This window comes from Microchirus variegatus (assembly GCF_963457635.1).
Source record: "Microchirus variegatus genome assembly, chromosome: 8".
NCBI lineage: Eukaryota > Metazoa > Chordata > Actinopteri > Pleuronectiformes > Soleidae > Microchirus > Microchirus variegatus.
The window spans coordinates 11,980,719-12,269,076 of record NC_139809.1 but is presented as its reverse complement, the minus strand read 5'-3'; the positions used below and the strand labels follow the sequence as shown (position 1 = coordinate 12,269,076).

The 288,358-nt window shown below is 40.4% G+C and overlaps 9 protein-coding genes and 1 long non-coding RNA gene across 11 annotated transcripts; 6 read left to right on the top strand and 4 right to left on the bottom strand.

The window, feature by feature from the left end:
• Positions 1 to 9,227: 9,227 nt before the first annotated feature.
• Positions 9,228 to 51,671, bottom strand: LOC310931021 (solute carrier family 23 member 2; the record flags this gene model as incomplete). Its single annotated transcript, XM_083894095.1, has 12 exons — positions 9,228 to 9,406; positions 9,497 to 9,592; positions 13,978 to 14,086; positions 17,696 to 17,860; positions 20,290 to 20,543; positions 23,848 to 24,004; positions 28,655 to 28,772; positions 32,218 to 32,399; positions 34,047 to 34,230; positions 35,694 to 35,851; positions 42,066 to 42,218; positions 51,600 to 51,671. The coding sequence occupies 12 exons, from the start codon at positions 51,669 to 51,671 to the stop codon at positions 9,228 to 9,230; spliced, it is 1,827 nt and encodes a 608-aa protein (XP_083750221.1).
• Positions 51,672 to 88,548: 36,877 nt separating this feature from the next.
• LOC310930796 (paired box protein Pax-6-like) lies at positions 88,549 to 99,634 on the top strand (the record flags this gene model as incomplete). Its single annotated transcript, XM_083893842.1, has 10 exons — positions 88,549 to 88,585; positions 93,669 to 93,799; positions 95,432 to 95,647; positions 96,008 to 96,199; positions 97,458 to 97,608; positions 97,728 to 97,810; positions 97,940 to 98,093; positions 98,532 to 98,641; positions 99,319 to 99,460; positions 99,552 to 99,634. The coding sequence occupies exons 1-10, from the start codon at positions 88,573 to 88,575 to the stop codon at positions 99,632 to 99,634; spliced, it is 1,275 nt and encodes a 424-aa protein (XP_083749968.1). The 5' UTR covers positions 88,549 to 88,572.
• Positions 99,635 to 118,490: 18,856 nt separating this feature from the next.
• Positions 118,491 to 122,395, bottom strand: dnajc24 (DnaJ (Hsp40) homolog, subfamily C, member 24). Its single transcript, XM_083893637.1, has 4 exons — positions 122,060 to 122,395; positions 121,000 to 121,135; positions 119,120 to 119,188; positions 118,491 to 118,807 (listed from the first exon to the last, which is right to left on the bottom strand). Exons 1-4 carry the CDS (start codon positions 122,159 to 122,161, stop codon positions 118,608 to 118,610), a joined length of 507 nt encoding a protein of 168 aa, XP_083749763.1. The 5' UTR covers positions 122,162 to 122,395; the 3' UTR covers positions 118,491 to 118,607.
• Positions 122,396 to 156,197: 33,802 nt separating this feature from the next.
• On the top strand, positions 156,198 to 178,468 carry ripor1 (RHO family interacting cell polarization regulator 1; the record flags this gene model as incomplete). The annotated part of the gene is made up of 25 exons (XM_083893767.1): positions 156,198 to 156,360; positions 165,630 to 165,753; positions 165,833 to 165,985; positions 166,703 to 166,781; positions 167,264 to 167,287; positions 168,056 to 168,109; positions 168,210 to 168,359; positions 168,470 to 168,533; positions 168,750 to 168,793; positions 169,162 to 169,287; positions 169,837 to 169,985; positions 170,072 to 170,204; positions 170,759 to 170,875; positions 171,157 to 171,282; positions 171,385 to 171,566; positions 172,346 to 172,973; positions 173,656 to 173,792; positions 175,201 to 175,321; positions 175,730 to 175,865; positions 176,055 to 176,216; positions 176,460 to 176,621; positions 176,710 to 176,906; positions 177,442 to 177,525; positions 177,834 to 177,924; positions 178,371 to 178,468. Exons 1-25 carry the CDS (start codon positions 156,342 to 156,344, stop codon positions 178,466 to 178,468), a joined length of 3,360 nt encoding a protein of 1,119 aa, XP_083749893.1. The 5' UTR covers positions 156,198 to 156,341.
• A 5,458-nt stretch (positions 178,469 to 183,926) lies between these two features.
• On the top strand, positions 183,927 to 192,386 carry ctcf (CCCTC-binding factor (zinc finger protein)). The gene is made up of 16 exons (XM_083893592.1): positions 183,927 to 184,060; positions 186,010 to 186,181; positions 186,314 to 186,438; positions 186,541 to 186,627; positions 186,758 to 186,937; positions 187,278 to 187,490; positions 187,608 to 187,770; positions 187,986 to 188,156; positions 188,261 to 188,394; positions 188,507 to 188,627; positions 188,767 to 188,916; positions 189,006 to 189,166; positions 189,309 to 189,491; positions 189,599 to 189,731; positions 189,887 to 190,135; positions 190,317 to 192,386. The coding sequence occupies exons 2-16, from the start codon at positions 186,022 to 186,024 to the stop codon at positions 190,574 to 190,576; spliced, it is 2,490 nt and encodes an 829-aa protein (XP_083749718.1). The 5' UTR covers positions 183,927 to 184,060; positions 186,010 to 186,021; the 3' UTR covers positions 190,577 to 192,386.
• A 1,496-nt stretch (positions 192,387 to 193,882) lies between these two features.
• On the top strand, positions 193,883 to 229,608 carry carmil2 (capping protein regulator and myosin 1 linker 2; the record flags this gene model as incomplete). The annotated part of the gene is made up of 41 exons (XM_083893766.1): positions 193,883 to 193,910; positions 195,410 to 195,510; positions 195,969 to 196,019; positions 196,182 to 196,241; positions 196,353 to 196,474; positions 196,551 to 196,648; positions 196,746 to 196,816; positions 197,959 to 198,032; positions 198,122 to 198,197; positions 198,316 to 198,404; positions 199,321 to 199,415; positions 199,695 to 199,781; positions 199,984 to 200,093; positions 201,340 to 201,417; positions 202,029 to 202,105; positions 202,938 to 203,042; positions 203,256 to 203,325; positions 203,467 to 203,548; positions 203,689 to 203,785; positions 203,920 to 203,974; positions 204,078 to 204,250; positions 205,354 to 205,422; positions 205,694 to 205,787; positions 206,312 to 206,398; positions 206,879 to 207,007; positions 208,231 to 208,347; positions 209,363 to 209,538; positions 210,709 to 210,796; positions 211,266 to 211,346; positions 211,453 to 211,519; positions 214,342 to 214,883; positions 217,529 to 217,632; positions 221,241 to 222,114; positions 223,493 to 223,588; positions 223,763 to 223,799; positions 225,427 to 225,495; positions 225,590 to 225,852; positions 227,455 to 227,590; positions 228,647 to 228,736; positions 228,865 to 228,978; positions 229,112 to 229,608. 41 exons carry the CDS (start codon positions 193,883 to 193,885, stop codon positions 229,606 to 229,608), a joined length of 5,529 nt encoding a protein of 1,842 aa, XP_083749892.1.
• Positions 229,609 to 233,469: 3,861 nt separating this feature from the next.
• On the bottom strand, positions 233,470 to 245,210 carry ric8a (RIC8 guanine nucleotide exchange factor A; the record flags this gene model as incomplete). The annotated part of the gene is made up of 14 exons (XM_083894396.1): positions 233,470 to 233,602; positions 234,249 to 234,368; positions 234,675 to 234,819; positions 235,866 to 236,010; positions 236,133 to 236,228; positions 237,071 to 237,221; positions 237,332 to 237,426; positions 238,164 to 238,351; positions 239,668 to 239,767; positions 239,906 to 239,986; positions 240,074 to 240,219; positions 241,944 to 242,172; positions 242,408 to 242,455; positions 245,115 to 245,210. The coding sequence occupies 14 exons, from the start codon at positions 245,208 to 245,210 to the stop codon at positions 233,470 to 233,472; spliced, it is 1,773 nt and encodes a 590-aa protein (XP_083750522.1).
• A 2,630-nt stretch (positions 245,211 to 247,840) lies between these two features.
• On the top strand, positions 247,841 to 268,613 carry ppp6r3 (protein phosphatase 6, regulatory subunit 3). 2 transcript variants are annotated; one of them, XR_014592905.1, is made up of 25 exons: positions 247,841 to 248,026; positions 250,878 to 251,042; positions 251,121 to 251,354; positions 252,223 to 252,409; positions 252,617 to 252,754; positions 253,265 to 253,330; positions 253,507 to 253,619; positions 253,804 to 253,917; positions 254,469 to 254,595; positions 254,802 to 254,954; positions 255,080 to 255,229; positions 255,666 to 255,730; positions 255,817 to 255,932; positions 256,124 to 256,209; positions 257,092 to 257,178; positions 258,352 to 258,449; positions 260,174 to 260,228; positions 260,564 to 260,694; positions 260,899 to 261,014; positions 261,460 to 261,691; positions 261,786 to 261,883; positions 262,094 to 262,289; positions 265,191 to 265,460; positions 265,573 to 265,644; positions 266,394 to 266,425. XR_014592905.1 is itself a non-coding variant. In XM_083894100.1 (25 exons), the coding sequence occupies exons 3-25, from the start codon at positions 251,128 to 251,130 to the stop codon at positions 266,443 to 266,445; spliced, it is 2,787 nt and encodes a 928-aa protein (XP_083750226.1). In that variant the 5' UTR covers positions 247,841 to 248,026; positions 250,878 to 251,042; positions 251,121 to 251,127; the 3' UTR covers positions 266,446 to 268,613. The 2 variants fall into 2 exon arrangements, 1 of the variants encoding a protein (XP_083750226.1); XM_083894100.1 differs by having other exon boundaries at positions 265,191 to 265,298; positions 266,394 to 268,613.
• Positions 268,614 to 269,827: 1,214 nt separating this feature from the next.
• On the top strand, positions 269,828 to 271,239 carry tmem170a (transmembrane protein 170A; the record flags this gene model as incomplete). The annotated part of the gene is made up of 3 exons (XM_083894094.1): positions 269,828 to 269,942; positions 270,788 to 270,958; positions 271,109 to 271,239. The coding sequence occupies 3 exons, from the start codon at positions 269,828 to 269,830 to the stop codon at positions 271,237 to 271,239; spliced, it is 417 nt and encodes a 138-aa protein (XP_083750220.1).
• A 2,665-nt stretch (positions 271,240 to 273,904) lies between these two features.
• Positions 273,905 to 278,225, bottom strand: LOC310930824. The gene is made up of 2 exons (XR_014592902.1): positions 277,926 to 278,225; positions 273,905 to 274,198 (listed from the first exon to the last, which is right to left on the bottom strand). It is a non-coding gene; the product is annotated as an uncharacterized lncRNA (long non-coding RNA).
• Positions 278,226 to 288,358: the final 10,133 nt, after the last annotated feature.

The following is a 288,358-nucleotide window of genomic DNA, read 5'->3' as shown; positions in this document are numbered from 1 at the left end:
CACCATAATCAAGCCTCAGAAGCCCAGATAGACGAGCAAGAGTAAAAGAGTAAAAACAAAAATATAAAGGACCCTGCACCCTGACGCCCAACCCCACTGATGAGAAACATGGACTAACATAAACGCACCTTTAATGACAGCCGCGATGGTGTCTCCTTCCTGTTTCATTATTTTGAAACTGTCTGTCTCTGCATTTTAGCCGACACCAAACACACCAACTATACAAACTCCAGTGACAGATTTCCATTCAGCTATTTTATTGTATGCAAATAAATTCCACATTCTACAAGTTTCTTACGAGTTCCACATACATAAATGTAGAAACTTCATTCAGATCAGTCAGCATTGCAATAATCTGTACTTTTGATTGGTTTGTTTATCCCACATCGTCGCTCTTTTTGCCTTTTTATGGGGCTCCATATCACTTTATCTGCTGTCCCTGATTGCAGCCAAACAATGTATAAATCATTTTGCACTTCTCCCGTCTTACTCTCGAAACACCGTCTACTGTATGTGACACACACTGACTGTGCGTTCGTATCTCAAAGACCCAAACTGTCAAGTCAATTTTATTTATATAGCCCAACATCACATACACAGATTTCCCCCGAAACTATATATCAGGTGACGCCCCTCACATTAGAACATGTAGAAAAATGGGAGAAACCTCAGGAAGAGCCACAGAGGAGGGATCCCTCTCTCCCAGGACAGACGGACGTGCAGTATAGGCGTCACCTGTACAGAACAAGTTTGGCAGATTACAAACAAAACGTCACATTTACAAAGGATAGAAAGGTCTGACTCACACAATGTAGAATATATTATATGATATAATATATTATTATGATATTATATGATATTATTGAAGATGGCTGAAAAATACTGACCTCTGTTAAGGTCTGGAAGAAGAAAGACCTTCACTTCAAAGCTTCACTTGTGCAGCCCGCGAAATGCAATGCAGCTGATACTTCCCCTCTGTCCTGTCAAACCTCGACCATGAACACTCACTGACTGACTTACCCCGGATTTCCACTGGACACGTTAGGTTCTGCCTCGACCTCTGCCTGGCGTCAATCCCCACCAGCGATGCAGTGCCTTTGGAGCCAGCGGTATTCACGAACGGACGCGAGTTCGCGAGATCCCGCGATAGACTGTGTGTGTATAAAGGAAACAGCAACAACACAGCTTCTTTTCATTCTCCGACGTGGAAGAACTGTTGATCTGGTGTCATAAATTATTTTATGTTTCTCCACTTCAACAATCAGTCTCTCGTTGTACGTTATGACTCTCCGAGACGCTCTGATTAATTGACTGTTGACCTGGCAGCACCGGTCACGACGTAATGTTGATGTGAAGTTGTGACAGGCTATATGACCTGCGTATTGTGTTTTATTTTGAAAGGGGGGCGCAAATGTTTTACTTTGATTCTGTGTCGGACTTCCTGTCTGGTGCGATCTGCTCTGTTGAGCTTGACGCGACTCAGCAGCGGCAACGGCAAAAATAGAACTGCTAACCTATCAATATCGATGCGGCACGCCGAGCTGCTTCTGGGACGCTGCTGAGACGTTCCGCAGCGCGTCTGGTGGATATGCTCACATTGATTAGAATGGAAGCGATTTGCAACGGCGACCGCACCGCTGACGTGCCGCGGCTGTAACGCGTCCAGTGGAAATCCAGGGTTAGAGGCAAGTCTCGGATCAGTCCAGAGCATGGAGGCAGCAACAGGAACAAACCCGGCTTTTACAGCCTTAAGTGGGGGCAGAAGGAAGATGTGAGGATGACCCGAGTGACCTCGATGGCAGGATATATAACCAAGAGATCGGTAACTGATAGTGGATGTATGAAATACATTTAAAGTGGGACCACACGGCGGAGTAGTGGCTAGCACTGTTGTCTTGCAGAGGTCAATTGGAGACTCTAAAGTGACCCTAGGTGTGACGGTGAGAGTGAATGGTTGTTGGTGTGTGTGTGTATGTATATTCCCTAAGCCCACCTTTCGCCCCATGCCTGCCGGGATTGCCTCCACCACAGCCATCACAACGCTCACCCAAGTGCACTTGGGAGGTTGTGACAGGATGAAAAGGGAGAAACTACAGGTTCAGTGGATGTACTAGTAAAGTAGGCTGTCTTGTGTCTTAACCTTTTAAAGGGAGGCTGTTTCTTCTCTGAGACGTTTGCTCAAACTGCTTTTGACACAGTTCAGGGTTGGTGCGGGACAATAATTCAGGCTGTGAATTTAACTCTTAACTCAAACTCTAAAACTCAGACCGGACCACTTAATATGCACACAGTGCAATATAAGCAGTGACACTGTTTTCCTTTTATCAAAGGGATCATTATCATAAAGCCTACCTAGAGGACTGTGTACGTAACAGTGCACAGATGTGCTTCTCAAACTGTTCACACATGCATACATAAAAAGAAAAGGTCTTGAGGACACTGATTTGAAGATTAGCTGAGTTAAAATTGTATAAAATTTGTTGAAAACAGATTACCCTTGCCATGTTTTCTTCAGTCTCTCTCTGATCTCGTCCACTTGTGAACATTACTTCATCCTCATTGCAAATCCACTGCTAGTACACACTTCTTGATATGTGTGTGTGTGGGAGCCCCACACATAGACGTTACATGTTACTGGGCCTATAAACTGTATAAATTTATTTTCCAGAAATCGAGACTCCAGGAACGATGAGCACTCTCGATTTCTGGAAAATGTTTACTCCTGCCAAACATAATATCACGCTGTTTGACAGTCGTTGTGACATGCCTGGTGGTTATAGCAGGTTATGGGCTGCTGCACAGCTGAGTGCATTTTGGAATTCAATTTTCGCGCTGATAAGCGGATTCGTTTCTCCAGTAAAAACATGCTGCAGCAACCCTGACTGGAGATATCTCCATTTCCTCGTAGTGTCGAGGTCTTGACACTTCTCATTACAATGTTCCCTGAGTATCCATGAAGAGTGTCAGTCAAACATCCAGAGTATGCAACAGAAACTTTAGTGGAGAGACATGAGAGAAACGTGGGATGGAAAACGTACCACCAAAGATTGTTAGTGTGATATACTAACGGGATATGAATTTGTACAATTTCCTCAGACCAAAATGATACGACCCCAGGCAGACTGGATCAATAGAAATGTAATTAGGGGGTGGCTCAAGGCAAGCCTGGGCTAGCCCCTCCTATAGGCTTCAGCAACGATGAAAGTGAATGTTTTAAAAATCTATTAAGCTTTGAAAGGGTGCAAATGTCAAGAAGCTGTCATGGGAGAAATATCTGGCCTCCTTTTACTGTAAGTACACGCTTGATTGAGTTCTTGAGCCATTGCAGTCATCCGGTCTGGAAGTAACAAATGCATGGACTCCTTTTCAGCAGGCAGGATGTTTTTGATTCTGACGTTTCCCCCAAGTTGTTGACCCAGGTTGGCAAAGGAATTTGGGTATTTTAACTACCTACCATTGTGATGTTTAGATGAAATAATCTTAAACATGTTTTTTTAAAGCTTCCATGAGTAATGTGGCCTTTTGGACATTTGCTGATACTAGCACTCCCATCCCTCATGAATGTATTTAATGTTTTAATGTGGCTTATTAGTCAGGTCAGAGTCCATGAAAACGCCAAGATTTCTTCCTTGTTTGTTGGGTTTTAGTCAGAGTGACTGAAGGTAAGCCTCAACTTTGACTCTTTCCTGCTTAGCTCCACAAATGTGTTTAGCTGAAGAGAATTCTGCCACATCCACACAGATGAACAGCCTTACCTTACAAGAGAGTGAACCACCTCTTTGCGGAGTTTTAATTGGATAAAGTGTTGTACGATGCTAGTTTCTCCTAGATTTACTGTCTGATCACTGAGATTGAGAGATCCCCATCCCTGACCAAGCACACACCAGATCAGTGATAGAATATAGAACCTGTCTATCTTCAAGAGACTCTTGAAAAACCCAGCTCTTCCAAGAGCATCTTCTGTCCTAAAGCACTTACCTTTAACCCCCCTCCCCTGCACGATCTCCTTCTGCACTTGGATCCACCTCTGCACTCTCACCTGACAGTCCACTGCTCCTATCTAGTGGATTTCTTTCTGAGACTTCTTCCATGTAGCTTATTCCTCTTTATTAAGTCGCTTTGGTTAAAAGCATCTGCTAAATGTTAAATATAGAGTTATTTGATGACAATTTTAATGAAACGTAATCAACAATTGCAGGTTTAACAATGGATAGTTGATAAAGATGAAATTGTTTCCAAAAGATGTGGAGATGGGACCGCTATATGAACGTAAATAGCATCTACCTGTTTAAATATTGCTTTCCGCCTATAAGATCAGGCTGATCAGCATGCAACCTTAGGGACAGGTGGCTTGGAACAGATGATCCCTTGTTGGACACTTTCCAACACTGGGGCAATGAGTTCACTTCACGGTGATCTAATCCCAGCATGTACCTTTTCCCCTTGTGCAGTTTCAGACGTTCAGGAGTAGCAGTGTTCTACACTGTGGCTAACCAGTAATTCTCACCATCAAAATCTGTTTAGAGTATTAGATTTCTTAATGTAACCTTTTTCACTAGGTCACAATATGGTGAAATCATCAAACCTGTGTGTGTTCTCTCGTTTAGGTATCTTTGTGAGGACCAAAGAAAATCACTCAAGAAGTGAGGACATTCTGCGAAAGTGAGGACATCTTGGCTGGTTTTAGGGTTAGAATTGGGTTAATGTTGAGGATGAGGGTTAGGGTTAGGCACTTAGTTGTGATGCGTGTGTGTGTGTGTGTGTGTGTGTGTGTGTGTGTGTGTGTGTGTGTGTGTGTGTGTGTGTGTGTGTGTGTGTGTGTGTGTGTGTGTGTGCCCTGAGAAAGCGAGAGGTAGAGGACTTGGCCACAAGTGAGGAGGCAGGTGTTTGAAAATATGTGTCAGTCGCTCGATTCAAGCTGTTGGCTGTAGAGACAATGTAACTAACACAATCGTCTGTAGTATTAGCCCCGAGAAAGTCATCACTATTTGTGTTTACTTCCATTATTTGCTCGAATACCACAAAAGCACTTTGTCAAGAGTCAATAAATGCAGTAAACTTTACACTTTATGGCTTACATGGTAACTAATGGTTGCCTACTTGCATATGCATCATCACTTCCTTGAGAAACAAACTTTGCTGTTTATTTAGCCTAAATTGTTGTTATGAAAACAGAATCGAATGCAGTTATGTTTAAGGTCCAGAAACTAACAAAGTGAGCACTGTATTGAAAATGATGTTTGTTTGTCGATTATGCTGGACTATAACATGACAAGATATCGTGTAACTGTCGGCCAGCGGTGGGATGAAATGATTTCTCGTTATATATAACTATATACATACAGTTTAGAGAATAAACTGTTAATGACTTACACATGAATAGGTAAATAAACTATATGCAAAAATAAACATGAGTCACTGTGGTTGGTTAGTCATAGTCCAATGTGGCCCTGTCCATGGTCCTGTACTGACTGTGTGTTAGTGTGGAGACAATGTTATTAAAAAACTGACAAAGAGAAAACCCATAAAACTTATTAAACCATAAAATATAACCCTACAAATGGTGGGTTCATACTGGATGCAACGCATATTTTTCACATAATGACCATGTGAAAATGTAACCTGGCAACGTCTAAAATTATGTTCTCTTGAATACTTGAACACTGGAGTGAATACTTTTGTGGGAGGTGCAATGACATGTTCATAAATGTAAGTAAGGGAAAAGAACACACTCCATCATGACCCAGTTGACTGATACATAATAGCCTCCAGCCTTCTGGGCCTGGCAGACTAATTCAATATGGTGTACCTTGGAGTAAAGCTGCATAAAGTAGCTTAAGCATGAGGAAACAAACATGTACCATCTTTTGCTGTAATCCCCGATCTGTGGGTCTCGGTTAAATATGGCAGTGAATTTCATTTAACAGTGGTACGCATCAACAATTATTCACGATTCTCGTGACTAAAAAATCAGCAGGTAACGGCCCTGAAAGACTTTTCGAGGCCAAAGGTGTCTCTGAACTTGATGAGCAGGCGCATCTGTCCATCCATTTCAATCCTGATTAGGATTTAGTGATCAAGTTAGATGTCTGCCAACCAAGTTGGAAGTCTAGACGACTATCTTATTTTTATATATATGTATATATATGTGTGTGTGTGTGTGTGTGTGTGTGTGTGTGTGTGTGTGTGTATATATGTCTATATATACATATATATATGCACTTTTCTATGTGTGTTGTCATTATTGTGTGTTAGATGTGAGCATATACCAAAGCACATTCCCATCAACTGTATTATTATTTATACTGTCGAAATGGCTTTAATAAACTTGAACTTGAACTTGGTTTTTACTATAAAGATTACATTGAAAATAGCCTAGACACATTCATGTGAGTATGATATCAAAAAAAATGGAACTAGTAAGTTCATCTGGAGATATCAGTGTTTTGCATAGTCTTTGCATCTGAAGTGTGTCTTCATTTCATGAAAAGGTATGCGCAGATAGACAGCGAATACCCCTGGGGATTAAATGTCTGAGCTTCGTTGCGAGATGATCAGATGAAGAGATCAGTGGAGACCATTTGATCTCCTAGATCTTTCTTTTAGAGATCAAATAACTGTCTGATAAAAAAGGCTAATATACTACCAGATATGCCATAGTATAGATAGAAGGAGAAGGAACGTGGTAACGCGAGCATGATCTTATATGGAAACTCCAATAAGAGCATGCTCGATTAAACTCACTAACCCTGAACACCTTCCTCATGTCAGGGCGGGCCTAGGCTGGCACACCTCGGCATCTCATCAGCCCCAGGAGCTAATTCACATACAAACCTACACAGTTACATGCCTGTTTATTGCCACACCTGGGTGGAATCGTTTCCTCTGCAGTTCCTTAACCTCACTTTAACCCTTAACCATTAGCAGTCTAGTCTTAGCATTTGCTAAGTTAACCCAATTAACTTCCTGCTCAGCCGTTATGTGAACAGTTCAGCGGGCTAAGAGGAGGATGCTTATACTCAAAATTCACGTGTCACGTGAGCATATAGGCGCAACGACACATGAGCATACAAAACCTATGATAACTATCCAATGCTTATTTAAGACAAAACAAAACAATAGAAAATGTGTAGCTACTTCAAATTTTGAATATTTGTACGAGAAATTCTGGAAGATAATCGCATTAACTCTAAATGTCTACGAAATGTTGCATTAAAAATGTGCGGACATTACCTTGTAGAGCTGGTCCCCCATGTAAGTGGGACAAGGAAACACTGGAGCAGTAGCAGCAGCAAGACAACTTTCACCTATTGGACCTTTTGCAGTCCCTTTTCATAGATTAAATAATACGTATAGTCAAGTAAAAACAATTATACTGATGAGATAAAACGTGTATACAGTATATTAACACCCCATGTACAAATGAGAGAGAAAGTCTTTATTAAGTTCAAAATTACTTAACAACAACTGTTGTTACCACTCTGTAGCACTGATTCAAAGTTATAGTAAAAAAAAAAAGATTATACATTATTAAATGTAAATTCATCAGTAAAATAGACACAAAAACTAAAGGTACAAAGCAGTAGTGTTAATAAAAACAGCTCCAGGAAATAAGTCTTTTTTACAAACATTGTGTTTATGTAGTCAGTGTTGCTGCTGAGGTAGTAATGAGACAACTGGGACAAACAAACAAAAACAAACATCTTGTTAGTTTCAACACTTTTGTAACACCTCAACAGTGGCTTAACTTCATGACACTTAAATACATTTCTCACTCTGGTTCTGTGCCACTGAATTATACTTAATTATACTTAATGTATTGGTATACACACATGACCGTGTGTACAGTATGTTTTTGGGGCACTGGTGAGAATTAGTTCCTCACAGGACACAAATCATTCCATAACTATACCAACCAATATTGTGTTTTATAAAAATGTGTTTTTCTCATTTCTCATCATGGCTTAAGTGCATTGGACAACGTATTTCAATCTGAGAAGCCATATACAATGGTAATATACAGTGTACAGTTTAAACTGTCTCACAAGAGTCTGAAAAAGGTAACGGCATGTTGACTTCATTAAAACGATTCATGCATTAAAAGACAGGACATACTGTAGATTGGTGAATAGCACATTATAGCTTTTACTCTATAGGCGCAGCTTACATTAACTGCATCGTACTCAGGTCAGGTTTGCACAAAAACACTCCTTCTGTGTGGGTTTGGGTGTAGGAAATGATATTGAAATAGAATACTGTAAGTACGTGGACCCTGATAGTGCGAAATGGAACCACAGATTTGCGGTTGTGTGCGTATGTATCTATCATTTACAAGTTCACTCACTCACTCTCACTCATCTTCTACCACTTTATCCTCCAAATGAGGGCGTTGCTGGTGCCAATCCCAGCCGACATAGGGCTAAAGGCGGGGTACACTCTGGACATAACAGGGGCCACATAGAGACAAACAACCGTCCACTCTCACACTCACAACTACGGTCAATTTAGAGTGTCAGATTGCGCCAAATCTGCACGTATTTACGAGTTCATTAAAAGTCAAATTATCATGAACGCAATTTTAGCCTCTTATTTAGGGACCAGTGTGTAATGAATTCCTTTCGCTAAAACTCTCCCTATCCAAATGTATATAAGAGACCAGAGCACAAAAACATGCAAAAAGCTCCCCCTGCTAGAGTCTGGTATGTCCATTATGGGCTACTGTACAAATATGGAGGTACAACATGGCAGGCTCCATGGAAGAGGACCTGCTCCCCATGTAATTCAATGGTATTGTTCTTAGGTGAGGACAACGCAACAGTTCTTCATTTTCTGGAGCTAATACGTCAATGCAGAGAGTTATAAATATTGTTATTGTTTGTGTTGACAGAAACCTCAACATTTTACACACTGGACCTTTCTCAGTGTAGCATACTGCTTGTGGCTATTTTAGTCATTAAATATGTCTTATAGTACAGTAATAAAGAGAGTCAGACATCAGCTCAGCCTGAATTGCTGAATTTTAAATATATGTATTTTTTAGATTTACACTTTTATTTTTCCATTTGGGAAACTTTTTAAATTGTGAGGAAAAAACTGGATCAATAAATTGTCAAAAAGGCTCAGTGATAAAAAAAATCTATGGCCCCACACTGACATTTTTGTATACCTGAATATAAAATGTGAAGAAAGGTTCCAGCATCAATCATTCACTCTAAGTTTGCACCTGGTTATTTGGACTGCTGGGTGGTCTTGTAAGAAGGGAGGAAAGGCAGGTACTGGAAACATCTGAACCTTTTAAAAATCCCATTACAGAAAGGAATATCATAGCACGACAGGTCACAAGCCATTTTGCCATCATCTTGCACCTTTTCCTGCCAACTGTTGATGCCCCTCTCCTTCTCGGTACCTGGAGAAAGATAGAAAAAAGAAACCTTACTGATTAGACTGATAAGCGATTAATAGCCTGTCTAATAATTGTATTCTGCACGACACCGACCTGGAATAGTGTTGTCCAGAACAAACCCGAAGAATCCTCCGATGAACATGTGTGTTGTAAAGAGCACGACGATCACTTGGTCCAGTTCTTTTATTCCTGCAAATGAAATGAAACGAAATCGAGTCAACGTCGCGTGTTACCTTTCATTTACCAGCGACATCTACAAATCTGTCATCTCTTTGCTCTTGCCTCCTCCACATGAAGACGAGAGGTTTTAGTTCAGCCAATTACAACGGTAAAGAAATACAGTCTCCCTCAAATTAAAACCAACAGCCACTGAGGCCTAAGATGTAGGATCGAATAACAGCTAATTCATACCAAGTCCGGCTCCAATCTGTCTGTTGGATGGGTCTCACACATGCTTTCTGGATTTCTTGGCCAGATAACAAAATGTTTCTGTCTGCATCCCTGAGCCATGTAATTAAAACATGTCTAACAAGTCCTCAACATGAACATGTCATGTAGACACAGGAATGTCTTACGTCTCGGATATTTCTTGAAAATATGCACTCTGGAGAATGCGCAGACAATAGATGTGTAAGGACAATAAAAGACAAACAATGGAATATTAAAAGCAGACACTGACAGCAGTTTTTCAGCCTTTGCAATTACTTGATTTTATAACTGTTTGCAGCACTGCTGTCCCGCCAACACTCTCTCTTTTTGTCACACACTCTCTCTCTCTTCTCTCACTTTCTTTTACCCAAACACATTAGCCCATCTGTCACAGTTGAGCTGGCCATCAGGGGCGCCGGTATAAATCTCACTGCTCCACTGGTCTGCTGGAGATTTTACCATCAGGCAGGGAGAATACGGCATGTAACCCTTTTCATTTGGGTGCATGTGTTCTACTTAAGAATGACAGTGATGATGATGAAGATTTATATACTTATACTACGGTTCAAAAGTTTGGGGTCACCTATACAATTTTTTGGTGTTTTCCATTAAAAGTCACACTTTTATTCATCAATTCATTATGAAAAATGAATAGAAAATAAAGTCAAGACATTGACAAGATTAGAAATAATGGTTTTGCCCTTCAAACGTTGCTTTTGTCAAAGAACCAGGGAAACTGTTTTCAAGGGTTTTCTAATCATCCAATAGCCTTCTAACGCGATATGCGATCACAATGTACCATTAGAACACTGGAGAGATGTTTGCTGGAAATGGGCCTCTATACACCTATGTACATATTCCATTAAAAACCAGACGTTTGCAGCTAGGATAGTCGTTTACCAAATTAACAATGTATAGAGTGTATTTCTGATTTTTCCTTAAAAAAATACGGACATTTCTAAGTGACCCCAAACTTTTGAACCCTAGTGTGATTGCATGCGAGTGCAGCTTGAAAGCAATGTTGAACCAAGTCCCCAATCGTACGGAGTCTGGCGGTACTTTTAGGTGTGAAAACGACCTTAAACTTCACATCATATTAAGGACTTGCAGCTCAGTGTGGTGTATATATCGCTTTGCTTTTCAAAGTGAACAAGGGTAGATAAGGATAACATTTAACATGAGCCAAACTGGCAGTTTTGATTGATCTCCCCTAAAGGTCAAATGTCAGGCCTGGCAGTGTTCACCCGATCAGATAATGGAAGACATTAAGCCGCGGGCTTCAAAGGAGAGTCCCGATATTTGGACTTATGAGAAAATGCTTAGTGGCTGAGGAGCTGCCTCGGTAATCACTGGACCACTGTGGCACTTCAGTCTCCAACATTCAGAGTTGGCCTTTCATGTGGCATGTGTTGCCACCAGCACATGGGTGGTGAAAACAGAGCGCCATTGAATTTGTGAACGCTTGTGTGCCCTGCTTTCATAATGCCCTCCTAGGTAATAAACTGCCTAATGAAGTTGAATCGAATTGAATCAAGAATCGCAAACAGCGCTGACGTAGTTTGTCCCTGAACACACACCCTTGTTCAAGGAATTCATCTCGATTCTCGCACAGACCCATGCATTAATGCACGTATACACACAAACACACACACACACACACGTTTTCTGCCAAAATAGGTGGCAGTCAAAAGTTCAGGGCACCTGCTGGGCTGAGTCTAAATCTCACAATCTGTACATCTAAAGACGTCTGGACGAGCAGCAGTTTGTTTACAAAGAGCACTGACAGGCTTCCTCTTCAGTGTCGCTATGAGTCGCTATGAACTGTTGAGACTCGTGGGCAACAGTGTTTTATCTCAGCCAGGCCAGATTACAGCCACTGACTTGGGTTGCAGCCAAGAGGATTGGGAGGTAAGCAGCCTAGACCCAAGAGAACCAGACAAGCCCTGATGCCAGTGTTGAACTTTGGATTAGCACTTTCCTAAGACACACTTGCATCACATGACTCATGGGGATCAAGGTCTAATGTCTGCAGAGATGAGATGTTTAATCTTTAGGATTGCTCTTTTGATGGGGCTTCACAGGAAGTGGCCAAGACAATCAGTGTGTCATCAAAAGCAGGGAATCATTAGCTGAGAGCCTGTGATTGATCGTGGAGCTGTTTCTCAGATTTCTCTGATTGGTCAGACTTTCTTTGTCAAAGTTCACTTGGTCTAACTTAATCTGCTCGACTTTTATAGCTGGATTAGCATTATCAGTTCTATTATTGGTGCACTTATATACGTGTGTGTTTATATTATTATCACGTAAAAAGGGATCATTTCCGGTATTGTTTAGTCTCATTTACGTTTCTTGACCACTTTTTCCCTCCTTCGACCAAATCAGCCGGGAGAGACACTAATGAGGTGAAAAACACATAATCCAGCAGCTTTTTAACCGCAGCCACTTAGTTCAGAGGAACACAGTCCAGCCTTCAGGATTAAACGTGGGTGGTCATGCATGAACTTTGACCGCTGTCAACTGAGCGCCCCTGTTTCCTCTCTTGAGGTTTTTTTGAACTTGTTTTTGTTTGTTTTTCACCCATAGTTTTACCACATTCCAGCTTTTTCAACCAGAACCAAGGTCAGATTAAATGAGTCAGTGTAATCTGTTAGCAATGGTACAGACAAGTCAAAAAATTTAATAATAAAAAAAAAATTCCATGGATTTCCATTGGATTCATTATTATATTATTAACTCTACACTGTCTTGTGTGTCTGTGAAGATAAGTAAGTCCGTAAAAGCCTCACTGAGTATTCTCTAAAGACCGAACAGCCTATTGAACCCATGTGACCTATAGGTCTGGCCACATGACTAAGAAATGACTCACATTTCTATTCCGCAAACACCTAAAAATCATTATGAGGACTCAGGCTCAGGTAAGACAATTAAAAATGCTCTCCTTACCACTTTCAAATCTAGGCTAAAGACTAAAGGCAACCAAATGTTTGCCATATGGGCCTGTGGGATTTGGGAACACATTGACCTGAGGAGCTTAGGCTGGCAGAAGCACTGCAATCTTTTCAAGTGTAATCTGTAAGTGGAGCAGTGGGAGCACAACCTGCCTGCCACTGTCAGAGGGCCATGTTGTTCCACTGAAAAAAGGATTAACAATCTGGATGTCCGCATCTCTTTTCCAGCACTGTCTGTGGATTATATCTTTGTTTTATCAATAACAGAGATGACAAACGTGCACTCGATTGTACGACCTTGTCTGGCATAAAACGCTGAGACCAAAACCTGGTCCTAATATGACAAATTTCTGAGGAACTGCTTCAGTTTAGTGCTAACATGAACATTTGAATTGTGGTTCCATTCCAAGGTTAGGGTTAGGAATTAACTGGTTAGGGTTAGGGTTAGGCATAAGACCTTGGGGTTAGGGTTAGGGTTTGGGTTAGTCTTTAAATGGATAAAAATATGAGACTATGTGCGTGAATCATTTAGATCATACTCTTGATCTATACTGAAAAGGCACCTTTATGTGATTTTGTGTCTGTACCTTCAAAAGCCTTCCCTTTTAAGACGAGTGAACCCACATCATCACTGTGAAAAACGTGTGTGTGTGTGTGTCTGGTGTTGCTCACATAAAGTATGGAAAAGGAACAATCGTATAAAAGCCCAAAGAGATAGAACAGCATGGTTTCAAGCCCACCTGAAATGTCCCTTCCCTCCAAATATTATTGTCTCAAAAAAGATTCTCAAAGAATGTCCTCTGTGTCTTTCTCACGCAACATTAATTAGAAGGGCAAACGGTTTTTGGTACGAGGACATATCCGATGTTGCCACGAGTCTCCAGTCTGTTGTTCCGCACTAATTCGATCCTTCCTGATCATTAACAACGGATCAGCTTCACTGAACGTTGATGCTCAGTCTGTGAAATAGCCAGTGTTGTATTTATAGTTCAAAGGCCACGCTGTGTATAAAACGTCTTGAATCAAAATGAAATGCTTCGACGGTGACGCCTCCAGCCTCCCTCCTGCCAATGGCAAGATCTCACACGCACTAACATGCATTAAGAGGAAGGAGAGACTTTCTTGGTAAGCAGAAAAGCTCGGATCACAACGTACGACGCACACGTCGTATGACACGATTGTCTGTGTAAAAATCACCTGTATCAATGACGCCAGGATTGGAGTGAAACCAGGTAGGCAAGACGAGTCCACTGAAGGTAGAGAAGCCAAGGATGAGAAGGTTACGTGATGAATTCAGGTCCACATACTGGAGAAAAAAAGGGAACAGAGGGGAGGGTGGAAAGAGTTGTTATATAATTCATCCAAATTGGTTAACTGACTCTCGGTTGCTAACCATTATTTTGTTGGTCCGTGATTTGAAATGTGATTATAAATAATCTTGCACTCCAAAAGGACTGGGAATTTATTTTTGGTGGAGAATTTGCGTGCATTTGGTCATGATGGGATAACACAGGGCAGAAGGAGGACAACTACGTCAATGAATATGTTTTGACCATTTGTTGATTCGGATGGAGAAGTCCTGCAAAACTGAGGGGGGGGGGGTTATTATTAAGTCGGTTTGTGGCAAAATACTGTACCTATATATATATATGTATATATATATATATATATATATGTATATATATATATATATATATATATATATATATATATATATGTATATATATATATATATATATATATATATATATATATATATGTATATATATATATATATATGTATATATATATATATATATATATATATATATATATATATGTATATGTATATGTATATATATATATATATATGTATATGTATATATATATATATATATATATATATATATATATATGTATATATATATATATATATATATATGTATATATATATATATATATATATATATATATACATATATATATATATATATATATATATGTATAGTCATAGTGTGCATTCCCTGTGATGAAAAGCTGTTGGGAGTGGGAAGGTGCAGTGATAGCACGGTTGCAACAGGAACAGCAAAAACAGATTTAATGACATCACAAAAGACTCATCTGATGTGAAAACCATTGCCAGCTTAAGTGTCTGCTATGTTAATAATACGTTTGCCGCTTTATCTCGCCGTTAGACAGCATCTTAAAACAGAAAGCCGAAGTTTGTTCTTCTCTACATCGAAACATTTAACTCTCCTGCACCAGAGTCCAATGACAAAAGCCTCTATCGGTAACTTTGTGTTAGACCTGGGCCACATTGGTTGTTCCTTTGCATCTTGTCTTAACCCTCAATCTCAAAAATGAGAAAAAAGTGCTGTCCCGATTCTCAGAAAAATTAAGTTGAGGGGCAAGTTTAAGGGCTGTATCGCCCTCAATAGTGAGATTTTCCGAGACCACCATTGGGAGCAAGGGCTACCCAGAATGCATTGCATGTTTTCACATAACAAAGATGGCGCCAAATGCAGCGAAACGAGTACGCTACAAATTAAGTATTTTCGTTGTTAATAGAGATATAAAAATGATGAAAACCATTGTATTATCTTAGTTTAGGCCCATATTATGGATTACTGACGTCATTGTTGCGTAACATTTATTTTTATTTTACGATCTTTTGTCAATAGCCGGCCGGTGCACACACGCATCATTTGCTATCGTTTACTCTTCAATAAGCCGTGGTCTGTGGTAACTGTCAGCTGAATATGTCTGTGGTTGTGGTATTTGTATGAGTATCATCTTATAACTAACTGACAACCCTAATAACTTAATCATAACCTAATCCAACAAACGGATCGTAATAAATAATCGTGATGTAAATGTGTTCTTCTTCTTCTTTTTTGGAGTTGACAGACTGGACGCAGCTTTCGCGTTATTCTGCCCCCTACAGTCTGAAGACGTATCTGCATTTAAGGGGTGTCCCATTTCTAAGTGACAAAATAACCCTCAACACTTGGTTTTGAGGGCCAGTTAAGATTAAGGGTTGAGCTTGAGGGTTAAAATTGAGGGTTAAGATAGGAATTGGAATTGGCCCTTAAAATAATGTACCTGTACTCAACTAAATGCCAGGAATCTAGGCTTTTATTGCAAGGCTTTTATTGTGAAATATCCTTGTTGGGGAAAAGGTATGGATTGAGGGAACCCAATAGGTACGGAAATATTGAGCTGTGAGCAGCATTCGGCTTGTGGATAAGGTGAGAGCCGTGTTCTCAGTGTGTGGCAGTGAATCTTCTCTAATCTGACAACGTGCCTAAATGAAAAGTAAGACATTTGGTGGCACAGTTAAGCTGCTCATGCATCCTCTGTGGCTCAACCTTCCTCAGGTTAATCTGAAGTCATTATTTCACACAGACAAATCTCAGTTTCCAGTTGCAAAAATAAAGATCAACACAGCAAGCACCATACATATTCTTCAGATAGCTGAATTTATTTCAGTTAACCTTATTTTTTTAACGTAATTCAAATCTGTCCTTAGGGACTTGCGTACATAAACCCACTTCAAAGCTTCATAAGCATCAACGCAGACATGGAGGCCCACTTTGTTCTGCATGTCGCAACTGATACTGACATTTCCCGTCTGAAGTGACAGTTACTTTATTATGTAAAAAAAACTGCACCTCCCTCCAGGTTTTGACACCAGTGACTTGGACTCGGCAGAGCTGAAGTTATTCAGTACAAACACAATAGTTATTAGAAAATGGATAAAAAAGCCCGCTATCGTGTTTCATTTTTTTATACAGGCACAGTTGAAAGAAACCTGTTACAAAACACTGGGTGAAACTTTGGCTTTGAGTCACTGTTGCGCGTATATTTATCTTGGATGTACCTTTCCAGCTATTATAGACGTCAAAGTACCTGCTGTGTGGCTTTTGTTTGTTTGGATTTACACGCTCATTAAAAAAACAGTTCAGTACATTTTTGCAGTCTGAAGCCAAAACTGAATCAGAACAATCGAACCCTGTGTGATTTCTGATAAGCTGTATAATTTCCCAAGGTTTATTGAGGGTAATACTGCATATACATACTGCTTACTTTTAAAAGTCACTTTCCGTCTTTCAAAGCTGTGGTAGAGGTTTTTTTTCCATCTGGTATTTTCTGGTGTTTCAATTTCTGGTATGGTTTTATTGGGAAATTTGGCGTAACGCACTTCCTGCTTTAATCTTACAGAAATATAATGTGTTAAAATACTGAATAGAGCTTTTTTTTCTATACTTCCCCCCCCCCCTCAACTCTAATCTGTGTATCCTCACCCTTGGGAGACATCCAAGTAAGCATCAAAGAGTCAGCCTCCTGAGGGACAGTAACTGGACCTTTAAGCAATGGTATGGTATTCGATAGCTGACGTACAGCCATAGATGCCATGAAAAGAATAAAAAAAGTGCGGGTTTTTTGAAGTGTGCTTGTAAAAAGGCACCGACAGCACTGAATTTGCCAAGCATGTGTCAGTGGTGACACAGGGAAAACTGTCATTTAGCCACTGGAAACAGGAGTTAGTAAACCGCCGATTGTCCCCGTAGAGAAGTAGCTTGCGGGGACACTTCTTGATTCTTGAGTCTATTGCTGGATTTCAACCACTCGTGGAGACAATTAGTCCATAAGTCCCTGTGTTTCATAAAAAAACGGTGTATTTCTCTATGGACTTTGGTGCGTTGAATGAAATGAAAGCAGCACAAAAAGGGCTATCGACTGGAAAGATAAAACAGTTTTGTAAGATATTGTAGACTTAGGCGTGCATCGATTTTATTAGGTGAACCTTTTGCTTAGTGGCTACAGTCTTTTTTCATTGTGTCAGCATCTTATACACGTCAAACAAAATCCACCAAAGACAAAAAGTTATGTTGCATTATACAATCATATTGTTGAAATATTTCAATGATCCTACCTGAAGATTTGAAATTCCCACTGCTGCGATCATTCCGAACATAACAAGGAACATGCCCCCAATGACTGGGTCAGGGATGGTGATAAAAACTGCTCCAAACTTCCCAAAGATTCCCAGTAAGATCATGAGAACGCCAGTTGTCTGGAGGACCAGTCTGCTGCCAACCTGGCAAAGAAAAAAAACACAAAACCCAGCAGAGTGGCATATTCATTAATTTTTATCGTTTTTTAGAAGCCAGCTTTATTTTTCACCAGAATGGTGCGTGAGATACAATTAGGAGAGTGATGATCACGATGAATCAAAGGTGACAGTATAAAGGCAAAATGGCTGACGAAGGAAAAGAATAAAACATTCTTGGAATCAGGCTACAGAGTGCGTAGATTGCTGAGCAGCAGCATAGGCTTTGATGTGAGGCGCAATCTGACAGGCCGTTATTTACACAAGTTTGATGATTGAGCTGACACACCTTGGCACAGCGATGTATAATTTTGAAATGCCATTCTTGTGAAACAGCCTACTAAAAACAGAAATACATATACCCATAAAGTATAGGAACATTATCACCCTGGCTTGGCGTGCAGCTCTGCAGTGAGACTGTTCTACACTCTTAGTAATAAAAGTGCTAAGTAGAACCTGAAAGGTTCTTCGGCTTGTCGTCATAGGAGAACCCTTTTTGGCTTCAGTTAGAACCTTTTTATGAAGGTTCCACCTGGAACCCTTTTGGAGGGTTCCACCAAGAACCCTTGTAAAACCCTTTATTCAGGAAAGGGGTTTTAAAGGGTTCTCTGGATCAAAATGGTTCTTTCTGGAACCATTAGTGTTACCAAGAACCCTTGAAAAAAGCAAAAGATTCTACCTCAGAAGCAAAAGATTCCAGGTAGAACCTCAGCCCTTGTAGAGGACCCTTTTGGAACCCTTATCTCTAAGCGTGTAGCATTATTTCCATCTCTATGGTATGTGATGTTTTTTTTTCTCCTCACTATTGCCAAGTGAATGAATGAATGAATGAATAGTTTTATTTCGGTTATGATATAAAATACTTAAATTATTTGCAATTAATCGGCAAATATCACCACAGACTTACAGTCAACATTTTCTCGCAACAAAATCATAAAGAAACTCTGTGACCGAAAAAGGAATGCTTGCTCATTGTGTTCCAAATGGGTTTCTCTCTAATAATCATAAGGTTATTGATAATTGACGTTATGAATCGGGTCCATACAAATAAAATGTAATTGGATCGGACATGGATGACAAAAACACGCAGCCCAAGAATGGACCTTTGAGGAACCTCACATGTGACGTTTGTTAGCTCATAATTGAAACACAACGTAGTCGCTGTCTTGTAAATATGATTTTGACTCATTTAGCAGGGTCAAAATGTGAAGTATTGTGGTTTAATCCACCTTAAAATTAAATCGGAACTTCTGCCGTGTCACCACTTAGGTTGTTTTTGTATCTTATCACAGAAATAATGAATTGCTTAGACTCGTTTACTCTTGTTTTGTATGTTTTGTATCAATGAATGTGGGACAAATTTGACCTAAAGAGGCTGAATATACCTCACACTAGCTCTAGGCCCCTTAAGGTTCAGGTCATAAAAGTCCATTTCACTTCCCATGTTGGAGCACCAGCAGTAAAAAAGTTCCTTTGGGAATTCTTTCAGTGGGAGTTGCTGAGGTGAAGTTAACCCTGAGTTTGCTCTGACCTTTAAAGTCAGGACTGAGGCATGAAGAGGCATGTGAATAAAAATACGATAAACTAACCCAACTTTCAAAAGAACCAAACAGACAACAGATCTGTGCCTCAGTGAACAGGCGACCGACCGCTGCTTTAAGACAAAATAAGTTGAGTGAAGCGATGTTCTTGTGTTTATATTTCAGATTGGAGAAAAAGATGATCTGTAAAGATTACCCTCTTGCTTGTAATGCAACCCAGTCAAATTTTTAAAACTCTGGCAAACTAAGGTCAGCCAATATAGTTGAGTCAGTATTTGGACAAAAGTCAATCCCTGACACATTGATCCACCACAACCTGCTTTGTTTTCTATTCTCTACTTGATTTGTTAAAGCCTCTCTGGCAGAAAACCTTCACAAATCAAAAGACAGCCCTTGGCAAAAAAAAAGACTTGCCAGTAATGTTCTATAAACCAATACATAATGCACCTGAAAGAAGACTCTGCGTCCCATACAAGCTAGCCTCTTGTGGCCAAAATGAAAACTATAAAATCTGTCTGTACCTTGTTCTATCAACAACTTTGCTTGCATCAAAGAACCAGCAAAACTGTTTCAACTGCTGTGCCATCATCATTGCACATGGGTTTTCAAGGGTTTTCTTACCATCCAATAGCCTTCTGAAGCGATTAGCAAACACAATGTACCATTAGAACACTGGAGAGATGGTTGCTGGAAATGGGCCTCTATACACCTATGTACATATTCCATTAAAAACCAGGCGATTGCAGCTAGAATAGTCGTTTACCACATTAACAATGTATAGAGTGTATTTCTGATTCATTTAATGTTATATTCCTTATAAAATAAGGACATTCCTAAGTGACCCCAAACTTTTGAACGGAAGTACATGTGTCATACCTTGGTAATGCCCAGTGCAGCAATGTTCTGGCTATAGGAGGTGGTGCCGTTGCCAGTTCCCCACAGTGCAGCGATGATGCAGCCGATGCCCTCGACGGCGATCCCCCTGTTAATGGCGTGAGTCGGTGGCGGAGGGGCGCCGGACAAACGAGCACAAGCGTAGTAGTCACCGATCGATTCCATGGTCGATGCCAAGACGCCTGCCATCATACCCAGCACCGAAGAAACACTCAGTGTGGGCATGCCCCACTGACCTGTGGGCACAGAGTCGGCATTAATAAAGGGTTCCATATACAACCAAACGAAAAAGATTGAAAGAATATATGTACCAATATTTATTCTAATATTCTTTAAATTATTAAAGTGAATATTTCAGCTGTAGTATTGTTATTTTTTATTCAGAGAAAAGACAGGAAGAGACTCTCTCATACATTCACAAACTAAGATTTATCCCTTAATATTATCTCCCTAATTGTTGGCTTGTTGGATTTCTTAGCACATGCAACTTACCCTTTTTTTTACCCTTACCCAAAATTTGGCACATCATTTTTTGCCAGATTGTTTTGTGATACATATTCATTAGTACAGTATGTGCAATGGAAAATAGAAAAATACATGATATAGAAGTGGCATTAGTATTACATGTACATTTTGCTTAGTGACGTTGTGGGCATTATATAATACTGTTTCATCATCGTCTTCATCATACTCATCTTCAGGTCTCTTAAGACCACTCTCAAATTACGTAACAGTCTCTAAATTGTACTGGAAGTAAATATGATATGAACTTTAGCAGCTTGTATGCCTATGGATAATAGTCCCATCACACATTATGCCTCCATTTATACTTCCAAGTCTTTTGTTTGACTTCAGATGCAACCACTGAGCCCATCTGTGTGGTACATTTTTGACATGTGGTGAAAGGTATATCGTATGGATCATCAACTGGCGGGTCCGAATCTGGCCCCCAAAGCTCCCAATCCAGCCTGTGACTGAATTCCAATAAAGACAAAAGACAAATCTTGTGGTGTGAGGTCGGGCAATTGAGCGAATTTGGTGGAGATCGGTGATTGGATGTGTTGGGGTCTATAAGCAGACAGAAAGCCTGAACTCCACATGGAGAGTTTTAAATCGAAGAGAATCCGCCTTTTCAAAACGGACTGTTTCAAGGACCCCTTTTCTAACATTCCTTGTCTCTGTTTTACAATGGTCCCCCCCACTTGCCGAGTCTATAAAACTATAAGGTTAACTCTTCTTGCTCCTCTTTTTTCCCTTTCCTCTGTCTTCACCTCTTCTTCGCCGCTGCACCTCATGTTAGCAGGAGCTGATGCTGAGGAACAATGGAGACACTTTAATACATCTTCCCATGCGGCCGCGACTGCCACGATACGGTATGACCCTTTTCGCTCTTCCCTGCGCCGCATTGGGAGAGATACACCTTTCCGAAGCAGTCGTGCCAGTTTCACACTCACTGGTTGAGTGAGAAACTTGTTTTTGCATCTGGACCCGACCTGGAAGCTTGGCAGCTGCCAACTTCCATCCCCCAGCCCTCGGGATCCACACCTGGATCCACCGCACTCCAGGACTCCAGACACCTCCTTGGAGGTGGAGGATCAACAGCTGTTTCGCTAAAGAGCGACACAACAGCCCATCAAAAGTCCGCAACTCCACAGATCTGGACCGGACCGAAAGATGGACTGAATACTTCAGTATCGGCATAGTGTTCTGGGCAGAGTTAGTTTAAAGTTCTGTGTTTTGTTATGTTCTCGCGTGTTGAACTTGTTTGTATTGCACACCCACACGTTCCTGTTAAGTTTTTATCTTTGGTAACAGTTTCTATTTCGTGTCGTGTGCGTTTATTCTTTCCCTTATCGCGCCGCTGCTCTCGGCAAGAATGCAATCACGTTGTGAGATAGAAGATTTCCAGCAAAATGACCAGATGAACTCTGTGATCAGAGGGAAGATCCCAATCAAACTATCTGTTTTCTCGGATTACAAAGTACTTAGATACAGATACTTAGTACCTGTATCTGTGTGTGATCACGTGTTGAGAAGATGGCGGCATAAAAGAAATTGCAGACTGCGTCAGTCTGTTGTGGCTTTAGCTGCCATCAACTCAAGTTGCACGTGGTCCTTTGTTTCCTTCATAGAACGCACTGTGCTTTCAAAGACCCGCCATTCAGTCTTGCGCTCGCTCTCACGCACACTTAAAGGAACACTCTGTGTCTTTTATACACTGATTGTAAAGGTGTGGCTTGAATGTCTTTTCCCCTGTTTTTCAGGGTGGTGCCCCTATCTGTTAAAATTAATATTTAATTATTATTTAAAAGAGGAAATTCTATGATTAAAAGACGAACACGACTCCGTTGAGGTCTTTCAGTTCAGCCTCGTTCTTGTCATCACATGTCATCATTCATCATCATCTTGGGTAATGATGCTGACTGCTGATGCTCCCACTACTCTTGATGTCAAGCATTAACTATATTATAATTATTATTATTGTCATTATGACAACTGTACATTATATAGCTTCACTGTTTGATACACAAACCAATGTCTCTATTAGCTAACCAACGCTCAATCTTGCAGTCTGGTAGCCAGAGATCACTCAACATCAAAGCAGCAAGGGAAACAAAAACAAAAACAAAAAAAGTAATGCTAATCCTGTTTCACCTGTGAAGGTGCCAGTTTTAATGTTGAGTTACCTTTGCCAAGGTGGTTGTGATTTTATCTGCATTTCAAGCCATGTCAAGCCAAAGTTGTGTCACTTTATTTGTACCTGTTTGTACATGCAGTTAGTTTTACAGCTCTAAGACAGAGACATCAATACCCTGAAAAACTAACATACCGTATATAAATCAACCGATAAATAAATACTTTTCAAATGCCTTGCGCAATAGTTCCTAGAACAAAGCTCTCGCTGACTAACACTCACTCTGACGAGTGTGCGAATTACAGATGTTGATGATGACATTTTCTGTGACTTTGGACCTAAAGATTATTTTTATGGAGACGGAACCTTTCTCGAGTTTGTTTGTCTGTGTTGTTTTTGTCAGTCCCCACACACTGAGTAATACACAGTCTGTCAAAAAAAAAGGTTCTGCGCATTATTCTCTTTAGTTAATGACTGCGGCGTTTCTGCTGTTACATAATTAGTTTTGGTACATCAGACATTTTTTTATGGGCATTGGTTCCTGTTATCGCTGTGCACTCGACACATGTAGTTTGTGTAGGATCAGGATGAATGTGCCATCTGTGAACAGTAAGCGCCATGTGCAAATCATCAAAAAGCCACAAAACTGACTTAGCTCTTCACAACTCCACAATTGACATCAAACAGACCATCAAAACGAGCATCTCTGAACTCCACATGTCCATATATTACCCTTCTAATGATGAAAACGCTAAATTGAAAAAGTGGTCACTGTTGTTAGTTGAGCATATTCGTCCAAAAGCTGAAGGAAACTACTTATTGTACACACATTCTACTTCCTGAACCATTATCTTAAAGTTTGTGGTTGAAACAGGATTAAGAGACTATAATATTGCTGCACTTACCTGGGTAAGGCACATTGATCCACGGAGAATTGGTCACAGCATCCAGGCTGATGTCAGTCCGGGCCGAGTAGCCGTACTCGGTGGACTTGGAAGGCAAGACGTCAAAGACGGTGAGCAGAAAGCAGACCAGCCATCCTCCACACATCCCAAACAAAGCCTGGAATTATGTGATCACATACAGACAACCACACAGTTACAGTGGACCTCAGCCAACACGCCGCACATGCACGTACGTTTTCGACTGAGCAAGAACGTCTGGTCGTCGTTCGCCGTGGCCCACATGTCGTGACAGAAAACTGCTCTTTGATATGGCTTAGCACAAAGCAAACGCCTGTTTGTAATACTGGGGAAATGTGCGGCACACAAGCAAGTCAACATAAAAAGGAGCTGCATGCTAAGAGGTCTGAGTGAGGCCATTCAACATGTTTCAGTATTACAGTATTATGTTATATATATATGAGGTAATAATACATATTACCTCATGTCATTTAATTTGCACCACTCTTTCGACACTTTATTTTGACACTTAGGGTGAATTCCAATTCCTTGCTTAACCCTCAATCTTAACCCTCAACCTCAAAAATGCGCGCTCCCTCTGGTGCAAGTGCAAAATTAAGTTGAGGGCCAAGTTTAAGGGCTGTATCGCTCTCAATTTTGGGATTTTCCGAGACCACCCTTGGTAGCAAGGGATACCCAGAATGCATTGTGTGTTTTGACATAACAAAGATGGCGCAAACGGACAAACGGATCGTAATAAATAATCGTGACGTAAATGTGTTCTTCTTCTTCTAATTTTTTGGAGTTGACAGACTGGACGCAGCTTTCGCGTTATTCTGCCCCCTACAGTCTGAAGACGTATCTGCATTTAAGGGGTGTCCCATTTCTAAGTGACAAAATAACCCTCAACACTTGGTTTTGAGGGCCAGTTAAGATTAAGGGTTGAGCTTGAGGGTTAAGATTGAGGGTTAAGATAGGAATTGGAATTGGTCCTTATTTTATATTTCACTTTTGATGTTCTTTTTATGATTTTATCTTATACTGTTATTGTTATTTTGTTATTACTGTCATTTTTGCAATTTTGGAGGAACCTGGAACAATAATTTCCTTCGGGATTAATAAATCTTATTTTATCTTATCACAAACACACAGTGACACATGTTGCTCACAAAGTGACACTGTTACTAAACAAACAAGTTCATCACAGCTGGAGACACTGTCTCTGTTCTGTGGAGTTCTGGCTCCTGATTTAATAAAGATATTGAAAATGTACTTTGAGACTGAGAGACAGTATCACTCAGCGAACACCAACAGCAGCTTGAATTATTGCGAGGATCAGTGGCGTCTGGCGTAAATTATTTCCTTTACTGCATCACTTATTTTAATAATAATAATGCGATGATTATATGTTATTATAATGTAATGCCTGAGTTTTAGTCTAGACTACTTTAATTTGCGATTAACTCTCCATACAACATGTTCTGTCGAACATTGTGCAAGTTATAAATACACATGAACTCATGATATTGTGCATTTTATTGCGATGATAAGTTAAGTGAATTATTCTGTTTTGACTTGAGGTGAGTCATGTTCTGCTAAAAATGTGTGTCATTCATGAAGCATTTTTTCTTGAAGACTGAACCCTGAAGCCACAGTGACTCAGAGCTGCTGAAGAGGGCCTGTGCCTTCTGTTCGGGTTTTCTGACCTTTTTGTCATACTTTTATCAATGGAGCCGACATTTCATGAGTCATCACGTAAGGATTAACAGATTTCATCAAAACCACACACTGTATTTATGTTGGCTGCCGTTAAAGAGAAACGAAGCATGTGCTCTGCTTATTGATGGGACAATGTAATCTGCATCGATCGTCAATCCACGGAAAATATTCAGTGTGCTTGTTTGGATCTTGACAGAACAGCAAGAACTGTGTGCGTGTACTCTCACACACTCACACTGACCAAGCATGTGACAGCATGACTGTGCAGCAGGGAGCGAAAGTGTGTGTGTGTGTGTTTGTACTTAACTTAAACCCATCTGCAGTTACACAGAGGTTAAAAAAAAAAAGCACTCTCTGTGTTGAGCCATCGCCTCAACCAATCTCTACCTGAACGTTTGTAACTGTAATCATAAGACTCCTGCGGTTAAGGGATTAGAAGCAAAGCTGGTGTTCTCAGTTTCTTTTTCAAAGTAAGTCGGTAAGAAGGACACACTTTAGGTCGGGGGTTGGGGCATGCTCCCGCAATCCTTTAGCCATTGCCCAGACATTACTAAGATTGGCATTTCATTTTTTTTATTCAACTGACACAGAGTCAGCATTGACTGTGCCCCCGTTTGCTGGAAACCAGTTTGAGACATGGTCACACACTGTCATTGATACTTTGACTGTCACTGGGGACACAAGGAAAAAACAAATTTAGCCACTTAAAGGAGACATATTATACCCTATTTCTACAAGGAAAACCTAGTTCCCTGGTGTTCTTATGAACATGCTTTGCTCAAAATACCTTAAGGATGAAGCACCACAGCAGTTCAATCACTCTGCCAAACGAGCTCTGTTCAGAACGCTCTGTTTTGAGTGCCTGTCTCTTTAAATGCAAACGAGACACAGGAAAGCGGAGCTCAGTGAGACAACAATTCCAGGAATGTCTCATTGTGACGTAAAAATGAGTGTGGAAGTCAACATCGTGTGTTTTATCTCCTCTCCAGAGTCCCAAATATAAGTATCAAAATGATTATAAAGTTGATTTTGCATTATATGTCTCCTTTAACAAAAGGCTGACCTCATAAAAACCATGCAGCAATATCTTGAGAACCGGTTTTCAGGTATTCTTTTCGTTGGACAGCCTTTTCTGACAGGGAACTTAAACCTGTCAATCGACCACACCAAAGTCCATAGAGAACATAGGCATTTTAAGCTCATGGGGAACACAGGAGCTGCTACACTTACTGTCATCTTGTTTGGCAAGTTTGTGTCATGTAGGGAAATACAGGTTTTCAGACACTGATGTTGTAAAATAATACACTTACTGAAGGACTTTGTTGCCAGGAGTCAAATGAAACACATGTCAATCATGTGTCAGCTAAGATATCGTAAGATAACCTAAGGCAGGTCTTCTCCCCTTAGAGGTTGCCTCCATCAGTGTTCATGTGTTACAACTACTTATTACTTCTAAACCCTTCAACCTGATCTGTCCCTCAAATGTGTTAATTTCTAAACCTGTCCATGCTGGTCACATCACCTGCCTGCATTCTCATTTTCACCTGTCTTGTGCACTGTCCATTGCTTTGGTTGGTTGACCCCAGGTATTTAAAGGTGCATTATGTAATAAATCTAAAGCAACTGGCCATAAAATCCTCCTAATATGTCACAGAGACTCCGGGAATAATGTTCATATAACAAAATGAACTCACCAACAACAACAACAGTACAGCCAAAATATTTGCATTAAAAAAATATATTTTGCAGACTGTTTTGAAATCATGATGTTTTGAAAATCATGTTTTTGCATGTGGCGCCACCTACCGCCGTCTACCAATCCTTGCAGTCAGTAGACTCTCAGCTGCCGAGCAACCACGGGTTGCCTGTTACGTCAGAAAACGAAACCTAAAAGACCTCGGTATTTTGAATTTGAATATAGTAACTGTTTCTGGCCACATTCTTACATATGGCACCTTTAAACTCACCCACTTCCGCCACCTCTAGTCCTTGCATATTCACCATACCACCCGTCTCTCTGTCATTCACACACACACAATCATTCTGTCTCGCTCTTACTAACCTTCATTCCTCTTCTCACAAAGTGAATACCTCCACCTCCCCAGACTGTCTTCTACCTTTCCCCAACTCTCACGGTCTCACGATGCAAAGAAGACCTCTGCCTGACCTCACCTGTCAGCCGATCCTTGAGCTAATCCCACCTTCACCTGCTTGAACCCATCCGTCACTCCGACCGCAAACCTCACCACTGTCCTCATACACGTCCTGCGCCACCCGCACATACTTCTCTGCCGCGAGAGACTTAAGCCGGTACACATTTCAGTAAATGAGCCTTTTGTTTAGCGGATACAAATCAGTTTTTCCTTGTGCGTACCACACACGACCACATTTTGTAAAACCTGAAATGTGTGAAGGTACATTCTGGGTCAGGGGGTAGGGCGTGTTCTTCACCTATATCAGATGTAATTATAGAGACTTATCCCAACAACCATTTAGACATAAAATAGTAGCTTTACACAGGTGTTATTATGCACCTCAGTGAAGAGTATGTTCTATTTTGGTAAAGAGCCTGAAGGGATGGGATTTATAACACATTTTTACTGTTTCATGTCAAAAGCTCTGCTGTAAAAAGGTCTGTAAACACCATTTATCATCAAACTGAATTCCTACCCCCCCCGACCCCCCAACATGAGGACACAGCGCATTTTCTTGTCTCTTCTTTTTTTTTTTTTTTTCTAGTTGTTCGGTCCCTCCTGAGCCTGTGGGTCGATTGTGGTTGAACATTGTATTTTTATAGTACAGTGTAAAGAAAGAGGGAAGAATCATCTCCTGCACTGCGGCTTCAGGAACAGATGTACAAGCACTTCTTTGCAAAAAATCTATGTCGAGATAGAAAGAAAAAAGTATATTTCTGGTTTTGGTCATTTTTTACTACTACTAAGTACTTTTTTACCTTGATACTGGATTCATTTTGCAATGTGTTTTTCATTCAACTTTATAGTTTTGCGGGGGGTTATAAACAGGTTTTATAGTCCTAAAGTTATGATTTAATGTTTTAGGGTGTATTTTTTTTTTTCATTTGATGACTTACAGAGAAGAGCTTGAAGAGCGGATACTGGAAAACCTTCCACTTCTTGTCCTTGTACGCAATCATTGGAACGTTCACTTTGCTGAGATACTGGGAGAAGAGGAGGATCAGGCACACCGTCCTGTGGGAGAGAAAATGTGTCATTCACAGTTCAATTCAGTTTTAGTCAATTTGTTTTATTAATCCAGAGGGTAATTAATGTGTCCTGCTTGTACACTCTTAGAAATAAAAGTGCTAAGTAGAACCATATAAGGTTCTTCGGCTCATAGGAGAACACTTTTTGGCTCCAGGTAGAACCTTTATATAAAGGTTGCACCTGGAACCCTTTTGGAGGGTTCCACCAAGAACCCTTTTAAAACCCTTTCTTCAGGAAAGGGGTTTTAAAGGGTTCTCTGGATCAAAAGGGTTCTTACTGGAACCATTAGTGTTACCAAGAAAGGATTTTTCAGAAGCAAATGGTTCCAGGTAGAACCTCAGCTGTTGTAGAGTGTACCATACACATTCTTTTTGATACCATATAGTCAGTTAGACAGCCTGACTTTCCTGATTTGAAGTGTGAAAACTGCTTATTCTCCCCCACCAAAGTCCATAGAGAATATCACATATTTTACACCGTGGCACACAGGACTTGTTGATCCACTGCCGCCTCCATCAGTGACTTCAAATGTATTTGTTTTGTGACTGAACTGTTTAAATGTCTTCATTCAAATTGACTTTAATGACTCAAACGTACCAAACAAGGCAGCATCAGATCATTAGTGGGGGGGAAATAGAGCGGTTTTCAAACTCGTTTCCGATCAGCGAAGAGAAGACTTAACAGTGGGAGAACGCTTTCGTATCTGCAGGCTGCTTCTTGGCAGAGGGGCCATGCATCCATGTCATCAATACCTTATACAACTCACACTTCAAAAAAAACCTGAAGCATCACTTAACTACCTGATTACAACGACGGGTGGCTAACTGTATATGTGTGGACAGTTAACAGTGTATAGCCCTTGGTGTAAGTTGTATTATGACGCCTAAAGAAAACCCCAAGCCCAAAATGTCTCACATTTTTTTTCAGGCAGCATCTTCAAGTAGTTAAAGCAGTTTAAGTTAAAGTCAGTGTGCACTGTAGCAGACCAAGAAAGTGGAGAAGCTTCTGTTGACATTGTCTGTTTATCCAGAACTGTACATGGCCTTATTGTGCTTTTGTTTTCGTTGTCAAACTATCAAAACCCATGCTCTGTTCTTTTTTTTATAAAAAAATAAATAATAAAAAATATGCAGTGGGATGGGACGCCCTCCAGCATCCTGCCAGCACTTCTTTCCAGAGGAAAAACAATGTGTGCAGTGCACACACGTGCCCGCACAGCTTCCAGCCATTGAATGGGATTCCGCGCTGTCTACGTGAGCTCTTTACGAGAAGACACACAATCAGCAAGTCATTCAAATCCAATTCAAACACTTTGCCGGAAAACAACTTTCCCCGGTCAAACTTATGACCACAAAATCATTCAAAACATCTGCTTTGGACATTACGACAAGACAGACAGATGAAAATACAATATCTAATTCCGCGGAATTTTTAAAATCGATGATCTATGACGGATGAGGGCAGAAACATCTGTGATGACAGCGTGGAGGGACAAAATGATATCACGGAAAAGCAGCGTGTGACTCGATTCTTGGGTTTGTCGTTCCTTTGTGACTTCCTTTGCTGTGAGAATCTGGAATTCCAAGACCTCTGCGATGTCCCACAGTGTTTTCAACAAAAAAAGAGTCAGTCCTATGTTATTTATACTTTGACGTCATGTACGGTAATATTATACACTGAGAATTAAAGCTGTGAATCCATAAATCCAATGCTGTGTGTACATTTTTGACATGGGGCCAGTGTGCTTATGAATGATGAACATGGTGGCCAAGTCTTTATGAGCATCACTTGTTCCGTGTCTGTGTCGCCACCGCCAGTGGGTGGCAGCATTTCTAAGTCTACTTCAAATACAAGCAGTTTATTTCTTGACATTCCAGGCCACTGAGAAGATTTGTTCGACCACTTCCCTAGGTCTTTATTGTTTGCAGTGGGCTACGAGGTGTCGGATTAAGATGACAAGATCTGCGTCTCTTCTCCAGTAAGCTGCCGGATTGCTGGGGTCGAGCGGTGGGAGCACCGGGGGCTTATACGGATGTGACTGATTACCACCAAGAGGTGGATGGGCTGAACCTTTTAAAACCCACTCGAATCACTCTGCGTAATGACTTTAGCCTGCATTATCTGGAGACAGGGGGCGGTGGGGAAATGATGACACATTTCATTGACCTGCGCTGGGGCAAAGGTAAATGAATGGAGAGATGATGGAGTGCGCCGAGTTACAGTAACGGCAGGTGAATGTAGATCGTGGACAGCTCGGCCTTGATAATGAAACAAAAGGAAAAGACATCCATTTTCTTGGGTGGAAAGACTGTATATAGATACAGAATTATACATATGAATTGACTTTACATATTGTGTACTGTTTGTTTTCTTAGGGATATGAAATGCGCGTGAAACCCCGCTTTAATGCCGATGAAGCTACTTGGAAACAAAAGAGATAAATACTGGATTATTGAAGGTTTATTGCGGATGAGCGGAGAGCGTTTGACCTGTGAGTTGCACATATACTATTCATTATTGATTGAAGGAGACTAATTAACCAAACCCTGAACAAATGACTTGCTTCAGGTCAGAGGGTCACAGAGGGGTTTCATGTCTGCTACAAAGCCCTGATCAGATTAATGAGATTGATGATGATGATGATGCTGTTTGTCTGTCCAGTTTTGTGAATCTCAACATTTTTGTGTTTGTTTTGTTGAGACCACATCCTACAACCAACATTAAACATGTAATATATTCAAAACTGAGATCATCTGTTAACCCGAATTCCCAAAGAGGGCGATCGAGCCATTGCCATAAGAGCACCAACACTTTGGAACGCTCGTCCTCGTGACCTCATGTACATGTAAATTACATCTCTACCCTTACTTAAAGCGGACCTAGACCGGAAGTTCCAATTATAAAAGGGACTGCGACTGGGAGTCGTGACGAAACTATTTTTAAACATTGTTAAAACAATGTTTTGATAATGAGTAGCAGTGCATCCACCGTTCCAGAGGGGGGAGCTGCGCTTCTGAGAGCGGGTGTGCTGAATATGTCACTTCGAGGTACTGGCCAATCACAACACAGTCTGTCTTCTGGGGGTGAGAGTTGAGCCTGAAATATCGCGGCTGGGGAACAGTGTCAGAAAAGAGGATTTCTATTGGCTCGTTTACAGCAACTAGGAGGTTTTTGACCATAAAAACAAGTTAATGTATGTAAGTAGACCTCCATAACTAACATATATGTGCAACAGGACCACTCTATGTGAGCTTTAAACATCTTCTCATTCTCTGGCAGATGTGTGAGCAAAGTAACAAAACCACAATGCAGTTCAGCAATGGGTGATTCCCCCCCCACCCCATTGAAAGTAAACAAGTATAGCGTTTTTTGTTTGAAGCCTCCATTGTGTTACAAAATACATCACAGTGCAAGCATCTTCTATACTCACAGAGCAGCTATGCCCCAGTGACCTCCAGACTTCTTTCCAGCTTCAATAAAGAGCGACAGGCCAATCAGGTTGATGGTGGGAGCGATAGCCAGGGGTCCGATGTATTTTAGAACAAAGCCCACAAGCCCGGAAAAGCCAAGGACGAGCTGGATCAGCGACGACATGAGTATGGCCCCCTGGATCTGAAGATGGCAAAGGCTTACAGTTTGAGCGTAGAAGAAAAAGCTAAATTGAATCATACAATACAGTACATGTATTTGGAGAGGCTCACAGATGTCTCATCTTGTCAAACTGATTTGTGTTTGACAGTGCATGTCAAAGCAGTAAAACATAATATATACATAATATGTATGGTCCTGTACCAAAAGCTTTGGCAAACATGTGGAAAATGTATGACAAGACCTCTAAAGCCGACATCTGAGACTGACACACAGTAAGTGTTGCCACGGTGAAAGATGATCCTGTGACGAGGACGAGATATCTGAGGGAGCATGATAACTGAAGCGCGAAACTTAGATTACATGCTGAGTCAGAGTGATTCATATATTATCTGCTGATACCATCATGGGGATACTCTTGGTTCAAAATCCCATTGTATTATTGTACTATTGTATTGAGACTTGTGACTCATTAGTGCAATGAGGTCTGTTTCTTTTCCACTTGCAATTTCATGTTATGGCTTTGACCTAGAACTTCCATTTTACACTTTGTTAGGTATTTCATTGTTCTTTAGAACATGATAACACAGTTGTTGGGTCTTACTTGACCTAAGTGTAATAGACTTAGGTCAAGTAAGACCCAAATATACTTCTCATCAAACAAAATCTAAGATGAACCATGGGACAGTGTTTCGCCCAAGTTTAAGGATAAGACATTTGAGAAATGTCCACCCTGTGAGGTTTTTACTTACATTAAAAGTTGGAAAATAACTAGGTCTATAAACTGTATATATATATATATATATATATATATATATATATATATATATATATATATATATGAGGGTAATGGCTCATTGGGGTGACACTTAAGTGCCCCAAGAAACCCAGAGATCCAGATTTTCACCCCAGAATTTGATATTTAATCCTCATTCTAGTTTGTGATCCAAAAACCTTATAATAATGTCTCAAAGATTATTTGTGGCAGGTATGTATCACCTGCATTGGCACTAGGCTGTTTGCATTGGGTTAGTTTTTGTTTCTAGTATATTAAAAGTCAGTGTGCTTGTATAAAATGTAATACCACACGCTACTATACCTGGGCTGGAGACATCATCAACAAATACATATTAAAACGTAATAAACAATACTGTTTATCTGTGGTAGAGAACCCAAGAGCAAATTCGACATTGTGTTACTTTAAGTTCAGTGTGTGGTGTGATTCTACTGGAGGAACAATATGACCCACCCTCTTAGAAATAAAAGTGCTAAGTAGAACCATATAAGGTTCTTCGGCTTGTCCTCATAGGAGAACTCTTTTTGGCTCCAGTAGAACCATATAAGGTTCTTCGGCTTGTCCTCATAGTAGAACTCTTTTTGGCTCCAGGTAGAACCTTTTTATAAAGGTTCCACGTTTTACCACCTTTATTCAGGAAAGGGGTTTTAAAGGGTTCTCTGGATCAAAAGGGTTCTTACTGGAACCATTAGTGTTACCAAGAACCCTTGAAAAACCGTTTCTTTTGGAAAGGGTTTTTCAGAAGCAAATGGTTCCAGGTAGAACCTCAGCCCCTTTAGAAGGACTCTTTTGGAACCCTTATTTCTAAGAGTGCATAAATTAGTCCCGCCAATGGTAAGAATCACTCTCTGAATCAAGTGAATAATCTTACGTACCTCTCGCAATCGTGACATCCAGACTTCGTCAGAGTTCTCCATGAGCTGTGCTCGGGTGGCGTTTTGCAAATGCACAGAGAGCATCACGGGTGCCTTTGGGTCTGGACATTGCCACTTGGGCAGAGCTAGAATGGCCAGGGTCGGAGTGATGAAGCTGAAGGTCCCTCCCTGGAGGATCGGTAACCTTCAGGTCAAAAAGGAGTCAACATTCAGTCAGAATTTAGACAGTGTGCCAACTACATTCAGTCTCTGTTCAGTTCTCTCGCTACTAAGCAACTGTGAGCACTGTCGATTAGTTCACAAACTTTGCCTCGTGAGTGCGAACAAGCGTGAACACACTTGAAAGTTAAGGCCTCGAGCCAATTGTTATGATCAAGCTCTTTTGCCACAGTTGCCATCGGAGTTCCTCATCAAAGGTTTCAGGATTGCCACCACAAACGAGTGAAAATACATGTTATTTTTCTTCATATTCAAATGAGATAAACTTATTTATTGTTGCCTATACTTGATATAATTGTGCCCCACCCCATCCTATTGATATGTTAGACACAAAGGTCAGACAATACCTCAGTCCCTGTTTCAACTTAAATTCAACTTGGGACTACCATGACCCTGCATTAAGTCATGTGGCTCGTGCATGTGGGAATCACTTTCTTTTCTTTGTATGTGTTTGTGGTGTTTCTATGGCTCTATTCCTTTTGAGGGTTTTTATCCTCCTATTATCTTGTCTTACAAAGCACCTCATACCACGGCTCTGAAAGGCTCGACAAAGGCAGTTATTGACTTGGTTATTATGCAGTGTCAAAGTATTTGCAGGGATCCCATTTTTGTTCCTTTAAGCTTTTGCCAAACTGCGTAGGAGGAAAACTCAAACAAAAGCACTCGCTATTTGCTCAGGCATAGTGATACAGTGGTGCGTAGGGGCAGGGAAGTAGGTGTGGAGCACTGTATTGTGCTGTTATATATGTGTGGGAGGCAGCTGCACTGGAGCACAGCACAGAGGTGGTTATAGCATGGTTTTTCTAATAGGATTTCGAAACGTCATTATAGAAGGAGAATCAAGACATAAAGCATAGTAGTAAAAACTGGTTAGAACTGAAATTAGCCTTGGACTCAAGTGATGTCTCCACTTATGCTGAAGGGTAAATCTAATTTTCACTTTTAGTGGTACATATACCTTGGCTTCAGAATGACCCATAGTCCTCTACTCTATATGTGAATGTCCACATGGGTCCCCAGGAGTTCAGCTGTGACTTTAGTTGCAAACACAGCACAATGCCGTTTTGTTTTTGTGCATTTAATGGATGGAATTAAGGGATATTGTAGTTGGGTTTTGGAGTTTTGAGGTGGGGTTGCATGAGTAACTCAATTTTGGTTTTATTCACATTACCAGCCACATCGTTCAATTCGGATTCAATCTGAAATGTAAAATCTCCAGACAGTTTTTCCTCACTGTCGATTATGTTTTTACTGACAGAATGTCATGCTTGGGCACCCTTAGTGTAGTCAGTGCCTCATAAAACCACACTACAGAAAGCTGTGAAAGTTTTACAGTGGTAAAGTTCTATGTATGTGGTTGTTTTCTTAATCATGGAGGGGTTTTTACCTCATTATGGCATGTATCTGTGCATATAAAACATACTTTACCTGACACCGACAGCTGTCTGCAGCAGTGTGCATAACCCCGAGACAAAGAATATGGTTGAAATGAGCTGGCTCTTGGCAGCATTGTTGTCCTTAATGCAGAGGGGCTCGGCCAGGATGAGAGGGATAGCAATGATGCCACCAAAAGCAAGGATGTAATGCTGTGGAGGAGAATAAAAGATACATTGTTATTTGGTTTTCTTGTTTTGGCATGCAGTAGACAGGATTGTTTTGGGCTATTAATCATTTGATTTTAACCTTAGCATCTATGCACCGCCTCAAGCAGCAGCAAGAACCGTGTACGCTGCAAAGAAACCTCAGAAAATGACTCTATAAAGAGATAACACCATTGAGTTGAACTAGTATTTTTTGAATAACTTGTGAATAACAGCTATTTATTTGTCACGTCAACTGTTAGCAAAGGAGAGTTAAGTAGAAATAAATGAATGAAAAAACTTTAGTTCAAGTTTTACTTTATGTGCCTGTAATTATTCTGTTTCTCTTTATTTGTAGGGCACTTTTCATACAACGCAGTGCAACTCAAGGTGCTTCACAACATACAAACCCCGATACCCAACAACCGTTTCTATTAGTATTGTGTATTAAAAAGAAGAAGTAAGGAATCGAATGAAGTGATGAAGTGAGGAAAACACTCCCATCAGCCAATGAAATACAAAAAGAATGAAATGGACAACCACAGCAGTAGCTAATAGCACAAGACTCGTGGCCAGCAAAGGTAGTGACATATTCTGAGGGATATAAAATGCATGATTTGTCACATTGGTTGAATTATTAGTCAACTTATCTGACTTTAAACCAGCTTGTTGCTGACCTGGTCAGGAGCTGGCTTTGGCGAGGACAGACCCTTTCACCATTTTCTTCTCGGTAGTCTTACAGTTTGCTCCTCACCCTGGCCCATTAAAATTAAGACAGATGTTGATAGGCCTCACAAGAGTTATGGGAGTACTTTTAAACCTACAACTCTCATAACTCAGCGGGGGATGCCTCATGTCAGTTTCATGACAGAGGAAAGCGGGGAGGATTCCTTCAGGATGAAGGCCTAGTTTGAGAGAACTCTCTTTGCAAATCAGACTGACGGGAGCTCCATGAGCTGTGCAAACTGCAGTAAAAACCCTGTTGTGTTTACATGTAAGTGAAACCCTTATTTTCAAAATAATGTCCCTCACATGGTGGCCAAGTGGAAAACATAATGTTCAACTCAACTGTTGAGGTTATGTTATCTCTTCTGATTAGCGTACATATTGTTATTTTGCCTTATGATCGATGTTTTACGTCACTATTTGTAAAAAAAAATGTTTTCAACTTTTTTCATTACTATCTCTGTTAATGATGTAATGGCGTAAGAAAGCGGAGAAATAATGATAACCACCGGCTCGCTGTTGTTGCATGTCAAAGTTTAGAGTGATTTATGAAGTGAATGGCAACCGCTGGAGTCGAGAGAGCAGTGAACAGTATAGGTCGGGGTGTGAGATAATGTAGCTGTGACCAGATGCTTGAACCGCTTAACCCTTGAAATAAATCTTGATGTACAGTCGCATCAAAAGAAAGACGGAATTTCAACGTTTGTGTGAAAGCTTTAGCAAGTGGTTAAATTAAATAAAATAAAATATGAAGCTTTTCTACAACAGATATCATAAATTTAGATGCATCCATTGTTTAGCTAGGGTGCCACACCACCTGTCCCAAACTGGTCCTACCTAGAAGAACAATCACAGACTTTTTATTGATTTAAAAAACACTAAACTCATTAATTGTCGACCACTTTATCCTCCACAGGGTAGCGGAGGGAGAGCTGGAGCCAATCCTAGCAGACTTAGGGGTCACGCCCTGGACAGATCGATATCCCCAAACCACGTAGATTTTCTTAGGGTTACATAACCCTAACCCTAACACCCTCAAAAATGTGATTTATTTGTTGGGTGGAAGAAGAAGAAGAACTCCTTGAGTTTCAATAAGGTTCAAGCACCAAGGAGCGTAGAACCCTATTTTTTACCACAAATTGCAGTTGACGTTTTTATTTCAGCGTTGTTGTACTCAATTACTATATCTTATCTCACCATTCGAGAGCCACAAACTGAAGTTTGCAAACTGCTCACTCACCTGCACCAAAGTCCAAAGTGGAAAACACTCTCTCTTATCACATCTTACCCCAAGTTATACTGTGAATTGAGGTCTTTATCTCTATCTTTCTTTTGCAATTATATTTGCTATTCAGTTTACTGTTGGCGGCTTGTTCAGTCTTGACAAATATCGGCGTAACGTTCCCTGCCTGCTGAAAACAAATGAGGAGACAACGTGCTGCTGCTGAAATGCTTGACAGGGTAATTGAAAGTGCGAGTCCCTGGAGTCAGAAAACAGAGCAGTGTTGCACTGCTTTCATCGCGCTGACATCGAGACACGACTCCAAATGAAAAATCGTGTTGCACCTCTCACCGTGTTGCACCCATCACCTTATTGGAAGCCATCCAGAAGAAAAAAAGGAAACATGAATGCAGATCGATATAGGGCTCGGTTTTACCGATTGTCCAATTAACCCCTGCAAGTTCTGTGGGAGGAAACCGGAATACCTGGAGACAACTTTATTTAGACTCTGGTCATTATCCTTTTCCTCTTTTTAAAAAAAAGACAGTCTTTCAAGATGCCAATAAAACATACCACCCAGCAAGTTAATAAGTGTAACCTTTTTAAGCACACCGTAAACTGGTAAATGCTAACATGTATCTGGGTTACAGTTGGATATTATGTCTATTTTTTTTGTGTACTGTGGCCAATCATCATGTCTATGTGGATAGTTTTCAGTAAATGGGATCCAAATATATGAATCACTGAAGCATCATTATTAAAATGGCAAGGCAACCCCAGTGATATACGTTTGTATAATCAAATAATATCATCCGTGTTAGTGTAAAAATCAAAAAAGATTCAGTTTTAATGAAACAAGACCCAGAGTGTTTTCCTGAAAATGACCCAAAGACTGATATTTTCCTCCATGGCCAAATGAAACAAGATAAACAACATAATCAGTCAAAGGAACCAAAAACCGCAGCTGGGTGCTACATGACCCTTATTCTCAGAAGTCATGACACTGATACATGGAAAACGGATGCAGTTTATGCTCATATAAAAATAGTGAGGTGACACAAGGAGGTGTGAGCATCCCTATGGAAAAAAAAGAGTTGTTACAGTTGTAAAAGTAATGGGATCCAACTGGTGAAGAAGAAACAAAGATTATTTTCTTTATACACCGTCCTCTTCCCTCCTCCTTCTTATAGTTTTATGAGAAGGATAAATAAATCTTATATTTTTATGATTTCTACTTCAAGACCTGTGCATGCTTCTGAATAATTTAAAAGCAAACTATTCCGTGATCCTGTGTCGACACATCGCTGCATGTCAAACATCACACAACAAACCCATAAAACAAATACTGCTCAGGAAAAAAAACAAAAAACACACAATGGCAACCGTGGACTGACGCGGGAACAGAACCTTCAGCACTGCAAAAAAACACACTTCTCTTCATGATTTAAAGGTGCTGTTCTCACCTCTGGTGCGTTCCACAATGTCTGGTTGACTTCAAAGAAATGCACATAAATGATAATAAGACACTGGAGAAAACAAGAAATTAAGCAGCTATAATTATAAGTATGGCAGAGGTCTCTCCACAGACATATGTCTTGTTTCATCGTCCCAGCTGGAAGGGATTAACTGTGCTTTAAAATATGTGAGAAGTACTATACAATGTGCACTTCAAACACATTCTGGGTTTTTTGTTTTTTTTCTTTGTCTTTTTTAACCAAGGGCCTTAAATGTACAAAATGGTAAATAATACATTAAAAATAATTGTTGATTTATGAACTAAAGTGTTTCGGGCTTCTTTGGAGCTATTTACTGCCTGGCTGTGTGGCTGCTCGGTTCTGAAGTCAAAACTCATGACCCTTCTGATGTTCTAATGTATGCACAAGCACCAGAGTGTGGGACCTTTTTATAATGACTTTTTCCCCTACTGTAAGTCTGTGATTTGTCTGTGTAGAACACCTTCTCTCAACTAAGGTGTCCAATTGTAACATAAACGAGTTGGCGTGCAATCCAAAATGGCGGCCTTCCTGCAGGATTCACAAGAACATCGTCTCGACTTTTTTGACCGTCCCAACCTAATCAAAGTGTGTACCAACTTTCGTTCATGTGCGTTAAACCCGACATCAGATGACCTACGACTATACATGTGGATTTATTAGCCGTGTACATCTGACTCCGCCTCCGTAGGTGGCACTGTGTCTCTCTACGAGCTAGCGCATATTGAATCAGTTCCCTTTTGACATTTACGTCGAAGGAAAACAAACAAAGCGAAAGGTGAGACGGACGGTGATGTTGTCACCTGTTTTTGGTGTATGCGCAGTAACGACAAGTCCGACTCCAGTCCGACTGAGAGTATGCAGGAGTAATCGGTCTATAAATCGCATTATCCAGGTATGTTAGTCCGACTAAGACTAGCTGGATTTTAGTCGAACTAACGTGTTTACATTACATTAAGAAAAAACTTCTATGAATTATTGTCTTAGTCCGGCTAAAGTTGGACTTTTGACATGTATCTAAACGCACTGCATGTGCTTTTTGCTCAGTCTTTAGCCACACCCACTTCCAATTTTTCATGTGCATTATCCCCAAACTGCGTAGATTTTCTTAGGGTTACATAACCCTAACCCTAACCCCCTCAAAAATGTGATTTATTTGTTGGGTGGAAGAAGAAGAAGAACTCCTTGAGTTTCAATAAGGTTCAAGGTTCACCAAGGAGCGTAGAACCCTATTTTTTACCACAAATTGCAGTTGACGTTTTTATTTCAGCGTTGTTGTACTCAATTACTATATCTTATCTCACCATTCGACAGCCACAAACTGAAGTTTGCAAACTGCTCACTCACCTGCACCAAAGTCCAAAGTGGAAAACACTCTCTCTTATCACATCTTACCCCAAGTTATACTGTGAATTGAGGTCTTTATCTCTATCTTTCTTTTGCAATTATATTTGCTATTCAGTTTACTGTTGGCGGCTTGTTCAGTCTTGACAAATATCGGCGTAATGTTCCCTGCCTGCTGAAGACAAATGAAGAGACAACGTGTTGCTGCTGAAATGCTTGACAGGGTAATTGAAAGTGCGAGTCCCTGGAGTCAGAAAACAGAGCGGTGTTGCACTGCTTTCATCGCGCTGACATCGAGACACGACTCCAAATGAAAAATCGTGTTGCACCTCTCACCATATTGCACCCATCACCTTATTGGAAGCCATCCAGAAGAAAAAAAAAGGAAACATGAATGCAGTAGTAAAATAATAAGTATTTAGTGTCATCTACTGAAAAATAGTACATCACTCACTCTCTTAAACTCTCTTAAAGTGGAACCCTAATTAATGTTCGTCCTACTGTTTCATGTCGATTCAGTGAAAACTGATCCAACAGTTGAGTTGACATAGGGTGAAAGGCAGCAGGGCGGGTCACGGGAGGGGGGTCTTGACAGGTCACAGGCAAACATATAGAGATTAACAACCATTTTGCTCTCACATTCAAACATACAGTCTATAATGAGTATCCAATTAACCTCTGCAAGTTTTCGAGAACCGGGAGAAATCCTATGCACAAAGGCCCCAAAAAGGAACCGATGACCTTCTTGCTGTGAGGCAATAGCGCGTAGACATGATGTACGAGTTAAACGCATTGGCAGCTTTCTGAAGTTTGGGGTCACCAATACAATTGTTTTGTGTTTTCCATTAAAAGTCAGACTTTTATTCGTCAAAAGAGTTGCAAAATGAATATAAAATATAGTCAAGACATTGACAAGATGAGGAAATATTGATTTTTATTACAAATAATAATTGTGCCCTTTCGTCAAAGAACCAGCAAAACTGTTTTCAGGTGTGCTGACATCATTGCACACCTGAAAAGAAGGGTTTTCTAATCATCCAATAGCCTTCTAATGGGATTAGCAAACACAATGTACCATTAGAACTCTGGAGAGATGGTTGCTGGAAATGGGCCTCTATACACCTATGTACATATTCCATTAAAAACCAGCTAGAATAGTCGTTTAGCTCATTAACAATGTATAGAGTGTATTTCTGATTCATTCAAAGTTGTATTCATTGAAAAAAAATAGTTTTTCCTTAAAAAATAAGGAGATTTCTAAGTGACCCCAACCTTTTAAATGGTAGTCTAAATGATGACTTGATTAGATGGATCAGAGGCGTTTGCCCAGTCCTGAGGTGGAGTCCAGTTGGAGGCCATGATGCAACAAATTCAATGACTGTGGACCAAAAAAAAAAACATTCACCTAAAACCTTCAAAGATACGTAAATATTACCTGGAAGCCGAGCAGGATGCAGAGGTACCATGGCGGCCTGTCATTGAGGGAGTAAACCAAATCTGCTTCCTTGTCCTCATTCTCCTCGGCAGTCTCTGTGTGTGGCACCTCAACGTCCACCGTCAGCTGTGGCTGTTCATCACTCTCTTTGCCCTTTGGGGAGAAGCACGGCAAAAAGCAAACAAGACATTCAGTTCAGCAATGTCGGATCAAATAAGAGAAAACAATATTCCCTGATTTAATTCTGTGTTTTGACACCAACTCCCAGACTTACATTCTCTGTCAGCACACCTCTAATCAGTCACTGGATGTTTCCACAAGCATACCAGAGATTCTCATAGAGCTAAAGGTTTCTAAATGTTTTTTTGTTTTTTTCTACCTGGGCCTTTGAAGCGCTCCATTTCCAGTGTATTCCAAAGCTGATGATTTAGATCAGTTCAGATAAGAGACAGAAAGATTAAGTGTACAGAGTGGAATTAGAGAGTTATAGAGTGTAGACATGTGTGTGTGATAAAATGCCGTGGTGGTTCTGTTCAGGTCCTCCCACACATGTCATGTTTGTTTGTGAGGAGAGAATGTTAGTCATGCTGGACGATGATGATGTTATTCCTCTTTTCAGTCACTTCCAGTGTTTGTTGGAGGCAATGCTTAGCATCCACTGGGAGTTTAGGCAGCACATGCATATGAAACACCATGAACTTTGCATTTTTATGATGCTGGATTTAAATAAGGACTAAAATATGCTTCATGTTGTACGGGGAGATGAAAGGTGGATTTATATCTACATAATGTTTAACACATGCTTAGTTTGGTATGTGTATGTGCAGACATGCATGTGCCGTATAGTTTCTTAGGGTCAATTATGTCCCCTGGTTTGACTGAGGCCTTTCTGTGTGCTTGCATATTTTTCACCCACAGGGAGACCGGGATTAACTTGTTAACTTGAGACTAGATTGACTGTGTGTGATTGTTTCTCACTGTATCATGGACCTGTAATTGGCTGGTGAGGTTCCCAGTTTGGACCCTGCCCACTACTCAGTGTCAACTGGGATTAACGCCACCTGCACAATCTCGCCTCAGAATAGACGTTTCCATCCATAAGTTCATATCTGTCAACACAGCCGACGTGTGTTAATTGGCTTATCTTGCGTAACACCACAAAATTGAAAATCCGAACACCCACAAACATCTGGGTTTTGTCTGCGATCCAATCAGCATTCACTCCCAGGTCAAATCACTTTGCAACAGATGACAGATTTTTAGTGTTTTTTAACACTCTGGTGAATGAAGTGATGTCATTATCACCTCAGTATGATGGCAGTCTCTATCTGCCCTTGACCCGTCCTGGAATTTGAACCGACGACCGACAGGGTTACAAGCCCCATTCCTTTATTCTTGGCCATGGGCTGCCCACATTGCACTTTTTTAGATTATAGCCATAGGCTAATTAGGGTTTAGGGTTAAGGTTAGGGTTGGGGTTAGGGTTAGGGTACATTTGTAGTCCTTATAAGTGGCAAATTTATGGAACAAGATAACCACGTACAAAAAAGGAAAGGAAACATAACGGAAAAAAAAGATATAAACGTGACTCTCCATCAGTACGTTTACATGCACAATCAAGCTAACGCCGTAGTCCGACTAAGTCAGCCAATCGGACAACTTGCCCGAGTATGACTATACATGTGGATTTATTAGCCGTGTACGTCTGACTCCGCCTCTGTAGGTGGCGCTGTGCAAAGCGAAAGGTGAGATGGACAGTGATGTTGTCTCCTGTTTTTGGTGTATGCGCAGTAACGACAAGTCCTACTCCAGTCCGACTAAGCGTATGCAGGAGTAATCGGACTATGAATCGCATTATCCAGGTATGTTAGTCCGACTAAGACTGGCTGGATTTTAGTCGAACTAACATGTTTACATCACATTAAGAAAACTGAATCATTGTCTTAGTCTGACTAAAGTTGGACTTTTAACATGCATGGAAACGCACTGCATGTGCTACTTCTGCTGTACCACTTTGGTTAACTGCACATGTGATTTCAAACACACGTCACCAGAGGAAGAAAACACAAAAAGACAAACCCCTTTCTGGGTTAGGGTAGCATTTCCTGGCAAGTTTTCCAGTGTTTAAACTATTAACATATATCCACTATTTGGGGTAAAATCGGTTAAAGACAACAACCTACATTGATGGTATTTTAATGCTACTTAACAAGACTGACTCCTGTGTTATATTCGCAATATTAAGAAACTATTCAGCCTCATTTTAGATTGTGTACTTAGCTGTTCTGGCCTTATGTATGTGAAATCGTCACAGTGTAGGAACAGCGGTTATATAACCTTGGGAACCCGCCACAACTTGCACGCACACACAGGTGTTCTGCAGTGTGTGAACAAATAGTTCTGGACCTCTAGTGTGTCATCCCTGGGATGGACAGGCAGCTGTCTGTGCTTTTTCTTCCAAGAGCATCCTTTGGGGAAACAAGTGATAGCTGTCGATGGCAGATGTGAGTGTGACTTGAACTGGTGACTATGAAGACCAGGTAATCCTCAAGGGTCACCTGATACCTGAGACCCAAGAGGTCAGCTCGCTTTTAAAGCAGGCCACATCGGACAGATCAGTTTTCGTTGAGGTCTGTATAAAGCCTTTTGATGTGCCTGTAAATATACCGACTTTTGCGGTGGCATGTGTTAACACTGTGATATTTAAGAGTAAGACATTTGGTAACCCTATTTTCTGTCTTGTTTCAAGGCTTATACATTTACATGATAGATTTGCATATGAAGTGTATTGTGGATTTTTTTTTTTCTGTGAGTTGTCTTTGAACGCAAACAGGCCATTTCCCACTTAACACAGTCCACATGGGACAGATCAGTTTCCAACGTACTTGTACAAGCCATGTTGGGGTGTGAGTCAGGAGGACAACACCAGTGTTTGAAACGTGATGGAGGTATACACTGGGAGTGTTGTGAGGGTTACATTTGAATGTTTTTCACCATGTTAAATGTCATTTGTAAAGTATTAATTAGAGTACTCAAGATAAGTAGTAAAATAATAAAGGTCTAGCTTTCTTATTGGACAGAAATATAGCACACATACATACGCATGTTATACTTTATATAAGCTGGTCTCCATATGTTGTGGTTACGTAGAACTGCTGAAATAGTTAAATGTCAAATTAGTGGAAACTACATTGTTGTTTCAAACACAGATTTCCCCCCAATTTCCACCCTGATTTGAATGCGACGTTACACCGCACAACTGGATTTTCACTTTGGTGACTTTCTTTGTATGCTTGCAATGTTATTGTGTTGCATTTCAGTTGATTGCAGCAGTCATCATTGTCCTGTAGAAGGAGCTGAATGAAAACTTCATAGACCATCAACACATATGATACTAAAGGAGCTTCCTCTGTAAGTACAGTATATAGGCTCAACCCAGCCTTTGCACAACCTGGCGAAACTTGGATTGAGCTGCACCGTAGAAGACTGTAGAAATGATAGAGGATTACATAGGATGCTTCCTAGGTGCAGGTTTAGATGTCCTCCAAGCACATTGAACAACCATTTTTTATGAATCTCCTGGGACCCTGTCTGCATGCTTTGCTTGAGAACGCTGCTATCTAGTCCGCCGAAGAGCACAGGGGGAGCAGCGAACTGAGACGGATGTTGAAATGTAGTATTTTAAGTTATGGCCGTGGTCCTGTTATATTCTCATATAGCATATGAGAAAATGTAGACATCCCTCATTAGGCAAGTATTTCTGGAAGAGTCTGACCGGCATTTAACTCGTATGTGCGCAGTGATCACACACAGAAACTGGCCCCTTTTTTTTTTTTTTTGCAAAACCAGTTGTAAAGCGGGAATGTTGCACTTGGGTTGTGCTTAGCCGCTCAGTACACACACGGAATATGAAGACGTTTTAGTTGCACCTTTCGACCAGCAGCTCTAAAGTCAAAGAACTGAGTTAATGTCCCTCTGACCAGTGAATTTAACCATTAACTTGTTTTTGGGTGGTAAGGAAGGCCATCTTTTACTAGAAGGTCCTCTACTGTCAGACCGAGGAACCATAATGGCATAACAGGGCTGTTAGGACGATTCTTAGGGCCCAGCACTGAAATTGAGGTTCCAAAGAGAGCATTTTTTGTTGCAAATATGAACAAAAAAAAAGATGGAAACCTGATAATTGAGAGGAAAATGCCAGGACAGAAAAATGAAATGTGCAAGAGAAAAACCCTGTGTGGCCCTCCTAAATTACTAGCGGGGCCCCCAACTGCTTTAAGACACGCACTGAAGTTCAGACATTCTTCAAAGACTGCGAAGAATGTCACCAATGTCTGCAAAAGTTGCTCCGAACATCTGCCAGAAATTCCCCTTCGCTATACCGCCCTATTTAAGTCTAATTTTTAAAAGTGAGTTCACGTGAGAAGTCAGCAGGAGAGAGAGTCCAGATAATCCACAGTGATTAATGGGCAAGTGTCCTGTCTTCTTCATCCACAAGCCAGGCAACCGGCCTTGTTTTGATCCTCTGGGGATTATGATCACATCTCACTTTGACACTCTACCATGCGTGAAATCAGCAAACTGCAGACAATGTCCAGACCCAGTTCTCTACAAAAGCACGCAGCACTTAGAGTGATAACGAAGACGAGCAAAGAACTACGTGAAAACCCCACGGCTCTGACCTCTCTCTGCCACAGCTGCCCCAGTGCTTTGACTCATAAATGTTACTCAACTAATTCACTCCTGAACCATGTGTCTCCAGGGTGCTGCATCGTATCACAAATACGTAACAGCGGATTGACGACTGCACCATCTTTCTCTCTGGATGCCTGACATATTACACATTAGATTACATCCAGACTTCATTTTAAAGATGTCACATCAAAGTCCCATGTGACAAGGAGTGTGTGTGGGAGGGGGGGGGGGGGAGATGCCACATGCTGCATCCTTCGCTCCGGAACCTGCTGTGTCTCACAGGGTGAGTGGAGCATTCAAGTCAGCACTTCAAAGGAAAACACCTTGTTGTTTTGCATCGGTTTCACCAGAGTCGCACGACAGAGACAGACGCTGCAGATGTGGGCACATCTGCACCACATTTCCTCTGTCTTCGATTCGCTCTCACGTTACCAAGTCCTCGGCTGGTAGAGAGCGCGCGGACGTTGGTCCCGTGGATCACATGACAATTTGCTTCCATCTAGTGGTCACGTAGCTGCACTCCACTCAATACAGGAGGACGAGTGTCACCACCAATCTCCTTAGTCAGAGGTGTCAAACTGGTGCCCCCCCCCCCCCCTCCTACTCGAATACATGTGGCCCACCACTTAATATCTTGTTATAATGAAAACATGGTCTACAACCTCCTCTAATTTCTTTAAACACACTTGGTTTTTTTTGTATTTTTATAATAGTAATAATAAAACATTCGGTTGTAATTGTCACATCATTAAATGTGTTACATCCCACGTCAAATCACAGTTGTCCACAGTATTATTTACTTAGTTTTTGATTTTATTCATCATAAATATGTCATTAACGTCGTTCCACATCAAAACAAGCACTTTTAATTTGAAAATCAGTGAAATATCGTCTTGAATAGCTTTATTTTGATATCATTTTAAGGTCATGTAGCCCACTTTTTTTCTCTAGAACCACTGCTAGTATTTGATTCATACAGTTAAACAATAAATAAAGAAATAATACACAAAATCTTTTAACTGGCAGTGGATTTACAAAGGTAAGACCATTTGAATTCAAACAGGTAAATAAACTACTAATTCAAATAATATGCAGTCACCTCCTCCATTCACCTATGCAATGCTCCTACCAGATTATTATCTGGTAGAAGGATTAGCCATTTATTCCCATGATAATCATCTTGGGAGGAGGCTTTGACCTGGGGGGGGGGGGGGGGGGGCTCCTCTCATGGCTGCCACCAGGTCTTTATTCTTTATTAGTGGGGTATGCAGTCGTGTGGCCCCAGGCATTTGAGTCCTGACATGCAAGATGCCTAACATTGCTGGAAATTCCCCATGCCCCCAAGTCATGTTGGGAAATATTTATCTGCTGCCACTGTAAGGCACCCACCACACCTGGGACAGGACAGCCCCCCACCCCCCCACCCAAAAAAAAAAAGACATTTCTGAGATGGGTGTGTCAGTAGCGCAGCCATAAGAGATACTACCAAGTAATCCTTCCTTTCTTCTCATCCGTTACTATACTGATCTTCTAGTTCCACATACAGGTCTGATTGCTTCATTATGCCATTAAGTCATCAATGAGTATCAACTTTAATCTTGATAAGCCAACGTTCTAATCTCCAAAGTAGTGGACGACAGACAAACAGTACAGTAACAGGCAGGTTTCACTGTTTGGTGGTTAACGTGTGGCTAATTGCCACTGAATGTGGCCACGGCAAATTACCAGTGTATGTAGCACAGGGTGTCATGTGCTAAAGAAAAATGCGTTACTTCCGTGTCACGACTGCGATGACACAGATAAATAAGTTCAAGCGTGAGAACGCCACATTGGTTTGCTTTATGCACAGTCAAATGAGGAAAAACAAAAGAGTTGTTTCAGCGATGTCGGGGTGTTAAAAGAACACGGCCTCATTCCAATGTCCTCCTGAAACCTATGCACCCTGAATTAAGGAACGGCTTTTTGCGTCATATTATGTCACCTATGTTGTGGCAAAAACTGTTCTTGATGAGGGATTATGACAATTTACTTTTTAGGCAAGAAAGTCATCATATTACTCTGATTCTGACCTCACTCTTGTTATGGGTCGACCTTTACCTTAGACTTTTTTTACATTGCCAGGGTAGATCGTTTATTGGTTTGTTGTCCCCACTCTATGAACTGTGCAGGAAAAGTCTGTATAAACGCAAATGTATGGAAACGGATGGCTAAAAAATGGCTGAAAGGAAGAGCTTACACACACACACCTGGACTGTGGGATATCCCTTCTTTTGTTTTACTCGTGGTAACCGCCATACTGATTTTGGTGTGGAAAAATCAGTATGTGTGTGGTGTGTGTGGAAAAAATAATGTGATTTCCAGTGCCTGTACTTATTTTGTTGTCGGATCTAGATAATAGATAATCTCACACAATACACATAAATTATGCTGAAAGTCCAACTTAAAGTGATTAAGGTTTTTATGAAAAAAATCATATGCATCACTTTATTGTTTCATTTTTTTTTAACATGTTATCCAGCATTAATATGCTTATTATCTGTTAAAGTGCTGTTTTTGTTTCTTCTAGTCACACTTTCATTCATTTCCTGTTTTATTTTGGTGTCCATTTTTGTCTCCTCATTCCAGGTCTTTACTTCCTGTGACCTGATTGCTAACACCGCCCTTATTGTTTGCACCTGTTGCTTATTATCCCCAGCCCTGTTCTCCTACATATATACCCCATCTGCTTCATTTGATCCCTGACAGTTTGTCAGTTCCCTTGATATTGTCCAGTGTTTTGCTCTTAAGTGTTTCTAGTGTACGATCTTTGTGCCTTTTTTGGGGGGGGTTTGGCCTCTTGTTTTGCGGATTGGGATTTACTTTGTACTGACTTTGGGATTTCACCTAGCATCCTGTTTGATATTGACATTGACATAAAATCCTCCTAATATGTCACAGAGACTCAGGAATAATGTTCACATAACAAACTGAACTCACCAACAACAACAGTACAGACTAAATATTTGCATAAAAAAAAAATATTTTGCAGACTGCAAATCATGTTTATGTTTTGAAATCATGTTTTGGCATGTGGCGCCACCTACCGCCGTCTACCAATCATTGCAGTTAGTAGAGTCTCAGCTGTCGAGCACGAAAAAAAACGAAACCTAAAAGACCTCGGTATTTTGAATTTGAATGTAGTAACCGTTTTTTGGCCTCATTCTTACATATGGCACCTTTAATTATCATATACACTAAGTAATGAGTCACAACCACTGAGGAGCTCAAGGGTCTGAGTACATTGTGCCATGACAAGTCTCCTAGGACCAGAATAATCAAATTTTCACCACATTTACATTTTATTTTTTTTTTTAGTTCCATCCTGTTATTTGAAACCCTGAGAGTACCGGAACTACCTGACTTCCCTCCTGACAAAAGCCCTTCTTGTCCCAAGTTACAAGAAAAAATGCAATAAGTGCTTTCCAGTTCAATGGCTGTACACCGGTAATCTCCGGACATGGCTTATTGTGGCAAAGATATAGCCTTGTATCATGTTTACCACATTGAAATGTGTCCAGTGTCCCATTTACAAAATGTAATCCAGGCTTCTACATGCAGGAGAGGTACAATGTGAGCTATGTGTTTCTTAAAAAATCGTTGAAACAACAAAATAAAAATAAGTAGTAAAAATCTTTACAAGAAAAACAGACTGAAATTGTGACATTAAACAATAAACTGCACTTTATTAAGGGGAAGCCTTTTAAGTGTAGTGGATGTTAAGTAAAATAATCTGGCAATGCAACGATGACTCGACACTAACTTGTGTTAAATGCAACCTCATTGTTATGAGACACGTTAAAGGGATAGTTCTGGCTTTTCAAAGTGTGGTCACGGTGGGATACTGATACAGCCAGAGAAAAATTCTCATTTCTCTTTTGTCATTTGTTTGGTCAGTGGTGGAAACCCTGAACAACAACAGTACAACACTGAATTATTGAACGATCTACTCGACAACTCCACTAAACATGCTCTGCATCCCTGTGGAGTCCAGGTGTCTTTGTGACATCATCGTCCAAACAGACCAGGCAACCCTAAGAGATTTACTCTCAGAGGCCTCTTAAGGAGTTGTTCACATCAAAGCCTAAACATGAATTATGAAAACTTAATCTGGATTCTTGTGAGTTCCAACTGATTGATGAAGTACATAAACCCTAACCCAACACATTTTGGTTTCATACAATATCGGACTCGATGGGTCATAATAAATGACGCTGTGAGCCCATTGTGTTGACACGCTGACACGTTCACACATCTGTCAAGTCCACGCTGTGCTGTTTGTTTGGCTTTCCCCATTTCTTCCAAATCCTTCCATTAATTGGAATGTGGAGGAAAACGTCAACCTCGGATTCAGCTGTGCACACACACACGTGAAAAAACACACGTGCCTGCATTTTGAGTAGTCTTTATTCAGTTTTTCGATCAAAGATTTTGGAACCATCTGGACCACACTCAAGACTGAATTTTACACACAGCGTTTGCAATCGATTGGACTCAAATAGCTTGTTTTTCAAAGAAATCATGCACACGTTGGTTGTTTCACATTCCACAGTGGCTTACATTCACAATAGCTCTTAGTGCTGAGACTTAAAACTACTGTACTTAACTTTCTTTTGGTTGTTTAACTAAAGATAAAAATGAAGCAAAAATAATAATAATTATAACAACAAAAACTCTTCCTTATCAAAAGATTTTCATGTGACTGTTTCATCTCTCAGTACAAACACAGCCATCATTTGAAACTTGGATGTTTGTCCGTGTCACAAATGTCCAACGGAACTGAAATTATTATTCTTCACTTACCACAAATGCAGGATTGTCTGATCCCTCCTGCTTGAGTCCAAGCTCTATTTTCTCCTCTGTCGTGAGCTGCATCCTGGAGAAGATGGCAAGGTGTGTTGTTGTTTCTGAAGAACTCTACACGAGCATACAAACACACACACACACACACACACACACACAGTGCGAGTGAAAGTCTAACTGACCTAAGGGGGACGATACGAGTGATCACCTCACGTCACCAAGTATCACACTCGAGAAAGGCTCAGTTAGTTTGTAATCTCCTCTCTGACTCTCAAGTGTGTCTGGTCTGCTGCTGAGTGAACGTAGGCTTTAGTTACCCTGACTTACAGTCATGTGCCTGTTGTTGTGTGACGACTGGATTCTATGAGAGTAGACGAGCACGCTGGTCACGTGAACTACTTTTGTCATACATAATAAGACGGCCTCCTCTTATCACATCCTACTCTGATATTTTGGGAATGAGTCGAATTTGAGAATGGTGACGGTGGCTCTTTGACTCTGCTTTGGGTTTGTGTGTGTGGGTCTTCGTCTTGTCACCTGAACTGGACACGGGATGATGACACCATTGGTAGTTAGCATCAATGCTAACAATGCTAGCAATTTTAATTTTGTAATACATATAGTTTATCTTTTTTTTTCTTGTTATTGTTTTTAATTATCTAAAACAATGTGATACTGAAGACCATATTCTACCATACTGTAATAACTTTTACAGCAATAAATTGTTTATGGAGATTACAGTATGATCTATGTAACCCCTAACCCTAACATCTATCTATCTATCTATCTATCTATCTATCTATCTATCTATCTATCTATCTATCTATCTATCTATCTATCTATCTATCTATCTATCTGCTAGCTAGCTAGCTAGCCAGCTATCTATCGACAACTAGTTAGCTACCTAGCTAGATATCTATCTAGCTATTTCTCTATCTGAAATATTTCCTATACGACCCCCACACACCCACCAGTCAGTGGTGAATACCCTGAACAACATTGTCATCAATATTAATGCTTTAGCTTTTAAAGTTAGCTATTTAAATATGAACATTCTGCCATTTAATTCAAATATGATTTGTTTGACATCTATCTATCTGCTAGCTAGCTAGCTATCCAGCCAGCTATCTATCGACAACTAGTTAGCTAGCTAGCTCGACATCTATCTAGCTATTTCTCAAATATTTCCGATACGACCCCCACACACCCACCAAAAACATCACATCATTGTGTCATTTTCATTAATTCTGAGAAAAGATATTTCACTTAATGACGACTGGCTTCTGAACCAGATTACCAAAAATGTGTGCAGTCACAGGGTGGATTTGATATACTGTGGGTATAATACCATGTGGTCTGCCACAAAACACAAGGGACAGACAATGTACGAAAAAAAAATCAGTATTAAAAAGACGAGTTGAATGAAACACATTCCTTGTCAGTGATATGCCCCCGTCACAGCCAGCGAGGAGACCATTTACACCAAGCATGAAACCAAGGTTCATCATGTGACTTTAAAGGTAAATTAAAAGACTCACATCATCAGTGATTATAACAGTCATCTGAATAATCTCTGCTTGTGAGAGGGGAAATGTCATAATCCTGTCTAATCACAACCATTTCCTCTACAAATGAGAAAGTCTGACGATTGAGTGCGACTTATGTGGACGTAGCTGGCAAAACCAACTCCTGTTGTGCCTCGAGCATTGAGATCTGTGATTTAACTGGTGCACCTGCAATCGCACACCTTTTGGACAACTAACCCTAACGTTAACCCAATATAGACTGCAGTGGTGAGTGTAATGTGAAAAACATTACAACCGAAAACCCTCAGTGCACTTTATCAGCAGTTTATCGTTCCACTCGTGAGTAAATGCACCATCTCCTACACTTGTCTTAGCTTAGCTTAGCGACTTGTGTAATTATTCAAATTTGGCACGGTGGTTAAAGGTGAAGTAAGTAGTTTATAGTGCCATCTAGAGGAGAGGCTGAAATTTACAACAAAGAACTGCTCCTCTGCTCACCCCCTCCCTTCCCTGAGCGCTACGGTATCCGCAGCTGGTCAAATGTCGTCCTCGTCGTCTTTCTCCGTTTCAGCAGATGAGGTTCGTGAGGCGAGGGAGAGGGCGAGCTAGCAGACGAAGCGGAGAGAGAGGAGGCGGGACTTCCGCTACAAGTAAAGAGACGCTTGATTTGTTCTCTCGCGTTTGTCCTTACAGGCTCCGGTAGAAACATGGCGTCTCGCTGCTAACAGTGGCTATGCAACCGCGGCCCGCGACCATGTTATTTTACATGACTTTTTGAAACACTACGAAAATGAAACAAAAATTATTATACAGCGACTAGACAATGCAGGAGCACATAATATGTATAAAAAAGTGGATTTTGGGTTATGTAAACCCATAAATACTACATATTGTCCCTTTAATAACACATTTTTGTGTGCGATGTCAAAGTCAGAAGAGACATTTCTTATCGCTTTCACTCCTCAAGAAAATTGGCTGACATTACAAAACAAGGGAGAATGAGGCAAATGTTCCCATAGACTTCCATTCAAACTTCAACTAGCAGAGTCGCCCCCTAATGGCCAACTTCTCTCCCACATCCTTTGATTCACTTTTTCAAGGGGAAGACTACGTACGTTGTTATATAAATTCCATTATGCCACTTTCTGTTAATGACCTATTGATTAACGATACTGCTGGTGGAGTGCTGTAAAACTTGATCAAGCCCTTGGGTCCATAAAACTTTTTTAGGTATAAACCTTATTGCATTTAGAAGAATTCCACTGGTAAAGCCACTATCTGAAATCCTAAAAAAAAAAACAAGTTGAAGGTGTCAAAGTCTTAAGAAGTTAAGTTTCCTCCTCCCCTCTCCATGCATACTTAGCAATTGGAGATGCTTTTGGAACACGAATACTATGTTAAACATCAATGTGCCTCATGCTGAATCCATTTTCCTGCTGAGTGACGGACAAATCAATTCACTGCAGCGTTGCGGCGTCTGAAGGGGGAAACTTGTCATGAGAGCCACGGTGACTGAGAAAAGGTTCTATCGGGCTACAGAGCAGCTGAGCGCTGCATGATTCCTTTCTCAACTTGATGTGGACCTTTATATCGGCTCACATGCTTCATGTGACCTTAAGCAAAGAATCTGATCATGAATGTGAGGATAATTTTGAGTGTAAAAGTGAAATTATTGTGCAGCACTAGATTTGAGGAAAGGAGAGAGCCAAAAACAATATTAGTTATTAGTTAATAACTATTAGTTATATAGTTATATACACATTAAGACTGTACCTTTAATTTCTCCGCCTTAAAATTTCCACTTGGAGTGCCCTCAACGGGAAATCCCCCTCATTGAGGGAAGTGGCTTTACTATGGAATTGGGACACCACTATATTCAAATTAGCCTAGTGAACGTAACAAACCTGCTAATTCTACGTTGGCTGTGTTTGTTTTTCTGCACTCAACGATGAACAGAAAGGGAACGTGAAGAACGGAAGAAGTATTCGCTGTTTTCTTTCCCTTGCAGACTTTTCTCAGGAAAGTTGATTTGTTAAAATATTTTGTTCACCTCAGTAGTTGGCGAGTTGAGGCTCAGTAGTTGGAGCTAGCTAAATTAGAACTAGCTATCTGTTGTTGGTGTCGGTAAAATATCAGAGCTCACTACATTTTGAGGGTTGGTTATAAGGGCAAAATCGCACTCCCCCATGCTCCCCACTACACGAGAATGCACAAAACATAGGGTTAGGGCAAAAATGTAGGCTTAGGGGAGGTGTTGGGATGGGGCCTTAATGTCTCAAAGCTGTTAATGTGAAATTAAATGTGTAATATTAAGACATGAATGAGAAAATTCTGGCTCGACAACAAAACAGAGCAGTTAGCTGCTTTATCAGGGTCTCTGCAGATATAAGTCAAATTTAAGACTTTTTAAGACTTTTTTAAGACCATAATGAATACAATTTAAGACCCATTTCAAATCCATACTGCCAAAAAAGTACAAAAGACATGAAGGAAAATTGGTGCCACAAATCGTTGAACTTGCACTTACCCACCTTATGCAAGCAATTCGGCTTAGCTGTGGGCTTTCGTTAAGTTTTCTCCGCTGCTATGCTAAGCGGTAACACACCGCGGCGCGCGCACAGCACGCTAGCTAGTGCTCAATAAATTCTCACCGGGCAGCACAGGTGGCCTACTTTAGTTCCGTGTTGTAGTTATGTTATCGGCATCCTCAAAAATCTAAACATTTCAAAGCGAGACTGAAGTTTATGCACGTTTTAAATAAAAGTAACGTTAATAGATTTTTAAGAACATTCTAAATTGTGTTTAAGACCTTTTATGAGATTTTAGGAGAATTTTCGACATTTCAAGGCCTTAAATTTAAATGATTGGATTTTAGACTTTTTAAGAATTTTTAAGACCCCGCGGACACCCTATTAAAGTTGAAAATACTGAACGAAAAAATCCTGGTACCCCTGTCAAAAACGTCTCAACCAGAGAGAAGAAAAGACAAACAGACATGCCAAAGTGGATACTTTTCTCCCAGAGACCCAGGAAATTCAGTCAAGGGTTAAGCTGAAAAGCCTTGGCTTTGCTTTCAAAAATGTTATAACCAGAGAACGAGTAGAAAAATGAGGGTATGAAGTGGAGAGGCAATAACATAAAAATGAAGGGAAAAGGGGAATGTGTATGTGTATGTTGCTGGAAAAGTGGAAACATGGCTGCCACCAGGGACACGAGCCAGTTAAAAGACTCACCATATTGAAATTGTCTCATAATTAAAGTCTTTTAACAGGACTCTGAAGTCTGTGTCACTGTGTAACTTTTTGATTGTACATGGAGGGAATAGAATAATTTATTTACGGTGGCCAGTGATGTGATAACTTTGAAGTGATTCTTTTAACAACTGCTCAGACACTTAACCGACCGTTCAAACCTTTGTAACAAATCACAAAGACTCCTGAAGTCTGCCAGTAATCCATGCATATAATGACAACTTCTCACATGCTTAGATTTAAATAGTTTTGTATAGGGTATTTTCAATCACTTGAGCTCTCTTGACCTTAATTCATTCAACGTGGCGTCACAACATCAGCACGGTCAATGTGATTCCATGAAACGTGTTTGTTAACTCACTGGTTTATTTTTATTCATTTTGAAAATAGTCATTATTGAATTTATGTTGGGTCACCAGAGCTTGACTTCAGTTGTTAACCTTTTATTTTGCTGTACTATGTAATAATGTGTCGTCACATCAATTCATTGAACACACTTCTGTATATATAGAAAGATAGAAATATCTTCTGTGACACAAAGGTGAGATTGTGTTCAGTTCTGTTGTCCATAATTCATCTTTTCTTTTTGGGGAGGGGTCTGCTGTACTATGGCAGGACAACACGTATTTACTGTATTTGTGTCGTACATTTTACCAACAAGGCGATTCGTGACACGTGACAATAAAAAAGCCCAACAATTTCTCCATAAACTGCTGATTAATTGTGAATGTACATTGGATTGAGAAGAGAAGCAGAGAGAGAGTGAATCAATGCCTTGTGTACAGTAAAACAAGATGTTACCCACTTGAAATAGTATAAAACTTACTTATACTTATAAAATGACTGTGCACGGTACTACTTGTACTTTTAACTTTCATGCTCTGAAAGTTGAAGAGAACAAACAACTTGTGTGCCGTGAAACACAACCTTTTTTTATTGTGTTACTAATGGCTATAACAATCAGATCTGATTGACAGTGACTAATGAAGCATGTGGGTCAATTGCAAATAAATCATGTCTTACAAGATGTGCCATGGACCCTTGTGACGCTGTGACGTTAAGAACAAAAGGGGTCCACACAGAAGCTGCTGACCTGTGACGGCTCTGCAGAGACTGCTGCGATGTACGGCACGTCTACTGTAGACATCAGAGCTGATGATGTTTCATAGCCATCTGTCGGGAGCAAAGTGAGGTTAAGTGTCTTGCCCAAGGACACGTCGGCACGTAGACTCGTGGAGCCGGGAATCCACAACCTTTGAGTTGAAAGACAACTCACTCCGCCCGCACATCCTTTCACAAAGTAGTGTGACTCAAGTGTCTCTGTAAAACAAGGCCCTTGTCTAAAGTACATACAACCAACCACCAAACGTATTGGGTTTTCAGTACCTGCCTTATAGCCTGTGAATGTAGTATATTAGCAATTGTGCAAATTCTGCCATATTTACATTGATACTTTCCGCTGATTTGTTGATTAATATGCGCTGTCCTAATTCAGTAAAGTCAATAAATGAATTTTAAAAAATGATGTCTGGTGCATCTAAGGCCCACTTTACATTACGCTTTTCGCGACAGGGACTGGCGACAGCGGGAACCCTGTGTAAAGAGAATTCCCGCTGTCTTCAAATTTTCTCCCGACAACTGCGAAGTGGTCGCCCGACAACTTCAAAGTGCGTATAAAGAGAACGTGTCGGGCTCGCAACAGCGGGATCAAGGTGTTAAGGTTTAGGCGATTAGCATATAGCATGCGCTAATTAGCATATACCGCGGGACTTTTGTTCCCAAAAAAAATGGCGGGGGTGAAGGAGGGCTCTGGATGCTGTACGGGGAGCACCTCCGAATCCAAGTGCCTGATCAGGATCTGGTCGGAGGACGAGATCCAGGAGAATCTGGAGTCATCCAGGAATAAGATGGCCGACGTAAAAATGCAACAGCGGATGCCGGAGGCCGGCAACGATCGTACAGTCGAGCAAGTAAAGAGGAAAGTTGTAAGCGCCGCGGTTGTCAATCCGGATTTCCTGGTGGTGTGTCTAAAGACGTCGCAAAAAGCGTAATGTAAAGTGGGCCAAAATATCTTTGTTTTCATTTGTTAGGTATGGTGTACCGCAAGGATCAGATCTGGGACCAATTTTATTTTCATCATACCTTGAGCATATTTTTTAAATGAACATGGGGAGTCCATCCACTGCTATATGCTGATGATACACATATGTAGCTTCTTGTTTGTCCTAAATTGCTAACCTAAATAAATCCTTAAATAAATATGAGGATGAAGAACAGAAGTTTTAATACAGGACTGTAACGGAAATGGTCGTGTTTAAAGCCAGGCGTGTTCTTGTGTTGTACTGAGAACATTGTATAAAATACTGTACATATATAAATCTATGTAACCTCAATAATATGAAAACATGTGCATAAATAATTGTCTTCAGTTTAACTTCAGCGGAACGGAGACACTTGTAATTCATCATGTAATGTACATGCATGTAGATGCACTGTATGACTGTGTAATGCGGGTATTCATCTTAACCACGATATAGAAACACAAATCATTTAGCACAATTTATTCTGGTTTGACAGTGATTTTACATTTTGAACCACAAACTGCAAGGCTTATATATATGTTCTTTTAGACTTGTGCTAACACAGTAACCACAAATATGTAAATATTGCTCACAGGCTAATGCAAAGTGCCAAAAAACATAAATGTCAAAAGAACCTTGTGAAGAGGTGACAGTACCGTGTGGCCAGTTTTACTTGTGATTTGAGATGCCCTGGATGTGAAACAAGCAAGGAATATATAGTTTATCATCACTGGCCCACATACTCAATGGAAATCCTTGTTCCTGTCCAGTGAAGGAGAAATTGTTTCACTCCTTTGTCATGGCGATTTCAGCAGCCTTGTCATGAGCGTCACAGTGACTGAGGCAGGGCCCTGCTGCTCTTGGAGCAGCTGATACTTTATACTTCTTCACTTGATGGTTGGCAAATCAGAATTTTAGAGCAATATAAGGCTGCATGTGACCTCGAGCGGAACTCATTACGTGAACCTACATGAGTTCCTTTAGCGACTTCACCTCTTTACATTTCAACAACAACAGTGTTTGTGAACACAAATGATGATCGTTTGCCGCGTCCTTCATGAGAAAAATGGATCGTCGCTCCTTTATGTTTTCCTTTTGGTTGCCGACAACAATTTAAATGACTTATTATCGTTATTGAAATGGGCGTCTGAGGGCTTCTAAAGTCTGATGATTTGTTGATCTATAATGTATGTATAGTGTGTACAGTACACTGCCGTCGCCACAAACAATTGCAAAAAATATAAATAATAGGAAACCCCATCTAAACATCCATCAATACTCTATTTCTTGTTCCTTCAAAGCAGAGCGGGAAAATTGCAAGAACAATAATATACTGTGTGTTGTTAACGACATTAGCAGTGTGAATCTATAGGTGATTATACAGTCACACCACATTACATGTCCTGACAGATAATTGTTTTTATCGAGCATGAAGTCACTGTTTTGTTTCGTTGTGTTGTTTTTTGCTTTTTTTTTTATTCTGTATTTATTTTTCACATTGTGTCTGCTCACTCAAGATTAAACTGAAAACGTCATTTATCCACAAGGTGGCAGTATATCATAAGCCTATGACAGTCTTCTGCTGTAAAGACTGAATTAAGATGAGGAAAGAGTATATTTTTGTTTGCGTGTGTTTGTTTTTAGGAATATTTGTGTGAAATGATGTGTTAAAGTGGCAGCGGATTCAATCATGGACATCTCTCAGTGCAAATATGTCAGAATTTTGGTGGTGAAGGGGTTCAGATGGTTGAAAAGCACATCAATTCACACACTTAACCCGATTTTACTAGCCGCTGAAAAGCTTTATTGGCTGGTTGTGAAGAGAGAGAAGTCAGTGTTGTAAAATAATGTGAAAAATAAAATATAGTATGACACAAAGTATGTTTGTGGAGCATTTATACAATATTTCACTTATGATATATCTAATAAATTTCACTTTCAAACCACTACATCTCTATAAATTGACAACACATTCTCCCCATCTGTTACACCTTGGCTTCTGGGGACACATGCGTTATTAGTAGTTATGGCTCTTGTTCAAAGAGGTAAATAATGTAATAAATAAATACAAAACAAAATGTTTTATTTAGGCTTACTTTTGCTTTTGTGTGATGTTATCTTCTTTTGTTGTTTTGAATTCCATAGCTTTTGCCTTTTTTGCATCTGGTCCTAATCCTGCATTTGCGTTTGTCATGATTAATAATATTTTTTATTAAATATATTATCATTCTTATTACTATTACACAATGATAAATCTTCATCTTAAAACAGTTGTTTGTCAAAATAGAAAAACAGCAATCGTCACATCACATAATATCAGTAACGCCTCCGTTACTACTTTTGCAAACGTTACAAAGACGCCATTTGAAGAATGAATTGACCGCGATGATTTTATTGGAAAATACATTTCAGTGCAGTAGCAACTCCCTTGTGTCACATTGAACTTTTAGATGCTTTTCAGACAGAAAACAAATAAATAAGGAGGCAAAACTCATCCTCAAGGATACATTTTCAACTTTACCAAAAGACATCAATCTCATAAAAAAATGGCATTCATTGAGACAAGTAAAGGTAATAAATGTAAAAAGTTAAAGTTCTATATGATCAGTGTCTTGTGTTTACATTTTAAAATTATATAAGTTAAAAAAAAAAATTACCAAAAATTGTAATTGTTCAATCAGCTCTAGAGTAGCAATCATTTCACCATTTCCACCAAGCAGCACAGTTCACTTCTGCGGGTCACAAAATAAATTGCTTTTCCACTGACAAACATTGAGAATTGTACCCAAAAAAACTGATCTTTTGACACCTTTCTGGTGCGGTACCAAGCACAGACGTCCGGCTCCTAAAGGACGGAGCTCACTGAGTTGTCGTGAGAGGATCATCACTTCCATGCAATGAGAGGGAAACGTGTCCCATCCTAAGAAGAAAATAACAAAATACTGGATGTCCTCCGTCGTTGCATTTTGTTTACGACAAATATGACTTGATTTCGAAAACATGGGAGAAGAAAATCCTCTCAGTCAAGATTCAAGAAAATCCCAAAGTCAGCACCACATAAGGTCTGTAGGTGACGCGTCTTCTTTTCCATTTTTGGTTTAGCGTTACAGCGCCACTTACAGGCCTGGCATATTCCCTCGGGGAAATTAACAACACTGTGTTTAAAAGCGACAAAGATGGATATAGTTTATGTTTCTTCTGTTTCCTTGTGCGTAGGGGCTTCAGTGCTGTGGGGTTTTCCCCTTCTGGGTGAAAGCCAGCCTGCCCTGGACTCTTAGAAATAAAAGTGCTAAGTACAACCATATAAGGCTCTTCGGTTCCAGGTAGAACTTTTTTTATAACGGTTGTCAACTATTTCCTTTACAAGAACCCTTTTTGGAGGGTTCCACCAAGAACCCTTTTGAAACCCTTTATTCAGGGAAGGGGTTTTAAAGGGTTCTCTGGGTCAAAATGGTTCTTACTGGAACCATTAGTGTTACCAAGAACTCTTTCCAGAGGAAAGGGTTTTTCAGAAGCAAATGGTTCCAGGTAGAACCTCAGCCCTTGTCGAAGGACCCTTTTGGAACCCTTATTTCTAAGAGTGTACTGAACCACACACTCAGTTCAGTTCTGCTTTTTTGTTTTACAATTATTAAAAAGTGAAATAGATGTCCACTTGCTGCGTTCACAGCTGAATAAACTAATACATAAGGTGATTTTCTTACCTGTGCTCATATAACATGGAACAAGCAGGATGGAGACTGTAGAATGTACGTCTCCTTTAAACAATAAAAAGTGACTTGGCAGAAGATTGTGAACAGTGTTCCGTGGTCCCGCAGCCTCTCTAATGGCTGACCAGCCAACAGTAGCAGTAAATTTCACTAATGACTTTTCAATGGTCTTTAATTCTCCATTTAGGAGGAGAGGAAATGTCAGGGCCGATGGAAAGGTTAATGTGACTTTCACCCACTAATAAACATGCATTGATCAAAGAACAATGCAATTAAAAGCTTTATTTTATTCACTGGACAGACACACACGCGGCCTCGCACACACGTATGCGTGTGCACACTCGCGCAGATATCGCAGCCGTTTCCCAATTAGATTTTCAATTTTGAACTAAATGGATGAAGTTAATGAAATGGTCTTTGAGAAACAGACTGATTTTCAGTGCGAGATAGGGCGATAAATTTGCAGAGAGGAAATCATTCGGACTGATCCAAAAATGTAATAAATTTAATAAGTACAGCAGATTAAAGAGCTAATATTGAAGATTGGCCAGAAAATTGAGCGATCACAACAAAATGACTGCAAACTGGGAGCGAGAATATTACTGAATACTAAGATGATGCTGTATCTGCAGCGTTTTTTTTCCAGACAAAGAAGCTATCGTAAATAAATTGTTTTTAATGCCTTGGTGAGATTAAAACCACCAGAATTAAATGAACTTTTTGTCTAAAATGAATGTGTAGAAGAAACCAAAGCGGGCAGTGTTTGCATCCAACGCTCCTCTAGTGTGCAAGCCGATATGTCTTTCAGCAAGAAACTTAACCCCAAATTGCCCCAGTGGCCGTCCTTATTAAGAAAGTAGATAAAGGGACAATTCCAATTCCTATCTTAACCCTCAAGCTCAGCCCTTTATCTTAACTGGCCCTCAAAACCCAGTGTTGAGGGTTATTTTGTCACTTAGAAATGGGACACCCCTTAAATGCAGATACGTCTTCAGACAGTTGGGGGCAGAAAGCTGCGTCCAGTCTGTCAACTCCAAAAAAGAAGAAGAACACATTTACGTCACGATTATTTATTACGATCCATTTGTCAGTCAAGTTATTAGGTTGTCAGTTAGTTATAAGATGATACTCATACAAATACCACAACCACGGACATATTCAGCTGACAGTTACCACACACCACGGCTTATTGAAAAGTAAACCATAGCAAACGATCGCTTGTCCGCACCGGCCGGCTATTGACAAAAGATTGTAAAATAAAAATAAATGTTACGCAACAATGATGTAAGTAATCTATGATATGGGCCTAAACTAAGATAATACAATGGTTTTCATCATTTTTATATTTCTATTAACAAAGAAAATACTTAATTTGTAGCGTACTCGTTTCGCTGCTATCGACGCCATCTTTGTTATGTCAAAACACACAATGCATTCTGGGTAGCCCTTGCTCCCAAGGGTGGTCTCGGAAAATCTCAATATTGAGGGCGATACAGCCCTTAAACTTGCCCCTCAACTTAATTTTTCTGAGAATCGGGACAGCACTTGCACTAGAGGGAGCGTGCATTTTTGAGATTGAGGGTTAAGATTGAGGGTTAAGCAAGGAATTGGAATTCACCCAAAGTAATATAAATTCAGACCATTTAAGATTACTCTTAACATATTGGAGGATAATGAAACCTCCAATTTGAACCTCCTTTCAACACATTGTTGATCAAGAAACCTCACCAGTAAAACTGTAGCATATGAGAGATTTTTGACTGATAGTGTTATATTTCAGAAAGAGCAGGCACTCTTGTTGGTTGCATTTAGGTTCCTTCAGTGGAATGATTACTACTCCAGCCCTGGCAACAACTGCCTACGCTGCAAAGAAACCTACAGAAAGTACACTCTTAGAAATAAGGGTTCCAAAATGGTCCTTCTACAAGGGCAGAGGTTCTACCTGGGCCGATTTGCTTCTGAAAAACCCTTTCCTGAAGAAAGGGTTTTTCAAGGGTTCTTGGTAACACTAATTACAGTTCCAGTAAGAATCATTTTGATCCAGAGAACCCTTTAAAACCCCTTTCCCGAATAAAGGGTTCCAGGTGGAACCGTTATAAAAAGGTTCTACCTGGAGCCAAAAAGGGTTCTCCTATGAGGACAAGCCGAAGAACCCTATATGGTTTCTACTGAGCACTTTTTTTCTAAGAGTGAAAAGGAAAGAGTTGAAAAATGAGAAAGAAAATGAATGCAGCAGCTTTAAGAGAAGAAACCGAGGACAAGAAGAGGCAAACTGGTTTATAAGGCAAATTTTGCATCTATATTTTGTGTCAAATTGTCTGCATTTTAAGTCGTAGATTATAGAACTTTTTTTTTTTGCAGTGAGGTGGTCATTATTTAGAAATGTCTATAATCAAAGCACATTTTGTGGCGGAAAGTTCCAGACCTGTGAGGAAGGAGTGTGTGTGTGTGTGTGTGTGTGTGTGTGTGTGTGTGTGTGTGTGTGTGTGTGTGTGTGTGTGTGTGTGTGTGTGTGTGTGTTAGGGTTAGTTACTGCTGACAACAGACATGAGGCAAACTGCTGAGCTGTTCCACATCAACTGATGTGTGCCATCCACACACACACACACACATATATTGTGAACACCAGCAGAGGGACGGCTGAAGCAGCTGGAGGCCTAGTGACCCAGAGAGAGGACAGTGACAACACTGAGTCACTGGAGAACAGGAGAGTGTGCCAACATCCAAACTCAAGCTGTCATCAGGCCAAAATCACTGAAACAGCAGTTTGACACTGAAGCTAAAAGTATATAGACACGACAAGACTCAGGAGGTAATGACATCAAATCCTCAAATTGAATATTCAAAGTATGTTTAAATCAGTGGAGACAGTGGTGTAGGATGTATGCATGTGGGGTGAGTCAGGGAGAGAATAGCAGGCGTATGTAGCTTCAGCACAACAGGCCTAAATGAGTTACAGCAATCAGTCACCTGCAATGAGACATCATTAGAAAGGGAAAGATGATCCTTTAGTAAAAGGAACATAGATAATCAAGTTTATCTGTGTCCAGGAGTCACCACTAACACTCTTAGAAATAAAAGTGCTAAGTCAAACCATATAAGGTTCTTCGGCTTGTCCTCATAGGAGAACCCTTTTTGGTTCCAGGTAGACCCTTTATAAGAGGGTCCACCTGGAACCCCTAGTGTTACCAAGAACCCTTTTAAAACCCTTTATTCAGGAAAGGGGTTTTAAATGGTTCTCTGGATCAAAATGGTTCTCACTGGAACCATTAGTGTTACCAAGAACCCTTCTTCGGGAAAGGGTTTTTCAGAAGCAAATGTTTCCAGGCAGAACCTCAGCAGATCCTCCTGCTCCGGGCACTAGTCCGGGCACATCCGGTTGCGTACATTGAACCACAGAAGAAGAAGAACGTCCGTTGTGGAGGTGTTTCACGAGCGACAGTGTCTTCTGACTCCGGGTCAAAGTCATAAAAGGGACTGTGGCGGGGAGTCGTGAAGAACCTATTTTTGATAATGAGTAGCAGTGCATCCACCGTTCCAGAGGGGGGAGCTGCGCTTCTGAGGGCCGGTGTGCTGATTATGTCACTTCCGGGTATTGGCCAATCACAAGACAGTTGGGAAGGCTCTATGCTGGCTGGCCAATCACAAAACACTCTCTCTTCTGGGGGTGAGATTTATGTCTGAAATATCACAGCTCAGGACATCGTTGGAAAAGAGAGATTTCTATCTGCTCGTTTACAGCAACTAGGAGGTTTTTGACCATAAAAACAAGTAAATGTATGTAACTAGACCTCCATAACTAACATATGTGCAACAGGACCACTCTATGTGAGCTTTAAGAGTGAAGAGAGCAGCTGCAAGTCCAGTTGCTATCTACCCTTTTGAAGACAGTTTTCTGGTGTCTCAGTCTCATGGATCTGACAGTAAATGTAAGATCAACTTTTCCTATATTTTAACCAACAAGACTATATTCACTTGTCCAATAAGTCCAGTACTGTATTATAAGGTTAACCTCCCTGTAATACCAACCCAACCCATATACACCACTATTACATTCTCCAATTTCCTCTGCTTTTCACATTTTAATATTTTGTCTAACGTGTATTCAGTCAATGCAAAGTTTCTCTGTGCAATTTTATTTATTCAATATTTTTTTCTAAAGACCTTTACCCAAGTGTAGTAAACCCTTAATATGTGAAACATCAAATAAAATATACCTTTTAAAAAAAACAAAAAACACAATCGTAACACGCCGGTCCCTCGACGATTGGTCCCGCTGTTGATTGTGTGTCTACATGCGTGCATGAATGTTACACTAAATTGCTGACTTCATTAAAACAGGCCTCCTCTCCTCACTCATTTAATTACTAGAGAAAAGGTTAGTGCCACGACGCAATTTACCAAATGTGATTTCTTAGCAGCTATTAACTGTGCGTGTGGGTGAAGTGACAGAGGGGGGGGGGGGGGTCTTTATTATGCTGTGGAGCGTGTATGTGTGTGTGTATGTATGTGTGTGTGTGTGCGGGTGTCTCAACTCTGCAAATGCGAGCAAGTTTACCAGCCATTATTTACTATTTTAAAGATGTTGTGTAATATGCAGATTGCTGTTAAAGGTTTAGTTAAGGCTTGGCCTGCAGATGTCTATGATATCTTATACATTTGTTTACACGCCACTTTATCTCATTGTTTGACACCCTTGTCAAGCTGGGAACTTGCAAAAAAAAATCCACAATTTTACATCACACCACTGCTGCTTCCATCTGTAAATACAAATATGTTGTTCTGTAACTTCTGTGTTTGAGATGTGTTTATTTAAGGACAGACGCGGTAAAATGTACAGCAATTATCAGATGCACCGTATCACACCATTTGTAGCTATACTGCAAATGTCCAATGCCGTTAAAACGGGGCTTCACCTCATTCACGCAAAAAGGATCTGGCGCCCTCTGCTGGTCGTAGTGGCAAGTGCAAGTGCGGAAGTACAAACAAACAAACATAAAGAGCCGCCAAATACAGTCACAACAACTCTGTGGATTTAAGTAATAGCACATGCAGAACATAGTCACAAAGGTAACATACAACATAGAAAGAAGTCTGATTGAGTGGAGCCCTCTACTGGTCTATAGGGCCAATTTTGATGAGCATATAGGTCAGCAGAATGCACAACATATCGGTATACACAAGCACCAAGTACAACACACATACAATATATTTGTGAGGATTTACCGAAGCAGCAAACATATGCTTAAAATAAGTGTTGACCTACTGTATAAGTAGGCATGGAGTATATTAGGTATATTCTGCATGAGTGCTGCCAGGCAGGTTTATAGAAAAGTATGCCCCCAAAATCAGTTCAGAAATCACACATTTTATTTTATTTTTGTTCATAAAAATGAGCCGAGCAAACTTCCAGTTGTAACGTATTTCCAAATTTCGCAAATTCAATCCCATTCTTATATGTTTTATAGAGCATTTAGGCTGCTTTTTTTCCTCCCAATACTATATTCTATAAATGGAAAAAAGCAGCCTAAACGCAAAATATCCCTTCAAATATGATGGGAAAATTCTAAGCACAAAAATATGATGGTGCTATACATGATAATGTGCCAAAAGAGAATCTGAATATCATGGGGATGTTTGGCACTTTCCTCATTCTGCATTTAAATAATGAGAATAATAGAAATACTCCAGAGCCTTCTCCATGTAAACATCCTGCCTTTAAAAACCTCCGCTTCCCTGGTCCTGTTTCGTGTGTCAGGGTCTCTCTCAACTAATTGTTAATCACTGACCTGCAGTAAGCTGCTAATTGAGACTCTGTGAATTAAAGATAATAGTCGTTAGAGCCGGAGGAGAGATCTCACACGGAGACAGGATGTGTCACCGCTCTAAACATGAAGGATGGAGTCAGGCGGAGGAAATGGATGTAAGGCGGCGGCGGCGGTGGCGGTGGCGGCACGGCGTTACAGGTGCTTCTGTGAAGAAAGATACAGACCATGAATGAGCCAAATTAATAAAAGAAGTCAACATGAGAGACATATATGAATATAAGAGACATTGTTGACCAATAATTCCATCATTGCCTTTCAGCATAATTTAAATGAAGAGATCTGAGTGAGAACTAGATTCCTGGACCTTTTCTTTGACCAATCACAGGGCAGTTCAGATAGACATGACAACTGATTTTAGCTGTTCTCTCAAGCAGCTGGTGTTGGAAATGTCGCTGTTCCTGCATAACAACAGGTAAAGGAGAGAGTCTTTGAAAGAGTCGCATATTAAATGCAATAAAGCCTTTCTGTCTGATACATAACGCATCTGCCTTTGCTCATCTGGTTCTGGTGGGAGGAGCTTAGGAGAGAGCTCCTCCCTTGTAGAACCATGTGCCGCGTTTCCACTACACTCTTAGAAATAAGGGTTCCAAAAGGGTCCTTCTACAAGGGTTTAGGTTCTACCTGGAACCATTTGCTTCTGAAAAACCCTTTCACGAAGAAAGGGTTTTTCAAGGGTTCTTGGTAACACTAATGGTTCCAGAAAGAACCATTTTGATCCAGAGAACCCTTTAAAACCCCTTTCCTGAATAAAGGGTTTTAAAAGGGTTCTTGGTGGAACCCTCCAAAAGGGTTCCAGATGGAACCTTTATAAAAAGGTTCTACCTGGTGCCAAAAAGGGTTCACCTATGAGGACAAGACAAAGAACCTTATATGGTTCTACTTAGCACTTTTACTTCTTAGAGTGTACGTGGTCTAAGCTGGCCTTCAACTGGGTTTTGTTGATTTTCCATTACAATAGTACCTCCTCAATGCAGTCTGACGACGTCACGCATACTATCATATGCTCAGCACGCTTGTAACCTTGCCAGAGCAGGTACTAAAAAAAGTACCAGGTACCAGGTACTATCGTTAATGGGAACGCAAAAAAAACTGTGCCTCAAGAAGTAAAGTTTATATCGCACCTTTCACAGATGCAAGAACAAAAAGATTTGCATACAATAAATGTACAAATTTGAAGCAAATATCAATCATTTGAAGTTAAAATAATATTATCATTGTCTTATCATGGCTGTGCTCTCTCTCTCTGAGCGTCTCATAAAACAGTGCCACATATTCCGCCTGATTTTAAACCAGACAGCCACATTGTCCACGTTAGGGATAAAAACCATGATTGAGTGTCAGACCGTCGAAGAGCGCTGATTCAATTATTAGAGCCCGGTCTGTCATAAAAATTTGACTTACTTTCACGAATGACATTAATTTTCTAAATGACGGAACATAAATCCAAAACCGCGCAGCCTTCATCCAACGACGCCACACAGTCAATTTACACTAATGGTCCAATTTGACCCCAAATGTCTCCTTTTCGCAGTTACACAGTTATTCTGTTCTCACTCGGGAAGTGCTATCGAGCAACATTATTACATGAATGATAGTAATTGACCAGTATAAAAGACTAAAGATGCCAATAATGAAAGTAGCTCTCTGGGTCAATTTGGCTTGATTTAGGCTCATATGTCACACATCTTAATTTGACCGAAGGTGTTCATCAGTGCATACGACACAGAATGGAACCAAAGCCATGCAAAAGTATGCAGTATGTGTTTTATTTTCAATGCATGAAATAATAGACTCATAATAAAATAAATGTAAAAAAAATCAGCAAGAGGCCATGGTGAAAGGAGGGAGGCAAACTGCACAGTTAAAGGTGCCATATGTAAAAATGTGACCAAAAACAGTTACTACATTCAAATTCAAAATACCGAAGTCTTTTAGGTTTCGTTTTTCAGACGTAACTGGCAACCCGTGGTTTGCTCGGCAGCTGAGACTCTACTGACTGCAATGATTGGTAGACGGCGGTAGGTGGCGCCACATGCCAAAACATGATTTCAAAACATAAACATGATTTGCAGTCTGCAAAATATTTTTTTTAATGCAAATATTTTGGCTGTACTGTTGTTGTTGGTGAGTTCAGTTTGTTATATGAACATTATTCATGAGTCTCTGTGACATATAAGGAGGATTTTATGGCCAGTTGCTTTATATTTATTACATAATGCACCTTTTAAGTTAAATTATATAAAGACAAACTCCCACAATTGGATGAAACCAAAATCCACTATTAACCCTTAGTGCTCACGTGGCATAGATCTGTGCCGCTGGTGCACCGTTGGTAAATTGCAGTGGGAACTAGAAAATTCCGCCGGCGTAATTTGGATGGTGCCTGCAGCTTCCGGCATGTCGAGTTTTCGGGCAACGTCCGAGTTCAGGTAAGTTCCCTCGTCACATCTGTCAAGTTTCGTGCAGATCGGACAATGTTAGACTTTACTCCCTGTTTCGGGTGTCCCACTTCCTGTAGGGAGGTCACCTTTTCTAGACATGCTCAAAACGGATCCCTGGTCTCATATATCCTCTTTCGTGCACATCGGTCAATGTACAGCAAAGTTAGTGGTCACTTGCTGTTTAAAATGGCCGACTTCCTGTTGGGTCAAGGGCGTGTCCCTAAACATGTTCAGGATGGGTCCCTTGTCTCACATATGATGTTTCGTGCAGATCGGCCAATGTATGGCAAAGTTACATTTAACTTCCTGTTCCGGGTGTTCCACTTCCTGTAGTGAGTTCACCTTCTGCAGACATGTTCAGGACGGGTCTCTGGTCTCACATATAAAGTTTGAGGTCTCTACGTTAAAGTATGACGACACTGTGAGGTTCTAAAGTGGACTGGGTTCTGATCATGTTGTTGACCATTTCTCATGTATGTGTATGTGGAAATGGTTGCACAGTTTTTGGGGATTTTTGTCGCCATGGTTACGCGAAACACTTAGAAAAGTCATAGCACACCTTTCCCGATCAAACCGCACATTTTGATATAGGATGTGTGGGGTTTTGTCCAAAACTGTGGGAGGAGTTGAGTGTCAAAGTTTGTGGTGGAGAAGTACATTTAGATAGTTGGAGACTGACAAGCTCCCCCTAGCCCCTCCCCCTCCTCCCCCTCCTCCCCCTTACCTCACGCACACACGCACCTGTGTCTCTGTCGAAAACTCCAGACAACAGAGAAAACAGGCCCTTTTAAAGTTGCCATATCTCATGAACGGTAGATGATAGAGCTAACGACTAATTCTTGGTTTGTGAGCGTCACAAGACTCTGAGCAGCGTCCACATGTAATGTTGTGAGAAAGGGGTGAGAATTGACCGAGTAATGACAGTTTTAAAATGTCCTGAACTTGACTTTTCAAAAAGTCAAAATCTAAATTTTTAACATGGCAGTCAATGGGGACGTTTACCGGAACTCTCTGCGCAATTAGGTGATTTGAAGAAAAACCGCAAGTCGTATGAAAATAAAAACAACACACAGGGTTAGACAACAACCATAGCAACATTTTGATGTAAAAAATGTCTGTTTAAGTTGGAAATTGTGGGCAGGGTTGGAGTTTGTTTGGAGATTTTAAGTGAATAATGTTCTACTTCTCACTACAGTGTACACTCTAGCTACCGCCCACGCACGCAATACACACCCATTATAAAAATTAAAAACTTAATTTTTTTTTGCAAAACTTAAACTACGATTGTGGAAAAACCGTAATATGTATCGAAACCGTGACTTAGGTGATAAAAGTCCCAAGTCTTGTGACCCGTTTAAAGTTCAAATCACGTTTCTACGTGAAAGTATGACGACACTGTGAGGCTCCAAAGCGGGCTTGGTTTTGTCGACTTGTCCCGTCCGTTTCCCATTCATGTCTATGTGGAACTCGTTAAGGGTTTTTCGCGATTTTTGTCGCCATGGTTACACGAAACCCTTATAAAAGTCATAGCACACGATTCCCGATCAAACCGCACATTTTGATATAACTTGTGTCAGGGTTTTCTCAAAGCTGCGGGACGAGTTACGCGGCAAACTTTTGGCGGAAGAGGAATATCTAAGAAGAATAAACGCGTAGGATTATAAGAGATGCTTGCTCCGCAATGCATTTAGGCCTGAACTCTAGTTCTACTAGAGTTGAGGCCCTAAATGCATTGCGGTGCAGGCACCTAATTATAAGAGATGCTTGCTCCGCAATGCATTTAGGCCTGAACTCTAGTTCTACTAGAGTTGAGGCCCTAAATGCATTGCGGTGCAGGCACCTAATAATACACTATAAACTCTTATATGGACATATTTCAATATTTCTTCTTATTTGTTGTTCAGTCAAAATTATGATTTATGCTTGTTTTTTTTGGATTGTTAGCAGTAGTTAATTGTGCAAAAGTCACAAAACAGACAATTCTTTTTTGTTCATAAAAACAAAAGTGCACATTATTATAGCCTCTGTATATATGCTTTAATATAGAAATGCGGAAAAAAAACTGTTATTTAAGGAAACAAAATTCAACATTCAAATTATTGCTATATTTTGTTTTGCGAATTATGGACAAACCACCTCAAAAATTTAAATCCTAATCCGCGATTTTAGCTTAGCTCGTACGGACACAGCAGCTCAGTCGGTTTTCAAGAACACAGCTTGTTAAAAAGTAGAAGCAAAATAATATATGACTTTACCACAACACAAATGTAAATTATTGCATTGATGAAAATGTGTTCACACAACAATAGGAGTATAATTAAAACTTTTAATACATCTGTTGTTGTTGTCCAAAATTCCACTTGGCAATAATTATAAGGAGAATATCCCACATAATATTATAAAATATCACGATGCAATTACAGTAAACACAAGACTGAAATTTCACCAACTTTTCCTAGAAGTAAAATGAATCATTTGTAACATGAGTACAGCGATAAACCAACAGGTGTCAGTATATCCACTTGTTTCCATCGTGGAAGTGTCCCCTTCTCATCTGAAACAACACAAAGAAGTGATTTCCAATGTCTGTGGTGTTTCTGGGTAAAACATAGTTATATAGAAAGATATTTGTCCTGCAGAATTGAATGAAACACATCTCTTTTATTTTCTCCCTTTTAGACCATTCTTTGAGTGTATGCAGATAGAGGAGAAAGGTATGGTGATATGTGATTTAAAGTAATCTGACTACAAGTTAATTTTCCTTATTAACTAAAGCCAGTGTTTATTGGAGGCTGTCATGGAGCAAACAAATACAACAATTATGTATCTGGCTGTGAAATGTTAGCTTTACTGAGTCTGTGACATTAATAATTACATTTACATTCTGGGTGATTGGAATGTAGAGGTTTTTTTTTGGTGCAGTAAGAAATAAGTAGCTTTTTCTTGCAGACACGTGTAATTTGTCACAAGTTATTACGGCGAGACGATGAGAGTTTGATGCTGCGCTGATGGCTCGCGGAGATTAGCTGCGCTGATCGAAAATTATTTTTTAACCAACGTGGGCTGCAGAAGGAACAATTTGGTTGTATTTAAGAGGGGGGTGAACTTTCTAAAATGTAATTTTTGTATTGATATTCCTATTATGAGCTATAGTCCTAAATCTGTTTCTGAAACATTTCTTTTTACAAACAATCTTAACTATTACCATTCTGGAAGGACAAATAAAGGCATTATACAACACAGTGAAAGAGCTATTTTATCATGGGTCATACATGGAGTCTTTTAACCCTTAGAACAGAGCAAATGTTCTGCTTTTTTCCATTACTATATTTAAACATACAGTACGATACATAGGCTATATGTATAGACAACCTAGACAATCTATCACCTATATAAACACACCTTAGCCAAAAGTACTCCAAATGTTTGAAGGCACAACGCAATTGTGCCTAATGTTTTTTTGAAGAAAGTCAGCTCACTGTCAAAGTGCATCAGGGCAAATGGATCATTTCCTGAAATTCAAAATTTCATCAAAATTATTCCTTAAAAGGTTTTCAAATATTTTCGACGGATCCTTATTCAGGGCGATGCCGACTATTATGATGGTAAATTTCAAGTCATTACGAGATACTTTTTTTTTAAAAGAAAGTTAGCTTATTGTCAAAGTGCATCAGGGCAAATGGACCATTTCCTGAATTACAATAATATACTAAAATTATTCCTTAAAGGGTTTTCAAATATCTTTGACTGATCCTTGTTCAGGGTGATGCCGACTATTATGATGGTAAATTTCAAGTCATTCCGGGATACTTTTTTTTTTAGAAGAAGAAAGTCAGCTCATTGTCAAAGTGCATCAGGGCAAATAGATCATTTGAATTTCAAAAATTCACTTAAATTATTCCGTAAGAGGTTGACAAATATTTTCGACGGTTTCAAGTCATTCCGAGATACTTTTTGTTTTTGAGAAGAACGTCAGCTCATTGTCAAAGTGCATCAGGGCAAATAGATAATTTCCTGAATTTCAAAAATGTTACTAAAATTATTCCATAAGAGGTTTGCAACTATTTTCAACGGATCCTTGTTTAGGGCGATGCCGACTATTATGATGATAAATTTCAAGTCATTCCAAGATACTTTTTGTTTTTGTCCTTAAGTTTTGTAACTGCATGCTTTTTCCTTGTGTGTGTGTCTCTATGTGAGTGTGAGATGGGTTGCAGGTGTGCTTGTTTCAGTGAATTACACATGTGCATGAGAGTGTCGGTAGATCCTGGGAGCTGATTGGTCCTGGTCAGGAGGTTCCAGTATATAAGAGGCCTGATTATCCCACCTGTAGAGGACTTCCTTGAACCACGCTGCCAACTGACATTTGGGTGCCTGTTTTTAAACCGATAGTGCGTACACTGATCTGTGTAGGTCACATCTTCAGGCTTTAAAAAAGTGGGGGTTTTTGTGTTCTTTTGTGTTGTTGAGTCAAAGGTTTCATTTTCAGTTCAGTTTTTTTTTTCTTAATGTCCATAAAAATGTGCCGAGTGAACTTTGAACTGTGACGTGTTCCCAAACTTCCCAAATTCAGTCCGATTATATATTCGGTGAAAATTATGTTTGTTTTTTTCCTCAGTGTCTCGGTTGGACAAATTGATAATTTCCTGAATTTCAAAAATTCATTAAAATTATTCCTTAAGAAGTTTTTAAATATTTTCAACGGATCCTTGTTCATGGCGATGCCGACTATCTTGATGGTAAATTTCAAGTTATTCCGAGATTCTTTTTGGTTTTTTGAAGAAAGTCAGCTCACTGTCAAATTGCATCAGGGCAAATTGATCATTTCCTGAATTTCAAAAATTCATTAAAATTATTCCTTATGAGATTTGCAAATATTTTCAACAGATCCTTGTTCAGGGCGATGCCGACTATTGTGATGATAAATATCAAGTCATTCCCATAAACTTTTTGTTTTTGAGGAGGAAAACTCAATATTGCTTTATATGCTTAAAGCCTCTATATATACACTGTACTGTACGTTTAAACATAGTGATGGAATAAAGCAGCTCTGACTCTGAGCGCTGACGTGTGTCCAAGAGAATTTGTTCCCAACGTTCAGTATTTGAATAGAAAGACACACACGTTTGCATATGTGTGTGTGCTGCTGCTGCCGAGTTGAAGACTTACAAAACCAAGTCAAGGGCTAAGCAGCAAATTGCAATATTATAAAGACAACCCCGTCTCTCCCCACATCCCCTCACCCCCTCCCACCTCCAAAGTAATTACTGTCTGTTTAGATGATTACCTGTAATTACTTGTTAGCTGTCAGCATCAGGCAGAAAATACTGCTCCTGAGACATTAGGAAGAAGACAGGGAGGTGGAGGAAGGTGGATTCAGAGGTAAAGTTGGACGGGGCAGAGGTGGTAGGAGTGAAGATGACAGAAGGAGGAGGATATGGAGAGGATGTGATGGAAAAAGAGCAATATGGTGGGGGGGGTGGGGAGAAGGAGACAGAAGAGGTGGAGGAGGAGCTGAGAGGACAGAGAGCAGAGTGTTGACATGTGTTCCTGTCAGTCAGGGTCAAGCGGATGTTGTCTCCGCTTTCAGCCGACGTCCATCAGAGAGTGGCGGTGAATTAATCTCCCCTTCATTTGCAGAGATGATGCAGACCTGTGACAGCGGCTGGTAATTGTAGGGCTACTGACTCGCTCTCTGATGACAGCGAAGCTGTGTGTGTGTGTGTGTGTTGCATGTCACGTGACAATCAAGATAAGACAAGATCTCCACTCCTGTTCTTTTAAATGCTGCTTTGACACTAACGTATGAGAACACACAGGACGATCAGAGGAAGGGGAAGGAACAGGAAATTGAAACTTTTACCTGTACAAAGGCTTGAGGGTGGTGATAATCTCTTGAAATGACTCTAGATTCTACATGAGACAATAATCTGTGGTTTTTCAATGTGCTTTCACGTTCTTCAGTTGTAGATGTTGCTTACAACTCCATTTCCAATTAAACATCTGCAGGGTTCCATGAAATGCCAACGGAAAATTTAAGTTTTGGACGTCTTAATCTTAGTTTAATTTTTTTTTTTTTTTTTTTTAATCCACAAAGGTAAGGTGTCATCCCATTGTGTTATCCATTCATATGAGAACTGTCATTTTGAAGCCTTGATTTTAGTATGTTTGTTTTTTGTTTTTTTAAACCATGCACTCTTAGAAATAAAAGTGCTAAGTAGAACCATATAAGGTTCTTCGGCTCGTCCTCATAGGAGAACCCTTTTTGGCTCCAGGTAGAAGCTTTTTATAAAAGTTCTACCTGGAACCCTTTTGGAGGATTCCACCAAGGGTTCCACCCTTTTAAAACCCTTTATTCAGGAAAGAGGTTTTAAAGGGTTCTCTGGATCAAAATGGTTCTTACTGGAACCATTAGTGTTACCAAGAACCATTGAAAATGTTTTTTTCAGAAGCAAATGGTTCCAGGTAGAACCTCAGCCCTTGTAGAAGGACCCTTTTGGAACCCTTATTTCTAAGAGTGTAGGTACTATAAGAATATTTGGGAGCACAGAAGTGGTCGTAATACATCTTCCTTTTGGACACTATTAGCTGTCAATCACACAGTGTCCATGCCTTTTTGCATATTTGACACCAAATGGAACCATAATTTAGAAGATGGACATCTTGAAACTAGTGGCTGAGACCACAATCACCTTGAGAACACGTCTACTGACCCCATTTTCTCACAAACTTGCATGCAAACCTGTGGAGTTGCCCCCTAGTGGCCATTCAAGAGGATACAGGTTTCATGCACCTCTGGATTGGCTTCAGGTTCCTTTGCCAACATCCATTTTATAAGGAAAATGTCCTCTCTTGTAAGAGTTTGAGTAACCCTGAGAAACTTTACTGTCTAAATGATGACTACATTAGGCTACTATCACAAACCTTTAGTTTCAATGGCCTCCACCTCCCCACGTGACGACGTGTATCATCGTTTTTGACGCGCCATAAACTGTGTATTGTCATTTCTCCCACAACCGTCGGAATAATCCATCGGCTTAAACTGCTAATTGTTGTTGCTGCGCGACTGTTAATTATAACGAGGAACTGTTAATTGTTGCAGTGCGGTGCCTTTCGGATAATATCGTGTGATGATGGAGATTAACACAAGCAGCTGGAATAAAGAATCAACAACAACAACAACAACCCCCCCGGCTCCTCACTTATGCGCCCATAAATATCAATTAACAGTTTGGAAATTAACTTTGCAACGTGTAAATGGACTCGGCAACACTGAAGTCGACTGGAAGCAGATGAACCGGAGGCATTAAATCCACCTGACACCTGACAGTTGTGCGACATAAAACGGAACTGTGGCCTTATTTTGTGTTTTAATGATTCACACTTATGATCATCATATAATCCCTACCCACTGTCCTGCAGACAGTGTTAATATTTTATGTTACATCAGCATTCTTTCACATGACTGATATAAGATAAGATAAGATAAAACAGAACTTTGTTAATCCCGAAGGAAATTCTCGTTCCATATCATTTACAAATGAAGACATTTAGGCCTGGATTATACATATTTCAGGTGTAATCCTGCATGATTCACAACAAAATGGCCCATGATAATGACCTTTGACCACAGTTTGGACCACATCACAAACAAAATAAGATTTTCTGTACGTTTCAAAGTAAATGCTCAAATAATCTGTATTTTCTTGGCACTTTTTTTATGTCTCGATGACCACTCGAGGTGCTTTACTCTCCAGACTAACATTCACTCATTCGCACAGTGCACATAATTTACATCGCTTTTTTTCTATTCCAAGTCATTCACAACCATTTACACACACGTTGCCAGCTCAGCCATCAGAAGCAGGTTTTGGTTAAGGGTCTTACTCAGCAACATATCAGCTTATTTGGTGTAGTGGTTTGCACCATTGCTTTTGCAAGAAGATCCAGGTTCATGACCCAGATGGAACAAGGTGCCTTTCTGTATCTGCATGGTTTTTCTCCAGGTTCTCCGGTTTCCTCCCACAGTCCAGAAACATGCAGATTTAGGGATTAGGACACTCTAAATTGAGCGTAGGTGTGAGATTGAGTGAATGGTTGTTGACTTGTTCAGGGTGTACCACGCCTTTCACCCTATGTCAGCTGGGATTGGCACCATGCAGCCGCCCCTCCACGACCCTCATGTGGAGGATAGAAGATGGATGGAGCAGATGATGTCCATCTCCATACTGGCATTTAGTTGAGTACATACACGCTTAGGAATAAGGGTTCCAAAAGTGTTCTTCTACAAGCGCTGAGGTTCTACCTGGAACCATTTGTTTTTCAAGGGTTCTTGGTAACAATAATGGTTCCAGTAAGAACCATTTTGATCCAGATAACACTTAAAAACCCCTTTCCGGAATAAAAGGATTTAAAAGGGTTCTTGGTAACGCTAAGGATTCCAGGTGGAACCAAAAAGGGTTCTCCTATGAGGACAAGGAAGAATCTTATATGGTTCTACTTAGTTCTTTTATTTCTAAGAGCGTATGTCAGCTGGGATTGGCACCATGCAGCCGCCCCTCCACGACCCTCATGTGGAGGATAGAAGATGGATGGATGGAGCAGATGATGTCCATCCTCATACTGGCATTTAGTTGAGTACATACACGCTAAGAAATAAGGGTTCCAAAAGTGTTCTTCTACAAGCGCTGAGGTTCTACCTGGAACCATTTGTTTTTCAAGGGTTCTTGGTAACAATAATGGTTCCAGTAAGAACCATTTTGATCCAGATAACACTTAAAAAACCCTTTCCGGAATAAAAGGATTTAAAAGGGTTCTTGGTAACACTAAGGATTCCAGGTGGAACCAAAAAGGGTTCTCCTATGAGGACAAGGAAGAATCTTATATGGTTCTACTTAGTACTTTTATTTCTAAGAGTGTATGTCAGCTGGGATCGGCACCATGCAGCTGCCCCTCCACGACCCTCATGTGGAGGATAGAAGATGGAGGGATGGAGCAGATGATGTCCATCCTCATACTGGCATTTAGTTGAGTACATACACGCTTAGAAATAAGGGTTCCAAAAGTGTTCTTCTACAAGCGCTGAGGTTCTACCTGGAACCATTTGTTTTTCAAGGGTTCTTGGTAACAATAATGGTTCCAGTAAGAACCATTTTGATCCAGAGAACCCTTAAAAACCACTTTCCTGAATAAAATGTTTTAATAGGGTTCTTGTTAACACTAAAAGGGATCTCCTATGAGGACAAACCGAAGAACCATATATGGTTCTACTTAGCACTTTCATTGCTAAGAGTGTACGCAGATACATGTGGTGAAGGTGTGAATGTAATTAGTAAACTGCTTTGTGTTTTCATATAAATAGTATTTCAGCCTCACACACACAGGCTGAGATAATGTAGTTTGTGTTGCTTCACAAAACATCTGAGACACCCTGAACAAACAATTAACTTATATATACATATATATATATTCTGTTTATTTTTTTTTACCTTTCAGCGCTGTATACAACGTGTCCCTGTGGGACAGCCGTGTAACACTTGAGGAGAGACACTGTGTGATATCACAGCATTACAGATCCTGATGTGAGGAGAGTACAAAGCAAAGATGAATGGACAGAAGGGGGATGGAGAGAGGGAGGTGGAAGAGGGGGGGGGCGGCGGAGAGAGATATCAGCCTGTTACAGACGTGAATTTAAAGACATTAATAAGACTAATAGAGAACACAGGACATGAGTTTAATGGTCAGGTCAGCAGCATCTGATCATACATTAGCCTCCATCACTTCATTCTTATTCAGGGCTGGGAGACACACACACACACGCGCGGGGGTACAGGGTCTGAACGTATGCGGCTGTGACTGTGAACTGGCTAAAATATGAACACACTCACACACACACACACACACACACTCGCCGCTGCCAATTACAGTAATGCATCTGACACACGACGGCTCCAAATTAAACTAAGCACAGGACCGACCGACCCCTGGCATATGCAAATGACCGTGTGTGTGTGTGTGTGTGTGTGCGGGACAATAATAAGACTGTACTCTATACTGACACTCAGTCATTTTAACAAGTGCCTCAACATGACATATGTTCAAGTGACAGCGCCCTCTAGTGACAGCAGTATTTATGACGCGGGTAAGTGAGCAGATGCAAAATGTAATAGCTTACTAATATATACCAAAATACACTAAGTATGATGTAAAATTGTTGCGTATTCCATAGATAGATAGATAGATAGATAGATAGATAGATAGATAGATAGATAGATAGATAGATAGATAGATAGATAGATAGATAGATAGATAGATAGATAGATAGATAGATAGATAGATTTTTTTATGATTTGTAACACTTCATATTACAGTACAATAACAATATGTTAATAGCATGGTAATAAAAGTGTAATAGGGATGTAATAGAATGGTAACACTGCGTTATTTCTGCAGTAATCACCAAATAATGGCATGGAACTATGGGAAATGAGGCAGTAATTATTACTCATTGTGTGACACAAACCTTTTCATATTTAGATTTTGCACTGATTTGTGTTATTACCAAGCTATTACACAGATATTACATTGGTAATAAGAAGTTATTGTCATACTATTATATTGTGATGTAAGGTGTTTGTTTTTTTACCCCCATAGATGCATGAATCCTTCATCCCTCATTCCATTCTTCTTCATTCCAGTAGGTGGTGGTGGAGCAGTGAGGTTATTTGTCAACCATTTAAATCACAGAGAAGTGTTTTGGTAGCTCCATAAAAGGAGGTTATTGTATGTTTGGTCCATGTTTGTCTGTTTAGACACTCAGAAAAGAAGGGACAGATATGGATGATATGGTGGACATGGTGGAGGTTTGCACTCTTCTAATGCAGCCTCAAGTTACCTGTTACTTACACATGTGTCATATTATCTTGTTCATATCTTAGGCTATGGATGAAACCCAAAGTGTTAATTGTATAATAAAAAAAAAAACTTTTGAAATGTTGATGTGACACGTGTGTGGAACAATCTGCCAAAACATAACATTCAGACTTTTTTTTTCCCTTTATCCCCCTCCCCTCAATACAGAATGTAAATGTGACGTTTTCCTTTATATTATCATTATTCATAGACGGACTAACTGTGTTGTCACCAAATGTCAAGATGAAATGTGTGATTAGTATGAACATGGTACAGGCGGCGGAACAGGTTACTATTATTCTGTCAGATGCAGAGACAGAGAAGATAACCTATTTAAAAAAAGTAGATGAGTTAACTATAAGGGGAAGAAAAAAAAACTTGTGACCAGTTAAAAATAAATTCTACAAAGTGATTTTTACAGTAATTTAACAAAAATGTACTCCTTCAGTGTTTCAGTCTCTTCCCCTGGTTACCTGATCACACATCACATGGAGAGAGTTGAGCGATCTATAGAATATAGAGCTGTATGAAAAGCCATCTTGCATCATTTCCTATATTCCTTACAGAAATCAGCTCTATATGGAATAAAAAGAAGCACAACAGCAGCATTGCACACTGAGTAAAGCGAGGAGTCTGCAACAGGTAGGAGTGTGACTGAAATAAACCCACGAAGAAGAAAAGTCTGCAAAGTTTTTGTTGATGTTGTTTTTTAATAGGATAGATAGATAGATAGATCGATAGATAGATAGATCGATAGATAGATAGATAGATAGATAGATAGATAGATAGATAGATAGATAGATAGATAGATAGATAGATAGATAGATAGATAGATAGATAGATAGATAGATAGATAGCAATGTCTTCACTTTGCTAGTAATATCTTATTTTAGCTAACATTAAGCTAATAGATAGATAGATAGATAGATAGATAGATAGATAGATAGATAGATAGATAGATAGATAGATAGATAGATAGATAGATAGATAGATAGATAGATAGATAGATAGCAATGTTATCTCTTAGCTAGTTTCTCAATGTTTTCTTTTAGCTAACATTGAGCTAATAGATAGATAGATAGATAGATAGATAGATAGATAGATAGATAGATAGATAGATAGATAGATAGATAGATAGATAGATAGATAGATAGCAATGTCTTCACTTTGCTAGTAATATCTTATTTTAGCTAACATTAAGCTGATAGATAGATAGATAGATAGATAGATAGATAGATAGATAGATAGATAGATAGATAGATAGATAGATAGATAGATAGATAGATAGATAGATAGATAGATAGATAGATAGATAGCAATGTTATCTCTTAGCTAGTTTCTCAATGTTTTCTTTTAGCTAACATTGAGCTAATAGATAGATAGATAGATAGATAGATAGATAGATAGATAGATAGATAGATAGATAGATAGATAGATAGATAGATAGATAGATAGATAGATAGATAGATAGATAGATAGATAGATAGATAGATAGATAGATAGATAGATAGATAGCAATGTCTTCACTTTGCTAGTAATATCTTATTTTAGCTAACATTAAGCTGATAGATAGATAGATAGATAGATAGATAGATAGATAGATAGATAGATAGATAGATAGATAGATAGATAGATAGATAGATAGATAGATAGATAGATAGATAGATAGATAGATAGATAGATAGATAGATAGATAGATAGCAATGTTATCTCGTAGCTAGTTTCTCAAAATTTTCTTTTAGCTAACATTGAGCTAATAGATAGATAGATAGATAGATAGATAGATAGATAGATAGATAGATAGATAGATAGATAGATAGATAGATAGATAGATAGATAGCAATGTCTTCACTTTGCTAGTAATATCTTATTTTAGCTAACATTAAGCTAATAGATAGATAGATAGATAGATAGATAGATAGATAGATAGATAGATAGATAGATAGATAGATAGATAGAGAGAGAGATAGATAGATAGATAGATAGATAGATAGATAGATAGATAGATAGATAGATAGATAGATAGATAGATAGATAGATAGATAGATAGACAGACACTCTCACTCATGAACACAAACTCTCAGCTCTCGTTTTAACCTCCCCCTCTCCCTCCCTCCCTCTCTCCATCCTTTCCCTCTATCTCTAGGCCCTCCCACTCCATCCCTCCCTCCTCCCTCTCTCTCCTCCCTCCTCCTCAGAGAACCAGCTCCGTCTCTCCCTGCACTTGTCTCTTCAGTCAAGGAGAAACTAATTGGAGGGAAGAATAGAAGAAAGGAGCTGTTGGAAAACTAAACGCACCAAAACTTTACTTCTCTACAGCATGCCGCAGAAAGGTAAGCTTGCTCACTCCTTCCCTCTCTCTCTCTCTCTCCCTCTCTCTCCCCTCCCCCCTCCTTTAGTCTCTCTCACTCTCTCTCTCTCTTTCTCTCTCCCTCTCTCATCTGGACTTCTCTACCTCCATCAATCAAGCAAGGAGTTTGAAAAAAAAAAGTTTAATTTTTGGTTAGCAGATAAGAAAATGTGATGTGAAAATGGAAAGAAGAAGAGACAGAAAGGGACAGACTTGAGCAAGAGAAGCAAAGCAGAGAGGAATAAAAGCAGGTGTTCTTCAACAGGAGAAGAACAAGCAGAAAAGGAAGGAGATAAGTGACAAAAAAGAGGAGAAGGGATGATGTGATCTGGATTCGTTTCTAATCTATTTGAAAATGATTGTGTGAAACAGCTGCTTTTTTGGAAAAAAAATACACAGCTTTACTTACAGGCTGTTTTGTGAAATGAGTCTGACACTTCTTAATAACACTGCATTACATTTATATACTGTATGTACAAACTGACAGTGTGAGCAGCACATGGGTCAGCAACAAACAAACAAACAAACAAACAAACAACAACCTGCTGAGGACGTGTGTGGTGATGCAGCAGAGACAGATTTGGATGGACAGTGTGATGGTGAAGGACAGATGAGACAAGAGAGACACAGTTCAGTGTATAATGTGGACAGATGCAGTGATGGACTTTCTGTTGTCACACACACTTTACACTCACTTTATCAGTTATTTTACTGTAAATTCACATTTTATTTTACCCTAAACATCCACCAGTCTGAAACTGTCTCTCAGTCATTTTTCAACAGTTCTGCTCTTGTTCATCTTTGTTTGTTTGTTTGTTTTCCACAATTTCTGGATGAGACAGCTATACTCTGACACTGTGTGACTCTAATTTATTAATAAATAAATGTGTTATTATCTAAATATCTAAAACACAGCTAGGGCACCAACGTTGGGCTTTTTTAACACTGAAAAGTGGATTAAAGCCATTATTATTATTATCATTATGATTATTGTCATATAAAATGCGTGTTTGTTTACTGACAATTAAAGGGACAACGACAGAGCTAAAAGACAGAGTTAAAACTGTTTTCAAGGCCGTTTAAAGTGTGTCTGTTAGTGGAGGCCTCACGAAACAGGCCGCGCTAAAATATCACAGCTGTGTATTTATATTTAAACATTTTTTTTACATTTAATGTGTATAGATTTATATAGAAAAAAATGTGCGTGTGTGTGTGTGTATGCGCGCGATACAAGACGATCAAGTTCGTCTTAACCGATTATCTAAGTCGGCTGTTAATTAACATCTTAATTAAATCGGGGCCAATTAACCGCATGATGAATCATCCGGCGCGTGAGTGAGTGACTGGTGCGCAGTATTTGGTTGTGTGTGTGTGCGTGTTTTTGCTGCACGTGCATGACAGGAGCACGGGCACACACTCATACAGCACCTGAGCCACATTTGGAAATGTTTCAGTGTGAAAGTATCATTATAATTATTATTATTATTATTATTATTGTAGGAATCACATCTGTTGACTGTCTGTTTTAAACCTATACCTATGTTTTTGTTTAGTTTTTTTTCTCTTTTTTAAAAAGTTAAACCGCACGTGACATCTGTTAAATCCCGGTTTGAATTTAAAACACAGTAATAAATAATTAAATAAAAATAATAAAATGTTTTGCCGGGTACTGAACTCAGACAAGAACAGAAAGAGAGTCACAAAAGCAGCATCAGAACTATTAAATGTTGATTTTCAGGAGTCTGTTGAGATGATAATAAAAGTATCACAATATTAAAATAAATCAAATGAAATAAAATCAATTAATTAATTAATACATGTTAGACTGTGACTGTAATTTTACTTTTAATCACAGTCAACATCACGCATTCATATAAAGCGGAATCTGTGCAATCTGCTCTGCGCTGAAACTCCATGACACACACACACACACACACACACACATTCATATCCCGCTGAAACTAGATTCTATATTTATTTCCATGTTTTTATTTATTTTTTAATTTATCTTTTTATCTATTGTTATTATTTATTTATTTATTTATCAGTCATGTATTTAGTGTGCTCATTCATGTACAGGCACTTATCTGAATTCAATTTGCCTTGTATATTTATTTATTTATTTATTTATTTTACATAACCCAACCCTTTTTTTTAATATTAATTTCTCGTCAGTGCCAGAAACACCAAAAGTAAAATTCGAATGTGGCAATAATACATAATAATTACGCTGCTTTTACATCCTCAGACGTTTGTAGGTTCTGTAATTATGGACTTATACTATTAAATTGTTATATTTTAACGAATATTAAAATGAATTAATTGTCATTATTATTATTATTATTATTATTATTATTATTATGACAGTGTAAAGCAGCAGCATGTCTCTCTCTCTCGCCTCTCTCTCTCTCTCTCTCTCTCTCTCTCTCTCTCTCTTCTCGCGCTGAATGAAGCTGAATGAAACTTTTATTTTGTCGTCGCTCCTGTTCAACACAACTCCTTTATGTCCGTCGCACTGGTCAAATTGGGCTCCCCGTCGCGGTTTTGTTGTCGCGAGTTTTTTTTTTTTTTCTGTTTTTTTCTGATTTTTTTTTTTCTTAACGAGCCGCAGCTAACGAGGCAGCGACACGAAAATCCCGCGGTCACACAAAGAGCCAAGGCGGGTATTTACCGAGCAGAGCCGCGGCTCCGCTTCTCCGGCTCTTTGTCTCCTTTCACAGGCGCAGAGTTACAGCGGCCCTGTGTGTGTGTGTGTGTGTGTGTGTGTGTGTGTGTGTGTGTGTGTGTGTGTCCCATGTTCATTAATGCAGGTCGTTCATAACAAGAGCTTCAGAGAAGGAGCCGCTTTTGAAGTCTTTATATCGTTTTCCTTTCACCTGAAAAGACCCTGGATTTGAAAACAGCGCTCAAGTCTATAATGAATGTCATGTGCATTAATGTCAACACATAGTTAAAGTGGCCATCTTTTTTTTTTCTCCCCCCCCCCCCCCACCTCACTTTGTCATATAGTGCACATTTCTTGTGGTGATATTGACTATAAGAAAGAGAGAGAGACCAAAACCTCAGTTTCCCACAGAGTTAACAGTGGGGTTTTTTTGTGTTGATCGTCGTCAACATCCTATCATTTCTACCTTGGGTCATAACCTACATCCTCTCAAAAGGTCATCCTGATCTGACCTTTACCATTAGAGTTATGCTGTCCACATTATACACAAACTGAGGCTGTGACATCACTGCTTCTCCAAAATAGGAAACTTTTTTGTACATTTTTAAAACATTCACCTCTCAAAGTCATTATCACCAACGTTAAAATAGACCTCACGTTATACTTCACACACTGGTATAGTGTCTGACGATATTATAATCATTTAATTTGTCATTATTTGTTATAATCTGTGCACTCCAGGTCAAAAATTCCTTAGCTCCACTCCACGATCACATACCAAGATTTTCTGATTTTCCTCCCAAGGACTTCCACGAGGAAGCTCGCGTACCACTGGTGGTGCACGCGCCACACTTTGAGAACCGCTGCCATAGACAAAGTCACAATGATGATGTCTGTTCTCAGATTTTCGGCACCCCTGTAACCTCTATTTATTTATTTATTTATTGCTTGATATAAACTCAAATTATTCAGAATGACTCACAATAAATCAGGCAATATTTCACACACACTGTGTGGTTTAACATATATTACTTATCACCCTAAAGTATTGTTTACAGTAGAAGTTAAGCCTCGTAACATTATGTTATTCAGCTTGAAACACTCACGTCCAAATATTCAGTAATTTTATTTAACAAAAGGAGACTTTCACATGATCAGCAGCTCAATTTATGGCCTTTAACTTTAATACATTGTACATTTTTTAAATAATTTTTGATATCATAATTAGTTTTGTACACCTGTGCTTCTTTAATTCTCCATGAATGTGTTGCATAATTAGACTATTTCATATCATATATTGGCCACTGTATTAAAGAAAGAAAAATACAATTTATAAAAAAGTTCTTTAAAGCCTGCGATTTTAGACAAATTCTCAGTGTAAATTTGTAATTGTATGATTACTTTTATTTTATTTTACTTCCGACTCAGTCCTGATTGGTTCTCTCCAAATGGCGCTATAGAAAACTTTGAGTTACTAAACATAATGTATGTATTTTATTATTTTATTTATAGAACAAAGTGTTACATAGAAAGTGTCTTTTTTAACATACAACTCATTCCATTCATAATCATACAGTAGAATTATTATCTTATAGTAAACAGCAGTCACAATGATTATTTAACCTATAGAATAGAATATATATGACCATTTTTTATTAAAGTGATGAAAGTAATGTTTATTTACTTTAATGTCATTTTAAAATAAATTTAGGTTCAGTTTTGCCTCCATTTATTTGCGGAATAAGTCAATAAAACCACTTGTTTTTAATCACGTCCCTGCCTTGTTACAGTGTCTATAGATACATACATGTGTATACATATACAGGTCAGGTGAACATAAAGAACACTGAGAAAGAAAACACTCAGATCTATAGAGTGAATTCAGTTACGTTCACTTTCTGCGCTGGTGTGAGTGTGAGAGCTCTGTGCTCTAAACTTTATGTACATTAGCATACATTAGCATATGAACCAATCACAGGGTGGCATGGCATTCAGACACTGTGTCCACTCACAGTGTCAGGGGGTGGTGTGGGTTTTTTTTTTTGTTTTTTTCTTCATCTCGACATGATTTACTTTGATGAAAAAAACAACTTTCCTTTCACTATTTATGCTAAATTCCACACGTGTGTGTAAAGAAAAAGTCTGATGACGTGTTTCTCCTCTGTGCAGATTACAGGAGTCAGACGAGCTGGGAGACTGGCGTGGCATCCATGATGCAAAACAGTGAGTTACAACCTCAAACTATTTGTATCATTGTCATATGTGTGAATTATGTCACTGTCATACAAATTAGTTTTTGAGATGTTATTTTCTTGTTTGAGTCCAATTCACCATCCTCTCATTTATTTCCACACCAGAATGGGAATTTGGGCTAAAATGTGCAATTGTTTTTGTGTGTTTAAAGGGATAGTCGTCTGTTTCTTGAAGTGTGGTTGTACGAGGTATTGACGCTGACTGAGCCCTTACCTTAGTTTCAACGACATAGCTGCAATCAGGGACATGACACGCAGATTTAAGCCACTTAGCAATAGGTTCATCTGATAAGTTAAAGGGCAACTTCACCCAAAAAAATATACAGTTTTATTTTTGACTGATTTCCAGAGATAAATGTGTTATTTGATCATCAGACAGTGGATCTGAGACACAACAGAGGAAGTTGGGACGTCAAAGTCACTTCCTTCAAAGAAAATAAAAGCCCGACACTGATCTTTAATCTTTCTGTCAAGTTTTATGGATAAAAAACCTGGAAAAAAATAAAAAATTAACACATTTAATCCAAAACAGCGGCATCATCATGATTTTAACTGAGGGGAAACTGACATTTTCTGAAACTGCTCACTCCCCTGCACCAAGGTCCAAATATTTTTAGTTAAGTGTGTCTAAGTTAAACCTGAAGAAGATATTTCAAACACGCAGAAACCGCTAAATAAAAAATTTGAACTCATGTATGGAGGCAGCGGTTCTTCAGCAACTCCAACTAAACCATAATGTCAAAATAAAAGTTCTTATTTCCTGGCGTACGACTGTACCTGCTAAGGTCAAATATGTCTCAGCCACACTTTTACAACCACACTTTTAAGAATCACAACGGCCCCTTAAATGTAACGTGAGCATGAGAATAATGTACCTGTTTGGGTGTAACTGACAAAGAACTCCACCTCACTTCTTCTTTCTTAATGCGGGACAAGAGGTCCATGCCGTCTGCAGTGAAGGTGTGTGTACTATACTTTCTCTGTGTGTGTGTGTGTGTGTGTGTGTGTGTGTGTGTGTGTGTGTGTGTGTGTGTGTGTGTGTGTGTGTGTGTGTGTGTGTGTGTGTGTGTGTGTGTGTCTCTGCTTGCGTTTCGTTTGTCCTGCAACTCCTTCTTCTGCTACGTCCCTGTCCCTCTTACACCAGACCAAGTTGTTGACCTTACTGTGCGACAACCCCTGCACCAAGAACCTCCTTGAGACACTCTATAATAGCTCTGATATACGTAGCTCACTCTCACAGACCAAAGTCCAAAAATAGAAAATTAGCATTTTTAGCCTGCTTGTCCACTCTTAACATGCTTAGTAATTGATTTTTGTCTTTTAAGTAAATGTAATTTAGAGGATTTCAAACCTCATTTAAGTCCTGCTTGAATGTCGAATACGTTAAGCGTCGTGTTTTGCTCGTTAATCTCGTTGTTATAGAGTTTTTTCACAGGGGAAAGTATGAAGTATGTGTTGCTCTGTAAGCGCACAGCTCAGTCCACTGAGAAAAATGACGAAACGATTTCCCCAATCGGGAGTTGTTGATGCGCCTTTGCTTCTATCGCTGACTTCAAATTTGTTATTTAATGAGTTCGGATGCAGTTAAACTGGCAATTTCACCCATCCATAGGTAAATTTAAGTTAAATTTGTACCTGTTTTTTCATTTTATTTTTCAGATCTTTTACTAATTTGACCGAAACACAGTAAAGAGCAGCGTATGGCTTTTATTTTCTTAGCAGGAAGTGACTTTGACATCAACTTTTTGTCAATTTTATGGGGGTTTTTTTTAATTCCAACTTCCTCTGTTGTCATGGGAACTAGACTTGTATCTCAGATACACTGTCTGATGATTGATTGACACATTTATCTCTGGAAATTAGACAAAATGTATATTTTTTTGGTATATTTGTACATTAAAGGGCCACTTCACCCAAAATAAATATATATATATTTTTTGGGTGAATTGGCCCTTTAATGGACAAATATACCCCAAAAAAAAGTTTATGAGAAGCTCTCATGTCCCTGCGAGGTAAAAATTCTGACTTTGGTTCAGGAGAGTAAAAAACCATATAGTGTCAGTGTCTCAGGCTCGTTCTCTGTGCTGTGGGGGGGTTGAGAGGGCTGCCGTGATTCTGCTGACAGAGGCGTCCGATCGCACAAGACTTTGTTTGCAGTGCTCGGACTTCGCGGGCGTTCCGTGTTGTGTGAGTCGCAAGACTGCTGATAGTAACAGTACATGGTAAAAAAGTGAAAATTAATTGAAGAACGCCTCAGTGTGAATGAGCTGATTTAAAGTGAAAGCTGCTGATCTGTTCCCAAGGGCCTGCCTGCCTGCCTGCTGTGTGTGTGTGTGTGTGTGTGTGTGTGTGTGTGTGTGTGTGTGTGTGTGTGTGTGTGTGTGTGTGTGTGTGTGTGTGTGTGTGTGTGTGTGTGTGTGTGTGTCACAGAGGGACCTCAGCCAAATTGACTCCATATGTCTGTCTATTAATTGTGTGTCAGCAGAGGACAGCCTGGGTGTGTTCCTCTGGGAAATGACACTGTGATTAACAATTTCTGCCGCAAAACAATTGAGCCCAAAACACAAAGTGAACATGATGTGAGACAGCGTGCGCCAGGAGAGAGTAAAGTATTCACTCTCAAAGTTAGCAGCACCTTCTGCAGGAGGGCCCTGACTCGTCCTATAATTAAATTAATCCCAGTGTCCAAAGAATTGTAGGGTAAATCCTCGTTGAGATATATATGTATATATATATATATATGTATAAAAAGATGAATGGGTGATGATGGTATCACAGAGAATGGCCTGCCCTTCCTTTTTAATTAACCCAGAAATTATTTCCCCAATCGCTAATTAAAGAACTGATTAACAATTATAAAAGACATACATAGGAAATGGATGACGCCTTACCCTCAGTGAGGACCAAATTAAGGTTGCACCAAGTGGAATAAAAGAATATTGTCGTTCTGTGACATATTTACGATATATAAATACATTTATTCGACCGCCTGTAATAAAAACTTAAATGTTTGGTAAATAACAAACTAATTTCATCTTTTTATACCCCAGATTTTAGCTGAATTGCTAAAAGTAAAGTAAATATCACACAAGTTACCATTTTTTTACAGTTTTTTGTGTAAAACAATCCATCTGAAAATCCACAGATAACAATAATCACAATATTTTATCATTAAAAATATAATTTTGATGAAAAAGCTTGTGGCGTAAACCTTACATTGGATGGTGGGTGGTCTAATAAGCACTGTATATATTGAAATATATAGTCGCACAATTCTAAACTGTAGGTTTATTATAAAGTGCAGAGTATCATCTGCATAGTGATGAACAATAATGATGTGCATACCATCATTTCTTGAACTTAGAGGGGGGGCGACAGGACATTAAACCAAATAAGCTTCATTATCACATTAGGGGGACAAACATTTACATTTGTAACGTTCTCTTGCTCACCAGAGCACTTTTTTTTTTGTGGAAAAACAGCGAAAAGATAGTATTCGAAAAACAGGGCGCTGGTTTTGACTCAACACAACACTAGTTCTCAGGAAAAAGTCTTAACAAAAGTCGGTTGCTGCTTTAAAAAAAAATACATAAACGGATTCACTTACTGATGAAAATGTTCTGTTTTTAGTGAGCTCTAATGTTTTGAGGGCAGGTGACGTGACGGCAATTATCACAATATGAGGAAACACAATCATAAATTCATATTTAATTCAAAATGTACCTGCTAAATATTATGTTACATCTTTGTGGGGAAAACCAAAACATGGACACCTTATTGTTTTTCAAATTTGCTGTGGTCCCTTCACTCTCTCTCCCTCCCTCACTCACTCGCTGTGTGTGTGTGTGTGTGTGTGTGTGTGTGTGTGTGTGTGTGTGTGTGTGTGTGTGTGTGTGTGTGTGTGTGTGTGTACATGCATTTGTATGATTTATTAATGTCCTGTGGAGAGGTTTATAAATGTGCAATATGCTTTCCCCCCACAGAGCCATTAAGAGACAATAGACAATTGATTCAGTGTAAATCCCTACTTAACCTGCACAGTGTCAGAACACAGTCTGCTGCCAATGACGGGAAAGTGTCAGAGCTCCACAGCGCTTTGATCAGAGCATTTTTTTTTTTTGTTTATACCATCAGCAGCCGCAGCGTGATTATTTCCACTTACAGTATTTATCTTGCTGAAATGTGGTTCCAACATGTGTTTAAAAAAAAAAAACCGGGAACACTTTGCTGTTCCGGTGTCTGTCTGTCAGGAGCTTAGATGACTGAAAGACCCTGAGTCAATCATTTAAATCACTGCTCTTAGGTCACACGTCCTCTCTGTGGCTGTCAGAGCATGTGACATATATGTAAATGATGTAATTGAATAAAAAAAAAATATATAATAATTTTAATAATTATATATAAAGAACGCAATAAATTAATGAAAGAATGTACGTAAGAAGAATACACAACCGTTTTTGTTTTTTTTGCTTTTTACTGAAGTAATATATGAGAATATAAAGGTATAGTAATATAGGATGTAATTAAAAAAAAAACATGTCACATGTTGGCTCATGTTTCATATTAACATTTGTTTTTATTGAAATTAAACCAAATACAGCCAATACTCACTGTCTATAATGCTGGCCATATTCAGAAATAAGAAATCCCTATGACCTAAAACTATTAAATCGATGCTATAGCATGGTAAATTATAACCCTAAACTATTTTTTTATTGTCGTTAATAGATTTCTTTGACATAAACTTTAAGGATTTCACATAATAAAAAGGCGTACAAAATTGCATATTCTCATATAGCAGCAATACTGTTTTCTTTTACCCACTTTGCACGGAGCATCTGGAACAAAAATTAATCAATTAATAAAAGGATTCTGATTCTTATTCTGAAGACACACATGAAGGAAACCTTTGATTTGAAAGGCTTCAGATGTTCTTCACTCCCTCCTCTTCTCATGCATGTGCCTGATCAGTGTGGATGTTTATTTGTACTGATCCCTCGTCGTCATCACCACTCAGCTTCTTTGCTTCATTTTTTTTGTGTGTGTGTGTGTAGGTCACAGTGGAGTAAACCAGCTGGGCGGTGTGTTTGTGAACGGGAGACCATTACCTGATTCTACCAGGCAGAAGATCGTCGAGCTCGCGCACAGTGGCGCTCGACCCTGCGACATATCCAGAATTCTGCAGGTAAAGTCGCCTCTGGTTTTTGCAGAATGGTGTTTTAGATTATAGGACATGCAGAGAAACACAAAATACAAACGCAACTCAACTCAAACTTTATCTCTTGAGCACCTTTAAAACGAAACGAGTCGACCAAAGTGCTGCACAGAAGGGGGCACTGGTTCCATTGAAAAATATGTATGAGAATAAATACAATACAATTGTTAGCCAGGCAGAAGAAGTGGGTTTTAATGGAGGATTTAAAAGTCCCTAGAGGGAGAGACTGTTCCAGAGTCTGGGGGAAGCCGCGTCAAAGGCCTGAACACCTCTAGACTTAAATCTGGTGTGAGGAACCTCCAGCAGCAGTTGGTCAGAAGACCTTAAGGCTCTGGTTGGTGGAGCTCAGAAAGATACAGAGGAGTCATACCATTGAGGGATTTAAAAAGAATTAATAAAAGTTTAAAATCAACACGAAAACAGACCAAAGCAAACCTTAGACGTGCGTTTCTTATGGCCTACATTTACATCTACTCAAGAGGCAAAACAGTCAAAAAGTCCAAATGGTCCAAATGGCAGTTTATAACAGTTTCAGTGGACAGTCCAAACCACACCAACAAATCAGTCAAGGACAAGGCAAAAATACAAACCAGGTTGAAAGATTCATGGACAAATACTTCAGAGAGCAATCCATCATAGAGGAATTAAGACAATGTGGCAGTAACATGCTGAACGTTGGAGTATGTACAGGTTGACTCGGTGAAAACGAGAGGGACAGGAAGTCCTGAAGGTCCGGTAAATGGCGGGAACAGGAACAGGAAGTGAGGAGCAGGTGAATTACAAACGATGAAAACAGAATCCTGACAATGTATGATTTTACAAGGCATCATACTTGAATGAAGTAATTATATTCTGGTTCAACATTAACATATTTCATATTACCTCTACCACGTCATGATTTGTGAGTAGCAACACTAATGCAGCCTAAAGCATTACATTTTCTTTTAAAAATCTGGCAAATGTGAAAGTATTATAAAGTATTAAGGCGTCAGGGAGCTGCAGAGAGTTGTCTATGCCTTTCACTCATGCACACACACACACACACACACACACACACATCTGCAGTTCCATTTATAATAATAATAATAACACGAGGGTCTGCATCTGTCTGGGTGTTTCATGGAGGGCGTTTCTGATCCCACGTCATTCTCTTTCTTTCCAATATGTTTTTTCTATACCTGGAACAAAATAATAGGCTGCCCACTTCTGTCCACATAAGGTCCACACATCTATATTGGAGATGGGAGGATGACAACTGGTGTCACGCTATGAATTGGTCTTCAGCCAAGACAGGAAAAACAGACTTTGATAATTGCCATGATAATTATTCAGAGCAATCTAAAACAGTAATTACCGAAACTTCCTCTATGGGAACGCACTTTGTCCTTAAATGTGTCCTTAAAGTAGCAACTGATTTATCTATAATGCATAATGTCACTTTGAATTAGGAAATGAATCATTTCTAAGAGATGTTTAGTAATGTAATTACAACTTAATTTTCTGCATGTTAGTTAAAACATATGCACATAAAAGGTTGTGCAAATCTGTGACTGAGTCTTTGGGGAATGGCTGATCTAACATGTGTGTATATAATGTGTACAGGTGTCTAACGGCTGCGTGAGTAAGATCCTGGGCCGGTATTACGAGACCGGCTCAATACGCCCTCGAGCCATTGGAGGGAGTAAACCCAGAGTGGCCACCCCAGAGGTGGTGGGGAAGATCGCTCAGTATAAGAGAGAGTGTCCGTCCATTTTCGCTTGGGAGATCAGAGATCGACTGCTGGCAGAAGGAGTCTGCACCAACGACAATATACCAAGCGTAAGAAACCTTTTTATACACTTTACCAACAGCAGGGGCTCTGTTGGTACCATACAGTTTATTATCTGGGAGGATTTATCACGCACAGCTTGCCTAAGGCCACTGAACCTTGGCTAAGTGACTCACAGACGCTCCAGTTGTGCTGTTAGGAAGCTGCAGTCTGTCCTTCAACACTTCCACATCATGTGGTTGAACATGTCGTGGTGGCAGCCAGTCTATTAACTCATAGAATAGGCTGAGATGTGAACACGACAGGTGTAACTCCTTCATAAAGACCTTCCACGTTGCCCAGCGCGAGTAGAAGGTCTCGTTTCTGTTAAACGACGTGGTGAAGGTAGACAGTGGGTTGACGCGCTGTTCTTTTCTTGTTTCCAGGTTTCCTCAATAAACCGTGTGCTCAGAAACCTGTCCAACGACAAGCAGCAAATGGGCACAGTAGGAGCCGAAGGGATGTTTGACAAACTCAAAATGCTGAATGGACAAACCACGTGGGGGGGACGCTCGGGCTGGTATGCTGGGACAACGCTCACTGCAACTGGTAAGACACTCAGCGTGTTTCCGTGCACTTTGACTGTGCCGTTTAGTTTTTGTGAGAATGTTTCGCTCTATATTCTGCCGTCCATTCACTTGCTGACAGCGGATTATATTCTGTCTCCTCATCAGTCCAAAAATGCACCGCTCTGGATTTTTTTCCATATTTTTTGTCGCTGCTTTCTTTTTCTTGTGTACCGGGTTCTTCGGGCACTGGAACTGTAGAGCATGTGCAGAGCATCTCGGCCAGTTTGAATCTGACGTTAACGTGTGTTTTAAAATTCCAGTTTTAGTTTGATTATTAATGATAATGAGATGCGTTTTCTATCATCATGCAAATGTACTGACTACCTCCTCTGATGATCCGACTACAACAACACTCATATTGACTGCAGGGTTCCTCTAAACGGCCAAAATGAAGTAGTGAATATTGAGCATCCAGAGCTCTCTTTCCTTTCCTTTCCCTTCCTGCGTTTGCGGCCGAGGGCCCCATTTGCTCTGTGGCGAGCTCATATGCTGCTGCTGCTCCTCCTCCACCACCCTGGGATTAACGACAGTGAAACAAAGTCATGCCATACTACCACGGCTGCTGCCTCCCCATCAGTCCACAGCATGTTTGTGCTCGCATGTGTGTGTGTGTGTGTGTGTGTGTGTGTGTGGGTGTGTGTGTGTGTGTGTGTGTGTGTGAATGTGTATCGGGGAGGAGGAGGATGAGGAGGAGGAGGAGGAGGAGGGCGTCTGCTCTCATTTGTGTCTCTTTCTGCCTGACTGACTGTGACACTGAGCAATGGCTTCATTCTGTTTTGCAGGCTCTGTCTGCTGGGGATAATGAATAATTAGGCTAGCACCACAAATAACATAAGTTCCACAGGGAGCGGGAGTCAAGCTCTCGTCTGTTCAGAGATCACATGTTTGGAGAGCTCCACTGTGAAATGCCCTGTATCTTCCCTCTTCATTAACTCTTGCTTTAATTGCACGGATTTAAATATTACGTATACGGCATTGTCCGATCACGGCTCGCTTAAGTAAATCGTAGGTCCTGCAACCATCGCTTCAGTTGTTGTTGCGGATACTGCACCTGCACGACTTCGCGGTTCTTACAGCGACACAGTCTCACTTAACGAAAAGCTTCTCGTCTTTCAAAGCAGCGAAATATAAAAAACAAGGCGTGTGTAAAGAATACAAGTCATATAATGTGTCCTTTTGCTTTCTGAATCAAGCAAATATCTGTAAACCCTTGTTAATCGTTCACACCTCCTTCTTTTTCGTCCCTCCAGAGTGTCCACAGGCAGAGGGAGGAGAGAGCACCATATCAGTTGGTTCCAATGGCGAAGACTCGGAGGAGACTCAGATGAGACTCCAGCTGAAGAGGAAACTACAAAGAAACAGAACGTCTTTCACGCAGGACCAGATAGACGCCCTGGAGAAAGGTATCTTGCGCTTCTACTGTCCGCCAGGACATCGTCTAGCAAAAAACCTTACAAAAAGTACTGGGAATGCTCATTGCCCTGATGTAAACCAACTGTATTTATTCTTTTTTTTCCTCCAGAATTTGAACGGACCCACTATCCAGATGTGTTTGCCCGAGAACGCCTTGCCAACAAAATAGACCTCCCAGAGGCAAGAATACAGGTAGGTCCTTGTAGTTAGTGCAGAAATTTGACAAGAGGACCTTTTGGAGGGAGACTGAAAAGAATACCTTTACCTTGAATAACAACTGTGTGTCTGTGTCTTTTTTTGTCTGTCCCGTTGTGTGTCTAGGTTTGGTTTTCCAACAGACGAGCCAAGTGGAGAAGAGAGGAGAAGCTGAGAAACCAACGTCGCCAGGTGTCCAGCTCCTCCAGCCACATCCCCATCAGCAGCAGCTTCAACACCAGTGTTTACCAGCCGCTTCCACAGCCGACAGCACCAGGTAGTGATGAGCACGCACATTTGACAAAGCTGGATTTGGTTCATCCACCAATGTGTGAACAGGTCTTTTTTCAGGAATTATCTTTACTGAAAAAAAAAGTGTTTTCCATTTGTTATTTCCATTAGGGTTAGGGTTAGGGTTAGGGTCATGTTGTGATTGTAGGTGATTGTTGTGTTTTAGCAACAGGTTGAAGTTTTCAGAGTGCATCTGAGCACAGATACTGTCTTCATTTGCAACTGATGACCCAAGGCAGTCTCAGTCTCCTCATCAATGAAAAAACCAATATGGAGATGGAATTGGAATCGCTTTTATTGCTCATGTCTTCTGGTTGAAAGTGACCTGGACCCTAGTTCTCTCTGTCTGATTGCTTTATCTGCCTTGCTGACTTCACAGTGAGTCTTTTCTCACTCTCATACTCACTGTCATACTCTGTCTCTCCAGTCTCTTTCTCATCTGGATCTGTGTTGGGACGGCCAGATCCAGTTCTGTCCAACGGCTACAGCATACCAGCCATGCCCAGCTTCAGTATGGCTGCTAGTCTGCCAATGCAAGTAAGTAATTATTCAAAACAGAACGGCACACAACGAACGCAATCCCTGTCTCAATTACATATTTCATCTCAGATTACATTTGTTCAGACGTATCATCGTAGTAACATGGTTTAAAAGAAGTTGGGGCAAAGTAAGACATCCAGATATCATCAGACCACCATTTAAGACCCGTGTGACATCAAACATGTGTTGATGTGTTTTGTTTTGTGTACAGTGTTATAAGAAAATGTTGTCCGCCAGACAGTAACGTATAATGTCTAAGAGATAATGTGCTGCGATATTTGGACCCATCCAACATACGTCTGTGGGCTGTGACAGAGAAATTGCCCTTTAAAGCTCCTGTGCGCCCATTTTCAGTCAGCCGTGGCAGTGAAATCAGCCTTAACATACTTCATATACTTTTATATGGCTCAACGACCGCAACCTTTACTGTGCAAAATTAGTAATCAAAGTGAGTTGCCTGCAAATTTGAAGGAATAATCTCAACATTTAGGAGGCGGTAACAATTGTGGTCACCTAGAATGATGTCTTTTTAAAGAATTTATCGTACTGCTCTCAGGACAAGCAACCACAAATATCTACAGGACGTTTTTTTCACACCAGTATTTCATTATTGAATTGTTATTTATGTGATTAGCTGTTTTTAAAAATTGATCTTTTCATGTCGATCTTTCCAGGCATCAAGCCAGACCTCCTATTCCTGCATGCTGCCCACCAGTTCGGCTGTAAATGGAAGAAGCTACGACACATATACTCCTCCACACATGCAGCCGCACCTCAACAGCCAGTCAATGACATCGTCTGCAACATCGTCAACAGGTACACAGTGCTCTACATATACCCTAAATACGTACTACGATAAGATACGGCAGAAATGAATAGACTCTTGTGTTCTCTTCTTTCTAAACAGGTCTGATTTCCCCCGGCGTCTCAGTTCCAGTCCAAGTTCCGGGAAACGAAGCGGACATGTCACAGTACTGGCCACGCCTGTAGTGACGGCATCTCCGTCAACCATCGCTTTGGCCTGCAGTGATCGACAGCAGCGAATGCCGGACTGCGCGGGCAGTTAACGTGCGCTCAATATCCAGTTCACAGTTTAAAAAAAAAGAGACCCATCATGGAATGAAAACCAACTGCACCACAGCAAATGAATTGTAAAGAATCTTGTTGATGTTTGCAAAGACAATTTTCCAATCAACTTCTGGAGACAACGCAGGACAGAGGCTGGGTTTGAGCCCTCCCTCCAGACGTTGAGAGACGTTACGACTACTTTAAACTTTACAAGTTCAGCTACAACTGAGCCTCCCCCCCGTTCCCTGTCATCTAACCTGCTGCCGCTCAGTCGACGCTGGTGAGGAACCTGCGCGGCACAGGCCCAGAATGAAAAAGCTTTAGCCTGAGCTGAACTCAGGAAGCTCAGGAAGTGGGACTGTCCTCCGCCTCACAGGAATAAGCTGGTCGGTCTCTGTTTGGACATTCTACAGGAGGACATATTACCTCTACTTTCAGTCCCTAATTTATATCATGTTGGTGAATTTGTAGCAAAAAAAAAAAAGAATATGTTGACTGAAAACGCAAAGGGAAGAATTTTAATGAAACTTGAAATGAAATTGTCTGCAGTGAATCTTTACTAACACACAGTGGAAGCCCTGGACTGGGATGTGTATAGAATTTGTGAGTTTGGTTGTTTGTGTATTGGTATTGTATAAACTCTGACATGGATTGGATCTGCTGACAGGCATGAACTCTTCTATTTTTTTTTTTCTTGTGGGGGTGAAGGGTGGGGAGTCCAAAGATAAAACGTTAAACCCACCATCGAAGGACTGGAAACAGAACAAACACTTTGCTAGCTTATGAAACAGTGAACATTTGATTGTGTCTGGGCTGTAAATCTGTTTTTCATTTCAAAGTGTAAAGTATTTGTCTTCTCCAGTGGTTATGGAAGGGTTCCCATAATAAAATTATTTGATTATTATTTATTATAGTCCCTGTTATTTCCAAGATAAATGTTGGACGTATTCATGAAGTGAGATTCCTCAGATTTGAAGAAAACAATGATTTGAGAAATTCTAATCTGGTATTTATCTAATCTAATGTAATAACATCTAATCTAATGTTTGACATACAGAATCACCAAACGCTGGAAGATCCGTTTCTGATTTTGCTGTTGTGATGCACAAACCATTACGTTTTCTTCGTTCATTAAGAGGTGCCTCAAGGTTCCGTGATGGGCCCGCTAACTTTCCTTCCAGGCCACTTTCTGCAAAGACATTATACTGATTTCTTTTTCAAGATTCCAGATTCTTTATTGTAATTTACGCATGTGGAAAACAAAATGCGGTGCTTTGGGGTATGTTAGTGTCACGTTTTACACAGATGATATTCAGTTGTATTCAAGCTGTGACCTCAACACAGAACACCTGCTACCACTGAAGCTGTTTTGGTCTCTAAGATGTCTTCAGGAGTGTTGAGAGAGGTGTCATAGGTGTTATAGTTCTGGCCATGTTCTATTGCAGTGTTTCCCAACCCTGGTCCTGAGGGAAAACTCTCCTACATGTTTTAGATGTTGCCCTGCTCCAACACACCTGATTCAGCTGATTAGTGAGCTCTACAAAAGCCTCAGGTGTGTTGGCGCAGGGAAACGTCTAAAACATCTAGGACAGTGTTCCCCCAGGACCAGGGTTGGGAAATCTGGTCGATCATCATTCTAAACTTCAGTCTGAGTTGGGTTTGGTCACATTGGTTGGTCCAGCCTGAGCACAGGTGTTAGCCACTGTATATTGTTTATAATTTCTTCATTGCGTATCGACGCATATTGACTCTCATGCACATATCTGGAAATAAGGTAAACAAACAGGTAAAGTTGCACATTACTCTCTTGGGTTGGGATTCGGACGAAAACATGTCCGTGCAGTTCTCTACGAGCAACTTGCGTTAAGAATGAAGAGAATATTGTTATATCAGCGCACACAACGACGTCTTACACACTTCCCTCAATGGTTCACACAAATTTCATACACTGCAAATTCAGAAATGGGGCTTTGTTGAAAAGAGAGAAGAAGAAGAAGAAGAAGAAAAAAAAGACTATTCATTGGCTCTATCCCTCTGTTTCATTCATTCATCCCTTCGTTCATTCAGCCCATCATTTCTCTCTGCCTTCCATCGGCCAGCGGGTGGCTGCAAAATGAGAATGGGGTCAACCTCTCCTCATTTACCTAACAAAAGACTGGAAAAAAAGAGAGAGAGAAAGAAGAGCTGATGGCTGTCATGGAAAGAAAGCGAGACGGGATCCAAGACAGATGACCTGCAGCTTTGCTCTGAAAAGTTTCATTCCATTACATCTCACACAATCCACATCATGTCAGCACCTATCAATTACTGTCTGCATCAAAGAGCATTATAGGAACCGTAATCATCAAAGAGCATTTGCAGAGTGATCAATGATGGCCCGCTACCTTCCATCTCTGAAACAAGTGTGATGACAAGATCATTAGGTTATTCTCATCGTGTGTGTGTGTGTGTGTGTGTGTGTGTGTGTGTGTGTGTGTGTGTGTGTGTGTGTGTGTGTGTGTGTGTGTGTGTGTGTGTGTGTGTGTGTGTGTGTGTGTGTGTGTGTACCCCCCGTACAAGGTGATGTACCAAATCCTCCAGTGTTTCCATTCCTTTTTATTATTATTTATTTAACGCATGCGTCCGCACCTCTTCTCTTTCAGCTCGACTTGGGGCTGTTTTTCATTTATGAGATGAAAATTTGATTCAGATTACATGTTGGCCACACCCACCGAAAGTGGGACTTCGTCTGCATTTAAATCAGATTTTCGAAAAGAGGCCATTTAACTTCCAAAGCAACCTCCCGCCTGATAAATTGCGCTCGCGTGTGCGTCGGCGAAAACACGTTTTGATAGTTAATGACGCGATGATTGACTGTTTTCAAAATGAAGTTCACCGCCCCCCGCGCCGCCCACACTGGCTTTGCATTTATACAGGTAAAGAATGGATTCACACGGCTGCTGTTGACAGAAATGGAACTTGGAACCTGAACTTTAAGTTTATTTTACTGGTAGCTTATGCCATGCTTCATCTGCAGGGTTTCATTGTCAAGGTCTGTCCATGTGGACCTTCTAGTTATATTATCTGGTCCTTGGTTCTGGTTTTATTACCTCTGCCAAAGAGATTGTATTCCAGCCATGTCTGTCTGTTTGTCAAAACATAAAAAATAATGAATGGGCTGTAAGTACTTGGCCCAAAGACGGAATGGTTAAGATTCTGTTTCATTTTCAGATTCAGTCATTTCTCTTAAAAGTTAAACTTCTGAGAGAGTCTAGGATCCTGACATTGGGAAACTGAAAAGCCTTGGAAGAGGATTTACAGTACATTCCCTTGTGTATATTGTCAACTTCCTGTGTTATTGTGTAACATTTCTTTCTTGTGTCACCTGATTATCTCCCCTCGTCCTGTTTGTTCACACCTGTGTCTGGTTTACTCAATCACTGTTGCCTCTGTCAGCCTGTGTTCCCTCCTTCATTTCTGTATCTCTGTCTATCACTGCTGGCCTCCATGAATTGTGAAAATGCTGATCAGTGTCTGGACATGCTATGCCTTTATTATTTGTCATTATTCCCCCTGTTCCTCCCTTTTCATTTTTGTATCATTCATTCCTGCTTTGTTTGCTCCCACTGTTTTTTTTCATCTCCCTTGCAGAGAGATGAAACAGGGTTTCCCCAGGCTGCTAACAGGGCTACACACCTGATCTTCATTCCTACTCAGCCACCAGCTACTTAAGCCTGGTTCAAGCCTCCACTCACTGGCAGATGACTCTGCCTTCCATGTGGTTGAAGTGGGACAGTTCTTTTAGTAATGTTTGTTTAGACAATGTCATTGTGGGAGTTTCCTTTGTAGAGCTCTACCTGTACTTCAGGCTTCTGAAGCCAACCACAGAAATCTAACATACGTGACGAGATGTCACATTATTTACTACAATTTGCAACATGGGTGGATCTAAAAGTCAGTAGGAAGAACTCATCATTTTTGTCACATCACTCTATACCAGCAACAATAAGGGAAGCTCATCTTCCTCAAAAATGTCAAGAAATATGTACCGTGTTGTGTTTCAATTCTAAACGTGCGCTAGAACGCGTCGCTAGTTCTTTCAGAATTAGCTGCATTAAAACCGCTCAGCTTTAACTGTTCTCAATGGGATGGCACAGAATAGTTTGATTTCATTGCGGTGAGATTAACGGTGATTGGGCAAATGCATAAAAAATTTCACTTCCAGGGAAGCTCAGCTTCTCTGGGAGTCAATGGAGCAGTGGGGATAGGGGACCATTTTCATTTGTATATAAAAACACATTTATAGCATTTCAGCTTCACTTAATTATCACATTTTCTTGTTCTAGAATGTTCAGAATTTATATCAGAACTTCAAGGTGCATTATGTAATAAATCTAAAGCATCTGACCATAAAATCCTCCTAATATGTCACAGAGACTCAGGAATAATGTTCATATAACAAACTGAACTCACCAACAACAATAGTACAGACAAAATATTTCCATTAAAAAAATATATTTTGCAGACTGTAAATCATGTTTATGTTTTGAAATCATGTTATGGCATGTGGCGCCACCTACCGCCGTCTACCAATCATTGCAGTCAGTAGAGTCTCAGCTGCCGAGAAACCACGGGTTCCCAGTTAAACGTCAGAAAACGAAACCTAAAAGACCTCGGTATTTTGAATTTGAATGTAGTAACCGTTTTTGGCCACATTCTTACATATGGCACCTTTTAATAGCTGGGCCTGAAATGAGCTTCTCCCGGTTTCAGAAACCAGCAAACGCCACCGCTCTACACAAGAGTTTATATCCTGGTAAACCTCACTGGAACCTCGAGCGCTGCAGGCAGTCGCCCCGTAAAGTGTGCGCTCGGGTGTCATCTCAAAGTCCTCGGGCAAGAAAAACAGAAACATAAACACGACAGGAATAAAAGAGGACGGGGGGGGCAGAATATCGTTAGTGGATGAATGAAAGAGCAGCCATCCATCCATTCAGTCAGACAGTCAGTCAGAGAGACAACAGCTCGCTGTCACAGTCCTCTCCCACAGCTGCTGATATCTTCATAGAAATAATCATCATTTACATTCTAATTAAAAATCATCATTATGTTGATCATTTACATCCTAATGAAATACATTTGCATGGTAATCACATCAAGAAGTGTATTGTGACAGCGAGGCATTCTGCCTCTTCAGAGACAAATAAAGAGACGGACGGACAGAGTGGACAGACTGAGAGATAAAGACAAACCTGGAATGAAAACCACCGGGAGCAGATGGGAATCAGCTCAGTGTCTGATTCACTTTGACGTCTTCATTTCAACCGGTGGCTGACTTGTCTCCCCCCCCCCCCCCCCCCCCCCCCCCGCCACACCCCCCGTCCCCCCTGTCCCCTGCCCTCCCTCAGAGACTCCTGGACACACCGGGGGCCCTCAATAAATAAACTCTTGTTGTGGTGAGAGCTGCTGTCCTGCAGCTTTAGATAACAACTATATAAAGGACCTGGAGGTTGGGAGCACAATGAAAGCTTGTCAACTGTCAGTAGAGAATTATTGAATCAATGACGGGATCCTATCAAAGCAATTATTCACTCATTCAGTGTGTGTGTGTGTGCCCCCCCCTCCACACACAGTGAAATAAATGATACCGTGTCGGTTAACTCTCACAGCTCCATATAAAGAGGATAATAACTGATGATGTGATGCAGCACACAAAGTCAATATATTCTTCTTTGTTTGTTGTTTTTTTAGGGGGGGGGGGGAGAGAGGGCGCTACAGTAGCTCCTTGTAAAAAAAAAAAAAAAGTCTTTGCTCTCAGTATTAGAAGCTTTTCTTTGGGGACAAAAACAGTGGGGTCAGGCTGCTCTGCACATCAAATGTCGGGGTCAAACTGATCCACGTATCAAATAGGAGAGGCTGGGCCCCGGGCCACACATCACACAGCGAGGCCGCGCTGGGCCACACACTGGACACATTTAATCTGAACCCGAGCCTCCTATTGGGACACGGAGCTCAGACAGACAACACACACACAGGCGAGCAGACTTACATCACCTCTGGCAGCTCGAGTGCTCCTTCTCTTCATGGCTTTTCTCCCTTTTTCTTACCTTCGACCGGGGACAATCTCCTTACGCCACAATAGCATGGAGGATCCCTTTAGACCACAATGCCATGCTGCCGCAGCATGGACAATCCCGTCCCGCGACAAAGCGCGACATTCTCTTGCTGCTCAGCTTCAATTAGCTGTGCTCTGATACATCTCAATGCAGCCTCAATACGGCTCTCGGGTACAATTTAAATATGGCTCAAAACATCTCACTTCAACCTCAGTGCTTCTCAATGCAGCCTCAATACGACCGTGGCTGCGTCTTAACACGGCTCAGTACATCTCAATACAGCAGCAGCAGATCTAAATACGAGCACAGAGCTGGTCTATGAGACCATTCAGCGGCTCGGATTCACTACCTGCAGCCCCTCGGCGTTTGGGCGCTCAGCTTGTTGCTGCCGCCGATGAATGAGTGACAGAAAGGGGAGAATTCCTGTCGGGACGCTCAGTCAAGAGTTCAGCTTGACTCATAACGGCAGGAGCTTAACGCTGACTTAACAAACTGAATGCTTGTCAGCGCCGCTAACTGAAGTATGTTGACCGGCTCTTGGATGTTCTGAGAGTGGCTCACTTTGTCTCGGATCAACATTTACCTCAAATAACGTGTGCCAGTGTTTACTGTCCTCTCCTGAGCTCTTTAATGGGAGAATGCGAGCACACACTTTGACGAAAAACCCCAAGAAAAGCACAACTCTTCTAAGCCCGTTTTTGTTGACTGTCGAGTTTCATTTGCACTAGCCTTTTTTTTGGGGGGGGGGGGGGGGCGATCACGATCACGATCACAGCTCTGTCGTCATCGCTCATTTCAAACACGATGGACGACCTCTGGGATTTACTGTCTTTTATATTCTTTTTCTTTGCAAAGTAGGAACTAGAAAAAGGTGTCTGAGTAGAATTCCACCAAATACACCAATTGTATGAAGAGTATAGGTGTAGTGGAAGAGCCAGAGAAGCCTCTCGCTCTCTGAACTGCCCTGTGATTGGTCAAAACCGTGTGTGTGTGTGTGTGTGTGGTGGTAGCACAGGGAAGGTGTCGTTCTCACTCACAAATAATTAAACTTCCATTGTGCTGAAAGGTTATTTTGGTATTATTGATCAATAAAAGGCAAAAAAGAACCTGCATACTGTAACTTTAACCAAGGAACTTTAACAGCAATTGAGCTATGTAGAAATTTGTATTTTTTATAGATTTTATTCCTTTTATTTTCACCTCTTTAAAACTCTTATTTCTTTTTTATTTCCTTCATACAATTCTATCTTTGTGCTTTTTAAAATGTTTCTCCTCAGGAACCTTGAATTTGCCTGTGTGCAATAAAAAAAAGTATAAATAAAGCTGCTTTTGCCTTGTATGAAAAGTATTAGTAGTTATTCCCACACCAGAAATAAAGCAGGTATTTATTTAACAGTGACTCATTCCCTTTAAGGTACTACTCAACCGTTTGGTTGACCACACTTTAAGTCTCTATCTTATTGAAAAATGCATCAAGCTGAACTCACTAACACTTAATGTGACTTTTATGAATTATGCAAACCAGGTTTATTATGAACAGACGTCTCAACCGTTTGGTAGAGGGCTGTATCTGTAAGTATGTAGGGTCTAATTTAAAAAATATATAAACATTTCGATCATTGTTATCATAAGTAAATAAAATAAAATAAATGGTGCGTACCTTAAAGGGTTCATTCATGTTAACTCTCAGTAGGACAGCCACACAAGCAGCGTCCCATCACATTACACACACACACACACACACACACACACACCGATGCCCCAATTACACTTAAAGCGTCATTATAGTGATGGAGTCTTCATTAACAAAATGGAGAGGGTTTATCCAAGAGGAGAAGCGCAATAAAGATTAAAAAATCACCAAATCCTTGGAAATTTTGGGAACTGCAGGAAGTCCATCACACACACACACACACACACACACACGTGCAGCGGGCGAAGTCGTGGGTCAGATTAACAAAAATGCAGCAGTGAGGATATGTGTAAAAACTGGGCCAAGGTCATAATACAGTAGAGTATTATGAATAAAATCTGTGATGTGTATGAATAAAAATGACTAAAGCTTGTGAAAAGAGAACTTTATATGCAGCATTTTTACAGGATTGTTTTGAATTATAAGAACAGGTAACAGACTGACTTTCATGAAATAATCCTGTCAGCCGTGAGTCAATGTACTTCTGCGTTATGTAACCGTCAGCGCCAAAGCATGAATGAATGAAGATCTTTATTATGGTTACATTTGTATAAAAAGTAAACATGAAGCGAGATGTTTTAACACAGTTATGCCAATAAATGGGAAAGGAATAAACTGATGCATGTGGCTTATTTTTTTTACATTACATATTAAAAATAACTGAAATCTTATGTCTTCCAGACTTCCACCCTGACGGTTCCATTGCTGCATGGTTTTTGTTGGATTTGGATAAATAATAATAATAATAATAATAATCCTCATAAATTATAATTTCCTACTCTTAGTTGAAAGAATGTAGTGAATTGTCTCTTTTTTAATTATTTACCTTCAATAACACCAGTGAGGCTCAAATAATCTGGATATGAAGTACTTTTCTGGTTTGTCAGTTTCCCCGTATTCCAATCCAATCCAACTTTATTGATAAAGCACTTTAAAAACAACAACAGCTGAAACAAAGTGCTGTGCACCAGAGATAAATCAATAAAACATACAAACGTGTGGCCTAATAGACCTAAGAACAAACAATAAAAATACTGTAGAAAATCAACACAAATAAATACTATAAAAAAAGATAAAAACCAACGTCTCATAATGGGTCGAAAGCCAAAGAGTAAAAATATACAATATTACTCCTTTTTAATACTATTAGGCTACGTCACGTATTACTTGATCGCAATGAAAAACAATGAATCCTCCTTTAATGAAACACAAACTATCAAACCAAATGAGTGAAATACCTGCAAATAAAATAAACACAGGCCCAATTTTTTTTAAGAAAAGCATGGTCATCAATAAATGAGCAGCTTCTCGAGTGCTGAAGTATCAGTTCATGTGTTGGAGGCTGAAGAGGGGCCGTAAATAAGAGGCTGAAGGAGAGGCCAAGTCACCTATTATGTACTTGTACTCACTGGCTCCTTTGGCGGCATAAGAGGCTTTGGCTGCTCTATGGGAGCCCCGACAATAAGAGACTGTAGAGAGCATGGATCGGTGCGACGCGACTGTGTTTGTGCTGACTGTGGCTTACCTTAACTGGCTAAAGTGAGGGAGGGAGGTCCAGTAAGAGGCTTTCACTGAATACAAGACCTCAGGACAATGAGCGGCTATAGCTGCACAGAGGTGATGAAGACATCCAAGCCCACCCTGGATACTCGAAAAGACTCAAGCGCAGACAAAAGGACCGTGGCAGGGTCTCAGCTGATCAAGTGTCTCTATAAAGCCTCTTCACACGGGACCAGTATGACCCGAGGCCCTCGTGTGATTGGTGATAATTAGTGGGCTCAGTGCCCTGGCGCTCTGACACGTCTGAGGAGGAAGATTCGATCCAACGAGGAAAAAAAAAAAAGTGGAAATTGGAACTGGAAGATTCTGGAAGATGAAGAGTCAAAGTTGGTGCAAGAAAACTGTAGGAATACTGATGCTGACGCATAGTTTTTGACGTGATTACATCCAGCTCATCGGCCGCAAATCCTTTCGCTTCGCGGCAGCAGACGGCGACGAAAAAAACACCTCCAACTCATGTACATGTTTATATGTATGTGTTTATGTACAGTATTATGGAACTTCTTCTGTCTGACTGGCCGTCTTCATCAAATGTCACAACTTTCAACTGTTCCACTTGGTTTATTCCCTTCAACATGAATGTCTTCTGATCTAATCTGCCGTCTTTCCTCTGCAAATCTCTCACAGATTGAGATGAACCACTCAAAAATGTCAGAGAACAAAGTAAAAAGAGTGACAAAGTCGGGAGGTGGAGGAGTTCACACCAGAGACGTGAAGCACCTGCCTCTGATTGGCTCGCCCGGGTCAGATCTCACAGATCGTTAACGTACAGCGGCTTCATTTCAGTCCGCCGAGGGTTGTTAATCAAACTGACACACACACACACACTCACACACACACACACACACACACACACTCACACACACACATGCTGCCAACATGATTCCTTTGAAACATAATTTAGAAAGAAGAGGAAGTAGAAAGTGGTGAAACTCAAGAATGGAGACTTTTTTTTGGAGAGTTAGTGAGTGTATAAACACACACGCACAAACATCTTAGACTAAGATCAACTTAGACTAAGATCAACTCATTCATATAATATACTGATATCACTTTATTTTATATTATATGATATATAATATTGTTTCTATACAGAAGCTGAAGAAATCAGTTAAGATTTCTTGGAAATTGGCTCCCGAGAGGATCGAGCGATAATGGGAAAGAGTGGCAGAAGTTCAGCTGCTTAAATGTGTTCCCCACCTACACACACACACACACTCACACACACACACACACACACACACACACACACACACACACACAGTCAGTCTCTCAGACAAGTGTTTGTCATCACTTAGCCAGTGAGTACAGTTGTTTTCCTGTGAGCCTCTGGGGACCAAACTGACAGAAAGAGAGAGAGAGAGAGAGCCCGAGAGACTGTTTAAGGCTGCCAAACACACACACACACACGCATGCACACACACACGCACGCACACACACACACACACACACACACACACTGGAAAACAAACGTGTGTGTACGTGTGTATTCCCCAGGGGGAGTACAAATGGTTCCTGACAGACACTCCCACCCTTGTGTTTCCATAGCAACAGGCATGTCATAACAGTTCCCTCCAGTGGTGTCACCAGGCTACACACACACACACACACACACACACACATGTTATCATCATTATCATTATCTTACTTAATAGTAATGGTTTATGTTATAATAAGGAGGTGATGATATATTTTTTTAAATGTGTATATATATGTGTGTGTGTGTGTGTGTGTGTGTGTGTGTGTGTGTGTGTGTGTGTGTGTGTGTGTGTGTATATATGCGTATATATATATATATATGTACATATATGCATATGTGTGTGTGTGTGTGTGTGTGTCCATATGTGTATATATGTACATGTATGTATGTATGTATGTATATATAAATATACATGTACATGCGTATATATATATATATGTGTGTGTGTGTGTGTTAAGATGGCATTTATGAGTGAATGAGTGCATGACCTGAACGAGGTGAAAACCTGCCCTCACCTTCTCTCTTCGCCGCTATTTCAGCAGCTACTCATTTTAGGTGTCATTAAAATAAAAATGCATTGATTCTGCATTTAAGGGTCTGAACGGGCAGAGATATAGTCCTTCTCTGAGCCCGCAGGCCTCGTCTGTGCGGAGACAATAGTGTGGCGGGAGGCGAGAACAGAGCTGTGGTCAGGGCAGGAGGGCAGGAGGGCAGGTAGTGAGGGGCCAGATTAAGCGCAGAGGACAGCGCAGGGAGTAGGGGGTCCGCGGCCTATTGGGCGCCTGTGAGCCAACACAGATTACTCACGCTTAACCTGGACTGAAGCAGCTTAGCTCTGACCAGGACACACTGCTCTCTATTCTTTTCTGCTCTGCTCAGTGGGCAGCCCTTCTTCTGGACACCCCCCAGTCTAAAAGCTTGGGAATTCTTCTCTCTCTCTCTCTCTCGCTCCCCTCAATTTCACAATTAGTGCTTCCAAATCCTTAAAATGTCGCTTTTAACTCAGAATGAAGTGCAATAAGGTCAATTAAATCTATATAAATGATGTATTCGTTCATTTAGGATCACCTGAAAATCAACGTTAGCACAAGCTCACTTTGCGTTACCGTAATTGCGCGACGGTTTGCGCTATCAGAAACATTTCAATAGTTTCTGAAAGTGGAGAAGTTGCACGTCAAAGTAAACGCGGTTATTACGGTGTCACTCGCGCTGTTCTAGGAAGCCGGCGAACCAGCGTCTTTGTCATTTTAGCCGAAGATAAAACATGATCTTGAAGTTAGCTACATTTAATAGTAGTACTGGGCGCGTTAACGTGCATTAACGGCGTCAACGTTAACGCATGACGCGTTTCTATGACGACTGACCGGAAAAAGACGTGTGTGACGCCATGTTTACGTGACTCCTGATTGTTAAAATGAGTCTCTAAAGTAACGCTAAAGTTTAAAAACAGAGGCACACATACGCAGTACACAGGTACGCTGGTTATTAGTAGCGCTGCTCATTTTGTTTAATAAAAAAGACCGCTCCAGTTCGACTGTAGGCGTGCTAACAGCGCTAAATGAGCTAATGCAGCTAACGGAGTTAACCGGTAAATGGTGCCTGGACTCCGGTGTCGCGGCACGCAAACATGACGTCACGTGCGTGCTTTTCCGGTCAGTCATCGTGGAAACGTGTCATGCGTAAACGTGCGTTAACCTAGTGCCCAGGACTATTTATTAGCTAATTAGCAATTAGCTAAATCAGCAACCTTACAAAATGTACGATATAGAAGTCATCAACTACTTAACAGTAAGGTTTTTACTGACATTTCACATTTTCTTCGGGTGATATTGATGCGTGGTGGATTAAAAATGTCGAACAATTAGGTCATTCTTGTGTAAATACAATGGAAACCTCTTTACACAAGAGGCTAATTTACATTCGGGGGTTAAAGCGGCCATTGTACCATAATATACCCAGGGTATAATCTACCATAGGCCGTTTTAACCCCGGGTTTATTCTGGACTGGGCATATACTATGGCCTGTTGCACTGGGAATCAAGCCCAGCACCTTCTTTCTGTGAGGCAACAGTGCTAACCACCGCGCCGCCTCGGTCAAGTGAGTGTTACAGCAGTACGGAGCATTTAAAGGCATTTATATTAGTTGTGACAGACACACACACAGAGAAAGAGACAGAGAGGCTCTCAGAGGTTGAGTGGTCCACTGATTGTTTTCCCGGTCATTCATCAAGTTAAGGAGGTAAAGAGAAGCTTTAAGCTAATAACAAGCTAACAACATGCTAATGAGTTGATAAGGTCTGAGTGTCTCCGAGGCCTTGTCTGCTGCAGCCAATTAGTCAGTGCCCAATGGGACGTCTCTTCTTATTAACAAGGTGGCTGCTGGGTGGCACAGTGTCAGAGCCCCCCCCCCCCCGATCCCCCCCGTCAGGTACCTCTGAATAGATTTACACGATATGAACAATATGACGAGGACTCACAGATCTGATTTCTCTGCGCTTAATCGTCATTAAATCGTTAATTAGCACATTTTTTTTCTGTTAATAGCGACTATTTAGTATTGGAGAAATGTAAAGTTTAAAAGGTTGAGGGGCAAATGATTAAAAGTGTCAATTATATTAACTTATATTAAGATTGCACTTTTGAAAATTTGCACACAAAAAAAAGGGGTTGTTTTTGTCAGTTGCATTGCTTTGAGTATAAGGGATTGGGTTATATTTACAGTTTTTTAAAGACATACATGCCTCTTTAAAGATTTCTTTTTTATTCTTTTGTGTTTTTAATCAGCATTTTCTTGACTTTGTTTTTATACTAATGTGTTTTTAACGCTCTGTGTCCTGTATTGCTTTTATTTTGTTATGCACCTTGGGATAGAAATAGAAAGGGCCAGAGAAATAAAGTGCATTACATTACATTATCGAGCATCAACAATTTCATTTTAAAATGCTGTTTATTTACATTTTTAATCAACAGAAATTGAAAGAAAATACCTCCTGAAAACTAAGACCTGTAAGTCTTATAAGTGTGTATATTTTTTATTCACGTTTTTATGTCTTTAAATTTATTTTAGTTGTTTTAGATGCGTCTTGTCGCCTCTTGTGAGCTTCTATGCCTTTTATTTATTATTCTGAACAGCACTTTGGCTCACTGGGGCTGTTTTAAAGTGCTTTACAAATAAAGTTGGATAGGATTTGGATTGGATAAGTCCTTTTCCCAATGGAGTCCACAATTTTGAACCACCATCTTTTGTTTTTTTTCTTTTTGCAAGGGCATTCAGTTCATCATGCAACTTCATAAATGGAAGGTTATTTTTCTGTCTTTTCTGTTCATCTGGTTCATTTACATCACCATGGTGGAATGTGTGTGTTACTGACTGCACAATTTGACACAGGAATCAGTCAATACTCCGTAAACTTTGACCATTCCAGTCCATCATTTTATCGTCAAGCACTTGTATTGTGTAAAACATGCACTTTTAAAGTTTAAAAAGGTAATCTATACATTCCTGTGTGTATTCTTGCACATGGTAAGAAGACATCCCTAAAACATTGGTGTGCATCCTTTCATTTCCCATTCATGTTCATGTCTAACAGTTTTTTACATTAATGTCATAAGGGCCAACATTTAATTTTTGAAAGGACTTGAAAACACAAAAAAATTATTATTATTATTCAATAATTAAAAAAAATAAATCTTAATAGCTTTATTTTTTTCAAGGTATTATGATGAATGCGTATCATCACGGCATAATATAATCCCCCATTCACTTCAGGGGACACTTATTAAAGGGCAATGCCACCGTTTCGCAGTTATTATCCTGCCAGTTATTCAGCACATCCATCAACACCTCCACCCCACCTACTCTATCAACCTAGCACAACTGTCAGCCACCCAAACAGAAACACAGACGGAGGTGGAGAGACATCCACTCTGTGGCAGCGAGAGAGAGAATAAGAGGAAGAGGGAACAGGAGGAGGCGGAGGGAGGTTAGACACAGAAAGTGATCTAAGGGCTCTAATTGCAGAATTGGGGCTTTGAGAGACAGGGCAGGATACACTGTAAAAAAAAATGTGACCAGGCTGCTTAAACCATGTATTTTTTCCACATGTAAACCTCCAACAGTCTAAATATCAGAACTTAAAATACAGTATATGTTACATCTATCTATAAAACAAGTTGCATTTGTGTGTCTGTCTGTGACAGGCATGTCTCGCTGACCATTAGTCAGATCGCCCTAAGACTTTGGATATGGGTTGATCATGGCCCGATGTTTGCGCATCCTTGATTTTCACGGTTTTTTTTGTGTAATTTTAATTTCCGCCGATTTATCACGTTTCACCAGGCAGGCAGCGGCTCATCAGCAGCAGCTGCGCTGTCTGGAGCAGGGAGGTGGGAGTGAAGAGGCTGTCCTCACGGTGAGTGAGACATTTTCACTGTTTCATTTTAACACAGAACATAGTGTTATACTGAAACGACGAAGCACATAACTATTCAGCATTAGCATGCTACTATTTTGCGGCTAACTTGGCTAACCTGTTTCCAAAAGCAAGCTAGCAAGGCTTTGATTAGCATTAGCGTAGCTAGCTGTTTTGTGACTGTCAGCCACGCTGGAATCTCTTTACAAGGCGTATTTGATTTGCAGTGTGCACATACTTCCTACGGGCACTGCACTATTAATGTGTATTTTAAGTACTAAAGAAGTGTAGTACTACAATTTTAAAGCCTATACTCCCACTACCTGCACACTGATAGAGAGGGAGAGGAAATGGTTCTCAGGTGACTTTTAAATGCAAGTTTACATCAAAATAGATGAAAGAAGTAGGATGCTCCATGTATGCACGAACACGGATGGAACCGCAGTTGCCCCAGAGGTCAGGGCCGCATTCACTTCACTTCATTCAGGTCTTTGTGCCGTTTTGGATAAAACAAAAACAAATGAAAAGAAGTTACACATGGGGAGGGGGAGGGGCGCTGTGTAGCCACTAGAACATAGGTGTCAAACATACGGCCCCCGTGGGGAAGAACCGGCCCTCCGGAGGGTCCAATTTGGCCCACGGGATGGATTTGATGGATTTAAAAAAAAGATACTAAGATAGGTTATTATGCTATATTTTACTGGTCCGGCTCACGTGAGATCAAATTGCGCTGTATTTGGCCCCTGAACTAAAAATGAGTTTGACACCCCATGCAACTCTTTCCCGAAGAAAGGGTTTTTCATGGGTTCTTGGTAACACTAATGGTTCCAGTAAGAACCATTTTGATCCAGAGAACCCTTTAAAACCCCTTTCCTGAATAAAGGGTCTTAAAATGGTTATTGGTGGAACCCTCCAAAAGGGATCCAGGTGGAACCTTTATAAAAAGGTTCCACCTGGAGCCCAAAAGGGTTCTCCTATGAGGACAAGCCGAAGTACCTCGGTATTTTGAATTTGAATGTAGTAACTGTTTTTGTCCACATTCTTACATATGGCGCCTTTAAATCTGTTAGATTAACATAATTCCCATTGCCAATGCTAGTGGCTATGCTAACCCGAGTCTTGCATTCTCACAAAATGCTGATCAGAGCAGAAACTAATAAAACCCGGGAGTGTATGCCGATGAAACACAGGATCAATTAATTCAGGGTTTTTTTTGGCGCATTAGCCTCCATTTCCACTCAAGAAACCTAAAACGACTAATTACAATTGCTGCTAAAAAAAAAAGACGAGTCGTTTTATTAGTGAGATTAAAGAGATTTTACAGTGTGTAAACAGGGTAGCGGTGGTAGTTTCTGGGGGATGGGGGGGTGATTAGGGGTTGGTTGGTAGAAAGTGATCTAAAGCGCTGTAATTGTAGGTGGTGTGTTGGCGAGAGTGATTTTGTATCCCAGCACATCCCCGCGCGCGTCTTTGTGACTGTCACATCAATATTCTACCAACCCCTCATTTAAGCATCAGCTGTCACCCGACCCCCCCCCACACACCCCAATCGTCTCGCAGTGCGTCAGTAGGAGAAAGTCTCCACCGCTGACCACCGTCGCTGATGCTGTCGGTAATTAGTGGAAGTTTTTTTTTTTTTTTTCACACACGAAACGTCTGACCCCCCGCACGGCCTCTGCTTTTTCTTTTCCGTCACATCTCAAACTTTCTCTGCCCTCCACTCTTCTTCACCACCTCTCTGTGAGGAAGACATGGATGGATGGATGGATGGATGGATGGGATGTATAATAGATGGAGATGATCATCCCAATCGGAGCTTCTGTCAGCTGTGACCTTTGCAGGCTGAGTGACCAGAGAGAGAGCAGAGTCATTACCAGCTTTTATCCCTTTGTGTAGTCTGTCGCAGCCCCGCTGAGAGGAGAATGGCGCTGTCATTTAGGGCCACCGGTGCTAAACCCGAGGTTCAGGACCCCAGGCAGTCACAGGATAATTTTTTCAGGGTCATAGGATATTCATGTTTTTGCTTTTGTTTCTTGCTGCTTTTCCTTCCACCCCCTCTGTGATAATTAGTCCACAAGATGAGAAGAAAAAAAAAAAAAAGGGGACTCATCCTTGAATGAACTGATGTCCACGGTAAATATTAGTCTCAATCGCTTTGAGGGGGGGGGGGGGAGATCCAGATTTGATGAAGTGATGAAGATAGTTTGTCCTCCCTGAAAGTAGAATAGCTTTTTCAATGTATAAATGTTGTAATATCCTGTTAAAAAATGTTATAATCCCACATAACTTAACCACATTGTCAGTTAGGTTTCATATGGAATAGAGCTGCAAGTGACGATTATTTTCGTAATCGATTAATCTGTCAATTAATCGATTAATCGTTAAAAAACATTGATTAGTGTTTGTCAAACCTGGAAATGACGAAGTTCTCGAATGTCAAACCGAAATTATTCCGTTTTAATTATTTATTTGTTGTGTGGAGCAAAGAATACTGAGAATCTAAGAAGTTAAAACAATCAGAAATCTTGTTTTAAACGATCGATTAATTGTTTCAGCTCTAACATGGAACATATTCTCTGAACCAAAACGTTTGTTTAGTGTGCGTTTTAAACATGTTTTTGATGAGCCCACGCAGGAATAATTCTTCATGTACATGGTTGATGAGTATCAGGTACGGTGGCAGCTTGCAGGCAGGTTCCAACATGCAGGTGAGGACCCCAGAGCCTGCAGATGCCCCTCATGCTGCCTAACCTCACAGGATATAGACCCAGATCACCCACTACAGCTTTGGCATCACATTACCTCAGAGAGAACAACATTCACCACAAAGATATCTCTTTTCCTAATCCACAACTGAGCAAAACATCAGCATGATATCAAACCTTTCAAGGTGTCATCCGACCCAACACACACACCAAAAAAACAAAAACTGCACTACATGTACGGTATAGCACCATCGACCTCATCTCAAGGTGCTGGACTTTTCACCAAGATTTTTCGCCAATATCCACATCACCACTGTGGGAACATGTTGGTGTGAAGCCAAATGATGAATAAGAAGGTACTTAGTGCCTTAATGGGGGATTCCGGAGCCTCCTGTGGCACAGTGCTGCAATCTGGATTTGAGACGATTCAAATCAAGATCCACCTGTTAAATTGATCAGGATATATATATACTTTCTATATAAGCAAAAGGCTTCACAGTACACGGAGTAGTAAATGGATTTTTATTATGTAATCTGAAATCCGGGGATTAGGCGAATTGGACACTCTAAATTGACCATAGGTGTGAATGTGAGAGTGGATGGAATGGACTGGCAATCTGGGATCATCTGGGAGTGGCACCAGCGCCTCGATAGAAGATGGATGAATGAATGAATGAATGAATCTTTCCCATTCACACTGTAATTTGTTCTCAGTGAGACTTTTATTCAAACTTTGCTTCTCACGCTCCTAGAATTATTATGTACAAAGGCACAAGTGAAGCTTCTCACATGATACAAATCACGTGAAATTCATGTCATTCTCTTCCCGCTAGCATTTGACTCAAGTAGTCATGGAATTCCAGGTTGTGTTTCCTCGTGTTGCGTCTCTTTGTGGGTAGTGTGAACACATCACTTTACCGTCCACTTCTGAGGAAGTAAATCTTGGCGTGTTATAACCTTGGAGTCTTCCTATGTGTCGACCACGTGACGTACACGCTCAGGGAACACGTGTCGCAGCAAACAACCACTGCTCCTCCATGCTGCTCTTGCGCCGCTCCATCCTCGTCCCTCTGCGTCTCCTCCTCCACCTCCTCCTCTGAGACACTGAATCCTCCTCCACAGCGACAGCAGTACGTGTACACACACTCATCTAAGACAAAAAAACACATTTTAGATAGAAATAACTGTATTATTAAGACAGTTCGTACGTATTATGACTACACACATCTGAGTAAAATGGCTCTATATACTGAAACTATCACTGATCCAGTGTGAGAGTAAATGTTGACCCCCTTTTCATTTGGTCAAAAAACGCACTTCTTGCTTTTGTCGAAGATGGAAATAGTTACAATTCCATCCTTTGGTTTGCTCAAACTAAATAAATATGCTGTGTACATATACTATAATTTCTCTTCAAACACATTCAAATAAAGTTTTGTGCTTTGTGTGTGTGTGAGGTTACCCTGGTCCCAGATCATGTCCTCCAGATCCACCATAGAATCTACAGGCCAATCCTGCTTGAGCTCCTGTGCTGAACAAACAATGAAAAGTCATTATTACAGCAGTAGGGTAATGCAATTATAACATACAGTTAGGTCCATAAATATTTGGACATCGACACAGTTCTCTTTATTTTGGCTCTATACACCACTACAATGGATTTGAAATGAAACGAACAAGATGTGCTTTAACTGCACACTTTCAGCTTTAATTTCAGGGTATTAACATCCAAATCAAGTGAACTGTGTAGGAATTACAACACTTTCTATATGTGCCTCGCATTTTTTAGGGGACCAAAAGTAATTGGACAATTGACTGAAAAGCTATTTCATGGACAATTGTGGGCTATTCCCTCATTATTTCATCTTCAATGACACAGGTAAAATTTCTGGAGTTGATTCCAGGAGTGACATTTGCATTTTGAATATGTTGCTGTTAACTTTCTATATGAGATCCAAGGAGCTGTCACTGTCAGTGAAGCAAGCCATCATTAGGCTGAAAAATCAAAACAAACCCATCAGAGAAATAGCAAAAACATTAGGTGTGGCCAAATCAACTGTTTGGAACATTCTTAAAAAGAAAGAATGCACCGGTGAGCTCAGAAACACCAAAAGACCTGGAAGACCACGGAAAACCACTGTGGTGAACGACAGAAGAATTATTTCCCTGGTGAAGAAAAAGCCATTCACAACAGTTGGCCAGATCAAAAACACTCTCCAGGAGGTAGGTGTATGTGTTTCAAAGTCAACAATCAAAAGAAGACTTCACCAGAGTGAATACAGAGGGTTCACCACAAGATGGAAACCATTGGTGAGCCTCAAAAACAGGAAGACAAGATTGGAATTTGCCAAACAACACCTAAAAAAGCCGTTATAATTCTGGAAGAACATCCTCTGGACAGATGAGACCAAGATCAACTTGTACCACAGTGATGGGAAGAGAAGAGTGTGGAGAAGGAAAGGAACTGCTCATGATCCACAACATACCACCTCATCAGTGAAGCATGCTGGTGCTAGTGTTATGGCGTGGGCATGTATGGCTGCTAATGGAACTGGTTCCCTTGTGTTTATTGATGATGTAACTGCTGACAAAAGCAGCAGGATGAATTCTGAAGTGTTTCCAACAATATTCTCTGCTCATATTCAGCCAAATGCTTCAGAACTAATTGGACAGAGCTTCACAGTGCAGATGGACAATGACCCAAAGTATACTGCAAAAGCAACCAGAGAGTTTTTTAAGGCAAATATGGAATGCTATCAGTCAATCACCTGACCTGAATCTGATTGAGCATGCATTTCACTTGCTGGAGACCAAACTGAAGGGAAAATGCCCCAAGATCATGCAGGAACTGAAGACCGTGTCAGTAGAGGCCTCACAGAGCATCACCAGGGATGAAACCCTGCAAAGGATTTGCAACCAAGTATTAAACAATGAAAGTTTGATTTATGATTGTTTAGTTTGTCCAATTACTTTTGGTCCCCTAAAAAGTGGGAGGCACATATAGAAAGTGTTGTAATTCCTACACCGTTCACTTGATTCGGATGTAAATGCCCTCAGTTAAAGCACATCTTGTTTGTTTCATTCCAAATCCATTGTAGTGGTGAATAGAGCCAAAATAAACAGAACTGTGCCGATGTCCAAATATTTATGGACCTAACTGTATATCAATATTTTAACGTCTGAATCCAGATAGATAGACGCTGTTTCTCTACTTCCACTCTCTGGCACCACGACCAGTCATCGACACGTTTTGCACTGGGCATAATGACTCATAGTGACATGATCAACATGTTGAAGAGGGGGTAAGACAAAGAGGAGGAAAGGTGAAAGGTTTTGTTCTACCTCTCCTCTGCAGGTCGTACTGTCTCCGGCTCTCCTCGTCGCTCAGGATCCTCCAGGCTGCGTCGATTTCCAGGAACTTCTTCACGCCACAGTCTGCTGCTAAAGAACACTCGCCCCTGAGGCGGTCCGGATGGTACTGAGCACAAACGCAAGTTTTGATGAGCATTGTAACAATTAATGACAACAAAGAAATAAAGAAAAAGTATTTTACTCATGTCGTGAAAACAACCGTTGTGATGTGAGTCTAATCAGTTATTCACAGTTCCACAGTTTAAGGACTTTTAAATAACACCGCTTGAGGCCACAGAGATTGTGCAATAGACTTGTGGTGTTTTTATAATCATTATTTTAGCATTTATCATGAGTATCGGGTGTCTGTGGGGTTCTGAGAGAGGTTCTCCCAAGACGGGACATAACTGTTGAGAATGGATAAAAGCCGAGAAATATACTGATTAGTAAAAAGCATGTTACTGCAGAAAGATCCACAAGATGGAGAGAAGGTCACACTTGTGGAGACTTACAAATATGTGGGAACAGTGAGTTAACTCTGGAACCTGAGACCACTCAGGCGGTTACGGAAATCAAAAAGTATCATTAGCCAACCTAACCATGTTCTTTCTGGTGAATTAGCTTTAATGCCCTCAGGCTGACAATATCATGCACCCCTGAGGTAAACAAAACCCTCCTCAAGCTATTTCACAGGCTGTTAATGCCCACTGTCAAATGTTGTAATGTTGCTGTGTCATGGTTATGAATGCAGTCATTTATTCATTTATTTTGCGATAATCCATCATATCAAGTATGTTAAACCAATGAGTTAGTTACTAACAAGTACTGTTTTCAAAGCATTTGCAGTAATGTGCAATGCATGCATTTGTGTTTATAGAGCAAATTGGAGCACACATAAATAAGCAAATTTTTTTTTTTTTTTTTTTTAATACAGACAACTAGATATAAACACCACACAATCAGTCTGGCCCACAGGGTTAGGGTTAGGGTTAGGAGATGGAAGGACCTGTTCTCTGGTGTGTGTGAGTGTGTATGTGTGTGTGGTGTGTACCTGCAGGGCCAGCTGCTGGTATCTGCGTCTGAGCTGCTGCACTGAGTCTGAGGACGTGGCTCCCAGAACAGCATACAGGTCCGTCTTCTCTGCTTCACACATGTCTCCTTTTACATTTGTCTTTATTTCGAACACCGAAATGAGTTTTGCGGCGGCAGTTTAACGTTGGATAAGAATAACAGCTTTTTCACGGAGCGCTCATGTTTGGACGTTGAACAAACCGCTAAGTGAGGAGCTTTAAACGTACGATTAAATGTTAATGAATTCCACGATAATGTACTTCATGTAACGGATAACTAGTGACGTACAAGGCACTTCGTTCTACATTAAACTGAACTTGACTGACTAAACCAGCTGTGCCGCGGCAGACATAGTGTACATCGATGTTATCGGTCCCCGGGAAAACAAACGGTGTTTCTTGCTAGGTTCCGCCTGTAAAAGCATATAGTTCCGCTGAAGCAGACTTCCGATTTAATCTACTAAGTAAACTAACTAACCAACCAAATAACTAAATCAAAAAATAAATCTACTCCCTTAATCGCGATTCATTGACAGAATATTATTTGAAGGATAATCCATAAGGAGATAGGGGAAGAGAAGAGACGAATGAGGAAAGGACAAAAAAACGAAAATCCACTGTAAAAATTAAGAAAACAAACTGGTCTGAACTTTTAAATTATGATGACATGAAAAAAATATGTCTGAAGGGAGAGTCATTTAGTCATCGGCAAATAACTATAAATGAAAACAAAGAATTAAGGATGTACTGATATAATTTAACCTCTTTATGTAGACTAGACTAGAAAAAGTCTTTATGAATGAGGAAAAAAATATTGAAATAGTGGTTTGTTGCAGCCCTGACAATACTATAAATTCAATATGCTTACTCTGAAAAATAATTAGTGACTGGACACTGTCGATGTACATGAACATATCTAAGAAATTAGAGGTTCACAAAAACACACTTGTGCAACGGGTATGCCATGGATATTCAATCCACACTGAAAAACACTCGATTGAAAACCAAATATATTATCCCACTGATCTTGGCCTTGATATTTTAAAGATTGGACTACAGTGTTGAAATGCACTGCCAAAACCACCAGGCAGCCAGGAAAGAGCAGCGCCGGACCGCACGCTGGGAAACCGGTCCTGACAATACAGATCGGGAGCAATCTGTTAATTGAAATGGGAACACAAGACATGAGGTGAAACATTGACACCTTTATGATCTGACTTCCTGTCTGTCACTCACTCACTCACAGCTCTTTAACGAGACCCTAAGAAGAAGAAGAAGAAGGGGAGAGGGGAAGAAAGACGCCGGGTGAATGACATTGTTGTGCAGTTAATTATTTCTTCATTTTGGGTGAATTAAGGCTCAATTAGTCAAGTGACAAAATATTCACTGTCACAGTGGGGGGGTGGGGGTGGGGGGGTTGAAGTTGCCACTTTTATTCACTGCAGTTGTATCATCTGATGGATTTCAGCACAACTGGCCTGATATAAACCCCGTCTTGGTGAAGGTTTTTACTGACACTGTGTCAGAGGTGTTGATCTAGTTCTTTGCTCATTTACAGACAGCAGATATTGGTGAATTTATATGAGGAGACGGTTTATTAAGAAGTGATGTCGCAGTCCTCCTGCCTGTATCCAACAAAGTATTCCAGACTTTTGTGTCAATGATAAAAATGTCTTAAGATACTTTTATAATTTGACGATTAGGAGTTAAAGTTTTTAGCGTGGTTTTATGCAGTATTCTCTTTCTTTTGCCATTAATCCAATAATTCCCCTCAGAGAAAATCTGTGATTTTGCGTCATGGCGCAGAGATGCTGCTGCCTACATCAGGGAGACCAGATATATTGTTTTGTGGCTTCAAAATGACACAGATGATGCAGAATTTCTCTTTAGACTTTGGTGCAGGAGAGTGAGAGGTTTATAAACGTCAGTTTCCATTTGAAAAAGGCCAAAACTAAAGCAGAGAACATGTTTTGAAGACTTTAGTGGGCATGTCTCGTCAAAAAAAAACTCACTTAACCCTTAGAATGCAGCATTTAGGCTGTTTTTTTCCCCATCAATGTTGAAACATATACAGAGCTTTAAAAAAAAGTGTCTTTTCTTAAGCACAATAGGAAATACATTGCAGTTTGAAATACGTTTGCCTCACTTTTATGAACCAAAATAAATCAAAATGTCTATTTTATCTATTTGTGACCTTTTGCGACCTGTCCTTTTCATAGCTTCAACTCAGCAACACATAAAATGATGGAAAAATGCACTTTAATATGAAGATATATAAAATAAACACACACACACCCAGGATGCCCATATAAGGAGTTGTGTATTATTCCCACTAAGGGTTAACTGGCTGCATGTTGCATGTTCTGTTGGTTACTGGTTATTACCTCAGATAATGTTTTTGAAAATGAAATGAAAATAATTTTTAGCTGAATACTTTAGTCTTATAATTGTGAAATACTTATTTTTTAGTACACCAAATATATACTTTATGAACTTTAAAAATGTTTAAAAGAGGCGACCAATGGACAGATAAAATACATATATGACATTTTATAATAAAATACTGATTTATTGTGTGTCTTGCCAGTGTTGTGGATGAATGAGCTGATTCTGTGAAAGAGTTTTTGAGGCGAGATAAACAGTTGAACAGGAAACGCATGAAGTTTGCTTCACGGGGAGAGACGGCGTTTGAGTCGTCGCCTTAGTTTCTCTAGACTTGGAATAATAAATAATTAGACTGAATAAAATGTGTAACATTCAAAGATCAAAACGACTCGGCGCGGCGTGCACGTGTGCGGGATGTGTTTTTGTTGTAACTACGACGTAATAATAAAGTAATAGTCCTGAAAGAATCTCAGTGTCGCTCGGGGGGGGCAACACAAAGCCTTTTCAAACTTGTATTGTGTGTGTGTGTGTGTGTGTGCTCTGGCTAGCACATTCAGACAGAGCAGCTGTTCATTAGAAACGTGTGAGCTGAAGAAACAACACAGACGATAATAACAGCAATCTCTGGCTCATTAAAGACAGAAAAGAACAACCAGGAAGACACAACATACATGTGCACGCAACGCACACACACGCAGTCTGGTTTTCCATGACTTCAGAGGACATTAGTCTCAACATAATCATTACATTAATCGAACCCTAACCTCATCCTAACCATACAAAATGTGTTCACCTTAAAATGTAATCATTTCTGTGCTTTTTGTCCCCATATGGAAGAAGGTCCCCATAATGTGGCTGTGTAAACAGATTGAGGTCCCCATAGTAATACCTGAACACACACACACACACACATAGGCCCGTTTACCTGCTCGTGATCATCATCACACATGGAGCTGTTGTTAATTACAAGAGACAATAAAAAACACGATAAACAAGCAGCATAATACAGGCAGCTACAACATGTCAGTCAGACAGAACCACTGACCCAAACATCAGATTCTTTCTCTGCAGCCTGCAGTCTGACTCCACACACACACACAGAGAGAGAAAATGGGGAACAGCTGCTCATTAGAAAGGTGTTAACTAAAATAATAATCATCAACATTAAAAAAAACAACTATCTTAGTTTTATTAATCTGCTTTTGCTGTTATTGTCTTTAATTGACAAGCGCTCACTAACCAGACACTTAACGCCCATATCCAAATAAATAAATACCAAGCTTTTGTCAACGCTTCAGTGATTTTATTTAATTATCTATCCATCTACCTAACCACCCACCTACTTATCAATCTATCTTGACAGATGTCTGATTTTAGTTATACAGGTTAAGGAATTATCCCCAGTTCTCTGAAACATGCGTGAGGTATAGTGAGATATTGAAATCTCACTATGTTGAATGAGAACAACCGGAATCTGGACCTCGAGACGTCTTTTCAGGACGCTCTGTAGGCTCACCTGAAGTGTGAGGGTAGTGACACTGGCAGTCAGTATGTTAACATGCACAGTTTAATCAAGTCAAGGCCTTAGTCTGACTAAGACGGGCAATCGGACAACTTGCCGAGTCCTAGTATACATGAGGAGGAGAAAGTCGCTGCCGCAGTTTACACTTCGTGTCCTTCTACTTCCAGGTCGAAGAAGTAGAACTCCAAGTCATACTCCAGTCCGACTAAGCGTATACATGCAGTATGCGTATATCAGTATACTGCATGTATATAGAGTATAGAGTAATCAGACTATGAATTGCATTATCCAGGTATTTTAGTCTGATTAAGACTAGCTCGATTTTAGTCAGACCAACTTGTTTTAGCAATAGCATTACGAGAACTGAACTTATGAACGTCATAGTCTGACTAAGATCAGACTTTTAACGTACATCTAAACAAGAGTTTTTGGCCACACAAGATACATAATGGGGCTTTGACGAAAAGTGTTCATAAATATAAACAGCGTGGAGAATTGTGACCTGAATGTATAAATCTTCAGTGATGACGTAGCGTAGCATGGCTATGATGGTTGGCCTTTAGACTGTCGAGCCTTGAGGACAACCTAAAGTGTTGGATTACTAATACCGAAGTCGCAGTCTAAGGAACATATTTTCTCTCAGATTATGTGTGACTTTTACAAATGATAGTGATGTATAATTGCCAGGTATTCGAGGCAATATTATCAGTCAAGAGGTTGATATCATATCCTACGGTGGCCTGGAAGTGCAAACCATGACAACAAAACGTGAAACACATTTACAAATGTATATTTTTTGAAAACAAATTCACAAAACATGAAAACTTTTGGGGGATGTAATAGTGTTTCATTTTTGTAATAACGGCTTGCACTTCCAGGCCACCGTAGGATATGATGGTCACAACATACAGGCATCAGACCACAGGCTGGGACCAGTTTTACTCCCAAAGTTGTTTGTATAGTTTGTGGATTATTACGATGATATGAGGATGTTCCTGGAGGAGTTTACATGTGAGCAGAATGTTGGCATTTCCTCTAAAGTCAGCCACACGGCGACTGCGACGGCAGGTAACTGCAAAGTACCAGTGCGTGGAAACACACTCGAGTGGAAAAAGACCTCATCTCATCCTCACCTCAGACACACACTCACTGTCCACCACCTGCTTCTCTGTGTGCGTCTCTGTGTGTGTGTGATTGATGAACGGTCGCATCTTGCTGTGCTCTGAAACACTTCGCTGCTTTAAATTGCTGAACCAGCAAGAGGCTTGCTTGCTTGCTTGCTTGTGTGTGTCACAGTGAATCAGAGCCAGAGAAACACAGCTGGTCAACAGAAGTTCCCAGGCAGCTGCTTCCTAAATAAAGTGTCGGCCCGCTTCAAAAACAAAAAAAACCCAGAGCGCCTGCCAACTATTTTAGCAGGTTTTTACACTTATTCAGCTCATTGTTCACATGCCAGTCTGTGCCGCTTGCCGCTCAGCGAAACGCAACAAGGCTGCGCGTGAGGCGTTTACAGTCGGTGCAACTTTAAAGGGACAGTTTGGAGGGCTTTTTGAGGTGGGATTTGTGGACCGTGTGCAGAGAAGCAGCATTTATTAGCCACTTAACAAAAGGCTCACCTTGAAGAAGAAGTGACAACTGAAATGTGATGAGGAAAATGTTTTAGTATTAGACAGTCTGGTCCGGATATTAACAGAATTTGTGAATTGCTCACTTTAGTTAAGTCAACTTTATTTCTAGAGCACAGGCAGTAGCCTAACTACTTCCCATGGCAAATTGCCTTGGGAATAATACACAACTCCTTATATGGACATCCTGGGGGGGGGGGATTTATAGATCAAATATTCAGGCACTGTGTTTAAAGTCAAAAATGTGTTGTTGAGTCAAAGTTATGGTTAATTTTATATCACATTTTTAGTAGTGATATAAAGAAGCAATAATTGTGCAGAAGTCACAAAATTAGACCGATTTTATTTTATTTTTGTCCGTAAAAATGAGCCAAGTGAACTCTGAACTGTTGCATATTTCCAAATACTAGTATATATAGTACTTTTTGCTCAGGTGTGTTTATATAGAAAAAAGTATAATCAGACACTCTATATTACACATTATTATACCCTCTGTTATGTTTTTATGATAAACGCGCTCAGACGAGTTTATTAATTTACGTAACGTGCAAATCGCCAAGATGGACGCCAAATTTAAAATGGCCGACTTCCTGTTTACTTAAAGCCATGGTCTCAATTTATTTTTTTGTTCGTCTTGAATTATTACAAGTTCTCACCAAGTTTGGTGAAATTCGGTGCAACTTAATCTTGGTGCGCTCCATTCACGTTTCACCTCAGGGGGTGCTGTAGAGCCCTATAGGTCTGAGCCCTATCTCCCAATATTGCATTTTCGCCAGACCTTTTTCACCAGTTTTTATGCGCGTTAACCTCCTCAAAAATGACCGGAAAGCCATGGATATTATAATAATAATAGGATAGCAATAGGTTGCTCGTACGAATTTGTGCCTAATTACAGATTTAAATATAATATCTATGATATGGGGCAGCTTATATGTAGGGGTAACATCTCCTTTGTTGCCGTTTTAGGTGACATTTAAAAAAAAAAAAAACTTAAAAAAAAAAGGATATGACCTGTTTCAAAAAATAGATCTCTAACACAGAACAATCACCACACATTAGGATGTGATCTCTGCAAATGAAGCCTTAATGTATTTTTTCACCCAGTGTGTGTGTGTGTGTGAGCATGTGCATACAGACCGGGTGTCATGAACGTGTCAGTGTGTGTGTTGAAGCATAAGTGTGGGGCATGTGTACGTATTCATGCATGCAGTGAATTAATTCCAAGTGTGTGTGTGTTGAAGCGTGCACTGTTTTCATTTAAAGTATGTGTGAATTCAGGTGCAGCTGAAGTTCACACCAACTCAAACAAAAACGGAAGGAAAAAAAAAAAGAAAAAAATCCTCAACTTTGCATGTCCGACGACGTCATGAAGTTTCTATAGAAGTTCAGACAGCGTGCACTCGAACCAGGAAACTGGTCATCAGATCACTGCACTGGCTTCCTGTGAGTCAAAGGAGAGATTTTTTTAAATCCAGGGGGGTTTTTTTTATAATCGGTTCATTATAACAAGTTTTCTGATTCATCAGCTTCTTAATGTGAATATTTTCCAGTTTCTTTGCTCCATAAAATAAAGAATGAATAATTTTGATTTGACGACAACACAAGATATTCAAGAACATCATCATTTCCAGGTTTGGGTAATACTGTTTTCTTTCAACATTTTGTAGAGTAAACAAGTTTAATCGATTAATTGATTAATTAGATCAATCACCAGGGCACTCACTAATAACTACTTTTATCAAGTTATATATCAAATGTAATCTTGTACCTAAAAGGAATAATTGAGTAAAAGTACAAGTATTTTACCAGAAAATGACTTTGGTAGAAGTTGAAGTAATTTTTTTGGTTTTTATAATATTATGCAAGTACAAGTCTTAAAGTATATGACATTTACATTTTTTGTGTCCACTGATAAAAATACAGTAATGAGATGATAAGTATTTTAAATACAAACCAGGGCAACCACTAATAACTACTTTTATCAAGTTATATGGCAAATGCAGTCTTGTATAAATTACCTAAAAGGGATACTTGAGTAAAAGTACAAGTATTTTAGCAGATAATGACTTTGGTATAAGATTAAGTCACTTTTTAAAAAATAATATTATGCAAGTAAAAGTCTTAAAGTATATGACATTGACACTGAAGGCTACTTCCTGTTGCCAGAAGGTGGCGCAATTACTGGTTTTGCAGGTAACGGCCTTAAAAAGAAAAGTGAAAAAAAAATACATATTTTTGACCACTATCAGGGTTGCTGCATTAACCCTTTAAGGTACGCACCAAGAGAAAAGTAAAGGAAAAGTAATTTCTTTGCATAACAATAACGACAATCAATATATATATTTTCTTCTTTTTGTTTTGTTTTATGTTTTAATTAGACCATACAATATTTCAGATACAGTCCTCTACCAAACGGTTGAGACGTCTGTTCATAATAAAAAGTACCACATTCAGAGAAGTCACATTAAGTGCAATTCCTTGATCAATATATTAAAGCAATCATTTAAACAACACTAACCCTTTTTTACCCCCTAATTTTACCAACATTAACTAGCTTCTCTACCTTTACCATAAAATGACAAGTCAACTGTTTGGTAGAGCATGTTTTTGAAAAAAATATATGACCCTTATTATCATTTTTGTTGAATTAACTTTCATAATTCTGTGCAACAACTCCTCTGAAACAATAATATGTCAACGAAATAATCGTACCTTTCGAAAGTCCCGCCGATATGCGTCAACAAAGGACGAGTGAATTTCCATTGCGTCACTTGCTGTTTGAAGGAATGCTGTAAAGGCATTAGAGATGGCAAGAGATGGCTCATTCAGGTTGAGTTCAGCTTGATGCATTTTTCAATGAGATATAGTGTTTTAAAGTCTGGTGATCAAATAGTCGACTAGTACTTTAAAGGGTTAACCAGATGAAAAAGAAGGTGAGGGCGGTGTCTGGCTGCGCTAGTGGGAACACAGAATGTGATTTTTTTAATGTTAATTCCTGCACAATTCATAGAATCACTCTAAAACTCAGTCAGGTGGAAAACGATGGATATAATAGTCGATGTTCAGGTCCTAATTATGGGCTCAAGCTTTAGAGATGATCCAAGAAATGTCACGACGACTGTATAGTGTTGATTTTGATGGTTCAAAAATCAACACTAGCTTTTATTGGGACTGTTGGACTCCATAGCGTCTCATAAAACACGGATTATTGCGTCTATCTCCTGAAAGTGGCAATTTTCTGCTTTTCTCGTCGCTGTGTTCACGTCAAAGTCTAACTTCTCTCTAATTGCGGCAAATAAAAGTTTGTGTCCAACTTTCTAATTGTTGTTGACGCGACTCCGGTATTAGACCTGCGTGTCATAAAAACACAGTTGTGGAAAATGTCAGTGTGATGTTTAATCACTTTGTGCGGTGAAGTGGATCAGAACATCTTCCGTGTGGACTTTGTTAGTTCTATTTTGGTATGAGTGATTCTACAGGTGACGGGATCTAATGAAAAAAAGGACTAATTATACTGACAGTACGAACAGTCGTGTTCAACCTAACTACACCCCAGTCTGAAAGTGTTAATAATAACTGTGGTGAAATTCACCTGAAAAATCACCAAGATCAGAATCTTTATTGCAAGTCGAACCAAGAAGGGCGGCTTTTAACCACGTAATAAAAGGCTCAATCAATATAATCTACATTTTATCCTCTTATGACCCTGAAATACACACAAAACAAACCTTCAAATGTTCATAAAATGATGGAAACATTGCCCGTCTCTGCTGTTATAATTGCAGGCAAAGACAAATGATGCGACTGCGTCTTCCCAAAGCAGAGTTTTCAATCACACACGACACAAACTTTTTGACTGCTTTATGCTTCTCTGACGCACTCACAGGCTGATGTACACACACTCACACACACACGCACACACATATATGAAGCTAATGAAGTGTAAACAATATTCTCTACAGACTGTTGCTACAAGAATGGAATTTGCACTTTGTGAAACTGTCGCTACGTGTGTCACACACACACACACACACACACACACAGAGAGAGAGAGAGACACACACACACAGACACCTCGCAGCTTTAAAAGGTGTCATTTGTCCGCTTCACTAACCAAGGTGAATATTCACACTGACAGCTCCCAGAAAACAGGGACGAGGCTTTGTCAGATAGAAAGAAAGGAAGAAAGAAAGAAATAGCTATATTCAATCTTTTTTCAGATCAGTGCTCAATAGATTAAGTGAAAATTAAAGATCATTGCTGGACTCATACTATCACCTCCTGGTCATACAAGGAACAGCAGGCGTGTGTGTGTGTGTGTGTGTGTGTGTGTGTGTGTGTGTGTGTGTGTGTGTGTGTGTGTGTGTGTGTGTGTGTGTGTGTGTGTGTGTGTGTGTGTGTGTGTGTGTGTGTGTGTGTCACTCGGTTCATTCAGTCCAGTTAAAAAAAAATAAAAAATCAAAGGCCCAAGCAGCAAATTCTTATTTAAAAAATAAGGTAGAAATAATAAAAGACAATGTAGTTGATCAACTAGAAAAAGCACTCGGAGAGCGCAGACCTCCGCCAAGGCAGCTCAGCGCTATGTAACCAGCGATAGCGTCTACGGATCACGGCCAAAATGTAATCACTTGTTCCTGGTCCCATAGCAGACATTTCCTGAAAATGTCATCCAAATCTGTCCTGTGACTTTTTCGAATTATGTTGCTAAATAACAGACAAACAAACAAACTCTGGGCGAAAACATAACCTTTTTGGTGGAGGTAACAATTAAAGTGCATCCTATAGTGCTTTATGGCTCATATTATAACACCCAAAAAAATTGTAGTAGCTTGTGTAATTTGGCAAGTTTCATTTTATGTTTGTGTTTACTTTCAGATTGATGACGCAAAGAGACAATGAGAGATTTTTTTTTTTTTTGCTAAATGTGTCATAATCTGTCTGTCTGTGTGTGTGTGTGTGTGTGTGTGTGTGTGTGTGTGTGTGTGTGTGTGTGTGTGTGTGTGTGTGTGTGTGTGTGTGTGTGTGTGTGTGTGTGTGTGTGTGTGTGTGTGTGTGTGTGTGCGTGTGTTTGTTTGTGTTTCAGGCAGAATGATAATCATTGGACAGCTTAAATACCATCTTAAAGTTAAATGACTTGGAAACAGCATCGGTGTCCTCAAACAATACTCACGTCCAAACATATACTATACAGCCTGTGTGTGTGTTTGTGTGTGTGCGTGTGTGCGTGCGTGCGTGCGTGCGTGCGTGCGTGCGTGCGTGCGTGCGTGCGTGCGTGCGCCCTGTATCGTCTGCTTGACTGGGCTGAATGTTGACTTGACAAGGCTCTTTGTCCTTTTGAATGAAAGCTAGTGGACACACATACACACACACACACACACACACATTGCAGCAGGAGGTGAGAGAGCAACCTTTTAGCTAATGAGCTTTTATCATCCCCTCGTGTTCTTTCACTCTCTCTACAGATGTGTATTTAATCTCTGTCTCTTCTTTTGTTGACATCTTTCCGTCCCATTGTCTCCTGTGCAGGTACAGTATGTGCAACAACGTCTCAACAACTGCTATCACTGTATGTGCTGACATAGAGGAAGAAGAAGAATGCAGAAGCCAAACTTTTTTTTCCCCCGACAGTTCATTTCCATTGCTAACAAGATTTGGCCAAAACTGAAGTTGCACTATCAAAACTCTATCAAAGCTAACTGTGGATCACTTTTCATTGCTTTCATACAAAATGCATTCAGGGAACACGGAAAATAAAAACTCAAAAGGGCAATGCAACCAGGGACATTTTAAGGAAATGTGAGGGGATCTACATGAAGCCACTGGGAACAGGACTTTTTAAGGTAATGTTAGCGATTACATGTTCCGATATAAACAATTTTCACATTCTCTTTTAGTCGTTTGTTCATGTTTAGCCCTGACAGACACTAAAATGACATTCAGGGAACAAAAGCGGAACAGTATGATAATGATAATGTATCCAATTATTTTATTATATAAGTATTACTATTATTAATAACGATCAGGATTATTGCGTAAATGGTGAGATCGATAATGTTAATAAGTCTAATCTACAATTATTACTTAAGTTTTTTCTGTTCAGGAATGCAAATAAATAACTATAAATTTGACATCTTATTCAAGAAATAATTTAAAAAAGTAAATTAGGAAAAATTATAATGATATTTTAGCATTAAAAATATCATTTTTGGTTGAAGAGCATCTACATACAGGCGTATTAACCATTAAAGAAACATCTTTGGGTGGTGGTCTATAATTAATTTGCTAAGCACCATACATGTCTATTTTCTAAATAATATAAATATCATTTTCTGTGCACAGCCTCTTCTCTTCTGCAGACACCAAATGTTAGAAAATCTCTGCATCGTTGGCTGAAAAGTTACCGGAAATAATGGGACTGGCTTATTGAAACCAGGGAAAAGACCATGTTTGTAGATAATTCTCTCTAAATGTGACTTGCCTTATCAGAATTTTGTCACCAAAATATTTTTTTTCATTATTATAACTGAATAAAGCTTAATTTGCCTCCAGCCCTATATGTGCTGCTTATGATCTTGTGAGCGCACTTGGCAGCTGGACAGCATTTAGTACAAGGCCAAAACTTTGGGATAGGTCACGTGGTCTGAAATGAGATGAAATAGTGATGGGAAAAAAAGTGAGGACTCGAGACGTGACACAGAGAGCCGGACAGAGCGCTGGAGGTGGTGGTGGTGGGGGCTGATAATTGTGTTTCTGACAGAGGGCGGGAGAAGGGAGAGGTGGAGCTGCTAATAGTGTGTGTGATGTTGGTATTGATCAGGCGCACAGGCAGAGAGGTGGGACGTGACACCGTGACCTGATACTGTGGCTAATCGAAAACTAATTCCCCCCGTCTCCATCGTCCTCCATGTCGACATCATCAACCCATCACGCGCGCATCACGGCGGCCGTGATCGGTCATCGTCCGGCCACTGAGAACTTTATCTCAGAGGAAGGAAAGACATTTAAGGAAATATCATGACACTAAAGTTACATTTCAAGGTATCTTTAGTGGTTTAAATGAAGCCAACCAGGCCTTTTGCACTTTATTTTTGGACGCCTGTGACGCCATTACATCAATGTTACAAATGTAGTCGGAAAAACAGCCATAAGCACCTTTCAAGGTTCCCTAGATACCAAGGCACTAGGCATCTGGACCCCATACGCTATCTCAAGGCTTAGTAACTATATGTATCAGACCTGGCACGCTCTTCGCCAGGATATGTGATGATGCCTCACTGTTCAGATGTCAGACGTTGTCTCAGATCTGAGCTATGTTTAATAAAATCTTTCAATTTAACCCTTTAACACAGAACGTATCGCAGACGACACATTCGCGCACTTTGCATGACCGGAATCGCGCGACTTAAGTGCCTCAAAAATGCGATCATTTCAGAAGAAAGAAAAGTACATTCCAGGAATTCAAATTCTGACTTTAATCTCAGAATTCCGAATTCTGACTTTAATCTCAGAATTCCGATTTCTGACTTTAATCTCAGAAATGTGGACTTTAATCTCAGAAATGTTTACTTTTTTCTCAAAATTCTGACTTTAATCTCAGAATTCTGACTATAATCTCAGAATTTTGACTTTGATCCTAGAATAATTCTGACTTTTTCTCAGAATTCTAACTTTTTCGTAGATTTCTGACTTTAATCTCAGAATTTTGACTTTAATCTCAGAATACCGTCTTTCTACCTCAGAATTCTGACTTTAATGCTGCACACATGAAGTGAATTGTTTCATGTCAGGCAGCAAAGTCAGCAGTTTGACGAGATAAAGACCTCTTGTCCACCACCCACTCCAGCACTGCCGGTGTACGTATACACACACACACTTCTTCAGTCAGGTCTGATAGTATTGCTTGACAGAGCCTGTTTTTAGATTAAGAACAGGGACCAGGGGCAGAATCATAATATCAACAACAAAAGTTACACACTGTAGCTTTAAATTCAAAAGGCTTTACAGAACGTACAAATTGCCTGTGATCTGACTCTTTTAATCTTCACTTACGGATAAATCTAAGTCAGATTGCAGTGGTTATTCGTTTGGTTTTTTTTGTTTGGTTTTTTTGACTAAAAACAGCAAAGTTTTTCGTTCCAATCACATACACGCCGGTAATTGTATACATTACATACAATATGACAATGACAGCAGCTATTAAATGATGAGTCTCATTTCGTTCACCTCATCTCTCTGCTACCTGTGTCCATCTGTCCGTCCGTCCGTCTCGGTCTCTCCATTAGTGGAGGTGTCTCCTTGGGTCGATATTTAGTACGGTGGCAAAACGGTGACGCCCACTTTTCTGAAAACATCCAATCATAGACCTTATGACTCCAAACTGAACTGTGACCTCTCGCTATGCTCGGGGAAAGTGATGTTTGTGTGTGTGTGTGTGTGTGTGTGTGTGTGTGTGTGTGTGTGTGTGTGTGTGTGTGTGTGTGTGTGTGTGTGTGTGTGTGTGTGTGTGTGTGTGTGTGTGTGTGTGTGTGTGTGTGTGTGTCACTCTGAGAGAGCACTGACAGATTACTCTGTCAATACATGTTTTTATTTGCCAGGGGCAGATTGCAGCTTTTCATAAAGTTGAAAAGGTGTTTTGAAGCAGCTCTGGGCGACGAGGCGGCGCACAGACCCAACGCTATAATCAGATCGCTGTCTGGAGAACAATGTGTGGTCACAGTAATGAGCTGAAATCACAGGGTAAAAGCCCGATCAATACTGTGACAGACAGAGAGAGAGATGAAGGCCTTGTGCCAAATTTAAAAAAAGACTTCACTCCTTTTTCCCAGTGGACAGTCCTTCAGTGAGTGGGTGAGCGCAAGTGCAAAAATGCTGCTATTTTTCTTTTCTGCACACCTTGTTAATTGCTTCATAGTATTTGAGGTGCAATTTCGACCAACATTCACAGGTGCAACTGGGGTTTAAGCTGGTAAAGACGTAAGGTAAATTGGAAATTTGGGTTTCGTGTTTAACATCACAAATGTCCTGTAAGTTCATTAATTTTTCGGATTAGTTTTAGTTTTTATATATTTTTGAGTTTTTGCTTTTAAAATTAGTATAAATTAGTTTTAAGGCCAAGTAAATGTTTCAAGATTCAAAAAAAGGTCAAAATCACTGACCCAAAAAAACAAAACAAAAAAAATGCCATATTTAAAAGTGTATTATGACACATGACTGCTGCCTCTTTAGAAAGTTTGTTTCACCTTAATCAGAGCAAAAGATTCCCGATAGCAAAGTCTTTGGTGTATGAAGTGAGTGCTTTACAAAGTGATACAAACTTCAGCTTCCTCTTTCCAAAGCCTGTCTAAACACAGGATTAAGTGGCAACCGTAATCCTAAAATATTGTAGATATTAGGTGAACCCTTTTGTTCACTTTTCCTTGTGTCCCCACTGTCAGCACTAACCTCGTCCAGCTTCACGTCTCTTTAAGATGCTCATCACTCTTCAGTGGAGGTGTGCTGTTGTATCAGCTGCCTTATATGATGTTGGAGCGTAATTGCCCCCCGAAGATGTCTCGCCTTTTCGCTGTGTGACAGAGGCCGTCTTGCAGTGGGAGATGGATTTAAAGAGATATCATTTTATTTGAAGGGCTTGTCAGCAATCTTGAGTGAGGATGCTTTTTTTTTTTGTTTGTCCTTTATTCTCTTCAGGACATCACAGTTCAGTCCACTCAGCAAACATGGGCTGGTTCTCAGTTAAGATTTCTCCTTCTGACTGAGTTAATGTGAGCATGGAATGACCATGTTAAAAAAAAAGAGGGAGAAACCAGAAGAATATCAGTCAACACAATAAGATTATATAATCAGATTATAGAGCCAATGAGTATTATGGCCACATGTAAAAAAAAAAAAAATAATTCTGAGATTTAAGGAAAAAAACGGAATTCTGAGAAGAAAGTCAGAATTCTGAGAAAAAAAATCAGCATTCTGAGATTAAAGTCAGAACTCTGAGACTTAAATTCTGAAGAAAAAAACGGAATTCTGAGAAGAATGTCAGAATTATGAGAAAATAATTCTGAGAAAAAAAGTCAGAATTATTCTGAGATCAAAGTCAGAATTCTTAAGTCAGAATGTTGGAAGACTAAAGTCAGGATTCTGAGAAAAAACTTTGTTCTCAGACCTACTGGAATTCCTGGCATGTATTTTGCTTTCTTACGAAATGATGGGGTGTGGCTGTCGGAATTTTGCAAATTTTGCACCACAAAACAGGAAGTGGCCAGTATCTTCGGCATACATTGACCTATCGGCTCAATACTTCATATGTGACACAAGAGACCGGGCCAGAAACAATCAGCACATGAAAACTAAGTCAAGGGCATATAGCGCCACCTGCATTTTGTTTGAATTAGTTGAAATGTACCGTTGACTCTTTTTTTTTTTTCTTCCAGAAACAAATTCCCCAGGTGAGGAAACGTCTTAGTTAATTACACAGAGTGAGAACTGAAGAGTGTGGGTGTCTCTTATTCTGATATACAGTATAATTACACACAAGAATCTCAACTGACATACAGTGACACTGAGGCGATAGCTTCCCTTCTGCACACACACACACACACACACACACACACTGTCAGTTTATTAATAACATATTTAAGTTAGACGTCACACTGTTCATTTTGTGTTGAAACCGTTTCAGAGGTGATGATTCAACTTCACAGCGGTGAGGACTATAATGTGTGACTTAAAGGGCTGTTTCACCCATTTTTCCACTTGGTCAAATCAAGAAAAAAAAAGAGATCCTTATAATAATGCTGCAATGTTTTATTTTCGCACTCTTTACACTGTTTATTCATTTTCTTTTTGCACTTAAGGTGTAGTGACTATTTTACATAGATTTTTGAAGCCCAACGTCCTCTGTTGTTGGGTAAAAGTGCAAAGTGCTTCACATTAAAGATTCATTATATGTCGCACTTTTTCTATCGTACGCCCATCACCATTTACACCTATTCTTGTGCTTTCTGCACAACCTTTAAGGACGAATTTGGGGACAATTCGTCCAATCACTGCATCAGCAGTTAGACTAGAGGAGCCTGAGTCCAAGACCACGTACTCATATTAGTCCATTATAGGTCCAACATTCAAACACAGGGTCAACTTCAAAGTCCTGGCCACTTAAATAGCTGTTTTTGATGTTCAAACATTGATTTTGCCTCATAAATATGTTTATATAAGTGTATTAAAGCTTCTGAATGGTTGTTTTTCCCCCACAGCTCATTTGAGTTTGACAGCCTTGATTTTAGAGTCTTTATTTAACCTAACTAACTATCTCTTCTCCTTGGCCTTCACTTCAGGATAAAAATAGTCACTTCACTACACTTCTATGTCGTTATTTTACTGTTTTGCTTTTATTTATTATTTGTTTTATGTTGTTTTTTTACCTTTTAAGCTGCTGTGCCTTTGCACTTTGGTCAGTCTTGTTTTATTCTAAATGTGCTCTAGAAATAAAGTTGGCTTAACTTATCCAATCATGTTCGCTATTAGAATAAGGTCTCTGTTAAGTATACAATATTATTTTAATTGATGACACATTGTTATAAAAACAAAGTTGTCGTGATTATTTCAGATGTTTCTCACACAACTGAAAGACACTGATGTGAAATGAGGTCCTGACACGTGGAAAAACAAAGAAAATAGATATGTTTTTATTCATTAAAGGACAGGGGTCCTGACACTTGAGTATTACCTGAGCTGTGTGCGCCCCCTGCTGGCCTACTGCAACTACTGTACAACCAGCATAAGAAAGGGCATTCTTTTTCAGAGTGATATCATGGCTTTATCTTAAGGAAATCAGATTTATCTACTGAATAAAATGATCAACTGATAAAATCGTATTCTGTAATTGACAACAGAGTCACTTAGTTCTTGTTGTTTGGCGACATTTCCTGATGGGAAACAGAAGTTATTGTTGCTCCCTGACCAAAGTTTGTTTTAAAAAATCTGCTTATTTACATTTCTGCTAATTTCTGCTATTTACATCAAGGCACATGAGAATTACTTTTTTGCCATGACTAAATTTGCATGCTCTAAAAAGTAAATAATATTATGTAAATTGATATGTATCAAACAAGTCATACAATTAATGGTCAATAGAGGGCAGCATTACACCATAGAAAAGATAATTTGAGGCCTCACTGTGTCCTTGACTGTAAAACAAATAATGATAAAGGGATAAAAGTAGCTTTTTAAGATTACTATTTTTCTTAAGTGCACAATCCTTCAAATCACAGCAGACATATTTAAGTTTATGAGGATGAGTCTATGAATGCATGGAATCACACCATATATCTCGCAATGAGGGACTGACTCAGCAGTGACTGTGCTGCACATGCTCTCTGAAAATCAAAATGATGACTAAAAAAAAAAAGTCAATATTATGAGACCAAATCTGGGATTGGTTTAAGGCCATAAAGAGGCTACATTCTACACAGAGGGGCCAAAAATATGTCCAATAACATCATCCACATAAACAGTCTTTTGTCCCAGTCCATTTCACCTGTCACGCCTTGTTTAAACACTTTGTAGTGTACTTTAAACCGTGGACAGTAGATGAAATGTGGATATAGTCTTCTAGTTTCTCCTGAGCATGTGAATGTAGAAGTAAAAATAAATGAAATAGCCACCAGGGGGCAACTCCATAAGAACTCACAGTTTGAATGGAAGTCTATACAACAACCAGTAAACATATTATTGAGGACTTACTGGTCTTTGTCACTGATTGTGATGTCAGTTTGGTAAATTATGTTTTCATTTAGAGGATAATAGAGGAAAAAGTACAACACACATGAGTGGACATAAGTTTGATTGACTGCTGATATTGAATTTGTGGTTGCAAAACATAAACATTGGCCACCCAGTGGAGGTCACCGGTTTGTATCCCGGGTTTGAGGGCCTCTCTGTGTGGAGTTTTCATGTGCTCGAGTACATGGGTTCTTGTAGAAGCTCATGAACCATGTATTTGCACATTTGCTATTTTATTTATAAGAAGGAAAAAAAGGTAAAGCACATTATTATTTCTTGATTAAGATGTCAAATTATAGTTAATTACTTACTGGTTGAATGTTATGCTTGATTCATTTCTCAGAGAAGCCCAGTGAGCCGGCTCAAATGTGCATACAAAAAGGTGAATTCAGTTTGGTATTTGCCAAATAAATAACAATAAAACATTTAGTTTTAAACCTGTTCTTGAAAGAATTCTCAAATGTTTATGTTCTCATTTTTATGACAGGTGGTCAAATAAATTTGTTCAGCACTGTGTATTAAAACATACAGAAGCGTATAAGGGCCACGTGTAAAAAAAAAAAAAATGAAAGAAAGGAAACAGCATTAATTCTGAGAATAAAGGCAGAATTCTTCAGAGATTGAAGAAAATTTTAGAATTATGTGATTAAAGTCAGAAAAAAAAATCTGAATTCTGAAATTAAAGTAATTTGTTAATGAATTTTGAGATTAAAGAAAAAGTCTCAAGTCTGAGGGAAGAAAAAGTCAAAATTCTGACTTTTTTCTCAGCATTCTGATATTAAAGTAATTTATTAATGAATTTTGAGATTAAAGTGAATTTTCTGAGAAAAAGTCAGAATTTTTTTTTTTTTTTTTACTTTCAATTTTTTGTACCCGTCCATAATAACGTCATTGCTCTATTTGTGTCTTTAAAAAACTAAATCACTTTTTCCCTCCTCTGTGCATCAAGTGGCGCTCTCACATTTAACTTTGAAGGTGCCGACCGGAAGTGTCCGTGGCTGCTCATCATGGCGCACTTGTCTGTGTTTAAGTAAGTGACCGGTGCACGGTGCACACACTGCTGCTGCTGCTGCTGTTGTCTGGAGGGAAGCTGCCTGTGTCACACTCAGCAGACAGTTCACAGGAGACAGTGAACAAGTCACTGATGGACTGAGTGAAGAAGAGCTTTAGCTGTTTGTTCCTCCGCTTTCTCTCATTTGGATAAACAAAGACGAGAGGAGAGGAGAAGAGCCCCAGCACCGCAGACATGTACGTACATTCAAATTGGTTTTGTCTGTTTATTTATTTAGTTGTCGCTTTTACATACTAATGTGTCTCTAAACAGCTACAATATCGCCGTGTTGTCTCCACCTTCGCTGGGTTATTTTAGACGCTTAACTCTCAGCACTGCTGCAGACTCTTTGCCCCCTTTGGTCCCGCTGCTTTAGGAGGAGGGAGGGGGGACACAGCACAGCAGCACAGCAGCACAGTACTGTGCCAAACCCCATTATCAAATCTGGATATTTCACACAGGCACGTCCTTGCTGGAGCTCCAGCTCCTGCCAAGCTCCTTCACTTCAACGTCCTCTTGTTGCTCTGACTATTGTAGAACATTCGGCAGTGTTGTTTGTTTGTTTATTGTTTGTTTGTTGGTGATAATGAGGGCAGAAATCCCTGTTTGACACTAGCAACACACTTAGCTTGTTGGTTCAGTGTGTTGTGTGGTTTGGGCTAACCCTTAATAGTCATCATGGGTTAGTCATGTTCTGTTCTGTCAGAGTGTGAAGTTCTTCAAGGCTTTGACTGGAGTGTGTGTCACTGTCACTGTGTGTGAAAGTTTGTCTACTGTGGAGATGGAACAAGTGTCTGCTCATCCAAGGAGACACTGAAGGTGACTCAGTATTTGAGTCAGTAACGCTGTCGAGTGAGTTGTGTCAAGTTGTGATTTAAATTCAGGTGATACATTAAGACAGGAAGTGAGGCAGAAGGTGATTTTCTAGTCATTAAACGCCATCTAATGGGTTGATAAAGAGTTCGAAATTGTCTTGTCCTTATGTCCTTGAGTGTCCACAGTAGGGTTGAAGAATTAATTTAAATCGCAGGAAGTCAAAAATGTGTGTCAAAAAAATCAACATTTTAGATGAATTATTATTGTCTTGATCTATACACGTCTTCCTCTTCACTCTTAGCAATAAAAGTGCTACGTAGAATCATATAATGTTCTTACGCTTGTCCTTATAGGAGAACCCTTTTTGGCTCCAGGTAGAACCTTTTTATAAAGGTTCGACCTGAAACCCTTTTGGAAGGTTCCACCAAGAACCCTTTTAAAACCCTTTATTCGGTTCTCTGGATCAAAATGGTTTGTACTGGAACCATTAGTTTTTACCAAGAACCCTTGAAACCCCTTTCTTCTGGGAAAGGGTTTTTCAGAAGCAAATGGTTCCAGGTAGAACCTCAGCCCTTGTAGAAGGGCACATTCTTATCTCTCAGATATCTGCACAAATATCACTTTAAATCTTTTGTTTTCCGAATGAAAATGAGAGTAGTGATATAAAACTGACCATTCCCTCTGATAACGCGAGCCATATCGCAGTCCTATTTCCTGTCAAAATAGTTGCACTTGCGTATTTATTCAAGCTGACTGTATACAGTAGTATGGCAGCAGCTTATATACCCACTCTAAACTACCCCGGTCAGCAATAACTGAAGGACTGTATCCTTAAACCCCCCCCAGTGGTTTGACACCTGACGAGCTGTCCATCTCTACGTGGAGTGACAGCATTCTTGGCATATCTTTGTATTAGATCGCTCTGGCTTTCGGAAGCAAACACACACATACACACACACACCCCCCCCCTCTTGATTGTGCTCCAAAAAGGTTGTGAAATCCAAATGTTGACGTGTAAATGTGTGACAAAAACAAACCCCAGTCAGGCTAACTATGGGAAAAACTCTCTGTCGAAACCACACCAAATGTGTGTGTGTGTGTGTGTCCGTGCTCTCCTCACAGTCAAGTGAACAGTGAGCCCATTGTGCCGCCTCAGGCCTCTCACTGTTAAAAGACCTAATTCAGCTAATGATCTGGCCCTGAGCTAACAACCTGCATGAAACGGATACAGAACAGAGGGCAGACACTGGAGCCACTCATCACATTCTCATTTCACCCCGAACGTGCATTGTGTTCATTCATAAAAAAAAAAAAAAGCAAAGACGAGGGAGGACAACTCCAGTCCAAACGTGTCCTCATGCACATTATTACACATTGGGCTGAGTTTGGCTGTCTGTCAACTGGAGACTTTAGACATCGCTTGTCATCTCTGTACTGTACTGGAAGTCACATTTGTCTCATACTTGCTCCGACCCTGCAGTTAGTTAGTGAGGCACTCGAACTTCAACTGTTACAAATCCACATTTACAGATTCCACACTGTCATTTTTCACTGGTTCTGTGCTGGTGACACATATACTGAGCGTTTTGAAGCTGAAAATACTAATTCTTAATAAAAGAGGCACAACAAATAGCCAATTTACTATGATTTAATTATGCTCAATATTCATAGTGTTTTCTCACTATCGAGCAGATGAGTCATAAGGAACATGATGCTTTTATGTCTTTGCGGTACAAGAAGTACCTCATTTTTAAATGATAATATGTCTTGTGTATGTGTGTGTGTTATCTAGGTGTGTAATCTTTGTAACCGAGGAAAAACATGCAGTCGCTCAAATCTGATAACATGAGCTCCAGTTCCAACCAATATAATTATCCTGGTGTGTTTTCCCCATGTGGTGCAAAAGTAAAAAAGTTGGGGCCAGGGCTCTGAACTTTTCTCTCTGAAGTTTCTTTTCTTCTTAAATTAACCACATATGTCCATTTTACTGTGTTCTAATGATTTCAGATATAAGGATTATCTTAGGCAAAACAACGAGAACGCCTTCGCGTCTGCCTACAGTTTGATCACTTCTTATGTTTGACTATTTTTAAGTTTTCCCTGCTTTTATACTCTCTCTCTATGTATCTGTCTCTCTCTCCACACGTACACCCACACGTGGTCCTTTTGAAGTTAATGACTTCCTCTGGACTTCCTTGAAAAACTGGACAAACAACCAATTAACACACACATTCTCTCAAACATGGACACACACACACTTTATCCTGGAACAGTAAAGTTTTAATAATATGACCTGGACTCTTCATATCCCCCCCATGGTTTGTGGTGAACTTTAACGTTTTCACAAATGGCAGTATTAAGTTATCACACTGACAATGCTGCTCCAAAAATAGTATGGAAGTTAGAAAGTAACATGTTTGAGTTGTTTGTGCGACAGTTTAATGCGGGACAGCAGAGGGAGAGACATGATGTTACACTTGTTATTATGAAGAATTACTGAGGACGAGGAACCAGTCAGTGAAGTGGGCGTTGAAGCAAGTTTCCCAGAGTTCTAGAAAAGTTATACATCTGTGTTTCTCCACCTTGTTTCAGACTGAAAACTTTAATTATTCAACTCTGACAGCCGTACAGATTGCTTATGACGACCACCAGGATCACTCCTGCAACAGGTGAACCAAACTTTAGTCGACACTCAGGCATGTGAAACATATTATGTCGTATAAATGACAGCGATGTCCAGTTTCCTGTCGTAAAGAAGCAAAGAAACCAGAATATTCTCATTCAAGAACATGCTGTATACACAAACGTATATATACATAGACATATTTATAGATATGTGTATATATATGTAGGTGTATATACATGTATATACCTACATATGTATGTATACAGTATGTATGTATGTATGTATATATATATATATATATATATATATATATATATATATATATATATATATATATATATATACAATCATAGATATGTATGTATATATATGCATATACATACATATATAAACACTGAAAACTGATGAATTAAACAGTAATTAAAATAGTGATTAATAATCAATTGAGTAATGGATTTGTCTAGTGTCCCACCATGATTACTGAAATATTTGTAAGAAATGAAGAGGAAACACTCAAACACTAATGGAGTGTGTACATGTGTTTGTGTGCACTGACAGTTGTCCACATTGATTATTGTTGTAAATCAGAGTAGTAATTAATCGTGAGCGCACACATGGGTGTAACTTTCTTCTAAAATAAAGCCAGACTGAAAGTGAAACTGGATCACTGTCATTAGCAAACCTCAAAGCTAAATCTAACATGACTTCTGACTCAGTCGAGCCAGGACACACACACACACACACGCACACTGTGTTTTTGTGTGTGTCCGTGCAGTGGAGCTCAGCACAGAGTGACTCATACAGCGTCTTGTACTAATAACAGAGCTGCTGCAGTAATCGTATATTGCACCGACGAGAACAGCTCTTTAGCCTCGTGTTGACCTCCTGTCTGTCTCTTCCTCCAAATGTAAGTCTCTATGGAAGGGAAGTGAAGCCACTGGTTTGTTGTTTTTGTTATTTTAAGCGCTCGTCCTGCACCGTTAGCTGTTGCTGCTGCTGCTGTGATGACCGTAATCCACTCCCTTAAAGACATTAGCTTTGAAAAGCATTTACAGGAAAGGATGAGGCTGCATTGACTGCAGCTTTACACGCCGTGTTCCTCATCTCTCACATGCTTCATCACATTCTCCTATTAAGTTTGTTAATTAAAGTTGGGACAAAATATATAATTTGTACTTATTTTAACCATAAAAGGGCCAGAAAATGTCCTGTGAGTTAAGTGCTTTTGCCCATTTGTCCAGAATAACTGTCAGTTATTACAGTTTACTGCACTTGAGAAAAAACTTCAAATTTGAAATTTGAACAGTATGAAAACACATTTAAAATAATAAGTACAGAAAAATACAAAAATACAGTACAGGCATCTTTCCAACTCTCTCCTCTCTGGTGACAAAGATGCTAATTCGCCAGCTTCCTGCAACCGTGCGAGTGAAATTACCGTAATAACCACATGTTGTTGGCTCTGACGTGCAACTTCTCATCTTTTAGAAGCCGTAATCCACTCCCTTAGACTTGAGCCTTGAAAAACCTTTACGGGAAAGGATGAGTCTGCATTGACTTGGAAAAATTGAGTGGTGCTGATCACAGGTCTGAGGTAAATCCTGCACTTGAAGCAATAGAAGATGGATGTCTCCTGGCTTTTCTGCTTGTTAAATGTGAATATTTTGAGTTTTGGTGAGATTTTATGGACCAAATGATTGATTGATTAATTGATGACGATGAAATGAGATGGCATTATTGTTATCGTGGGTTAACCTGCTATTTCCACCCCTATGCAACACTGCCGTTAAAGCCACTGTAGGCAGGATTGCTGGAAAAATGGTACGAAACGGCAGCTTCCAAATGAACCACAGGATCGTTCTAACCTTTATGAAGGAGGATCTATTACACAGTTTAATACCGTGAGAGACTGTGGACAGTTGTCTCTCACTCACACACACACACAAACACACACACTCTCAGTTGGTTCAGGTGAGAGATAGATGATAAGAGGATTACTCACTCGGCCATATTTGCCTCTGAGTTATGGTAACAGATATGGCGATACAGATGGCGTGGACTTCATCCATCCATCCTAATGCAACACAAATGGAAGGAGATGCAGCACCTTGGCTAAAAATTGTATATTTTGTATGTCCTCGTGTTCCTTAAAAGTGTAACCAGGAAGCAGAATTAAGCCCAAACCCACTCACCCCACCCCCCGATGACCAGGCAGGACAGAAACCAGAAAGAGGTTTTTATGAGGTGATAGCTCTGCTGTACCAACACTGAAGTGTGGTGGAAGGTAATGAGGAGGCCTGTGTTTATTTAGTTATTTATGTTTTTAACTTCTGTGCACATGTGCCTCAAAGACCAAACTTTGTGTGAAACAGAACACAGAACCCTGCTAATACCGCTTCAGGTATTTACCAGAGTATGTGTTGTTATGACAGCGTAACGGCGGCAGCACGGTGAATGACGGCACTGTGTGACTCATGCTGTTTTAGCTTGTTTGTTTGCATGTTTGTCGTTTGCGTCGAGCATTATTTCATGGAGGACAAACAAAGACTGGGGAAGAGTTGGGCCCGTCCCATTTCTCCCCCTTAAAATTTCCACTTGGTTTGGAAGTCCTCAACCCTAAATTCTAACCCTAAAGTGGCTTCCCTATGGAAATGGGACACCACTATATGCAAATTAGCGTAGTGAACTTAACGAACAGGCTAACCTACGTCACATGTTGACAATTCAACCGATGGAGTGTGCTACTATTTTCATTCAGGAAAAATGCCGGCGGATCCAGCTGTTGTGTTGCCTGTTCCGTTGGGTTAGGATTAGAAATGGCAAAAAAGCAAATAGCCGCTAGCTAGCTAGTTAGCTAGCTGCTTTCATAAATCGTCACATTAGTGTTCAACGGTCCCTTGGATGTATATATTACCAACATATTCCAACATTTCGACATTGTAACATGCTTATTTGCGAAAATATACTTACAACTCTGCAAATCAGCCGGCTTGCTGAATTCGCAAAGCATCATGGGTAATTTAATTTTCTACTTCGTTTTAAGCCCGCATCAGAGCTCACTACATTTTGAGGGTTGATTTTAAGGGCAAAATCGCACTCTCATTGCTCCCCCCCTAGACAAGAATGTGCAAAATGTAGGGTTAGGGCAAACATTTACGGTTAGGGGACATATTGGGACGGGGCCTAAATCACCCATTAATTAGCTATTGGGTGACGGTAAAGGTTTATTTGTCTTAAAATAAGGTGCAAATATCGGCTTATTTAGGTGTAGATGTTACCTTAATCGATTTTGAATAAGTGCTCTCACAGCCTGAGTTTGTGTGGCACAAGATGGTTTTATTAGATAACTTATTGACCCCAATTTACCCCATACATGTCTGTAAACAGTCAAAACACACAGTAATCATGATACAGGTTCCCAGTCATCACAAAACTGACATTAGCTGCATTATCCTCAATGTTTGCAGAATGTCTGTCTGGTTTGGTTTGAACTGTGTGACCCCATATAGTGCTTTAATATAAATGTCTTTATTCTGTACAAAACTTATGCAAGAAAAGGTTCTGGACAAAATGTGTCTTTGCAAGTTTACGGTGGAAACGTAGCTACTCCAATTGGGAATGTTTTATACTGTCCTCAATTAATTTGACCTTTTTTTCCTCTTTTTCCTATTTCCTGTCCCTGCTGCTCTCACCAACATTGGTGTTTTTTGCTGAGAGAACAACAGACCAAGGGAAAAATCAACATTTTTATCTCATAGGGAATCACCACTTCAGTTCTGAGCCACTTTAGAGAAGTTACACTCCCATCATGCAGCTTAACCTTCAAGGTTCACGAAGGGTTAACCTAGTGACACAGTGTCTCTGAGTGCATAGCCTCGAGTCCCCTCTGTGATCGTGTATCCACACTCACATGGTTTACATTTTAGAGTGTAATAATACCTACACTTGCACATTCAAAACATCTAAGTATATATATATACATATATATATATATATATATATATATGAACTGCATATGGATGTTGGAGGGATCACACGGTGGTGCAGTGGCAAGAATAGTTGCAGTGTAATTGGAACTGAGGTGTGAATGTGAGAGTGAATGGTTGTTTGTGTGTGTATGTTGGTGATGTGACAAACTATAGTGACCTGTCCATGGTGTTTGGGTTAAAGTTATATTGTAATAATAATGATATTCATAATGATATTTCAAGTAAAAGTGTTTGTTTTGATATGGAATGATGTATAGCTTAGAATAAAACCCTTACTTATAATGAAAAGTTAATCTATAAATAGTAAAATCCGAGAATAATTAAGTAAATAATAACTAGTAATTAAAACACTATGTATGATATTTCTATCACGTCGCTGGCAGATGCGGTACCTTGACTGCATGTGCTGTGTTTACAAGGAACTTAAGATAACCTGATATTAAGTGTCAGATGTTAAGTAAAGCACAACGCCAACTCATGTCGAGGTTATTTGCAGTATGGTTATGTGTTTGCTCTGTCTGAACCATATTAGACATAGAGAGTATAACCTTGTAATTAGCCTGCTGCACTCCAGTGACAGTTAAGCTGCTTATTGGCCAGCTGGAGATTAACCAGAAAGTCCCCACTTCACAGTGGTACACACACACACACACACACACACACACACACACACACACACACACACACACACACACACACACACACACACACACACACACACACATACATGGTCAGTCATGTGCTGCTTAGTGAAGTAAGAACAGTCTGTCAGCAACCAGCCACATTCTACTGTATTTAACCACAGTGAATGATGATGATTTGCCTTATCAACAAACATAATGTACAGTACAAGTCTGAGTACATGCAAGATGAGTCACGCAAACGTGCTGCATCAGAGAAAGAGAAGTTGTTTTGCTTTGTGTCATAAAAACACAGGCCCTTTGTATCCTCAAGAAGGACAGCTCATGTTTTTCAAGTGATGGTGTTTGTGTGAGCCACTGACATCACCTGATTCAGTAAATTGTTGTTTTTCATTAGCTCACACGATGATATCAGCGTAAGCTGCAGTACACTGCCGTACACACAGTACAGTAGCCCACAATGGACAAATATAAATGAAACATCTTTTGAGATTTGATGCCAAGTAAAGGCTACGGAGGTTCTTCAAAGAGTTCAGTGACCAATATTAAGCAGCAACATGCAACTTCACCATAAATATTGCTAATTTGCACTCTGTTTTATGATCATGTGCTTCATGTAAATAAGCGCTAACTAGTGAGTTAATGTGGTGCTAGCTCAGGTAATGAGTTTGGAGGAGTGTAAATTTCCCCACAAAATCCAATAAAGAGCAGTCTAAACTGTGATTTACCACCCTGGACTGACTCCAGCACAGTTGGTGCTTGGCCTGGAAGTAATGTCATGTTACTGCTGTTGCTAGTTAGCATGGTGCTTGGCCTGGAAGTAATGCCATATTACTGCTGTTGCTAGATAGCATAGTGCTTGGCCTGGAATTAATGTCATGTTACTGCTGTTGCTAGTTAGCATGGGGGTTGGCCTGGAAGTAATGTCATGTTACTGCTGTTGCTAGTTAGCATGGTGCTTGGCCTGGAAGTAATGTCATGTTACTGCTGTTGCTAGTTAGCATGGGGGTTGGCCTGTAAGTAATGTCATGTTACTGCTGTTGCTAGTTAGCATGGTGCTTGGCCTGGAAGTAATGTCATGTTACTGCTGTTGCTAGTTAGCATGGTGCTTGGCCTGGAAGTAATGTCATGTTACTAGTTAGCATGGGGTTGGCCTGGAAGTAATGTCATGTTACTTCTGTTGCTAGTTAGCATGGTGCTTGGCCTGGAAGTAATGTTATGTTACTGTTGTTGCTAGTTAGCATGGTGCTTGGCCTGGAAGTAATGTCATGTTACTGCTGTTGCTAGTTAGCATGGTGCTTGGCCTGGAAATAATGTCATGTTACTGATGTTGCTAGTTAGCATGGTGCTTGGCCTGGAAGTAATGTCATGTTACTTCTGTTGCTAGTTAGCATGGTGCTTGGCCTGGAAGTACTATCATGTTACTGTTACTGCTGTTGCTAGTTAGCATCATGCTTGGCTTGGGAGTAATGTCATGTTACTGCTGTTGCTAGTTAGCATTGTGGTTGGCCTGGAATTAATGTCATGTCACTGCTGTTGCTAGTTAGCATGGGGGTTGGCCTGGAAGCAATGTCATGTAACTGCTGTTGGTAGCATGGTGCTTGGCCTGGAAGTAATGTCCTGCTGTTGCTAGTTAGCATGGGGTTGGCCTGGAAGTATGTTACTGCTGTTGCTAGTTAGCATGGGGTTGGCCTGGAAGTAATGTCATGTTACTGCTGTTGCTAGTTAGCATGGTGCTTGGCCTGGAAGTAATGTCATGTTACTGCTGTTGCTAGTTAGCATGGTCTGTTAGCAGGTTTTATTAGAGAGGGGGAATATGTACTTTGTATTTGGTAGAAAAGCTAAATAATGGCACAAAACCTTAAAACTGGTTGTGTACTTAAATGCAAGACTTCAGGTTTAAGCCCACTTTTCTGCTAGTCAAAAAAACTTAATAATCCCTGCTAACATCTGGCTTTTGTCTGCACCAGTGAGCTAAATGTCTGCAATAGATGCAGGTTTTTACTGGCTCTGGCTTCAATTGCCAGGAATCTAAACACAACGTCCTACAGTAGGTGAATTTTGCCATCTAATACATTCATTTGCAGTCCAATCACAGAGGGAGCACCAATAATTTAAATCCATCATCTGAAGAAACGGCCACTATCTGCTGAGGACTTATTTCAGTAGATTATGCCTCACTCTTGTGTTGAAATTGAAGTATTACCTCCTGATGCTTCCACCTTCATTTGACGGGAGTTTCCTTAATAACCTAATTATGTCAGATTAATATTATGGAGATCGTGTTCTTTACAGTTGATCTAAAAATATGAAGCAGGACTGTGTTAGCATTCCCTGGATAGGGTTATTTATAACCTCATAATGAGAAACGGTTCACGTAGCTACTCCAAATGGGAATGTTTTACACTGTCCTCAATTAATTTGACCTTTTTTCTCTTTTTCCTCTTTCCTGTCCCTGCTGCTCTTACCAGCATTGGTGTTTTTTGCTGAGAGAAAAACAGACCATGGGAAAAATCAACATTTTCATCTCACGGGGACACAGAAGGTGTTGATCTGCTGTTGCCCACAGTATGTACAGTCACATAATGGCACGTTTGAATGTGCTGATGGAGTCAGTTGATGATCAACAACTTCTGTCTACTATGGTATAAAAATACTGATTTTCAATTTCAACTTTGGTGCAGGGAGTGAGCAACACAAACCTCAGTTTCCAGTGTGAAAAGTTTGTCTAACAACAAGTTAAAACAGAAAACACAAGATACCGTAGACTTAAGCAAGTGTAGATTTTTATTATATGAGCCTTTTGTTGTGTAGCTAAAATATTTTTTTCCTTGCATTCCCATGTTTGTCTCCGTATCTCAGGCTGGTTCTCTGCACAGACAGCACTGACTGAGTCACACAGGAAATTGGTTTTCTCTAATTCATGTCAGGCAACGGAGAACATCCCAACAATCTTAACTGCTCAAGCTAAATCGACAGAATTAGTTTCTGTAGTTTCTAGTATCTGGGGTTCGGAGTGAAGCTTGGCTTCTATGAGATAAATCCGGCTTCACCCTCAGAGCTCGGAAACTTCATTTGAAGCTTTTCGCGCCGTCTTAAATGATTGACAGTTCAGTTCACAACTGTGTTCACAACAGTCACAACAACTCGTCAACTTGTTTGCACTTTTAAACCACTGTCTTCTTTCAATGTATTGTTTCTTGTATTGATCTTGATCCCTGTGGGTCTTTTACCTGGTTCTCCAGGTAGAACCTTTTTATCAAGTTTCCATCTAGAACCCTCTTATAGGGTTCTCTGGATGAAAGTGGTTCTTACTGGAACCATTAGTGTTACCAAGAACCCTTGAAAACCCCTTTCTTTGGGGAAAGGGTTTTTCAGAAGCAAATGGTTCCAGGTAGAACCTCAGCCCTTGTAGAAGGAGCCTTTTGGAACCTTTATTTCTAAGAGTGTACTACATCATACAAATATATTATAATAGACAACCCATAGAATATGTTATATATAGAGTGTGTTTTACATCAGGAGGACTTTAGCATTGTGTGTATCTCCTGTGTTTTATCGCTCTATCTCGGTTTCATGCAGTGCCAGCCTCCATGACTCTTCACTGTGACATTTTCTGAATTCTTCCGCGTATGAAATCCTCCCTTCCACCACCACTTGGTCTCTCTCTCTCTCTCTCTCTCTCTCTCTCTCTCTCTTTCTCTCACACACACACACACTCTATCTCTGTGTCCCCCATCTGCCCTTCCCACTTTTGCAGCATGTTATGTCTAACTTTAAAAATGGCGTTAACATCAAGTGTAAGGTAGATGAAATGCTGCATTCGTATAATAAAGGAAACACTGCAAATACTGTATGTTTTATAGGTCATGTAAATAATTCTGGAGTCACTTAAGGTTGATATTATACTGTAAGAAAACAAGTGATGATACAGGAGTTCACTGATACTTTCAACATAGTATAGTATCGTATAGTATCTACAGCTTATTTCACTGCCAGATGCTTTTATCCAAATTTACTTTGGATCTGGGGAAGATAAGGACACATTTGGTTTGGCTGGGTCTTCATGAGGAAACAAAAACGCTCCTGACTCATTGTGTTGCCACAGAGTTACAGTGTTCGCTTGGACAAGAATTGCACTGTAAGCAAATAATATTTCACTATCAGCGAGATGATTTTCACCCTGCGCAGAAATACACTCAAAACCTGGTGCTTCCTGAAAGGGTGGAAGGCGCCGCACGAGTGAGCACGGTATCAAAGTCTGCACAGTGTAGCAGAAACTGAATCAGCAGTTCTTAACAGACCAAGTTATTACTCTCATAAATAGAGTCTTAGAACTGTTTTTTATTATTATTTCACCTTTTCATTGAAGGGGTATCCTCAGAGCCTCTTTGACACGCTCTTATCAAGACTGTGTAGATGAAAGTTTGAGGTGTGACCACCTCAGACCATCCCTGAAGCCAACCTGAATGTAACAATATATAGAATGACCACCAGGGGGCGACTGTTGGCTTCTAGAAGAACTCTGAAAGAAAAAATGAGCCTCACTTTATTTGTAAAGTCAGTGCACATTTTTCTGATGAGTTCATGGTTTCAGATGTTCTTCAGTAGTACACGATGTCAGATTTGTAAATTAAGTTCCTGTTTTACAGGGAAAAAAGGATGATAAAGCTTGGAATATCTTCCAATATTTGCTTTTGCTTGCTTGAGGTGACATCGAGACTGGTTGCCACTTTAGTCACACAATATGTATGAGTTTGTTTCAGGGCCATTACTTAAAAGAAATGAGCCATGATGTCCGAAAGCTCTATTCTGACCTCAACAATAGCTTATTTGTCACTGCGCTATTTTTCCAGCCAGGTTAAAGCTGTGAATAGTGAATCACCCTGGTAACGGCTGCTGTACACACAGTGTTTCTATTCTCCATGATGACAAGTGTGTATTCTCCAGATTAGTGACACATCCTTGTGTGTGTGGTCGCTGTTATTGAGAGAGTAATGAAAAAGAAACAAAGGCGAACGTTGCTTTGGGTCACAAAGGTGTCGGTCAGAGTGTTGACTGAAGAAGAGCAGCTGCCCTCCTGCTCCTCGCAGATAAACATGGAGGTGTAACTCTCCTGGTGCAACCTGTCCCACGGGTCCAGGATTCAGGATTTTCTGTGACCAAAATTTAAACAGGTTAAGTATCAGTTGTTGGTCAATCATTAACAAGCAATAGATAATAGAACAACAATACGTGGAAAAGTTTTTCTGTTACATTATATTAAGTAGAAGGACCATGGCTCAGGAGCATCTCAAGTTCATTCCTCTTCTTCCAGACTGTGCTGTTTGTTATAGGTGATTGTAGATTGTAGGTGATGATAGCAGATGTGGGAAAGTCAACACTGTGAAGTTTGGAGCTTTGCAGTATGTTACACTTTTCAAGTCTAATTTCAGTGAGATCAATGCCTCCATGCCAAAGCCCGCAGTGAAAATCCTGTGAAGATGTGAAGTTTGCTTCAGTTGTGCGTGTTGAAAGGCTTTGAACATGAATTAAATATCCATTTGATGCTGTATTTTAGAGAGTGAATCAGTGAGTAAAACCTGGTGAAAAGGGCTTGGCCGGACTTGGCCGAAACTAAAACAAGGAAGCTCTACCTGGTAACCCTTAAAAAACTGGATTTGGTATCGCTGCACCATATGTCCGTATGGGATATTGCAGAGAATTGGCGGCACTGTTGTGTCTGCCATTAGTTTGGTAAAAATTATCCATTAACCCTTTAAGGTACGCACCAAGAAAAAAGCAAAAGCATTTTTTATTATTTTATTATTTTTATATTATTTACTTATGATAACAATAACGTGAAATTAGACCTTACAGTATTTCAGATACAGGCCTCTACCAAACGGTTGAGACGTCTGTTCATAATAAACCTGGTCTGCATAATTCATAAAGTACAACATTCAGAATAAGTCACATTAAGTGTTAGTAAGTTCAGCTTGCATTTTTCAATGAGATCTAGTGACTTAAAGTGTGGTCGACCAAATGGTTGAGTAGCACCTTAAAGGGTTAAGGACTTCCTTTATGTTGCATTTTTTCTAGATTATTTTCTAATCTCAATAACCACTCACATTGCTTAACACACGTGTTCTTACACACACATTATTCCCACAGCACTTCCATATATAGCACTTTTCAAGGACACATCTACGGGTGGACAAATACAGCAAAGTAAAACTAATTCCTAAATAGTATCCAGAAGTACTGAATTGCAAGCCATAGTTTTTTAATATTTGTATCTTTGTGTGTTGTAAGTTCTGCTGTTAAAAGCAGTTCCTTTCTCTGTGTGTGTGTGTGGGGGGGGAGAAAACCCCCCATTGATACTGTTGAGGGAGGATGTTGGGTGAAGAACTATGTTCACAGACAATAATATTCAAGGGAGGGCAGGAAAAACTGGTGATGTCAGCAGGGAAGAAGAGAGGACCGCCTTGCTTTTTCCTTTTCCTCCACCACCCTCCCTCCCTCCCACTGTTTCTTATCAGTGTGGTGGAGAGCGAGTGAGGGGATCAGTGGGAGAGTGGACGGCGCCTTATCAACAGTGACAGTGGAAATGGGGAAGAGAGAACAGGCCGGGGGAACCGATCAGGTTAGAGAGAGAGAGGAAGTGGAGTGAACTGAAGGAGACGCCTCAGGCGGCACCGTTATTCCCGCTGTCGTCGGATGAAGAAGAGCAGCAGCGAGGAACGAGAGAAGGGGAAGTGAGAGATAGCGCAAAAAGTAAGGGACCGAGCGACTGTTTCTGGACTTCTGGGTGGAACCGTCACTGGGAATTTGACATCTGCCACCAGTGCTGCCATGTACAGTGGATATGGAGGTATGAAGCAGTGAGAATAGCTCATCTCTAATCATTAACTCTGTGTTTGTCAGGATGAACATACCGCTACTGGTTAACAGGTTTGTAACTTATTAGGAGTGGAACGCACTGCCAGAGATCACTGCAGATACCAGCAAACAAACTCTATAGATTGTTTAGTTTGTTCGTTGTTGATGATTCAGTGGATGTCTCTGTCCTGAACGTATAAAACGGTACACAAATGTGTTCCTCCAACTAATAAAGAGATTAGCTGGGTCACTCCACCTTTAAAGAACCACCGTGCATCTGCCATCCTTTTTTGTGCCTGTGAGTTTGTACCTGTCACTTAGATTAGAAGAGCTTTAAGAGGAGATTTCTTCAATTGCAGTGATAGGAAAACACCTTTCAAAGCACTTTTGAGAAGACAATGTGTCCCCAGCAGTTCCTTGTTTGGTCAGTGATGTAGAAACATAAGACTATGACGTGAATCAGGGCATGGGTACTTCTCCTTAGATTGGTGTTGAAACAAATCCCCATTATGTGAATTCTATTCTCTGCAGTGATTTGAATGCAGAACAGCATGGTGTCTTTGTATCGTAGATTGTAGATCCATTACACTATGCAATCACTGTTTAACATAATAATGGCAAGTTTAAGCCAAAGTTTTCCTGTTCCAGCTTTAAATAATATGAGAATCTATTCTTTACGGCTTACTATTTAAACCTTTGTAACTTCTCATCATTGGTAAACAAAAGTCTACCGATCGTGTCTTTGTAGAAATGATATTTCATTCATATTTAGTTGTAGTTTTCATCGGATGACCTCATAGACCTCGGAAGACGTTTAACCTCTGTATTATTATCTGGAGAACTGGGTCCAGACAGCAGGAGAATTTCCGGATGATCCAAAACGAGGAGGTGGCACCACTCATTCACCCTTGGTGTGGATTTTCCATAGTTCCTCCTGCTTTGGTTTCACATGAACTCACTCGGAGATTATACCAGGGAGCTAGCTTGAAACTCTCCATAGAAAGTCTTAAGGAACTTCTACAGATGCAAGTGAAAGTGTGGCAGCTAACCTAGCTAACCTGGCAACAGTAAAGGCTGGACAAGATCCCTGAAGCCATGTTTCCATTGAGTGGAATGGTTTGGTATAGTAAGGTGCATGTTTGTTTATGTTTCCATTAGGAATTGTACCAAAATAACCAGCCCCGACAGTACCATTTACTCTGGTATCCCATGGGAACGGTAACAAAAAAATGGAACGCGAGAGTGGCAGTAGACCGGCGACAGAAAAACATCACTCCCGTGTCTTCTGTTCTTGTACAAAGTGGGATGTCTTATCAAGACGAACGGTCCTCCATCATGTTCTATTGTGTTGTGTTAAATGTTGTCCTTCAAAATGCAAGCCTGACCCAGGGCTCTACCATTCCAAATCGTACCTTACTGTACCAAACCAAACTGTACCGTGATGGAAACACCAGACTTCATTTGGTGTCAGCTCAGTCTGTGAAGGCCAGGTTTTCCGCCCCTGATTTGTGACCTACAGTAACTCAGAGGGCAGGAGATAATGTTGTGGAAATGCTGTACATATTAGGATACCATCATTATTCAGCAGATCCTTGTGAAAGTTTGATCTTCTAGATTGAACTCATCTCAATCTTGGGTGGTACAATCTGGATTATGATGCAGCAGCTGTTTGTAAGTGTGTCTACCTTTGTAGTCTCTAGTAGATAATTTGATACATAATCGCTGTGGTTATGAATACAAACGGGAAGAAGCTGCACACAACTTCCAGTTTCAAGTGAGATATTACGTTTCTTTGCCAGTCTGCAGCTACAGTTTTATGAATAAATATGAATATTTGGATATTTTTTAACAGTATATTTATTAATATTGGTTCAGGACATTGTAAGGGGTTGTATTTTGCGTTTCCATTGGGGATAGTAGTCCTGGTCCCTGGTAGTTTTTTTATACCTGCTCTGGTTCTAAGGTTGCCAAGCCAATACTAAAATGTGACGTCAACAGACTGCTGGCCACCGATTGGTCAGAGAGTGGCATCACTGGAAGAGTCATGAGCGCGACATGCGACACAAAACAAATCAGACATTTGTCGACGAGGTGCAGACGTTTCTGATGTCCTCCATTGTTTGTGTTTTTATCGTGTATAAAACAACAAAAATGACGTGCCTGATACTAGGGATGGGACTTTTTTGTCGACAAATTGATCGACAATCGACACGTGCGCACCTCGACAAAAAAATTACGAGTAAAAAAAGTCGAAGTGTCACAAACACGTAAAGTTCACGACCACGGAAGTTGAGGAAGCTGTGCACGAGAAGATGATCCTGCTGTCCAGGCAGCTTCCCTGAGCTCTCATGATGCGCGCATCACCGGCTCGTTCTCTCGAGTGGCTGTGCGCGTCCAAGCGTGTGTGTGTGTGCGCGCAGTGCGAACGAGGTTGCGCTTAAGTTTAGGACGGGAGTGGGGGACATAACACAAGCGCTACACAAATGAAGAGGGCATCTCATCCAGTCAGGATCACTGTACTTCACTCTGGACACCTAACGAGCGCAGGTTCAAAAACCTGAGCCGTCTGGCGAGTGGCGACACGCGCGTTCCAGCGGAGAGTCAGCTTTATTTCCTTCTTTTTTTTTGCCCCTCATTTTTATTATCGCTGTTCTGATGGTCAATGGACATTACAGCCATGTTTTTGAGCCTTAAATGAAGTAGTACACTGTAGAATAGTTTACACCCGTCGACAAAAAATTCGACATGTGGAACTCGACAATCGACTCTAAAAATTTGTGAAATTCCCATCCCTACCTGATACCCAAACCGAGTAGAGTCGAGCTGGAACTGTAAACTGTAAACATGCTTAAAAGTATTTGTGTGCTGTAAAGAACAGTTAGATGCATTTACATTTTGCTCACACCCTAACTCGGCACAAAGGTCAGCTGGTGTGTTTGACTTGGTGTGTTCCCCGTTGGGACATTTTAGTGACATACCTATGTGTAGTGTAGGGGTAATTCTTTACCTTCAAGTCGAAGTATCTGGCAAAGTCTCATCTCTCCTTTAGACTTTATACCAGTGAATTGTAGTCTTATAATCATACTCTACATATCAAAAACATTGTGCTCACTGTTGCTTTCATCTTCATATTACATTTTCGGTATTCTTTTCCTGGAAATGAGCAAGCATGGCTGCCCAGTGTGTGTGTGTGTGTGTGTGTGTGTGTGTGTGTGTTGGGTTCTTCCAGTGAGTCAGTGTAGCCACTAACTCTGCAAGTCTCTTCCTGACCCTGCCCTCCTCGCAGGATGTCGCTCCCTCTGGGGTTTCCTTCTCCTGAATGGTTTGGAAGTTTTGAGGGCGGCTGGACTGTATGTACAGTATGTGGGTGTGTGTGTGTATGAAATAGTAGCGTTATGAGGGGAGGAAACTATTAACATGACATGGAGTTATCGCAGGCCACATTTTACCAGGAGAAAACTGTCAGGGCTCGTGTAATTAGTTTCTGCTACACTTTTTATCTTGTTTGTTTGAAATCCCATCACGTGTGACGTCACTGCTCCGCCTCCACACTACATGAACTCTGCCAGACAACGAGTAGAGGCTGAATCTAGGAGGGAGTGCTGGGAAAACTGCTTCTTTGACATTGAATACAACATGTCTGATCTACCAGTGAGCAAATGATGGGGCCCACGGTTGGTGTAGTGGTTAGCACTTTCACCTTTGCAGCAAGAAGACCCAGGTTCCTGGGTTCGGAACAAGGTCCTTTTTGCAAGGAGTTTGCATGTTCTCCCTGTGTGTGCGTGGGTTTTCTCCAGGTTCTTCCGCTTCCTCCCACAGTCCAAAAACATGCAGATTTTGGGGATTAGGTTAAATGGTCACTCTAAATTGACCGTAGGTGTGAGAGTGTGAGTGAATGGTTGTTTGTCTCTATGTGTGGCCCTGCGATGGACTGGCGAACTGTCCAGGGTGTACCCCGCCTATCGCCCAATGTCTGCTGAGATAGGCACAGCACCCCCCGCGACTCTCCGGTGGAAGATAAAGCGGTAGATGATGGATGATGGATGGATGGTGGATGGATGGATGGATGGAAAACAAATGATGGACGATAGCTTTAATGCAAAACACAGCTGCAGCGTATTTGCATGTGCCGTCTCTAGGCAGGAAATGTAAAGTTATCAACACATAGTGATTTCTGTTGAAGTGGAACATATTCTACAGTACATGCAATATTTCAGTTGTGTTTACCCTCAGAGAAAGACACTATATCACACAAAATATGAGCTGAGAAATTAACATAAAGAAAAAAGAACTCCCATTTGAATTGCAAAGCAGAAGGATGTTTGGATAATGTTTGGACTTGTTTGGTTCAAGCTGGTTGTCGATTGTTAAGTTTCATTTACAGGTTATAACGGCCTGTATGTACTCCGTAAGAACAAAGAAGTGCATTATTTCCTTGCTGCCCTCCCCTGTTTGTGAGTTTTTGCCACTTGTTCTTGCCACATCATCTGGGCAGAACTTTTTTCTTGTGTGGCATCCGACAACTATTGTCTCTATTGACAATTGGATTGGCCAGAAATGTGAAGTGGGCGTGGTTACATGCGGAAATGTTTTCATTCTCAATGAGGACTTCCCTGGAGTTCTGCACTTGAGTTTCTCATGAATTAAGAAATGTCCTGGACCAGAACTAACTAACTTTGTTCTTGCCACCTCGAGAAAGAAGAACACATTTCTCTGTTCTTGCGGAGTTTGTACAGGCCTTAGGAATACTCTGTCCTGAACTCAATAACATGATTATGGATGGACCCACTTGAGTCATACATGACATAATGATCTGATTTGTTCCAATTCTTTAGTGTTCTATTTTGTATCGAAAAGTTGTGTTTCTATTAGGGAATATTACCGAAATCACCAGCCCTAACTGTTCCGTTTTTGCGCCTGGTGTTTCTTGAACGCCAGCGGTCTATTCTCGTCCAACGCTTTGACATCTTGTCGAGACAAACCGAACAGGATGTTGTCTGTTGTGTTGTCGTGACGCGTTTGATGTCGTCACTTGTTGTCGTCAAAGTCTTGTGATGACTTGTGATGCTAGGATAGAGCCCAGACGAGGTGCAGAGGTGTCTTATCACTCAATTTGACTTTATGCTGAAAGGTTTTTCATGGGATTATAGGAAAGTAACACCAAAATATATCCTGCCTCTTTTACATTTTAATATAAAATATTTGGCTTACCCTTTGGCCATTCTAGACTCTGGAGTGTTTTTCCTCTTCTCCAGTGTGTGTGTGCCCGTGTGCATGGAATGTACATTCCTTACATGACAGAGATACACAGGCCCAGTTTTCCCAGGGGTGCACACATGCACATGCACATAAATACCCAGCGAGAGTGACTCCGATGAGGAGAGCGCTGCTAGTGGCCATAACAAATAAGCTGCTGACACACCGTTTGCTATTCTGAGGGTCGTAGCCGTGTTGAGTTGAGAAATTTCGTCCTATTGGAGGTGCGTGGATATTGCTGTAGTGATAATTAAACCTTTCAGTCAAGATTTTAAATCCCTTGTAATGGAATCAAAACTGAAAAATGAACCCTCTATAAATAAATAAACTTTGTAGAAATAAACCAAAAGTCTCGGTAGAAACGGTATATCAGCATGACCTTAGTCAAAGGCCAAAAATGTAGACCGTAACGTTGCTGTAAGTCCAGGTTGTGTAAAGTGAACTCTGTGCCATATGAGACTGTGCAGCGTTTAGCATGCTGATGTTTGAGTTGATAAACGTAGTTCATGGCATTTCCTGTCTTTGTTGGCACCGCTTTTCAGAATAGTTAGGTCTCTTATCTGCTGCATGGAGTCAAATGTATGGTTAGGAAAACATTGGTCATCTTCAGATCTGCAGTCGGCAGGATTTTTACGAGAACTTGCTGATTGCTCCGAGTCTCATCCACATTCTGGGAAATACTCATCAGGATTATCTGTCCTGAGCCCCACGGACTGACACACCTCTTTCTCTCTGAGAATGCTTCACTTATGGGGTGCCGTTTGTAGAGCAGCTCATGCTGAAAATAACGTGAATAGTGTGAATTTGCATATTAGCTATATATTTAGTTTCACCCAAAATATTTATATTTATATGTAGATTTAGATTTAACATTTAGATTTAATATTTAGCATTTTGATTTTAACATTTAGATTTAGCATTTAACATTTACATTTAACATTTAGATTTAACATTTAGTAATTAGATTTAGCATTTAAATTTAACATTTAGAATTTAGATTTAGCATTTAGCAATTAGATTTAACATTAAGATTTAGCATTTAACATTTAGATGTATCATTTAGCATTTAGAATTAAATTTAGCATTTAATACATTTCTAATTTCACAAATATGGTTATGAATGTGCTAAAAAGTGACTTTCAAATATTAGCTTGAAGCTAAATGCGACAAAACATTTTGTAGCAGTTATTTTCAGCATGAGCCACTTTACAAACGGCACCCCATGTTCACTCACTGGGCCTGTGGATCGCCATACGCTGACAGGCCACTTTATTATGTATGGAGAGACAATTTAAGAAGCAGCAGGAGTGACACCTGGTGTGGTCTTCTGCTGCTGTTGTCCTTCTCCTTCATGGTGGGATGTCCTGTGCTTTCAGATTATGGTCTTCTTGGTCGTAAGAAGTGGTGATTTGAGTTACTGTTGTCTCTCGTCTCAAGGAGAACGAATATGTGCCTGTAAATTGGATCAACTGGCCTCAGCATCTTTAGGTCACCCTGCTTGTTAGTGAGTGAGCATTTTTCCAGAATGGTCTGGGAGAGGGAGGCCAGAGGGAATCAAACAATAGGTGTGGTGTCACACAGTGGCTCAGCACAGGCTCAGTGTGTGTGACACAGAGCCACAGTCACGCTGTTTATATCACAACATCAATAGCAGAGGAGATGGTGTGAATGGACCGGAGTCTGTTGTTGTTATTACACGGCACCGCATAACTATTCGGATCAGGTAGGCACACTTTTGGTTGAGTTTATCTATTTGGACTTCTGGATTAATTATTTGAAGAGGAGCTGAGGAGTTATAAAACTTTATGTGGAGCGATTAGCTAATTAAAGATTATTGATGAAGCTCGGGAAGACGGGGTGTGGGAGAATTGTGCGTAGAAGAAGAAAACAGGAAAATCTTCACGACATCGACATCGTGTTTTCATTGTTATTGTTCTTGAAGTCTGCTTATCTGATCATTGTTTGAAGGGGTGTATAATAAAAAAAAGTGATTAGGATGAGAGGTCATGGGCGTAAACTACAGAGCCAACACTTTTGATGACTGCCAGCTGCAGAGGTTTGTTGTGCTCGGCGTGAGAACACTGCAGCAGGCCGCCTAACGCAGTTAGACATTTACCGTAGTCTTTAATTATTTAATTATTGACGTGTGCTAGGTTTGTCTGATATACAGCACACTTGCTCTTAGTGGAATGAGAACGTTGCTGCAGTATTTGTACGAGATTTAGAGCATCGTTCACAAACAGGAAGACAGAAATGTCCTCTTTTAAATACTGACAATCGTCTGTGGCTCACCTGGCAAATCCAGCATTACATCTTTCGTCCACTAGGTGCATTATTACAGGACTAATCACGGGTACATGGACTGAATGGATATTCTTGAACATGTTTAGATCACGGAACAAACCCAAGTACCTTCTGTTACAGTCATTTTAGACCTTTTAAACCAGGGATGTCAAAAGTACGCCCTGCAGGCCAGAAGTGACCCACCAGAGTCAGAGTGACATGTCGTGCAAACATATTGGACCGCTCGAGTTATCACTCGAGAGTGAACAACTTTGCCTTAATCACAGAGCTGATGAAACTGCCGTGTCAACACCCCACGATGATTAGCGAGGACATTAAATCGGAAAAAGAGCCTGAATGTGTTGTGAGCCAACACAAGCAAACTTTTCCACCTGCTCTGTTTGTCCAGCCGACGCCTCTGGCAGGCCGAGCTCTTTTTCTCTGCAATGTTTTCTTCCTCTATCTCAAGCTCCTCTGCCTGTGTGTGTGACTGCTTCAACTGGGTTAAGTCAACAAATCTGCTCTCACACAACACACACATTTCTAGAATTCTATATGTGACCCAAGGACCAAGTCTTGACTTTTAAAGGACTCTTAAAAGGTGTGTTAGAAAGTAAAGACACTCATACTATATATACTATAATGATTTTCAAAGGTGGCTGTAAGAAGATTCCGAGCAATGTTTTCATTGTATCTGATTACTTCCACTATAATAAATAATGCTAAGTACTCTTTCCATCCCCCCGTGATGTAGTTGAACTCCACGCCAGAACAGAATTGACCTTTTTTTTTTGCTTTCGGACGATCTCCCTTTGTTAAATTTCCTGTCAGGAGAGCCAGTTGCATCTGCACTTCCTGTAGAATTGTGACATTTCCTGTCCTGTGGGAGGGCGCGGGTTTGGCTTTTCAGCTTTTCAGCTGCAGAAGAAACAGGATGCAGGACATCGGATAGGTCATAGTAGGAAAAAACTCTGCTGTGGCCGACAGAAATCGGGCCCACAATAACACAACGTCGCTGTTTTACGTTAAAGGGCAAAAATCAACGTAGACGTCGCAAATGTGGTCTTGCAAGTCATAGAGCTACAACTTTACTTTAACTGTGTCTGGAATATTATGTCTGATCACCAACATTACTTTACTACTTTAGCTGTTTTTCTGTTTCGGTTCCTTTTAGTGTTTATGAAATTTTTAAATAGTGGCAGATAAAAGCCGGAATAGGCCCGGGTTTGTTGTATTGTGTTGTATTTGTATCACGTGTAGAGCTGCAACTAACGATTCTTTTCGTAATCGATTAATCTGTCGATTATTTTCTCGATTAATCAATGAATCGTTTGGTTCAGAAAATGTCAGAAAATGTTGATCAGTGTTTGTCTAACCTGGAAATGATGATGTTCTTGTTTTGTCCACAAACCAAAATGATTCAGTTTTAATGATTTCTTTGTTATGTGGAGCAAAGAAACTAAGAAAATATTCACATTTAAGAAGCTAAAACAATCACAAATCTTGTTTTAATCATGAAAAAAATCTTCAAATCGATTATCAAAATAGTTGACGATTCATTCATGTTTGTAAATAGGTGTCTGTTTCGTCAGATGAGTGCGAGATGAAGGACAGCTGAAACATGAAATGAATGAGTTTAACAATAAAAGACGACTTAAATCATAGTCGGAGTGAGCAGGCTGTAGCACTGACTGTCTGTCGTTTTCCCTCTGCTCTGTACAGGGAGTCCGTCCCGCTCTCTCTCCACCATGTCGCTGTCTGTTCGCCCCGTCAGGCGCCTCACCTCCAGATCCATCACTAGGAGCCAGAGTTTCACTGGAGTCAACACCTACGACAAGCCTTACAGGTACATGTACTCACACACTGGGAGGAAGTATACACGTGTGAGGGTTCTTCGTGGTGTACTGACACGGCTGGTGTTGCAGGAACCTCGCAGTGTTCAGCACGCCGGGCGTCAGCAGGAAGCCCAGCAGAGTCAGCAGGATGTTCAGCATGTCCATGAAGTCCAACCCACCACCAAAAGTCCCTCAGCCAGAGAGGCTGGACCAGGTCTTTGAGGCGCTGAAGAAAGGCCTTCAGTAAGTGTGTGAGGCTAATATGTCTGCACAGAGGGATTTTCCTGTTGTTTTACTCTTTAGAAAGAGAAACTGTGATGATATGATTGAAGTGATTCCACGTTTGTATCAAGTTTTGACAAACAAGAAAGTAATTTACATAAAAAGGAAGTTTTGGTTCTGATGGGAAGAGCTAGTAGCTAACTCAGAGAGGGAATTTTATGGGACCTCATGATGGGATGTGAGTGCAATTTAAAGGGCTACAATTCGATAAATTGATACAGGATCTTTAATTTGTCCTTGGAAAACATAGTGTATTTAATGATCCACAGTTAAATAATTAGATTACTTAACACAGAGAAACAGCTGATTACTGCCACAACCACACGTCTCTCTCATTTAGTTGTTCTCAGGATGTGTATGAATGTATGAAACAGAGCAGTAAATATTGTTTGACTTTTTGAATGATTTTCCAACAAAATCAGCTGGAGGAGGCAAGGAAAAAAACAGATTAGTTTCATTGCACATTCTCTGTTGAACTACCTCAGGCAAATATTTAGTTCTTAATATTTTCCTATAAATGTCTAAATATCCTTGTTTCCTCAAGAAATAATATGTTCCAGTAGTATTGACAAACAAGATCGCAAGCCGTTCTGAGTATTTATCTGTTGGTGGTGAGTCCCTGTTGTTGGACAGCAGTAGTAATAGAGTAACCACTAATGGTGGTGTGTGTGTTCTCAGGTCATATCTCCAGGTCCATCAGATAGACCTGGACAGCCTCACCAGACAAATGAAAGAATCAAAGAGGAACTCCAGACTGGTACGTCCTGACATATCTCTGTCACTGCCTTGTTTTTAAAGTGAACACAAGCACTCTCCCTGTAATCCCTGCTTGCGTTGCTTTAACTTATAAGTCAGTGGTGTATTGGCTTTGGAATAATGACGCTGTCTCTGTTTTGGATGGTTTGTTATGAAACACCATAGCTTGATTTATAGCACAAAGGAAGTGTGTTTGACAATGGGCAAGCTAAAAGGATAGCAGCTTCCCCTGTAGCTACAGTGTTTGTATTGTTGGTATTGCTGTAACACAGAGAGGGATGCTAAAAACCTTATGACCAAACCTTACTCCTGGTGAGGGATCCACAGGCACATCCAGAGCCAGAAAAGCCATAATTAAATGTGTATTATTTCTAACTGAACTTGCTTACTAGTCACAAGATTTGTGACTTTGTATTTAACATAAAATGTAATACAACCAATGGTGTGGACACTTGGTGAACTCATTGCTTTCTTCCACTTCAGGGTTTCCTGTATGAAGTGGACAAGGTGAGTTATTGTCAACTGTTTTTTGGCCATAAATAGACTTTAAAACACTTTAAATAACTACATTGTTCTCAACTAAATGTTAGCATTTAGGTGGATGTAGGGAACTGGGTACTTTGAAACGGGCACAGAACGTGTTGTGTTTGTGACCTATTCACAGATATAGACTTTGAAACTTTTCATTATAAGATATATGAAAGTTTCATTATAAGATAACACAGGTGCCTAAAAGACCCTCTGACACCCTGCTCAAGCACACAGTGTAGCCCTGGCCTTACCCGAGGCTTTAGATCGCTTATAATGTTTGTCTTATTTTAGAAATAAGTCCGCTCATTCAGTAAATGTTTACCTGTGGTCTAGTAGTTCATTATAATGTTAAATCCCCCCTCATCACTAACTGTAGTAAGACAATAACAGAGTCATGGTCCTCACTCCTCTCTTCTCCAACAGTCAGGGATGGACAAAATATTCGTGAGATACAATAATCAATATTATGCCAGCTGCAAATATAGATATTTAAAATATATTCTCATCAGATTTGTATGTATTGTGAGTTATCTTGTGATTCCCACCACTATCGAACACCACATATTTACAGTCTTCGTCTATAATTCTTCACCATGTTCTTGTACTTCCTGCACAGATGTTTCACATTAAAAGCCCTCCTGAAAATCATATCATCACAATTTCAATCAAAAATAATCACAATCGGATGTTTCTTCAAAATCTGGGGAGTTTGAATAAAGCTGACTTTGTGCTTCACTTAAACAGCAAGTCAAGATGACGGAGCGATATATAAGACGACTGGAGTTTCATTTGAGCAAGGTAAGAAGACTGTGGTCAACGGACGCCTCAGTAATGTATTAAACTGTAAGTGGTCGTCACATAAGCGCAGAATACATGCAGATTATTACTATTCTGACAGATTGAGGAGCTCTACGAAGCCTACTGCCTGCAGAGGAGACTCAGGGACGGCGCCGACAAGATGGTGAAGGCGTACACGGCCTCGCCGGGCAGTAAGGAGGCCAGGGAGAGTTTAACCGAAGCCAACAAGGGATACAAAGAATACACAGAGGTAAGCCTGAGATAACTGGGATTATACTGTATATATTATAGGAAAAAACCAGCTGTATAGTTCATCTATGTTAAAAAGAAATGACTAAATGAAAGATTGTCCTCATGTAGAACATGTGTGTGTTGGAGAGTGAGATGGAGAACCAGCTGGGGGAGTTTCACATAAAGATGAAAGGTAGGAATAGCCCTTAATTTTGAAGCTCAGTCTTCAACTCTTTCCTCCTTATTTTCACCCTTTTCTTATTTGTTTTGCTTGTGGTGCTTTTAAAAAAAAATATATTGCAGGGTAGCATGTTTAATTCTTATTAAAGTTGTTTTTTTGTCATGTTGTGATATAATATGAGGGTCTTTAAGGAGCTGTAGGTCACATATGTCTATGTCTGTGTTTCAGGTCTGGCTGGGTTTGCCAGATTGTGTGCTGGTGACCAATATGAGGTTAGTCCACCTTCGCTCTATCTGAGGACAGATGTACAGACTTTTGTGTGTGTAGGCTAAACAGCAGCAGTTTTACGTTGGATGAACCCATCCTACAGATTATGGTGTAATCTGCGTTCCATTACCACCTTTTAACTGTATAATGAGGCTGGTGTTAAGTGACATTAAGAGCGTGGATACAACTGAGCCAATGGAGTTGGAGTTCAATTCAATTTTTTGGATTGCAAATATTATGTGTTTTTTTGATCTGTAAAATTGAAATTGCACATAAAAACCCACTTTAGGAGTCTATTATGTGTCTGTAAAGAAACATGGAAACATATGTGTGTCAGGACATGGTAAAAACTAACTTGTGCGTGTGTTGTCAGATCTTTATGAGGTACGGTCGGCAGCGGTGGAAGCTCCGAGGCAGAATAGAGCTCAATGGGAAACAGGTGTGGGACAGTGAGGACGCAGTGTTTCTGCCCCTTATCAACGACTTCCTGTCCGTGAAGGTAGGTGTTTAGTTTTTTAATTAACTTTCAGTTAAAATAATGTGAATATGGCGAAATTCGTGTCATAGTGACAACTGTTCATCTTTGTTTATCTTAGTTCTCTTACTGTGAACAAAATGGTGGCATGACGTAGTGAGGACTATAATCAAGATCCATTGTGTATCATTTAGGAGACATGGAAGCCCTCCACATCACTTGCATGCATATATTAGAGCTACACATTATTATGTTTGACATATTCTGATTGATATATGATTCATAATTGGTACAGCTTATCATTTTCATGAAAAAAAATCATAAAGATTTGGCATTTTTCTGTTGTCCATAAACAAACAAAACTGATTTTTGGGCCGGGGCAATGCAGATAATAATAAGCAGAGAGAGTGGCACAAGAGATGGGCGAGCGGATGAGTCCTTTATTTGTTGCTATCTGCAGTCTCGCCACTAGATGTCACTAATTCCTACACACTGGACCTTTAAACTGATGTATTCCATCAGAATGAAACACAATGTTACTGTAATCAAACTTTACTTCTGTTTGTCTCCCAGGTGACAGAGTTGAAGAGCTTAGCCAATCACGTAGTTGTCGGAAGTGTCTCCTGTGAGACGAAGGACCTGTTTGCTGCGCTGCCTCAGTCGGTTGCCGTGGACATCAATGACCTTGGGACAATCAAACTAAGCCTGGAAGTAACGTGGAAGTAAGTTAAGACGACTGAATTAGCTGAAGTGTTATTGATTAACAGAACATTGCTTAAAAAAAAGTGTTCATTCTTCTCCTCCTCAGTCCTTTTGATAAAGATGACCAGGGTTCAGTGTCGAGCACCGTCAACAAAGCCCCGAGTGTCAACAAGAGATTCTCGACGATCTTTAACCAGAGTCCACCTGACACACCGTCCTTACGTGAACAAGCCTTCTACGTGAGTGCTTACATGTCCTTCTTCTTTCATAAAGGAAGGATACTGGAAAACATGCTGACTGCGGGTATTTTTTATGCTGATGTAGACGATTTAAATTTTCCTTTGGGTTGCAACTGTTTTTCTTTTGTTTTTTATCTGTGTGTGGATTCTTTTCTGAAATAATTGGTTATTTGTACAGGAAAGAGGTCAGAAAATGTCCGCTTTGTGCAGTTCCCTGTCATAAACAAGCAGAAAATAGAACATATTTGCATTTAAAGCGGTAGTTCCGCTGTATTTATTTTTTTGTTTTTTAGTTTTTAAGCACATGCATGTGCTGGGAAGCCTGTGCAAGCGTTCAGCTCCCTATCAAACATGCCACATTAAAGCCATTGGCTAGTTTACGTCTGTTGTTCCTAAGAATATGCTGTGACGCTCAATCACTGAATCCCCTGTCCCCTGTAGGACATACAGCTTAATACATTTAGGTTGTTTGTATGTTGTAAGTGTTGAGCCCATAAACGTTCCAACTGGCTCTATTGCCCTTTATTCCACCCGCTGCTACCCCTGATGTGCAGTCTCTCCCTCGGAATGTGACCAGGCGGCAGCACTGGCCGCTGCTGGACCTCTTCAGGGACACGCTTAGCCAGGGTTGCTCGTCTAGTGACAGGTTACCGACAGGACAGGTCACCGCAGTAAGTCACGGTAGAGTGGAGTCACCCACTCCTGTGTAGACTGGAGTCAGTGAAGATGGTGTAGATTAGAACATCAGGAACCTAGCATTATAGTCTCTAAAGTTCAAACACTGAAGTTAGTAGATGAATAAATAACAGAAAGTTGGACACCTCAACTTAATTCCTTCACCTATAGATTCTCCTGCATTAGGCACCAAACTGTGTTTCACTATAATCCTATAGTCTTCTTACTGCTTACCGTCATCAGTCCAGAGCTTTGAAATCGCACTCTTCTGTCGTAGAACATGCTCCGGCGCCGCGAAGAGTCCGAGAACGGCACGGCGTGGTCAAATTCCTCAGAGTCGTCCGATGACTCCTCAAGTCCTCAGCTGTCTGCGGGAGGCCCACGTAACTCTACACCTCATAAGGTAACGCACAACAACAACAACAACGGGCCATTTTGACTGTAGAACATAGTAGAGCTTCTGTCCCACTGATTCAGTGGCTCCACATCTCTTCTGCATCTCCAGGGAGTGGTGGTGACGCCAGAGATTCAGCCAGCTGTAACAGGTAGTTGTGCCCCACAGCCTGACATCTCTTTCTGTCTCAACGACTCCTCCTCCTCCTCCCAAACTCCAACCAAATCTAGCCGTGAAGTTAGCTCCATCAGTGAGGTCCCCATCACAGCACAACCCCTCGCAGAGAGCAGCAGGTAAATCTTCAGTGTAATTCTTCGAGGATAGATATTTCTAGCTAGTTAGCTACTAGATAGATAGATATATAGATATTTCTAGCTATTAGTTAGATAGATATTTCTAGCTAGTTAGCGACTAGATGGATAGATGGATATTTCTAGCTAGTTAGCTACTAGATAGATAGATATTTCTAGCTAGTTAGCGACTAGATGGATAGATGGATATTTCTAGCTAGTTAGCTACTAGATAGATAGATAGATAGATAGATAGATAGATAGATAGATAGATAGATAGATAGATAGATAGATAGATAGATAGATAGATAGATATTTCTAGCTAGTTAGCTACTAGATAGACAGATATTTCTAGCTAGTTAGCTACTAGATAGATAGGTATTTCTAGCTAGTTAGCTACTAGATAGATAGATAAATAGACATTTCTAGCTACTAGATAGATAGATATTTTTTAGCTACTAGATGGCTAGATAGATATTTCTAGCTAGTTAGCTACTAGATGGATAGATAGATATTTCTAGCTAGTTAGCTACGAGATGGATAGATAGCTATTTCTAGCTAGTTAGCTGATATATAGATAGATAGATAGATAGATAGATAGATAGATAGATAGATAGATAGATAGATAGATAGATAGATAGATAGATAGATAGATAGATAGATAGATATTTCTAACTAGTTAGCTACTAGATAGATAGATATTTTTTAGCAACATACACTTACAACATAAAAAATGTACTGTATGTTCTCTCTTGGTAACTACTTTAATGAACCATTTGCAGGGAAAAGGATGAGAGGACGAAATCTGTCCATGAGGAAGAAGATGCAGAAAAACACTCTCCCAGTGTGACAGTGGACGGGGCGGTGAACAACGGACTCGCCTCACGCAGCTTCTCGCGCTCTCTGAGCCACATCAGTGAAAGCAGCGCTGATGGCGTCTTGTTGACGGACAGGTCAGCCGGCGAATCGGAAGAGGTGATCTCCATCGATGACATTGAAGTGCAACTGCCGAGCAAATCTCCTGAACCGCTCTGCTCGGCTGCTGCAGACATTGCCGCGTCAGTAAGCCCAAACATAACGTCCGATAAAGTCACAGATTCAGTCACGTTGCCACAAGAAACACCAAGCCCGGTGCTCACTTCCTCCTCCCCCACGACTGAAGGAATGAACTCTAACCAGACACTACCAGAGGACGAGGATGGGACATATGTAGCGCGGCTGGTGTCGGTAGAAGATGAGATTCCAGGTGCAGGATCAGATTGTCTGTCCAGAGACCGTGATGTTCTAGTGGACTGTGGGCTGGAAGACGCTCTGGGAGCTGTTGTCTCCTCTTTGGATGATTACAGAGGACAATTCCCTGAGTTACAACACCTGGAACAAGAGCTGAAGCTGCTGCAGGCCACGCTTAAGGTGAGGAAGGAGTACAAATGACTTCCAGAAATATAGGGTATAACCTAAAACTACACTCAGGTGAAGGAATATTTCTACTTTCCACGTCTGTTGTTTGCAAAATGCTGCTCCAGAATCTGCCACATTTAAGCCAAGATGAATAAGTTGGGATACTTAACACATTTTTTTTAATGTTTTTTTTTTATATTATAGCACTGGCCTTTAAAAGCTGTGACAGTTTGCAAGAAACTGTAATAAATACTTATCGTGCCACACCTCATTCTTAATTTTTCAAAGTTATTATTCATGTGTTCTAAATATCAACAATTACTATTTATATGAAATCTTATCTTTTTTGCTTTGTCCTAACTGTGACAATGTGCAGCGTGGGTGTGCTGTTATGGAGCTGTGTGTGTGTGTGTTATCAGTGTTTGATATTAAGGTAGAGCCAGGACTGACTGGGTGTTTTCGCCACAGTGTGTACTGTTATGGACATAAAGGCTCTGACTGGAGCCACGTTTCCTGAAGGTTGCCTTTCTGAATGGTGAATGTTATGTCACAATGGCTTAGATGATGAGTGCCGTGGTTGTAAATGAACAAAAAGAAACAAAAATTCAGTATTAGATGAGACTGTGCTCTGTTCTGTATACATTTAAAGGCACAAACATGACTGCTGACTAATGGTGTGTATGTTTATATGTAGGGTGGTAGGCACAGCCGTTCGCCGAGCGTGGTCAGCCTCACTGTAGAAACGGCTCTGGGCAGCTTTGACTTCCTCAACACGCCCGATTGGGAGGAGGACGACGAGGAGAAGGGTGACAAGAAGCACAGAAACGTCAGGTCAGTGTTGAGAAATCGACTATTAATGAACGTCAAACACTAAAAAAAACCAACCCCTTTCTTGTAAGAATGTATTCTACTGATGCCAGCTTTTATTACGTCCACGAGATAAGAGTCTACTGTATCAAATACATAACCTTTCTGTTATTGCACAAGTCTATTGTGCATGGTGAAGAATCACAATCAGGATATTGCTGCCATCTAGTGGAGCACTATTATATCATCACTGTAGCACAAATCAAATGTCCTGCTGTCTATTTGTAGTGGTACAGTGGCCACATGTAAAACATTTTTTTGAAATAAAACAGCATGAATGAGAACACTGTTAGAATTATGAGAGAAACAATGACTTTAATCTCTGAACTCTGACTTGCTGTTTTTTTTTTCTTTCTTTCAATTTTTTTTTTTTACATGTGGCCCTAATACTCTTACATACTGTAGTGAGTGTATACTGAAAAAAACCTGACCACCATGATGTAAGAAATACTTTTTCCTATTCAGTACACGCTGCTTGTTTGTTGTTCATTCAAGAAGCTGAAAATCAAAAAGAACTTTAAAGCACTTCACTTAATCCTATTCATCGATTGTAATTGTTGTTTATTACTTGAATAATTGACTAAGTTAATTAATTATTGCAGCCCTACGTTAATATACACATTGGTACTCAACACAAACTACAGCAGTGGTTGATGGGAACTTCACAATTGTGCTCGACAATGTACACGTGTGACCTGATGATAGCAGTAGAGGAAAGGTTCCAGTTTAATATTTGGGGGAGAAAAAAATATATCAATCCATCCAGAAGTAGGTGAGATATTTTACTCAAAATAATAAATACTAAATTCATAGTGGCACTGAGAATTTTATTTATTTTCATTTTTAAGTGAGTGTTGCGTAAACCAACTGACTGATAAACAAATACTGCCTACTCAATAGCTACTACAATAGCTGGAAACAATATGAATAGTGGTACGATTTTATGATTATTATGTTTTTTATGATTATTATTATTATTTTAAACCGATTACCTCTACGAAATGCATTCAATGCTGTTTTTTTTAGTGTTGCCTTTTTGCTTGAAACTTAATAAGAGGATGGGTAACGGGCCACAGAGGAACCCATGAAGTGCTTGAGCAGATCTGATTTTGCATTATTTTATTAAGAAATAATGCAGATATCATTATGGAAACAAATCAGGCAGGTGTAAGGTGCTGATATTCACCAAGAGGTTACATCAGGATCTGGATAAAGTTTGACTATGTGTTGTCTGTTTCCTACTGTCTGTTAATCTTTATGCATTTGCTGTGAGCTTTATTTTTTTCCACTGAGTGAGGAACTGACGAATCAAACAGAGCTGAACTGACAACACCCCCCCCCCCTCCTCCTCTTTTTCCTCCTCCATGCACAGGTCTCTGCAGGACAGAGGCTGGGACTGCCCCTCCTCTCCCACGTCCCCCCTCACCACAGGCTGTGCCACTTTAGACTGCTCCCTGGTGGTCCATCTGAAGTACTGCAGCGCTCAGTTGTTGGTAAGTGATAGATAGATAGATAGATAGATAGATAGATAGATAGATAGATAGATAGATAGATAGATAGATAGATAGATAGATAGATAGATCTAGTTGGCTACTAGATAGATGGATAGATATGTCTAGCTACTTAGCTACTAGATAAATAGATATTTATAGATAGATAGTCAGATTGCACTGCATCATTTACATGTACTGTTGTTTGAAAGATGTTCTCTGTGGCTCTGTGTGTGTGTGTGTGTGTGTGTGTGTGTGTGTGTGTGTGTGTGTGTGTGTGTGTGTGTGTGTGTGTGTGTGTGTGTGTGTGTGTGTGTGTGTGTGTGTGTGTGTGTGTGTGTGTGTGTGTGTGTGTGTGTGTGTGTGTGTGTGTGTGTGTGTGTGTGTGTGTGTGTGTGTGTGTGTGTGTAGCGGCTGGGCATGTTTGGGCCGCTGAGGTGTGGTGAAATGTACGCCTTAGACCGACTGCTGAGAGAGGCGCGGGTACATGAAATCATCCGACGCATCTCCAAAGACAACCCGAAACGCCTCAGACAGCCCTGTGAAGGTAAGAATCAGTGTTTCTGTTTATTTATTTCCACCATTACTTGCTCCCTGTGTGCTTATGAAATGATTTGCTGTGAAAAAGTCTTAAAAAGGTATTGAAATTAACTTCAGGATTCCTGCATATACCCTGATTTAGAATTATGCTTTTCCTTTCATATCTGTACTCAGTCTTTCCTTCTTTCCATCACAGCTGTTCCTCAACTGAGCCAGTGTCAGGGCGCTGCGTCACTATGGCAACAGTGTGTGGGTCAAGGCAGTGTCTACAGTGTCTCCGCAGACAACTTCCTGTTGACGCTGTCTACAGTTTACTCCAAGGTGTTACCAGAGAAGGCCAGCGTCATGGCCGACACAGGTACAACAAGTTTGTGTGTGTGTGTGTGTGTGTGTGTGTGTGTGTGTGTGTGTGTGTGTGTGTGTGTGTGTGTGTGTGTGTGTGTGTGTGTGTGTGTGTGTGTGTGTGTGTGTGTGTGTGTGTGTGTGTGTGTGTGTGTGTGTGTGTGTGTGTGTGTGTGTGTGTGTGTGTGTGTGTGTGTGTGTGTTCAAGCGTGAGCATGGGTGTGAATGCCACGTTTACACATGTGCATGTTTGTTTCAGTGTTCTTGTGTCTGGTCGAGCGAGTGCTGGATCAGAGGTTACCACGGCGAGACGGCAGCAACAGAGACGCAGTGATGGTGACGCTGTTCCAGCTGTGGAGTTACCTGGAGGCTAATGGCATCGGCGACATAGAGACGCACATCTCTGAGCTGGCAGAAGAGGGTACATCACACACTCACACACACCACACAAACACACGCATATATAATCAGAGAATTCACCTAATCAGAGAACACCTCCCTCCCTACAGTGTGGTTGGTGCAGAGGCTGGCGTCGTGTGACCAGGACGTGATTGTCCACACTCTGCGGCGTCCTGCCGAATGCAGCCTGAAGAGAGACGGACTTCACGCTGTGGCCAAGTTACTGAAAGACCCGCGAGGCAAAGTGTCTGCCTCGGCCAGCTCTGTACTGAGAAGCATGGCTGCCCAGCCCAAGCAGCGAGAGCAGGTGAGACAACAACACACACACACACATTATTTCTATGTCAACTATATGTCAAATCTCAAAGTATAAAGGATGGGTAACATGCAGAGGACAAATCTACTCATGGGGATTAATCAAGTTAGCTTAAACTTACGGGAGGAGAGGAAGGGACAGTAAGAACAGTGTGGTCGTGTGCCAGCAGGTGCACAAGGAAAAATTGATTTTATAAGGCTCGTCCACAGCGAATCATCTGCCTCCAACTTGCCATATCACTCCCTTTAACTAAAGGCTACCTAATAAAAACTAAAAACTAGTGTTCTCTCTCCCACAGGGAGCTTCTAGTCTTCTAAGAACATTGTCCTCATGGACTGGATTGTGAACTTCATAGACTTCATAGAAGTTTGCATAGAGAGTGATTAGGATGTTTCATGCTTTAACTGTTGAAATTATTGGAGGACGTGGCTGAAACCTGAGGGCAGCTTTGCACAGTTATTCACAGGAGAGTTAAAGGGACATCACATGTGTGGACATTAAACACTGTTAATTTCCTCTTCCTCAGGCTTTGGTCAACTGTCTGGAGTTGCTGGAAGACGCCAATGTGGACACCAGAGTGTGTGGATGCAAGGCTTTAGCTTCTCTCAAGGTAAATCCAACACTAAATCCAAATGTGTTCCATTTTCATAACATGTATCCAATGTACGGGACATAAGTGGTTCAGAAAATCTAAAGAACTGTCCTCAAGGCTGTTGTCAGTGTTGTCCAGTGTAACTTGTGGCTACACAACACAGATGACCATTATGTTGTGGAATCCGGACGCCTGACTGGATAATGTATTGTCTATGTTTTTAAGATTTTAACTCGAAGATTTCACTGACAGCAGCTTCAAGTCTTGTGTTTAACACCGTGTCTTTAACATCATCGATCACCGTGTTCTGTCTGTTGTCGTTGCAGGCTAAAGAAAGCATCGAGCAGCTCGTGTATCTTTGTCAGACGGACAAGGACGAAGTCAGAGACGCCGCCAAACAAACGCTGCTAGTGCTCGGTAATAACAAACATCATATTTGCTAAAAAATTACGATGAAAACACGTGTATATGTTAGTGAGAGACTGCCTATACTACAAAGAAACCTAAAAAAAAGCAAAGAAGTCTAAGAGAGGGTTCGATGAAATTCCATAATGAATGATATTTCTAGTGATCCTGTATACTGAGATTTTAAATGTAAGGGTTCAGATTTAAATATGGAGCTAATGTTCTTGCTCATGTAATTATTGTGAATATTATGACTAAAATATTGATTCTTTGCTTTTTCTGGCATTCCCATTCATTGTGTTTATTCCATTTACCTACGTCGTGGCTTAAGACGACGATTAAGGCTTTTTTTGCCTTTCTGACTTTGTCCAACACAGACCTCTCAATCAGTCAGTCATTCATTTATGTTCTTTATTCACTTTTTGTTTCATTTTCATTTCATTCGTCACATGCAACAGGAGAGGAGGGGAAGATGGCTCACAGACATGTGGAGTTATCTCTGGACAGCATACCCAGACTCTTCTCACCAGGGAGCATGGCCAGCACAGCGTTCTAAAACACACACACACACACACACACACACACACTTCATGTCGTGTCATGCTGTATTTTCTACCCCTCGACTAACACTACAACAGTCACACATGTTATATACACTGTCAAAGACGGGACGATAGATCCCTCTACTTATCACTGGTCAGACGTTGAAGTTATTAAGCTACAAAATCACCATTTTGTTTTTTTTTTATCAGCCTGTGACGACTACTTTGAGAGAAATCATTTGGAACTGCTGCAGAGAGGGAATCGTGAATGCTGGATAAAGGGAGGAAAAAGGAGGATAAAATGTAAATGTGGGACACGTGTCTGCAATGACTGAAGTCAGATTACTGGACAAAATGACGCTTATATAGGTAGATAGATATATATTACTTGTTTGGAATATGTAAGACAAAGAAAGCTTTGATTCTCAGATCATTTCTGTTTTTACAGCCTACAAATGCCAAAATGTGTATAAAAGATTTTTTTTTTTTGTGATTCCTCGTATCAAAAACTGAGCATGTGACTCCATGAAACCGCGTCATGGAAAGGTTTCTGTCGTAGATTTACTGTCAGATTACAGAGCTGTTTAACACTGACGGCAACTTTGAAATCCTTTAGTTGTATGACCTGTTCTGAATCCTGCTGTCAGCTGTGTCCTGCTACATCCCTGACCTTCCTGTTGCGTTAGAAACTCTGCATGTCATCCATGTAAAATGTCTTTCTTTGAAGTCACCTGTCGGTTAGTCGTGTTGCACCGGAAAAACAGAAACTGATAAAGGGGAAGTTGTTGTTGCATGGCTCGGTGAACGCTGAAGCCGCCTGTGGAAGCACAGACGGACAAATGCAACGTTCCTGCATAGAAGCAGAAATGTAAAAAGAAAATACGACCTAACCGATTCATCTTTACTTTGAGAGGACGTGGGTGTCCGTGGATCTACCTGTGCAGCTGGAGTTCTTTAGCCAGCAGTTTTTAAGGGATAGTTCAGGTTATTATTTTAAGCGTGGTTGTGAGAGTTACTGTGAGACTGGTTTTAGCCACTTAACAAAAGGCTCAATCTCTGCCTTTTTCCTGGTTTTTCCACTCGTTCGCACCGAAATCCATAGAGAAAGTCAGCGTTTTTAGCCTGCAGGGACGTGGGAGCTGCTGGTCTGCTATGGTCTGAAATTCAAATTTCTATTTTGTTTGATAGATTTCTGACAGAAGCAGCAGTGAATCAGCAGCTCCTGTTTGCTGTGGTGTTAAAAATGCAGATTTCTCTCGATGGATTTTCTCTCTCTGGTGCAGGGACTTTGTGCCATTACAAAGCAAAACAACAGTTTTCTTGTTGGAATGGAGTGCACAGTGCATTGGGTGATTCACCGTGCTTTACAGGATACCCAGGATGTAGAAGAAACACACACAAAGAGCTGGAATCGATTGACACACACACACACACATATATATATCTGAATGTACATCTGCAACCACTGGCTTATTAACTGTGAATCATCTTCCAATTCAAAATGACAGAGTTTCATTCTCAGTGTGTTTTAGGGCCTTTGTGTTAAATGTTGCCGCCGCGATGCCAACAAAGGAAATCTGCACAGAGAGTGGTTTAAACAATAACGTGCCATTGCTCTTCCTCTTAATGGAAATGTATGTTATCATATGCCACTGGGATTTAATAATCTGTGACTTTTAACAAGCCGATCGATTCTTCGATTTGTAATTTTTAAATGTATACTTTGATGCATTTTTTTTTTTTTTACTGTGTTTTCCCAGTTTGAAGGGTGAATAACTGCTGCATGCGGGCTTCAATATGATGACTGGAGCTGCTGATACTTTGTTTTGATTATTAAGACTGGGTTTACACAAGTTCATTTTAAATCCAGCTCAGTATCAGTCAGAATTCCCATTCGTCTGGTTCATTTACATTTATTTGAATGCGAATATCTGGATAAGAACTGGATTGAATTCAATTTAAACTGATCCCAGATGTACTGGTGTGTTTTTGCATGTTTATGCCATTTACGACACATATTAACATGATCACATGATGCTGCTGCCCTTGTTTTAACCACAGGAAATCACCATAGTTACTGACCTCAGTGTTGCCACATCAAATACTGTATAATTATGACTCATATGAACATTTTGTAATGAGTATCATATGATGCAGTAACCCGTCTCTCTGAAATTATAACATTATGATTTTTTTAATATAATTATGAGTCATTTATTTAAAGGGATAGTTGAGTTTTTGGTGGCTAAATCTGTGTGAGCGTCCCGTGTCTCAGGCTGGTTCTTGGTACAGCGGGCGTTCACTGACACACAGTACAGTTTCAGTACCTCAGACGACCACAGCAAAACACATCTGAACTGTTAATGCTATAATAACATGGTGACTGCAGTTTGCTTCCAAAGAAAACACAACATTTTGAGCTTAGGTAAATGGAATGAGTCAAGAATGTGTCTTTTGTAGTAAATGGATGATGAAAACATGCACAAACACAGTTGCCCTGATCAATGAAATAATAGTTTTACTCATAGTCCTGCAAGTTATCCACATAGTTTCACTAATGCAGGCGAAAGTTTCGGAATCGTCTCAGGCCGAGGACTGGAGAGAGCATATTTGTCTCATTTGCATACACATTAGAAGGAAAACGGCTTGTAATATACAACTTTGAGACTCTGTTGCTGTCATGGTGTGACATTTGGTTTAGTTTTTGTCCCAGTCAGGGTGACATTTTATGCGTTAAGCTATATTGTGAGTTCTTCTTTAAAGCCCATAGGCCTTTTTCCATGGCAGCCATTTTGCCATTTTGAGTGTTACCAATGACTTTAAGTCATTCAAAGCTGGCACAGCACTTTTATTAATGGGAAAAATACCCAGTTCTAACACAGATTATACATAATGCTGACTTTAATTTGCTCTCTTAGATGTCATAAACTACAAAAGCAGTTTTTAATTTCTCCTCTCAAAACACAACAGTATTAATCTCGGAGTTGAAAGTCTTCAGTTCCATTCCCTCGCAGTGTGAAGCAGTGATGGTAGATGTCGTTTTAGTTAGGTTTTAGTTGTAAAAGAATCATTCTGAATATTACCTGTACTGTTTCCTGCCCCATAAGGGCCATGTCTATGATTTATTGCTAATCATTACCTTTTAAGTTGAGGCCCTGTTTCTTGCTGTATCTTATTTTATTTTTGTTGTTGTTGTTGTTGTTGTTGTTTAAGCGTTCATACCACTGACCGTCTTACAAAATCGCACAGTAGTTATAATTAGATACATTTGGTCTGTATGTAGAATGCTCAGGAATGAACAATGTGCCAAACCTGAATCACCAGAATCGACTTCATCAAAAAACCACATCGGCAGTATAAGTGATGAGATCACCTCTACAGAGGATTAGGGACGTGTCACTTCACAAAACCTAATCTCCTGAGATTAAAGACGGACAGAATTGGAAAGAATTGAAAAATCTAATCTTTTTTTAATTTACATTTCCTTAATCCTCTTCTATAGGTGCCACAGAGGCATGTCAATTGAAAGCAATAATGAATGATTAATGTTGTGTTGGGAGGGGATGATCAGAGACAAGCAGCTGCTCATTTGAATGTATGTATACGTCTTCAATACAACCGAACGCAGTGTCATTGGAATTATCTAATTTATAGAGCGACGTCGAGGACTCACTGTTTGTGTAAATACGATCACGGCTGCCACTGTACGCACTTATTTACTATACTCCCACTCACCTTTTCAGTTTCTTTTACGACAGCAGCTTTACCTCGACAGCCACGGAGCATCTCGCAGCGTTCAAGTGCCTCAAAGTTTGATGATAGCAAACACAAGGTCATTTATTTAAGAATGAAGCAGTGAGTGGAAAAATATGGTGTCACATTATATAGAAAAATACATAAATATATATATTATTATTTGTTTTCTCCTTCCATTGGCTTGATAAATTGTGCAGCAATGGAGAAAAATGTTTTATTATTATTTTTATTTTACTTTTTTTTAAATAAACTGTATATTTCCAGGTATTCTGGTGTCAAATAAACTATTAAAAATGTTTAAAATCTGCCTTGAATACCACTGTGTTTGTCATTATACATCATAATTTGCTATGTATATATATATATACATACCAAATTATATACAGTTATATAGCAATATATATTGAAAGTTTAAAAAAATGCACACTGAAATAACTTCACTGAATTTTACTGAGTAAAATAAAGTATTATCAGTTTTTAATATATATATATATATATATATATATATACGTATTCAATATGTACATATATGTATATATATACATGTGTATATATATATATGTACATGTGTATATATATATATGTATATATATATATATGTATATATATATAGATTGAAAGTTTAAAAAAATGCATATTGAAATAATGTCACTGAATTTTATTGAGTAATAAAGTATTATCAGTTTCTAATATATATACGTATTCAATATATATGTATATATACATGTGTATATATATATATTGAAAGTTTAAAAGAAATGCACACTCAACACACACAATAATGTCACTGAATGTTATTGACTAAAATAAAGTATTATCAGTTTAAATATATATATATGTGTGTGTGTGTGTGTGTCATAAATATATATATATGTATTCAATATGTATATGTATAGAAAGTTATTTCAAAATGCACATTTTATTGAGTAAAATAAAGTATTATCAGTTTCAATCAGTTGGCAATTATTCCCAGCTCATGTGACCATTTATTTTTTTAAATATACTTCATAGACAAATGAAAATAGGGTCTAAACTTGAATACCAACACATTAAAGGACTTCATTCCTTTGATTACATCACAGATTTAAGGGTTTTATTGTGTAGGTCTCACAAGTGTCCTTATATTTGACATACATTCAGTTAATGATCATGTGTACCACAGCCTTTCCCCTCCCCAGGGAGCACAACGTAGAAACTCTGCTGCATTCAGGGATTTATTATGCACGACCTATTGATACTCCAGTGTCCTTGAGAGCAGAATGCTTAACTCAGACACTGTGTGCACTCAGCCACATCACAGGGCTCACACTGGACTCTTGACTATTGTGCACTGTTACAATAGTATATATCAACCTTTTTATTATTAATGCACATTGTGTTGTTGTTTGTCTACATGTTTTTTTATTTGTTACTGCATTTTAATTTATTTAACGTCTGACTAAACATTTAACAGATGCACTCACTTTAATGTAAGTACTGCCTCGTCAGTTAAATAAAACTTTTTTAAAAATGTGTTTTATTTTCATTGTTGTAAAAAAAAAAAAAAAAAAAAAAAAAACTGCCAGGGACTTCCAAACATTGTGATAAATTGCTCTCAGTGTATTCCAATGGGGCGCCCCTCCTGGCCAATCAGGGTGAGTGCAGAAGTTTCGACACCACCCCCCAGCGGCCGCACAGGCGCACTGAGCGTCAAACTGCCATTTTGAGGCAGAGGCTACTCTGCTAAAGCGGGAGAGGGATTAAAACAAACTGCGAAGAAGCCTGCATTTGTTGGCGGCTTGTTAAACTTTGTGGCAGACACCCCGTGCTCTTGGTCTTGTTGAACGGGACGGAAAACACACAAAAAAGAGGTAAAGTATCACTACTTTTCTGATAAGGGGGGAGTTTGCAGGATCTTTAATCGGCCTCTAGGTGTCACGATGGGGCTCTGGGTCCGGGCAGCTCGTCGGAGAGTGTTTGTCTCCCTCTATCGTTATCGAAAAAGCCGTCAAAATACGCCTAAATACGAGTAGTTCTCATAAGCGGTCGCACAACACGCTGCATTTCACGGCCATCTGTTAAAATAGCAGCGGAGATCAGTTAAGAACACTTCGGCGATTTGGTTGGAGAATTTAGGCCGAGGCGTCCATTTTCTCGCTTCTTTGTTTCCTCGTCTTTACAGCCTTGACGACATGGAAAACTGGCGGGTTTAAGTGATAGCGCGCAGCTAACGCTAGCAGCTTTGTTTGCTTTTAACATACGCATAGTAAAACACATAAAATACGCATTTGTGTAGTACTGTAAATTATTATATGTTGACGGACAAACACTATAGCGTCTTTTATCGAGCAGTTGTCCCACTTTCGACATAATGCTAGGCGGGACCTTTTATTTAAGTTGCATGTAGCAGCGGATGCTAGCTAACGGTTAGCTTGGATCCAAGGCCCTTCCCCACCCAGTCCCCTCAGTCCAGTAACGGCTGCTACATGTCCGCTACATCCGTTATTAGCCCAATACACGTACGCTCCAATATTACGTTAAGCGGAATAGGTTGATTTCGCATAGATTGCTGTCGAAATCAACGCCGATGTGGTTAGTTCAGACACATGCGACGCTAAAGCTAGTGGTGGGGGTAAAACGAAGGAATGACGAGGCTTCCACGGCAAAGCGATCCTTTACGATCTCAGCGACGGCTGCCGATTTCCCCGATACCGAACGCACCATTCGTCTTCCCCACGAACTTCTTCCAGCATCGAGTGCTGCGCCCCTTTCCCCCTCCTGTCGCCGCAGCAGTGGTCGACTTTGGCAGCTGTTGTTGCACACGTCGCCCGCTGGTCTCTAAAGCCCACCTAGAGTCTCACAGCCACAGATGCACATATTACAGCAGAGAGCTCCCTCTACGACTCGGCTTGGAGAGCTACAAAAATACCGCTTTGTAAATGCTGTGCAAAGGAGGCGACAGTCCCAAGATTGGCCACTGGTTATCTTTGCCATGTTAGTGTGGTTAATGTGTTGTACCGTCATTAAAGCATCTGCGAAAGGCCGTGAACCAACAAAGCGTTCTGGTTTCCACCTATTAAACAACATTAAAAACATGTACATGGAGACAAGTAGATGTTATGTCATAAGTGGACAACATTTTTCCCCCAGAGGACCACATACTGACACATAAGGGAAGCAAAGATCCACATTGAAATATGTCATCTTTAATTTTTTATTTACACAGCCTGCTAGACAACACAACACATTTTGAATGTGTCCTAACAAAACCTCCACCATGCAGATATCTACATTAGCACCAATGTAGCACAACCGATTACAGAGTTGTGTTTTTCCCCCCTGTTGCTGTGAATGGTCATAAATAATCATGATGTTGTTCAAAAAATAATTGCAGTCACCATTTTGTGCATGACTGGGAAGCCCCGCCAATCTGTAAACATTAGGAGGTGGAACTCAAAAGCCTGTTCAGCTAAAGTTCTACATCTAAATGCTGAGTGACCTAATTTGCACCACTTCTCATGATCATGACAGAATACTCAAAAGAAATAGGGCATTCTGAGCTGTTCAACCAGAAGAACACAAACGAAGAGGGGAGCTGTTATGAAATCATGTAACACACAAGTGAATGTTTCAGACAATATTCTCCCCTCTCGCAGGTCTATCCACCAGAATACAGAGGTTAGGGGAAGAGAACTGTTAATACTGTCAGTGATGCGTGGGGTATTAAACTCGCTAAAGCCCTGACTATCATTTGATATATTTGTCTTGAAAGAGTTGCTAGATTAGATTAGGTTTAATAATCCAAAATCATATATTACAGTTCCTACCCAACATGGACGGAGGCCCGGCAGAGGGTGTGGGAGTGATGGAGGCCAAGGACTACCCCTCCATCCAGTCCATTCACAGCCAGGATGCCATGGTTGCTGACCTCCTCCAGCAAGCAGCTGAGGCTGGGGGCGTGGTTGACGCACAAGCTGGAGTCCTTGAGCAAGGTTTTTACAAATTGACATATGATTCTTTTCAACAGTCTAATTGTAAAAAAAAAAGGAATGTTATACATTTCCTTTGCTGATTATTTGGAGAGAATGTAATCAGAAGTTTTGTCCCTCAATGTTGTGTTTCAGCTCATGAAGACGGAATGGTAGCAGCCACCCAGCAGCAGCTAATGGAAGCTGGGGACGGTGGAGGAGGGGTTGAAATGATGGTTATGGAATCGCTCGATCCCACTCTCCTGCAGATGAAGACCGAGGCAAGTTTCCCAGTCTTAGCTGCGGGGCAATGCACTCTTGTCTTGGGGTCATGATTTCTTGACCTTTATGTATCAGCCTATTAACATAATGTTGACCTGTAGGTGATGGAAGCTTCAGTGGGGGGGTCGACGGCAGCTCACCAAGCAACTGTAACAACAGTGGACCAGACTCAAATCATCACACTGCAGGTAGGTGCATTCCATACTCGGTTGTTTCGTATCTTTTTTTAACTTTGGAGAATGCTGGCTTCACATGCTCTGTGAAGAGAATAGTCACTTTCATATTGTAATGTGCTGACCATTGTTTCTCTGCTCACAGGTGGTAAACATGGAGGAGCAAGCAGCTTTGGGCCTGGGTGAGCTCCAGCTTGTCCAGGTGCCAGTCTCTGCCACCAGTGTGGAAGCCCTGCAACAAGGGACTTATGTTGATACCCATGCGATGTCAAAGGACGGGGACCCGGTCATCTGCCACACCCTGCCTTTGCCTGAGGGCTTTCAGGTAATTAAGCCCCACTGAAACTGACTTAAATCTTTTCACACAGAAGTCATGATTGCCATCTTTTTTGCTTAAACCAAGAAACAGAGACTTCAACACAGTTCCACTCTGAATAATGTAATGTAGGGGTTTTTCAGGTCTAGTATATTGCTTGAAAGTTGGGTCTCAGACCCATCAAGAAAACCAAGAGATGTCAGACCCAATCCTACTTGGAGTACATATACTAAAAAAATATGGGAAAGGGGGTTGGCATTCTTCTTAAAGTGACAGAACTGCTCATTGTTGAAATTGGTGATTAGTTTTATTTTTATTTTTTATTAAAATGATTGCATTTGTTGTGTAGGTAGTCAAAGTTGGTGCTAATGGGGAGGTAGAGACAGTTGAGCAAGAAGACGATGAAGGAGGGATCCACCATGAAGAAGAAGATGAGGAGGTGGGCCATCAGATTCTAGAAGAAGTGGAAGATGGACCTATCCAGACTCACAGTGATGACACACCCTGGTCTAAAGACCCAGATTACCAACCTCCTTCTGGAACAATCAGGAGGAACAAAAAGGTAGGTTGTGACTGCGGGGTATGGATGGTCAATCCTTTTAAAAATGTGATTTTAATTGTTTAAGTAATTCAGGGAAAGTGTAGATTTTTATTGACTAACAGAGGTGTTTTTTTCCAGGTAAAAAAGAGCCGTCTTCGTTATGGAGAGGGAGACAAGGACATGGATGTCAGCGTCTATGACTTTGAAGAAGAGCAGCAGGAGGGTCTTCTGTCTGAGGTCAATGCTGAGAAAGTGGTTGGCAACATGAAACCGCCCAAACCTACAAAGATCAAGAAGAAAGGTAAGAAACGGATTAACTGTAGGAATATAGCTGTTTTATAATGTGTAGCATGATGTTTCTTTAGTGTTTAGTAAATTCCATTCCTTTGTTTTATGCTAAAAGTGAATATTGGGTTTACTAATGCTCCAATTACAAGTTATATAGTATACTATGGTTTTCTACTCGCACTATGGCTGCGGGGGTTTAATTCAAACCCTGCTGTTGAATGTTTTTAGGAGTGAAGAAGACGTTCCAGTGTGAGCTGTGTAGCTACACCTGCCCTCGCCGCTCCAACCTGGACAGACACATGAAGAGCCACACCGACGAGAGGCCCCACAAATGCCACTTGTGCGGAAGAGCCTTCAGGACGGTCACCCTGCTAAGAAACCATCTCAACACCCACACCGGTACACACTAACACAAACATATCTTCATGTAAATGTTGGAACTGTGCTGATATTTTAAGACGAGACAATAATTGTTCACACCACGTCGTCTTTTCCGCGTGCAGGAACCCGTCCACACAAGTGCACAGACTGCGATATGGCTTTTGTGACCAGCGGCGAGCTGGTTCGTCATCGTCGCTACAAACACACACACGAGAAGCCTTTCAAGTGCTCCATGTGTGACTATTGTAGCGTGGAGGTAGGACGTGCTTCATGTTCTTGAAATCGGTCTATTTACTTTCCTCTACTCAACCAGAAAGACAAACACAATTGTTTTGTTATTGACTGGATTTATTTTGTTTGTGTTGTAGGTGAGCAAACTAAAGCGTCACATCCGATCCCATACTGGCGAGCGTCCGTTCCAGTGCAGTCTCTGTAGCTACGCCAGCAGAGACACGTACAAGCTGAAGAGACACATGCGGACGCACTCAGGTAGGACTGCACTCTAACTGCTGCTGTGTGCAGCAGTGAAGGCTGATGATGCATTCAAGCTCATATCAGTTGCTTTTGTTGTCATATAAAATGAATTTCCTCATAAACCTATGGATGTGTTCAATTTTTTTTCCCACAGGAGAGAAACCTTATGAGTGCTACATCTGCCACGCACGGTTTACCCAGAGTGGGACCATGAAGATGCACATTCTGCAGAAACACACAGAGAACGTGGCCAAATTCCACTGTCCACACTGCGACACTGTCATTGCGCGCAAGAGTGACCTGGGTAAATCTCACACACAAACACACTCGCACTCAATATTTACTTTTACTGCTTTGTTGTTTCTTTGCCGTGTTGACTTTGTACGTTTCCAGGAGTCCATCTGCGTAAGCAGCACTCGTTTATCGAGACCGGGAAGAAGTGCCGTTACTGCGACGCCGTTTTCCACGAACGCTACGCTCTGATCCAGCACCAGAAGTCCCACAAGAACGAGAAGCGGTTCAAATGTGACTTGTGTGACTACTGCTGCCGCCAGGTCAGAACTCTTTATTTATATAATCTGACTTTTAGATTTCCAGCCTTAACGCAATCTTGATGCAATAACAAGCAGACCTACCATATCATTTGAATGGCTATATAGTCTCTAAATGGTGTGTGTTTCATTGCGTTTGGCGCAGGAGCGACACATGGTGATGCACCGTCGAACCCACACTGGAGAGAAACCGTACGCCTGCAGCCAGTGTGAAAAGAACTTCAGGCAGAAGCAGCTGCTGGACATGCACTTCAAACGCTATCACGACCCCAGCTTTATCCCCACCACCCATGTCTGCCCCAAGTGCAGCAAGACCTTCACCCGCAGGGTAATGACACTTCTCTTTTACTCTCTCTTTACCCATCGTTACGTACTTGAACGCATGCTAAGGCTAAGAAACCACCAGCTGACTCTTTTAACGTCGTGTTCTCGTAGAACACCATGGCACGCCACGCTGAGAACTGCAACGGCGAGAACGACGAGGCCGAGAACGGAACTCCGTCTCCAAAGAAGGGGAGGAGAGGAAGAAAGAGGAAGATGATGAGCAGGAGAGATGACGGTGACAGCGGTGAGAATTTAATGTTACTCTTAACACGGCATCCTGTTTAGTAGGGGTGGGGTCAAAATGTTGATTCTGTAATGTATAAGGCGATGATGATTTCCACCGCTACCTCTTAGTTAGCGTTAGCTTATCTGATGTGTTGTTCTCTCCCCGTCGTTCAGAGGACGATCAAGCCGAGCTTGACGACGAGGAGGACGAGGACGAAGACTTGGAGGAAGAAGAATCAGCCATGCTGCAGGAAGACGAGGATCCAGAAACCATGGAGCTGGACCAGGCCCCCGCTTCCATCCCTGTACCGGCCCCCGAAGAGCCACCAGTCAAGAGGAAACGAGGCCGACCCCCGAAGAACGCCCCCAAGACTCCTACGCCCAGCAAGTCTGTCAGAGCGGCCGCCAAGACGACGACTATTGGTGAGAACACGGTCGCCTTCGCTCATTTGTTTGCGATCCTTCCGTATGATTTACCTAACTTAATTTTTCAGTCTGGAAAGGCTGTGAGATGGAAGTATAGTTTTAAAGAAAACAGTAGCAGTAAATCGTCAAGAAATCCGCCTCGTAGAGCTTGTACTCATCGTCCTGTTGTGCGTTGCAGCTGCAGCCATCATTCAGGTGGAGGATGAGGGCACAGGAGCAGTGGAGAACATCATCGTGAAGGAGGAGGGAGACGCCTCTGCAGAGACTTCTCTGGATGATCAGGGCGTGGCCCTGACTGTGGAAGGGGTAGGGCTGGATGAGGGAGGGGTGGAGACTGTAGAGTTGGCTGTGAACGAGGAAACGGCAGCTGCTGCTGCCGCCGCAGCCGCCAACGGCGATCTGACACCAGAGATGATCCTGAGCATGATGGACCGGTGAACACAAACACGCAGACCACACACACACACACACACACGTAGCCTGATCCTGTCTATAGCTAACATTTCCACAATAATGGCCTTCATGTCCCATCTTTATGTGCTTTTTAACAGCAGCCATTTTACCTCCATTGGAGAGGATGCAAAAAAAAACTGGTGACACAAAAACAGCCATGCAAAATGAAAGGAAGCAGCATGTAAATACTTCCCACAGTCACCACAGTATTCATTATACACACTGTGGGTCCTATATAGACATACACACATCAGATCCTGTGTCATTTCCAATATCATGTATAGATACCTGAGCTTATTACTGACTGCTTACTGCTCTCAAAGCGCTTTGTTTTGTTTTTCCTCTGTTTGAATATCTTCTGAATGAGTCATTGTCTTTTTGCTACTTGTGTCTACAAAAACCACATCCTGTGTCAGTCTTTGCCCACACGCTGACACGCTGTGCAGTTACAGTTCAGTCAGAAACTAATCCACTGCTCTTTTTGCGTTGCTCCCGTCACCAGGATTTGATCTGTCTTTGCTTTTTACTTTATTTTTCCTGATTATTTTTGTAACTTCCATACCCTTTTTCATTTGTGTGTATATAATATAAAATGTATGTTTTTTTCCCCTAATGAAGACATAGTTTATGGTACTTAAAGTTGCCTCTGAAATTATCACATGCTCTCGCTCCAATGATTTGTTTTTCCCGCCCTAAAAGTTCCGACCTTGCTCTGTGGCCTGTGTGTAAACACATGATGTAAGTAGCTAACCGTACATCAAGACTTCAGAAAGATTCTATTTCTAACGCTGCTTTTTCCACTGGTCAGAAAAACCTACGAACACACGCTAACATCTGGCTTTGGAAGTGGATGCAACAGAGGTTGGCTTTCACGCTTGGATCAAATCACTCCGCAATTGACGCAGGTTTTTTATCGGCTCTGTCTCCGATATCAGAAATAACGTAAACATCACTAGCAGGCGGAGTCATAATTTCACCGTTTTATTGCCGTGACGCTTTCTCCTCGGTTGTGTGTTGTACATTTTCGCCGCATGTCAAATCAAACACAGCTGAGCATACTCTTATACCGCTAAATTAAAAAGGTGCCGATCAGTCTTTTTTAGCATGTTTACCTGTGTTTAAAAACAAAATAGCCACTAATGTTGGTGTAAAAGAGGAATAAGTGAGAATATGAGCTATATGCCTTCTGTTGCCTCCTTTTAGAGTCGAGACTTGAGAGCTAATTATTCATACTTGACGTTTGAAAGCAAAGGATAAGAGTTACTCCTGAGATCAGTTTGTACATTCTTGTATACAATTATGTCGGTGCATTTAAATAGTCTTATTTGACGTAATCCACTGTTACAAAATATAAAAGACAAATGTTTTTATTTGGTATCATCAGCTAAATAATCATCCAACTAAGATTCCATGTGACGCCAAAGAAGATCAGCTCACTTTAACTATTTAAAAACAACCATATACATAGAAGTGGTCCTATTTACAGAAATGAATCAAAGGAAACGGTTTACGCTCTAAAATCAATAACAGTCACTTCTGGGTCACTCGTGTTACAGCTCTACAGACGGACAGATGGCAAACGGGTGTTTGGACTGTTTTCACAGCAGCAGCATTGTTTGTTTTTTATTTTTTCGTTCTTCCATTGTTTTGTTAGCGGTGACGTGAGAACAGTTTTTTTTTTTAAATATTCTATCACATCCCTGTTTTAAGAGCAAGAAAAACTGAAGTTTGTCATGTTGAAGCTGAAACACTGTACAGCCACGATGGGGTGGGGGGAAAAAATAAAAATGCTAATGCGCCTACGACTTCTGCCTGACTCTTTCATGTTCTTTCATTCATCGGTGCAGGTTTACTGTCTGTGAGGTCCTCAGAAATGGTTGAAAAACATTGTGATTATTCAAGTTTGGTGATGAGAACATCACTGGATTAATGATAAAGTTGTTAAAATGTCCACAAACTAAAGATATGTTGTTAAAAAAAAAACACTGCAAAAGCTGACCAATCATTAGAATGACTGGTTGAATGGGTGTTGTCGCAGCCATTGTGTTTTAAGAGTTTTAAATGAATTGCAGTAGCACTGTTTTTGGTAAATGATAAACAAGAGTTGCACACAACCACATGTGATGTCTGTTAACACTCATACTGTTGTGCATGTAGAAAGGCAGGGCTTTAACTGGAGCTTTGTGCTGGAAACATTTATCCAACACAGCTGATTAAATGTTTTTACACGTGCTTTGGAGCCCCCTGGTGGTTTGATGTCGCAATGCACCAGCTGTGCATGCACCCACTGTACTGCACTGTAAAAAAGGAAAACTCAAAATTTCAAGACAACTTGTTGCAATCAATAGACTAATATTCATCTGTTGGATGAGATTACAAACTTGCAATTTTATTTATTTTTTAATACATTTTTTACATGACCTGAACAAGTTTGGTTTGCCAAACTGTTTGAAAAGAGAATTTTGAGTTGTCACAACTCTAACTTACTTAAGTTAGTCTCACAAAATGATATTAGTTGATGGAACTTTTGCAATCTTTTGTTGGGCTGTAAACTCAAAAATTTATTGCAGTAAGTTGCCTTGCAATTTTTCTCAACTTTTTTTTTTTTTTATACAGTGTGCATGTCACTGATTGTGTCCTGTAATCCCTCATTTACATGGTTAACGTTGAATTTCTAATTATTTTTTGTAGACATAAAGTCACACAAAATGCACACAAACCCAAATAATACAAATAAATTAGGAAAATAAATAAAGAGTAAATTGTCATTATAATTATAGAGTAAAGTCTGTGCCTTTTCTGATAAATCATGATGAAATCTCTGCTGTGAAACTCCTCTCTTTACAGGTAATCGTGGACGCGTGCTTTGACACATTTGTCCCACTGTGTCAGTGTTTTCACCACCGAGCGCTCACTTCCTGACCCCGATCGTTGTGCGAGGTGAAACCAGGTTACCGTCTCTGCTTTTTCACTTCTATGTTCACTACAGCAGTGACTCATGGAACAGGATGTGAGCATCCTCAAAATCAAGAGGTGACGTTTGCAGACGGCAAAACAGAAAGTGTGCATCTGTTAGACAGAAATCTGGTGGTGTTTTGTGTGCACGTGTATGTGTGTGTGTGTGTGTGATCTGTGTCTGCTTTGTGCACCTCCCTCTATAGTTCCTGCTCATGATGATGATGATGATGATGATGATAATTCAGTCTGAGCAAATGTCACCTGTGTTTGGGAGCTCGAGGAGCAGCAGATGATCACAGCCGGACGTCTGGAGCGTTAACCGACGACCACAGGATGGACTCTGCCTCTCAGAACCTGCAGGGTAAGAAACAGACGACAAACATCAGTGCTTTTTCTGGTACCTTCATCAGGGAAGAGAGAGTTTCACTCCAGACACTGCTCTTAAATGAAGTCAGTCTCATGTAGTAGGCAAATAGGACAGTGTGAGGCTGGTCAAGTGGAAAAAGTAAATTTTTTGGGAGAAAAATACATCAAAATAATAGTATTTATGATGATACTTAACCTAATTTCAAAATAAAAGTGTTTCTTTGAATATGGAATGATTAAAAGTTTACAACATAAATGTTTTTATGATGCAAAATGAACTTATGATGCAAAATGAACTGTATAAGAATGAACACGGGTGGTTTCTCAGTTGGTTTTTACTATATATATATGTGTATGTATATGTTTGTATATATGTATCTATATATATATATGTATGTATATGTATGTATATATATGTATATATATAAATATACATATGTGTATGTATATGTTTGTATATGTATATATGTATCTATATATATATGTATGTATATGTATGTATATATATGCATATATGTATATATATATATACATATGTGTATGTATATATATATACATATACATATGTGTATGTATATGTGTGTATATATATGTATATGCATATATCTATATGTATGTATATATATCTATGTATGTATATGTATATGCATATATGTATATATATATGTATATGTATATATGTGTATGTATGTTTGTATTGTATATGTATGTATATGTATGTATATACAAACATACATACATATATATATATATATATATATATATACATATACATCGTATATTTAACACAAAATAACAACATGCCCATCTTCTGAATGAAAGGGAGCAGCAAGACGATTGACCTTATTAAATCTGCCTCTTTTTTGCAATAAATACTTTACAAAGAGCATCGTGTGTCTAACAAAACAGAAAACTACAACTGCACTTTTGCTGCAAATTAAATTGTTGAAGTATTAAAGGTACATTGTGTGTGATTTAACAACATCTACTGGTGACATTGCGTGTCGTAGCTTCATAAGAAACTATAGCAGCCTTCAGTTTATCATTAAAACTTAAATTGGTGTTTAGTATGTTCATTAGAAAAAACACTCTCTCTGCAGAGAAGACCTGCTCCTGATGTAAATATAAATGCCTCGTTAGTGTGAAACTATAGGATAACTCATACATTCAGGCGATTGCACACACGCAATTGAAATTCACAGTTTGACAACTTTAGTGATGGAAACAACAACATTAAAAAAAATACCTAAAACTGTCAAATCTGTTCTGCAGAAACGAGTTGAAAATTTCACCGCGTCCTCCGTTCAACAGCTGTGTTTCCACTCTGTGACTGAGGCAAAGGTGACTCACGAGCAAAGAGACGGGGAGGGGAAAGTGCTCAATGCAGAAGTGTGTGTGTGTGTGTGTGTGTGTGTGTGTGTGTGTGTGTGTGTGTGTGTGTGTGTGTGTGTGTGTGTGATGTCTCCTTGAATCTCTGCGCTCTCCTGTGTGCAGATCAGATCTCAGAGCTGCTGAAGCCTCACAGAGTTTGCCTGGTGACGCCCGTCGTCCTGAACCACAGTCAGCCGTGTGGCAGGTCCGCTAGCACGTTTGTGGTGAGTCGGACACAATGAAGAAATAGTGATATGTTGAGAGGTTTTTATGCTGAATGAAGTATAAAGTATAACTGTGGGTGAAGCAGCGACTTCATGTTAAACCTGTGTTATGATGTCTTGGTGTATGGAGCACTGGAGAACCACACTTTATACCACTTTATAAGCAAATTACTCTATTAAAAAGTTCTCAAGTTGAAGTCTTTAAACATCAATTAATCATACTTTATGTATGAACAGTCAGTTTGTTGTTAAATGCACTTAAATATTGAAAATACAACTTTAGACATCAGAAAGGTAACTTTCTCAGGGGGCAGGGCCTTGGATTTGACCTGTTGACCCTCTCGTGACAAGCCCAGTTCCCTTCCACTTGACCATGGTCTATAAGACATAACCACCCTGGTAGTGAATAGCGTTTTTGATGTAAGTCTCTCACCGTTGTTACGTCTCTCTGTCACCAGGTGCTGAGTCTGTGGAGAGGTTACCTGGTCGCAAACAAGCAACCTGTCAGGGTAAACACCCAAGTCCATTCCTCACACTAATTATATATATATATACAGTATATAAGATATGTTAGAGATAGTTTACAGTATGTTTTAAGTTGTGTTACTTTTAACCGTAAAGGTTACAACTAGTCCACACTCATACTAACTTAGCAGTGTCCATGTTTACAGGTGGAGAGCACGTTCAGCTACCTGGAGATCTGCTCCATCGAAATCCACAGCTTAACACAGGTTAAAAACAAATAACGCAATATGAATAAACTTGTTTTGGTTTTTTTGTAATGAACAGAATGTAACCCATGCGTGTGTGTGTGTGTGTGTGTGTCTGTGTGTGTGTTGCAGATTGTGTTGAAGACAGACCGGCAGACGTTGTCTTTCAGCGTGCTGCATGTCAAGGATCTTGAGGCCATGGTCAGTCACATGACCGCCTCGCTCAAGTGGATCTTCCCTGATTCATCTCCGGGGTGAGTCTTACTCCTCTAAACTGAACACACACACACACACACACACAGATAAACGAACTGTCCTTCATTCCTACAGGAAGCTGTTAAAGACGATCCCTGCAGACCTGCAGCAGAGACTCAACACGCTGGCTGCTGTGATCGAGGAGCAGCTGAACAGTCGACCTGGACCCTGTGGTAAATATACTTTCATGTATTTGTTTGTTTGTGCTTTTACTTTGAAAGGAAATCCATGTGTTCACAGTGTTTGTGTGTGTGTGTGTGTGTTCTCCAGGAGGATTCTCTGACACCTACGCCGCTCTGTGTGATTTCAATGAGATGTCATTTAGAGAGGAGATTCAGTGGGTAAGTCACTAACAGAAACAACTACTGTTCTTTGGAAGTAAATCTGCAGGGTTTCCTTTTTGCTGGAAGCTTTAACAGATACTTTAAAACCTGTGAACATACACATTGTAAAAATGTATTTCTTCCCAGTCAAAGAGCAACCGTAAGATCAAACATAATCAAAAATAAAGTGTAACATCTGAAATAATAATACATTACCATTTGAACATAATATACAGTATTTATATATAATATGATAACCAAAGGGTCCTTAAACGCAGCTGCATCAACACATACAGGAGTGTGACATCACTCTTTACTACTTGACTATTTATTTGCATGGTTTCCTATGATAGCGCCTCCTTGTGGCAGCCTGTTGCATCAGCTCTCACTGTGTTTAAAGGTGCATTATGTAATAAATCTAAAGCAACTGGTCATAAAATCCTCCTAATATGTCACAGAGACTCAGGAATAATGTTCATATAACAAACTGAACTCACCAACAACAACAGTACAGACAAAATATTTGCTTTAAAAAAAAATCTTTTGCAGACTGCAAATCATGTTTATGTTTTGAAATCATGTTTTGGCATGTGGCGCCACCTACCGCCGTCTACCAATCATTGCAGTCAGTAGAGTCTCAGCTGCCGAGCAACCACGGATTCCAGTTACACGTCAGAAAAAACGAAACCTAAAAGACCTCGGTATTTTGAATTTGAACGTAGTAACCGTTTTTGGCCACATTCTTACATATGACACCTTTAAATCTCTCTTTTCTCCTCTGACTTTGTCTTTTTTGTGTGTGTTTTTTCCTTTACAAATGTCATAAATGTCCTTATTGTCAGAATAACAAAGACCTTATCAGATTAGATTAGACACTTTATAAGAAAATACAACATAATTCAGGATATGGACTCATAAATTAATAAGTAAGTAATAAACATACACAATAAACATTCATTTAACCCCACAATTACAGTCAATCGGTGCTGATGTAGGCATTTGAGATATTATATTACACAAAAAAAGAAAAAAGAAAAACATGATCTTATCTTATTTGTTTCCTGATATGATGTGAGGCTCATTGCTGCATTATTGGACCTTTTTAAAGCCACTTGACGTGATTTGAATGTTGGCGCTGGTGCACTGACTGTGTTTGGCAGGATGTTGACAACATCTACTACATCCACAATTGTAGACACTTCAACCTCTGTGACTTCAGCCACTTGGAGAACAGGTGAGATTCCAGTGATTCACTCACCTCAGTCAGTCACATACTTTTATATACAGTACATATATATACTTTTATTTGTACTCTTTCCTCAGCGACTTGGCCTTATCTGTAGCAGCTCTGTCCTTCAACCAGTGGTTCACCAAGATCCACAGCAGAGAATTCAAACTGGTAAAGTTTCCACGCGTTGTCACTGTTTTATTCTTGTTTTATTCAAAGTGTCAGTGAAGAATTACCATCACTGACACGTTATACGGTTCACTTTATAACTTCTCTTTGTCCCCGTCAGTCGACAGATGTCCAGGAACAGTTGACCTTCCTGTTGTCCAAGTCTCCCAGTCTGGAGGAGCTCTCACTGGAGGCCAGTGGACTCAAAGTGTGAGTTTATACAGTTTGTGGTGTTTTAATGTGATTTTAAATTCGATTTCTCTTGGGAATAAATGTAAATAATGAGTATAATTTAATAGTCTAATATGGAGAAGTAGGGCGGGGGGAAAAAATCAATTCACATATGAATCGCGATTCTAATCATCCACAATTCATTAATTTCAAAAATCGATTTTTGAAAAAAAAAAAATATATATATATTTTTTAAAGTTTCTATTTTGAAAAAAAAACACCAGTTTGTTTTATTTGTGTACAGTTTATTTTTGTAACTTCTGGGAGAAAAAGGCAGCTCGCTAAGCTTTTATTTATGCAAGTTGTTTTTATTGTACAGTAAGTAAGTTTTTATTTGTTTTGTATAAATAAATGTTAACTTTTGTCTTAAAGGGGCCATATGTAAGAATGTGGCCAAACACGGTTACTACACTCAAATTCAAAATACAGAATACCGTCTTTTAGGTTTGGTTTTCTCCGCTATTGTAGCTCAGTCGTAACTGGCAACCCGTGGTTGCTCAGCAGCTGAGACTCTACTGACTGCAATGATTGGTAGACGGCGGTAGGTGGCGCCACATGACGCCAAAACATGATTTCAAAATGTAAACATGCAAAATATTTTTTTAATGTGAATATTTTGTCTGTACTGTTGTTGGTGGTGAGTTCAGTTTGTTATATGAACATTATTCCTGAGTCTCTGTGACACATTATCACATTATCTTATATAAACTGTGTTGTTTTGATGCCATAATTTGCCTTAACACATATGCATTGTATCGAGAATCGTATTAATCGAATCGTTTGAATCGAGAATCGATTTTGGAATCGAATCGTGAGCCTAAGAATCGGAATCGAATCGTGAGCCGCCAAAACATTCACATCCCTATGGAGAAGTAACCTCTCTAATCCGCTGCAGGGATTTCGCTGTGAAAATGGCCGCTGCGTTGCGAGAGCACGCCTCCTCTACGCTGCGTCGCATCAGTCTCTCGGGCAATGCGATCGAAGACAAAGGTGAGATTTACATAATCGTAATATGGGTGAGTCCATAGAGATGTGGGCAGTCTGGTTGAGCGGAGGAGATCTGGGCTTGTAAGTGGATTTGAGTCCCCATCAGGTCAAGAGCTGGGGTTAACCTGAGCAATGTATCCACTCCCCATGGCTCACTGTTAATTGGACACTCTAAATTGACCCACAAACAACATCTCTAATGTTTGATTATGTGCAAAAAAGTTGGATCAATTGGATTTCAGTGGTAAGAGTGCGTATGTGTGTTTGTGCTTCTGTTCTCAGGAGTGATAGCTCTCAGTCAGGAGTTGGGGAATCTCAGTGAAGGACTCAAACACCTCTCGCTCTCCCGCGTGTCAATGACTTCAAGAGGTACACATGCACACGTGATGTCATCTGGCTTTTCGCCTCAATATAGAAATCATGGAATTTTTTTTTTTTTTCGCTCATTCTCACCCTCAGAGACCTGGGCGATCTGTCACCTGCAGCAATTAATATCATTTCAAACTAAATTGTATTATAACCATTACTTTACAAAGTTACTCATGGATGTTTTTAACACCTGTGTGTCCAGGTCTGGGCGTTCTGAGTCAGACTCTTTGCTCCACTCAACTCTTCTCAGCTTCTCTGACTCACCTCGATCTGTCTGGTAACTCCAGCTGCCTGGTCAGTGAGGAGGCCACGGTATGTTCTGCTCTGTGTGTGTGTGCGCGTGTGTGTGTGTGTGTGTATTGTGGGGACCAAAATATGGGGATTTAGGGACTTTTTCTTCTTCCTTATGGGGACAAAATCCCAAGTCCCCGTGATGTGGGAAGACATGTTGTATGTTGAGGATGAGACTCAGGTTAACTTATGGTTAGAGTTTAGACAGTAGTAGTTAAAAGTGGTTAAAAGTTAGAGTAAGTGACCAGAGTCTGTGTATTTGTGTGTGTTCTTGTATGTATTGTATCTTTGTGAGGACCAAAAAAAAAAACGTATAAACCTAAGGGAGTGAGGAGATTTTGGCTGTTCCTTATGTTCTGTTGCCCTTTAAAGGGGATTAGGGTTAGGGTTGGTTAAGGCTTGGTTTTAGGGTTGGGGCTAGAATTGTTACTTAGAAGGTATATGTTTGGCAAGTTAGGTTAGGCCTTTAGCGATGCTTAAGGTTAGGGTAAAGATTAGATAATTAATTATATCAATGAGGGTTGGGATCCATTAACATACTCCACAAGACTGGATGTATGACACACACATAAATGAAAATAAAACCTTTTGGAATTATGTTTTTATGAACAAGAATACCAATGAGAACTTCCCTTTTTTCACTCAATGGTATTTTACAAATGTATTAAGTCTAGATCACATGTGTCAAACTCAAGGCCCGGGGGCCAGATGTGGCCCGCCACGTCATTTATGTGGCCCACGAGTGATTAATTGGTCTTAAAAATCTGTGTGCAAATAGGTCTATGCTGCTTCATGGCATACGTTGAACATAAACTACATTTCCCATAATGCACGGCGATTGCGTTACCTGTAAAGTGACGGCATTCCGCCACTAGATGGCAGTGTATTGTATGTATACATTATATATGTATCATACGACGAGTGAAATTGAGATTGAGACTGTGATCGCAGTAGAATGTGTTTGTCAAGAAACACCATCGCGGACCAGGTTACATCTATAATGCATCATATTTGTAACCTGAATAAGTAAAAAATACAGAAAGTTATTTTGCGATATGTTACGGAGTAGTTACCTTTATTTTACATTTGGTTACATTTATTCTGTATGACAGTTACATCTGGCGCTTTGAGGGTAACCATTATGCTGATGTGGCCCTCAGTGAAGACGAGTTTGACACCCCTGGTCTAGATGCATACTGTACCATGTACTGTAAAACTTAATGTTTTTGTGGCACACAGTCATGTGCATGTGTGTTGTCTTCTTCAGTTCCTCTTCAGGTTCTTGACCAGTACTAACTCTCTGTCTCACCTGGACCTCAGTGATACCAACTGCCCACTGGACACAGTGAGTGACTGAGGACGTTTATGTGAAACTATCCACTCCTTCCTGCTAAGGCTGGTTGTCTCATTTTCATGTTGATACCGACAACCAACCAACTGTTTTGCTTGTGCTGCAGAAATAAACCCTCTGGTATACAGTCAGCCAGCAGGCGGTCTTTCCTGCGTGTCATTCCCCATCTCTCTTTCCCTACTGTTTCCTGTCTCTCTCCACTATACTATCAAAAAAAATGATGATGTGATGCCTCATTCAAAATAAATAATGCTGTGTTTGCATTGTTCAGATATGAAACCTCACAGTTAGGGCTTCACACAGTAATTACACTATAGTTCAGACTTCCCTGATCCATCCATAATGATTAATTAATGATTAATAATAATGAATAACAATAAGAATAATTCATACATTATGCTGCATTTGCTTGTAAAACAGGTTCAAGACCAGCTCTGGAGTTTGATCAGTCTTTTATTTTGTCGATTTTTAATTGAAAGAACTTTATAGGTTGTTTTATGTTGCAGCACATAAAGCCTATATTATTCATTATTTTTTTTTGACAAAAAGTGATTTATGTTTTTCTTGTTACAATCCCTCACTTGTGACTCTTTTCCCTCTCACAGTTATTTGTGTCCCTGTCGTCTGGCTGTTGTGGCAAACTGCAGCATCTGAACCTGGCGAGGAATCCTTTCAGCCATAGGTCGTCACTTTTTGATTATTAACACTTCAACTTGAAACTCTCCCGGTCTCACTGAGGTCCGCGGAGATCATTATTGTTTCACTAATAGACTTGTGTCTCACATTATGTTTTATTTTGGACCTTTGGTGTGTGAAATCCTTATGTTTTTGAGTGACCAAAGTGACAGAAACTTATCAAACTAGGCAGTAGTCAACTGTGGAAGACATTTTCACAGATTTTTTATATGGATTTTGGTGCTGAAGAGTGAGCACTTAAGGTTCTTGTGATACCAAAAGTAACTCATTCAATTAGGCAAGCCTTTCGTTAAAGACGCCATATGTAAGAATGTGGCCAAAAACTGTACTGTTATTGCATGCGAATTCAAAATCCCGAAGTCTTTTCGGTTTCGTTTTCTCCGCCAGTGTAGCTCAGACGTAACTGGCAACCCGTGGTTGCTCGGCAGCTGAGACTCCACTGACTGCAATGATTGGTAGAAGGCGGTAGGTGCCGCCACATGATTTTCGGTCTGCAAAAGATTATTTTTAATGCGAATATTTTGGCTGCTCTGTTGTTGTTGGTGAGTTCAGTATGTTATACGAATATTATTCCTGAGTCTGTGACATATTAAGAGGATTTCTACGGCCACCTTTAACTGGTTAAAAAACTGTTTTTCCTTGTGTTTAAGAACCACACTTAATGTTAAAGGTGCAATGTATACAATTTAGCAACATTTATTGATGAAGTTGCAGCTGAATATCCCTCACTACACCGTTCTCTTTCAAGTGTATTGGATCTGACACGACTCTTGAAATGAAATGTGTGTGTGTGTGTGTCTGTGTGTGTGTCTGCGCAGAAAGATGCGGCACGTGACCAGAAGTATCGGAGAGTTCTTCAGTCAGAGCTGTGAGCTGAAATATGTCAGCCTTTCTGAGACTAAACTGCCTCCACAAGCTCTCAGGTACATTGATTTCACATCAGTGTTAGTTATTCATTTCTTTACTTCCTTCTTAACTTAAAGGCATATACAAGAGCTATAACTATTCATCGACATAAACTGTACAACTCACCTTTGTTAGAATAACCTCAACAACGTCAGCATATAATACTCATCGGTGAGTCTGTGGTCAGAGAAGTTGAAGTTTAAACTGATTCTTTTTTTCTTTTTTTTCAGGTTATTACTGCAGGGACTGGCGACCAACACTCGTCTGTTAGAGCTGGAGCTGGACCTGAGCAGTTGTGAGGTACACACACACACACACACACATTTGTCTTGACATTTCAGCAGAATATAGGGTTAGAATTGGGTTTAGGTTAGTGTTAGAGAATGCATTATGTCTATGAGGTGTCCTCGCTAAGGTATATGTGTGCGTGTGTGTGTGTAGTTACGTTCAGCAGGAGCCCAGGTGATACAGGAGCACATCTCTGAAGCTACAGCTATTGAAAGCCTGGATATCTCTGACAATGGTACGCACACATGCACTCTCTCATTATCATTTATCAAGTCTAAAACGATTAGAACGATATACAAATGTGCTGTGAAAAGTCATTATTTTCATTAAACAACTGTTGCTTTCTTTCTCTCACTTCTCCTCGCTGTTGTGTAGGTTTTGAGAACGACATGGTGACTCTGGTTCTATCTCTCGGTCAGTGTCATTCTCTCAAACGTCTCGCGCTGGGGAGAAACTTTGCCATGAAGTCCAGGTGTGGACAACATGAAACTGTTGTTACAATAGAAAATCTATCTCATGTTACGACTCAGAGACCAAGTTTCCTCTGTTCATCTTCTGGTCCTGTCTTGTCTTCTCCTATATTTTGTTTTCTTGTTTTTCTCCCAGAGCTCTCACTGATGTTCTTCACCGTATCGCTCAGCTCATTCAGGATGAAGAGTGTGTGAGTAACAACTCCTTCCATTTCTTGAATGATCTCCTTCCCTACACTAGTGTGTATACGTGTCAGTGTGTGTGTGTGTGCTCAGCTGAATGTGGTTGTGCAGTCCCTGCAGTATCTGTCAGTGTGCGACTCCAAGCTGAAGACGGGGATTCACATTCTGCTGAGTGCTCTGGGAGGCCACGCTGCTCTGGCTGAACTCGATATCAGCGGGAACCACATCGGAGACACGGGAGCCAAAATGGTGGCTAAAGCCCTGATGAATAACACCAGGCTGAGGTGAACGAACACACACACACACACACACAAACACACACACACACACACACACACACACACACACACACACACACACACACACACACACACACACACACACACAAGAAGAAGAGAAGATTGAATCATCATGCAAATTGTTCCAAATCAGCATTATGTTAAAACATGTTTGTTCCAACCATTATTTCTATCATGAACTGTAGATCCACTGTTTGCCACTAGATGTCAGTATTACATTATTTGAAATGTGCCTTGTGTTAGAGTGTCTGTGCCACCTATACTATACTTATACCTACCGACCAAGCTACTTACCCACCTACCTTTCTTCTTACCTACCTACTTACATAAGTACCTAGCTTGGTTACCTACTTACTTACATAGCTACCTATCTACCCACCTACCTACCTACCTAGCCAACTACCGGGCTACTTACCTACTTACCTTCCTTTCTACCTACCTACCTACCTACTTACTTACCTAGCTGCCCACATACTTACCTAACTACCCACCAACCTACATAACTACTTAGCTAGCTACTTACCTACCCACCTACCTACTTACCTTACTGCCTAGCTGCCTACCTACTTACTTACCTAGCTACCTACCTTCCTTCCTACCTACCTACCTACCTACCAACCTACCTACCTACCTACCTAACTAACTACCTACCTAACTAACTAACTAACTAACTAACTAACTAACTAACTAACTAACTAACTAACTACTTAGCTATCTACCTACCTACCTACCTACCTACCTACCTACCTACCTACCTACCTACCTACCTACCTACCTACCTACCTAACTAACTAACTAACTACCTACCTACCTAACTACTTAGCTATCTACCTACCTACCTACCTACCTACCTAACCAACTAACTACCTAACTACCTAACCAACTAACTACCTAACTACTTACCTACCTACCTACCTACCTACCTACCTACCTACCTACCTACCTACCTAACTAACTAACTAACTAACTAACTACCTACCTAACTACTTAGCTATCTACCTACCTACCTAACCAACTAACTACCTAACTACTTAGCTATCTACCTATCTACCTACCTACTTACCTACTTACCTACCTCTCTTTTTAAGGACTCTAACATGGGACAGAAACAACATCACTGCCAGGGGATACCAGGATGTGGCTGATGCCTTGGAAAGGTAACACTCTCTTACCTTAACCTATAACCACAATTAAAATGTTAGCTCTAAACTTAACCAGTGCTGCCTCATTAGGACCAGGTTTTGGTCTCCATGAAGTCTAATGGTCTTGACAACTTAAAGGGTAAAGGTAACAAATGCACACATAGTGAAATAATAGCTCTCTTTATTACTTGTCTGTAATTGTTTTCTTTTTTTTTATTATTATCCAAGTGTTTATCGCTAAGTTGTGTTGTCCATTTTTTGACGGTGGGTTTTCCACGCCGTGCAGGAACTTCACTCTGCAGCAGGTGTCTCTCCCCCTGGCTGACATCTCACAGAGTTACCGCGGCAACCCTGACAGAACAAAAGAGGCCCTGCACAAGGTCAGCAGCGTGTGTAATGAGCAATATTATGCACTGTACGTACACTGTTTTTTTTTTTTCCATGCCTCACGTCTTGTTTTCCCTCCGCCTGCCATCTCTGTCTGTGTGAGAATGTGTCTTTGCTTTGAAAGGTCAGGGGAAATAAGCTGATGTTGAGCTCTTTGTCTTGAGCTCCTGTCGTCAGGTCGTGCGTGACCAGATGACACAGACGCTGATGTTGACACATTTATTGCATTTGCTGTCTGTTGAAGCTCCCTCTCTCTCTCTGAATTGACCTCTGACCTCTCTCTAACTTAGTACCTTGAAGTCAGTGTGGTGAAGGATATGGGTTAAACTGTTGCCGTTAGCTCATGTGCAACAAAAACTATTAGTCAGGGGACATCATGTCTACAGAACCTTTTTTCTGACTTGAATTTGCAATCACAGGTTATAGTTAAGTTTTCGAATAATGCTTTGGTCAATGAATGTTCTTTAAAGAATAAGTGCATGTCTGTGCCTGTGTGTGTGTGTGTGTGTGTGAGCAGATTCAACAGTGTTTGGACAGAAACAACCAGAGACAGTTTGACAGATTGGATCTGCAGCGAGTGTTTCGATCTCAACAATCTGAAAAGGTACGAGTGATAACGGGAGGGTAACGTATAAGCAGCTAATAATCTGGTCTTGCTGTAGAAACATGGTGAAATAGGATTAGTTTTATTTGCACACACATATTTATTAACCCATCTGGTTTACACACCAGAAGTGACCACACATAAACCGAGTGCAGCAGCACTTTATCTGCACCTGGGTACCTTGCTCAGGGGCGCCCTTGACATTCATAAGCCCAATTCCCCTCCACTTGGAGGCTGGTGGCACAAGATTACCTCTATAAAGCAAAGCCTTCGCCTTAAGCTTATATAAAAGGCTTATAACTGATTTTAAAGCAATTATACTTAGGGGTAGTACATTCCATTTTGGCTAATAAATCCTCCTAAATATTACACACTGGACCTTTAACAATAAATACCCACTCAATTAAGTAATCATATGAGATGAGCTCCATGTACCAGCTGCTGTGTCTTCACCTCTGTGTCGTCGCTGCTCTCTTTCAGCTGGTCCAGGGTATGTGTCGACAGCTGGAGGACAGTCTGCAGCGTTTAAACCAGAGCAGCATTCAGGACGTGCATGACGACGTCCTCACGGCGAAGGAGGTGCTGCACAACGCCAGGGAGTCCTTCAAGGTGCACGCCACTCAGACATCCACTTCTATAATAACCTTATATTCCAAGACTGATGTGCCATGTCAATCTTTAAAAGAGATTCTTGGTTTTTTGTTGTTGTTCTTTTCATATGAATGAGCAAGGGTCAGGAAAAACACTGGATAAAACCCCCAGTAAAAAAAACCCACAATATTCTGAAAGATCAGACCTCAAAATCGACCATGTTAGCATAATATTAAAATAGGGGAGAGCCAAAAACATGAACAGAGAGTGAAAATTTTGCATCAACAGTGATCAATTTATTCTAATTCAGTGCAGGGTGAATCCAGGCCAAAATACAAAAAAAAAAAAAATCTAAATTCCCCACCAACCAGAACCTGACTAAAGCCTATCAAACAAACCAGAAAGCAAATTCACACACTAATCCCTTTACCTCCCTAGCCAGGTAAACAGGAGAAAAGCAGGGCTCAAAACAAAAGTGGCGATTCACCCCTACAGTACTGTGACTAAACACACAAATGTAATTTACAGCGATATTAACACTATTTACAGTGATCACACAGATCTCTGCCAGATTGTTGCCTCCACAATCTCCCTCCTCTGTTCTTCTTCCGCGATGACGCCTCAAGCCACCAGTGCACCAGCCAATCCCTGGTCTCCTGTCACCACATCAGGACCCGGGAAGAGCATAGATAGTGCCACAGGAGTACCCACTCCTGTCCAGATAGGAATAACACAATCACAAAGAAGCATGCTGTTTCACATAGAAGTTTTTGGAATAAGGGTCTTGTTGAAATAGCCTGTATACTTCTGCACTTTACTTAACTATGTCTCTCTTTTTTGCTCTCTTTTAATGACCTCCTTTTAGCTATATAAATTAAACTATAAACTATGTATGCGGCTGTCTTGACCAGGACTCCTTGGAAGAAGAGATCTTGTATCTCAATGGGGCCTTCCTGACTAAATAAAGGATACATAAATGAAATAAAAATATCATTGTAACTCGATAAATACTTTAAGAACAACATACAGTGTGGGAAACAATGGTTGTTGAGAGGAATGGCTAATGTTTTTAAGTTATAGCAGGGTATTAGAAAGCTCACGACAGACATCACCGAGAATTATAATTTCCAACATATGTAAAGATAAAATAGCTTTATAGCTTTTTGCATTCGGCTGTAGAGACAAAATTATGTGTGCAGGAAGTTTAAATACTAACTTTTCTGTCATCCCCCCCTACGCAGTTGCTTCCCTCCCTTTATGAGGCAGGCAGGACTTGTGCCTCTGACAGAGACTTGGTGAACTCCGTCCTCACTGACACAGCTGCTGCTCTCACTCATGAGTTCTCTCAGAGCTTACAGGTACACACTCGCCTTCATTTACAGTACTGTACACACACTGGTTTAAATCACAGAGGAGCTGGAATCACAAAGAGCCGAGTTTAGAAGTAACAGTGTCAATACATTGTCAATAATTATGTTTAATTAACTTATTATCACCTAGAAAGGGTTAAAAAACTGTTGTGTTTACACTAACGTCAGACCTTTATATTACTTGGTGTTGTACTTTTTTACTGTTTCCTGAAAGCATCCATAGTTTTCATACACTAGTCTTTAAAGGCTTTAATATTTTTACATTTAAATTACATTCCTATCAGTTTCATTACCCCCAGAGTGAGTCTTTTTATATATATGTATATATATATATATATATATGTATATATATATATATATATATATATTTATGTTATAATATCAGATTAGCTCTACAGAGGCTGCCATTTTGTGTTTTACAGTCGTGCACAATGGACACAATCCCTTTTGTTGAGTTTTGTTGCCAATTGAAAGCTTCACAGGTTTTTCCTACACACTTTGAAAGGAAGGGGGACGTGAGAGTTAGGGTTACTTTATAAAAATGCTAAATGTTAACTCACTGTATCTTGCAACAAATGAAGAGAGCGTGTGTGTGTGTGCAGCAGATGCAGCAGATCCATCACCTGAGGCCTCATTCATCAAAATAAACACAGAACCTATTCTAAATTTAGCATTCCATGCTCAGTATAATGTTTGCTCTTTAATAATAAATAAAGAAAATAAGCACATAAACATATCCAGAAATGAAAAATTATGCATTTTGTTGGTAAGGATTAATAATTCAAATCAGCTTATTTTGCAGATACTTTATAATCATTAGCCATTGAGCAGCTGTTTTAATATTTACCAGAACATACAAATCTCTATCTATATCTTATTAAGTGGAGATCTCATGTTACTCAGTGAATAGTCCACATAGATTCCAGCTCCAGCTTGGTCGTAGGGAGAACGCGTTGCAGAGTTGTCGCTGTCTCACTCAGGTGTCACTGTCTGTGTTCTCCAGGAAATGGCTCAAGGCCTGATGAGGTGGGCCGACTCGGTCTGTCCACGTGTGGTCCAGCGGTCCAGTGTGTGCGAGTGTTTGTCGGAGGGAGTGTCCAAAAGAAGCAGACAGACAAACACGTTCCTGACGAGCACTCTGCTGGAGAACACGGGGAAGATGGTCATCGACAGACTCACGTAAGGACGCATCATCATAGCTACTGTATGATGTGACACGTCCACCAGAGGCTCTGAGCTCTGTCTGTTCACCCCCTCTGAGTTAATAATACATTTAATTAAAGATGCAAGCAGCATTGTGCGGCCCTTGAAGCCACTATGCCCTTGACTAATTTTTAATGTGCTTGTCTCACGTATTAAGTTTCGAGAAGATCGGTCAATATACGGCAAAGAACTTCCTGTTACTTCACTGAATTCAAAATGGCTGACTTCCTGTTTAGTGAAGTGCATGTTCCTAGATGTGTTCAGGGTCAGTCTGTTGTGTCACATATGAAGTTTCAAGCAGATCGGTCAATGGATGAAATTTCAAATTTCAAAATTCGCAAAAATTCTGAATGTTTCCGTGGCCACGCCCTTTTTAATCTGCGAGACCTTTTGGTAAATTTACGTCTTTGATGTGTCTACTACAAATTTGTGCAGGTTTTTTTTCATGTTGGTACAATTATCGTGCACCAAGACGAATTCATTCATTTATGAAACGTGCAAATCGGCAAGATGGGGGCGCCAAATTCAAAATGGACTCCCTATTGAGTTGAGGCCGTGGTCCCATTAGACTTTTTTGTTCGTCTTGGGCTGTGACACGTTTTCACCAGGTTTCGTGGAATTTGGTGCAACTTAATTTCTGATGTGTCCTACCGGGTTTCACCTTTGGGGGCACTATTGAGCCATTTGTACCATTTTTACATATTCCCCTTATTTTGTAAAATTTTCTGCCATTTCTGATTTGTGGGCCAATTATTATTTTTTTTTGCCATTTTTTACCAACTTTTCACACATTCAATTATTTTTTTTAGACAAATTTGTACAGGAATTTTACAGGAAAAATGCTACTTTATACGGTGAACTAAAATTATTTTTTTTTTTAAAGAATTTAACACTTTTTTATAATAAAAAATAAGCTAATAAATAAATCAGCTAAGCAAAGATACGCTAAATGCATTTTGGACTATAGGGTTGTAAATGGGTTATAGGGTGGATTTAAAACACAGCCATATGCATAGATATGATCAACTATTCTGTTTAATATCATATTCTCCTGTAAATAAATGACTGACTGACACTGAATACATCATTTGTCTTTGCTCTTTATCACACAATGTGTTTGTCCTCTGTTCTTTTCCATCCATCCAGTGAACTGAGAGAAACACTGAGCATGTCTTTTGCCGAAAGCCTCATCCAACAAGTTCTACAGGATCTGACGACGACACAGAACAAAATGGTAAATCTTTATTATGTCATATATTTCATGTCAGATAATGATGAGTTGGGTTAAAATGTAGGATTTGCATGAAGCAGTTATGAAGTTTTCTTTCTGCTGCACAACCACATGAGGAAAACTAGTATCAGTGTCATCTCAGAACAGGAAACCAGAATAAAGACTCCGTCGATAATTCCAATAACACCTTTAGACAGAATGTGAAGGGCGCTCCCTTCATTTTTAATGAATGTGTTTCTCCTGGAGTTCAACATATACGTCCTTTGAGCACAGACCATTGAAAGTAATGGGTTAAGGAACATCAAACTCATTAAAATTGCTCCTTAAATACTGAACTAAACTAACATTCTAATAATGCAGCAGGTGTTCTACTTAAACTATCAGAATGGACACATTAATGACACTGTAGCCGTGTAAATATGTTCATGCACTCCTTTACCGGCGATGCTTTCTTTGTCTCTCTCTTGTCCAGGATTGTCTTATCAAAGACGGCAATCAGAGACTCCGAGTCCCAGAGCTTCGTCTGGAGGACACTGACTTCCCAACTGATGATGTAAGGCTCACCTCACACACACGCTTTCCTCCTCTACTCTACTCTCTTATTCACACAATCATACGTGTTAAACTTTCCATTTCACTCTCACTGTGTTCGTCACCAGTACAGCCCAGCGTTTTGGAGAAACAGTTTCCACTCCAAGAGCCTGAGGCCGGCCTCTTCGATTAAGAGTAAGATTCTCCTCTGTGTTACTCTAATGTCTCTCTCACACACACACACCTCCTCCTCCACCTGAATTCCCTTTAAATCACTCCTTGTGCATGTGTGGGATGACTGTTCTCACTGTTCTCCCTCCAAAAATACACTCTTTGGTATATTTGGTGCACACAATCCCACTTGATTACAACACACCAACAAAGAAGAATGGACAAAACATGTTTTTCACGCGTTTCCACTACATAACAGTATGTTACGTGAGGACGACAGCGCAGTGAAAGTCGTGAGTTCCGAAAAGCAAAGACACTCGAACACTGTGGGCTGCGTGTGGGAGGATTTAACTCTTTACCTCTAACATCACAGATGGTTGTATCGTGTTCAGTGTACGGTTTGTTTCACTTTGATTTAAAAATGACTGTGGTGACAGCTGTAATTTACAAAAGTGACATCCTCATTTAAATGTTTAATGACAATATAACTGAAGTGAGAAGTAGGTTCCCTTAGACGTCCATAGAAGCCGACTTCATCATAGCTGCCTCCAGCCAAAGCAACTATATAAACATTTACCTGAACAGGCACCTGCTGCTTTTGTTAGTTAGTTAGAGTCACTTTTCACGTGTCTTCTTCTTTATTAACGGGGTGCAACACAGACAGTTGGGTTGCATGGTGGCTAAGTAGTTAGCGGTGTTGCCTCGCAGCAAGAGGGAGCTGGGTTCGATTCCCAGTCTGGGACCTTTCTGTGTGGAGTTTGCAAGTTCTCCTCATGTCTTTGTACGAATGTTATGTTTGGCACATTCGGTCAGGTTGGTCCATTGTTGCAGTAGCTCCGATCAACCCTCTATCTGACCGTAATGTAGCATAGTAGAGTAGTATACTGAGTGAGTCCTGCTAAAAGGGAAAATGAGGTATGAACAAATAAAATCTTATTAAAAACCATTTGAGAAACAGTTAGAGGCTACATTTTCAATTCAAAAGTCCAAGCCCCCTTTTGTCCAAGCCCCGAAGCTAAGACTGGCTTTACACGACAACGTTCCCAGTGAAACCGACAAAATATAATATCAGATGTGCCTTTCGTTTAGACAGTGACGGCATTTTTGGGGCTTAAAAACGCAAAAAAAATCTTAAAAATGCTCCACCGTCGCAGTTAAAAAACGCAAAAGCGTGCTCTGGCTATCCTCCCGTACGCGTTGACGTCAGATCCATGTGCAGTACAGCCAAACAACAACAAACATGTCCGATTATATCCATCAGTTGCCTTAGCTGCTCTGATACCTATCCAGGAGTCATTTCAATGTTTTGGTTTTCGACTGTGGGCTACTTTGCGTTACTAGAGGGAAGTAGAAGGACGTTTCAGCGCATGCGCGCGCTCCTGGTGTTGTTGCATGGCAGTGTTTCACAGTGCCACCTAGCCACCTGGCATGCATACTACATCAAATTTCACACACTTTTACGTCACCGTGTGCATGCAGATTTCCGCCCAAAGACGCTCGTCTAATTGCAAAATAAAAAGTGGGAACGCAGCGGCCACTTTTGCGGTTTGTGTTCAGATCGTTGTCGTGTAAAGCTAGCCTAAGCCTCCGGAGCACAAGAACGGGCAACGAACACAGATTCACGAGCACTGCGTAGCATCGCTAACTTTCGGGTACTTTTGGATACTTGTTCAATTGACAACGTGATGATGGAAGAACAACAAATACTCTGGTCTTTCAGTTGTCGCCACCGTTCAAGCGCAGCACCGATGTTCACTCTGGTCTTGGATCAGCATTTTTCTTGCTTGCTTTCCCCCCAAAAAAAATCATCTTTCGTTTGCGACCGACATCTGTTGTTGGCCCGTTTTCTGCCATAACTTTGCTGCAGCTGTCTTGTTGGATAGCTAGCATAATCTCTGGCGTTGTCTTCTGCTTGCATAGAGGGGGAGGGAGGTTTAGATGGCAGTTTGATTGATGCATCACGATCCAATTAGTTTGTCTGGGGCCGTTCAATATTATTGGATGGCGTTTTTACAGACCTTTCTGCTCCACAGCTCACGGACATTTTTCATTTTGGTGATAAAACATGAATTAATTGCTTACAATGGGGTTGTGATGAGGATTTTTTTTTTTAAATGTGCTCCAGAAAATTATCTCCCACCTGACCTTTAAGCTTAAATTCACAAAAAAAGTGGATTTATAATGTTTAAATGAAGAGACATCCTTGGTTCTTAGACCCTTGGTTCATTTAAGGTACAACAGTAGAGACCATACTATCATAGTATACATTCATGCGTGCCGTGCCGTGCCATGCCATGGCTGACATGGTGCTCCTTTTGGCTAATTGGAGCATGGCCTGTTTACTTTCACACCAGTGACTTTCACCATGGGAGAGATGAGACGGGGGGGAGAAGATGGAGGAGCGACTGATGAGGGCATCGGCAATAAAAAAAAAAAAAAACACGTATTGGTGTAATTTCTCATCATAACAAAAAGCCAACTCAACAAATATTTACAGCAGTGAGGAGACAGCGACACCGACGTCTCCGTCTTGTGTTTATGACAGTGTTGGCTCAGTGTGACAGGGTGATACCGTAGCTGTGTTCATGTGTTCACGACGGTGTGACTGCAGCATCCATCTGCTCCTCCGAGTCTGTGCTTAAATGATTATCTCTCACTTGTGTGCTCTGCCCTTCTTGTCTCCCTCTCTTTCATCGCTAAGTCTCTCCTCCCCCTCAATCTCTCCTCCTCCTCCTTCTTTATTAACACTTTACACTCCTTCCTATACATCTCTGTATCCTCTCCCCCTCTCTTTAATCATTCTTCTTTGTGCTTTTCCTCTCATTTTTATGCTGTTTCTTCCTCAGGTCTCCTGGATGCAGACTGGGAGCAGCAGAGCAGAGAGAGGGGAGGAGATGCTGGAGAGGAAGGTGGAGGAGGAGGAGGAGGAGACGGAAGATGTGGCCTCCCTCGACCGCCAACAGCAACCCCCCTGTCAGTCACAGCCACTAGTCCCTCCCCTTCTCCTCCTGCCACTTCCCCGGCCCCCTCCCCCCCAGGATGGAGGGGGAGGAAGCAGAGGGAGGAGGGGGAGGCAGTGGTGGATGCTGCAGCAGCAATATCGGGAGCAAGAAGAGCATCGTTCATACCTCCTCCCAGTCTCCCCCTCCTGCGCTCCGTCTCCGCTCGAGCACCAGAGGAGGAAGCTGCCGGCCACTGGGGCATCACCAGACGAGAGGCTCCCTTCCCTGGCTGCCACGGCTCCAGCCCAGGCCCCCTCCCCAGATCTGGATCCCCCGCTTCTCCCATGGAGCCTCTACCCACCCAGGGACAGACTCTAAGGCACTACACCGCCTCCCGACCGCGGCCGCGACGCACACATACACAGCCCCCCTCCTCCAGGCCTCAGGTAAGAACAATGTTTGACACCGACCGTACATTCATGCATTCATTCATTCATGCGTACATACATGTATTATAGTCGGCATGCAGTAATTATCGTGTTGTTTTTATATCCAGACATCGCTGCAATGTAGAAATCACACAGCATTTACCTTTATACATATACACAGTGCACTTCTACAGAATATAAATATATAACTACGGAGATATATGTATAAAGGTGAAAACAGAGGCACGGTAAAGGATGGAAAGCCGAATGCAAAGTAGAGAGGGAGGGAAGGGAAGATGGAGTGTGAAGCTAATTGCATGACTACATCCCTGAGGAGAAAACAATGGAAATGGTGAAAATGGACAACAACAGGATAGCAGGAAAAAGGAGGAGAGAAAAGGAGAGGAGAGGAACGAATGACATTACGACTATAGGATTGTTATGTTAATGCAGCATATCTATCTATCTATCTATCTATCTATCTATCTATCTATCTATCTATCTATCTATCTATCTATCTATCTATCTATCTATCTATCTATCTATCTATCTATCTATCTATCTATCTATCTATCTATCTATCTATCGTCTCGATGAGTCTAGTGTCATTTTAATGATGTGGTAATATTGGTGGCCATTTTTTTCTTTGCACTCTCTTGCACCATATAGTTGTTTTCTCTCCCTCGCTCTCTTACTCTCCCTCTCTCTTTTTTTTTATGTGTGCGTGTGTGTGTGTGGGGAAGAGGAGGAAGAGAGAGAGAACACACACATACATTTTGGGAGTGGTGTTCCCTGGGTTGTTCCCAGTTCTGATTCTCTCTCCTCTCCCCCTCTCCCTCTCTCGTCCTCCTGGGAATGCTTTCTCAAACTCAATTATTCATGTTCTCACATTAATGGGGGTCTCTTTCCCTGGGCTGTCGCTGTGTAAATGGAACAGGAGGGTTTATCTTCATCAATGGTGACCTTGTGTGTGTATAAATTGTGTCTCAAGTGTGTGTGTGATTTCTCTTTTTTTTTTTGAAGAAATAATCCTGATTTTCACAAACCATCACAATCCACATCCTTGACTCTTGCAGCCTCTCTCTCTCTCTGGGTTAGATTTGATTTGTGCATTGAGCAACGTGTGAACCAACGACAAACATCACGTAGTGGGGACAGAGGCCACTTTCTGTGATTAAAAGGCTGCATAATGATGTTGTTGTTATCGTAAAACTGACTCCTTTGCCTGATTTATGAGACTTTTATATGAATGACAGAAATGGACGGAAAGTATAACCATAATCGTATTTTGTTGGGATTAGTCGTCACCTTCTTCTTCAGCTCTTCAACCGAAACATATTCCTCCTGTTGCTCTGTTGATTGTTTCAGGTGTCACACTGACACTCCCTTTGTCATCTGGGTAAAAATAATAATAAAAACCCTCATCAAAATCATCCATTATGCAAACAGAGAAGAAGTCGCTCGGACGAGAACATAAATAAACAAGCTGACAGTACAGATTAGGATGAAACGGTGTAAAATGGCAACGGTAGGCGTGTGGTTCCATGGAGACGACTGAAACCTTACACCACATCCCAGCATAGACTCAAAGTGCTGCATGACGCTGTCATTAAAAGTCCAGCGTGTGAGAATTAGCGACATCTACTGGTGAGACTGCAGATTGTCATAAATAATAAAGTACTCAATCAAAGAAGGGGACAGAATTGAAAACGTGGTCTGAGTCGTGGCCAAACAGGATTAAACCTGGTCATTATGTCAAGTTAAGAGGAAACATTTCACTTTACCTTTGGTAAATTGCTGTGGGAATAACACACAACTCCTTATATGGACATGCGGGGTGTGTGTGTTTATAGATCACATCTTCAGGCATTACAAAATGTTCTTTTTTTTGTCTTTTGTTGAGTCAAAGCTACGATTCCTTTTTTTATTGCATTTTTTAAGTGAACTTTAACTGTGCCATATTTCCAGATTTTACAAATTTAATCCCAGATTTCGAGTACTTTTTTGCTCAGGTGTGTTAAACAAAATATATATAATTTCATCAGATTGCTGAAAAAAGGATATAAGACAGAGTTGAGCATGCACTGGTTATGGTTAAGGTTAGGGATATCACTTTATTCAAGCTGAGCAAATGAACAGAAGTTAATGCAATGACCTTTTAGAAGTACAGTAGTGCAAACCTGTGTGTGTTTGTGTGTTTGTGTGTTTGTGTACTTGCACGTGACAGAGAGAGAGAATCTCTGTGCCAACATCCATGCTGGCATGTAGCACATAGAGACAGGTGGCAGTGATGGAGGTGGTAGAAAATGCAAGCGAGAGGCACATTATCTTCATTGGACGATAAAAAAAAAGAAGCTGAAAGGGAGAGACAATTACTACATTGACAAAAAGACAATGGCCTGTTGTTGCAGTTATATTAATATTGACGCAATAATGAAGTAGTTATAGCCTTTGTTTTATATGCAAACCATTAATAACTGCCAATTTCTCCCCAAAAAAGGCTATATATTTATAAATAAAGGATGTTTAGTTCCAGGAAATACAGTTTTGTGTGCATTTGTCTTCTCCTTGAGAGAACACACACACACAGACACACACACTCTGCAGCAGGTGTAAATACAGTTTGAGTGCGTGTTCATGTGCTCTGTGTTCTTTTCTTACAGGAGCCAGTCTCGAAATTAGAGAATGAGGCCAGCGAGGGGATGGGCCGAGTGGATGAAGGAGTAGAGGAGTTCTTCACCAAGAAAATCCTCCCAGACTATGCACTGTAAGTTTAATTAACACACACACACACACACACACACACACACACACACACCCCCCCACACACACACACACACATTTCCCGTATTATTCCCAAATATCCACACAAGGCAAATTAAATCTTACATGTCTACTAATAACAGATTATTTTAGAATGAGCGTCTGACTATCATGATAATCCAGATCCCTTTACCCTCAACTCACCTGTGTCAAATAGCCGAGCTCGGTGAGATTATTTCCCCAATTGGAGTTAGGGTTTGGGATAAGATTAGATTCATGTTCAGATTAGCGGAAACACAAACTGATTTTGCAGGATGGGGCAAAGATAACACTTGCTTCCTGTGGCATTGCTGGCCTGCACGCTTTGGCATGGAAATTCAAATTTTTTGCTGAACTGTGTGTGGTCAATCTGATGCTTTCAACGTTATGTGCTAACTGTGTGCGTGTGTGTGTGTGGTTGACCCCACTCGACTGTCATTGGCTGTAGATGTCATTGTGAGTCAGCACGGAGGAGACCCTGATAGTAGCAGTTCTGCATTTTCAAGAAAGCGGTGTCGATAAGTGTGTGTACGGTTACATCATCAACCTGTTTTATGATTTCACCCCCCGTACCCCCCCCCCCCCCCCGTAGCTGTATGCATATGCTGCATGATGGATGTTTTTTTTGTACAGTGTCCCTTCACGTGCACACAACACACCCCGCCTGTCTGAATTATTTTCTGTCAGGATTTACTGAACAGCTGCAGAATGAGGGGAGTCTTTATCTTTCAGGTGTGCAAGAGGAGATCTGGTTGAGCAGTTTTGTGCACTAACGTTCAAAAGTTTGGGGTCACTTGTCCTGAAATGTTCTTATTTTTGAATTATTAGTATTATTATTATTGTTCTTATTTTTTCAATGAATATAACATTAAATGAATCAGAAATACACTCTATACATTGTTAATGTGGTAAACGACTATTCTTGCTGCAACGTCTGTTTTTTTAACGGAATATGTACATGTACAGGTGTATAGAGGCTCATTTCCAGCAACCATCTCTCCAGTGTTCTAACGGTGCATTGTGTTTGCTAATCGCGTTAGAAGGCTATTGCATGATTAGAAAACCCTTGTGCAATGATGTTAGCACAGCTGAAAAATGTGCAACAAACATTGATTATATTTTCTATTCATTTTGCAACTCTTTTGATGAATAAAAGTGTGACTTTTAATGGAAAACACACAAAAAATTGTATAGGTGACCCCAAACTTTTGAACGGCAGTGTATTTAGACCAGGGGTGTCAAACTAATTTTTGTTCAGGGGCCACACACAGCACAATTTGATCTCAAGTGGGCCGGACCAGTAAAATAATAGCATAATAACCTATGAACAACAAGAACTTTATGAAGTATCTTTTTACAAAACATGAAATATACGTGCAATTTCAACAATATTATGCCTAAATTTACCATGTACGCACAACACTGGATCTATAAAGGCACAGACATTTAGTCACAGGTATCTGGAAGTGAAAAATATTGTATTTGACATTGGCATTTTAACAAATTCATCCTGTGGGCCGGATTGGACCCTCTGGCGGGCCAGTTTTGGCCCCCGGGCTGTATGTTTGACACCCCTGATTTAGACCGTGATGATCGCGTATACGGAGATTCTCCGACTGAAAACACCAGCTTGTCGATAGCCACTTAACAAAGGCTCAACTGACGCTTAATTCTATGACATATTAAGAATATGTTTGCTGCTTTGTCGACTGGAAACTGAAGTTTGTGTGCGTTGTAAAACACTCACTCTGCACCAAAGTCTATAAAGAAAAGAGATCTTTTACTGGATCTAATTTAGATTTAACTAAGTGACACAAACTAGTGAAACAATGCAGCAGTAGATGAACAGTTCCTGTGTTCCCCCCACGAGCGGAAAATGCTGATTTTCCTCCATGGACTTTGGTGCTAGAGAGTGAGCAGTTTTTTCATCAAAACTGTCTCAATAATGAAACATGAATGCCTTCCTCTGCATTTAATCAGAGGACTGACACATATTGTAATTAGAGATTTTTTTTTAAAATGACGGAAAAGCACAGCCATAAACATCCCTGCTGCTGCCACGGCTGATGCAGACGATGTTGTAAATCAGAACAGAATCCAGACAGAATCCCCCCCCCCCCCTCCTTGCAGCTTCAGAACAAACACACCTCCCTCCGGCAGCACGCAGAGGTCACATCTCTCATGGTCATTTATGCAGGTTGATCTGGTTCTAAACACAGTGTAGTATGACAGTTTGGAGGCTCAGATTACTCTCGCCATATCCGTGCAGCCACATGTCAGAGAAACAGATTTAGTATGAGGGGGGAATTGTATCTGTGCTCGGCATCCATTTTGTATATTTTTATGTACCTATCTTGTTTTTACACCAGCCATAAAGCAGAAGCAGTAGAGTCACCAGCCCGATGCTCAGTACTGATCGGAAAGAAAAAAAAATCACTTCCACAATGAGCCGATAGCAGCATCTGTTCATCTGAAAAATCTGAAATTACCCTTGTAATTTGCAAAATGCAGGCTTTTAATGGCCACATACAATGTTGTCAACAGTTAGTCAACAGAATATTTTGTAGTTTGTATGTAAAATACCCATAACATGCCCAGGTGACACAGTCAGCCCCTCCCTCCATGATTGAAAAAGCTATCAAAGTCATCTTGTGTGGAAGATGGACTAGCATTCCCCTGATAGAAGAAGGTATATGAGATAAAATGCCCTGGAAATTACTCCCAAAATGCTCCCGAAACATATTTCTCTTAACTATCCCACCTAGCGACAACACACATCACAACATTAAATTTAAAGGAGACATTATGCAAAATCAACTTTTTAATCATAATACTTATATTTGGGACTCTGGAGGCCCTATGAGTCGGCAAAGTGTGACAAAAAGATGACTCACTCATGTTTTTGTGGTCCGCTTCAGTCGCGGTGTTGACTTCTGTGTCATTGGTACGTCACAATGACAAACAATGATGGACTTGTTGTCTCACGGAGCTCCGCTTTGTTCCTAAAGAAACGCGAGAGTGCAGGCGAGGGCAATAGTATCCGGAAGAGCGGAAGTCCCGCAAAGTGTTCTATTCTTGGCTGCACAGTGCAGCACAGAGTTCTACACAAACGTCCAGCCTCAGAGGATTTACGTGTCCAGTGGATACATTTTTATATATGACGGCAATGTGCTGGCTAGAGTCGGCAAATGATGGCTTTTCCAAATGCTAACTGTTGTTAGCTGCCGGAGCCTCAGTGACGTAGTTTCCTGCGTCTCATTTGCATTTTTAAAGAGACAGGCACTCAAAACTGAACAGGGCTGTTTTGGCAAGGTGAAACATGTTCATTAGGACACCAGGGAACTAGGTTAACTTGTAGAAATAGGGTATAAAACATCTATATGTGATCAAGAACCAGGTTTGCCTTGAGTGGAGCAGTCAGTGAGAGATGTATCTGCTCTGTGTGCTGCCTGCATGTCGTCTCCGGCTCATCAGCCTCAACTGAGCATGTGTCTTGAGTCCTGTAGCAATAGTAGTAGTACTGAGTGTCTCTCTTCTTGTGTGTCGCTCTCTCTGCTGTCTCCCCTGCTGCAGAAAAGGCCGGTGGGAGGAGTCAAACCCTGCCCAAGCCACCCCCACAGAGTCGAGCTCCACCCCCTTTTCCTCCTCAGCTGAGAATATCACCTCCTCTTCCTCTGTCATCGCCACTCTCACCTCCCCCCACTCTGCCCCACACACTGACACACCCTTCACATCCACTGATGTTCCACCCCTCTCCACATCCTCCACTCCCCCCGTCCCTCCATCCTCCGTCACCACCACCACATTACCCACCAAAAACATCAAGAAAAAGTTTGGCGACTTCTTCGCCTTCAAGAGGGCCCGAGCTGGCCGAGCCACCAAGGCAGGAGGGGGAGAGGGAGGAGGAGGAGGAGAGGGGGTGAAGGTCAAAAGGACCTCCATTGCAGACCTCATCCGACCCCTCCGTGAGGCCAAAGAAAGGGAGAGAGAGAGGGAGAGGGACAAGGAGAAAGAGAAGGAGAGGGGGGCAAGGTCAGTGGAGGATGCTAACCTTTCTAATGATGCCGCTACCACAGAAGGAACCATCGCCGCCAACCACCATCTTGCAGGCGATGCTAGGGATGTGATGGCACCTGCCAGCACATTAACCACGACAACACCTCCCAGTGACACCACCCCGTCATACCCCGCCGCTGCCTCAACCCCTGACCGCATCGCCGCCACCGCCGCGCTCCCCCACCCGGACGATGAGGTTGCTCCAGCGTTGCCAGGCCGCGGCCCGAGTCCTGTGGTCACTTCTCCTCAGGCTGAGATGCAGCTGGGAGGAACTCCGTACGGAGAGAGGAGACTGAAGGCGACCAAGAGGTCACTGAGGGAAGGCAAGAGCCAGAGTCTCATTCTGCTGACCGGACTGGAGCCTGAGGACAAGGAGAGCACTCACAGTAAGGTCAGTCTGATGACACACACACACACACACACAGAGAGATCACCTGATAGGAGTGAAGAATGAAGCTCCGGATTTGATTTGTTGTTGACATCCTTAAAGGGATAGATTTTCTGAAGTGTGGTTTTATGAGGTACTGACACACAAGATAAGATAAGATAAGATAGTCCTTTATTCGTCCCGCAATGGGGAAATTCACAGCAGCAACAGAATTCTTTATTAGACTTTATTCTCAGAATTCTGAGTTTAAACTCAGAATTTCTGATTTTAAAACTCTGACTTCTAACTTTATTCTGAGAATTCTGACTTTAAACTGAGAATTTTGACTTTAAACTCAGAATTTCTGACTTTAAGCCTAGAATTTTTACTGTAAACCCAAAATGTTGACTTTAAATCCAGAATTCTGACTTTATTCTCAGAATATCTGACTTTAATCTCAGAATTTCTGCCTTTAATCTCAGAATTCTGACTTTGAAACCCAGAATTATGACCTTAAACCCAGAATTTTTGACTTTAAATTTTTACTTTATTCTCAGAATGTTTACTTTATTCTCAGAATTCTGTTAATATATTAATATAACATAATATTAACAATAACACAGGGGTCTCACACTAAAATGACCTGGGGGCCACACAAGTTTCAAGTCTGGTCAGGTGTGTTATCATGATACCGAAACTCATGATCATATTTCATCATTATTTCAAAATAATTATTGCGTCAATTGCGTTTTGACACGCAACAATATAAAAATGTGTATTTATTTATGATGCAGAAAACAAATCTATTAATATCAAAAACAAACATTTTAAGTGGAGTTTGACATTTCTGCAATAAGACTATAAAAAGTTTTTAAAAAATTTACATTATAGACACTTTCCAGGATATGTACAGTATGGGCTTGATATTTACAGTGTAAACACCGATTGAACATGGGATATTATATAATGCACTTACAAATTACAGTGTTACAAATTACAGTAAGTGGAAATGTGTTAACATGGCATTCACTCCTGGTTCACATGACGGCTTTGGCTCCAGATTGACATTAGTAAGAACACAAGAGTCGCTTATTCACGCCAAAACGGTGTTAATCCGCTTAATTTTCGGCAGTGATGTGTCATTTCCTGCACGACCTGGTGTTGTTGTTGCGATGGTGCAATAGTGTTTTTTTTCCTTCTGACTTAACAGCAAGTAATAGCTGCAAACACAATCCCATTTTAAAAAACCTGAACCATGACTTTATAGCTTTAAAGACGTGGAATAAGGAGGCTCGTGTAACGCTCACTTCTCACAGCGCTCTGTCATTCTGGGTTCATTTAAGGCCACTCTTGACTTCCATTAAAATCTATTGCATTTTTAAAAATATATCTATCTTTTCAGAAACACGCGTCCGAGAGCACGTCCAGCTTTGAACAGAGGCTCCAGGTGATGCTGCACAGAATGGGCGTGGCCAAGACTCCTCCTGCCGACACGAAGACGAGTGTGAGTGCGAACACCCACACATATCCCACTCTCTTCACAGGATTCGGAGCACATCATGTGACGTCTTCTAAACATAGATCGCACAAGAAGGTTTTTCGTGAAACAATATGTTATTATTATTATTACACTTGATCGCAGGTTTAACGTTGTCCAATGTTTCTGCTGCAGAGCAAAGATGAAGAGCTGAGAAAAGCCAACTCTGAAGGTAAGTGTGGTTTTATGTTCTCACTTGAACAATCTTTATTGTCTCCAAGGGAAACTCAACACACACATGCACAAATACAGAGTACACTGTGCATAGAATATTAATACAATATTGATGCAATTTAAATATCTATTTGATTTGGCAAACCTGCTGGCAGACATTTAAAAGTCAGGATACTGAGTCTCCCAGGATGACCTTAGCCTTCTCGTGACTCTCGATCCCCTCAGTTTCCTCAAAAAGAACAACCTCTGGTTTTTAACTGTTGTCAGTGTTTGCATCCGAGGTCAATCTGTCACGGAGAATGACTCCTGAGTACTTGTAACGATTCACTGTCTCCGCAGCTGCACCGCCGATGATTGTTGACACGTTAGCAGGTGGATTCCTTCAAAAATCAATAAGCATCTCCTTAGCTTTAGAGACATTAAGATGTCAAGAGTGAAAGGGTTTGTGTTTGTCGTGTTAGCATCTTTGATTACAGGCCCGTAAGAATGAGAACGACTTTAGGAGAATCCCAGAGTTTTGTATTTCTGGGTATATTCAACACATTATGATGATGTCATAGCTCCTCCTTTTTAACCCTTAACCCTGTCAGTAAGTCACCCCATTTTTTATTGTCCTCATCTTCTTCCTCTTCTTCATGTGTTTGGAGTTTGTATAGTCATGTTACATGTCACAGCACCACTTACAGGCCTGGCATATATACCATTATTATTATTATTCATTACTTTTCTAGAGCGCTTTTCTAGACACCCAAAGCGCTTTACAAATTACCACTGGTGGTGGTAAACTATGTGTAGCCACAGCTGCTCTTGAGCAGACTGACGGAAGCGTGGCTGCCAATGTGCGCCAAACGGCCCCTCCGACCACCTCCATCATTCATACATACATTGCATGTTTTTTTTGTTTTTTTCGAACTGTGGGAGGAAGCCGGAGGACTCGGAGAAAACCCACGCACACACGGGGAAAGGTCCTTGTTCCAACCAGGGCTTGAACCCAGGAACCCAGGTCTTCTTGCTGCAAAGGCGAGAGTGCTTACCACTACACCAACCGTGGGCCCATGTTTAGAATTGTTTTCGGGGGTTTTGTAACATTTATCAAAATCATTTGCCATAGTGTTATAAACATTTTTATTCTGTTGGTGGAGTTGGCGTCGCATGACCTACCCTGCAGGTACCCGTGTTCAATTACGCCCCAGTGGTCATTTGCTGCACTGTCCAATCCAATAAAGGCAATAAAAAGTCCCAAAAATATATTTAACAGGGCTCCCATGGGTTCTTACGTTTGTGAATTGGAACAAATAATTAAATTATTCGGGACTTGTGCCCTGGAAAAGTCATTGAATTGTCCTTGAATTTGATGTCAACCAAGGTTAAAAACTATTCATTCACTTTATAAAATGTATAAGTGTAACTGCATCCATCAGCTGAATGCTGATTTGAAACCATTTGAATGAATGGTTGTAAATGGGTACTAAACTGTAGTGTAAAGCAGATTTGAGTGGTCTTCAGGCCTAAAACAGCGTCAAATAAACGTTTACCATGTCCACTCACAGCTGTGTGACTTCATAAACCCAGTGTCCACGTAACATTTCCTGCCTCTCAGCTCTGCTCTCGTCTCTGTCCCTCAGGTGCTATCCTGGACAAACCTGTACCTCCTCCCACATTTATGAAGCCCAGGACCATGTCCACATCATCAGGTATCAGATTTATGTTACTGTAAATGTTTGGTGTGAGGCTGTGCCTGTATGTGCAAAAACCCCCTGAAGCTCTTTCTCCATCTTCCTCCAGCAGACCCTCGGCATCCCATCAGAGTGCTGGAACACATCCGACCTGACCCTCCTCTTCACCCGAAGCCCGCTGTCGCCGACCGCCCCGTTGGCCCTCTGCCGCCTAAACCTGCCATCGCGGCCAAACCTCCCCTCCCTACCCCGGGTGCTCCTGCTGGGGGAGGAGCTTGTCCGCCTTTTGCACATCTTACCAGCAGCTCAGCAGAAAGAGTGCAGCTCAGAGTGCACTCGCATGACGGCAGCAGACCGGGGGAGAGTACAACACAGGTGATACAGAGAGCGCCAAGGCTGTCTGGTTTCTTTGTCATATTTCAAAATGTCCTTGAGTTGTTGCCACCAATGTCCTTCACTGTCATATAACCTAACATTTTCAAAGTATTATATACATAAGGGTGACTAATACTTACTCTACTCACTCTTTACTCTTACGTACTTGGACTTGTTTGGAAATCAGACTTTTAAGCAAGTCCAGATTGTATTTAGCATTTTTTTTTTGCAGTCTGGACAGCTAAAAAAACACATGAGATTTGATCTGTCCAAAGATGATTCAAACTACATAGGGAGGTGATTTTCGACTGTGTAATGGTAAAATAAAATTTTCCCATCTACATTTGCCTATCACCGATACCTACCCAGTACAGAATACCAGGTCCCTTGTGTATAGTGCATTGTATATCTTGTATTTTGTGTCTGGCCTGCACCTTCCTGCACCACCCGCAGGGAGCCAGCTCCCCGATACCTACAATAGACAAAGACGTGTGAAAGCTCCGTCTTAAAAGGTAGTGCCTTTGTCTATTGCAGAAATGCTAAGGGGGAGCTGCTCAGGCATAAATGTGGAGTGTTCACTTTGCTCTGGGTCTTTCTCCAGCAAGGATCACTCCTGTGAAGATTGACCTTGTCCTTGCAACGAAAATAAAACCTTGTCGGCCGGGCAGAAGTTCTCTATTTCATTCTTCACCAGCAGCAGATAAAACAACTGCGATTCAGATTCGATTTTTACAGTTCTGTTTCAATCTGAACGTCTTGGTCGCTCAGATAGGATTACAAAGCGTCTTCTGGCTCCTCATCACCTTTTGGGACAGAAAGAAGAAGATTTCTGTCGTCCATTTTGTTTATGACTTGCTTTGACTACGTGTTTTTAACTATAGAGATCTATGTGGGTGGAAGACGAGACCCAGGAAGATCAGATTCTGATCTGATCATGCTTACAAATCCAGTTTGGGCTGCAGCCTGTGTCGTGTTGTGTTGAGTTTTACTTTTCCCTCCGTTGGGATCGTCCACCCTGCCCCTGATGGGATTCACCTGTGTCTAATGAGTTTCACCTGTGCCCCCCCCCCCCCCCTCCAGTATTTAATCTCCCTGCTTCTTTGCTCATTGCACATGTGCCTCAGGCCTCGTCCACATGGAGGTCGGTCTTTTTTGGAAACTGAGGTTTTCTTTCCTCTGGGTTTTCAAAATAATAGTCATAGATGGTAGACTAGCAACAGAAATAAACGTGTTAAACGTCCAGTTTGGCTTACGTCTGAGGCCATAAAACACTGGAAATACTGTACGTAACACGTGAAATACAATACCAAAAATGCTCATTAGGGTTGACATGTTGATGATGACATGTCTAATGCATGTGGATTAAATAACTACAGCTGTTGCCTTCTGCTTCTTCATCCTTATTAGACTGCGTTTGTTTCTAACTAATTGGAGCTCATTAATCCGTCCCTGATCGTCGCCTGTTTTTCCCCACATTGCTGTTATTCTCCTCTCCCTCCGTTTATATATGTCCACGTCGGCCGCGACAAAAGCGTCGCCTCCGTTTTGTTACAGCCCACTGAGCAGCAGCCTCTTCACTTTTTTTTTTTCTTCTTTTCTCAGAATGGCAGCCAGGAGGGTCCTCAGGGTGCAGCCGCAGCTCCGTCCCCCAGGAAAGAGCTGCTTCCTCCGTTCTCATCTCCATGGAGGGGTCCCGGTGCACAGGATCGCTCTGAGAGAGCACAATCAGTGACAGACGGTAATTGTGGTTTTGTCTTTTGTATCATTCAAATGTAAGGAGTTTTCTCTGTGATGTCAGGTGTGATCCAGTCATTTATAGAGAGGAGGATGTGAGAAAACCGACCGTGGACTTATGGTGGTTTGTAGTTCCATCCATATAACGGCTTTGGGCTGGAGATGAAACATGAAATCAGGGTTCTGTCTCACTTTTTCTTTTTTTTTTACTTTACACCCCTTTGTTGATACAATAGGTTCACTATTGTTCACTAAGTGATTTATTACATTTATATGATCACATATTTAGCCTTAAAGGTGCCATATGTAAGAATGTGGCCAAAAACAGTTACTACATTCAAATTCAAAATACAGAGGTCTTTTAGGTTTCGTTTTCTGGCGTAACTGGCAACCCGTGGTTGCTCGGGAGCTGAGACTCTACTGACTGCAATGATTGGTTGACGGCGGTAGGTGGCGCCACATGCAAAAACATGATTTCAAAACATAAACATGATTTGCATGATTTGTAAAATATTTTTTTTTTTATGCAAATATTTTATCTGTACTGTTGTTGTTGGTGAGTTCATATGAGTTATGTGAACATTATTCCTGAGTCTCTGTGACACATTAAGAGGATTTTATAGCCAGTTGCTTTAGATTTATTACATAATGCACCTTTAAAGCAGTTTTGAAGTGAGGATAAATGAGGGTTTTGACATATTTTTTTGTCAACAAAAGAAAAAATCTAATCTGTGCTTAAATCTATGACATCTTTAAAATCTTTAACTTTATACTCTTTGTAATTGCACTGTTCTGTTACTTTGTCCTATTTTATCTTTTCTATGTTTTATTGTTTGTATTATCTTTATTATTTTCTGTAAAGTTATTATTATTATAATATTTTTTGCCACTTTGTCTTCATGTAAGACACCAAAATCCATAAAGATAATACGGATTAAAAAGTAAATCCACTGCTATCTCTCTCTACATTCAAATGTGTTATATTGTAGCTTAAGTGTTTGAAATCGTTTGTTTGGATTTATACGAGTGTTAAAAAAAATCCCTGTTTGTGTGTTTGCAGAGAGCCTCCCTAAGCCGAGGCAGCACGTGAAGCCCCTCCCACAACGCAGAGCTGTGTCCGTCCATGAGGACACTCTGGCCATAACACAAGGTTCTGATCCTTCCATCGTTACAAGAGATGCGTGTTCTTCTAGTTTATGTACTGTATATGATCTGCTCATGTGCAGTGTCCGAGTAGTTAAGTATAAAATTATACTGTGTGTATGTCATCTCTCTCAGAGCTGAAGGCAGTTTTACAGAGGTCGCCCATCCGTTTCCGGGGCAACAGAGGAGACCTGGCTCCCTGCACTGAAGATGCATCGAGTGGTGAGGAAGTGCAACAAGCTCAAAGGGGTGAGTGAGGTGTTTCACTGTCGTTAAATAACCTTTTTTTTTTTAATGTCTTTACTGTCCTTTTGTTTCCCTTATTATTCTTCCTGTCATCTGAACTTTCTCCTTTTTCTACCTGTCTCTGTCTTTTATCCAGCCTGTGACAAAAGGACATCTGAAGAAAAGAAGGCCACTGTCCCAAAGGTAGAAATGAAGACAAAGAAGCACCTGCCTCCGGGACAGGAAGACGCCCCGGGCTCAGGGTGTCCCACAGCATCAGTGCCCCGACTCTTCAGTCCAACCGCAGCCCCTGACAAAGCCCTGTCCACTCTGGAGAGTCCTCCAGCGCTGGAGAAGCCTCTGGCGACGGCCACATCCCAGATAAAGAGCCCCGGCACCACCCCAGCATCGGCTCGAACTCTTGACAAAAAATCGCCGGTGTCCCCGCCGCTGCCGGACAAGAGCACAACCCCAGCTGCGTCTGAATCCCGGGAAAACCCGCAGGAGAGGAAGAAGAAGAGCAGCCCTGGCATGGCACTGCCGCCGACAATGGCTTTCGGGTACAGCACACAGGAAAGAGGAGATTCTAAACGGCACACGACGACGAAGGCAGAGCCAGCAGACCAAAGAACTGAGCCTGCTCTGTCTGAATAACACACCTGGGAGAGAGAGGGAGAGAGGGAGAGGGAGGAGGAAGTGGTCCGTGACATCACTGAGATCAGGAACTGGGAGGCTTCACATGGTCTGAGAGACAGATATGATTTAGCACGGTTGCGGTTTATTTAACTGCAGGCCATAGACTGCGTATTAAAGTGGATGAAGCCTTTATTTTGAAAAGGGAACAACAAAGTTGTTGATTAGCCACCAGGAGGCAGCGTCGCTGTTGCAAAAAGGACTCTGTTTTCAACGGTTTATAGGGATTTATAACATCAGTCGACATTTTCCCCGAGGGGTTCAGTTTGCCAATGATGTCACTTTTGTAAAATTGTGTTCCCGTTTGCAGGAGAGCAGGCGGTAAAGCGCGGCACATGTGAGCGGACACCGCTGCTGGTATCGTCCTACAGGTGCCTGGCTGCAGGTGACGTCTATGAAATTCTTAAATCGAGGTTTGTGTTGCAGCCGCGAAGACTACGTCCACTCTTTTAAATATACAGTCTATGCCTATATTACAGCCAACACACGACTGCACAACAAAAAACAATTATGTTTGGACCTTAATTAGACTTTAGTCACACCTAAACTTGATTATTACCAGATTATGGTGCTTTATTTGCCCCCAAACAGATGACTAACGGATACACTACTGTTCAAAAGTTTGGGCTCTGTTTTCCGTTAAAAGTCACACTTTTATTCATCAAAAAAGTTGCAAAATAAATAGAAAGACATTGGCAAGATTAGAAATAATGGTTTTTATTCCAAATAATAATTTGGCCCTTTTCGTCAAAGAACCAGCAAAACTGTTTTCAAGGGTTTTCTAATCATCCAATAGACATAGGCAAACACAATGTACCATTAGAACACTGGAAATGGGCCTCTATACACCTATGTACATATTCCATTAAAAACCAGACGTTTGCAGCTAGAATAGTCGTTTACCACATTAACAATGTATAGAGTGTATTTCTGATTCATTTAATGTTATATTCATTGAAATTTTTTTTTGATTTTCCTTCAAAAATAAGGAAATTTCTAAGTGACCCCAAACTTTCGAACAGTAGTGTAAGTAAATAGTTGATGAGATGATGTGAAAGGCAGACAGAATGTTGTATTTTGGACCTTTTAAAAAAAAAAAAAAGAAAATCCCCCCGAGTGCAGAATGTTTCCCATCATTTCACATTTGTTCACCTCTCTTCACTTCGTATTCAGCTCTCACCAGTTCCGCTCACAGAGGCTTTGACTGATTTCCTTTTCCGTCTCGTTCAGCACCACCTGCAGTAAAACGTCTGAAAATATATGAAGTTGAAACCTTTATTTAAAAAAAAAAAAAAAGAATATTTCAAAGAATATTTACAAGTCAAGGCATTTGCTCCGTTTTCTCTTAGATTCAACGTGTTACACTAAAAATCTTTTTCCCTCTGTCACATCCCATGTCAGTATATTATTTAGCCTACAACAAGAGGGCCAATTCAGATCCTAAATTCAAACAGCGACAGGCAGTATGAGCAATGAGTCGATCCAGCTCTCAGTTCAGCCTCCCGATGTTGTCACTGAACCTGAGCCTTTGTCTCTTCCCCCGGGGCTAGAGTTTATTTTATACCGTCTACATGTTTATTATTGTTGCCTTGCACGCACAGGATATGTACAAAACTACATAAAGCAAAAAGAAAAAGTTATGAAACAGAGTGTAAATCCATACCTATACTTGTTAATAAGGATTAAAGAGCTAATTGAGTTGTGTCATAATCTCCCTCTCTCTCTCTCTCTCTCTCTCTCTCTTGTCTCGTTCTTATTTGGATTCTGGTGTTTAGGCCTTGAATGGGTATGAAGTGAGTTATGGAGGTCTATTGCCATACAATAACATGTTTTTATGGTCAAAAACCTCCTAGTTGCTAGCAGATAGAAATCTCTCCTCACTGAAGCTCTCATCAGAAGACAGACTGTGTTGTGATTGGCCAGCCAGCGAGGGCTTTCCCAACTGTCTTGTGATTTGCCAATACCCGGAAGTGAGCACACCAAAATAGCTTCGTCGCGACTCCCCGCCGCAGTCCCTTTTACACCTTTGACCCAGAGTCAGAAGACACTGTCGCTCGTGAGACACCTCCACAACGGACATTCTTCTTCTTCTGCGGTTCAATGTACGCAACCAGATATACCCGGACTAGTGCCCTGAGCAGTACGATCTGCTGTTCAGGAGAACCGCTGTTTACGTAACCAGAACGGGGTTTTTTCAGAGATCTCGCTGAGCCCGAGATTACAATACAACACAGCGTTCAAGATACACACCAAAAAAAACAGCGTTAATTGTTACTTCCGTTCTATGGGAGCTTTAAATTATGTTATTTAGATGTCATAGATTTTATGTTACAGTGGGATTGCCTATTTAATCTGGGGGGGTAAAGGTGTAGCATATACTGTGAAGCCAGGTGGAGATGCCCTCCTGTAGAGAAAAAACACACACCGTTGAGACTTGTGATGAATTCTGCTGGTGTTTTTCGAGCTTGGTCAGCAGCTGCTGCTGAGGAAGGAAATATCTGCTCCAACTGCAGCAAAAAGAGTTGAAAGTTGTTTGTCCTTTGATGACACTTTCTCTGTATGTGTGTGTGTGGGTTTTGTACGTGCTCTCGCGCTTCCTGTCACACTTCAAAAACATGTATAGTAGCATTGAGTGAAACGTAGACTTTAAGTTGATTGTAGTCCTTCAAAGGATGAGAGGGTAGAGAAAGGATGGATGGATTTGAATAAAACGGGGAATCATTTGGACGGTGACTTTAAAGAGCCCATATTATACCCTAAACACATAGTAAAAGTCACTTTGTTTACAAATAGAGACGTGATACACAGCATTTTGATACTGGAGATATTAAAATGATGTGGAATCATATTATACATGAAATGCCTCTAAAAAACAAGAAAATATAACCACTATTAGGGGTAAATGACTTGTTTCAAGCAAAATGATCTGCCAGTGCAGCAAGAAGTCAAATTATCTTAAGGCTTAATAAGTAAATAAGTCCAAAAAATAGTCTGATTAGATAAATACACTGAATTCAGGTCAATAACATTAATTTTTGCAGTGTTACTTCACTTTATTACTTAATTTAATCCGTTGTTCATTTGATTTTGGTGTACATGTACTTCTAATCTAATCTAATCTGGCATACCTACCCGTTCAATGTAGTCATTTGGATTTTTCTGCAGTAAAAACAAGACCATTGTGTCATTTAAACACATTTAATACATTATATTGACAGCCCATGATCGCTGGCAGCTATACAACAACAATAATATTAATAAATGAGAGTGAATCTGTTATAATAATTATGGGATGTTCCAGGTTACAGACTCTTAGCTGTCACATTTCACTTCTAAAAGATAAAACATCTCAGAGGCCTTATGGAAAAAAATAACAACAAAAAAAAGAAAAATCTTTATTTCTTTGTTAATTGTTTTCTGTCTATCAAAAATACAGCTGACTCCATCATCACCAGCTGAGCAGCATCTCTTTGGCTCTCACACTCGTCCTGTTTCTGACTCTAAAGTATAATTCCTGTGGTGAAGTGAGTGGATTATTACCCTGAGTAGCAGTAACTGTGGCGAGAAATGAACAACAGCATCTTTGGAAGGGAGGAAGGATCTCAAACAGCAATCAAAACACCAGGGGGGGATTTGCAGTTGACAGAAGTGCACACAGAAAAAGCCAAAAGCTGTACTCCATTATTATGTTAACTGTCTAGATGTCACCGCCTAAGAGTCAAGAAAAAATGGCAACAGGTCGGACTGCAAATGTTACAAAAACGATAAGACAGTTCTGCTAGGATTGTCACGACTGTTCCTGCCTCGACGCCTCGGTCCGCACTAAGCCTCCTCGTCGCTGCTCGGCTCCTCCGGCGGGAACGCGGGGTTGTGGTTGAGTTTTTGCATGTCCTCTGCGGTCAGCTCTCGCATCGTGCCGTCCATGCTGAGCTGCATGGGCTTAATCACATTGATCCTGTCGAGAGAGACGATTTAATACAGTATGTGAGGGTCTCACCCACTCACAAGTGTCGATACAGGGACACTGGGGTTGGGATTTTTAGTTGCCTGAGGATTTAAATGTCATAATAAGTGAATAACGAGACTTATACTTCATATTAACCGGTCACAGCTGTCCACATTTTTAATTTAAATATTTTTAATGTCACACAGAAAAAAAAAAACCACATTAATTAGATGTATACACACATCAGGGAATTACAGGAAGGGGAAAATCACATCTGGTTTGCAAAGGACTTGAGGGTTGGGGAGATGGTTAAGGTGTTGGGATTCCCAAAATGTGGGTTGCGGCCCACTGGTGGACCATGAAAGTATTACAGATGGGCCTCAGACTGGGAAAACACTACTATTTTCTCAGGGGATACATGAAAATAATTAAATGTGCAGTCTGATTTTACTATTCGCATTCAATGGCATAGTATGTTGTGTTTATCTCAAGCAAAACATACTAAATAATATGGTAAAAAGAGACTATGCATTTTAATTTTAGTGTTATCTGTTTACTTTTACGTGCTTGCTGGTGTACAAATCTGTACGTCGTAATCTTAATCAGCAGCCTTCTGTTAATACTTTTGGTTTCAGACGTGTGTTCTTTCACTGACCTTGACAGTTTGTCAAACATGTTGAGCAGCTTCATAGCTTCATACTCTTTCTGCTCCTCTGTCATTCCCTCCATGGGATTGGGCTGCTCTTCTTCTACTACTCCTGTTATCGGGTTAATCCTGACGAGACATTGTCATGGTTAATCCTCCCGACTTTCAAATCAAAACAGTCTCAACATCCAAAATAAAAAATGGCTTGTTTAGCTTTGAACACAAGGGTCTTTACAGTTGTGAGAGAGTGAATAGTGATGCCTCTCTGGCGCCTCCCAGTGGTGGTATTTCAATCATATTTAACTAAGAAGAGGACATACAGTGATAGTGGCTGTGCTGTAAAGTCTATGTGGTCTACAGTATCCTGCAAACTGGAATTAAAAAACGTCAGGTTCTACGTCAGGTGCCAGTGTGGTGGACTGAGGTGTTACTGACTGGGACTTGGCCTCTTTGTACTCCTCCGTCTCCGAGTCCTCGTCTTCAGAGTAGATCCCGGCGTCTCTGCCGCCGCTCAGCAGCCCTCTGGCAACCAGCAGACCCGCGGCGTTACCGTAGCCGGTGTACTTGATGAACCTGGAGACTGGAAGGAAAACGTGGACCCGTTAGTCAGGCCCGGACTGAACTCGACAGACAGAGATTTTTGTTTTGATTGTTTTACTTCCAAACCCTAGTGTAATGCAGTTTATGCAAACTACAGCTGCAACTAACCTATTATTTTCGTAATCCATTATTCTGTCCATCACCATGGCCATAAATAGGAAATAAATAACATAAAGTAAAAAAAATTGGGGATGCCACCTGGGGGGTTGTTCCTAAATTTTGAAACATACTACCCTTAGATATCAGGGAAGCCAGCTCAGTAGATATATTTAAAACTTAAAATAGACTTAAATCTTAAATATTTTTACTCTAGCCTTCAACTAGCTCATTCTATTCCACCATGTGTTGAGTTTTTATTAGCATTTTTTTAGTTTATTTAAAAGTTAAATCATAGTTTTAACCTCTTGACTCGAGCCTTATCCCTATTTTATTCCACCCCGTGTTGTATTTTACTATTTTTTTGCATGTCTTTTGTTTTTTAAAAGTAATTTTCCTTTTATTGTAAAGCACTTTGAGCTGCAATCCTTGTATAAAATGTGCTTATTTCATACAAGATGGTTTATTATCATAATTATTATATTATTATAATACAGTATATGGCTCTGCCAAGACTGGTACAGCCAATATGTCGTAGTAGTGTATATGCCAGGCCTGCATGTGGTGCTATAACGCTGCTACGCAGAAATACACCATAAATGGAGAAGAAGATGAGCAGCATGCTCTTAAAGTTTGTATTCTGTGGAGGAAATCCAAATACAAGAAGAAGAAGAAGGCGATCACAGAGACGGTGACAGCGAATACAAGAGCGAGAGGTGAGGCTATGATTTGTTTTTACTGTTGCACACATGAAAATGCAAGGGTGATATTTTGAGGTTTTTCACTGTGGGTTCCTCAATGTTTGTCCTGTGTGGATAAAAAGCTGATACCATACAAAACCTTATTGTGCGTACAGGCCCTCAGTGTCACAGTGAGCCATGGACTTAAAATCATGGGAAAAGTTACCACAATAAAGCAACTTTGGCTCACCGCTTTCTTTGCAGAGGACAAAGAGGAACTCGGCGGCGCAGTTCTTCACATCGGTGTCGATATGTGTCATCAGACGCACGAGTTTGTTCCTCATCGCGCTGCCCACCTCAGGTCTGTTCTTCACGTCACGCAGCGGAGGCAGCACCTGCACACACACACACACACACACACACACACACACACACACACACACACACACACACAGGAGCCATCAAATCACCAACAGTCCTCATTCATCTCTTCTTCATGCTCGGGTTTTCCTCTGACCTTTGACCTCAGGAACTTCCTGGTCTCTCTGTGGATGCGGCTGCTCTCCGTCAGCAGGTTCAGCGACGGAAGGAGGGTCTCCTTCAGTTTATGGCCCTAGTGAAAAATAACAAATACTTTTTATATATATATTTCCATAACAAACACAACCAAATTTGTCTGACAAGGAGAAAAGAAATGCGGCTAGAAGAGTGCACTTCATAAATACTGACCATGTACACCATTTACTATATCGTTTAAAGGTCCACTTTGGAAGAATTTGCCATATTTAATGCTAAGATTGCAGATTGCGGCCTTTAAAGCTCCCATTGAGTGGTCCTATCGCACATATATGTGAGTTATGGAGGTCTACTTACATACATTAACTTGTTTTTATGGTAAAAAACCTCCAGTACGAAATCTCTCCTCACTGAAGCTCTCGTCAGCCATGCTGTTTGATACCGAAATCTCACCCCCAGACGACAGAACTGTGTTGTGATTGGCCAGCCAACGAGAGCTTTCCCAACTGTCTTGTGATTGGCCAATACCTGGAAGTGACGTAATTAGCACGTCAGCTCTCAGCAGCTCCCCCCTCTGGAACGGTGGATGCACTGCTACTCATTATCAAAACATTGTTTTAACAATGTTTTAAAAATAGCTTTGTCACGACTCCCCGCCGCAGTCCCTTTGGCCCGGAGTCGGACCCAGAGTCAGAAGACACTGTCGCAAATGCTACACCTTCACAACGGACGTTCTTCTTCTTCTGCGCTTCAAGGTACACAACCGGATGTGCCCGGACTAGTGCCCGGAACAGGAGGATCTGCTGTTTAATTGGAACTTCCGGACTATGGGAGCTTTAAATACTAAAAACTGGTGACCTGACCAAGGTGTACGCCAACTTTCCCTCCCACGACCCTCATGTGGAGGATAAAATGGATGGACAAAGACTCTAGTCTTACCCGGTCCAGTTTCTTCTCCATGAAGCCCAGCAGCGTGTTGACGGCGTCCATGTTGACCCCCATGTACTCGATGGAGCCTTGTTGCACTTTGGGCAGCAACAGCACATCCAGACAGGGCAGAGGCAGGTTACCAAGCAAGTTCACAGTGTGGCTACAGGGGGGGGGGAATAAAGAGAGGGGCGAGGTGTCAGGAGACGAGTGATGATGATGACTGTGATGATGATGATGATGATGAATGAACGTGTGCTGTGTCGTCCTAACCCGTGGAACTCCTCTGTGCGCTCCTCTCCATCTGCACGGCTCATTAAACAGTGTCTCAGGATGGCTCCCAAATGACGGCACTCTGCTGCCTCCTCCTAAACACACACAGACTTCTGTTATCCCCAACCTTGACCATAACTAGTTAATGCTTAACACTAACATTAACCAAACAACAGTTCAAATCTGTTGTTAGGACCAGGTTTTGGTCTCAATGAGGACTACTGGTCCTATTAACATGTTCAATAATGTGTATGTTATATTTCTAGTTTTTTTTTGTTTTACTTGATTTTCTCACTTTTAACCTATGTAAAATATATTGGTGCATTGTTAAAAGCACAAATATCGATATGTTAATTAATTAAGACACTCTGAAGGCACTACTCGATGTCTCCTTGGGGTGGCGCTGCTCAATTGAATGAGGGGAAACTTGGGTGGAAGTTACCTGACCAAAGAAGAGGGAGTTTATGTCAGGATAAAGCTACGTTAAGCAATACTCCATCCACGCTCAATACATAGACTTTATGCACTTTTATTCTCTGTGTTGTGAATAAATAGAGAAATCCTGCACTTTTAACTTTTCACGGACGTTTTAGTCTTTTGTTTTCTTCAGTTCACCAGATATTGCTATATATCGCTAAATAATTGACTTGCGATATATTGATTATCACAGAATCGTTGTATCGCGATATTATCGGTATCGTGGTCCATGTATCGCACGTCGTATCGTGATTCCCACCGCTGCTAAATGGGTACGTTATTATTAGTATTGTTCTAAAAATAATAATTCTGTTTTAAGTTACATTAAATCAGCTACTACACTTGTATACTATACCTCATCGACCTTACGCCTGGTCGTGTCAAAGGTGATGTTGAACAGTATTTTCAGTATTTCCATGGCCAGTTCTATCTGGTCCCGGCTCAATGGGGGAAGCTCGTCGGGCGGGACGCCCTCAAATCCTGGCCTGGCCGTCTCCAATGTGTTTGGCCAACACAGACCCAGCGTGGCGTCCATCTGGTTGCCTGGATTAGAGCACACAGGACAGGACAGGACAGGAGGTCGGTACGGGTGCATCTTTCACGCTCAAATTAGCAATAAGATAATTTTCTCTCTTATCCCCCTCCTCTTCCTCACATATACTTCACACACTGGTGTAGTGAAATTAGATTAAGATGGAGCGAGAGATAAGGTAACTCTAATTATTATTATTTCCTTCATTCTAGTTTCCATGACGACTGACCGGAAAAAGATGCGTGAGACGTCATGTTTAAGTGCCGCGGCACCGGAGTCCAGGCACCGTTTACCAGTTAGCTCCGTTACCTGCGTTAGCCTGCAGTCAAACTAGAGCGGTCTGTTCATCAAACGAAAAGAACATCGCTACAAATAACCATGGACCTGTGTACTGCCTGTGTGCCTCTGTTTTTAAAGATTAGCGTTACTTTAGAGACTCATTTTAACAATCGGGAGTCACGCAAACATGACGTCACGCGTGTCTTTTTCCGGTCAGTCGTCAACGTTCCCAGCACTCATTCGTTCAGTTTTTTGTTATTTGATATTTTTCTCAAAATTCCTCAGCTCCACTCCGATCACATACACTGGTATATACAGTAGAACAGTATTTCTGATTTTGCTCCCTGAGTACCACCAGAGGTAGCTTGTGTACCACTGATGGCACATGCACCACACTTTGAGAACACTAGATCTACACTCTTAGAAATAAAAGTGCTAAGTAGAACCATATAAGGTTCTTCGGCTTGTCCTCTTAGGAGAACCCTTTTTGGCTCCAGGTAGAACCTTTTTATAAGGGTTCCACCTGGAACCCTTTTAAAACCCTTTATTCGGGAAAGGGGTTTTAAAGGGTTCTCTGGATCAAAATGGTTCTTACTGGAACCATTAGTGTTACCAAGAACTCTTGAAAAAAACCTTTCTTCGGGAAAGGGTTTTTCAGAGGTAAATGGTTCCAGGTAGAACCTCAGCCCTTGTAGAAGGACCCTTTTGGAACCCTTATTTCTAAGAGTGTATACCACTAAAGCCTAATTCAAACTACAAGCCCAATAATCCATTAGCTGATGAGTTATCCACCCATGTCTGTGACAGTATGCTCAAACCTAATAGTAGGGCAGGAGACTGGATGTGGGATCACGTAGACATGGATCACATGAAGCCAAAACATTGCAGATCCTCATTTTAACATATAATATGTGTGGCTGGGACATGGAAGCAACTATCTGCAGCCGTGAAACACGAAAAATATAGAGAGGACTTAACCTAGATGTGAAAATAATTAAAGATAGAAAAGGAGGTCATTGTTACTCTGGATCCACGTGAAATAATTTACCAAGCAGGCTGATGCCGTGCAGTTCCTGAGCGAGCTGAGCCCTGACGTCCACTCTGAGGGCAGTCAGCAGGAAGGTGAGGCGTAAGTCAAAGAAACGCACCTGGACAGAGGAAGCAGACGTAAGGACACTTGTTCTCCCTGTCCCTGTTCAGACCTGGTGTTAACATCCATCCAACGTTAATTCCCGGTCTGAAAATGCATTCAGGATCCTGTAATACACGTAGCTGACAATCCGTACCTCGTGGCTCCAGGGGGAATCGTGACACTGCTTCAGCCTCTCTGAAACGCCCTTTATCAGCTGCAGATCTGCTGCGACCACCTGCCAATCATTCATGATCAAATCAGAGGGAGGATTCATGGGAATGTCAATCAACAACTGCACCAAAACACACACTGACTAACTGACCTGTCCAGTCTCATTGTGGAGCAGGATGTTACATAAGGACTTGAGAGCCTCGACGATCACCTCCTGGTCGGAGTTTTCTGATGGACGCGAGGTTTCCTTCACCGCCTCGACAGATTCTCCTTCTGTCGCTCTGCCCTCGCTCTCCGCTGCAGAGAAACAAAGTCTGTGTTTAGACGGTTCTTAGGTTAAAGGGATAGTTTGGGTTGTTTTGAGGTATGGTTGTGTGAGTGATATCTATACATAATCATGAGAACATGATTGACCCTATATCTTGCTGTTTCTTGTCATCCATGAATAGATGGTTGGTTCTCGGCACCAGTGTCACACATGATCCTGTCCTAAAGCACTGTGAACGCAACTGGTTTCAATGTTAGAGTTAGTTCACGTTTTATTTCGTAATTTTAAGTTCCTTCTCCGTCACCGCTTGCTCTTATTTATTCCCCTTGTCTCATCTTTTTCCTTCCCGTATAATTATCCATCCTAGCCAGATGTGATTCAACCTTTTTATTTTCACCTGTGTCTTGTTAGCCTTCCTCCCCAGTGTGTTGCTCTGTTACTTTGTGTTTTGCTCCACCTAAGGTTTCAGTTCCCTGTAGTAATCCGAGTTGCTCCTGCTTTGTTTTTCGCCCTTTGGATGACCTTGTTTCAACTTCCTGCCACGGTGCTCTAAGTTTGGACCTGATTACACTATAATTTACTACATTTCGCAAAGCTCGTCGGATAAATCTTAAGGCTTAAAGGGTGGCGTTTGGTGTCACCATGACACAGCCTTTTCTAAGTGGAAACTGAAGTTTATAATCTGCCCATAATACTGCGCTGAAATCCATAGAGAATAGAAGCATTTTTAGCAGATGGGGACACGGGAGCAGCTGGTCTACTGTTGCCTTGTTTGGTAAGTTAGTGTTTTTTTTAAGTCAATTTGAATGAATGGACTTCACTCTACAGTTAGAACAGGCCATCTAAGGGTGAGATAAAGTGCCAAACATATTCTTAATATGTAGATTTTATCAGGTAGGCCTTTTTAGCCCTTTAAAAGCCACACTTTTAACCCTTTAAGGTACGCACCAAGAAAAAAGCAAAGGAAAATTATTTCTTTGCATTTTTTATTTTTTTATTTTATTTCCTTATGATAACCATAATGACAATCAATATAAATATATATAGATATATATATCTATATAGATATATATATATGTATTATTTTTTTAATTAGACCCTACAGTATTTTAGATACAGGCCTCTACCAAACGGTTGAGACGTCTGTTCATAATAAACCTGGTTTGCATATTTCATAAAGTACAACATTCAGAACAAGTCACATTAAGTGTTGGTGAGTTCAGCTTGATGCATTTTTCAGTGAGATATAGTGACTTGAACTGTGGTCAACCAAATGGTTGAATAGTACCTTAAAGGGTTAAAAGCCACACTTTTAACTCTTTAAGGTACGCACCAAGAAAAAAGCAAAGGAAAATTATTTCTTCGCATTTTTTATTATTTTATTTTATTTCCTTATGATAACCATAATGACAATCAATATATATATACATTTTTATTTTTTTTAGTTAGACCCTACAGTATTTCAGATACAGGCCTCTACCAAACGGTTGAGCCATCTGTTCATAATAAACCTGGTTTGCATAATTCATAAACAACATTCACATTAAGGGTTAGTGAGTTCAGCTTAATGCAATTTTCAATGAGATATAGTGACTTGAACTGTGGTCGACCAAATGGTTGAGTAGTACCTTAAAGGGATAAGGATATGTTATGATTTAAATGTCTAGATTCTAGGTTATATTAAACGAAAATGCAGACGCAAACAGGATTAATCAGTTTTCTGTTTCACGTGTCATTTTACAGGGATTATTACCTTCACCCTGCGTGGGTTTGTTGTGTTCAGGACCATCAGCAGCAGCAGCAGCAGCAGTGGCCACGGAGATGCCGGCGTAGCGGGCGAGCGTGGACATGGCCGAGCGGCCGATGAACGGTTTCAGGCAGTGTTTGTCTCTGGTCAGCGTGCGGACTGTTTCCAGACAGGCCAGCTGACACGAGGGCTGCAGCTCCCCGTTGAGGAAACCGAGCACCAACTCCCCGAGATGCTGCGTGACAGAATAAATCAAACGTATCGAGTCAGATTTATGGAAGCAAACTGATGAGGTGAGCGGATACAGGCATACTGGCTCTATTGGTCGTCGACTAATCTATCTCTTCTTTAATCCCATTTTCAATTCTGTTTTTTTCATATTCTAATAGTATTTTTTATAGCCAATCGGATTGTAGCATCCAAAACCATTTCTAAGTCTTTTCACAAATAACAAGTAGATGAGTGTTTACCTCTCTGTCCTGCTTTTCTTCACTGCTGAATGTGAAGCACTGGTTCATCTGAAGAACAGAAAAAAGCAGAGGAGACACAAAGAAAAGTTTCAAACCTGTTTAAATGTATATTATTTGCAGATGATACCACTTTGCTTCGCTCGGGGACAAATCTCAAGTCAAGTATTAGTTGTTAAGTTATAGTTAAAGGTGCCATATGTAAGAATGTGGCCAAAAACGGTTACTACATTCAGTCTTTTAGGTTTCGTTTTCTGACGTAACTGGCAACCTGTGGTTGGCGCGGCAGCTGAGACTCTACTGACTGCAATGATTGATAGACGGCGGTAGGTGGCGCCACATGCCAAAACATGATTTCAAAACATAAACATTATTTGCAGTCTGCAAAATATTTTTTTAATGCAAATATTTTGGCTGTACTGTTGTTGTTGGCGAGTTCAGTTTGTTATATCAACATTATTCCACAGTCTCTGTGACATATTAGGAGGATTTTATGGCCAGTTGCTTTAGATTTATTACATAATGCACCTTTAAAGGCTGATATTTAAACACATTCATGATATTTAGTCACCAAAATAAAAGCATAGGTATACAAATAACCAGCAATGGTGCAGGTATTAAAAGAGTAAAGGAGATCTTGAGTGTCATAATAGACAAAACTTTTAACTGGAAATCACAAAAATACAGCAAAAAAAAAGAAATTATCCAAATATGTCAAGCATTTATTAAATGACAAAGCATTATATATGTTATACATTACAGTACTGTATTTGGGGAAATAAAACAAAAAAACAGAGCAATAACAAGATGCATCAAATCCATTTAAGTTAAAGTTGCACTATGTTGGAGGGGCAGATGCTGTGAGATTGTTTCTTCTTTCAGTCAGACAATAGTATTTGTGTTTATGCTCAATGGTTTTATGAATGAAATAGACTAAACTAATGGTGTCGAGTAAAGAGGATAATATAAAGGAAGAAGAGGTGGTAAGACAACGGAGCATAGTGAGCAAAGGTATAACAGGTCGTGGATCTCTGTGGCAACACTAAGCTCCTCATCTCTGAGAGTGCTTTAGAAGAGCAGGATTTGACTGGGCTGGAGAGAGAGAGAGAGAGAGAGAGAGAGAGAGAGAGAGCTCTCTATATTTGTGCATCGCAGAATCTAATCCTATTGCCTTTAAGATAAACTCCCACGCAGCTAAAAGACAGGACTGTGGCGCACTTGTAACCTGAGGTTAACCGGCAGCACGTCCTGCTGCTCTAGTGCGTCTAACTCCTGAGATGAAGCTGCTTATCGGCCGACTTCAGGGACAGAGAGAGACATAGAGTCAGTAAAGATAAAGCAGCAAATATATTCTTTAAATATTGTAGAGTTTATTAGTATAATTACTCTAAAATAAACCTTAGAATAAGCCTTTCAAATGCACTAAAGGTAACGGTCTTACACAATAACGGCATATGATGCATGTGCCAACGAGGAAAAAAGAAAGAAATGGTAGAGCGCAAGAGTGTTTACGTCCTTTCTGGACTCCTCACCATTAGATATCACTAATTCTTAGACATTTAAGTGGCTAAGATGTGTTTTTCCAGGTGTGAAAAGTCCATAGCTGACTCTGCTCGTCCTGTTTACACCACTGTATTTAACTATAGTAATAACTATAGTAATAACTATAACCCAGGGGAAAAAAAACGTTCCTTTGACTGCAAACTTTGACCGAAAGAAGTACCTACTCACGACGATAGGGACTTTTCAGATTACCAGGAACTCTAGAGGGGGCGGGGCTACGTGTTTGAAGAGCGCTGATTGGTGGAACACATTTTGTAGCCATTAGAGCTACAATATATAGCTAAGAAGATGAAGAAAAGAGAAGTGTATAAGTGTTGTTTTCTGGAAATTTGAGGCTAGGTGGAAACGCAGACCACACAGATTACCGGGGGAATTCTTTTCCCCAGGTAAACAAGTTCCGCGTAATCAAAGTTCCTCTATAAATGTTGGTGGGAAGGAGGATTATGTGCAAGTATCTCATATAACCATCATTTAAAAGACTATTCTTTTAATAATGATAAAAAAATAAAATAAAGCCAAAAAGTGGTCTATATCAGCTTTAATATAATATAAAGAATGTAATATATTGATATTAAGAATGTAACCTGGTGTATCCTGGTGACTCACTTGCTCATATTGTGTACATGGAACTTGGTCACGTGTTAAATCCTCAACAGTGTAATTAAATTTCTTAGTTTAGTTTAGTTTCTCGGGGAAAGTAAAAAATATGCTTAATTTTAACCTTTTTTTATTTTCTCTCTCTCTCTCTCTCTCTCTCTCTCTATATATATATATATATACACATATATATATATGTGTATATATATACATATATGTGTATATATATACATATATGTATATATATATATATACATATATGTATATGTGTTGTTTAAATATTATTAAATTAAGTCCTTCAGCTTTGCAACAATGCAACAATGGCATTTAAACGATTATGAGCATCATCATCATCATCATCATCATCATCATATCTGTTATTGTAAAATGAAGCTTGGACTGAAGCTGTTCGCCCTGAGAGACGATGATGTAGCAGGCAACATTTACAGATCATTAATAGATAAATAAATGAATGAATGACATGATGAAGGTGTTATTTTGTCTCTCAGGCTTCGCTCGTGTTTATTTGTATTATTTTTATTATTATTACCTCCTTGTTGTAGCTCTGTAGAGCCGCCAAAGCCGCGTCCTGCTCTCCAGTCTCCATTTGCTCTATGATGGCATGTAAATCCATTTTCATCGCCATAGAGCTCGAGCTGCGCTTCCTCCTGAATTCACCTCTCTCTCTCAGTGTGTGTGTGAGTGTGTGTGTGTGTTATTTGTCGCTCAATATGTGTGTGTGTGTGTGTGTGTTGTGTGTGTGTTTGACACCACCCACAGATGACTGCATGATGTCTGGATCCCTTCCACCCGGCCATAGGCGATTAACGCACGGGATTTATTTGTGCAAGCCAAATGCTGCGTTTACGTGTCCCTGGGAGAAACGGGACGAACGGGTTATCGCTATATTTTGCACATCTGTGTTATGACGACATAGTAATAATAATAATAATATAAATACAAAACAAACTGCAATGAAATGCATATAAAACACAAGGCACAGCGTGTTTTAGAGTAAGTAACACCATCATCACCAACGTTGAAATACAGTGGTGTAAATAGGACTTTTTCACAGAAGGCAGATTTATTTACAATAAGATAATTTTCTGAATTATTCTTCCTCACATAACAGGTATAAATATATAATAAAGACATAAAGATGTACAGTTTTTTTAGGTGTGGAACTAAACCAACAAACATAACTCGGTACAGAAGAATATATATATATTTTTATACGGTATAGGGATTCAGAGGGATGTTAACTCCAAGGTGTATAACTTGGTGTAAAAAATGTGTGCCTTTGTTTGATGCAGTACGACAACAAGAAGTTATTTAGAGGGATATGGAATTGAATTAACCCTTAAAGGTACTGCTCAACCATTTGGTTGACCACACTTTAAGTCACTATATGTCATTGAAAAATGCATCAAGCTGAACTCACTAACACTTCATGTGATTTGTGAATGTTGTACTTTATGAATTATGCAAACCAGATTTATTGTGGACAGATGTCTCAACCGTTTGGTAGAGGCCTGTATCTGAAATCCTGTAGGGTCCTGTAGGGTCTGATTAAAATATATATATATATATATATATATATATATATATATATATATATACATATATATATATATATATATATATATATATATTGATTGTCATTATTGTTATCATAAGTAAATAAAATAAAATAATAAAAAATGCAAAGAAATTGTTCTTACTTTGTTTACTTCATCCTGCTTCTTTTCAAACATGCAAAATGTGTGGTTCATGGAGATTTGCATGTCCTTTTTTGTCTTTATATATATCTGCATAGATATGTAGATACTCTAATTATTATTTCATAAATTATACAATGTTTTGTTGTTTAATTTTCTACACAGCTCCACTCTGATCACATACCCTGGTATATACAGTAGAACAGTATCACCAGAGGAAGCTTGCGTACCACTGGTACATGCAGCACAGTTTGAGAACCATGGTTAAAGGGACTAAAAATTGTAAAAAAAAAAAAAAAAAAAGAGAGACAAGCCACTTGAATTGTGTTCAAAAAAAGGAATATAATACACTGCATATTGTCTCAACTGCAGTGCACCCTGATTAGTAAAAATCGATTATAGGAATCAAATAGCATAATATTATCCCCGAGGAGCAATTTGTTGTGCAGCCAGACAACACATAATGCATAAAAATGAAAGCACGCTACAGTACTTTGGATTGATTGATGTATTTTTATTGATCCTAGAGTTACAGCAACGCCGTGTCAGGCATGCACAAGTAAAACATATGGTTGCACAAAAAAATAAAGGATAAAATATAAGGACATACTCCACAGATATACTCAAGAAGAGTATTCCCTCAGGCATTAAAATGTTGTTATTGTCTACAGTCTATATTATTATTTCTAACATACAAGATCTATACAGCCTTTTTTGAGGACAAAAACTAATAATACTAAATATAAGTGCATGTTCATTTGCAATCAGTGATGATTGCTCTTTGTGTCACAGTGTAAATGAAACACTAACTCATCTCTTTTGGGATTATACCCTCTGTCAGATGCTGAAATGGCTTGTCTTAAATTGGATAATCTGTATTTCAGTCCACATTATAAGTGGCTTTGAAGATCTTTCATCTTACCGTAACCCATTTTTTAGAATCACAAATGACAAGACCACTTTATTTATTATGTGAATTTATTAAGAATGTCACCTGCAGACGGGACGAAAATAATCTTAAAAGCCAGGTGAGCGTTTGTGTTGCGCAGCTATTTCGAAGTGGCGTTTGCTCTTGTTTTTCCGACACTACGCCAAAGATAAAACCCCATAATAGTTTACTGCACATGTGCGTTGCCTTGGTTCCATCACCGCCCTCCTCAGCAAACTGGGCGTTTCTCAACGAGCCAACCGCCTGCTCGTGCTGTACGAGTACGCTCGATTCATAATAGAAATCAAACGCGCGGGTGGGGTTAACGTGCTGTCCAAGCGAACGTTGCCAAGTAAAATGATGCAATACACAATAACATGAAACTCATGTAAAGTGTTTTCTTATAGTGTTGTCCCCGATATGTACAGTCAGCTACATAGTATAAACCCCGCTCTTCCGGGCCATACGACATGTGTAGAACATTAAATGACGCATTGAAGTAACACGCCTGTTAGCCAATGACATTTCAAGGCGGGGTTTGCGCGATGGGGTTACAACCAATCGTCTCGCTGCGACCATTTGAGTGACAGACGCCGCAGCTGTAGTGGGGGAAGGGGTCGCTGAAGTTGACGGAACCGCCATCTTGAAAAGTGCCCTCTGATGATCTACCCTTTTCGCGCCTGTCAGAATCACTTTTAAACGCTTTGTTTTCCTCGCCACAAGCCCGTGTGATCTCCGCGTTCGCTGTGTTTAAACCCGGGACTCATGGCGAGATAAGCCGCATGCTGGAGAGTCGCCGTTTACCGTTGTCTGTAGGTAAGTACACTTGCTAGTCCATACACTTGGGTTGGTGCTGAAGAGACGGTAAGCCAGCAGTCTTCTGGTGGCCGGCTAACGTTAGCTGGCTATACTTGGCCATCTTAACACTGCGCTGTCAGACAGTGGTGGTGGTGAACCTCCAGCTAGGACGTAACGCTAACATTTAGCTTTAGCACGTACCGTAAGGCCGTGTTGTTGTTTTTTGGCCGGCCAAGTTTGCTGCCTGTTAACTCCAGCTTCAAGTGCCACCGATCATGTTTAACTCAACGACGCCCCTACTTTTTTCTTTAGTTTGTTCCCGATTTAAGGTGACCAGGTTAGCTTACACTGGCTAATGATAGCTAGTGGTGCTAGCTTGTTGGCCTCTGCCGGTGTGTTGGTATTGCATTAGCGGTAACTGTTTTGGGCCCTGGTATGTAAAAGGGACTGGCGTTATGCTAATATTAGTTACTTGTTGGTGGTTGATGCGATTATGAAATGTTTGCCCACAATCTGCCGAAGTGAGAACACGCTTATGTTCTCTTCAAACCAAACGCAAGCTGTGCCTGTGATACGGCCACTGTGTTTTCACTGGTGTTGACTTTGCCTGAGATGGCTGGACATCTGGAAAATATTCAATAGGGCTGCACGGTGTGTCCATAAATATTGACAAAGAAAATCAAATCAGTCGATGTTGATAATCAACAAATGAAATGTCGGATAACGAAAGCCTGCTTGTTGGTCCTACGAAAACAATATAGATGTAGTTCTTAATGAAACACTTTTTTTTAAAAGCTAAGAAGTATTTCACACATCCGAGGCAGAAGATGGATATGTATTGTGTCATTAAGTATGTTGATACAAAACTTAAACATAATAATGTGTTGGTGTTATCACGGTGTTTATGGTTATTGAATCATTGCCTAGCCCTAAGGTGTAGCTAATGGTTAACTTGCAGTCACCACAGTTTTTCTGGGTTAAGGTTGGGTCTTGAGCTGTTTCTCTGTCTGTTTAGCAACTGAAAAATAAGGAAATCTAGCGAAAGCACTCAGGAGTGTTAACCTCCACCAAGGGAGCTCAGTTTCCCACAGTGTCAATACACTCAAACGGTGAACTTTATGCGGATCATTACACACAACTCTTTCATCACTGGCTCTTGCATACATGCATCCCCAGAAAATCAAAACGCATCTTTCCCGTTTGGAGTTGAGCTTCTCACAGCCTAAAACATAACTTCCTTGTAGGAGATGGTTAATGCCTGGTTGCCTGATTTAATTGAATTGATGTATGCAATAGAAAAATGTGGCTTTCAATTCTCTTGTACATGTAAACTGTGTAACACGGTGTAGGCTCAGAGCTCAAACCAGTCATTTTTACATAGCCTGACAGTTGCTGTCAAGATTATTTTGTATCTTGTGACTGTGGTCGGTGCTCACAGCCATCCAAATGGTAAACTTTGAGGTTAAGAATTTTTGAAGTATTTTATGGCCTTTGACCTTTTGATATGTCTGTCTTGTTTTGGTATGGCTGCTGTAAGGGTTTCGTCATGATAACAGACTAAATATTATGACTTGAATTTAAATATCCAGAATCAACTGTTGAATTAACAGTAAAATGAACAATTTTAAGCCACTGTGTACACGGTTCACTCAAGTAGGCAAACTGCATTATTTAAAGAACCTTTAACTAGAAATCAGAGAAATCAACAACATTTTCACATTTGATACAGTTTGTTTGAGCATGAAATGTGAACAAACATTTAAATCAAAGTGTAGAATGAACAGTATCTCATGAAGACTGCCCAGGTAGCGACTAAGTCATGTTGATCTTACTGAAAACGGTGCCATAATGGAACTACCTTTGGTAGCCAACCCTATTCCTACAATACCTGACCAAACATAGTATTCATAAGTATGAAATGGTGACTAAAAAACAACCAGGTTGTGTTTTGATTTCAGCTCAGTTGACTTGTAAATGATTAGTCAGAGAGAAAGTAAGACTCGTACATTTATATTGCTTGTGGGGTATTAAGTTGAATGACGTGCACAAAGGTGTGTCTGCTGAGGGAGCGATCGTCTTCACACTTGTGATATAACACTGGTAATTCACCACTTAGGAAAGTAGCAGCAGTAGCCTTTTCTACAGTTGTGCCAGATTTAGTGGTAGGTGCTTTTTTATTCCACCCACCACTCTCATATACACATTTTTATAGTGTTGACTTTGTGCTTTTGTGCTCCGGTTGTTAAGAGTCTATGTCCCTCTACTAAACTATATCGGGGTCAGTGTTTTCTTATGTGTGTAACTGGTTCTAGTTGCTGACAAACAGTCCAACATTTAACTGCACAGGTCACTTTACTGTACTGTTGTGGGGCATGTTCAGCTTACTGACAGAGATGCAATAAAATAAGTCGTTCAGGACATCAAATTTCAGTCACAGATTTTGTGTTTAAAGGCTTAACAAGCACTTGCTGCATGAGCCCTATTAAACTTACTTGATGTTCTGCATTGTTAACCATGTAACGCTCCGGTATTAACACGCCAGCAGCCTGGTCCCAAACAAATGAGTGGGCTTTTTTTTTTTTTTTTTTTTTAATACAGGATGGGTTGAAATTGTTCTCAATACAGCCTTTAGAAGCAATGTAATACTTCTCTGGGCCATAAATTAAAGTTGTAATACTTAATGTTCATGAGATTTAAAGCTTTAATAAAGCAGCCTAGATTTAATTGAACGTTGCCTTCAACAGAGAACAAAGTACATCTCGTACATGTTGAGAACTGAGGTTTTGAGTTCTTTATCAAGTCAGGTACAGACTATAGACTTTAGACAACAGATTGCTGATCTTAACATGTCTCTGTTTCTTGTTTACAGGTGTGTGCTGTTAATCTGCTGTATGTGTGCCGTTTGTCAGTCTGTCCCTCACCACTGTCTGCCTGCCTGTTCATCCGGCTAGCCTGGAATGGGCCACAACTCCCAAAGACTACAACACACCTCTTTTTAACCTGAGCTCCTCCGTCTGGACGCCCACATACTCCGGTAGGTTCTGGTCACCTCTAGTGGAGAACCCTATGTTTATGTTAAGTGCAGTGACAACTTCGCTTTTTACCTCTTCAGAGCCAAGATGTTTTGGAAGTTTGACCTCCACACCACATCCCATATTGACACGCTGCTAGAGAAGGAGGATGTAACGCTGACTGAGGTAATGGATGAGGATGATGTCCTGCAGGAGTGCAAGGCCCAGAACCACAAACTGGTTGACTTCCTGCTGAGACCGCAGTGTATGGAGGACCTGGTTACCTACATCACACAGGAACCAAATACTGATGTCGAAGAAAAAGTTAAATACAAGTAAGAGAAGATGGTTTTTAGAGGAATATGGATCTAATTTGTTTACATGTTTTGTAGAGGATTTTTTCAGTCTCATTTCTTCCCTTTTTTTTTCTTACAAAAACATATTTACACAGGAACATAAGATTTTTTGCACCTTTCTGTTTATTTTCCCTTTGCTTACATAACAAAACATCATGCATCTACCCAAGACAAAACTCTAGAATTAAAAGACAATTTTCCATGCATGGGTGATTGTGTTACTCTGAGTTAATTAAGAATTAAAACAAGAGTGATGTTTTAGTGGTAATGAATTGATGTATAACTGGCATGCAGAGTGACTCATTAACTCTTGGTTTGCTGTGAAAATAAGCCAGGCCCTGTCCAGTCCAGGCCGTTAGAAAATGTTAATTTTGCTGCAAGCTCTTTATGTGGATTTGGAGCTGTTGCAGACTAAATACATTAATCTGGTTCTTATCTCCAAAATGCAAGTAAAGTTCATGTTTCCTGCATAGATTTGGTTCCTATCCTTTCACTGCTTTGGCATAGTTATACCCGTGTTACAGCTCGATTACACACAGTAAACACCTGTTGTTTTTGTAATAATGGTTGGATATGCTCGCTCAACACCTGCCATGTTTTATAGGCATCGATATCTGCTGTCATTAACCATTAGTTGAATATTTTCTGCTATAGTTGTGAGCCTGAAATTTAAAAATGTAAAAAATAATTTGCATAGGACGAGCATGGCTGCTCTGATTATTTTCCACGCTGTCTTTTTGATCAACCCAATCATCTACATATATTTGCCTTGCTTTACTCTTTCCACAGTTCATCACAATAACCAGCATATTGAGAAAACATCTAAGGTACAGCTTTTGTTTTCCAGGTATCCCAACATATCATGTGAGCTGCTTACATCAGACGTGGGCCAAATAAATGACAGACTGGGAGAAGACGAGAAACTGCTGATGAAACTTTATGGCTTCCTCCAGAATGAGCCACCCCTCAACCCTCTCCTGGCCAGTTTCTTTTCCAAGGTGTTGTCCATTCTTATAGGACGCAAGCCTGAACAGGTACATTTGAATGAATGGGGCGATTATTACGCTACAGAGTGATGCAAGTTGTCATCATAAATTATTTTTCTGCAATCACAGATAATCTGGTTGCATTCTCTTGTTTTGTTTTCTTTTCCATTTCGACTTAATAATTGAGACTTCAGTTGAAAAGGCTTTTTGTGGTGTAATATATTCAAGGTTTGCATGTTTGCTTTGTGTTTGTAGATAGTGGATTTTTTACGAAAGCGGGAGGACTTTGTAGACTTGATGATCAAACACATTGGGACATCTGCCATCATGGACCTGCTGCTCCGAATGCTCACCTGCATTGAACCACAACAGCTCAGACAGGATGTTCTTTCTGTAAGTAGTGGGACTGCAGTTTTTCACGAGTGCTAAATTATTTCTCCGATCTGTTAACTTGAAATGGTATTAAGTTGGACATCACGCTCTGACCTGGCCAACAACCGTTTTGTTCATTGTGATTTGGCTCAGTATAGTCTTACGTACGCAGTACAAAAGACGTAAGCTGTCTTACACTATGTCAATGCAAAGTCTTTCTACTAGAACAGGCTTTACAGGTCTTGAGCCTCAATCTGTCATTGCATCTGATTTCAATTTATCCACCCAAGTATGTTTGTTTCTAAATGCATCTATAAAGAATTTCACTCATAACGTATTAAAAGTTTACCTACAAGGCCTTAGCTGCAGCTGATCGTTAGGTATGAGTACATGATTAGAATGACATGAATACCAGTTACACCTTGCTACAATAAATGTCATCATGAATACATGTGAATTTTGAAAGGCGTGTTTACTGGCATTGTATCTGAATATTCTGTGCCATCCTGACTGTTGACTTTCTTCTGTTAGTGGCTGAATGAGGAGAAGGTGATTCAGAGACTGGTGGACATGGTACAGCCTTCTCAAGATGAAGATGTAAGATTCATATTCTGGATATTGTGGATCTTGCTGAGTCAGGGACATAGTATTTATCTGAAAGCATGACTACATACGAAAAAAAAATATATAGAGTATACTAGACTTCAAATATATTGAACACAAGACCATGGATTTAACATGACTCTTTCTTTGTTTTGTTTCTCATCGCACAGAGACACTCCAACGCATCCCAGTCGCTGTGTGAGATCATCAGACTGAGCAGGGATCAGATGTTCCAGGTCCAGGGCTGTTCAGAGCCTGATCCACTTCTGGCTACACTTGAAAAGTATGTAGTTTATACCTAAAAATACTGGAAGATGCGGTTAATTTCTCAGATGTTTTTGAATGTGACCTTTAAACCCTTTAAACTATGTTATTGCTGATATTTCATATTGTCTAGGTTTTAAATGCTGCACCAGAGTGTTAAGATTACTGGTCTGTCTTTGAGTCTGTTTTCTTTTTGTCCTCAGGCAGGAGACGGTGGAGCAGCTGCTGTCGAATATCTTTGACAAGGAAAAGAACGAGTCTGCAATTGTCAGTGTTATCCAGATCCTGCTTACACTGTTTGAGACGAGGAGACCAGCGTACGTCAGATTCACTTTTGATATTTTATTTTGACACAAGCTTTACTGTAGCTAATGAGATTGTTCAAGGAGATGAAATGCCTTCAGTTGAGTAATTTTTTTGCTTTTGTCACTTTTTTATTGACACCAAGTATATATTTTTTTAGCTTTGTAATTCTTCTTATTTACTGTGGCTATATCGATTGTGTTTTTCATTTAAAAATTGCATTTTTACAGCCTGGCTAACACCAGACTGAATCTCAATCTCATCTGGCAACGACACCAAAACAACGTCCTTTGCCAGATGTGTCTGCAGAGTAAAATCAAATTGCCGGCAAACTTGGCTGGATTCACCCAGGCTTGCATTTCTGAGTAAAATTAAATGCGTCCAGACAAGTGTTTCAGCTTCATATAAGAAGTAATCTTCATTCTTATGAACATAATGTGACTCTTGGATTACCTGACCTAAAGAGTGAATTATTATATACAAACATGCTGAGTTCACGTCACTAAATTATATTTAAATCAGCCTAAGCACTGCATATGTTTGAGGTTTGCTTTCCATGTTTCAGGTTTGAAGGTCATATGGATTGCCCCCCTGGGATGTCCCACCCTTCATTTTCAGTCAACCACAGCATCCTGGAGGCTGTGAGACCCAGACTGAAAGATTTTCACCAGCTGCTACTGGAACCCCCAAAGGTAAGAACGACATTGACTACTTTAAGCTGTCTAATTATTATATCCCACCATCAATTCTCGGTTGTTTCTCGTTTTCCTTGAATGAGTGTTAAAAGCAGCTGCCGACGACGGTTGTCACAGAAACCATGACTGTGTGTTTCCTACCCGACTATAAATACTAAATCTAGTCATTATTATACTGAGCCATGCTTGTTCTCCACCAACAGAAGAATATGATGAAAACAACGTGGGGGGTGCTGGACCCTCCAGTTGGCAACACCAGACTCAATGTGGTCAGACTGGTGGCCAGTCTGTTGCAGAGCAACACACACAGCATCAACACAGAACTCATTAACCTCAACACACTGGGAGTCATTTTAGTGAGTACCATCTGGATGTTTTTGATGCTTTTGTTCCACTCGTACGAGTGTTAACTGTGTCAGAATCTTTTTGAACGTCTGTTATTTAGACCATGTAACTAATGCGTCTCCTTTTTGTTCAACAGGACATGTATTTCAAATACATCTGGAACAACTTCCTCCACATTCAGGTGGAGATCTGCACAGCCATGATCCTGGCTATGCCCCCTGCACCGACTGAAATTCAAACGGACACAGAGCAAGAACATGCAAGGGAGAGCATCCTCATCAAACATGTAAGACGATATGAGAAAGAACTACAGTCTTCATACGGTTTTATTTTTGTGACACTTTTACCAAATGGTGTTAAATGACAATTAAATTCTCACTTTTGTATGTAATCTGGTTCATGTTGTGTATTTATTTGTTTATTTGGCTGCATGTTACGTGATTAAGAATTGTAGAAATCTGCTTTTAACGTGTGAAGCCTGTTGATCCCCCAGACTAGGGGCTTTCTTTTAGCACTTTTAGTTTCATCACTACAAATTTATAGTGCTTTTAAAATGATAGAAGATACGGTATATTGTGTAGTTCATTACTATCCGAGTGGCACACCTCATCTCTATTTCATCTCAGTTATATACAGTAGAAGAGTACATCGATATGCAGTGCACAGAATATGTTTTGACCCATTGTAGTTGTATTTATTTACCTTTACTTCCTCTCCACCAGCTTTTTCAAAAGTGCCAGTTTATACAAAGAATCATTGACGCTTGGAGTTCCAATGAGAAAGAACAGTGAGTATTCTGAATAAATGAATGGCTTAGTTTACAAAATATATTTTAAGTCTTGATGCAAACCAATGCATTTGTTTGTCTTTTAGGGCAGAAGGTGGTCGACGACGAGGTTACATGGGGCACCTCACCAGAATAGCCAACTCTATAGTTCATAACTGTGACAAAGGCCCAAACGGGCCACAGATACAACAGCTCATTTCAGGTAAGAACTCTTCTTTCATTTCTTTTTCATTCATGTGCACAATTCTCCTTTCGATAGGAACTGAGAAGTCCTATGTATCAAGTGTATGAAACAAAATAACTTTTGGCACCATGTTTTTTCTTAACAGTTATGTCAAATGTACAGTATGTGTTTATGTCCTGCGAACTGTGTGTTGTGTGTGTCTGACGCAGAGCTCCCAGCAGAGGACAGGGAGAAATGGGAGTCTTTTATTTCTGTTCAACTGTCTGACACAAACAAGAGAAACACTGTTGACCTGGTGAGAAACCCCCGTTAATGTCCACACTGATGTCAAGCTTTACATGTACTGTACATGCTGTGAATGCAGCGGAGTTGTTTAGAAAGGAAAGTGGTCATCAATTAATTCTTGACTCTTATTTTAGCACCACATTAGCAGAGCAGAGGTTGCATTGAGGTGCAGTATGAGAGCCAATTTGAGTGGCTCTAATACTGTGACCTCTTTATTCCAACAACTGTCGGTGACATTCATCCATTTAATCATTCAAACCTTTAATTTACTCTAATCACATTGAGATTAAAGTGACCCTCAGACAAACAGTCTTGGTAAGAAAACCGCATCATTAAGTATAAGGCAGCAATTATAAGTCATCATTTAACAGTTCATTAAGACAGCTACAACTATTGCAAATACTTCCTATATTCTACATTCAAGATCATTCCAGTGCCATGGAAGCAAAGGCCTAAATTGCCTATTTACGTTCTGAAAGGAGACAGTTTGTAAAATTGTAGCTGATTGTGATCATGGGTCACTTAATTTCTGGACTCTTGCAGTAAATTCATCCATTCAGGTGTCAGATCTCCACTAACAGGTGGTCCTCTCTACTGGTTAGGTGAGGCTGTTTCTCTGTAAATAAATTCTGCTACTCATACAGTCACTCTAGTTACACTGATCAAATTCCAGTCTTAAATGTTATTTGTTTGGCCAGTGACTCCCTCCTCAAACTGAAATATTGTCCTTCCTTCCTCCTGATGATCTGAGTTCCAGATCACAACATCCCTTTTATTTTACTACACCCTTTATGGACGACCAGTTCAGTAGAGTACTTTGGAATTTACTTTAAAGCAGTGTATCTTCTTTGCTCATTAAGGCCCTTTTTTAATGCTCAACCCTTTTCCTTAGGTAAACACACACCACATCCATTCTTCCAGTGATGATGAGGTGGACTTTAAAGATGGTGGCTTTCACCAGGACTCCTCCCTACAACAAGTAAGATCTCCACACACGCGCACACAAGTGTTTGTTTTTGTTTTTGTTTTTGTTTTTTTACACAAGGCAGACCCATAGCCACACGGACTGAACTAATATAAAAAGTCTTCATTTGGCATTCCTAAACAGTTTGTTTTGCCATGTGAGTTTTTCTGTGGATATACGTACAATAATCAGAAGTGAATTTTCTAAATGGCGTAAATTGACAGCATTTGTTTAGCAGTGGTTTTGATTAAGGATCTTTAACTTTAGTTGCTAAGAGATGATGGCTTTGGTTTTATGGTCTTGCAAGTTCTTTTAGATTTATTTCTTGCCCATTCGAGTATTCATCGAATTTGTGGTGTTGCCAATCCTGGCAATCGTCTTTTCTGCTTTTAGTTTAATAAGCACAGACAAGTTTGTCCCATCCCTAGTGTTTTACCCGTTTTCCTCTGTGATGTGTTTGTGTAACTTTATTTTCTACAGATACTTAGATTTGATGCAGATTTAGATGTCCTTACTAGTTGGTCAAATGATGAGACATTATTGAAGACTCTGAAGTATCTGTGCTATAAAAGTATCAAAGATCAGTCAGTACCTTGTTCTACTAGACCACAACTTCCTTTCCCTAAGTCACGCAATGTCAGTGTTTTTAGCTGTGGCTGCAACAAGTCAAGTGACATGAAGGAAATGACGTGTCTGTAAAGATGGGAAGTCATTCAGAGGCCACACTGGATCAATCTATGATCTATCTTATTTGGTCACTAAGCCCCTTGGTAAAACTGATGCTTAGTTATTGTTTAATTGCATTAATGCAACGTATATCCCCAAAGCCTGAAAGTTAAATTAGTTTTAAATTGTTGTCATGTTGTACTTAGTGGCTATGGATCCTGCACAGTATCACCTCTAAACATCTCTATACCCTATTAAATAAACTACTAATGTTATTTAGAAAACGTCAGTGACTTAATAGAGTTTACTTTTTACCCCAAGTATTATTGAAGTGTAATGGAATTTGACTGTAAATGCATGCATGTGCCTTTTTTTTTCTGGTTTTTAACCCGTTTAGCTTCATGTTCTACATACTGTGTATTTACAACTCAGCGTTTTATATTTGTATCTGTACTGCAAGTAATGACCAGCTTTGTGTAGAGCCAAGACTATATCATTATCGTTGGTCTTGGGTTTTGCCAGGCCTTTTCTGATTATCAGATGCAACAAATGACGTCCAATTTTATTGAGCAGTTCGGCTTCAATGATGAAGAGTTTGCTGATCAGGACGATGTTGTGGAGTGAGTACTCATCCTGCATGATTACAAGCTTTCCAAGTATGACTGAAAGGGGCAGGGCACTTGCAACATAAAAAAGCTGGATAGGCAGGTTTGGTAATTCACAATTTGAAAAAAAAAAAAAAAATATTGGTCTTCTTTCTCTTCCCCATAATTAAGGCATGTTGCAACACGAGGGTGTTGTTGGTGAGTCCATTCTGGTTAACAATCTGAATGGCCACTAGGTGATGCAGCTGTTCTGCAGTTTATGATATGAGCTAAAAGGTCAACTACAATGATTTGTAAAATGTCATTGCCTGAACAAAAAGCACTGCTTTTATAATAAACTATCTAGCTTTTGTGGTCTTGTGTCCTGCCCCCTTTTTTGTTTACCTTAATACGAGCAGGTTTTGGGGTTTAATCATTTTTCAATTTTGATTTCAAATGTGTGCCTTTTTCTGATCAAACGGCTCCTGTGGGTGAAGCTTTTTTCCTTTGTTATAAATTTTGGGATTGGCACGATCAGATGATGGAGTTCTATAATTTTGTTGCCTGTTGGGTAGATGGTAATATGACTGTTGAGTTTAATACCCAGGTTTTGTTTCGTTTTGTTTCTCATTGGAAAGACTGCAGCTGTTTATAGCTACTTTTTCCAGGAGAAAACCCCTCTTTTTAAAAAAATTTGAATTATATATGGATTTAATGGAAGGGTTAATGAATCTGAATAGACCAAAAAGCTAATGAAGTCTCAGCTTTTTGGTCTATCTTTGCTCCAAATTTGTAAGGAAGCAGATAAGTAATAGCCCTGGTAAGTCAATTATGAATCATATACCCTCCAACCAAGTCTCTGCTGTAAGGTTTGTGTTAATCCTTTTAAAAACAAAATGGCCACACTGTCACAAATTACGGCGCTGATTCAGCCCTAAAATTGTAGCTCACTGGCTGCGGGCAATTCTGTCAAAGCAGGAGTACTTTCCCAGTCTTAATGCTGAGCTAAAAGTGTAATATTAATTGTTGATTAATGCTGTGTGACTTTAGATTAGGGCTGTCCCTTTTTCCAAAACGAAACTGATTTATAATGACCTGTTCAAATTAATTCTAAACTTCCACCCCCTTTATTTACATTATTACCTGCGGAAGAAGGATGAGCCCCTGCCGTTTGAATAAAAGTATTTATGAGTCAATTTACTGCAGTTACCGAAGCGCTGGGCACTACACAGTATATCTGCAGAGAGAGAGGGGAGGGAGCCGAGTTTCCCTCATGTAAAGTAGGCTTACATGTTGTCCTCGCTGCTGCACTCTGCAGCTGACACCGTCATTTGATACAGTAGGAAACCAATACATGCACCCTGCATATAACTTCGCAATAAATCCAAATGTCCAACAAAAAGTGACAGCCCTACTGTAGATTGAGTGCCAGTGAGTAGTATCACATAAGCAAGCAATATTGAATTGTTGTTTTGGCTTTCCTGTACATAATATGTACTATATCTTATGTGCTCTTCTTTGTTTGACCCATTTACAACTCAAAACAAAGCATGTAACAAACGTAAACATGTACTCCAGCAACTCGCTCTGTTACCACGAACCTGGCATGGACGGGAACGTGTTCAATGTCTCTGCAGTATTGAACATGAAGTATTGGGGCTGTGTGCTTGAGTCTGTCTGCTTGTGTGTAGCCATGTACTGAATGTCTGAATGCCTAATGACCCTAACTAAACTAAACTTTGTTCTCTTTAACATTGCAGTATTCCCTTTGATAGAATATCAGACATCAATTTTTCTCTGAATACAAATGAAAGTGTAAGTACTTTGATTATTAATCTTGAATTAGCACAGCAGAAAGTGATATTGTCATGAAATCAGAATGAGTTTGTTGAAGTAGCATGTCTTATACTTCCTGTTAACATAAGTTTAGAAACAGAAGTGAGATGATTAATTCAAATTCCTTTGAAGCAAAACCCAATACAAGTTATTTCCATTGAGATGGCTCTGTGCAGCTGTTGTGCTGTGTTTTGGAGCGGCACACGTTTGTCTGCTTCACAGCTAGGTGATCCAACCTTAGTTTGTATGTGCAAGGAATGTAGTTGAGACTTTAATGAAGAACGCGTGCCTCTTTTTTGTTTGTGTTTCCACAGGCAAACATAGCCTTGTTTGAGGCACGCTGTAAGGAGAAAATCCAGCAGTTTGAAGATGCCGGTTCAGATGAGGAAGATATCTGGGATGAAAAAGATGTCACCTTCGCACCAGAGGCACAGAGACGCCCCAGGTCAGCTGAACAAACTCGGAGATAATGATTGTTTGTTTTAATTACGTTGTACCAGATATGGAACTTTATGCTGTGTGTGTGTGCAAAACAAACAAAACTAAATTCTCTTGTGACTTCTCTAAGGTCATCGTTCCTCTCCTTTAAAAATGCGTCTGTACAAACAAACTCATGCCATATAGCCCATAATCTTTGTTTTCATCTCAGGAGTTCAGGCAGCACAGACAGTGAAGAGAGCACAGATTCAGAGGAGGAGGATGGGAAGAGGGATCCATTTGAGCCTGCCAACCCCAGCACCGATGACAGAATGGAAGTCGACACAGGTTGGTGTGCATCTCAATGCAAGGACGGAACAAAAATACTTGGATGCAGATGGTAATTGTTTAGCCAATCTAAATCTTTGTGTGGATCTGAGTTTGGATTCAGAATAAACCAAAGTCCAGAGAGTTTATCTCTTGTGATGGCTTGTGATAAGATCCCATTTCCTCTCTTCGAATAGGAGATTATCTCTTGATCAGTGTTATTGTGGTGATGGCCAAGAAGTCACTCAAAATACAGTGAGTCAGAGGAGGTGATTTCTTCTCCTCCTAAGGGGATTGCTTTCCAAAGAATGTGCCCAGTCCTCTAGTGAATATGGCCTCAGTGATTAAATCTGAGAAAACATTTAGGTTTGTTTATGCCAGAACACCAGACTAAAAGTAGGCGATTTATTTTTCAAATTTCACATTAAACTTAAATTACATTCGACTGTTCGTCCTTTATTTCCAGGACCAGTGTGGACGGCCAACTTCGATGACGTCCCCATGGACACAGGTACATCCACAGCTCCAGCCTCTAGCCCCAGTGACCCTGCTGCCTCCTCGCCTTTGTCCTCCCCCTCCTCCCCCTCCTCTTCCTCCACAACAGAAGCCCTTCCTGATGCATCATGGAGCACCTCGCCTTCAGCCACCTCCAATTCTGAAACGGGCTGGGCAGATTTCTCCAACTTCACACCTGTTAGGTGGGGCCTCTGGAGGTTGTAGCAGAACACTGTAGGAGTTTACCGGTCAATCTGAAAGAAAATCTGATTGAAAATCAAAATTGCTATTTTTCAGCCCTAAAGACCCATTGAGGTGCAACTCTCCTGTTGCTATGGAAACCAGCATAGAGACAATGGACCCACTGGGGGTTAATGCACCCATGCAGCCTGAAGGTAAGTTGTGTTGAGTGTGACTTGTGAATTTGACTTCTGCACATTTCTGTGACTCTACTTCATCATTTAGCTTCCGAATGTAAATAATCCATCACATTAGTTTGTGATTATGCCTCTGTTGTGGTAGCTGTGAGGTGCCAAGTGCTGAAATAACTTTAAATCACCTGACCAGAGTCTGATTTGACCCCCCTTTGTCACCTTTCTTGACAGAGTGTGATGGCTGGTTGGGAAACAACGTCTCCCCTTCTTGTACCACCTCACCTAAAGACTGTGGGAAATCCAAAGCGGAGGAAGAAACCGCATGCAGCGAGCAGCGCAGCATCACAGAGACGGTCATCAACGGCTCCATGAAAGAAACGGTCAGCCTCACTGTCGACGCCAAGACCGAGACCGCCGTCTTCAAGAGGTTCGCCAAACGCATCCACGCACACAAAAAAATTAACAGTACACATCAGTGCTTAGTGATTTAAATGACAGTCGTAGCAGGTTTAAAGGACCCAGTCCTGGTATTCTAAAAACCATAAGGGGGGGGGGACATTAAGTCTGTCTGATCCGGGATGGACACTTGTCAGGATGGGTCTCATTTGTGTTGTCACGTGTTTATTACGAGTGCCCTAATATTATCACAGTTCATGTAGTTGCAATATTGAAAGTCTCAGACTTATTGAACACATTTAGGCTTCATCCATATTCTCTTTTTATAAACAATGCACAAATAATTTTAAAGCCTCAAATATATAGTTCAAAAACGCTGCGGGCTCCGTTGTTCAAATCTCTAGGGCTGCGTTTTTGTACGGACTGTCAAACACTGAGGCTGTAGCCTCTTCTTCAGGCAGTTTGGTTGTTTGTTGGTTGCTTCCATGACTGATCTGCTTTTGTCCAACTGATTTCTCATTGTTCAGACGATGGTGTTATCACAATGAGAAAGATGTTTTAAGCTGTTTTCTCTGTACTGACAGGCTCCCTGTGAGAACATGGGGACAACTTTGTCCTCACTTGTTGGCTTTTGTTTGTTTTAGTTCTGTCTAGGAAATCATGTTTGTCCAACCTTTAAACCTGAAAACACTAATCACAAGATCATTAATCCTAGTGTAAAAAGCCACCTCAGTCCTACAAGGTGGTACCGTTTCCTGCTTGAGTGTCTTCATAATGAAATGCTTGCCTAACCTAAATCAACTTTTAAATTTGGTCGTCCTCTGTCCCTCTGTCCCCTCATGTTGATGCTGCAATATTATTGTCTGTCTGTGTGTGTAAATAACTGTCTGAACTGAGCGACACTTACAACCTGAGCTTCCCCTCTCTCTCTTGCTGTGCGTTGTGGGTGTGGTCTTCTTCAGAGTGTTGAAATCTTATCGGTATGTACAGCCAATTAGAGATCAGCCTGCAGCCGTGATGTAGTCTTGTTGTCACGTCAACCACCAACTTTTCTTTCCCAGTTTCAATCTTCTTTGGTTTCAAGCTCCTTGTTTGTTTACTTCATTATCTCCATTCTGCATGTGTTTCTACAAATAGTCGTCCAAGTGCAGTTTTTCAGTTTATTCGGTTTTCTGGATGACTTATCACAGTATGCCAAACCAGTGTTTCAAATGTCACAACAAGTCTGCCTTTAGCCCTCATGATCTTCATCTGAAAAGAATGGATTAGATTGAGTTGCTTTGCTGAAGATGTATATTGAAAGGTATAACTGGTGGAGAATTTCTGTCATGCAGGACAGGATATTGGTATTGACACAGCTTATTGAAGCTCTTAAGAAATAATTATTTTAGAACTGGTCTTTGAAGACATGCCCTCTGATTATTCTGTGGTCTTTTTGTCCACACACAATTATTAGCTCATGAAATTTTTTTCGTTAGCCTCTTTAAAGCTCTGAGCAACATGGCTTTACAGTGAGAGTTTAAATGCTCTTCTATTATACTGTATATTGTAATATCAAACATTTATTTTGCTTATGGGAATGTCCATTTTATTTAAACATTAACTTATTAAGCCTTGGCTACACAAACTAATGCCTTGACAGTGCAGTTTTGTGTCACTTGGCTGACGTGTGCCAACACTTATGCTATGTAATTGTGTAAAGTGGCTTAAATTAAGTATTATTAATTTAAGATCTCTGTGTTAACTTGGACCTAAAGCAGGGGTCTCCTGGGGACCTGGGGGCCAATGCGCATCTATTGTGGTCATGAGGGGGCCGGCTTAGAGAACAAAAAGTGGGAAAAAAACTGTTCACAATATTGCATCATATCACATGTATACTTAATAATACTATGTATGATGCTAAAATAATGTATTAATATAAAAAACAGACATTTATTTAGTTTATTTAAATTACATGAATAATAGTGTGGACAACTGTAATTAAAATTTGTACCAGGAGCCACTTCGGCCACTGCTTTTGGTGGCTCGGGCCGTAACAAACACATTTTATTTATGTAATTGAATGTTGTATATGATACATTTAATAATGCGATAATTATGACCAAATGTCTCATTATTACTGTTATGTGTCTCAGCTACACACCGTGTTTAAAAGACGGTGAGGCCATGTTTTCATTATAACAACAAGTGGGGGGCCACCAGTTTGAGACCCCTGACCTAAAGCCTTTGTAATAAAAACATAAAATCTCATGGCCTTATAGTGAAAGTATTAACAGCCAACTATTTCAGATATATAGATACACAAAAGCTGTGAATTTCGGGTTGGATTTAGACTTCTTTTTGTAAGCATTGTGGGTGTAGATTATTTGTTTTGTCTTTTGTAATAAGAGTTGCTTTTATTTAATTTAAAAAGTGATGTTGGTCACACATTTCACGAGAGCTTTCTGAAATGACAAACTCTGAGTAATTGGCATTGTTGGATCGTATTTGGGTGTTTTCTGGGTGTTTTGCTTTGATTGAGGCCTCATCAGGATCATTGGTGGTTCTCTGAGACAAAGCAAGACTGACGGCTGGCACAAAATCTATTTTGGTCTAATCGGTTGATTTTTGTAGGCCTGCTCGCTGTTTGCTGGCTCTGTAGCTACAAGTAAAAAAAAAAAGAGTTTTTTTTATAGCTCAACGACCAAAACAGTTGACTTTCTCCATTTTGCTGTACATTTTGATGCTTCTCCTACATACTGTTCAGTTAGCCCATTTCAACACCTCCATCCTCTGTTTTACTGTGTGCTCTATCAGTCAAGTTCAGCATGCATCACTCTTCACATCTCACGGTGTTCTGTGTGTTTCTGTGGGGCAAAGATTTTGATATGAAATGCCTGTCATATTAATGTATATCTGTGTTTTTGTGTGTGTACGTGTGTATCTGTTCCAGTGATGAAGAGAAGAACGCTTCTTCAGAGAAATACTCGGTAGCGGAGTGTGTGGAGTTGGAGCGAACAGGCGTCAACAGCCCGGCCGCAGCCTGCTGTCCCAAAACGGGGTCAGACGACACTCTACACAATCACACTTAGCAGATTAAAAAAGCATGCACACCTGTGCACTGATGAATGTTCTGTGGTTACTTTTTGTAAGTGCTGTAGATTTTTGAAGTTGGAAGAAATCGTCACGGAATTGAATTGAAAATTAAACATTTCTGAATTTTGTGAGTTGAGATGAAGTGAAACGGGAGATACATGTTGGTATGTTTCCAGGCTGAGATTGGAGTGTTGTTTTCAACTGAACACCCTTTTTTTTTTTCCCCCTCTTATATGCAGTGAGAAGTGTCGGTCTGCTGTGGAGCTTCCCAATGGTCCTCTAGAAGAAATGTCAGCCATAGAAGAGGCCAAGTAAGTCAAACTACCCCAGTGAAACTATGTGAGCAGGTTTTTTTTTTCCTTCAGCCTAGGCTGAAATACTATGGGCTGATTGGTTCACAGTCGGTACGTTTAAATGCACAGTTTAATCGAGCTATGGCCGTAGTCCGACTAAGACGTGCAATCGGACAACTTGCCAATATATGTACGTCTGACTCCGTTGGTGGAGCTGTCTATAAGCTTTCCTGTTGACTTTACATCACAGGAAAAACAAACCACAGACAGAAATGAACAGTGAGATGGATCGTGCTGTGGTTCTGTATGTTTTATACTTGCTGTACGCTTTAATCGTGATACAAATTCGATTGAGCATAGCTCGTGTGGTTCCCAAAGAAAGATGTAGCAACAGTTTGGTGCATGCACAGAACGTCAAGTCCCACTCCAGTCCGACTAAGCGTGTACATGCAGGACAAATCAGACTATGAATCACATTGTCCAGGTATCTTAGTCTAGCTCGATTTAAGTCAGACTAACGTGTTGATGTGACATTAAGAAAACTGATGCATCTGCAATAATCACCACAAAGCATGTTATTTCATGTGATGAAAAATACTGTAAGCATTTGTGCACAATAATAGTTACAGGTAGATGAATGGATATTAAATAATGTGCTTTTGGTTTTGTTGTTCTCCAAGATAACTTGCAACATATTGACCCTAAACTAAAATCATTAATTTCTTTCTGATGGCCAAAAATGTCAATCCATGTTCACTTTCTTGCAGACTGGACCAGAGTGCCGTGTCCTCAGAGCCAGCTGTGAATGGGCCGGCATGAGGGTCGTCTAATGCCAGATAAAGGCCCAGCCTGTTCTGCCACGCAGGGCCCTGCTCCTGGTTAGCCAGCAGAGGTCACTGCTCAGAGCTGTACCAATCACACGCCCCCTCCCCCCCCCCCACCACCACCAGGACCAGCAATACTCCCATTGGCTCATCACTGACAGTCAGACAGACAGGTGTACAGACACGGGATGAACTGAAAAGCAAAATGAGATGTACTCAAATGGATACTAGTTTTTTTTCCTGCATCTGTTTATATACTATTGTTCTTATGAGGTGATGTGCGACTGATATCTTGCCACTCAAAATTAAATAGTAATGTTGCTATAGTTAAAGAAATGATTGTATGAATAAAATATTTTATAAAAAGAAAGATGTATACAGACACATAAGATGAATTGCCACAGAAGTGGGAATAGCTGATTGGTGACCCAGCCGACCACTAAGCTGCCGTTTACGAGCTGGATCTGATATCCTCGCTCGTAAACAGCAGCTCTGTCGAGAATTCTCACCCGTCATTGGTCTGTGTCTCTGAGCGAAGCTGCTCCTTCAAATTGAAACACGTTTTAACGAAGAAGAAAAAAAAAGAAAGAAAAGGTTTTATTTTGTTGCAGGTATTCTTTGTAAATTTTTTCACCTGTATTCTTCTGCATTGACGAGCTTTTTTGGTATATATATTTTTTATTTATTGAGGAAGAAAAATTATGGTTATGTTTTGTCACTTCAGAGCCATACCAACATAAACTCTCCTCTTCTAGCGAGATGCATTGATGCTAACTGGGTTCCTACCTCGCAGCTAGAAGGCTCAGCAGGAGAGATGCAGTTTGTTAATGTCAGCACAGCTGGACACTCAGAGTTGTAAAAGCATTATGAGCTTGTTGTTCCAGAACCACACACTCGTCTCTCTGGCCCTGCACAAATTATTATTATTATTATTTTTTTTTTAATCCTGTGATTATTCTTTGTTTTTTTTAAAAAAAACAAACAATGGCTTTACTTCAAGGAATTTTCTTTTGTAATAAGTTCACATTTAGCTCATTTTATTTCAGGCTAAAGGTGTATCTAGACGCTGCATAACTGTCATTTTTAACCAGTGATGGCATTTTGGTGGAATTTGTGGACATAAAAGACAAACTTCTGGCAAGAACTTGAAATAATGAAGGCCAATTCATAGTTTTGATGTCTGCTTAGGTCCGCTTGGCGTAAATGTTGTCGTCCACCCGTGTGTTTGCAACGCTCCACTCGGACGTCCATGTGCAGTCCTGAAATTTTGTAATCACGTTGAATATGGGAGACGAGTACTCCATGTAAACGTGTAACCAGACTGTGCAACTCTCTGCAGACACGCAACGCAGAAAGTACGTAGAGGCCTGTGTTTTGGTTTATGTGGAGATTTCATTTCTGAAGGCAACTGTTAGAAATTGTAGATCTGAACAATATTGTTTACTCGTCATTGTGGTCCGACTGTTCTCTGTTGGCAAATCGGTGTTGTCGATGCGGAGCGAAGAATTTTGAGCACGGCTCAATGTTTACGTCACCCAAACGCATTGTTTACTCATTGGTTAAGATGGAGAGTTTACACTCCGTGACTATGCTGTGCAGTGTTTTGGTGTCGATTCTATTTTCCAACAACCAGTCATGCACCCACACCAGTACAGACAGACCCTCGTGTCCTGCAGTGATGGTTAATCCTCAAAGTCCAGTTTGTCAGTCTAAATGCAACGATGTTCCTCGATCTCCTTCAAACACCTTCAGGCATTGGATTTACTTTGAAATTTTTAAAAAATGGTTGTGTTTGGACATATTCTAGTCCTTGCCTCTGTACATTTACAGCCTTTGGGGTTCCGTTTAGTCTCCTGAGAGAAGTTTGGCGTTTTAGATGCTCGACCCTTTTTTTTTTCTCCCCCTCTTCACACATTATAAATGAATGACCAACTTTTGCACTGGGCCGTTTTTTTTAACCCTACTTGGTAAAAGGAACCAGAGCTGACTTTGAAATCTGTTGCAGCGTCACTGCTGAACATCTGTCCACACAAGCCTATCAAAGGCCAGTCGCCAACACATCTGCCTGCATCCTCCCTTGTTTTCATAGCAACCTTTCTGTCTCCATGTGACACCACAACACATGAGTCGCTGTTTGGTTCCAAAATGGTTTTGTAATTATTTTTTTTCTGTACCAATGTTGGCAAGGGAGTAAAAAGCTATTTGTCTGATTATTAATTGATTAAATTTCATCTTACTTTCTGAAGCCAAGTGGTCCTTGCAGGTGGGTTATTGAGCTTGTCTTTCAAGGCTGAGGTTCTGAGGAACATTTAAATGCTCTGAATTACTTCACCTCAAACACACATTTAATTGGGCAATGTTCATGCAAGTAGTCTTATGTCTACTTTGCCAAAGTTTTAAAATGTTTATCACTGGATTAAATGTTTTAGTAGAATCTGCATGTGCCTTAAATGTGACGTGGCACCAGATGGTAACAGTTCTCTGGTGAACCCCTGCAGTGAAAATCAGCCTCATGATACTGCGGTGCATTTGAAGAGCCCTGATGTCAGCATTTCTGCACAGGAAACCTGGAAGAGGTCAGTATTTTATTTTACATTCTTGATATTTAAGTGTCTGTGTTGTAAATGTGTTTGTGGAATAAGGGGTTTCGTCTAAAAATGCATTATTCCTGATTCTAAATTGAAATGTTCTTTCCCCTATTAAATTAGAATTAATTTTTTAAACTTATATCTTTTGGTGTCACAGGAGTTAACAAGTTGTGCATGACCAGGTTCAGTTATGTGGGAACATTATTCTCTGGGCGAGGGCTCTCAGGCAGCCTATCTGCACATCTACATGCTGACTCGATATGTTTTTGTTTTTTTTATAACTGCAGTTGGCAGGATTACCAGAAAAATCTAGATTACTCGGCAAAAGTGACTTGGACCTGGGCCACAAGTAAGAGAAAACAAGATTTTAGATTTTGAAGGCCAACATTGAGACCGACATACTGAAATAACACAATTCCGATTTAGATGTGTTTTTAGATCGTATATACTGTATATGACGCAACTGTACGTGTTTCTATAATGACATATGGCTAGTAATAACGCTTCAAATCGGTTTAATTATTGTGGCTGGTAATGTGTAAATAGCCGCTGAGCAGACCGCTTCTGCCTGACAGACAGTACTCGGGTCATAAAATACGCCCCTCACTATAGTGACGTCAAAGTAAGTTGTGTTGACAGCTAAGCTAACGCAGGCTGTTAGCCCGGTGTGAAGGAGGCTAAAAGATGGAGTGCTGACCTACCCGTCAGCCGCTCTGGTGTTTTCTTTTTGTCTGCTCGTCTGTTTTGCTGTCCCCTCATTCACTCCGACGGTGTTCAGTGGAGTAAGACATGCAGGACAGGTACAGCGAGATCGGCTTTGTGCAGCAAATCCTCGGTTTGAATTTGGTGCCGAGAAAAAATGGCACGCTACGAGGCAACGACACTTCTCTGAGAGACTTCTCAGGTGAGGCTAATGTTCGTTAGCTCGTTAACGGAGGGACTCCACACACGTCCGTTTAAAGCTGCTTTTTTTAAATCATCTTTATCGGTCTTCCTCGGTGTTTAAACGAAGCAGGTTCTCTTGCTAAAACATATGAAATGTTTCAGTTAGTTGTGAATGAAAACAGAAGTAATTAAGTTAAGCTTAGTGAAGCTAGCTAACATCCTGGTTCACCCTATGTGCGTGTGCTGATCCCAGAACAATTATCATACACGTATTAAACTGTATGACATACTAAAATACATTTACAGTATAAAATATACATACACACAAATACATTTATAATAATGGCTTTATTTTCTTTAGCATCTTTCTAACCAGTTACAATACGCTTTAGATTAAAACATATAATGCAGTTAGTAAAGTCCAAAACACAACTATTGTATTATCTGCCCCTCATCTCTGTTCTAGGTCACCCGTTTTATTGTTTGTTTGTGTTTTATTGGTTTGTTTTTGTTATTTTGCTGTTGGTTCATGTCTTCTTTTTTTCCTGTCCCCCATCTCTCCTCCATTCCATATTTTCCTTTCACCCCAACCAGTCGAGGCAGATGCTGCACATGTTTGTCCTTGTAATATTTGATTAGGCTTGATTAAACATTTGTTAAGAAAGTGCTTTACAAATGAAGTTAATTATTATTCAATATAACAAGAGTAACTCGGTTATATATTATACTTTTCCAGTTTTCAAAGACACCGTTACAGTAAAACGTAGAAGAGTTAAAAATGGTAAATGTGAGTGAGTTTTGATAGATGACACCATAATGTTGGCCTGTCTGTCTGACCTCCTCTATGATTGTGTGTTTGTACAGAGATGTGGTATGGAGTGTTTCTGTGGGCCGCTGTCTCTTCTGTGGTCTTCCACCTGCCTGCAGCTCTGCTCTCCATCGCCACACTGCGTCAACACAAGATGGCTCGCTTCATGCCCATCGCCATCCTCCTCATGGGCCTCTTAGGACCAGTGTGTGGGGGTGTCCTCACCAGTAAGTAATGGGAGTTGATTAAATGTTACATATCCTAGTAGTTTTGTACGTGGCTAACTTTACGCTTACTTGCTGTCTGCAGCCACCTTATAGCCACCATATTCTAGTTTTTTATTTATTTGCTTTAAAAAACATTATTGCTCTCTTAAGGTGCAGCCATAGCTGGTGTGTACAAGGCGGCAGGGAAGACGATGATCTCACTGGAGGCTCTTGTCTTCGGGGTTGGACAGTCCTTTTGTGTCCTCATCATATCCTTCCTCAGAGTACTCGCCACCCTTTAGCAGTACGGAGGCCCACCTGGCTGCTGCACACCAGTGACGCCGTCTCCTGACAGGATTTCACTTTAACACACTGCGCTAAAAATGTAGATCCTGTCAGATCCCTGGGTCACGTGAATCAGCCAAATGTGGGTCATGATGTCACTTCCTGCTGATGGACTTAATACCACAATGGATTTTATCCCCACAACAAAGGTGTGTTGTGCAGGACTAAGCCCTCCAGCGAGATGTGATGTTGCTGTTGGACATCAAAATACAGCATCATCACATCACGAGGTAATGCCGCAGTGGTTTCCACACTGTTTGAGTCGCAATCACCAGGAATAATCATGCTGTTATGGTCTCAGAGTCTCACACAGCCAATATTTACATGGCAAAGGATTCTTTTTTTTTTTGTCCAAGCACTGACTCACAGGCACATTTTCTCACAAACTCAACGTTATTTATAACGCTGATTTTTGTGGTAAAAATCATGCTAATATAAAAACTATATATTTTTTCCTGTGTGATGTGATGGCAGCACGACGCTGTTCTGACCTCTCTCAGGAGCTGCGTGTACTAGGACAGGTAGGGAATGTAAGGACATGAGTGTCCTGTCCTCGTGTCTTTCTTAGCTTGCTGTTTTAAACACTTGACGTGTTTCTCCAGGATTCAGGACGTAGTTAGATCAGTGCTGACTGAGGGATGGGTGTTCATAAAGTTTCCTGAACACATGTTTCTTCAGTGGCAGCAGCAACTTTACATAATTCTACGTCTAATGCAAACTATATTTCTGTCTGAAATGATGTCTCACTGCTAATTATCTCCACTAAGAAGCTATGATTTGATCAGCATAACTAATATATATGAAAATAATTAGATTTTTCTTGTGAAATTGCTTTCTTTCCTTGTGTCCCTGCTGGCAGCCATGTTTTTCACTTAGAGGCGTGTCTTTGTGTCTCAGGCTGTTTGTCAGAGGAGTGGCTGACGACGTGTTGGTCATTACCTCATGTAATCGCACTTCAACGAACCTTATCTGTTCCTTTTAAGTTTGGGGGATAAGGGTTTGGTTTGATTTTCCAAATGAATGCTATGCTATGCAAGTTTTTGGCTTTCCCCTCTTGAGGCCTTACTCTGTGTTTTCTGACTTCAGGGCTTTCCTCATAGCTTTTGTTCTAAATCTATCTGTGCTGTCCACCTGCCAGCAGCGTGTTGCTCATTAACATGCTCACCTTCTCAGTGAAATTATTGTAAACAGGAGGAACAGGAGAATATCTCCACATTTTCTCCACTCGTCTGTTTTCTTAGATTACTTGTGAATCATGGGTTTGATCTCGTCCCCAATCTGATGTGTTTTTATCTTTGATCTATGTTATATTTTCTAGGTGTACATTGATGTGACTTTGATTGATTCTTTTGTAGTTTTTATTTCTTTCTGACCAAATATAGTTGATTTTTTTTTTGGACAAAGTAAGAATTTGATGCTTTAATAGTCCCCTGTTCGCCTCAAACAAGGCATACATCATTCTCCCACCAACCAGCTGCAAACAAACAGCACATTGAACTGTGGCTACTGTGTGTAACACACTTTTAGACTAATAATTAATACACAGATTAGATCAATAACACAAATTTAAGATTTTATTTTTTGCAGAAACATTCCTATTTGGTGTGAATTTTGTTTAGGGAGAAATTGTACGTTTCAGTCATCCTTATATTTGCTTTGTGCAAAATTTACATTTACTGATTTACTGGACCTGGATTTTTGTTTTGTGATTTTTTGTGTCATTTCTTTTAAGAAATTGAGAGTAGTTGTACAGTTGATTTTACTAAAAGTAAATTTAAGTGCCGTTGCTAAATATTTTGATTAAATAATGTTTTCAATATAAAGTGATGTGGCCTTGTGTCATTTATGCCCCACACACACACACACACACTCTAGTGGTGATCTGTGGTACTACACATACTTGTTCAAATGTCTGATCTGGATTAAACTGATCCACATTTGAAAGTGCTTTTTTTTTTTTTTATTCAGGATTATGTGACTCTTACATTTACTTTTGATCCAAACGCAAATTTAAGATTATTGGTTGATTGACAAAAATGTTAAATTTGTTTACATCCAATTAAAAGTAAAAATATATAATAAAATATGTATTTATTTTTGCTGAACTGATGCCAATTTAGTGCTTTTTCCAAAAAAACACATTTACATTCACAGCTGCAACAAATGAATTTTTTAAAAATAGTTCTGGTGAATAATTTGTCAGAAAATGCTGAAAATTGTTGATCAAACCTGGCTATAATGGCACTCTCAAACGTCTTGTTTTGTACACAAACGAAAATGATTCAGTTTAATGATTGATTTGTCATACGGAGCAAAGAAACAAGAAAATATTCACATTTTATAAAGCTAAAAAATAAGAAAACTTTATTCCATTCTTTAAAATCATGTCAATTGTTTCAGCCCTATTTACATCAAACGGCATTGTTCATTTAGTCTTTCCTCAATAATAAATAATAATAAATATTATTTGTTTTTCACAGATTACTTTCTAATCCCTTCTCTTTTTTTAGGGCAGGTATTATTTTGTGTTAAATAATCTCTGCTATTTGTTATGCTGTATTTGATTTATTTGAAGTGTGGATTTAGTCACAGATTACAGAGAGAGAGAGAGAGAGACAGAGCCCAGTTTTCTACATTCTGAGAATATTTATTAGTAAAAGGCTGAGAGAGCCACACACACACTTTATGATGACGCCTCTTCAGAGGAAACATGTTGATCCCATCAGCTGCATAGCAGACACCGGGGAGGAGGAAGAGAGAGAGAGAGAGGGAAGCAGCTGCACTTCATCTTCACCTTGGATACTCGGCTCTTCATCTCTTCTACTGCCTGTTGCGGTAATCCTCCAGGTGACACAGCACCCAGCCAGAGGGAGCCAGGATGGTCGTAAACAGGGTTGCCATAGCTATTCCCTGCTCCTGTGACACACAGATCGAGAGAGAGAGAGAGAGAGAGAGAGAGAGAGAGAGAGAGAGGGGGGTTACATTTGAGCTCTTTTATATTTAGACTGATGGAACGGTTGCTCCTGGTATCTGATTAACCATGTGACGAACATGCGACCACATTCTCTCTCTCTGTGAGTAGTTTTGTGGAAGTTTGGTTAGTTCTGAGACCTGTAAATGAAAGATATCGCCCAGTAAATTGATCTCAGTGAACCGTATACGTGGAGAATTGCTGATGAGTTGTGTGGGAGAGGAGTTCCTCATTAAGTCTCATCAACAGAACTTAGTTAAAATGTGGATACAGATACATGACACATACATTTATATGTTTAAAGTAATAATCTGGATTTTAAAAATCATCTGAGATAATCTACTTTAATTTTTAATGTGACATGTTCATCATTACCATTTTTATGTATTGTCAAATATATCATTAACCTGAGGAGGCATATTATATTTATATATAATGTTATCTGTGTGTTTAATATATGTATATACACATATGTGTATATATATATACACATGTATATACACATATGTGTATATACACATATGTGTATATATATATATGTATATATATACACATGTGTATATACATATATCTATATATGTACACACTTTTTTTATGCTAAAATACAATTATTTCAGATTTACTGTATTGCAAAAAAAAACTTTAAAAAATAATAAAGTGCATTATTATTTCTTGATTAAGATGTCATAAATATGTATAATATATAATCATTATAATATATAACATAATAATTTGCTTCCTGTACCCCTATTTGGTAACGCTTTCTTTTACAGTCCCCTAATTACCTGGTATTTAGCTGGTAAATTCATGGTAACACTAAAGTGTTGCTAGGTAATTACCAAGGGTAATAAGATCAGTAAATACAGTGAAACCGTTGCCAAAATACTGGGTAATGCACGGTAATGTACTCGGTAAGTAAAGTAAAACTGTACTGTAAAAGAAAGCCAAGCTTGTTTCCATGTAATTACACACATTTTTAGGGTTAGGTTTGTTAGATTACCCCTTGGGTAAATAGCTAGTAATTAGGGGACTGTAGGTACCTGCTTATTACCAGTTTATAACCCAATAATACACTTACATTTACCATAGTTTTGCCATAGTTTAGCTGTACATACCTTCTTATTAACAGCAGTAATAACACGCTATAATTAACTATATAGTTACCAGGTAAATGCCCAGTATTTTGGCAACAGTTTCACTGGATTTACTTTCTTATTACCATTGGTAATTACCTAGTAACACTTTGGTGTTACCATGAATTTACCAGCTAAATACCAGGTAATTAGGGGACTGTAAAAGAAAGCGTTACCATATAGGGAAGTGCTTGAAAAGTTATGCTTGATTACCCTAGAAGGTGTATTCAGAGAGTACATAGTACATGACATACTTAAAAGTGTACTGGGTGAACAGATTGAAGTTTGATAGAGAGCCCATTATATGAGTCTGACTGTATGTAAACTAAGACCAGTGTACCGTAAGGTTACCACGGTTACCTGAGTTCAGACCAGGAAGTATCTAATAAAACATTACATTAAGCAAACAAGTCTAAAGTGCAGTGTGGTGAGCTGCAGTGTTCAGACTCAACTGTGCACGTTTACCAGCACGTAGCACTCCAGCAACATGTCACCGCTAATGTTCTGTAGTTAAAGCAGAGATGAAATATGTGAATAAAATGTAAAATAACCACGTACAGCACCTTCCTTAAAGGTACAGTAGGCAGGAATTGTTTGGTGTTTGGCATAATTGAAATCATCAGGTGATCTTGTGCTGTGTTTGTCATACGCAACATGGCATATTTCACCGTTAAATTCGGGAGTTCACACGACAACGGTTTCTTCTCTGCCGAAGTTTTTCCACGAGAGATAAAGTGTCGTGCAGCTCCGGGCGTCCACGCGCTAAAATAATATTTGCGTCATTGCGTCAGCGTGATTTTTCGCAAAAGTCTATCACGCCAAAAGAGTCTACGCAGAAACTTGTCGCGCGACAACTGCATCTTCTCTTGGAGACTTTGACCAATCACAGAGCAGTTCGCAGAGACAGAAGAAGCCTCTTTCTTATTGGCTTTTCTACTAATACACGCCCCCTTCAGCGGAAAACGGCTACATCAGTGGAGCCTTTTTTAGAGATAGAGACGTTGACATTATCGGCAGACATTAGCGTTAAAATGTATGATCTGGTATCCGCAAACACACGAACATCTGTCAATATCACTAGCGACAACAACAGTACGCTAAATACGCTGCTACCTCCTACTACTATTTTTGTTTTCTACGTTTATTTGTTTTGCTCAATAAATTCAATGTATAGCTACATCAGCTGCGGCCCAAGCACTCCCGATATATCGATATGTCGGATATCGGCTACAAGTTGTGTATGAAGTGTGTGCATCATCATCAAATATGACGAATTATAAACAGTAATTACGCGAGTTATAACCAAAAGTACGTTTGCAAATACGCGTTACGCCTTAAATATTGATATTAAAGATATCAATAACAACTAATACTCGTTAAAAACTGGAAATCTCTTTACTGGTGATGGAATTTGACCACAATCCATTATCATCCCATGTGTTTATATACTGTATATATGTATATATATGTATGTGTTGTTTTACGGTCCAATAAAACTGCCAAACTTCAATGACCATGGCACCAATGAGGTATTAGTATTATTATTAGTATTAGTAGGTATAAGTATTATTATTATTAATATGTGACAAAATTTGCTTTGGAGTTTTAGTCTATTAAAAAAAACAGTGACAGCAAAAGGACAGACTGAAAGAGGACATTATATTATATTATTGCTTCCCTTGGGCCATAAACTACATCCCAAGAAAATGTAATGAGAGTCAGTTCCCTTTCATTTTTTTGAATCCTGCTGCTCACAGACATTCAACTGCAGCCAGGAAACAAAACCACCATTGCGAGAGGTCATAAATTAAAGAAAACTCTAACTTGATTGGATTAAGAAAAGGAGGAGGAGGTAGGAGGAGCACAAGAGAGACAAAACAACGACCAACTTCCTGCAAGGTCACTCAAGTTTCCCCACATTTTAATACTATCCTCTATCTTTGGATCATTAGAAAAATCCTATTATTTCCAACACTTACATTCCAAAGTCCCGTATATGTCAATAATGCTGATCCCAGACAGTAAACACACAAATTTGCCAATATATATATAATAAATAAGAGAGATAGAGATATTTAAAATATGTGGCCACACTTTATTCTGTATATGCATAGAAATAAAATCAGAATAACATGCAGCAGGATTATGTCCGCTATCGAGGTCTATTTCTGTCTGAGCTGCGGAGTTAGAGAAGTGTACGTGTTGGAATTGAGCGCAATAATGGCGCGATAGTGACGCGCGTGTTCGCCTCAAATTAGAAATGATCCATATATATATATATATATTTTTTTTTAATATATCATACCAACAACAACAACAGTGAGGAATAACATGTTATTAAGTTAATCATAATCATAATAACGGGTGCAGACAGACAGAGAAAGAGTGTGAGGCTGTAAAGTTTGGCGCAGACAGCGGTGCGCCCTTGTGCGTCAGGTCAGATGGAGCAGGAGAATGGACACATGTGGAGCGCTGCAGATGGACATGTGGACATGTCCGATGATGTGTGTGAGTGTTGGTGAGCGTCTCACTGACTCACCAGTGGAGTGACAACGCATTTGGGAGGTTTGCTGGTCACGTATTTCGCCGCAGGGACCAGCGAAGTCCTCTGGACACCGCGGAGCAGGCGGGACGCGGTGGCGGACAGAGACATAGCGACGCTTCTCTCGGGAGCTGCTCCTGCTGCTGCTGCTGCTGCTGGACGGTTTGAGGACAAGAGGATGAATGCGAGTGTCCACCTTCACTTCCCCTGTTTCACTTTTCTTTTTATACGCGCAGGCTGCCCAGCGCGTGCGTGCGTGCGTGCGTCTGGATGCGTGGGTCGGCTGCGCGCCGCAACGTCAACATATAATTGGCTGTCTCACTATCGAGGATATGATGACACGGTGACTTTGATGTCGACTGTGAAAAACAAGCTGTTGCACTGTTTCCTGTTGCACACTGCGAGAAAAGATCGATTCAATGTCATCAAAATAAAATAAAAATAGTCAGGACAGACACAGAAATGTATCCCTCAGGTGTCTTTATGGACATTTTTGTATATAAATATTTTGTCTTCATTTGACCATCATTTTGGCTGTATGGAAGAGGATTAGGGACAAAAAAACCTGACTTTTTTTCACAGATATTTGTTTTTTTTATATTTGAGATTTAAGTGGATTTCAAATGTTATTTTTTCTAATTGATCAATAGAACACTGTGAAAAACATATTCTAACATGAAACTACCAAACATCATTAACTATTTTTCTTTTTTATAGTTTTTATATTAGCATCACGCAATCATACTTTAAAAAATTATTCAGTATTAGAGGTAGAGTTTTGATCAGGATTGAGGTTGATCAAAAATATTTAATTGAAATAAAAAAATCTGTATTATTTAATTTTGGAAGCTGACATTTCTGTCCCTAATGATTTAAGAGGGTAGTAAATTTAAAATCTGATGCTAAAAAATGAAATGGAAAATGTATTTTATTTATTTTTTGTTTTTTTAATAAATAATGACACCAAGTAATTAAACTGCCATTTAAAAAGTTATGTGGTCGTTTTGAGCAGGGCTGATATTGTTTCAGATAAATATAATATAATATTTTATAACAGCTTTTGTAAGTGGACATTTTTGTCCTCTAATGACTTAAGACGGTCGTAAATTTAATTTAAGTGTTAAATCATGATTTTTTTTTTCATACCACATTACAGCACATATTTATCTGTTTGTTTATACAGTTTATGCCATAGTAACTATACTTTTCTTCACTGGTGTCTGTATTTCTGAATAATGCACTGACCATGGAAGTGCTAGTTATTTTATTCTAAATTAAAATGTCTTATTTTCCTCCTTATTTCCAAGTACCGCCAGATGAATCTTGCGTACCACTGGTGTACACATACCACAGCTTGAGAACCATGGGGTCTTTATGGCAACGTGATTCCTCCACGTGTAGCAAAATAATCATTTCTATTATTTTATTTCAGCTGCTTTAATTCTCTTATCAGACTTTTCATTGGAACGTGGCATGTGAATTTTCCATCTAAACGTGTAGTAGTTTTGGTTGAACTGTAGGGGGCAGACATACACCCATGACAGGTGGTGTGTGCCTGAAAATGCAGCTGAAGAAGAGGAAGAAGAGCCAGCAGCAGCAGCGTTTGTGAGGACAGTTTGGTTTGTAGCCACAGGCTGTGAAGAGTGAACGGCACGGAAGAACAGCACGGAACAGCACGGAACAGCACAGCCGTGGTCTGTCTGCGCTCGTTGTGTTCTGTGAATGAATGTCCTCGTGAAGCCTGGTGAGTTTCCCCACGTCCCGTTAGCTGTTGTTAGCATCAGAGCGGCTGCTACACAACTAACAAGCGCTGTAGTGAAACAACAAGGCTGTTAGCATGTTAGCGAGGCTAAAACTGTGTGGATGTTCACCGTCTCAATCAGTCCTCGTTAACCCGTGACACAGACTCACTGTTTACTGGCACGTTGTCTCGCTTGTTAACTGCTCACTTGCATATTCAGGGGCTATTACGAGCAGGTTAACAGTTCACAGGAACGTTGACTGATTATTAGCATGCTAACAGAAAGTGCAGTGGCACATTTGAAACGTAATTAAGCTCGATATCCCTCTTAATGTCACTTTATTAAGCGGTGTATAAGTCCTGACACTCTATCTTACTTGATTCATTTTGTCAGTTAAACATGTAATGATAAATAAGCTTTAGTCTTCTTTATTTTTTACTTTTAAGTGATACTTTATATGACTAATACTTTTAAATGTAAAAATATGTCCACACGGTCCGTTAAACGGCTGCTTTTTGAACAGGAAGTGATTGGACTATGACACTCGTCGCTAACTTTTCTCGCTGTCGTGTCGTGAAATGTCTGTGTTCTTGACGACATATTTTTTAACTGTCGTGTTAAAAAAGAAAAGTCCAAAGTGTCATGTTGTTGAATGGAGTAACTCACTTTCTCCATCGCTCACTCTGCGTAGGCTGCGTCATTTGCGTATCTCACTACTTTCCTCCACGTTGGCATCTGCAGTGACCTTTGAACATTTCCTGTTTACTTAGAGGGCAGCTCAGTTACACAGAGCACACTGAGAACACCCAGCGTCAGTCACTTATCCGCCTGCAAGACTTCAGTTTTAACTTCAGTTTTAACTTCAGTTTAGTCAAGAAACTTTAGATGAAGTATTATAAGTTTAGAATTGGTTATTTTTGCACACACACACCAATTAGTGAGAGTAAATTTCACCACACCAGTAGTGAACACACAAGCGAGGAACAGGATGTCTTGCTCAGGGGCACCCCAGCCCTTGACCTGTCCATGAGAATACAATTTATTATGATTGCAAATAATGACACGCTGTGATTATTCAGATCCTTTTTTTTTTTGCTGAGTCCATTTGACTTCATCAGATGTGAAATCAGCTGTCTTAACATAAGAGTATGTATTCCATAGCTCTGATGGCTGCTGTTGACATGTGCCTGTGTTGGTGTTACCGTCTGTTGTAGGTCCAGAGAGTGGACGCTGCCATCACATTTCTGCCGGTCTCTGTCCTGTCATCTCAGTGGACGGTCACCTCCTCCTGTGTGATTGTGTCCGTTGAGTGAATGTATGTGTGTGAAAAATTCCTCTTGGCCCGTTGTGTCTGTATGTGTGTGTAGCTCTTAATTAGTGTATGTGAGTGTGTATGCATGTGTCTGCCATCCCCTCCCTGTCCACCATGTCCCTGCATCCCCCAAAGTTACACCTGAATCCTGTGGCGTGTCTTCACCTCCTCTTCCTGCTGCTGCTCCTCAGTGACTTCTCCTCCTCCTCCTTCAGAGGACCTAAAGATGTCATACGCCCTGCCGAATCCCAGCTCAACCCAACACAGGCCAACTGCTCCACTCCATGTGAGTAATATGAGCCAAGAAAAAGAAACTGACTAAATTATTTAAAGCTGAATACGTCTTCATGTAAATATGTCAAACATACATTGTGTGGTAATCTGAAGTGAGTCACCAGTTCTGTGATTGGGTGTTTAACTTCTGTGAAGAGAATGCATTTCTTCACAGTCACTTTAGTTGTCTGTTGCATAGTGAGTCTTCTTTGTTAGCGCCACTAGATGGCACTAAAGTCAAGCACTATTAGTCAAGTCTAATGCGCTCCTCTCAGCCCGTTCTCTGCTTGGAGGCATTGAAGCCTGCTGACTTCAGTATTTTTCCCCTCATGCCATCCAAGAACTCCACATCTGACTTCTGTTACCAAGACCAGGCTACTCATACCCCTGTATAAATAATCTGGGTTTTTTTTGCCATTACCTTAGCCACTAAGATCTGATATGAACAAAGAATGTTGGTAACCCAGGATAAGGTGTAGATATGTCACAGGTTTCTAAGCTTGCTTTATTATAAGAATATGTTCAGTTATTTTTATACAGCCTTTTCCAACTTGCAATTTGACTTCATGGCATGAAGGAGCTTGTGATCCACTTCTGCCTCCAACATTAAGTTCAAATGTTGATTTACCAAAGTGACAGAAAGCTATGAAACGAGGCAGTGGTAGACCAGCAGCTTCTGACCAATGCTTGTTTTGTTTTTAATGGAGTTTGGTATGTGAGAATGAGCTCTTTAGAAACTTCTGTTTCTAATGACAAGATCGGATATGCACACTTTGTAGTGCTGTTGATTGTGAGATATAAAATCAAATTATGGATTTTATTTTTTTTCCCCCTAAATTTTAAATTGAACTGTCGAGACAGTTGGCAAACAAAGATGTTTTGCCAGAATATATCATATTGGCAGAAAACCAAAAAAAGAGTAGTTTGAAAAGTTTGGATCTGCACGGCTTTTTTGTTCTGCTGGAAAAAAAATGTTTTATTATTTGCTTATTTATATGTTTATGCCTGTTTGCTTAACCAAAACAAGCAAAACTGAATTCTGCCATTGTTGTCGATGTTAGTAGTGATTGCCAACAAACGTTTTTTCTGTGTTTCTATTTCTGAGCTTGGTCATTGATGGAATTTGTTGTTTCCCAGGTGATACTGTTGAAAATGTGAAAACAAACACCAGTGATTTGCCACAACAGAAGAGTTTGAACACATACCAGTCGTCCTCTTCACTCAGCACCCACACCACTGTCAGCCACAAATTAAACGACTCTTTAGCGCTCTCGATCCCGCTGAACAAATCTGCAGGAGAAAACCAGTCTGCTGCTGCTTCACCTACGAGTTTGCCTGAACAGGATGACCATCACACGGAATCCATCGCAGACACCCATACTACTACTAGTACAACAACAACCACAACAACACCAGTGCCTACAACAAAGACATTAGCAAAGCCATCAACACCAGTGCTAACAACGACAACAGCATCAACCACACCGTCTACAACAAAACCAGTGCCTACAACAACCCCAACGCCTACAACCACAACAACACCAATGCCGATACCTACAACTACAACCACAACAGCACCACCAATACCTACAACTACAACCACAACAGCACCACCAATACCTACAACTACAACCACAACAGCAACACCAATACCTACAACTACTACAACAACACCCATACCAACTACTACTACACCAATACCAACAACTACAACAACAATACCAACAACAACTACATCATTACCAACAAATGCAACACCAATACCAACGACAACAACAGCACAACACCCTCCAACAACAGTAAAACCACCAACCACATCATCAAGTGCCAGCACACCAGGTACTACAACCACAACTATGACCCCCCTGTCATCATCATCCCCAGCCCCAAATAGTGGATCGGATCACAAAGAGGCCGCTGCCTCGGGAACAAATGTGTCTGTGGTGGACGCAGCAGGGGGAGCTCTAACCAGGCAGCTGGTGGATACGTCGACTTTACTTGCAGTTCTTCTCTTTGGCCTGCTCTTCTTCTTGGTCACGGTGGGCGTGTTTGTCGCACAGGCGTACGAGAGCTACCGGAGGAAGGACTACACCCAGGTGGATTACCTTATCAATGGCATGTACACGGACTCCGGTGTGTGATGGTGGGGAGGGGGGAAGGCCGAGAAACATCTTTTTGCAGGTGGAATATGGACAGAAATGGTGACATGTTGGTGCGGTGAACTCACAGGGTTCAACAACTGACCAGCGGCTTATTTGAAGTGACAAGTTGTCACGGTTTGGTTTCATCACTCAAGACTTTGTTCTCTCTTTTTTGCTGCTTTATCTTTAATGGATTGAATTAGGGGTTTTCCCACATTTCCCTGGTTGTTATGCAACATATTATTTGTTACCTGGATGTGACTCTGGAACTATGAGTACCCTGAAATGGAAGGAGGTCCATAGTGCTGGTCAGTCCAGGATGTCTTATTTCAGAAAAAAAGAAAGGATTCAAAAGAAAAAAGAAAGAGGTTTCTTAATGGAAATCAATTTGAAATCAGTCAGTTATTCACAAAAAAGTCTGGTACTTGTTAACGATAAGGGCCGACACTTAAAGAGTCAGGTTCGAACAAAGGTGTGTGAAATAAGCGGTTTTTTTTGTAAACGTGAAAGTGACGGCACTGTTTAGGACCAAAGTATACAAGTATGATGATGATGATGTATGATTTTCATTTCAGTTGAGTCCCCAAACATTTAAAAATTATTTTTTTTTTTTTTGTAAACGTTGTTTACTGGGAAATGTTTGGACTTTTGGATCAGGGGCATTAGACAGCTGTTAGAGGATAATTATTTGGCCATATGGTTTCATATGGGGTGTACCGAGGGCTTGATTTGCATTATTATATTTACGTTGGTTTTTTTCCCCAGCCATAAGTTCTTTTTGCCAAACCTGTCGATGCTACGATGACCGATAACCGAACAAGAAAAGGCTGCTGTGCATCTGCGTTTCATTTTGAGTTTAACAACCTTGAGGTGTGGATGGTTTTTGCATCAATAGAGAAAGCTTACATAGACGTTGAGTTGTTTTGTGGAGTATGGATTCGTCCTTCAGTTTTGTTCCTGCAAATATAAAATGGCTCTAAATGGCATTTACTTTGGTGTAAACGAGTGCAAAGTGGACAAAACTACTCAAAAGAACAATGCAAGTTGTTGCACGTTAAGATGAACGACTAATTAATCCACGCAGCTCTCCAGGGAAGCACCAGTCCTGCAGTATTTTGCCATGAGGGGAAATTCAGACCTGAGAGAGAGCTCGTTCATACTTTAATCAAAAGTAAATAACCATGTGGAAAAAACCTCACAATGCCCCAGAAGTACGAAGGTTTTCTCAGAAAGAATTTGACGCAGGTACTCGTGCCAGCTGAATACAGTGGGAGATGTGTGTGTTTCCATTGCTTTGCAATAAGTCTCCCCAGATGTGGCCTGGTGTGTTGACACTGAAGTATGATCAGTGTGATGATACAGTGTGATATCTGTTTCTGTCAGAGGGAGGGAGAGGGAGGGAGAGGGAGGGAGACCACCATGTTGTCACCTCAAGTCAAGTCAACGAGTTGATGATTTTGTCCATCTCTGTTGGTGTGCAATTGATTATTTTGCCATGTGCACTTTATGAGCACCACTCTTGTTTATTTGGACGGCAGATGCTTTGCTCCGCGATGACGTTATTTAAAAAAAAAAAAAAAAAAGAAAAAGGGGTCCTTCAGTTTAGACTGGTGAAATAATAAAATCCATCCCTTTTAGTTAAATGAACGTTTCCTTTCAGACATGTCATCTGTAATTGCAAAATGGATCACATGAGGCTGAGGAGCCGTCAGAAAAGCAGCTGTGTGCTCATGCAACCTGCTCTGTTGTTGTGCTGGCATCACAACAAATGAGCGGAAAGAACAGGATGTTGATGATCTTTATGCCCGTAAGAAATATGACTGTTTGTTTGTGCTGCTCGAGCCATTGTTCCTGTTTACATGTCTCCTCATTTCATTAGTTTAAAGGTACTGTCTTGCACTTGAATGAATGCTCGTTCGTACTTTCTGCGTAACCTGGGGTTAGGGAACCCATTTTTGGCAACTGAGCCAAAGCTCAGACCCTATAAGGATGATCACATGTAGAAAATGCAGCACAGAATTGTGTGCACAGTTGTGAAATACCACGACGATATAGACCCCCATGTTTGTATCAATGTATCTCTCTGTAACCAACTCTCAAATGTCGTGAGCTGAGGAAATGCTACTTATCGAGGATATCTGGTATCGCATAATGTCTTAACACTCCACTTTCACTTTCACCTAATCTTGTCGACAACGAGCACATCATTCAAAACCGGTTATTTCGAGTTGCAACACAAACGTACCACGCTGCTGTTGGTGGAGAAATAAGAGTGCTAACCCGTGTAACCGCAGCAGCAGCTGCTGTATCAATTAGCAGTGTAGAAAGGGTTCAGACGGAGTGGAAGCTTCAGATTTAAACGAACGTCAGATTGCACTGAGATCTCTCGTGGCTTTTAGGTGATTAATAATATCTCGTCTTACGGTTCCCGTACATCGGCGTAGTAAAGACGAGGGGGAAAAAAAGTTTCCGTTAACAAGTCCAGTCTAAACTGCGGCTTGTGGAGTCACTGGACTTTTAAGAGACCACATACGCTTTTACAGGCATTAGGTTCAAGATGGTGAGAGGCCAAAAGCCTCACAATGTCTTTTTTACACCTTTTTTGTGTGTAATAATGCAAAAAAAAGAGTTGTAACTTGGCGTAGGATTGGACCAATGCTAAGAAGTAGCCTTGCAAACAGTGCACTTTTATTTAAAAGTCCTTTATTATTTCAGTCGGTGACATTTCTTCCTCCGTCAATGAACAATTTTTTTTTTGATTCTAAACGTGGACCTATGTTCGATGAGTCATGTTTTTGTTTACATTTTCTTTCATTTCAATAATGAACATGAATTTAAAGCCATTCGTCCACTGTTAAGTCACCTCATAATACTGACTTCCAAGTGTTTTCCAGCTCATTTTCCTCACAATTATAGTCTGTGATGTCTTAATTGAGTAAAATACCGAATCTCACGAGATCGATGGCTGTTGAGACGAATTTAACTTCACAATTCAGAGTCTTAAAGTGATTGTGTTTTTGAAGTTTGGTTGTAAAATGTACTGACTGTTCTTGTGTGCAACCCCCGGCCAAGAACCAGCCTGAGACATGGAACATGGTCACAAATAAGATTTCTGCCAAAACTTAAGTTTACAATGTCTTGAGAATGTATTTCTGACTTTGTGTTTTGCTGCTAGACGACCCCCCCCCCCCCTCTTTTTTGTGTAGCTTTGTAAACTGCACCAAAATCCATGGAAAATATCAGCAATTTCACATCATAGCATACAGAGGAGATGTTGATTCCACTGCTGCCTCCATCAGCACGTCTATAGTTTGACGTACTATTATTGACGTAAGTGTTATAAATCATTCCTTCACATTTACCTTTGTGATACCCAAAAGAGTTGGCTCCTTATGTTTTTGTGAGCTAAAAAAAAACGGATTTTCTCTACAGGCTTTTGTATGGAGGCGCAAACTGTCTCGTCTGGTTGTGAGATAAAGGGTCGGACATATTGCTGAGGTATAATAGTGTCAAACGGGTGTTGATTGTCGTCTGTTTTCCCCTCGTGTCCCTGCTGGCAGCCAGGTTTTCTTTATTTTCTTTTATTGACAGCAATAAGCCTTCATGTCTCCAGCTGGTTCTCAGGGCAGGGTGCACGCACAGTATCTCATATGGAAAAAAAAAAAAACCCTGAACTATTTCTTTAATCCAGGACCATTAAAGTTCTAAATGTGAGTGTAATGGTGTGGCCGTAACCTTTTTAGAAGGTGCTGCAGCAACGCTGGAGAAGAGCCACACTCCTAAAAACTGCATTTATAAGGAGGTTTGTTTAATAGTTTGTTTGAACCTCATCTCGTACGTGTAAAAAAAAAAAATGCATCTGCTCATGGGTTCATGTCAGTCATCTTCGCGGTCAATCCGGGGGAGGGAGGGAGGGAGGGAGGGAGGCGGGGGTGGGGGATTATTTTTGCCAAATAAGCACACAAAGCCAAGGGGAAACGTAAAGCCATTGTCAGTATGTGACTGATTTCAAAGAATGTATAAAAAGGAGAGATTTACGGCTGCATCTGCAGCAGATGTGATGTAGCAATGTCTTTTTACTGCCATAACTGATTTGTTGTTTCTTCCTTTCATCTTTTAATGTGCGCGTTTTACGACGACATGCGAGGCCGCGGCTTTTTGAAGCAGATATGTTGTGTTTGGAATTAGTTTTATTTTGTATTCTCTCGATAAAACACTCTTTTCTTTTCCCCCCCCATATTTCAATCTGTATATTGTTCGGTAAATAAGGCTATGATTCTACTTGGGGGTGTCACAATGTACTTGAATTGATGATGATCTTTAGGGGAGGCGATATTTTGATTACTATCGACCAAGTATCGATTTTTAATATATTAATTTTTAACTTTTAATCATTCAACGTTTTGTGTATTACAAGAAAAAACATCAGTTGACGTTTCCGTCCACTAGATGGTGCAAAGTTCTCCGAGAGCTGATGTTTGACTCTCGCAAGATCTTGTCATTTGAAATGTATTTTACTGTTTGACAAATTGTGGCCATGACTTGCAGTTAAACGTTTTTGGGGGAAGAAAACATCCCAATATATCGCACTATATGATATCGCAATACTCGGCGTATTGCAATACCGCGACAATATCGTATCGTGATGTCCCTAATGATCGCAATTCTTGAAAAAAAGTGTTATGAATATTCCTTAAATGATTGATTTGCACAACACGCGTCAGTTAGAAACAAACCCAGTTATAGAGGTTATCGGATATTGTCATTTAAGTTTTTTAAATAATTGTTAAATAACATTGCAATATTGTGACAGCCCTAATACCTACAACACATACATGTATAATCAGCGCTGCCCTTGGCTTCCACACATGGGTGTCATTTTTTTAATTATGTTTGAATACTTTTAACAGCGTCAGATGATGAACATTCCTCACCATTAAAAAGTGGTAGCATTTTCCTCTA

Coding starts and splice junctions, on each gene's coding strand:
- dnajc24 (XM_083893637.1), bottom strand. CDS start 122,161: ATGTGTGAAGCAGAGAAGACGGACCTGTATGCTGTTCTGGGAGCCACG. Junction 119,189..120,999: donor GTACGACCTGCAGAGGAGAG/GTAGAACAAAAC, acceptor TTGTTTGTTCAG/CACAGGAGCTCAAGCAGGAT. Junction 118,808..119,119: donor GGACATGATCTGGGACCAGG/GTAACCTCACAC, acceptor TTTTTGTCTTAG/ATGAGTGTGTGTACACGTAC.
- ctcf (XM_083893592.1), top strand. CDS start 186,022: ATGGACGGAGGCCCGGCAGAGGGTGTGGGAGTGATGGAGGCCAAGGAC. Junction 186,938..187,277: donor CTTTGCCTGAGGGCTTTCAG/GTAATTAAGCCC, acceptor TTTGTTGTGTAG/GTAGTCAAAGTTGGTGCTAA. Junction 189,492..189,598: donor GCAAGACCTTCACCCGCAGG/GTAATGACACTT, acceptor GTGTTCTCGTAG/AACACCATGGCACGCCACGC.
- ppp6r3 (XM_083894100.1), top strand. CDS start 251,128: ATGTTTTGGAAGTTTGACCTCCACACCACATCCCATATTGACACGCTG. Junction 260,229..260,563: donor CTCTGAATACAAATGAAAGT/GTAAGTACTTTG, acceptor GTGTTTCCACAG/GCAAACATAGCCTTGTTTGA. Junction 265,299..265,572: donor GCCTGCTGTCCCAAAACGGG/GTCAGACGACAC, acceptor TCTTATATGCAG/TGAGAAGTGTCGGTCTGCTG.